This window comes from Anoplopoma fimbria, chromosome 1, assembly GCF_027596085.1.
Source record: "Anoplopoma fimbria isolate UVic2021 breed Golden Eagle Sablefish chromosome 1, Afim_UVic_2022, whole genome shotgun sequence".
Lineage (NCBI taxonomy): Eukaryota > Metazoa > Chordata > Actinopteri > Perciformes > Anoplopomatidae > Anoplopoma > Anoplopoma fimbria.
The window spans coordinates 8866854-9155211 of NC_072449.1; the positions used below are offsets into that span (position 1 = coordinate 8866854).

At 40.3% G+C, this 288358-nt stretch overlaps 10 protein-coding genes across 12 annotated transcripts in view; 8 read left to right on the plus strand and 2 right to left on the minus strand.

The window, feature by feature from the left end:
* The window catches only part of lekr1 (leucine, glutamate and lysine rich 1), a 70145-nt gene extending 32909 nt beyond the window's left edge, over positions 1-37236 (plus strand). The window contains exons 5-11 of the mRNA XM_054604717.1: positions 6681-6762; positions 16813-16890; positions 18445-18615; positions 25449-25524; positions 28678-28842; positions 30126-30329; positions 35893-37236. Coding sequence (XP_054460692.1) covers positions 6681-6762; positions 16813-16890; positions 18445-18615; positions 25449-25524; positions 28678-28842; positions 30126-30329; positions 35893-36324 — 1208 coding nt within the window. The 3' untranslated portion in view covers positions 36325-37236. The remainder of the gene's footprint in view (positions 1-6680; positions 6763-16812; positions 16891-18444; positions 18616-25448; positions 25525-28677; positions 28843-30125; positions 30330-35892) is intronic.
* Positions 37237-43514: 6278 nt separating this feature from the next.
* On the plus strand, positions 43515-54249 carry ccnl1a (cyclin L1a). Its single transcript, XM_054604728.1, has 10 exons — positions 43515-43866; positions 44100-44174; positions 46041-46150; positions 48066-48186; positions 48337-48401; positions 50921-51020; positions 51132-51236; positions 51710-51963; positions 52168-52266; positions 52427-54249. The coding sequence occupies exons 1-10, from the start codon at positions 43627-43629 to the stop codon at positions 52902-52904; spliced, it is 1647 nt and encodes a 548-aa protein (XP_054460703.1). The 5' UTR covers positions 43515-43626; the 3' UTR covers positions 52905-54249.
* A 6476-nt stretch (positions 54250-60725) lies between these two features.
* On the minus strand, positions 60726-124061 carry veph1 (ventricular zone expressed PH domain-containing 1). Its single transcript, XM_054626938.1, is given in 15 exon segments — positions 60726-61507; positions 61945-61998; positions 64097-64233; positions 74779-74896; positions 83147-83281; positions 83615-83754; positions 87563-87856; positions 87859-87914; positions 89079-89312; positions 90988-91208; positions 97167-97376; positions 98679-98842; positions 120332-120506; positions 123438-123656; positions 123826-124061. Coding segments are annotated over 15 exon segments (2478 nt in total). The 5' UTR covers positions 123964-124061; the 3' UTR covers positions 60726-61324.
* Positions 106980-114727, plus strand: ptx3a (pentraxin 3, long a). Its single transcript, XM_054626975.1, has 4 exons — positions 106980-107295; positions 109561-109720; positions 110142-110575; positions 112819-114727. Exons 1-4 carry the CDS (start codon positions 107157-107159, stop codon positions 113442-113444), a joined length of 1359 nt encoding a protein of 452 aa, XP_054482950.1. The 5' UTR covers positions 106980-107156; the 3' UTR covers positions 113445-114727.
* An 11233-nt stretch (positions 124062-135294) lies between the features above and the next one.
* On the plus strand, positions 135295-141845 carry LOC129091944 (lysosomal amino acid transporter 1 homolog). The gene is made up of 7 exons (XM_054599651.1): positions 135295-135658; positions 136359-136488; positions 137001-137088; positions 137539-137648; positions 137890-137991; positions 139090-139275; positions 139457-141845. Exons 1-7 carry the CDS (start codon positions 135465-135467, stop codon positions 139571-139573), a joined length of 927 nt encoding a protein of 308 aa, XP_054455626.1. The 5' UTR covers positions 135295-135464; the 3' UTR covers positions 139574-141845.
* A 1295-nt stretch (positions 141846-143140) lies between these two features.
* Positions 143141-162435, plus strand: golim4a (golgi integral membrane protein 4a). Of its 2 annotated transcripts, XM_054597330.1 has the most exons (16): positions 143141-143343; positions 151708-151782; positions 152320-152369; positions 152677-152730; positions 152955-153105; positions 153851-153933; positions 154150-154233; positions 155974-156195; positions 156303-156581; positions 157070-157335; positions 158168-158244; positions 158394-158461; positions 159150-159356; positions 159502-159570; positions 159708-159797; positions 161200-162435. In XM_054597330.1, exons 1-16 carry the CDS (start codon positions 143157-143159, stop codon positions 161353-161355), a joined length of 2118 nt encoding a protein of 705 aa, XP_054453305.1. In that variant the 5' UTR covers positions 143141-143156; the 3' UTR covers positions 161356-162435. The 2 variants fall into 2 exon arrangements, with proteins under 2 accessions (XP_054453305.1, XP_054453315.1); XM_054597340.1 differs by lacking the exon at positions 152677-152730.
* A 12195-nt stretch (positions 162436-174630) lies between these two features.
* Positions 174631-193307, minus strand: serpini1 (serpin peptidase inhibitor, clade I (neuroserpin), member 1). Of its 2 annotated transcripts, none has more exons than XM_054602110.1 (9): positions 193176-193307; positions 182551-182845; positions 181213-181443; positions 180778-180972; positions 178225-178429; positions 177456-177553; positions 175913-175999; positions 175630-175719; positions 174631-175529 (listed from the first exon to the last, which is right to left on the minus strand). In XM_054602110.1, exons 2-9 carry the CDS (start codon positions 182822-182824, stop codon positions 175453-175455), a joined length of 1257 nt encoding a protein of 418 aa, XP_054458085.1. In that variant the 5' UTR covers positions 182825-182845; positions 193176-193307; the 3' UTR covers positions 174631-175452. The 2 variants fall into 2 exon arrangements, with proteins under 2 accessions (XP_054458085.1, XP_054458094.1); XM_054602119.1 differs by lacking the exon at positions 193176-193307 and adding an exon at positions 183430-183462.
* Positions 193308-193834: 527 nt separating this feature from the next.
* pdcd10a (programmed cell death 10a) lies at positions 193835-205575 on the plus strand. The gene is made up of 8 exons (XM_054596938.1): positions 193835-194328; positions 197562-197757; positions 200842-200895; positions 201087-201204; positions 201823-201949; positions 203094-203172; positions 203281-203363; positions 203876-205575. The coding sequence occupies exons 2-8, from the start codon at positions 197668-197670 to the stop codon at positions 203955-203957; spliced, it is 633 nt and encodes a 210-aa protein (XP_054452913.1). The 5' UTR covers positions 193835-194328; positions 197562-197667; the 3' UTR covers positions 203958-205575.
* A 2794-nt stretch (positions 205576-208369) lies between these two features.
* LOC129091852 (WD repeat-containing protein 49-like) lies at positions 208370-231745 on the plus strand. The gene is made up of 17 exons (XM_054599562.1): positions 208370-208450; positions 208684-208992; positions 210907-211080; positions 211627-211710; positions 211803-211895; positions 212023-212194; positions 215011-215178; positions 215726-215874; positions 216569-216802; positions 217532-217696; positions 219731-219846; positions 221438-221568; positions 226510-226596; positions 226747-226857; positions 227896-228089; positions 229661-229858; positions 230914-231745. The coding sequence occupies exons 1-17, from the start codon at positions 208370-208372 to the stop codon at positions 231151-231153; spliced, it is 2706 nt and encodes a 901-aa protein (XP_054455537.1). The 3' UTR covers positions 231154-231745.
* Positions 231746-286350: 54605 nt separating this feature from the next.
* Positions 286351-288358, plus strand: part of zbbx (zinc finger, B-box domain containing) — a 13203-nt gene continuing 11195 nt past the window's right edge. Inside the window, exons 1-2 of the mRNA XM_054602937.1 lie at positions 286351-286397; positions 287748-287965. Of these exons, the coding sequence (XP_054458912.1) occupies positions 286370-286397; positions 287748-287965 (246 nt within the window). The 5' untranslated portion in view covers positions 286351-286369. The remainder of the gene's footprint in view (positions 286398-287747; positions 287966-288358) is intronic.

Here is a 288358-nt window from a genome sequence, read left to right on the forward strand (position 1 = left end):
CAAACCAACACATGCAATAAAAATACACACCCAGGAATGTGAACGCAAACACACGCACACACGCATGCATATAAGCAAACATGCACGCAATACATATATCCCAAAATAATCATTAAATTCAGATTTGCACACTTACTTAACTTAGGGGTCATTTCAAACTTTATCTTGTTGTATGCTGTGCTGTGCTCTTCTTTTTCTTTGTCTTGTATAGCGTGTCTTGTCTCCCAAAAGAACAATTTGTAGCACAGGCAAACGAAATGCAGATGATTATGTGAATGATTTTTTTGAAGTTCGTAAAAGAAAAGGGTAGTTTTGTAGAAACTAGACTAGATGCACGGCAGTTTGTGGTTCTTCTAAACTTCAAAATTGTTGGAGCAAATCTTAGCCAAACCTTTTTTATTTTTATTTTTTCACCTGAAAAATGATCTTAAATTAATTTAGTGATGAAATAGCATATGAAAATTGTAAACAACTTGTTTGTTTGTTTCTCTGCTGCTTTGGTGCTAGGCCGTTGGGTATCTTTGTACTTTCGGACTACGGGAAAAAAACGTGGTTGATTCGCTCTCCTTCCATGTCTGTCTAGTTCAAACACTGTTGAGAATCATAGTTAAGCCAACATAAGCTAATCAGAGAGAGAGTAGGAGCTGGTCTTCCAGTAAGGCATACAATCTGCAAAACTGTTTGTTCACCAATCAGAGCCTTTTACCCAGCTCCTGACTTTTGATAGATGGAGTTGACAGATTTATTTGTTTTACTGCAGGGATCAAAGTCAGAGTTTCACGTTGGATAAATGAAAGCATATATAACTACATAAATATAATAAAAAATGAATGTGTGAACAAATGAATTGAACAATCAATAAATCAAATGATCTGATAAAAAAAAAAGGTACTTGTCACTGTCCCAGGACTGTAATAATTCTTATAATAACTTTTGGGGAGCAGCTTTGGAAGGTGGCCTGAAGGGACGGGCTGTCAGTGTTGCAGACTTGGCGACTTTCTGCTAAACTTACGGCCTTTTTGAGCTAGTGCTGTTCGCTACTTTCAATGGAAAAGAGTTGGCAACACTGGGCTGGATTTTTCAGATTGATAATTTTTTTTAAACTAGCGTACTCTCACTCGATACTCAAGATTACCAGGGTTGCCTTTATTAGTTTTATTTATGAGCCATATATACGTGGAATTGAGGTTGAACTTTGACATAATGTGTGAGAACCTTTTGGTCTTGTTGGACTGAGTTGCAGGCCTCTACAAAGCACACACACACACACACCTTAGTCAGTCACCTGTATAAGCCTCCGGACAGATATGGGCGTTAGCTCAAAGTCAAACTGTGCTACCTGTCTGTCAGCGTTCTGTGGTTAGCGTTAAACAGCAGGAGAAAAAAAGACTGAAAGGTTAAAGACAGTGAGAAACATAAGGAGGTTGCCTAATGTGAACAGACGAGTGTGGTTTATGATTAGTTTGAGAAATAAGAGGGTGGAAAGAGAAAACAACCTCAAGGGATGTGGAATTTTACAGAGAGCAAGACAAAGACAAGCACTGAGAGCAGAGGGAGATGAAAACATAATTCATCCGTGTTCATTTTGTGCAGATGTCAGCAGCTGACTTTACTGACAAGTTGATTTGAAGGTGATGGACAGAAAGTTTTAAAATGTGTGGGAGTTTTCATTCAACACTTTGGAAAAGAGGATAGAGGGTTGACAGGGAAATCAAGGTAAAAAGCAATGACCAAGTGTGACTAAGGGTGTATGAATCCGTGTGTGTGTGTGTGTGTGTGTGTGTGTGTGTGTGTGTGTGTGTGTGTGTGTGTGTGTGTGTGTGTGTGTGTGTGTGTGTGTGTGTGTGTGTGTGTGTGTGTGTGTGTGTGTGTGTGTGTGTGACCGATCCCTGAACCGCAGCCATCTGCCAACACCCTGGGCTATCCTTAGACTATATGGTGTCTATTTCCCCGGAAACTTTGTATGTGTGTGTGTGTGTTGATAGTGACAGCAGCAGTATAAAAACATTGAATATGTTATCAGCAGTGTCTCCACATCTGTCTGTCACCATCTGTTATCCCCTTAGAATGACTATACAACATCATACTATATATACTGGAGAGCTATTACTTAAATGTTCAATTAAGAAATCTATCTGTTGCAACATGAATAAATCATTGAAAGATTTATGGAATGCATTAGAAATAAACGTATTCCCTGATGTACAAGCATCAGCTAGAGCACAGTTTGTGGTTTAGAAGCTGGAATAGTTTCTTTATTACCCATAATAAACTAGGCAGCCTCACAAAAATCATTTTTTCAAATTTTACGAATCTGTGGAGATAAAAAAACAACAACAACTGATAAGTCTCGACAAAAGCTGCAAGTATAGGCTGTTCCTTTCACAGTTTATGTTATACTGAGATATTGTCACTTTCAGTATCACCTACTATAAGTTTTCCTGTAGATTGCTCATTCAGTGACCTTCTTTTTACAGTTGTTTTAAGGCCCAATCACACTGAAAGCAATAAATGACGCTGGTCAAATGAGACAGATTGATGCTGCTATGGGGCACTGCAGGCATCAGATATGCCGACACCACAGAGCCAGCAGTATTTTAGGAACAGGTTTCTTTTTAGGCAACTTTTCTCTTAATTAAAGATACTAATTAACACCATTATTATAGCCTATAGTCACTTAAGTTAGTATTGGAGCCATTTTCACAAGCCACATGTCATACAAACATTCTGACTCTAAATTGGGAAGAATCAAGAGAAAATGTAAGTTTTTCAAAACCTAGCTGTGTAAATATCTAATGTAAAATTGGAGGAACGTACTTGTGGTTGTGCTCCTAGTTTTTCAAATAGCATTAATGGCGTTTCTGCATTTTACTGGGATTGACATTACAGTAGATAAAAATGTACTTTAACTGCAGCCCTGCAACAGCCTGCCCACTAACAATACTCTAAATCGGTTACAGTACCTTGATGGCCAGCTGCCAGTAAGTTTCTGTGATATTTACAACCACATCTTGTTACACTGTGTGTGTCTGTGTGAACGCACTGTGACACATAATAGACGCACTGCAGAGAAAGTCAGACAGGCTGGTTTGCTTTCATTGCAAAGTCTTTCTGCTCCATCAAGTATTTATACAACCATTTCTGTTTGGACGTGTCCGTTACTGTGTGTATTGGTGAGTGTTTCTGTGTGTTTTTTTGTGCTGCTAGTGTGCCTTTTTGCAAGTGGTTATTTTTTTTTCATTAATTATTGTTTGTTCTATATTATTATCGTGAGTCTGTGTAAGTTTCCGAGTGTCTCTGTGTGAGTGTGTGTCTGTGTGTTGCTTTTCCCTGGCGGACCTCGTCATGTCACAGTGACCAAAAAGCAATTATCGGTGTATTGCCGCTTTGAGGAGGACCTCCTACACTCCCCTCTTCCTGCAGAGAAAGGGAGAGAGAGAGAGAGCAAGAGTGAGTGAGGGCAAGAGAGAAGCAATAAAAACAAAGCCACAGAAAGAGAGGTAAGAAATAGATGAAAAAAGACTGAAAGGACAGAGACAGTGAAGAGATGGATGAGGTGAAGAAAAACAATGAAAGAGAGAGCGAGAGTGAGGAAAAGAAAGACTTGGAGGAGGAAAATGTCAGGCTGACATTGCTGGATCAGTTTGAGAGCTGTCAAGAGTCACAGCCACTGTGCCCTTCGCTCAAAAGGACCCTCACAGACAACTCTCAATATACAGTGCACACACACACACACACACACACACACACACACACACACACACACACACATACACACACTTACAAATACAAACACATAACCCGTCTTTGACACACTCCACTATCCACACCAGTAGCCTATCTGCCATACAAACAGCTAGTCAGACACCCACACAGAGGCTTTGTCTGTTGGGGTTTTCTTTGGCCGTTCTTTTGCTTTAGAAAACAGCAAGGACACAACCTGCAGCATGTGGTCAGGACCACCATGACCTGAGGAGCACTTGAACCTCTTGGTTAGTAGGCAGCATGGACGTTGTTCATGTCTCACATTATTCTTCAAACAAATTTGCGTCATAACGTTTCGTACGTTCCTAAAAGTCATGTTTGCTAGAAAAAAAAAAGCATTTCTCAAAGGGTTTTGTTTGTTTGTTTTATGCATGTCAGTAATTGCGAGGGATGAAAAAAAGAAGAAGAATCCCAATAGCAAAATCGAAAACCAAATAGCTATCCAAGATCGAATGAGCGAATAGTTGACTATATCTGCACAGGTGGAGTGATCCATTAAAACAGCAGTGCAGCAGTGCATCATGTTATCAGACACTGACAAAAGCAAACTTTTTATTTGATTATGAGTTTGATAAATTGGGTGTCATGTTTCACTCAGCAGAACTCCAATTTAATAAATCATCAGTTCGAAAAATATGTAAACTGCGTCATTAAGGCAGACGCACATTATCTGTGGAACACCAGGTTGATTGACATCGAATCTAAAACAATGAATCTAAAATGAACACCCTGCTATGTTAAATCATGTTCACCAAATGAGTGTCTGTTTATGAAAAAAAAACAAATCATAAATTATCTTTTTGAAGGAGTAGATGTTTACCTCATAGCTTGGCTCCATTAATAAATATGTGAACTGTGGATTTGGCTGATAGTAGGAATCAGTTGAAGACTTGAATTGTCCGTCATTTCAAATGTAAATTATTTTATCAAAAATACTTTCACAAATCACTTAGTTCTTCTGATAAATGTGTGCTGACTACCAGTGTTTGTTAAAGAGTAACGTCACTTCGCTTAATTTAACTTAGTTCATAGAAGAGCTGTTAGAGTTTTTCTTCATAAGGTATACAATGTCATATGACATTTTAATTTAGAAGTATCATCCGTATAACAAGAAACCCAGATCTGTTAAATCGCATAATATGTAAAGGGAGTCTGGCAGTAACTTGACTGATCCGTTCACACTGATGTCAGGTATTGACATCACTTCAAACATGATTGTTTTCACTCGGCAGTAAACATAAAGAAGAGCCATGAACAGACACTACAGGTAAAATACCTTTAATATTTATTTAATATAGTCTCGTGCTCAGTGCTATCCTTTGCAGCAGGCATCATAATTAAGAACTAATGTAACTAGGAACAGGGTAGATTTGCACTTTCCTACTGTTGTACTATGGTATATCAATATGAGTGATACAAATACTTACTGTAATGCTATTATTGATACTCTAATTCAATTGTTAACTTTAGATAAACAAGCTTCTGGTACTTCATTAAGTCGTCCGTCTTACCGATTCTAATGACACAGATTAACTGTATTTAATCAATACAACTGTCTACACCAATCATGTAAAGGCTCACGCTTCACCCCCGCTTTTAGTGTGTATCCATGACCCAAAGTCTATTTTATTCTGACTTAACTTGCATCCTGTACAAGGACTTTGTTGTCAGCTGTGAGAATTGCCATAAAACTTAGGCTGACTACTGATGAAGGTAATGGGGAAGTTTGTGATGATGTTTGGGAAGATAATGGTAATGAATGTTGATGATGATTATGCCTATCCTGATTGTGATTGTCAAGTATTGTTTCTTACTTCTACTTCGACAGAAGCCAGTATGCAAGTATTTCTACTGAAGACAGTTATGTGCACAACAAAAGTGGTGATTTTTTCAGAAAACAGTGACTTGCCTCGACATATTCAACACTCAGACTTGGAGCTTAAGTACTTCTCTTTCTTGCGGGATATCCACTCCTGCCTTGAGCTGCTTACCGGACATAAGGCCTAAATATTGCAGTTAAGCATTTATTCCAGGTCTATTTTTTTTTATAAATGCATCCACAAGCCTTGAAGTTATAATGTGAATTTGAATATGCAGAGCACAATGACACTCCCTACCTTTGCAGGATCACAGCAGGTTCAGAACCAAGCACATAGAAATTAGCCATAAATAGCCTACAACATGCTCGTTCAGATCAAGATCTTCTTATTCAAAATGTTTCCAAGAATTGATGTTCTGCTAGAGTACTATATTTATAAAATATTTACTTGCATGTAGCCTACTAATTATTTTATTTTTGTGTTTTTTTTAATTGTATGTCATTGCTGCATACACATCGTATCATAACTGTCAAGGTGAATATAGACAGACAGTGAAGGGAGGAAACAGTAGCAACGCAGCAGCTTCTTTGTGTCAGACATGCAACAACAAAGACTGCCAGACTTTGGTGTTCAGTTTCATGGTTTCCCTTGAACACAAACTCCCTCGTACTCCCTTCTTCTCAACACTGTCCCCTCTTTCTGCTCCACCCGTCTTCACATTTTCAACTGCTTCTTTGTGTCTCAATTTACCACCTTGGTTTTAAATTTTCAATCTTACTGTATTTCGCTCTCTTCCTCCTCACCTCTTGTTTGAGGTAGTCTCATGTTTCTGTCTGTAACTTCTGTCTCTTTTGTTCCTCCTCCTCCACCTCTTGTTTTGTTGCTCCTTCCAATCTTGTCAGTCTCGTAGATAGATAGTTTGGTGTAGTTACAATGTGATTGAAACCTCTGCCTACCGTACTTGTCTTTCTCTTTCTGTAAATCATACAGTGTAACAGCCTCCGGTGACAAGCTTTGAGGCAGCGTTCTATGCAGGCAAGCTTTTTAATCTGTGTGTGTGTGTGTGTGTGTGTGTGTGTGTGTGTGTTTGAACAGTGCTGAGACAGGAGCTGAAGCATTCCAATGAGGAGTTACAGAAAATGAGGGAAGAGAAAGAGCGCCTCACCCAGCAGCTGATGTAAGTGTCTACACGTATGTGTTAAAAGCTTGCACATGCACAGATGGCGACGCAGGTGGATTTGGAATGTGGAATGTGCCGGGTGAAGAGCAGGTCACCGCAGGGCTCGGCTCTGTATGATTTTTCCTCTACCAACCAAACCTTTTGAGCAGCCCAACTTGCACCGCCCAAACCAGGAAATGCTCACGTTCCACATACCGGGCCTGCTAAGCTGCATCAGCAGAGGATTTGACTTGTATACACTCACACAAAGGTCTAGTCAGAGGTTTAGGACTTCAGAAAAAAATATCCATCCATCCATCCATCCATCCATTTCCTCCGCTTATCCGGGGCCGGGTCAAAGGCCGGGTCGAAGGAAGCTCATTTCGGCCGCTTGTATTCGCGATCTCATTCTTTCGGTCACTACCCAAAGCTCATGACCATAGGTGAGGGTTGGAACGTAGATGGACTGGTAAATCGAGAGCTTTGCCTTATGGCTCAGCTCCTTCTTCACCGAAACGGTCCGGTACAACGCCTGCATCACTGCTGACGCTGCACCGAACCGCCTGTCCATCTCCCGCTCCATTTTACCCTCACTCGTGAATATGATCCCGAGATACTTGAACTCCCTCACTTGGGGCAGTGACTCACTCCCAACCCAGAGGGTGCAATCCACCGTTTTCCAGAAGAGAACCATGGCCTCAGACTTGGAGGTACTGACTCTCATCCTGACCGCTTCACACTCGGCTGTGAACTGCCCCAGTGCGTGCTGAAGGTCACGTTCTGAAGAAGCCAACAGAACCACATCATCTGCAAAAAGCAGGAATGTGATTCTGAGGTCCCCAAACCGGAAACTCTCCTCCCCCCGGCTGCGCCTTGAAATCCTGTCCTTGAAAATCACAAACAGGATTGGTGACAATGGGCAGCCCTGGCGGAGGCCAACACGCACTGGGAACAAGCTCGACTTTGTGCCGAGTATCCGGACACAGCTCTCACTTTGGTCATACAAGGACCGAATGGCTCGTAGTAACGAACCAGGTACCCCATATTCCCGCAGTACCCCCCACAGGACTCCCCGAGGGACACGGTCGAAGGCCTTCTCCAAGTCCACAAAACACATGTAGACTGGATGAGCAAACTCCCATGCCCCCTCCAACAGACCTGCAAGGGTAAAGAGCTGGTCCGCTGTTCCACAGCCAGGACGGAATCCGCATTGCTCCTCCTGAATCCGAGGTTCGACAAGCGGACGGAGCCTCCTTTCCAGCACCCTGGAGTAAACTTTCCCGGGAAGGCTGAGCAGTGTGATACGAATACAATAAGTGCAACAACTAATACGAATGCAATAAGTGCTACGAGGAAGGCTCAGGGTAGTACTTCATGAAGAGATGAGTTTTCAGCCTGCACCGAAAGATGGGCAGCGACTCTGCTGTCCTGACGTCAGTGGGCAGTTCATTCCACCACTGTGGGGCCAGGACAGAAAAAAGCTGTGACCGGGTGGATCGGCCGCAGGGACCTCTGAGCGACGGGGCAACCAGTCGCCCCGAGGCAGCAGAGCGAAGTGGTCTGGCGGGGTGTAGGGCTTGACCATGGCCTGGAGATAGGACCTCAACGACCTCCGCCAGGCATATGGACGAGTCTTCCCCTGAGTCTTCAGACTCTGCCTCTTCCACAGAGGACGTGTTGGTCGGGTTCAGGAGTTCCTTAAAGTGTTCTTTCCACCGCTCGACAATATCCCCAGTCCGGGTCTGTGCCCTGCTGAGCACAGCCTGAGAGAAGCCCTGCTTCCCCTTTCTGAGTCGTCTCACGGTTTGCCAGAACTTCCTTGAGGCCATTCGAAAGTCCTTCTCCATGGCCTCGCCGAACTCCTCCCACACCCGGGTTTTTGCCTCAGCAACTGCCGCAGCTGCAGCCCTTCTGGCCAACCGGTACCTGCCTGCTGATTCAGGAGACCCCTGGGCCAGCCAAGCCCGAAAGGCCTCCTTCTTCAGCTTGATGGCCGACTTCACCGCTGGTGTCCACCAGCGGGTTCTCGGATTGCCGCCATGACAGGCACCGATCGCCTTCCGGCCACAACTTCTAGCAGCAGCTTCCACAATGGAGGATTTGAACATGGCCCGCTCGGATTCCATGTCCCCAGCCTCCCCTGGGATGCACGAGAAATTATTCCGGAGGTGGGAGTTGAAGACCTTGCGGACAGGATCCTCAGCCAGACGTTCCCAGTTCACCCTCACTACATGTTTGGGTTTACCGGGTCTGTCCGGCAGCCTCCCCCGCCACCTGATCCAACTCACCACCAGGTGGTGATCAGTTGACAGCTCTGCTCCTCTCTTCACCCGAGTGTCCAAGACATACGGCCGCAGGTCTGATACATCTGACACAACTACAAAGTCGATCATAGACCTTTGGCCTAGGGTGTTCTGGTACCAAGTACACTTATGAACCTCCCTATGCTCAAACATGGTGTTTGTTATGGACAGTCCATGACTAGCACAGAAGTCCAACAACAAAGCACCACTCGGGTTCAGATCGGGCAGGCCGTTCCTCCCAATCACACCCCTCCAGGTTTCTCCGTCGTTACCCACGTGAGCGTTGAAGTCTCCCAGAAGACAGGGTGGTGGCACGATGTAGCTTTTTCGGGCTGGGCCCGGCCGGGCCCCATGTGCCAAGGCCCAGCCACCAGATGCTCGCCGGCGAGCTCCCCTCCCAGGTCTGGCTCCAGGAGGGTGCCCCGGTTTCCCTTTTCCGGGCGAGGTGCCACAACCTTGCATCGTCCAATTCATTGAAGTTTTGTGAATCGCTCTTAGTCTGACCCCTCCCCCAAGACCACTTTGCCTTGGGAGGCCCTACCAGGAGCTATTGCCCCCGACAACACAGCTCTCAGGATCACTGGGGCACACAAACCCCTCCACCACGATAAGGTGGCGATTCGTTGGAGGAGAGGAAGAAGAAAAAAAAATGAAAAAAATATGCCCCTTGGCTTTTGAAAGTATTCTGATGACGAAGCTCTATCAGTTCAAACATTTTGCAGCTCTTTTGACATTTTTTGTTTTCCCTTTTTTCCCTGGACCCGACACACACACACAAACCATACACAGGCACACACACAAACACATGCTGCACAACCGCCGAGGTGAGTCAGTTATAAATACGTAAATCAACACCTAAAATTTCCATGTGAATTTGTCACATAAATTAAAGTAAAGCGTAGTTTTGAGGCTAGCTAATGGCATGGCCATATGGATGTCAATGTCAATATGTGGGTCGGTCGACCACTTAGGTCCAGACAGAAATATCTTAACAACTATGGGATGGATTAATATTTTATCGCATCAGGTCAAAATTTTAATTTGTCCAATGATTTGGTTTATGACTAAATACCTGCAAAACGTACTGCAGGTGGTACTTTATTTGGTACTAGCAGATTAGCAAACATTAGAATGCTAAAGAGCAAAACTAAGAACATGGTTAACATTACACCTGCTAAACATCTGCCTCTTAACCACAGAAGTACTTCCTCCATGGACACTGTATGCAGTGTTTTCTTTGTAAGGACTCAGCATCTACTGTTATCACAAGCACCATAAAACGGTCACTTTGTAGGTCAAGCTTTGCCATCTTCACGTTGTTTTCCCTCTCCAAATAGATAAATTATTCCATCTTTGGTCATCTCCTGACACTGGTTTGCACAGAACAGAGGCGACTTTTCCAAGTGTTTGCACACGTCCCACAAAAGTGCACGCACAGACACACACACATGGGCAAACACCTACAGAAACACCCACAAAAGTAGATGGAAACTCAAACATCCCCCTACACGCAAAGGGAGTAAATGTTAAATGTTGCTGCTATCTGAATATCAGAACATTAAAGGACTACTTGACCTGACAGACTGCAGATGAAGTACTCATTTGCTCTCTAATGTTTCCTCCTTCTCCTTCTATAACCTCATCAGTCTCTCTCTCTCTCTCCCAAATGTTCCTTGTCAAGAATCTTTGTTTTTGACCTTTAGAGATTTCAATTCAAAGTGCTCAGTTATGGGAAAGACTACCTCATGCAGTGTGTATTGTTTAGTTGAATTTATATGTCCACGTACATGATTGTTTGATAAGATAGTTTAAGTTAAGGTTAATGCACCAATATCTGTTACAAATCAATAAGAGTATCAAGATAATGTTGCTTGATTTAAGTTGGTTTGCTTTTCAAATGTCTCCCCAAACTTTTTCAAGGAAAAGAAAAGTGCTTTTCCAAATTCATGTGTCACTATCAGAAAGAGACTTATATTGACCCCTTGCCCTCTGACCTGCCACACAAATTGTCCATGCTACTGTGTGCATGTATCAAACACAAATATTACTTCATGTATGTATGTGTGGTTATGTGTGTATGGAATGTGCACGTCAGGGATACAATACAGGGATCAGGGCGGAGACAGGGAGGAAGGAGGGGATGTTTGCAGTCGCACGCGGCCCACCCAGACATATGGGCTTATGCTATAGAGAGAATCAGCATTCAGGCCACGTTGCATAAATTGATGTGTGTGTGGCGGAGGAGAAGGGGAGTGTACTCAAGGCTGTGTGTCTGTGTGTATGTGAGTGTGTGTATATGATTGTGGAGAGGGAAAACTGGGGCTCATGTGTACACAACAAAACTGCGAACAATATTTAACTGTAGGCCAACATTTTTGCCTAATTTTGCCAAATATTGAGAAATAGTTAGGCCTATTATGTATCTTAACTTTCATATTTTCCAAATGACAATTCTTTAACAATTTCTTAATTTGTGTTATTACATAACTTAAAAAGAGGGTTGTGTGAGGGTAATCAGTCATAAGCAGTTTAATTTGAGGCAAGTCAATTTCATTTATATAACTTCACAACTAGGTTGGTTTTTTTTGCAATTGAACAACATGAAACCCGTAATCTCCTCTGATATGAATTAAAAAAAAGTAGACACAAGTAGCAATGGTATGAGGAACATCATTTTAATTTAAGGTACATCCAAGGTAAAGTAAAATATAAAGTACATGATAATTTTAAGTAAATATTAGATGTAATAAGTAAAAGAGTTGCAGGCAAATATCAGTTATGAATTATGACAATCACAAAATGCAGTGGTGGAGAAAGTTTTCAGATCAGAGGTAAAGTATTAATATATGTATAACTGTAAAAAACACCAAGTAACATGTAAAAGTCTTGCATTCAAAATGTTATTTAAATATAACAAGCAAAAGTTTCTAAATATAATAATGGCCCTGGCAAGTGGGAAGATAATCTTTATATACTGTTTGGCAGTTTGAATATATCATATTTTATAAGGTCATAATATCTTTTCTATATAAAATGTTTATTTGTGATGTAACGTAGTGGAGTAGAAGTATGAAGTTGCATGGAATGAAAATAATCAAGTAAAGTACAAATTTGTACTTAAGTACAGTACTTGAGTTAATGTCCCTAGTTACATTCCATCACTAACATAAATTTAAACACAACGAAATGTTTTTCTCTTTTTCACCTATGTAGACCTAGCAGACAGTCAGGCGAGGTCTAGACTTAGGTCCACATGGGATGTCTGAGCTGATTGGCTAAGCCTATTTTAACTGTCCTGTTGATGCGGATTGGTTAACTGTTCAAACACCCTGTTCCACGTTCGCTGTGTGTGTGTGTGTGTGTGTGTGTGTGTGTGTGTGTGTGTGTGTGTGTGTGTGTGTGTGTGTGTGTGTGTGTGTGTGTGTGTGTGTGTGTGTGTGTGTGTGTGTGTGTGTGTGTGTTGTGTGTTTGTGTCCTTTACATCTCACCATGCATCATATCAGCTCCAGAGCTTCACAAATCTGTGATGCTCGCTTCAGATCCAAGAACAAAAAGTACCAGTTTGTTTGTGCGCAAGAGATGTTGCCATGACAACTGCCCAACCCTTGACCCCCAGCCTCCATCAGACATCAGCGTTCCGCACCTGTTAGGCTTCCGTGGCGCCAGCTGCATTGCCTTGGAAACTCACATACACACATATATATTTAAAGGGCGGCCTAAGGACAGCGAGAGGCTGTGGAATCCGTCTGATCCTAGCATGCAATCTGATCAGCATGCCAGAGAGACACTCAAGGGCAGATTGTTTGTCAGGACTATTTACACACATACACACACACACACACACACACACACATACACTTACACTCTCTTCAGGATCTTTTAGCTTATTCTCAATCCCCTATTGTGCCACTGAATGTTCCTGCAGTCAAAATATTTGTACATGGACTTCCTTGGCATGTGAATAGTGCTGGTTTTCATGCTTGTATGATGTGATTAGCTCATTAACTCATACCATTGTCCAGTGAACAAGTCCATAGGGGTGATGTGCAGTTACAGTATGCAGATTTCGATTTGGGCAATTTGACAGCGTTTGTTAAATAGGATCACAGAGAGCGCCACAAACCCCCCTCCTTTAACGTCTGGATGACATGCATGTCAAAGGGGTTTGGGAGGCTTCCTGCCGCATTCTGATTGGCAGGAGACGTTGAGCTCATCCTTTCATCAGAGGATGAACACATGGATCATCCAACACAGAAGCGGGCCAGGTTGAAAAGGACGGATTAGAGGGAAGAGAGGGATAGATGAAAGACAGGATGGATGCGCCGAGCAAGGGAGGAGAGATGAAAGAGTGGATGATGGAATGAGTGAAGGTCAAGAGAGAAAGAGCAAAGGATTGATGTGATTGATGTGATACAGCTTGTTCTCATAAGGCGGAGGCACGCGCAGGGCGTATGCGTATATTAAAGTGTGTGTGTGTGTGTGTGTGTGTGTGTGTGTGTGTGTGTGTGTGTGTGTGTGTGTGTGTGTGTGTGTGTGTGTGTGTGTGTGTGTGTGTGTGTGTGTGTGTGTGTGTGTGTGTGTGTGTGTGTGTGTGCATCGTGTGTTTCTGTGCCTGTATGAGTGTTGGCAGTAAAATAACTATTGATCCCAGGGTGTAGCCAAGGACCTCATTTCCTACAAGATCTTAGTCTGACATTTGCCTGACACACACACACACACACACACACACACACACACACACACACACACACACACACACACACACACACACTGACACTTATCTCTCCCTCCCTCCGTCACCTCAGTCCACTTTTAATCACATATTAGATCAAATCAATCGCAGTCCTTCAGGAAGGAGGACGCCTTTTTCCTTCTTTCTTTCTCAGATTTAAAAGAACAGCAACTCTCTCTCTCTCTCTCTCTCTCTCTCTCTCTCTCTCTCTCTCCCTCTGGGCTCTGTTATCATGTGAGCACACGCTGCACAATAAATGGTATTTTCCTGAAATGCAAAGAGGCTTTTCCCTCTCATGTGGTTGTTTGGTATTTTGGTGACTTGCCATTCACCATGGTGGGAGGGGAGAGTCAGCAGGGTGTCACGTGTACATTAACATTTCCGTGTCAAGATTGACCATGTTTTTCGCCGTCTGCCACTCGTCAACCACCCGTCAACCGCCCGTCTGCTCAGAGTAGATCACGGCAAACTATGCTCAGTTTTCTTCACTCTAATTTGTGGAGGCACACCCTCATATTTTGCTTGTATGTTTTGCTTTTATGATACGTTGTTTGTTTCTAATTACACAAAATTTGTATATTTTTATTCTGATAATGACCAAGAAGGCAGAGTGAAGATAATTTTTGATTCTTATCAGCATTTGTCGTCCACCACACCTGATTAACTCTGTACAGCCAGCTGTAGGCTGCAGGTATGCGTTCCATCTGCAGTCTGTAATTTGAGAAAAGCGTTTTGTGAAGCTGTGATTACACGTGCCAGATCCACTGTGGTTTCCTGGACTAAGTCTTACGAAACCAGCAAAAGTTTTCCCTCCTTCATCACCTAACTCTGAATGGTTATGAATCATAATTCTTCATCGTTTCTTAGTTTATTCAGGCACTTTCAAAAAATATTTGGCAGGTCATTGGATGAACCATATGTCAATCAAACTCTTACCAAAGTCAGTTGGAAGTAAAGCGAAAACATATTTTCCATCGACAAAAGCCTTCGGTGCCGTTCTTGGCTCATCTTTCAATGAAGAAATACTTTACAGCTTTGATGTTACTGATGCTATTACGTCATCTAGGCTAACCTCGGTCACCTTTCCATGTCGTTTTGCACACACCTAGGCCACGCCCGTAGCTGCCAGTAGCTCCTACCAGGACACTGGGTGGGCACGTCACTGGATTGCCAGACACAAACGCATCAGTCAACCTGACAAGATGGATTTTCGTGTGCTATGTAATCTCGCGATTCTCACATGACCTTGTGACATTAAGAGAATCCAGCTGACGTGCAAGGAATCATTTGACTACATACTATTTTACACTGAAAGCTCTCAGGAACCTACATGCCGTGATTGTAGCCTTCCCCCCCCAACACATCGACTGATAATGTATGATAATAGATTCTTCTCACCTTGTTTCCATGTGCACACCGGGTACACCTCATGCCTGCAGCCACATTATCCGGTACACTGTGCACTTGGCTGCACTTTGAACCCTGCTCCTCAAAGTAATTCCTCCAGAAAAAACACCTCCTGTTTTTACATTTCTCTTTCTCTGGAATCCCTTCTCGCATAAATATAATTCAGGAAGAGGAGACCAGCAGATAAATAATGTTAGAAACAGTTCCTTGAAATCAGGTATCATGTGGTCATGTGAGAGAGGGTTGAGACAGAGAAAGACGAGGGTTACAAACGGTATGCTGAATCTAAACAGGCAGAATGTAGGAGCACTCAGGGACCTACTCTAAATCACCAGTAGCTGTGACAGCACGGGAGGAAAAGAGGGTTAAAAGAAAAAGAGAGAGCAAGAGAGCAGGAGAGAGAGAGATGAAATGCACATGGAGATATGTGATAAGAGGTACAAAGAGAGGCTGACAACTGATGCCAGACAGCTGTGAGTGTATTACCCTACGCAGCTCACATATTGTCACTGTTAAATTATGAAAATATTGTTATTTATATATGAAAGAAATACTTCGAAATATCATCGTATGTAGCTTCCAGCATCAGGATGTCTAGTTATACACTTTAGAGGAACAAAAGACAACCACTCAAACGGTATCTGGTACAATGCAGATATGATAAATTATTGATAGAGTCATGAGCTGCACTAGCTGCTTCACTGAATCCACTTAAGTAAAATGTACAAATAATTCCACAGAGTTGCCAGAAATGTCCGTTTCAGATTGGCAGTGAAAACAGGCCGTCTGCCTGTGAGCTCAGACGTGCGAGCCCTCTCACTCTGTATCCTCATTGCGTGTGGCTGCAAGGTCACAGGGCTAGACAGCCAGCTACACACACACACACACACACACACACACACACACACACAAAACACACACACACACACAAACACATTAACTGATCATGCCGCCAGAGAGGGGATTAGGCTGGGAAGCCGACAGGGTTGGGAGGGTTAGGGTAAAGTCTGTATGTGTGTGTGTGTCTTTGTGCACAGGAGGCGGGAGTACCACATACTGTCATGGCACGCAGAATTAGAATTAAAACTGATTTCCAATTTACTTTCTCAAGAGCGAGGCAGCAGCTGCACATGGAGGACGAGGTGATTTCCAAAACACGGGCGCACACATGCGCACAGCTTATTTGAATTTAACAAAAAAAAAAGAAATCTAAATGACTTGTGTAAAGCTGCTCAGTTGTAAAAGGACAATTTTGTTAGCCGAAAAGAGTGGTGATGTACAGAAGGCTTTCTTGAACTTTCGCTGATCCCAGAGGGAGAATTCAATGTTAAGCTCCCTCCACATGGAGATTGAAGCGTAGGAGTAGACAGAATAGCAGTTGTATGGATTTGTTATCTTTCTCAAGTACTTTTCAATCACACTTGAAATTGTAGAACCATACTGTGGGAGTACTTATTATATTTCCACCTGCCTGATTGCAAAATGATTGTACAATTAACGGGAATTACATTTAAAGAGAAGAGGATTATTTTCTTACCAGCTAAATCAGTCTTCCTTGGTCATAAATATACTAAATCAACAAATGGGGAAAATTGAGTGACCATGCCTTTCACTTTGTGTCTCCAGGGAGCAGAGGAGACAGAGTGAGGAGAAGCTGTCCAAACAGAAAGACTCTGAGAACCAACACAGGGAAAAACTACTCAGGTATGCTGAGCTCTCTTCTTTCTTTTTCTCTGCATTTTTTTCACTCCTTCCCAACTTTCCCACAATCCCTGAACTCATCCCACGCATTGTCCCCCAAATCATCCTGTTCCTCTGCTTTGTTTCTCTTCCTGCGCCTCCTTCCTCCCAGAGAGAGAGGTGGGGATATTAGTGTCAACTGAGATCTGCTCTTGGGTCAGTTGAGGAGATATTGGGCCCCATAAAGAGCCAGTGACACAGGAGAGAACCTCGTGCGAGGATGGTGCAACAGATGGAAGCACTCCTTAGTTGGCGTGGAGTCATGTTTCTCACACACACACACACACACACACACACTCATCTGTCCACAGAGGCATGCACATACTATAGATGTGCAGAGACTCTTCTATTGGACTGCACCCCACTAATACGCAGGCAGAAACATGTGTGCACACACCCAACCCACATGCGAACACCCACAGACAGACATATACACACAAAGAGCCTCTCATCTCTCCGTGCAGGCGTTAGATATATGTGGGGTGTGTGTTTTTTCACATGCTATCTGCTGGTATTCTCTTTCTAAGCCATCGGCAGCCTGGTGTGTTCAATTACACTGTCGATTTATTTCCCTTCCCACACAGCAGTCTCTGATCTCACCCTCTGGCTCCTATACAGCTCAACACATGATAGCACTCCTCTGGGGGGGTGCAGGGTATTTCAGTAAGGATGGGAGGTTTGGGGGGAGGGAAGGCACCCCCCATAGATCAGAGAAAATGTAACGGGAGACAGCATTTATCCAAATTGTCCAAGATTGGAGACCATGGATGCTTAAAGGATAATGTTTATGCGGTCAACTAGCTTTGGTTTCTTAAGAGAAATCTATAACTAGATGCTATCTAGTAGTTACTGCTTTATGTTGAAGGGGTGTGAAATTACTTTTCGTAAACTGATGGCCATTCATTTAATTGATCGTTAAAACTGATTATTTCTATTGCGAAGGAGGAGAGATTGGTTGAGAAAAACACCTCTTCATGTGTCCATTATTGTCTCCTTTGTCTTTTCATGTATGTACAATAAAGTACTAGTGCATAAGGGCCTATCCTCAGTAGGCCTACTGCTTCAGAAGAATACTACAATGATTGGGCCCTCGAGCTGTGTGCAAAAGCTTGACTCTGTTTTTAATAGAGTACACAGAAAAACAGAAAGGGTGTTTGAATTTAGGGTTTGGCCCAGCTTTAGTGTGTTTTTTGTGTTTCAACTGCCAGGCTACAAGGATCCTGATACGGTTAGGGAATAAACGGCTTCCCTCTAATGTATCAGACTTGCTCTGACACTAACACTCACGTGTTGACCTGTCAGTATACAGTTACCATCTGCCTGCAGGTGTGTGTGTGTGCGTGTGTGTGTGTGTGTGTGTGTGTGTGTGTGTGTGTGTGTGTGTGTGTGTGTGTGTGTGTGTGTGTGTGTGTGCGTGTGTGTGTGTGTGTGTATGGTTATTTAAAACATGCACACACATACTGTATAAACATGCAGATGAAAATGTTTACTCTGAGAAAATATATCTCTCTTCAACAGGTTAAAAGAGGAGCTGGAGGAGAAACACGAGAGGTGGTTGTCATGCCAACGCAGATGTGACATCATGCAGGAGCAGCTGTCTTCGAACTGTGCAGCTGAAGAGGAAGTGACACGACTGAGGGAAGCTTTGGAGAAGGTCCAGCAGGAAACGAGAGAGCTGTGGAGAGAAAGGTCCTGATTGTCTTATCTGTCCTGTCCTGCTCCGTTCACTTTCTTCTCTCACGACCATTTTCTATTGCAGTCTGTTCCATTCACATATATTTTAAGCATCTAACTCTGATTCTTTAAGTATAACCTAAAGAATTCAGAAACAAATTTAAACCTTGAAATGTGTATGACGAGTTGAACTGAAAATACTGTTTAAAATCAACATTTTCTACTAATTGTGACTATCAATGAGTTTTTAACTGTTCCTTGTGTTTTTTTCTGTTTCTAAACTGACCTGACCTCTTCCCTATGTGAACTTTGATGAAAGGCACTTGTGAATTGTGTCACAATTTGAAACACAATGTGAAATTGGCCTCTCTGTGATGGCCAATTGAAGCTCACTGGGAGCCAGCTGCAGTGCATGGGTGCGTTTTTGTTTTTTTACAGGGACATTACAACCACAGACTGGTGGCTGTGCTGTATCCCTTTTTAGGAAATGAACTGTTTTGTTCAAATGTTAAATATTTACAACCCTTTTGTGTCTGAGAGGACATAGGGTGAGTACAGGTAGTAATTCTGTGTATGTGCTGTTGTCAATGCAAAACCAAAGGGCCCCCCCGTCATTCTCTGAGTGCAGAACGGGTGGATCTAATGAGTGAGGAGCTGGGCCCAGTCTCTTATGTAAGGTGTTACCTCTACCTGTGTGGCCAGCTCACACTGCCCAGCATACTGCTCAATAACCTTACATTTACAGGTGTTTATCCATGTCAAAAAAAATGTCCTTTGCAGCAATATTTGGAGATAAAATTGGACAGTTGTCAAAGCTCAGGTGTGTTATGTCGTGCATCATTACCTCTTATCAGAAACTTTAAGTCGAACAGTTGAAATAAAACAATTCTAGCTAAAGTGGGATCAAAACCACATTATCTCCATTATATCTTATACACATTGTAGAGCGGAGGAAAACAGTTTTCAGATTATCAAATTAAGTTCCTGCATCCTTTATTATGTTTCCACCAGAAAATACACCCAACATAACTTATGCTTTTGTCTAGATAACTCATAAAGATAAATATAAATAGAGGAAATTACATAAAAATCATAACAATTACACAAAAACACATAAAAGAGATATCAAAACCCTTTTAATGCAAAATGGTGGAGTGAGTATAAACGTGTGTCTTTCCATGCAGGACCTGAGAGGTCATCTGCATGCTGGGGCTCATAAGTTACAGTGCAGTAACCTTAATTTATATGATACATACAATAAACATATCCTTCATCTGTTCATGTAGTTCGATATTAATATTTTGAATAAATATTAATGACTTGGTTGGAAAAAAAGATACACCGAAGCCTGTTCGTCTGAGGCATCCTCAGTTGAACTATAATTAGTGATTAAAGATCTAATGTTCAGTGTGTGTGTGTGTGTGTGTGTGTGTGTGTGTGTGTGTGTGTGTGTGTGTGTGTGTGTGTGTGTGTGTGTGTGTGTGTGTGTGTGTGTGTGTGTGTGTGTGTGTGTGTGTGTGTGTGTCTAAATGTCCTTTCTTCAGATGTTCAGAGAGCCTCAGAGGAAAAGGCTGAATCACTGACTTGATTGTACTCACTTTATGCCCTGACCACAAGTATTCTCACATAGGCACACATTCCAAGACTTTCTTTGCCCTCGTTATAAAGTTAACGGATTTGACCACTTCCACTGACCTCCAGTGACCCATAAAAAAAGGACACGCTGTTCCCTTTAATGGTCTTTCTTAAACACTCACACACAGATTTATATTACATTTAGACACGTTATGCTCCCGTGTTTCCTCCCATCAAGTGTCCAATATTAATCTCATCTAATTCCATCTTTGTCCCCTTCTAACCCCTGTTATCTATTCATACATTACATTACATTACATTACAGTCATTTAGCAGACGCTTTTATCCAAAGCGACTTACAGGAAGTGTATTCAACATAGGTATTCAAGAGAACTACTAGTCACCAGAAGTCATAAGTGCATCTCCTTTCTTAAACAAGCATCTTAAAGCATAAGCCAGAGCAAAAGTATAGTGCAGAGGCAAATTACTACGAAAACAATAATTGCAACAGACTAATACGAATATAATAAGTGCCACAAACTACTACGAATAGGATAAGTGCAGTAAACAAATACGAATTCAATAAGTGCAGCGAACTGATACGAATTCAATAAGTGCAACAACTAATACGAATGCAATAAGTGCTACGAGGAAGGCTCAGGGTAGTACTTCTTGAAGAGGTGAGTTTTCAGCCTGCGCCTAAAGATGGGCAGCGACTCTGCTGTCCTGACGTCAGTGGGGAGTTCATTCCACCACTGAGGGGCCAGGACAGAAAAAAGCTGTGACCGGGTGGATCGGCCGCAGGGACCTCTGAGCGACGGGGCAACCAGTCGCCCCGAGGCAGCAGAGCGAAGTGGTCGGGCGGGGGTGTAGGGCTTGACCAAGGCCTGGAGATAGGATACACACACACACACACACACACACACACACACACACACACACACACACACACACACACACACACACACACACACACACACACACACACACACACACACACACACACTGACTCCACCCTTTGTGCAACGCCAAACTGTCACTGCACATCGCCCCTTCTGTTACATGATCTAACCAGAAACAAGCGTCATCTTTCCATCCCCGGTACCCTTTTATGCAATATTTTAATACAAGTCGTAGATTGTTCTGTAGATTTAAAATACATACATGACTTGTTTAATAGGCCTTTTGCAGGGTTGATATGGGTTTATATGGCCTTAAAAGGTGTTTATCTCCAGGAGACTGTGGAGATAGAAAATATAGCTTTATTGCCCCTTCATACCCGTCATAGTGTTTCATTTTACTTTAATCAGGTGTCAGATGACTATTATATGAAGCATTAATTATAGGTAATTAAATGAAAAGAGTTTACATCAGATTGTATTGAAATAAAAACCTGTTGCAGATTAAAAAGAGTAAATACAGAATGAAATAACTGAAATAAATTACGCACTATAAATGGCCAGTTATGAGCAAAGTCTGTCATCCAAAACTGATGTTTTTTTCAAATGAGATGCATTTGTGTAATACTAAAGTCTAAACAAGCTTAAATTATTGCCAGAAAAAGGTCACTCAGTCACGTTATAATTTCCTTAGTTGTCTCAATGTTGGCTGCGGTTATTAATCTTATGATGTGGAATGGTGCAGATGTTGATCAAAACCAGTTGTGATGTGACAGTGAAAAGACAAGTTTAGTATCCAGCAGACAATGGTCTCCCCCGAGCAGAGTGCTGGGATTATGGGGTGGGAATAAAGTGAATGAAAGACATATGAGAGGAAAGGCATGAAGGAAGGAGTAGAGGGAGGCAAAAAGAGAAAAGAATGATGGACAGGGAGGAGAATGTTGAGATGCTTAAAAGTAGGAAGGGAAGGAAGGAAGGAGGGTGAGAGAGAGGGTGGGAGGCAGTGGAGACTAAGCCTGTGGTTGCAGTGGTTTCTTCACACACTGTCTGGCCGTCGCATGCACACAGCCTGGGTCACAGGGGCCACACACAATCCACACACACACACACACACACACACACACACACACACACACACATATGAAACGTGACAGCTTGTCCTTGATTCGGAATAACTGACAGGAAGTTAAAAACAGAGAGACGGAGCGTGAGGAAAAGAGGAGGCAGAGGGGGGAAAAAAGAGTGAAAGTGTCAGAAAGTGGAGAGAGTAAAAGATTTAAAAGTCAAGAGAGGTCAGGAGTATCTGTGCAGCTCCTCATCCATCTGTTAAATGTGAGAGGACTTGTTTCAAGTGGTTTCAAGCAGCGGTGGAATGTTTTCGTGACAGAAATTATGATCCCAAAAAAACTCTCTCTTCTGTCCGTCCCTATGCAGAGAAGTGGTTTAATGCCTCAGGCTTTACACAATTAGGCTAATAAAATACTTTCAAAGATTAATGTCAGCAGCACGTCTATAAGATAGGTTCTTCAGCTATGTTTACCACTTTCTAACGGCTCTTTGTTCTCTCTTCTGTTTTTGTATTTTCTCAATTTTTTCTCCCAGAGTGGAAAGTATTATATCATCCTTGTCTGGGTTTTATACTTTCATTGTGGCTCTCAGTCCTTTATTGTTCGCTTGTCATAAATTGCCATTTGCTGTGAATTCATATGTCAAGTTTTTAACAAGGCAGTCGGTTCCTGCTTTGAAAGCGTGGCGAGTGTGAGAAGATTCTTGACTTCTTAATCATCTTTCCAGGTGGAGAGTTTATGTCCCTGAAAAAAAAAAAAAGCATAGAGGCCGTATGAGGTGATGTCAAGGAAGATTCCTGTTGATCCACGTTGTTGATTCATACACAATAAAAAAGGATTTAAAATCGCCCTTGAGCTTCGCTGTTAGAATCGTATATCATTTGGAGTAGAGTCAGCTTTTTTCTGTATGCGTGTGCAGACGCAGATTGTATCAGCATAAAGCGGAAAAATGGAATGTGCCTTTTGATGAGGTAGCAGCAGCTCACACTGCACACGCACCCACACATACACACTCGCCTGTCCTTAAAAGCAGTCTGCCGTGAGAGTGAATGAGAGAGTGCTCCCAGATTTTCCCATCAGTCCTCCCTGTAATCCCCCCAGACCTCCTTCTGAGGGCTGAATTTGCACGCTCACACTCCCCAGGGGGCGCACACACGCATAGACACACATACCAACACACACACATGTGCAGATGCAGGCTTAAAGTTGATTTAAAACTTCTACCTTTGCAGGGGTCTGCTTTTTTTGATAATCAGGGAGCCAGAATTATATCCGACAGCGGGATACAAACACGCAGGCAGTGATGCATCAGCACTTTGTTGTATATTAAAAAGGTTTCATCTTCATAAAACATCAAATCCGCACTTCCAGAGGTTTTTTCACCAGTTAAGACTTAACTGCAAAAGCCTTAAAGAGTCTGCGTTTTGGACACAAAAAGATGGACAATAATCGTCATTATCCCGTTCATGTAAAGTAGAAATGTCAGAATCATCATCATCATCCCGAACCTATCAATCAGAAAAGTTTTCAAACTGGTGGATAGTTTCATATTTCATGTCTCACAGCAAATAATGTTATGTCTCCTCTCTGAATCCCATCTTTCAACAAGGCTGGGACACATTTAAATGAGTTTCAGGAGTCACATCTTGGCATTAAACTTGCAACTCTTGAGGAGCATTCATGCATGGCTGTCTGTCTGCGTCTATTTTTGTGCCTGTGTGTGTGTGTGTGTGTGTGTGTGTGTTGTGTGTGTGTGTGTGGGGGTGTGGTGGGTGTGTGGGTGGGGGTGGGGGTGTGTGTGCTTGTACGCGTGTGTGTGTGTGTGTGTGGTGAGTAGGCTGATGTGATTAGCCAAAGCCAGTGGAGTGAAAAATATTGTGTCTGCCCTGAGTAGGAAGAGAGGGAATGTAGCTGCTGCTCTTCATTATACAGCAGATCATCCACTCCGCTATCAGATATACACAGAGTCAAGTGTGCTTGTACACACACACACACACACACACACACACACACACACATTGCTCACACACCCTTTCTTGTACAGATGGGCCCACTTACTCACACATAGGGCTATATCGCAGTGGCTGTGTCACATAGGGAAATGTTCTCATGTCATCAGCCATTGCCGCGATCTCTATCTGTATACATATTAGTAGTAAACACAGTGTCCTAACTTGACTGTTGCTGGATTAGGATCCATGCTGCTTCACATCTTATCAGCCGGACCAGCTGCTGAAATTACACATTATGTTTGGATTTGGATCCAAACCTGGATTCCCCCTGCTATCTCAACTCTCCTTCTTTTACAGATGTTCCTTTTCCCTCATCATCTCCCTCTCATCTCCCTTTTCCCCAGAGGCTGTTGAGTGTTCTTGCTAAATATTCTTTATGCAACCTGACATGCTGAGAGGATCATCAAAAAACAAGCATGTGCAAATATTATCAGAGCTTTTTGGATTGGGAGGATATAGATGTGATGCTGGCTTACTTACTTATCTATTCAACTGCAGAAAGTGCTGCACTGACTAAAATGGTTAATGCAATCTTGCGTGTGTGGTTTGTGAGTGAGAGCATTTTACACATCCTTCACTCACTGACTGTCATATCTGCTCGTGTCACTGCATGTTATCTTCTAAAAGGTGCGCTGATCTGTTTCTCTGACTTTCGAAGCTGGTGTCAGAATGTATACACTTTTTTCTGAAAGAATTGTTGTAAAACTCCAGAAGCTAAATAAGCCTGTGACTGTGAACATATGGGAATCGAAGGGCAATAGCAGCGGAGGGGTAATCATTTTAGAAACAAATGGAAGACTGGCAGCTTCTGTATCATGTAAGGGAATGAGTTATTAGGGCCGTTTCTATTTGAACATGGTTTCAGATGTTGCTGTTGCCTGATGCTACATTATCTTTTCATTACATTGTGGAAGCTTTATGTTATCAGATTCACTTTAGTTTAAAAATGTTTTGAAGAAATTTAAGGATCCAGTGTGTCGGATTTAGGGGGACGTATTGGCAGAAATGGAATGTCATTTTCAACACTTTTTTCTGTTATGTATATGACCTAACTAGGAATTGTGTTTTTTGTTAGCTTAGAATGAGCATTTCATATCTACACACTGTAGAAAGCAGGTCCTTGTCCATGGAGTCCACCATGTTGAAACTGCCATGTTTCTAGTAGCCCGGAATGGACAAACCAAACACTGGCTCTAGAGAGGGCCTTTGAAAGCGAGATATCTGAATTACTAATGCAGTATGTGTGTATGTAGCCATGAGTATTCATATGTTTTTTCTTGTGTGTGTGTTTGCAGGGAGATATTGATAGAGTCCCATGGCAGAGCCCTGACCAAGATGGAGGAAGACTGCAGACAGCAAATGCCCTCAAAGGTAAACCTTTAAAAATATTTTAATACTAACGATAATCCTATTAATGCCAATTACATATAAAAGCAGTAATATCGGTATTCCCTTAGCCAATTTGTAGGTTCGGGACCTTTGCTGATCCAGGCATTTTATTTTATGGCTCGGTCTCTGCTCTATAAAACCTGATCAGTTCCAAAACTGTGATTGCCAGAAATGTCCCATTTGGCTCCTTTAAAAAATTGGAAACACACAGCATTGAGAGCAAGTTAACGGCTGCCCAACACATTTCAATTGCCTGCTAATTTCTATTTAGACCATATCAGGTACAGTACACTATGCTGTTATATTATTTTAAAAAATTATAATTAAATGTGACCCAGACATCCTTATAATTAACTAAAGATTTTCATTGTGTAACTGGATATTGGTTATATGGTCTTTAGATGTAACATTGTCATTATGTTTAATGAACTCAAACAAATCCGAACATTACTCATTACTCATTACTCAGTGACTCTGGGTGTATCAGTTCAAGACTGGCCAACATTTAGTTCCAGTCTGTTGAAGTAAATAGACGCTAGGACGGCATCCAAGCCATTGTCACAGTTCAGAGGAGTTGAATAGGGAGGATCCTGACACACGCAATGTGGATAAGATTATGAGGCTTCTAGACCACCAGTCTGTTTTAAAACAGATAAACTGAAAAACACGCACACACATACACAGAAACACAGAAAATCAATCTGTCTTTTATTAGTCAAACAGTGTAGTAGTGTCTCTTACACTGTCTGCATGTCTGGCTGCAACAGTGACAGAGGTTTAGTTGAAAGTCTCAACAAAGAGGACATATTGCCCAAAAAAAAAAAAAAAAAAAGAATAGCATTAAATAACTGCTGCCTCATGTTGGTATTCTTTTTCGGTCTTGTTAACTTTTTTTTCTTAGTATTAGAACAACAGTGTTGCTTCACATCGAACAGCACTGTGTCTTTTCTTAGGATCTGGATCAGATTACTGGTTTTAAAATTGCAGACCATGATATTGGAGATTGAGGACAGTTGCTTCAGTTGTCAGATTATACGTAAAACAATCAAACAGAATCAGTTGAATGCATTTTTGTGAATAGAACAGTAGAGTAGAATGTTTTACCTTTTGAAAACATAATAAAATTCGACCAATTTTCTTGTTATCATGACTCATTGTAATTCTGCCCAGTCATGACACTCTTTCCATAAGTAATGCTAACTTTTTTTTTTCTGAAATACTTGTAGAACAGTGTTGTGGAAATCGCAATGACATGCGCAGCTCCATAAATTAATAGCACAGTGGCTTTAAATTGTGGATCAGATCACACTACGCACTGAGCTATTCCTCATATAACATATTCATCAAACTGAGTCAACCTCTTACAAATAAAAAAATTGTCCAGCATCATCAACCATGCAAGTATTGAGGAGGTGGATCAGATGGTTGATCGCAGAGGAAAAGTCGTTTCTAGCGGAAATACTTTCCCGCCATATTCACTTTGAAAGTGTTACGGACAATGACGAAACACCAACACTCTACCAGCCAATGATGTAACCTCACCACTCAGCATCTTCATCACTCAATCGGTGACTCAGTGACAGACTCGAGCAGGATTTGCAGCGGTCCAGCCAAAAATTGCTAAATGCAGTACATGCTGACAGATAAACACATAGGTCTACATTAAAGCATTTACTGCACATGTAAACTGATATTTGTGTGGCACAGAGGATATTTAAATGTAACTGCCCCCTTACTTATATGTGTTATTATCATCTTAGGAGACTCATGCGATTGCTTGCATGTGAGTGCGTGCGTCCTTGTTTAAGTGTGCACTTCTGAGTCTGTTTATTGTGATTTCTATTATATTTTGTAACTTTATATATATTGTAATACAGCTAACTCCCTGATTGTTTTCAATTTCCAGTTTGGAATAAATCATTTCTAAACTACGTTATCCTTTGAGTCAGCTTGCACTCTATGGGTGTAATATATGCACTAGGACGGTTTCCACACACGTGTTCATACAAGTTATTGTTCATTATGGGCTTCCTGGCTTATTCCTGGCACGAAAAGGAAGTGATCACTTTTTGAATACAAATGGCAGCTGCGTACATACTCACATACACACACACACACACACACTCAGACACACAAAAGGATATACACACATAAACCATCCTCACACGCACACTCACCAAGCAAAGAGGAAGTGGTGTTTTCTCATTTGATCCGGCACACGCAATCTTAGTTTCTCATACAGTCTCTCAAACCACAAGAACAATACACACGCACACACACAGGCTAAAATTTACACATTTTCACAAGCCATTCTGTTGTTTTCTTTCTCTGTCACACAGAGAAAAAAAACAACAGAATGGCTGTTGCAAGTGTCAAAAAAGTGTCTTTTTTGACACTTGCCCGTATAAATGCACACAGGCACACACACACACACACACACACACACACACACACACACACACACACACACACACACACACACACACACACACACACACACAGTAAACACACACAACCATGACCTAAGCCCGTGGCACTGAAGCTCATTTTGTTTGATCTTCTTGAAAACAAGGTAGCCTTTGCTAAGCCTGAATGAAAACATGTCACATGCAACTTTAGCCCCACTCTATCAAGAGCCAAATCTGCTGCTTCATTTCCCTGACAATTCAATTTTTGACTGTTAGAGTTTAATGACAAGGCCAGTCACACAGCTGTCATCGTCACACTTTGTGACAGAACTTTGCATAACTACAGTGCCCCTTCATTAATGGAAATGTATTTAGTCATATAATACAACCCATGATTCATATCAGACACATCTTCAGTGTGTATAAGTGTTCCTGTTAAACCCTGTGAAAAATCTTTGCGTGACCGTCCTTCTTCCTGTTTATATCATGAAGTAAATCAAGACTTCACTGTCCCTTTTGGACTTCAGAGACATCAGAGATAATCATTTTAGAGAATCAAACACAGACCATAGGATGTCATCTAGACTGAACATCTACTTTGAGGTTTTTTAATTTTAATGGTCAAATGCAATAGGGTTATCATTACTGTGTGTGAGAAAGAACCCACACTCTTATACTGGTGTGTCAATGTATCCTTTGTCTTCTTCTTCTTCCTTTGATTTCATAGCTGGCTGCCGCCCTTGAAAAGCAGAGAACCCAGAATGCATTGCACCTGAGGGAGCAGATGGAGGAGTTGCGCAGGGAGGTGGAGTTAGAGCGCACAATTGACAGGGAGAAGAACCAACTGCTGCTTCTACAATACCAGCAGGACAATACACAGCTTCAGCAGAAGGTGCATACATGTTAATTGGAAATGAAAATAAAAATGGCACTGAATACTACACAATATTATATTGCAGTAATATATGATTGACATGCACTTGTAATAGGAAGCTTATAATTTTTATAAAGCTTCTTCAGTAGTCTTTTCTTTTGTCTTTCTTTCTTTGCCCTCCTCCCCAGCTTCCCTGTTCTGTACCCTTTCGTCACATCTTTCAATCACCATATTTTGAGAAGAAATCAAACTAGATGACATGAAGATAAATGATCCTGAGGTTGCAGAGCATATGACAAACCATGCGTCACATCGTATATTGATTTTCCTTCTGCTGTCTTCTTAACTTTCTTTCCTTCACCTTCTTCCTTCTCTTTTGGTTGCTTCATTTCCCTCTCTGTCCACTGCCTGTCTGTCTATTTCCTCTGTGGGACTTTCTACCTTCCAGGGATTTAAGATTTTCCATTTTGTTTTTGCATGTAATGCATGTCTGATGAGCTTATGTTTTTGTCTGTATTTCTGTTTCATATTTGTCCATTATTCCCTTACATGCCTTTCGTATGATTGGAAACAACATTATGAACACACGCTCTACAGACTAGTGACACACACACACACACACACACACACACACACACACAAATGCAGAGTGTGAATGATCCCTGTGGTTAGTCTCTGTATGTACTAAGGGGATAAAGAAGGAAGAAAGACAGAGAGAGGCATCACATCTAGACAGTGGGGGTGTGACAACAGAAAACAATGACACATTAGGTGAACTGGCTTCCTATGGTTACCACACACTGAAATACATTTCCGCCCACAGTACAGCTTATAGCATGAGTAACAGCCAAAACACAAGGACGTTTCAATACACTTACCATCACTAATATTACATGTAGTGTCAGTTGATGAATTTCCGTAGTGAAGTAAGACTGAAAATTCCAACTCGACCCCTTCAGCTTCCACTGTGTCTGGCTCTGCATATTCCCCTTCTACCCACTTCCTGTGCAGAACCTAGACAGAGCAACAGAAAACATGTTGCCTCCAACATATGGCACAGAACCTCCTAACATTTATGTCATTTTGATTTCCATGTAATCTTTGCTGCAGATTTGGGTGAGTCCTTGTAAGATCAGAATGCTGAAAAGCATAATGTCTTGAGGTATTTGATATGGTATATGTACATACATATGATGAATGAAATTCATGAATGAATGAACAAAGAGCAAATCCACAACCGTCCTTGAGTTTCTTTGATGTTTCTATCCACAAATTGGAATCTACTATTTATTCTTCTCTAGCTGGAGGAGAGAGAGCAGCTGCTAGGAGGACTGCAAGACGAGCTGCAGGAGGAGAGGAGAATCAGGGTGGAGGAGAGGGGGAGGAGTGAGGAGACGATACGCCAGGAGCTGCAGCGCTCCCAACAGCAGGAGGCACACCAGCTGAGCCGAGCTGAGGCTGAGCTACAGCAGGTGACTGAGAGGAATGCTGAACTTCGAGAAGAGGTGTGTGTATGTCATTTGTTTGTGCATGTGTGTGACCAATGTTTCTCAACTGTGTGGTGTTCAGTTGTCCACACAAGAATAAGAAATACAGAAAAAAAAATGTCACTTTACATGTGAAAACAAAATGAGATATGCATTTGATTTATAATATTCCACTGGTGTGTTTCTGTGCCAATCCTATTCATACAGAGTTGGATTTAATTTAGTTAGTGTGTGTTTTTGTGAGTTTAGGAAGAGCAAAAGGAAGTGAGTGAGGACACTTACAGTCACATACACAATCCCACACGAGCAAACTCTTGCCATATAGCTTCACTTTAATTCTCATTTCTCTCAGAATGTATCTTGTTTTTCTGAAGGTGCAAGTTCCAAGATTGGTAGCATTTTGATTGCCTCTCAAACGCTCTCATCATGTCAACAGCTAGCAGATGCAACTGCAGATTGGATGATGATTCTCTGCGGGGCTGTCACTAGAAGCAACCCCTCTCACGTTACACGTAGTACTTTAATTTCCCCGCTGCGGGACTAATAAAGGATTATCTTATCTTATCTTATCTTAATCTGTTGCTGTTGTAGCCATTAGTGCAGCTTTATTTTTCTGAAATCCTAAATACACATAAAAACTGTCAGCCCAGCACCAAAAGAATTTGCACGTGGGTTGGAGCAAATCTTATGTACACAACTTAAACAATCCCAGCTGAATTATAAATGAAGGGGCAAAGATCCCACTGAATAATTCATTCTGCATTTAATCCGTAACAGTTGTTTTCTATCACACAAATGTGCACAAATGTGACTATCCTGTCCATTGTACACAACAACAGAGGATTCATTGAAGGCTGCGAACAGTGGGTCGTTCTGTTAATGTATGTAGGATAGGATGCTTCGTCTGAGGGGGACGATTCGGTTATATACAGGTCAATCAATATCACAGAAAACCCATCAATAAAAGTTGGAGGCAGGCGTCCATCCTAAGTCTGGGAAGGTCACTAAGTCAAGTCGGTGCCTCCAATCCTCTTCTCAGCATTTCTTCATCAACCTCCTTCCCTTCTCCTCCACCTCACTCTCTCATTCGGCTCAGCGTTGTCTCGTGCTGCAGTCCGACAGTCGACCCACTGTCTCTTTAACCGCCTCCCTCTCGGAGTGGCTGTCCAGATCTAGGTTCAGCCGGTTCAAGGTGCCCTGATGCCAATTTCACAGCTGACATGCTCTTTTATGTCATTCATGGACCTTCAGCACAGCAGCTCCTTCCCCCCAACCAACCTTTTTCTTTTCTGTTCTCTCTCATCTAATTTAAAGGGGACATTTTTTTTACTGTGCTGTTTTTACTGTGTGGTTTACAGATCAATCAGTGTAATCCCTTTAGATGACCTTTGATTTTTATTAGATTTTTCCTTTCTTTCTTTCTTAATGTCTTTCTTTCTTTCTAGCCTTTTAACGCTGTCCTTCAGTTCTGTCTCTAATGATCCCTCTCAGTTCTTATCTAATTCAAACCCAAGCTTCTATCATCCTGTTCTTTAGAATAGTTGTATTGATCTTTGGCTGTTTGTATGTGTGTGTTGGTTAGAGATAATCAGGTTTTGATCATGACCTTGTGATATCACTCTGTTGCCAGGATACTGCTGCAATGTTGAGGCATTTTCATCATTAAATGTTAGAGCATGTGAGTGACCTTTCAACCAGTCAACTTTAAAGATACATCACTGAAAAAGTAATTTCAGTACTGAACAACAGAAATCAGACCTTAAAGTCTATTTCATTTTCAGAAAAACTGAAAAAAAAAAAAGATATAGAAATGTTTTATTGATGCTCCTTTAAGCATTTAAAGAACATATTTACCATTTGTTTTCCCACACTGCTCTATAAACTTTGTATATCATTGGGTGCTTCTACCAACAAATGCTGAACCTGATGACCTTATGGTGCCCATGTTTCTAGTTGTATCCAATAAATCAGCACACTGGTCACCACTAATGCAGTATTTCAATTGGTTGGTACGACTCGACTCTCTTTTTGTACCAGGCACAGTTTGTTTTCCACTGCAGATATTACCCCTTGTTGTAAATAATAAAAAAATAGCTGCCGCAGTTGAAGGTAGCTTGATTATTAAAGAATTGTTGGTTTCTGCAGGATGTCCACCTGTTATTATCGGCTCAGCTTGCTGACGAACAAGGTATCAGGAACTATCCACAACTGTTGCCATTAGAAAACAAAAAAAGAACAAAAAAATGTTTATGTTATGTTTAAATTATTATTTGCACGTGTAGTTTTTAGTTTTTTGAACTCACTGCTACAGTATTTTGTTCCAAACTTTTACAATATATCTCTCTAGCGCCAACAATATCTTCACACAGTTCATTTATAATCTTGTACAAATACGTGAGTCAATGGCTGGTACAGTACCGAGATGAGGTTAGAAATTAGTAAAGCTTCGGTGTGTAATTGTGCACATGGACACACACAAGAACACACACCCAAACACAATCTGGTGGTGCCCCATTCAGTCTGAGTCCCTCCCTCCCTCTGCTTTGTATTTTCTGTCTGCTCCCTCCCAAACTCTTTCTTTCTTTATTTAGTTTATCTCTCTCTCTCTCTCTCTCTCTCTCTCTCTCTCTCTCTCTCTCTCTCTCTCTCTCTCTCTCTCTCTCTCTCTCTCTCTCTCTCCCCCCTCCCTCCCTGTCTTGTCTCCCTCCCCCTCCCCCGCTCTGGTCTGATTGCAGTTGGACCAGGTCAAGAGGAAAAGGTCACTGTGTCTGGCGGAAAAGACGCCTGACCTTTAACCTCTCACTAACAACACTGAGGTCATAGGACACACACACATGCGAGGTCAAAAAGTTGTGTGTGTGTGTGTGTGTGTGTGTGTGTGTGTGTGTGTGTGTGTGTGTGTGTGTGTGTGTGTGTGTGTGTGTGTGTGTGTGTGTGTGTGTGTGTGTGTGTGTGTGTGTGTGTGTGTGTGTGTATCTGCGCTGCGCGATATATGTTTTAACTGCATTTGGGTAAGCTTGTTCCTCTTAAGGCAAGCATCTCTACATACTGTACATGTCTTGTGTGTTCTTCTTGTTTGTTTGTGTTCTTGTTGTTTGTGTGTGTGTGTGTGTGTGTGTGTGTGTGTGTGTGTGTGTGTGTGTGTGTGTGTGTGTGTGTGTGTGTGTGTGTGTGTGTGTGTGTGTGTGTGTGTTGCTGCTGGAATGTGGTTTACAGTGTTAGATTAAAAACAGGGGCTGTGTGGGTCTGCGTGTGACTTCCATCTAATAGCCCTGTAATCCTGCTCTTACTAGCAGCCCCTAATGATGGCTGTCTCTCTCTCTCTCTCTACCACTAGACTGGCATGCAAGACATCACACGCACACACACACGCAGGATGTAACACATGCCTGTATATAAACAGAGAGAAAGGAGACTTACACGACACGTCTTGCATACACACACAGAAAGGAAGTGGTCAAACACGTATGTTAAAACTGTCACACACACACACACTCTCACGATAATTGCAGACAATGGCATAAGGCGTGACACACCACACATGGAACATACATATAGAGGCATATGGGACCTATTAACACATATGCATATGTTGACAATTATAGACACATTCAAAGAAAACCATACGCAATATATGATCATAAAAAGCGAGTATACACACATTTACTACGTGTCTTTTATTGTTGGGGATTCCCCTCACGGAACAGTCAGGACCAGATTGACACGGGACGCACAGAGATGGTAGAGCTTTATGTCATCCGTTAAAGAAACACTTCAACCCCAAAATTATCTTTTGCATAAAAATCACTCACCCTGTGTTGCATTGAATTATTGAAGCAAACTTTGTTCTTCTGGCACATCTTTATGTTGAACAAGGAATCCAAAAAACGGAGAAAACTAGATTAAGTTAATGTGGGTCGAGTTTACACGACTGGATTAATAAACCTTGGATTATACTGTGTGAGTTGTGTCAGTTTGTCAATTGATGTTTTGATATAGTTTTATTAACATTAACTTCAATTAAACTATAATTGTAATGTATTTTTGTTTCAAAATGTTCATCTGGTAATTCAAGTTGGGTGTTTTATGTGATTTTTGACATTAGTGTTAGCCTAGAGATGCATTGGATTGGAAGTTTAACATGTTAAACAAAATGACCCTGTCTTCCTCTTACAAATGAGAAGTTAAATGAATTGCCAATAACACCAGTTGATCCATTGACACCTATGTTAATTCAATAAACTCAGGGTTTTTTATTCAACAGCCTTACTTTGTCTGGTATGACCAGTAGTTTATGGTGGCTATTGTCAGCAAACTAAACAAAAAGATATTGCTGTATAATGGACATTGCGTATTCAGTTCATTGACTTTAAGAATATTCTACTTGAGCTACTATAACTGTGTAACTATATTTTACTATTTACCTCGATTTAACGGCCGCCACAGTGTTGTTTTGTTGTTTTAAAAGAACATATGTGCCAATGTGCGAGATAATGACTTATGATTTGTGCGGATTAAATTGTATTAGATTACCAACTGGAATCTGCCACAAATTCTAGTATTTACATTTATTATCCGACCATTTTGGGATGCAAACAACACAAATCTGTTCAAATCAGCAGATGCTCGGAATGACGTAAACCATTCAAATGGCACGTGTTTGTAATTCAATGAGCCAGAGAGCAGTGTTTATGGACGTGAGCCATTACTGGTAGGAAATGAATGTTAAGTGATGAGAAAGCTATGAAGGGCCGTGCGAGAGCAGCAGGTTTTATTTTGGTTTTTCAAACTTTGGCTCAGGGCTTGAAGTGAGCAGCTAGCCTTTTTCTATCTGGCTTTCACATAACAAGAGCTTTAGTTTGTTTATGTCAGATTCACGGATAGAGGCTTTATTTCTCAGTAGACATGAAGATGTAAATAATGTAATGGATCGCATGATAACCTCCCACCATCAAATTTAGTGTATATTGTTTTTTCTATTCATTTAAGAAATGCACTTAATTGTATATGTGTATATATTCTTATATGCGTCTGTATGAATAGTTTATGTAAATATATTTTATTTGAGTCTGTAGCTTTATATGTCTGTATGCTGATTTTGCTGGGGATTAATTGGTGGTAATTTCATCTACGTATATTTTTAAACTGGTGCTCTACATGCTATTTATATTGGATCGCTGTGACCGTGTTAAGGTGGCTTGCCTGTGTGGGTTGACTGACTTTCTTTGTTTATGTCAGTGTCAGAGAGCTGGTCAGAATAACCACCTCTATATTTGGCATCCAAGTTGGGTCTCTCTCATCACGAAGAGTGAATAAATTCTTAAGACATAAGTACAGTATTTTGTCATAAATTGTAGTTTTTACATTTATGAACCAGTAAACAAACAATATATACCTTGTAAATAACTCAGCTTTACAACATGGCCTGACTCCAGCTTTGTACTCAACTCACATACATGAGTTTGTATTCATTTTCTCCTCTCACTCTCAGAAAGAATGTGAATATGCTTATTTTCCAAAAGTTTTCATTTTTTGGCTTGAAACTTAAATACGACTCTGTGTCTCTCTTCCCAACCTCCAGGTGGCGTTACTCCAGGAGACGGTGAGAAGGGAGTGTGAGGAGAGGGAGGAGCTGACTGCTGCTCTGTCTCAAACTCAAGCGGAGCTTCTTGGCCTGCGATCCCTAGCGTCTCATCAGGGCTCCTCCAGGTCTCCTCCAAGCCCCGTGGAGAGACAAACCCCCCCAGAGAACAAGCATTTCCATCTCCATAGTCAAACCCGGGTCACTCTTAGCCGCTCTTTGAACTCCCCAAACACACTGCGACCCTCCCCTCCATTAACAGACAAAGACAGAGGCCAGTGCACAGATGGAGGAGGAGCGGGGAGGGGGTTTGAGTCCTTGAATCAAGGTAAAAAAAGACGAGAGGGGACACTGCCCAGACTGAAAACCAGCAGCACAGTAAGAGAGGTCAAAAAGGTCAGTTCAGCGGTGGACAGGAAGGACAGACTGTAAAAAGCAATCAGAATGAAGGAGCATGTATGTTTTACATAACAGCTAGTGCAGTGGTTCAAAATAAAACACAGTTTCAGTGTTGTTTTGATATATATATATTTTTTAATTGTATTTTATTGTTACCTTATCATTTAATAATACACACAAATTTAGTCTAATATACTTATAATTGTCTAAACTCACACGCATACTCACGCACACATAAACACACACTTTAAGAACAAGACACAACTACTGAGTCCTGCTCGAACAGCTGTAAAACTCCCCAGACACACACACTCTGACAGACATGCACTTGTTTTTTCACAACCCCAACTCACGCAGTCTCCGTGGCACGCACAGGATAAACACACACACACTCACTCACACAGACACATGCAAACACCCACACCCACACACACACACACACACACACACACAGCCTGTCACAAGGGCAGGGCTAAAGGAGCATGACAGCGTGTCCCTTGCCACCCGTGGACAAAAACAAAAGGCAGGCGAACACAAAAGAAACTGTAAGGCAAGCACCCCCAGACACACATGCACACACACACACACACACACAACAATTACCAAGGCCTCACCAATCAGGCATTGTGTGTTATTGACATCATTCACTCCGTGCAAGGTCTTTCCATCCCCCCCCTGCTCTTCATCTCCCTCTACATTTGGGATGAATTGGCAGGATGGGAGAAATGTGTGAAGTGTGTGTGTGTGGCATGGAACTCATTTCCCCGCTCACTGGCACACACGGAAAGCTTTTAGTTCGACTTCCTCGTCACTCCGTCTGCGAGACAATGCAGGTGCACGTCGTTTGCACAGAAAAGGTGGGATGATAATGATTTGATCGTGCCAACGTTTCCTCTGTTTGCCAAAACACACACATATGGTTTATGCGCTTAAAAGTCTGGGTGCGTGGGGAGAGGACGTTCTGAAATATAAAACAATGAACCTTCTGTGTCATTAAAAGCTCATTTTCTACCTCCTCGTTTTTTGTCCCGATGGTTAAAATGGAACATTTCCTGCTACACATGGCAAAGTGGTTTCATGTTTTTTGTCATGAATTCTGGATACAGCTTATTTATTTACTTTATTCATTTGATGAACTTGGTTCCATAAGATTTTCTAATTAATCTTCCTCCACAATACAAACGCCGTAGCTGCTCCTTTTATGAAAAAAACATCAATACATATTCTATTTATTTGGCAAAGGCCTTTTCTTTTGTGCTCTTACTCTTTGTTGCCTTCCTGTGGCCTTGTGTGTGTTTACTCATTGCATGAGACTTTGCCGTGTGTGTGTGTCCCCAGTGAGTGATTGTTTCCGTAGTAACACCACCACCACTCCATTTTTTCAATCAAGTAATCTCACTGAAGGACATCGATTATATGGTCATCATCACAATGTGGTGTGTGTGTGTGTGTGTGTGTGTGTGTGTGTGTGTGTGTGTGTGTGTGTGTGTGTGTGTGTGTGTGTGTGTGTGTGTGTGTGTGTGTGTGTGTGTGTGTGTGTGTGCGTGTCCGTATGTTACAAGCTAGTAAGAATGTGCGATGTGTGTGATTGCAAGACCCGGTCCATGGGGGCGGGGGTTAGTTTTTCAATACTGGTGCCAGTTTCTGCACCAAAATTATTATTCTCTCATTCACATTGAGCAATATAAAGTGGGTTAACCCTTTAGTCATTTAACACAAATAAGTGAAAAAAAAGCTTGACAATTCATTCACAAAAACAGTATCAACTCAAGGTCCACTTACTGGCTTGTTCCGAAGATTCTGACCGCATCACACGGTCTTCATCATCACATGGTCTTCATCATCACATGGTCCTCATCAGTTGTCGTTGAACTGCATACGCTGAACTTTCCATTGTTCTTAGCACTTGTTTTCAATTTGGGCTTGAATGTTGAGCTCGGCGCTTCAGTCTCTTTGTCAACTTAAGTTTAGATTTAAATTAGCTTAAATTAACTGTTTAATCAAAGAATCACTAGACAAGAAAAAGAATATGACCAGACACTTGTCATTTTAGATGCTCTGTGCAAAAGATACCTTGTTGTAAATTCCAAAAATGTATTTATTATAGAGCCTTTTTTGTGGCTAACATTTTGACTTTTTCAAATCACGAAAAGCACGAGTGGAATTAATGACATTAATGATGGTTGAATTCTCTTTAGCTGCTTCAGTTCCATGGCTCTAGTATTGTTCATGCGGTCTCACTGTCACACTGACATGGCTGACTGGGTCACTTGAACAGAACAGAGCCATCATTAATGTTACTATTTCCACCTCTCTTTTTTTACTCCTTTGTCAACATGTCTGCTGTAAAAAAAAAAAAAAAGGGTCTAGTCCTGACATAAGCTGACCTGTTGACAACTGCTCACATGCTCTTCTGACCGTTGACCTTTCCTTTTATCCGGGTTAAACTTCCTCTGCATGTCTGCTGTATATTTTAAGAGATAACCTCTTCTCATGCCAGTCAGTGGCATAAACACACTCTCACTGCTTCTACTCTATCCCACAATACACACTGTTCTGACAACACACACTTTCTGTTGCCTGTCTCACTTCAAACATAAACACCCGTCTCTCTTTCTCTCTCTCTCTGGCACACACACACATAAATGTGTCCATTTGTCAATACTCTTTTCATATCTTTGACCTGATTTTATTATTCATCTACTGCGACCTAGTTTCTAAAAAGAAATTGCCTCTCAGCCTCTCTTTCTGTGCCTTCACTTTATTTTTGATCCAGTCATCTCTCTCTTTTCTACACTTACCGTGACCTGGTGTCCTTGCTGGTTTGTGTGTGTGTGTGTATGTGTGTGAATAGATACAACTCCTTAAAATACTTTCTACATCTTGATATGTATGTAATAGGCTCATAACATAAAGCCCCATTACTTTGACATGAATGATCACTATTAAACATTCAAATGTAATCACGCTTAACAAATGGCCACACACACATACAAACACTTATATACACACTAGGCGTGCCTTGCACACACACTTGGAGTGTGATCTCCTCGCAGTAATTATCATAGCGAGGCAGGCATGCACACGTGTCCCTGGGGAATCTGTGCAAGTTGCTCGTAAACACACGCACACACACTCCAGGGAGTGGCGTTGTGTGTATAACTAAGCCCTTGTTCGTCACTGGGCGGCCTTGAACGCCTCTCTCCTGCGTCGTTTTTTCGGTCGTTCCGGAATTCTGCTGTCCCGTGAGCCCTCCCACACCCTATAATTAGTGTCACCCGGGCAACTGGAGAAAGAATGCTCAGTATTCTTGTCGTCGTGGTAACTGCGTAAGTGTGGGGCCCGAGGTGCCGGTTGTAGGTGTTTGGTTTAATGACGGGGACAATGAAACCTCAGTCTGCCACCTCATGTGGTGTATAAGGAAAACTCAGGTAGGTAAGCCTGTGTGTGTGTGTGTGTGTGTGTGTGTGTGTGTGTGTGTGTGTGTGTGTGTGTGTGTGTGTGTGTGTGTGTGTGTGTGTGTGTGTGTGTGTGTGTGTTTCTGTCTGTCCCTTACATGCCACATAAAGCCTGAAAGCAGACCCTTGTGCCATGATTGCATGATTAGGCTGTTGCTTACAATAGCTTTAGACACACACACACACACACACACACACACACACACACACACACACACACACACACACACACACACATACACACATGCATATAACCTCAGGGAATAACCAACCATGGTGGGATTAAACTGTTCATGGGACCTCGGGCAATAATTTGCTTTTGGGCTCCAATTGACCCCCACCCCATATTTCATCCCCCTGTGATCTGAGTATTTATGCGCCCCATATACACTGCACACAGCAGACTAAACGTGAAAACTTCAATATATTTGGAAAAACTTCCTTGCCACCAGATTGCTGTGTGTCGGTTAGTTTGTGTAATTTGACTCAAAACTACTGTATTTACGATTAAGAAATATAGCATAATATAAACCAGTTCAATGGGTCACAAGATAAATCTGAGGTAGAAAAGTCATTGTTTTCTTTTTTTTTTTCCACATAATTTAAATTTATCTTAATTTACAGACTTCATTTTTTTGTTTGTTTGATAGATTTACCACTGGCACTTATTCAAATTAAACAATCTGAGAGGATTGAATCCCTGTGAGGAGAGTCTGCAAATGGACCCTGCTTTATTATTATGGGTCCACCCAAAAAGTTGGAAACCACTGATGGAAACAAATTATTAAAGGTCTAGAAAGTATCAAAATTAGGTAATAATGCAGGATCATCCATAGTTTATATTTGACTTTAGTGTTACAAATTCCCTTACAAATTTATATTCATCCAAATTACAAAAGACCAAATGACTTGAAGTGAAACTTGAGTTTTGGGGTCCTATGCAAGCCAATTACTCTCTTTATTATTATTATTATTATTATGGGTCAACCCAAAAAGTTGGAAACCACTGATGGAAACAAATTATTAAAGGTCTAGAAAGTATCAAAATTAGGTAATAATGCAGGATCAGCCATAGTTTATATTTGACTTTAGTGTTACAAATTTATATTCATCCAAATTACAAAAGACCAAATGACTTGAAGTGAAACTTGGGTTTTGGGGTCCTATGCAAGCCAATTACTCTCTTTGCCAAAAACACAACAGAGACAACACCAGCAAAACTAATGTTTGTGATTCTAGATACAACATTCAGAGAAACAAACAACAGACACACATTGCAGCAGTATATAGGCTCACAAGTCACTTGGTGGTAAAACTGGTTGTTGTTGGCGGGGTTACCGTACAATGTCAGTATTTAAGTCCTCATAAGACAAACTTTAAACCCAGGAAGACCACTCATTCATGGGGCAAATGGTTTTCAGAAACCTCCACTGGTGGGTCTCTGGTTCTCTCTGCTGTCTGATTTTAGTTACTGCAGGGCTTCAGCTACACAATCCTGGAGGCTTAACAGTGAGTGAACACAATGTTCCCTACACTGACTGTTCACATGAAGCTACGCCTTCTTTGACAGAACCAATGCCAAAATGTTAAAAGTAAGTTCATAATGTGTCTTAAACCATTTTTTCCCCCTGCTCCCCCTCCCCGGGTTACTACTTTAAAATGTTAAACAGAAAATGACAGAGTATATATCACTGACTTCCTGTAAAATGTGTGTAAATGACGCATGCACACACTGATTTCATAGTAAAAGTCTGAGTATCTGCTGTGACTCATAAGGCTTCTAATTGGCGGATGGATATGTTCCATGGGTGAGAAGTCCGCACTTTCCCGTAAAGTACGTCACTAAAACCGTTGGTGGTGAGTCGTTTCCTGCTGATGCCTACGCGTAATGTTGGAAACGACACACCACCTACTACAATAATAAGATTATCTAATGAGATCTATGCTTGTTTTTCCGATATGAAGTGACATTCAAGCAGCTAAACATATTGGGTTATTGATTTAATTTATTGTAAAACAATTTGATTAAACCAATTGAGAAATGTTAATGTATAAACCCTTTTCTGTTTTATTAACACACTTTTGGCCAACAACTATTATTTGATTCAGGATTTATTTGTTATTATTGGTCATCTAAAATACTTTTAATATTGGAAAATTGAGCTCACATGCAGCTTGTGCAATACAATAGTTTTAATAGTTTCTGTCTGTATATATAATATTTAAGTTACTGTGGATTTTTACTGTTTTTTACTGGGGTTTTTTTATTGCTCATTTGCTTATTTATAATTTTAATCACTTATTTTTTATCTTGTTTTTTAAAATAAGATAAAAATAATCCTTTATTAGTCCTGCAGCGGGGACATTTACGGGATTACAGCAGCATAGAGTATAGTGCAAACAAGAGACATAGTAACAAAAATATAAAATATAAGTATTATAAATAAGCAAATGAGCAATAAAAAAAACAGTAAAGAATCCATAGTAACTTAAATATTATATATACAGACAGAACCCATTATAACTATTGTATTGCACAGTGTATTAGTTTTTACTTTGTCTCTTATTTGCACTATGCTGCTGTAATCCCGTAAATGTCCCCGCTGTGGGACTAATAAAGGATTATTTTATCTTATTTTAAAAAACAAGATAAAAAATAAGTGATTAAAATTATAAATAAGCAAATGAGCAATAAAAAAACAGTAAAAAACAGTAAAGAATCCACATTAACGTAAATATTATATATACAGACAGAAACCATTATAACTATTGTATTGCACAGTGTATTAGTTTTTACTATGTCTCTTATTTGCACTATGCTGCTGTAATCCCGTAAATAAAGGATTATTTTTATTTTATTTTATCAAATCAGCTTATATGTTTATTATTTAAATTATTTGTATAAATGCGTGATCAATGGTTGCAATACATAGACAGGGGAGATAAATAAATAAATAAATAAATAAATAAATAAATAAATAAAACAGCGGAGACCACAGTCTGTCAACATGCTGACCAGGCGCCCCCCCACCCATGTGGATATACTGTACATTTTTATTCCTGTTCTATCTTTATTTTGTTGTATAGTATGTGTATTTATTGTCTGTGTAGTTGTATAGTATGTGTATTTATTGTCTGTGTAGTTGTATAGTATGTGTATTTATTGTCTGTGTAGTTGTATAGTATGTGTATTTATTGTCTGTGTAGTTGTATAGTATGTGTATTTATTGTCTGTGTAGTTGTATAGTATGTGTATTTATTGTCTGTGTAGTTGTATAGTATGTGTATTTATTGTCTGTGTAGTTGTATAGTATGTGTATTTATTGTCTGTGTAGTTAGTTGTATAGTATGTGTATTTATTGTCTGTGTCTGTGTAGTTGTATAGTATGTGTATTTATTGTCTGTGTAGTTGTATAGTATGTGTATATGTCTGTATTTATTGTCTGTGTAGTTGTATAGTATGTGTATTTATTGTCTGTGTAGTTGTATAGTATGTGTATTTATTGTCTGTGTAGTTGTATAGTATGTGTATTTATTGTCTGTGTCTGTGTAGTTGAGCTGCTGCAACACTTGAATTTCCCCCATGGGGATCAATAAAGGAATATAATAAATAAATAAATAAATAAATAAATAAATAAATAAACAAATGAGAGTGAGAGCTTTAATGTGTGTTACACTGTGGAAGTTTTGAGGGAAGCCTTTGTAGTTTTTGTGTTCGTGTCGAGGATCTACTTTATCAGAAGGGGGGGGGGGATGTGCACAGACGTTTCTTTGCGTAGCAACAAGGCGGTGACGTCACGTGCTTTGTCAGTCGCCCCTGCTCCGTCGAGGCTGGACGAGCTGTAGCCGATAATCGGACTCCTTTTCCCGGGTGAAGATGGCCGCGGGTCCCCTCTCTGTGTCGTCCAACGCGTCCACCAACAACGATGGCATCCTCATCGGGGATAAAGTTTACTCGGAAGTGTACCTCACCATCGACAACTCGCTCATCCCGGAGGAGACTCTGTCCCCGACGCCGTCCATGGTCGACGGCCTCGACCTGAGCACAGAGACCGACCTCCGCATCCTCGGCTGTGAGCTGATCCAGTCCGCCGGCATCCTCCTCCGGCTCCCCCAGGTACACCTCATATGTTATAATAAATACTTTGTGTTTTTTATGATAATAATACTAATTCCTGGCCTCTAAAAAAAGCACGTCACGGTGGTGTTAGCATGTTGCTAATGTTAGCCTTCTTATCGTTGGCGTGGTGGAGTCAAAATGGCGGCGTTCCATTGTGCAAGGTTAGGCCCGCTTACGTAAGACAGGGGAGAGAGCCGTAAAGTGTAACGGTCGGCGTTCTATCTCCGCAGGTGGCCATGGCAACGGGGCAAGTGCTGTTCCATCGGTTCTTCTACTCCAAGTCCTTCGTCAAGCACAGCTTTGAGGTGAGTCGATGAGCGGACCGACGGCCGCGCTGCGAGGCCGCGGAGCGTCGCGGTGACGCGCATGGCGGCCATATTGTGGAGACGTTGTACAAAGAGAGGGAGATGCTAGTGTACACAGCAGACTGAACAGGGGACACTTATATATGTGTGTATATATATATATATATATGTGTGTATATATATATATTTGAAAATATCAACATTAGGTAATAATGCAGGATCAGCCATGGTTTATATTTGACTTTAGTGTTACAAATTCCCTTACAAATGTATATTTATTCAAATGACAAAAGACCAAATGACTTGAAGTGAAACTTGAGTTTTGGGGTCCTATGCAAGCCAATTACTCTCTTTATTATTATTATTATTATTATTATTATTATTATTATTATGGGTCAAGCCAAAAAGTTGGAAACCACTGATGGAAACAAATTATTAAAGGTCTAGAAAGTATCAAAATTAGGTAATAATGCAGGATCAGCCATAGTTTATATTTGACTTTAGTGTTACAAATTCCCTTACAAAATTATATTCATCCAAATGACTTAAAGTGAAACTTGGGTTTTGGGGTCCTATGCAAGTTAGTTACTCTCTTTGCCAAAAACACAACAGAGACAACACCAGCAAAACTAATGTTTGGGTATCTAGATACAACATTCAGAGAAACAAACAACAGACACACATTGCAGCAGTATATAGGCTCACAAGTCACTTGGTTTTACAACTACGGAATAGAGTATAATACAAACCAGTTAAATGGGTCACAAGATAAATCTGAGGTAGAAAAGTCATTGTTTTCTTTTTTCCCCCACATAATTTGAATTTATCTTAGTTTTACAGACTTCATTTTTTTGTCTTTATTTGACACATATTCAAATTAAACAATCTGAGCGGTTAAATCCCTATGAAGAGACCCTGCTTTATTATTATGGGTCAAGCCAAAAAAGTTGGAAACCACTGATAGAAAGTATCAAAATTAGGTAATAATGCAGGATCAGCCATAGTTTATATTTGACTTTAGTGTTACTAATTTATATTCATCCAAATGACAAAAGACCAAATGACTTGAAGTGAAACTTGAGTTTTGGGGTCCTATGCAAGTTAGTTACTCTCTTTGCCAAAAAACACCAGCAAAACTAATGTTTGTGTATCTAGATACAACATTCAAAGAAACAAACAACAGTAGCAGCAGTATATAGGCTCACAGGTGACTTGGTGGTGAAAAAAACAACTGTATTTATGACTACGGAATAGAGTATAATATAAACCAGTTCAATGGGTCACAAGATAAATCTGAGGTAGAAAAGTCATTGATTTCTTTTTTCCCACATAATTTAAATTTATCTTAATTTTACGGCCTGTTTTTGTTTGATAGGTTTACCACTGACACATATTCAAATTAAACAATCTGAGTGGGTGGAATCCCTGTGAGGAGAGTTTGCAAGTGGACACTGCTTTATTATTATGGGTCAAGCCAAAAAGTTGGAAACCACTGATAGAATGTATCAAAATTAGGTAATAATGCAGGATCAGCCATGGTTTATATTTGACTTAAGGGCTAAAAATTCCCTTACAAATTTTATCCAAATTCCAAAAGACCAAATGAGGGGGGAGATACTTAAAATCAAGACTTATCAAGCAGTCGGTGTTCGTATTCCTGTTCTCTAGGGGAGGACGTGCATAATATACAAGTATTTTGGTCGGTGAAATAGTACACACAGGCTAAATGGGGAACATTTCTTGATTGTTGATACTTTTGTGTCTCTTCATTGGTATATTTTTTAAATATGTGTGCTCTCTAGATGCATGCCTTTAGGTTATTGAACCCTGTCTTCCAATCGTTTGTTTCAATCATCTTCTTTCCAGATTGTTGCTATGGCTTGTATCAACTTGGCCTCCAAAATTGAGGAAGCACCAAGACGAATACGAGACGTCATAAACGTTTTTCACCATCTGAGACAGATCAGAGGCAAAAAGTAAGTATCGACATTGAATCCAGTCTTCTATTTTGGCAAATGATAAATGTTTTTGTGTACATGCATTATGTTGCATTGCATTGGTATTTTGGATTTATCCAATATAATGTTGTATTATGATGAAATGTTTTTCGCTGTGAAAGTGCTCTTCTGTTTATCCATGTACTCTAAACCATTTTAAAACTTTTCAGTTTCCGCTTCACTGGTAGTTTCAGACATGTAACTGTCTACATATAACGCCTGAGTTTGACATTACACTGAAATTGATATCTTGACAAACTCACGTAAAAAATTGGCGTGCTTTGTAAGACAAGGCACCACGGCTTAATTGGCGTGTGCCTTAGTCTTCATAGAACTCTGTTCATGTCCATAATATAGACATTGGAATTAACTTGGCTTCTTTTTTCCCTTGCAACCAACTAACAGCGACCAGCTACATTTACCAAAGCCTGGGTGATGTGGAATGGTACGTAAGATGAAGCAGTCGGCATGACAACCATGATGCAAGGGGGTCTCTCCTCCCCCAGGGCCACCCCACCCCTCCTGTGGGAGACGCCCGTGGTCTGAACCACCGCGGGGCACTGGGATCGGGGAAGACAGGTTGGCCGAAGGTCCTTGGCCCCCGGGGCGGCTTGAGGACTCCTGTGGTTCAATCTTAAGCTTTGGGTATCAGTCCGTCAATCTGCGGACCATTGGGTAACGTAGTCTTCTTCACTGAATGCTCTTCACCGTGCATTTTGTTTGTGCTTTAAGAGTAAAACCCCATTCACCAACTGTTTGCCAACCCATGGCTTTAATAGAAATATCACCTTGTTTGTTGACGTTAGAGTAATAAATTGAAGACTTCTAGTCCAGGCGGTTTATGTTTTTGTTGAGGGTCAGTGCATGCACTGTAGCTTTAATAGATTGGCATTATCTGTCGTGAATTTGAATCGGCATTGAGTGTAACAGTAACCATGATGCACTTGTAGCAAGTCTGTTGTTTAGATGTGGATTTGGACTGTTGGTCATATTATATAATGGACATCACACAGATAATATTGCCATGCATGTGGGTTTTTAGCATGACAGTATTCACATGTAATTTTCTTATTTGAGACATCAGAATACTGGATTTTGATTGTTTCTAAAGATGCTGAATTCTACTGACAAATGTTGGAAGTGTATTAAGTTCTATTCTCTTATTGTAACATGTACCTCATGCCATAGATAGTATATGATATAAAATAGTGAGGCCGAACACAACGCCTGTTTACAGATTTATTGATCCGAATGCATCTAATCCAAGTTATCAATTTTAGAAAGGTGATGTTATTCAATGAATGCTATAAAACTGCCTTTTATAAATCTGTTTGTCTGCATTAGTAGAGTTTTTAAATAATCTGTGTTTAACCAGCAGATATTATTATTATTATTCTTAGTTTGGTACAAAATTCTGTTGGCAGTGAACGTTTTTTGTCTGGGTATGTATTTGTACTACGGACAAAGTCGAGAGGTTTTGGTTAATTAACAGATGATTAACTTACTGGCGTATACAGTACATAGGAATAGGTGAGATTGATTTGTGACATCTAGTCGTAGTAGTTTGGGTTTATATTTGTGTCCACGTTTGTGAAATGTTTTGCGTGTTGAGGTTGTAGTGAGGGCGATGGTCTGAGGTGATATTTCTGTTAAAGATGTGACACATGGTGAATGGGGTGGAGGGCTGTCTACAAATCCCATATGCTTTCACTGGAACCACAGGAGTACTCAAACCCCAGCGAACTGTCAGGCATGCAAACAGTTAGACCTGTTGCTTTGAGTTGGTTGTAACGGGAAAAAAGAATAGAGTTCAAGAAATCAGAAGGGCACTTTCCTTATCTTTTTATTTCCAAAGGGGGAAACATTATTTTATTTTGATTCCTTTATGAACTAGGACTGCAAGTTCATTGATACTTGATCAGAACTACATAAATACCAAAAACCAAGTCATCAAAGCAGAGCGGCGGGTCCTGAAGGAGCTGGGCTTCTGTGTGCATGTCAAGCATCCTCACAAGGTGAGTTTAAGCCCCTCATAACTATTCAAGTTGTACTGCGCAGGGTAGTTTAGCTTTAGCAGACTGTTCTCATTTCTCAGTGAAGCTTGGACAATGAAGCTTCTGGTGGTGTTTATGTGTTTTTAACGTGCAGTCGTTTTATGATTCCAGATCATCGTCATGTACCTCCAGGTCCTTGAATGTGAGAAGAACCAGACATTGGTCCAGACGGCCTGGTAAGTTCCTTCCTAGTTCTCCACTGACCATCCCCCACAGCAGCAACCTGTGTCATGTCTGCAAGAAGTGCCACCAGACCTGGGCTAAATATTAGGTTGAACGAGTTTCAAATGGTTGAATCACTTGAAGAGCACTTGATTTATCTGCCAGGATCTTGGAACAAACCCATATGTGGAAACGACACCTGTCCGACAAGTGATGTTCAAGTGCCCCACACGTGTTTTCTTAAGCACAAATTTGAAAATTATTCAACAACCATTTTGCCCAGGTTTGACTGCGACGTTCCCTCACTCCATTTTAACCCTTCCACCTCTTTTTTTTTCTGATGGCGCAAATTATTTTTTTTATTGCGAATCTGTGGTGTGTCTCACTCTCTTGTCTGCCCTTACATGGCTTTGCTGTAAAGTCTGTTTGATTTGCGGTGCCCATGGAACTTGGTTTAACTTTGTCCTTTCTCTCTACTCTTTGATTAAAGGGTAGTCCATGCTGGTAAGTCACATAAAGAACCTCTGAACTCTGCCTCCTCCAACCACATGACCTCAGGAAGCTCCCCCCCATTGGCTGGCTGCCCCTCTCCGGACAGCCAATCCCAATGCCGAGATTCACTGAAGGGGGCGGGCGGGCCTTTCCCAACAGCCAACATCATCTTGTTTTCTCTTGGGTGTCCAAAAGGATTTGTATTTTTTTGGTCTTGCTACGAAGGTTTTAACTGTAATACCCAGTTTTGCTAAGTAGCTACCTAAACAGTTATTTTCTGACTTTTTTTTCTAGTTTACTTGCATCTAGCACTGAAGTAAACTTTGCCAAAACAGAATAACTTTTTTTTACGAGTTAACCTGCCTATTTTTTTTTATATTTACAGTAGTATACTGTGTCCTGTCCCCAACTTACGTGGTGTCCAGACATGTGTCTGTCTTACAGGCTGATCCAGTTCTCAGGTTTTGCCTCCAAGGACCTGTCTCACCCACGCAGCAGTCAGAATCCAGCGGCCACCTGTGATCTAGAGTAGCGTTAGCATAGCGGTTTCACACTGACATGACAAAGTCCTGGTCATTTGATGAAGACAGGTCAGACTGGAAGGAATCCCTGTGTGGCAATGTTTTTATCATGTACTTCTGGGAAACTTCCTGTAGAGCAGTTCATATCATTTGAATGGTTGGAACTTTGGAACTTGACACACAGCATTCAGAGACCTTTCACTGCTTTCTGATTAGTTGTATTTTCTTTGCTGGTTGTAGCTCCTCTTGAGAATCTGAATGGGATCAGTGTCGTGCCAGTTTATCGGGTTTTAACCATCATATTTCTGTTCTCACACGTTTTTGTCTTTACGACTTCTATGTTTCTTAAGGACATAGATGCTCACACCACCCTGTACTTTCCTGATTCACACCCTGGATGTTTTCTTTCCTTTTTTCCTAACTCTTCATGGCTAATCTTATTTATCTATTGTCCCAGACAACCTACCTACACATAATCTGTCTATCACAGAGATTTCACTCAACCTAGGTAGTGAAGCATGGATTTAGATAACTTGTAGTGAAATGGGGATGCAGACAAAGACAATCATTGGTCTGACGGTGGTTCGTTTTAAATCGTGGCTTGAAAGAATTCATTTTAATCTTTTAAGTGGTTGCTGTTTTGTAGTTCAGCCTCTCAATCAATGAGTATAACAAGCCATTGTCAGAATAATAGACCAGTGCTGCATCATTTGATCACATCAACATGCCACTGACTCACCCAAAAATCCAGCTGCCGTGCATGCCACCATACATGCTGTGCCTCCCTATTCACTCAGATATAACAGTTGAAAGCAACTGCGTTCTGGATGAATGTGTTGAACCTGTGTGTCTGCATGCCTCCCCCTCCCCCCACCCTCCCACACAAACGCCACGTGTCATTTCAATCATCATGAGTCTTAATCTAGCTACTCAAAGGTCAGTGTGGTAAAATGGTCTTGGCAGGTCTTCAGTAGATTATTCCTCATTTGTGTCTTCATGCTTTACCTGTGACATACAGCCCTCCCATGGATGCCCCAGAGAGAAATGGACAAAGTTAAATTTTACAGATCCAAATGCAAATCGCTCTTCAATACTGTGTAACTTCAAATGTGTAACTGTTGTCTTTATTGCTATCAGGGCTTATGATTCATTTGACGCCGTTAGTGCCTCTATTGTCTTAATCCTCAAACGGCAACCTGTATGTCAGTGAGCAGTTAGTGTTGATGCTTATTCAGAAATCACCCACCGCTAATGTCTGTGTGGTGAAGAGGTTGTTTCTCAGTGGTAAGATTTAGCTAAGTTTTAAAAAAGGAACTAAAAAAATCTAAATCTTTATCAGAAAATAGAAAAACATAAAGCCCTGATAAAATAGCGAAGAAATGTTGCAGATACTTGACGGACAGCAACAACTTGCTGCTAAAGCTGTGACACGTCTTAGAGTATGACGCCATGGGTAAGAGGTGGCTTTGTGTAGAGAAGATGCTATGTTTTTGTTTCTATGTGTTGTTTTGTCTTCATAGGAACTACATGAATGACACCCTAAGGACGAATGTGTTTGTGAGATTCCAAGCCGAGACCATTGCCTGCGCCTGCATATTCCTCGCTGCTCGAGCTCTGCAGGTAGGCAGAGAAACGGTTATCTGAAACACATTCTCACATACGTCGTCTCCTCTATAGCTATACAGTATAGTTCCTCCAAATAACAGCACCTTTTGTGCACGTGTCTCCCAGATACCTCTGCCATCCAGACCGAACTGGTACCTGCTGTTTGGAGCCAGTGAGGATGAGGTTAAAGAGGTCTGCATCACCACCCTCAAGCTCTACACCAGGAAGAAGGTAGGCGTTTTCTGAGAGAGCACAGTAGACACTATTTAGGCTTCCCGTATGGCTATTGCAGTTAAAAGTTGTGGAAATAAATGCATTTTAAGTTTTTAGCATGCTTCATGACATTCCCAAGTTTTGCCTAGATGACATTTTGAGCTTGGGTGGAATATAAGTATAGACCTGACCAACCATTATTAGTCAGTAGACTGAAAAGATTTAACGTCACTTAGTGCATTGCGTGTAAGAACGTTAGTCAATGACAGTGATTATGGTCTTACTGGTTGGGAGTGCCGCCAATGTCACTGCCGGTCCGGGTTGCCTCGCCTCTGCCAGGTATTTTAACGACAGCATAGTGTCAACAACAGCTGTTAACGGGTATTAAAGACTGAAATGGAAAATAAAAGGACGGCTTAATGAAAAACTGCCTCCTCACAGTAGCCAGTGTTGTCTATGTGTAAACTGACTGAGTGCGGTTTCTTCCCTAGCCCAACTATGACCACCTGGAGAAGGAGGTGGAGCGAAGGAAGGTGTTCTTGGCTGAGGTCAAGCTGAAAGCTAAAGGCCTGAACCCGGATGGAACCCCTGCGTTGTTGACGATGGGCGGCTTCTCTCCTGCTTCCAAGCCCTGTTCCCCAAATGTGGCAAAGGTGGAGGAGAAGTCCCCAAACCCCCAGACCCTGAAACCAGTGAAGAAGGAGTCAGAGAGCCGGACTCAGGTCAACAAGAGTCCACACAACGGGTAAGAATCAAACACGCATCATAGTATTTTATTGCGAGAGTACTTTAGCATTATACAGCCTTTCTTTCCTCGATACTTTTCCTTTGCTTCCATTAAGCAAATCGCTTGTTTCAGAGTAAGCGATGTCTATCATGCCACTTATCTCACAGTGTTTGTGTTTGTCTTTTCATATTTATAAGCCTACTATAAACTGGGTTCTTTCAGCTTAAGGAAAGACATGAAGATCGGGAGGAACAGCAGGAGCGGAAGTCGATCTCGATCAAGAACACGTTCCAGGTCTAGATCCCGCTCCGCTCGCAGACAGTAAGATCACTTAAAATGTTTCAAATATTCTTAATTTACTGGTCTAAGTGTTGACTTGTACGATCATATTCTTGAAAAGTGCTATCAATGTCTTAACATAACTTAGATTTATGTTGAACTGGCTGAATATTTCCCTCCTCTTCCTCTTCTGCTTCCACAGTTACAACAGCAGACGCAGTCGCTCAGGGACATACAGTTCTCGCTCACGCTCTCGCTCTCACAGTCGTAGTCCATCGCCTCGGCGCCATCCGCCCTCACCCCTCCTCCCCCACCTCAAGACCAAGTCAAGCCACCATAGCAACAGCGACTCCAAGCCCAGCAGTCGCCACAGCAACAGCGGAGGCGGAGGAACCGTTCACAAGAGGAAGCGCACGCGTTCTCGGTCACGATCTCGCTCTCCAGTCAAAGTGGACCGGGAACGGGACAGAGAGAGGGAACGGGAGAGAGACAGAGACCGCAGCTCCTTTGACCTCTCCACAAAGAAACACAAGCACGAGCGAGGAGGAGGCCATCGGGGAGACCGGAGGGAGAGGGAGAGGTCTCGGTCCTACGACAGGGACAGGGAGAGGGAGCGCGGCCACAAGAGCAAACACCACAGCAGTAGTGGGCACTCAGGACATAGCCGCCACCGCCGCTGAGACGACACGCATACACACAACCCCCCCACCTCCACCCACACACACCAACGGGCTCTGGGACTGACGGTCACCGAAGTATTTTCAGTAAACTCAAAACATGATCAGGTTTGGCGTGTTCTCGGAATGCAGTGTGGCTCCTAGTCGTCTCATTTAATGAAGTCACATCTTGCAAATTCTTCTAAAGGAAGACTCAATGGTTCCACTTAAACTGTTATGGAAGTAAAACAAATATCTGCAATCTGTTAGATGACATTGCTGACATGTCAAAGCCAAATGCTGTACCTCTGCCATGCTTGAGAGAACACGTCAAGTTTGTTTTCATTTTGGGTCTATGACCAGCCTAATGCCAACATAGTTGGATTTCTGGGTTTCTCGCATGCATCCTAATAATGACCATTTAAACAATTTCAGTTACAGGAATGTTGATTTACCTCAACCTTTTAATTTTGTTGGCCTAAGTCAAGTAACAAAATGTTTCGTTTTTTTTAAAATGTAGTTTTGCCTCATCTGTGGCATTATGGAAACAATTTTTGAAATTGCCTAAATCCTACACATGCCTTCTGCATTTACACATTTCTGGGTGACAGAATACTCATCCACACTTGTAGCTGATATTTTGCAGAGGTGGTTGATGTGTTTTTTATAGATTGGAAGTGTGTGTCTGAGGAACCCAGGCTCTAGCAATATCTACCAGCATTAAGTGGACTATTTGTAGGTTTATTTACTTTTGTTTTCACCCAGATCAGAGACATGATCAGTGGTTGAGCGAAGGCAACGATGCAGAATGACCAATCAGTCCCAGACCTGTTGTCCTGTCCTCTCCAACTATACGTTTTTCTTCATTTTTTCCCATGATACCTCCACCCTGCGCACCACAACCATCTCTCTAGCCTACCCTTATGTTCTTAGTTTTACATGTAAAGTTATGGACTTTGGGAAAACAAAACTTATTTACAGTGTAAAGATGGATCGATATCTGCTGACAAAATGTGAACGCTTTGATTTATAAAAGCGAACCGCTCAGTGGAACCATTGAATGAACAAATGTAAAATAGAAAGCGATCATTCAGGAAGATCAGTATGTTTGCACATTAAGGGACAGGTGGGCGAGTGGTTTTTGTTTCCATCTTAATTTTTTTGACAAATGTATGTTGCTAAAGCTGTGTTTTGTACAGTTTCAAAAAAGCTGACTTGTTATAGACTTTGTTTTTCCTTATTTTTCTTTTTTTTACAGCAGGGGATGCAGTAGTTTAAGTTTAGAATCGTCAATTTGTTACACTGGTTTTTAGTCTGCACGTGTTCATGTCCAATTTTTATTCAATAATAAATGAGTTATGCCACTGAATTCTATTGTCTTCATTTATTTGGTGACTGTTGTAACTGAATCATCCTGAACAACCTAACGTATACGTTGTGTTAGGAAGAGAACAGGCACATTGTTTTTGAATATTATCACCAAATGGGAGGCTACGCCCTCGTCTTAAATCAGCTATAAGTAGAGGAAAAGTTTAGTCCACATGGTGCGCATGACATGATTTGTATACCCTAAATGTGAAGCTCAGTATTGCAGGAGGTACATTCTTATGTATGTGTTTTCACAGCCAGAGGGGGCTGTTAGCCTTACTAATACAAGTTGTCCTAGAGCAGTCTAGTCAAATTGTTACTGCTCAATCTGTGTCATGGAGTGGTGGTTCTGTCTGAAAGTTCCCCCATCTTCCACTGGTAAGTACTTCATGTTGCTGTTGCACAATAATTTAACCTGCCAGAAGCCCCGTGACGCACACGCACGTGTGAACGTCTGATGATGCTTTGCAAATTGTGCAACAGGAATCCAGTCCACACTGGCATTGGGGAGCACTCTCATCTATGATACGCATTAAAGCACCTTCACATACAGCTCACTCTCACACCATGACATCCACATGTATGCCTGACAAATCTGTAACACGTTCATGAGCTTTTTATATAACATTTTCTATGGCATAATACACTATTATTATAATACTTTTTTTGTGACATACCATACTATGACATACTATACAACACAAACATAATCTTTTTTGACGTACCATACAATTACTATTATTTACATCCTATACATCCATTTTCCGTAACCTGCTTATCCAGTTAAGGGTCGCAGGGGTGCTGGAGCCGATCTCAGCTGTCAATGGGTGAAGGCAGGGTTCACCTGGACAGGTCGCCAGTCTGTCGCAGGGCAGACATATAGAGACAGACAACCATTCACACTCACATTCACACCTACGGGCAATTTAGAGTCTCCAATGCACCTAAGCTGCATGTCTTTGGACTGTGGGAGGAAGCCGGAGAACCCGGAGAGAACCCACGCTGACACGGGGAGAACATGCAAACTCCACACAGAAGGTTGTCCAGCCCGGGAATTGATCCCCTCTTGCTGTGAGGCGACAGTGCCATATATACTATGACTTTTTTATGACTTTTTTCAACAGGCTATACTATGACTTTTTTATGACTTTTTTCAACATAATATACAATGATCTTTTTATGACATACTATACTATGACTTTTTTATGACTTTTTTCGACATGCTATACTGTGACCTTTTTCAACATGCTATACGATGACCTTTTTATGACATGTTATACTATGACTTTTTTATGACTTCTTTCGACTTACTATACTATGACTTTCTTATGACTTTTTTCGACATGATATACTATGACTTTTTTATGACTTCTTTCAAAATGCTATTCTATGACTATTTTCAACATGCTATACTATGACTATTTTCAACATGCTTTACTATGACTTTTTATGACTTTTTTTCGACATGTTATACCATGACTTTTTTCAACATGCTATACAATTACTTTTTTATGACTTTTTTCGACATGCTATACTATGACTTTTTTCGACATGCTATACTATGACTTTCTTATGACTTTTTTCGACGTGATATACTATGACTTTTTATGACTTTTTTCGAAATGCTATTCTATGACTTTTTTCAACATGCTATACTATGACTTTTTTATGACTTTTTTCAACATGCTATACTATGACTTTTTTATGACTTTTTTCGACATGCTATACTATGACTTTTTTCGACATGCTATACGATGACTTTTTTATGACTTTTTTCAACATGCTATACTATGACTTTTTTGACTTTTTTCAACATACTATACTATGACTTTTTTATGACTTTTTTCGACATGATATACTATGACTTTTTTATGACTTTTTTCACATGCTATACTATGACTTTTTTTTGACTTTTTTCGACATGCTATACTATGACTTTTTTTATGACATTTTTTTTTTCGACATGCTATACTATGACTTTTTTCGACATGCTATACTATGACTTTTTTATGACTTTTTTCGAAATGCTATTCTATGACTTTTTTCAACATGTTATTCTATGACTTTTTTCGATTCATGACTTTTTTCATACTATGACTTTTTTATGATACTTTTTTTTCGACATGCTGTACGATGACTTTCTTATGACTTTTTTCGACATGCTATACTATGACTTTTTATGTCTTGTTTCAACATGCTATACTATATTCTTTTCGACACTATTCTAAGACTTTTTTATTGATTTCTTTCGACATGGCTTTTTTTCAACTTTCTTTACATTGACTATTGTTTACTCTTTTCAACATACAACATAACATTATACGCTATAGAAAATATCATTAAAACATCATTGTACAGGTAGCTGATCACAGTATGAACATAAAGGCAAAAAACTATCCAAAAGTTTTCAGTCAACAGTTGGTACTTAATGTTCCAACTAAAACTCGAATAGCTCTAAGAGGTTTGGTGTTTTCTGGTGTTAACAATGCAGAATTGAAGGACCAATTCCCAAAAATGTGTCAAATATAATTCACTCATACAATCACTACTTATTTCCAAGGGTCCATAATATTTCACACTGAGTCATCCTCTAAAGTTTGTGATTTAGCTGGTCTGCATACTTTCAATTTCTTGTGCAACAAATGTGTCTCTTGAAGCGCTTTTGAATGCTTGAAATGGAAACTTGAGAGTTTACAAATGTCAAGTCATCGTCTCTGTGAGCCTCACATTAGCGGATGTGTGAAATGATCACAACAGACTGATTGCCGGAGAGGGATCAAATCCTAAGGGTTTAGACTCAGAGAAACCTCTTTTGATTGCAAAAATAGTACCAAGATACACTTATATACGAAGGAATGCTTTGGTTGAATTCATGGGCATATGGAATCATTTTACCATAATGCTGCCAGTGTTTGTGTGTGTATATTCTCTTAGGAGAGCACTGAAGTAACAGTAAGGAGGTTTTGGCTAGAGGATCACTATCACTGTGGGCAAGGCTCAATGAGTCAGCCAGTAAGGGAATTCAGTGGAACAACATTAGCTGAAGCTGGTCTTGCACAAAAACAATCCTCACTCTGTTCAAATCATTTTTTCCTTTACTTCTTGTGAAGCTCCAGGAAACAATTATTTTAATTCTTCAAAAATCTTTTGTATAAAATATATATTCATTTTACTTCAAGTGACGAAGAGTGGAAAGACACACAGCGAGAGAAAGGGGGATTTGGGATATTTCACTAGAAAAGATTTATTGTACAATTCTGTCGGGGAAAAAGAAGGCAGTGTCAGACATGCAACAAGCAAATATACAATCCATAACAATATCAGTTAAACTGTCAATAAAATACAGCATTCATTTGTTTGCAGTATTAATTCATAGTAATATAAACACAATGTAGGAGGAAGGGGAAGACAGAAGCGACATTCATTGTTTCAGTAGCCTTTCTAGACATCATTGAAGTGTTACAATACAGCTTTAAAAATAAATATTGACCTTATATGAAAAATCAAATATAAATCAAAAGTAATTAAAACTCTACTCAACATAAGTAAAAAGCCTTTCCTACGATTCTTTACACAAGGCTCAAAAATGTTTTTATACATTCAGAAAATGTAACACTCATTCATCCTCACATATACAGTTTGTGTTTGTTGAAATCTACAGTATTGTTTCCATCATCTCATCTGCAAATGGAATCTCTTTGCGCCTTAAAGTAGTAAAAATACCAGCTCACTTCTCACAAGTGTGAGACGACAGACAGACAGACAGACAGACAGACAGACAGACAGACAGACAGACAGACAGACAGATAGATGCTACAGAATATATCCACAGTGTATTTACACAGCTGCCTAAAAATGTATTTCATTAAAAGGAAAGTAGCTGAAATTCAATTTACCCTTCTCTAAGCCCCGAAGCCGCTGCACCTATGCAATCCTTGCGTTTTATGTTGTGTTATTCTACACTTTTAAATAAACTCCTATGTTTTGGTAGATTGTGGAAGAAAAAACATAATTCATGTTCCATGAAGTTTAAAGGTGAACTTGGTAGATGTGCTAAGCGCTGAAATAAATGTCTCCCTTCCTTATGAAAATATCTATAGGTGCATGTATAAGCACATAAATGTGTGCACACATGTAGTAAACTTAAGGGTCCCGGTTTGGGGGTTTGAAAATATACGGTCACCCTATCCTGAGGGGGACATATGTTAGGAATGTCTGTAGTGAATCTGATTCCACCTTAAACCTTTAATGTCAACCTGATGGTGGCGCTAGCAGAGGGATTCATTCCCTGGGGACCATGAATTTCAGTACGAAATTAATCTAATAGTTGTTGAGCTACTTCAGTCAGGACCAAAGTGGAGGAAAAACTGACAGACAGACCGGCATTGCTCTCTCTAGAGCCAAGGTACAAGTAAGGAAAAAGAATTAAGAACTGGAATTGGATAGAATAAGTAACAATTATGTTACATTAAAAAAACATTTATTGCAGTGTTTGTTGGAGAAATCACTCTGGTGCATAGCCATCTGTGTATGTAGGTCAATAGTAAAATAAAAAAGCAGAAAGCGAATACAATTGTGATGAGGGGCATGATGTAAATAATATTGTGTAAGGATATGCAGGTTAGCTCTGCTATGTAGGGCACGGGCACAGAGACAGCAAATAGTACAAACAGTGGTAACCTGAACCGGTGGGAAAGGCAGTGTTATGACTACATGTACACAGCTAACAGGGTTACAGCTGTAGGACAGAGTGAGACCAAAGACAATGTGCTTGTCTGTACACAAGTTAAGATTAATACCACCTAAGTATTTTCTTTAAATATATAACATTTGATTCTATATATCTAACCAAAAGCACATTTGATATCAAAGAACAGACAATGCTTCTACCTGTGGGCAGACACACACCACACATGTGGATCCAGATAAAGATCAAATCAGACATCATACACAATAATTGATTTTCCTCAGCCGACCATGAAAGTTTGTCTGGTGCAGGCAGTTCAGAGCTTAACGGGGGCAAGACATGCCATCTCCATCCTTGTTAGTGAGTAACATTAGGGAGTTAGAGTGCTCCAAAAAAAGTTGTAAAGAAGAAAAATGTTAGCTCAAATGTTATCAGTCAGGTGCTAACTTGCACTTCATCCAATCTCACAGTTTAACATGATGGAGGCTTCTGCATCACCACAGTCTCTTGCTTTTAAAAACCTTTTACTGAATCGTCAGTTGAAATTAAATCCATATGACTGAACTGGCTCAGTTTCTAAATCCACAAGGAAACCATACATTGAATTCAATGTTTTCTTAAAAATATGTGATTTAAGCACCACTGTTGAGCAACAGTTGAACTGACACTGCTGCTTGTAAAACATGGAGCACATTTTTGCAGATTTCTCTTGTTCGGCAAAGCCAAAAATAACTTGGTTCATACAGAATAGAGATTGCAAAAGAACAGAAATATTACAATTGCACCAACTCTTTGGGGGCTCTTTTCTTAAGTAAATTAAGTACAAGAGCAGGAACAGAAAATAAAGTCGGAATGTTTTCTTCAAACAAGGTGCATTTGTATGTTGGAGGAAACATTTCAGATGTTTAACTAACTCAACTAGAGCAGTTGTCTGCTGATTTGGGAAAAAAAAGCTGTGATGGTGATGAAAATTACATTATAAATGCAAAAAAACCCAAAACATGATAGGAATTATTTAAAAACACTGGGTTGACACAAGAAAAACAATATGTAAATTAAAAGAATAGTTCCACATTTTGGGAAATACGCTTCTTTGCTTTAGAAGATCGCTATTACTCTCATGTCTGTACAATAATATGAAGTTAGCAAGATGGTTAGCTTAGCTTAGCATAAACCCTAGAAACCAGGAAACCTTCAGTCTTGCTCTGTCTATAGGTGAAGAAGTTGTGATGTTACAGGGGGTTTTGAGCGGGACTATATCTTGGTTGGGTGCAGTGATTTCCTTAAGATTATTCACCACCATGAAGTTGCCAGGTAATCCAGGAAGTCACTGCTCTTGTCTAAGAAATAATCCTGCACATAGCCCCAATAAAACAAATAAAAAAGTGTACTTTGGATGTTGTACAGAGTAAGAAAACAAACTATAGGTTGTTGACCAGTAAGCTTTGAAGGTGATAAGATACAGAGGGATTATGTTACCTTTGGACAGAGGTAGCTGTTTCCCAACGGTGTCCAGCCTTTATGCTAAGCTAAGCTAACTTTCTTCGAGCTGTATATTCATATTTAGTGTACAGACATGAGAGTTGTGTCAATCGTCTCATCTAACTATGGAAAGAAAGTGAATAAAAGTCTTCAGAAATTGTTGAAATATTCCTTTAAGGCTATGTCATACTTTTCACTCTCTTACACGGACACACACACACAGACAAAGACATTATTCCAGTATTGAGTGCCTTTCCCAACTGCTGTCCATTAGGCTCCTCATCCTCATCCTCATCCATCATGCTCTTCAGCTTAATTATTGCTTCAAGTCCTAATGAGGTCTGTGCTTCTATGAAGTCTTTATTGCTACATACTACTCTGGCTTCAAATACATCTCAATCATCATGCGTCATTAAACTCAGAAATCCCAAGTTTCCACAGATGCTGATTTTGTTTGGTTGTTGAAGCTCGCAGTAGTTATTGGTCTCAAGCAGAGGCAGTCGAAATGTCCATACTGTATGATCCAGTCAGGTTAAGATCATGTGCAACATTAAACTCTAACACGTATGTACTGTAACATTAATTTATGATGGTTCACAGTTGTAAATGCATCAGTGAGTCCATGTGTAACAGTGGGGAACAGTGACATCCTTCATTCTGGTTGGATACACATTATTGCTGGTTAATTTAACTTTTTTTTTCTAAAAGTGCTGCATAAAAAGTTTTTGGATTGTTTTTTGAATATTGGAGTATACCACCGATAACAGATACAAAGTTATGGTTCTGGCAGTGGATGTCTTTGTGTAAAGCAAAAACAAAAAAATTACTCAGTGTTTGTATGTCTGTGCATGTATGAATCTGTATGTATTGTATGTGCCCTCGATCGTTAACTGTGTTGCTGTTGCTCTCACAGGTAGGTGGTAGCCTCTCTGTTCTCCCTCTCTCTGGCCTGAGCCACGGCCACGTTGATGCACTGCAGCCACTCCTCAGCATGTTTCTCATCCTGAGCTTTCAGCACATATGTTTTACTGTCTGTGAAGATCTCAAAGGCCCGTGGCAGGCCCCGATCACGGCGCTTCTTGGCGACCACCTATGAAGAAAAAAAGAAGCGGATGGCAAACTCACACTGAAACATCTGTCTTCTTGGATGGTTGTCGCTGTCATTTTTTAGATTGATGTTATTTGGCTTTATGTAGCCTGCTTCTTTATGATTTACTGTAATTCATGTATTTGTTGAACAGCTGTAATAGGTTTTTGGGATGTGATCTACCTTCTTAAATCATAAAAACTTTTATTGGGGAGGATTTAGATTCACATCCACCCACATACTACAATAAACCATAATCAGATGACTTCAAAAGCTCTTTAAATGACGACAATGTAACCTACTTTAAAAATCAAAAGAAAAAAAAACACAACCATGAGACCAGGTAAACTGACAATGCAAAAAAGTTGTGATCATTAGTGAAGATCCAAAGGGTTCTGTAAGCAGGATTTTTTAGTGATGATCACAATATAACTCCTTACCTTGACACTTTGCACCTTGCTCAGCTCAATAGGGATGTCATCCAGCTCATCTTTCTGTGGGGTGGACAAAACATGAGAGTAGTTAAAAATACTTCATTTTCCAACAGCTTTTGTATCACATTGTTTTTGTATTTTCTACATCACCTGGAGCTGTACAACCTGTTAATTAATGCAGGCGTAACAAAATAAATCTTTATTATAAAGAAAAACGTTTTGTGCATTTTACTTTTATGAAGGACGTATTCAAATCTTTTCCTCAAATAAAAATAGCAGTACCAGTCTGTAAAATGTCTAAAGTAAAATAACTGCATGTTGCTTGAGTAAAATGTATTCAATGTTATGTTTGTGTCCTATGTCATGTTTTGTTAATCTGCTAATTCAAAATGTCCGGGAATTCCTACACCGTTCACCTGATTTGGATGTAAATACCCTCAAATTGAAGCTGAAAGTCTGCACTCAAAGCACATCTTGATTGTTTCATTTCAAATCCATTGTGGTTGTGTACAGAGCCAAAATTATGAAAATTGTGTCAATGTTGAAATATTTATGGACCTGACTGTAAGTGATATTAACATTCAATAACATATTTCCAAAATTGTTTTAAATCCCATCTGGCTGTGCCGAGGGCCTAATGTTTCCCGCAGCAGATTCCTGTCAGCTTATTCGTGCAGTTATTTAAATGGACATTTGATTTATTTTAGCCATATTTCCTATGACAGCTGGTATCCTAATCAGAAAAGCCCATTCAGATATTGCCTCATAATGCTTAAACCAGTCGCACCTCACTTACTTTTTTTTTGCACTCACAACAGTACAACTTCCCCTGGCTGCTGAACAGAACCAATTTGTTTGGTTTCAATATCTCATCATTCTTTTCATGATGTGCATGTTAGATTATCAGAGCAAGTGAACACACCATAACTAATCCTTGAGTAATTAATAAGTCTGCTGTAGCAGAGGGAAATACAAGACATAGTCTCAAACCTCTCAGTGTGTCAAAACTGCTCGATCATTAAATGTGCGGGAAACCACACAATTTTGCAGTTCTAAATCTAAATCACTTTTTGGGAAAAGGTCTTTCACAACATAGGACTACCAAAAATCTTCCAGAACAAATACAGAGAACAAAGACTCAAAACCTTTCCAATTTGTGGCTGCTGCAAAAACAGAGCAGCGCAATACCATCTGGAAAGGAGCACAACGACTATTGTTAGGAGTTAAAAAAAAGAGAGCTCAAATCTACTTATGCATTTCAACCACCAGAGAATATCCCACGGTTTCCTGATATTTCTCTTTCATGTCGTGCCTCCCTCTACTTTTGGGAGCTGATTGTATAAACATGTCTAAAGATCCATAGGACACCCAATCTCCTGTCGGCTCTGAAAATTATTTCAATTATAATTAATTGTTCACTCCTGTAGATGGCCACCATAAACCCCGGATATAAGCACGATTACACAGAGGTGTATTCAAAATTAAATCAGATTTTCTCGTGAAATGAGCTGATTGAAAATATTTTACTTCCGTCAGCTGGAATAAATCAAACTTTACCCTATATTTTAGCAAACTTTTAAGACCTCTGACCTGAACAAATTTTTGACGGTGGTGCTTTTGCTTAGTGTTTTGATTATACAAACTTTTCCAATGCACAAAAATTCTCCGATCAGTGACCTTAGCCTTTATTCGACCTTACAGTAAGTTACCAGCAAACACATGAAAGATGGGGAAAAAATGTGTTGGTACAGCCCGTAGGGACATCTCTTCACCTTTGCTTCACTGAAAATGGTCTTTTCTTTTACTCACACCCACTGTACGAGGCAATATCTCCTGCTCTGTGGTGGCTACTTGTGCGTAATGATATCTGCTTAGAGTTCAAATGGTTGAGAGTGACGCATGTTGTTGCAACATCATGCTTTGGCCTTGGGAGTCCCCCAAGAGTCCTTACCGGGGCCATGGTTTGTTACAGTCGGATTCACCAAATGCTCCTTAGGGATATTGAGCTTATCACGAGATGTGATTTCCACTGTTTCATACAGAGTTTCATCATGATTCAATTCACGCGGAACTAGGAAATATTAATAAAGGTTTTCTCAATGAGAGGCCAGGTACAGTGTCCATGTGTGAGGAGGCTTTGTTTTCATTGATTACGTACTGATTTGCCTCTTCGGAAGAGTAGCTGGTTTCCTGCCAGGGTGAAGTAACGGGTTTTCCAGCGCTTGATGAACTTCCATCGGACCTGCTTCTCTTTCAGCTTCCCCTCGATCAGAGGCTGTCCCTCCTGGTTCACAACTAGAGGGCAACACAAACACAGACAGAGAGGGAGAAAGAAACAAAGGAAGAAATAGAAAGAAAAAGATGAACGACAGAATGAAATAAACATTTTTGCCCATTTACTTTACTTATAGCTGACCATCAATGGATTTATCTGAAAGGTCTGCCAATACGATGCATTCATGAGCTGGTCTGACATCTGAGACTTGAATCAGCCATTGAACGGTACTGTTATAAGTTATGTTAATAGATAAACTAGCCCGAAAGGTGAAATAAAAAAATGTGGACTGTTTTGCAACCAACCAGTAACCAGTAAATTTCTTTTTTGTGCAAATTTATTTTTATAGCTTAGGGCAGGCCAGGCCTGATCCAGCCCATGGGACAATTTCATAACCCCCTACATGGTTAGAATGTATTATTATATCTGACTCACACATTTCTATTTTCCCACTTTTTCCTATTTGGATTTCCCCCCAGTCTTTTAGTCTACAGTAATCATTTAAATTTCTAGCAAGACTGTAACATCAGAGCATAAAAATATGTTTTTGAACCAAAAAGGAAGGTTGATCTGGAGGACAGACAGCTTCAGTAGAGGTAAAAAAATGATTCTTTATTTCACACAGTTTAATGTGACTACTTCCTGTCTCATGTTCAAAGAGAAAGCTGTTTTCTCAAGGAAAAAAACTCAGTGGCATTACTCTACTTAACATGTGGACAAATATGGCTCACGTAGAGTAAAGTTAAATTTAGTGTTTATTTTAGTGTTCATTAAAAAACACCACCAAGTGTCACAAAGGCCCCTGAATATTTTACGATTGAGATTCATGCCATATAGAAATTAATGGAAACCAATGGCTGCCTGCAAGATATAACAAATGCATTCCCAACTGAAATGGTATGCTTTGGACATTGGCTGACAGCAAAATAAAATACATGTAACTGGCTTAATATACAGTACAAAAGCAGAGGTATGGTACATTAAGGCAATAAAGACCCTGAACTCGTAACAATGTGAATGCACAAAATGCAGATCTTTATCTTTATTTTTGCATTAAAAGCACAGCTGATCTGCTCGGTTTAACTGCTGCTCAGAGACTTACATCATAAATTATATTCTGTTCTCAATTTCCTTTAATTTAATTTCATCCTGTTTCTTTAGTTCCTAGTTGTAATGTTTTATGACCGTAGAGCACTTTGAAATTGTATCTGAGGAAATTGTGGGATACAAACTTGAACTTATCAACTTCCAGTCCACATTAATGAGGTGCTCAGTTCTGTTTAAGCAAAAGCAGTTTGTCTTACTTGTTTATGTATTCGTGTGTGTGTTTCTGATCAGATAAAGGAGAACTCCCAAAAGGTTAAAGGTGATTAAAAACACTCACCCACACCAACCTCCTGGACTGAGTTGCATCAAGTACAGAGTTGTGTGTTTGTGTGTGTGTTTCTATAGTTAAATACATCTATTTTGTTCATGTATATGGGTGTATTTTTTCTGACCAACATGAAAGAAACGGATCAATCAAAGTGATCGCAGATTAATTTCCAGGCACTGATTGTGTGATATGTTTGACTGTGTGTCAGAGAGACTGGGGTCCCGAACCAGAACACAGATGATTTGGCTGGTTTAGGTTCGGTGCCAGTACTTCAGATGTTGACCACGAAAAAACAGAGTCGCTCTTTGTATCCACGATGATGAGTAAGGCAGTCAAGAGATTACTGCAATCTGATCAGTGTGTGTGTGTGTGTGTGTGTGTGTGTGTGTGTGTGTGTGTGTGTGTGTGTGTGTGTGTGTGTGTGTGTGTGTATGTGTGGGCATGCTGGAAAGATGATTCACAGAGGTGCCTGTGGCCAAACATGACACACAGGTCGACTGTTTCACAAAATTGTAAATCCAATACCTTTAAGTTTTTAGACAGAAGGAGCATTATGAAGACTTTATTTCAAGGTCTGCTAACTTTTTATGGGCCCTTAGTTGTATGATTTGACATTTTATAGATGAAAAAATTTGAAGAGTGGGTTGAAACGTTAGTGTATCCAGCATCCAGCAGTTAAACTGAACATGCTTCAATAGGTTGCAGCCCTGTTGCTGCAAAGAACGCTGTTCTTCTTTTATTAACAAGTGCATTAATATTAAACGTGTTGCATGTCCAAATTTAACCAACTTCGACACTGCATTTCCTTGGGTTACCAGCATTACACCGAGAAGAAGATCAGATGAACGGTTCGTGAGATATGCACTGGATGAGGGGTAACTATTTTGTATTTTCTTTTTAAATTTTACTGATGATTTACTTGAATGCCAATCCTCTGAGCAAAACATTTACATTCCTCTAAAATTGTCAGTCTGTGTGTGTGTGTGTGTGTGTGTGTGTGTGTGTGTGTGTGTGTGTGTGTGTGTGTGTGTATTTGTGTGTGTATTTCCTCTGCACATTGACTTCCTGTCAGACTGTTTAGACAGACACACTGCTTATACACAGTTGGACACTCTCCCATCATTATGGTGTGCCGGCTTGTCTGCATCATCTAACAAATATTTTTTGGAGTGCAGAAATAAACTTGTCTGGTGAATAAATCATTGGGCCTCGCGCCGTTTCTTTGCTTTGATGCGGACACCTGGAACGAGATCCCTGGATGAGCTGTCAGCCTCAGGCAAGTACTGTGATGCACAACTGCCCAAGACAGGCTTATGTCCAACAATGAGACAAGGACACAAAATGTCAGTAGCAACATCAGTCATTTCTGCTGCATTTAGGCTTTTTATTTAGATCCGTCCACGTGTGGTCAGATAACCCAGATCAATTTTCTTTATTTCTGAATCTGAATAATTCTTCTCTGCCAGTGCTACATTTTGAGCTTCAAGGGAGACAGGATTTCGAAACTGTGAGAAGAGTCAAATGACCCGAATCATTAGCAGAAACAGCTGTCCCTCCAAACAAGCCTAATCACGCCCTCAGGCCCAAACATAAACAAGTTCGTGTTTGTATGTGTCAATTTGTTTGGTTTTTATAACGTATGAGCGCATTTGTGGATAAATGTGTGTGGTTTGGTGTTTGTAGTTTTTGGCCAGAGTACGACACCATCAGGATGAGGTGTGAGGAGAACACTGAGATGTGGGCTGCTATGGGTTTAAACCACAGTTGACAGTTCACTGAATCACCCTTGTTAACTATCAACATTAGGAAAAAATGTGGTTGTAAACAAGTTACCAGCCTCCCCCTCCACCCCTCAAACTGTGGTAAATGCCATTTTTTTCCTTTTTGAGTGATTGAATTTCCTAATTGTAAAAAATGCCAAAGTCATAACAAAGAGAAAAGTGCTTCTTGTAACATGCCTAGCTTTGCAAAAACAGAATTTTCAGAATAGAAAAAAAACAACAGCTAAGGGAAAGCAAACAGTCTTATTTGGACTGTTTTGACTGTACAGAGCATATGTACGGCGCACACACACAAGAAGGGGCTCAACGTAAAGTGGCTTAACGGGACAATTAGAAAAATCCATTGGCCCTTTGTCGGGGGAACCAGTGCGATAATTTCAGAGTTAAATGCGTCATCACTGCAGCACTCCGAGTTGTTAGTTCACATGTGATACTTTGTTTTTTTCTACAATGTAGCTAATTTGACAGCTAGTTTGTACTTTTGTGAATCCAGTTTTCTGTTATTCTGCACTAACTCCCTTTTACAACACATTTGCTCTAACTTATATTCATGGTATATTTTTCTTATTCATAATTACTATCATTGAACTTACTTTCCGATACAGTTTTCACAATTGTCCTCCAATAAAAAACTCAAAGGCTAACTATTTTATTGAAAGTGTGTTTAGCTTGCTTCGAAGCTACGCACCTACTTGCATTGTCCTGGTCCTGCTTGGACATTCAAAACCTCCAGTGTGATACCACTATGCTGTGTAACTCTATTTAAGAGTCTCATTGAAACCTGAATCCAGTCCTGCCACGGTAGGGTAAACATATGATACTATATAGGATTAAAGAGTAACTTTGATATTTTTCAACCTGAATGTTTTTGTGTCTGACTGACCGGACTAGTGTTGTCAAAAATATTGAAGTATTGATACATAGATACCGGATATTTGAAACGGTTTCTATACTTATTATCCACGGTATCGATACACGAGTACCAGCAGCGCTTCCTACTGGCTTTTCTCTGTAACAGCTAGTCGACACACACACACACCTTGATTTATGCTGTAATAAAAATCTAAGATTTCATAACCTCAATGTCAAATTTTCCCCCTGGCATCAACAATGTTATTGAATATCGATATTTTTCAAAATACTGGTCGAAGTTAGAAGTTCCAGTATTGTCACTAGACCGGATCAGGCGAAAGGAAGGGAATTTTTTTTATTTCTCTGTAGGGTCGTTTCCATTATGTTGTAAGACACTGATGATAACAATCTGAGCAGTGGCCAAAACAAGCAACTGCCCTCGCAGCTTTTGTTCTCCCTCGATACTGGACCAGTTTAAAAAAACCTTGTCCCCAATAGTCACTTGGTTACAAAATAATGGGAAAATAGGAAGAAAAGACAGAAGTTAATAGAAGTTACCCTTTAAGTCATTATAAGATTGCCTACCGTTGTGAAGATTTAAATGAGAGAAGAGATGGAAAATGGAAGGTCGAATATCATGAAATGATTATCCCTTCTTGTCGATAACAAGGTATGAGGTAACATGTTTCCTCATGACCACAGCTCTGCCTGAGCTATTAGCACGATATCTAACAGCCCCCTTGAGAAATGCTGTCCAAAATCATTTGAGCACACTTCCCTGACTCTCAGAACTCGATCTTTGATAATGACACTCACTTATAAACTTTGGCACAGCGTGGTCAACGTCTCTCTTTAGCCAGGGAATCTCCTGAATTTGCAACATAAGTCCTGGAGGTGGGAGTTTCTGTCCAGCGTGTCTTCACTGATTAATGGTAAAATGATGGAAAGTCTGCCTTGGGGTTTTCCATCTTTTTTTTTAACAAACAGGGAATCAGTCTTCCAGACATTAGTGAATGCGTGTTCAAACCCACATGTAGAGGCATGAGGGAGGGAGGGTTTATATGCACATTTTAAAGTGAGTGACAAATATCCTCTTTCTTGTTTCTAGTGGTTTCACACAAACCAGTTAGTGAACTGATTGAATGAGAGAGCAAACATGTTGAACCTGCTTCATCTTTTTCTGGCATGTCCACACATACAGTACATGCACAAACACAAACACACACACACACACACACACACACACACACACACACACACACACACACACACACACACACACACACACACACAGCTCTGCTCGTCACTACTCACTTCAAAAGCATTCCAGTAGTTAAACTCAACAGTTTATCATAAAGCATCATGTAGTTGCAGTAACAACTGGCCTTCACAACAGAAAACACTTCACCTTTTTCTATTTTATCTTTTACTAATAAAAAAATGAGACCAGCTTCTTGCTCTTGTGTTTTACCTCTGTAGTAATCACAGTTAGCCATTCAGGCAAAGTCAGTAAGCATTTCAAAGTAAAATGTTTGGGGGGGGTGGCAGCTTGCAATGTGAACAGCATGCATACATGGTAAATATGTGAAGTGTTATGTGCTGCATTTATGATGAAAATGCAAAAGTGGTTAACCTAAAAGTGACATGGATCCAATTCCAAATTGCACAAGGTCTGAAGTCAAGTTTTCAAATTTGTTACAGTGAGATGAGCTCATCGCTGTCATTTACTGTAACCTGACTTAATATGCTGGATGGACAGCGTTCAGTTGGACGAGTTTAAGTTTCCAGTGAACATTTTTGTTTTCTGGCTACGACTACATATTGTGAGCTTGTTTTATGGACATTTACATTTTGGTGAAAGGCCTGTTCACATGTTTCACATCTTCATAAACCATTTGAATTGAGGTTCATGTACATGAGCTATTCAGACCTGTGTTTGTTTCCAATATTTGATGGCATGGATACAGGAACTTTTGTATGATCACTAACACATAATATAAAAGTGCTATACAGTATGTACCATTTATTAATTCTTAAATGAAAACAGCCCTGAAAATCCCTTAAAAAATAAATAAAAGAAAAATAAATAATGGTCATAATGTGCTGTAGACATGTTTTGCATAAAATGTAACTTAGCCCATTTCCCCTCAAAGTTATGTAGCTGACGGTCGACAGCTGACTAATGATCAGCTGCAGATAATGTTGGTTCAGGGCAGCCACTCAGTTCATGTGAGTAACACAAAAATGTCAGGCCTCAGGTGGTAGAGGTGACAAGGGGGTCACTCTTGTGGGCAGATTGTAAAGCCCTCTGAGGCAAATTTGTAATTTGTGATTCTGGGCTATACAAAATAAACTGAATTGAATTGAATTGAACTCTACCAGTGAGTTGTTTGAATCCAATCCAGGATAGATTTATAGCCATGAAATGTACATGTACTGTACATATCAGGACTGCAGTTAAATTCATTGACTGCCAAGTCATAAAGTCATAAAGTGCCTCCAAGTCATTATTTATCTGATTCATATCACACATGCTCAAGTGTACAAGTACATGCTGGCTGTATGTTGCTCAATTGGCTTGGAATGTGTTCATTTCCTGTTTCAACAAAAACTTTCTTTCATCACTGGCCATGCTGTGGTGATCAGCTGACTGTTTGTGTGTTAACAACAACCTTAACAGTGATGCAATACATGTTGCTTTTAACAGGTTTAATGATAGTGATTTCAGCTACAACGTAAATGTTAGAGAGACTGTTCTGATCCGTTGTGTTTACCATAATTCTTTTGATTATGGTTGGTGGGTTTATAATAATTAACAATATTAAAATGCGTTAATGTGATGCCACAGTGATGTAATGGGTTAACTGAATAGTTTAAACACTTATGGCAAACATAAAAAAGTAGATTTATTAATGATACAAGTCTGACATAAACACCACATTATGTATAATATGCTGTGTGTGCCTATCTGCTATTATTTTTAGTTTTAGTTTTAGAAATGTCATTTAGAGTCTGTTCAAAATAAACTTCCGTCTTCACAGGAAACAACTCAGATTGGTTTAGGCAACAAAAATACTTAGTTAGGAAAAGATGTGAATTACTTAAAAAGGTAGGTTTAGGCAACTAAACTACATCGTTTGGGTTGAAATAACTACGGAAGTGCCGTTACTGATACTCGTTTTATGGGGAATAAACAGCGGTTTCTTGGGTCATTGAGCGATGTTTGTTGGACCCATCTATCGCCACTCCCGCCGCCCTGTGTGGGCCAAAGCCCAAAGCCAAAGCCCACACAGGGCGTATTATTTATACTTCCTTGTGATTGTGTGGATAACAAAATTATTTCATAGAATATCTACGGATTACATAATTTTCAACAGTATAACTACAAAGCCTGTACTAGGAGGGGTAAGTAATAAAAATAAACTGGTTTTTTTTTGTCATATGGGTGAATTAACCCTTTAAGTGTAAACTAGACAGAGATGCAGAGCAGTTGGACCATCTAAAGCTATAAGGACACAAATGCTTTAGTAAACACATGTATCCATGCACGCAGGCTTCCAATTACACCACCCCAATGGAAAAGTACTATTATTCCTTTTTCTAAATCCTGTAATATAGAGAGACTGGCATAAACCTAGAAGGTAATCATCCGTTCCTTGCAGTGATTCAGCTGGCTCAGTGGTTACAATGGCTCATTTTCATTTCATTTGGCTTTTGTTCTGTTTGGATCGGGCAGGCTGACTGGTGAGCGTGTGTTTACTTCTGTGCATGTGTGTGTTTGTTTATTTGAAGAAATGGATGATGACAAGAGAATGACACAGAAGAAAGTGAAAATGAAAAGCTGTGAATCCGGCGTAATGACAGCTTCCATATAAATGAACCAAATGAACAGTAATTTCAAGATCATTCATTACTCACTAAATAATCGTATAATTTGAAAACTGACGACTATAGAAGCACTTCCAAGTGAATAAGTGTTGTTCCAAGTGTTCGCTCTGTTTCAGATGACTTCTCCTGTCCACATTGTTAAACAAACCCTGTAATATAGCATCATACTGTTGTTTTCCATGCACACCATTACTTTGGTGGAAAGGAAGTGCATTGGTTGTTTTTTAGACTATCAGCCACAGGGCATTGAATTGGCAGAGAAAATTAACATTGAAGTAAGAAACAAAACTTTAATCAGAAATGATAAAAGTGGAAAATAAGTCGTATTAGAATTAGCTCTAATCATACTTGAACGTGTAAATATGGTTTAGGTGGTAGAGTGTTCCAACCACCAGCACCACATTATAGACATAAAAACATATACATACACATGCGTCAATATTCCTGACTGGTAATAATACGTTTTATTAGGGTACTGTGTGGAGTTTTGTGACGTATATTTCTGACTACATTATCACACTGATATTTCACTAATCCACAGTTGGTGGCTGTAACGTGCCGGGAAATGTAGCAAAGCAGAAAGAAGCAGACTGATAGCTCCCAAATATGGATGTAAACAATGCTGGCTTCATTTTTTGAAAATAAATAGTCTTTTAAAATGTTTTTAAAGGAAGGAAATGCACACAATGTGTTTAACTGACTAACTAAGACTGTGTACAACTGCAAGTCCTCAGTGTATCTTTAAGTTTATTCTGATTCACAAGTTTGTAACTATTTAGATGGTGTGTCATTTGGCAGTAGTTCCACAATCATTTTGATTCATTGAGTCATTCTGTTTGTAACATCAAAATAACATGCTTTATTTCTAGACATCTCAAAATGACTCAAACTCACATGACTCATGTTTCTTTCTCATTATTGCTGTATAAAACCTACGAGATACTGATGCTGTAATCATCTGTAATTTCTCCCTCCAAAGCACATAAACAGAAATAAACACTCACACACATGCTCCCACTAAACTTTTACTGCATCCGATCTGCCTGTTTCCTTCCACTGAACCAACTTCCTGTCTCTGGCTTTAACTTTCTGGCTAATACCTGCTGGCTGAAAACACCATGTTGCTTTAAGGCACAAAGGTTTACAGCTACACATTCTTCTTACCCTTCTTATATAACTATTTACTGCTTCTATGAGAGACTGACAGAGATATACAAGCAGATTTAAAGACTGTTTCCTGTCACATTTCTTAACGAAGGCTAAACTGTCACTCATGGATTTATAGTTTCTGTAAATTCACTGCCTTGTCACTAGACTACACGCACTTAATATGTGCTTTCCTTGTTTCTAACAGTGGAGAAACAAGTGAGAAGAGAAAGGCACCAGGGGAGAGATGCTTAACAGTGTAAATAAGTCAAAATATATATTTTATTAGTCCCACAGCAAAGGAATATGCAGTGTTACAGTAGTAAAGGGATCAGTGATATACACAATATAATAAATAAGTAAGTAAATAGTAAACTATAGAAGAAAAAAAAAGAAATCTATATCAGTTTTTATATAGCTTTAAGTCTCCAGTGTGTAGAGTTGAAGAGGAGACAGACAGAAAACAATAACACAGTAATCCAAATGGGATTTAAGGATTTGGACACTATTCCAAGTCTGACTTCATCTGTACAAAGTGCTTGTCGAAGGGGGTCACTGGTCCAGAGTAACCTAATCAGCAGTAAATCATGATGGCACTGACTGACTGATTACAGTGCTCCTTCAAATCAGACTGGCAGCTATTAAATAACAGCTGCTCTTTGCTCCATTTTCTTTGACTGTTCTGGGAAAAGATGATTCCCCTTGATGGCTTTTTGAGTGAAAACATCCCATCACCATGTTTTACCATCAGACCTAAACTGTGTGTGCCCAGCAAAGCTTGCGACATGATTGAAATGAGGGGGAAAAAAACTTAAAACCCCAATTTGGTTGTTCATTTCTCTGTTTAGAGAAGACAATAAGGGCCAGGAGCAATTTAGGGGAAACCACAGTGGAATTTAGTCCGCCTAAGTGAGTAATTTGATGGTAATATATGAGAGAATATGTGAGGATCAGGGGGTACATTTTTCACATTCTTTCCTCCTGTCTCATTTTCCTTCTGTGCTTCCTCTCTGCCTCATCCTTTTTATACTTCTACGGCCATAAAGTTATTGATTTTATTTGCTTATTTCATCTGTCAGCATGGCTTATTCATTGCCCTGTTAAATTCAATGTATACAGAACAAAAGATAATCTCAAAGTAATGGCTAACTGATTGTCACCAAGAACGCATTAATCTCCAGTGGTTGTCTACTTTTGTGTTAGCCAATGAAAATTGTCTATTGTCCTAATCCCTGGCTGTTTTCTTAATGAAGATTCTGATATTAATATGAAGTTGATACAACAGATAATGTTATTTTATGTTCAACCGCTCCTAAAAAAAACAATCTGAAAATCTCAAACTTGAAAACATTTTCACAAATGTCTCTGTATTTATGAAAACCATATGGTTGTGCCCGTACAGTAACTATGTGTACTCTGATCATGGTATAATTTGACGTGTGTGTGTGTGTGTGTGTGTGTGTGTGTGTGTGTGTGTGTGTGTGTGTGTGTGTGTGTGTGTGTGTGTGTGTGTGTTAGTGTACCTGTGGCCTTCTCAGGATTGTTACACATGAAGCAAAGCCAACCTCCCTCTTCCTCGCTGTAGCCGAAAAGGTCAAAAAATCGCACCTCCTCCAGCTGAATCTGGAGACTGTCCAGGTCCTGAGGACAGACGGAGAGAAAACAGAATATCTATTAAATATCCTGTTAATATATTGCAAATTTAAATTTGGTATATCTTTATTAATATTGAAAATAGACCTTTTTTTACAGAAGACATTTGGACTTTGGACCTCATAGCAGGAAAATCACGAGTGTAACAAATAAAATGAATGATGTCAGAATTCCATTTAGCTTCTTTAGTTTCCTGGTATTGTGCATTCCACTGTGACAGCTTACTGGATATACCAAATACAGTCTGGTCTACGTCTGATCTGTCCAATCATATTTTTATTTATTTCACGCACGTCCTCTAAATCACAAGACTAATACACACAGATGGTAAGTGACCCTCAACTCTAGGGGGTACTTAAAATCTTTTTCCAGTTATGGACTGCGCAACTGTCCATCATTGTGTGTGTGTGTGTGTGTGTGTGTGTGTGTGTGTGTGTGTGTGTGTGTGTGTGTGTGTGTGTGTGTGTGTGTTTCAGAATAGAAAGTAATGGAAACCAATACAAGTCCCTGAAGACCCCCTGCACATGGTAAGAGTTATACTTCACTTTGAATACACACAAACACACTTCAATGACAGTTAAACCCATGAGATGATACATATTTATCTTAGGCTGTTTTGGCGCAAAAACAGGAACATTTAAGATGATGGATTACTGTCATCAGTCTTCATGACAAACAAACAGTCTTTCTCCTGTGTGTGTGTATTTGTACTGTATTTGCGTACATTTACCCAGTGTTTCTTTTCTGGTGTCTTCATATTGTGATTGCTGTTTAACCCGATATCTCTGTAATGCACAGTTTAAGTATCCTGACCACCAACGCGGCAGAATTCTCCACTCCATCATTCTCCACTCCATCATTCCTCTGAACTCTCAAGTCCTTTCGCATTTTCTGGTGATCCATTTAAGAACGAGGGTAGTATTTCTCAGCCCGGACTACTTACTCGCATAAAAAGCCCAGAGGGAACTGGATTTGAAGCAGTATAAGAAAAACAGGTAGCTGTAATGACCGAGCTACTAGTGAGCTTGATATTTTGACCCGTGCCCCTTCAGTCAGTCCTTGATGTTAATGAGCGAGGATGTAAATGTGAAAGCTGTTTTTTAGGTGTGTATTCCAATTTGGACCACTGAACACAGGTTTTAAGACACACAGAAAAAAAAAGGCCACAAACAAGAACATGTGATTGAAAGAGTGGCGGAGCATTTAGTTTCATCCATACATCAGAGCCGTACTTTGTGTTGTAATTGGGCTTCGCCTGTGGACACATAGAAACCAGGACCATGTGTGGCTGAGAGAGATCTGTGGGTTTACACAAACTTTATTACTCTGACACGATTTAAAGGACTGAGTGGTCTTCAGGAGACGCATGTTGTAAATGTGAGAAATCCTGATAATGATGACTGAAAAGTCTGAGACAGTGTGAGATACTGAAAGGTGGATGAAGAGATGAAAGAAAGGGCAAGTAGAAGAGAGACTGGATAAAGAAAACATCCATAAATGGTTTCAGAGGTTAGAAGAGTATAAGTACAGTACTTCAGTACAATTTTGAGGTACTTTACTTAACTATTTCCATGCTATAGTACTTTATTCTTTACTGCACTAAATGTAAGTGACAGTTGTAGTTAAAAGTTAAAGGTTGTACATAAAAGTTTCAAATAAATAACACAATATGCATTCGTACAGATTTTACTACCAAATAGTAATGTAGTTAAAGGGGAACTTTACCACCGTTACACATGAAGTTCAGTTTACTCATCATAAGGAGTACTACTCAGTCTGTGTAATGTCTTCATGTGGCTCTGAAGAGTAACTTGACGCACCAGATGGTTTGTCACACAAAACAATCTGAGAAGCTGTCATTGGAAACTATTTGGAAGACGGTGGGTCAAATAATTGGCAGGTGATTGGATCTGTCTATCAGATAGACTGTGCGACTGTGGCGTAGTGGAGAGCAAGGTAGTTCTCCAATCAGAGGGTCGGTGGTTCGATACCCGGCTTCGGCAGTCGATGTGTCCTTGGGCAAGATACTTAACCCCAAGTTGCTCCCGAAGGCTTGCCATCGGTGTGGACTGGATGATGAATGTTAGTTAGAGTCTGATGGTGGCACCTTGCATGGTAGCCTGTCATCAGTGTGTGAATGGGTGAATGATATGTAATATACTACTGACTGTAAGTCGCTTTGGATAAAAGCGTCTGCTAAATGACTGTAATGTATCACTGTATCAAGGAAGCCAGTCAGTAGAAGAGCAAAAACATTGAGAAAAGCCTTCATTGTCGTTTATTGCTCTTCTTTTTATTAAGAAATGATCTAGAGTTGCTCCAGTGGTATTGATATATCAAAGTCAATCTCTTTAGGAGCCGCCATTGTTGTTTAGAACAAACAATCGAGAGAATCATGCTCCTGTACAAGGTATTCTGGTGAGAGCTTTCTGATAAAATAACTCCAATGATGCTATCAAGGTTATCTCCAGTTTCAGAAAGAATATTTGTATTCATTTGATGAATTCAAGTCCAACTTTTACTCTTTTAGCTCTGTTTTTGGTCCCTACCATCTCCTGAGGAAAATATCTGACTCTTGAGAGCTAAATGCTCCACGATGTTCACCAACTAGTGCCAACTGTGTCTGTTTGCTGTTTGAGACTGGGCCGGTAGTTTCCATTGGGTTTTTAGAGCTTTTAAAAGGAAAACAACTGAAAACAAAGCTCCCCAAAGCAGAGAGCAGCTGCAGACACAGGTGATATTTCTCTGTAGGTTCATCACTAAGAACAACCACAATATCACATTGTTTTCACATTTGATACATTGCTATTAATTAAACATGTTTTATAGCCATTTTCAGTACATGATCTGGATACTTCCTCAGATCGAGGATACTCATTTAAGGAAATAAGGCTACACGGATGAAAGATGAAAGAACTACCACTTGAGGCTGACGAACAGAAATGGCTCCTGGCATGAACTTGTTGAAAAATTTAAGCCTGTACAAAGTAATGTTCATTCCAACGAGTTCTGGCTCTCAGAAGAGACAATAAAAAAAAGGACCTTTTCTGGATTAAACAGTCTAATTTATGCCTACACAAATGCCAAAGTAATTACTATAGCTTTAACATTGTTTACTCATTGCAAAGCTCTGACTCATCTATTCTTAAAAAGCAACAAAGGAAGACAGAAGCGGAAATAAAATGAGAGACAGACTGTGAGTCGGAAGTTGAGCAACAATGTGTGAGAAGGAATAAGTCGGGGAAACATATGGCCCTGATCTGCTGCATAACACAACGAGAAGTGAATCATTTACTTAAAAGGGTACAACAAAACATATGTGTATTTGCTCACAGAGTCCATAATCCTCCGGAAGGCCATATTACACAGAGTAACTGATTTGAATATGGCTTGAATGGGCCTTTAGGAGGAAGTCGCTGTGTTTAGAGGGACAAATGTGCAGCTGGGCAACAGATGGATGTGGACAAACACAATCCCAAATTTGATCCATCAAGACCAGAGAGGTGGATTCAATAAAGAGATGAAGAAACAATGGCTGGATTATGTGAGTCTGAATATAATCTTTCTATCCTCATGTAACCCCCCCTCCATCTGCACGTCCCCCTCCTCCCCTTTATCGCTGTTTGTCATCATTATAATTTGAACAAGATGCAAGATTTTAACGGCACATGAGTGTTAACGAGTGCAGGCGGACCACTACAGCGACGACGGAGAGCTGCACTGAATCTGCAAAATATTCTCAAAACAAAAGCAGCTCTTTTGTTATCATGTTCAGTTTTAAAAAGCTATTTCATTGAAATATGTAAAAAAAAAAAAAAAAAATCAGAGATGAGAGATTCACCCACTGCTTTCTTTGTAGTCCTACCTTTTGTTGTATTACATTTTTTTTTTAATTTATTTAACACGATTTACGGTTTACAGGTCTTGGGTAGTTCTAATGCATATGTAAAAATAGTTGTATAAATTATTTTGTGGCTTCATTGTGAGCTTTTAAGTCTGATAAATTGCCTCAAGTGATGTCACTTGAGTCAGCGTTGGTTGGAAGAGTACAAGTTGGAAAATTTAAAAACCTGGGGGTGTGGAGTAAGACAGAAGTGAACGTACGAGTCCTCTGCATGAGAGGTCTCCAGGTTACATTAGCAGTTGCATTGTGGGTAACCTAGGTGCCAGGTTTTGGTCTATTTGATATAGTTTAAAAAAAAAAATTGTTCATCATGAGTCAATGAAGTGCAATGCTATATAGGGATTACTCTTTTAAAAACATGAATGAAATCTAAATTTAATGAAAGATATGAACACATTCTGAGGTTATTCTATTCATAGAAAAAGTGTAAAACATCTTCCCTCTTCAGCAGATGTGTTATTTTCACATTACAAGTAATCCTTTGTTAAATGCTTAAATAATTTAAATGTCATTTTAAAGGTTAGGAACCTCACATCTCAAGTCAGTCACACTACATGCTGGTCTGATTCATGAGTTCTCATAATCAATTTGAACCTGGAGCCAAGAGGAGTCAAGAACAGATAAGATGAGAGGAGATGGGAGAGGATGAGACAAAAGGAGAGGACAGTAAAGAAGAACCGAGGACAGAGGAGCTTTTTGGAGGTTTCCTGAATAAACTTAACCAGAGAGAGAGCAAGGACAGTGGGAGGTGGAGACAGGAAGAGGAGTAGAGGGGGGAGTGTGAGTCAGGAGAAAGGTTAGTGGATGAGAAGTGGGAGTGTTGGAAAGGGGAGTGGATGAAGGGAATAAACTAGACAAAGGTTTTATATATGAGTCTCTTGAAAATTTCAAACCATGTCTTGGCATAAATGCATGATGTTCTGATTTTATAAGCCATTTAATCAGACACAGACTGATGAGATTCTCACATGTAAACCACATCCTGTAAGTCCCATTGCTCCTTCAAAAAGGAACAATTCGTCTTCCCACCCTGCCTGTTTTTTTTGTCCTTCCTTCCCCAAATATCTTTATCTTATCTCAGTCTTAAGCTTTACTCTATCTCTTGGTATTCAGCCGTTCTCCTCATCCTCATCCTCCACCAAACTTTATCTTGACCTCAAGTTGTAACAACAAACGCTCTCACTTTGGGCTGAAGACAGAATTTCAAACAATACTACAATACAGTCAAGTATCTCCCTTCTCAGGCTTCCACTTGGCTGCCATCTCATGCCATGTCTTCCCCCTTTTCCTTTTTCTCTTTCTTTTTTTCTTGCCACATCCTTTCCACAATTTATTTTATTCTACTTCTTCACAATCTTTCCCCCTCAGTCTTTTTAGTCTGCATGTTCGAATCTTTCTCCTTTATCAGTGTCCACATATCACTTTTGTCTTTAATTTTTCTGCTTTTCCTTTAATACGTTTTTGTCCTTTCCTCTCCTTGAACTATTCTTTTTTCACTCTTAGCTCTCTTTAATCTTCAGTCACCCCTTTTTATCCCTCTACCCTCTTTAAGGTTTGACACTCTGTTATGCTTTATCTTAATCACTCAGTGCATGGATGTTTGTTTCCCAATCTTGCCCATTATTTTCAATAATGTCCTTTTCTTTCACCCTTCAATCTCCACTTTACTCTCTCGTTCTGATCTATGTATCTTGTGATTAAAGCAATGATGGTGCAGGTCTCTAATTTCGTACGGCTCATTTAACTTTATCTCTTGACCCCTGACCGACTCTTGACCCCTGTCCTTTTATTGTTTCCATTCTTTAAACCCATAATCGTTTGTTGTTAATGTGTCTTTCGCAATGCTTTCCTCCTCAAATCCACCCTTCTCTGCTCATCCTTGAAGCTCTTACCTCCCACAGTCCCTCTCATCTTTGCTCACACCAGCTTCTCATTATCTCTGTGTCATAAAACTACTAACATAAGTTGCCGGAGGCTGTACATAACTCACTCTTCAATCTCAAAAGCTTCGTGAAGCCCTACAGTATCCCTTTAAATCTCTCTGTCAGTGCTGACCCAATCGATAACCTTTTGTGTCTCATAGATGTAATAGCTTTCCTCCCTCTCGCATCTCTTCTCTCCTCGTCTTCCACTACATGTGTTTCTTATTGGCTGACAGTGACAGGAGTGAAGCTGTAGGACTAATAGAACGGTAAAGAAAGCAAAAAGGAAATGCAGAGCATATGGATGGAGGGAAAGGTCGTGGCCTTCTTCTTCCCTCTCTGCTGTTATATCTCATCTTCTCTTTTCTGTGTTTTTTTCTTGGTGCTACCTGACAAATGAAAATCCCTTTTAAAGCAAAATGGGATGTCAAAAGTGTCTGTCAGTGTAAACTGTGTACTTTGCAGGTTTGTTGGGTCGCTACCGGTTGGTCATCTTATTAATGCCAGCTCTGGTCATCACATCACATCACATCACATCACATCACATCACATCAAGTCTGTAGCAGCAAAATCCAACTGTGTCTATCAAGTCTGTAGCTTCTTAAACAAACTTCCCGAGATAAGTATTTACAGCATAAACAAGCAAAATAAAACATATTAGTTAATGAGTTTAAGAGGCGAGGTAGGTTTTTGTTATCTTTGGACAGATCCAAGCTAACTGTTTCCCCATGTTTCCAGTCCTATGCTAAGCTAAGCTAACTGGCTGCTGGCTGTAGCTTCATACTTTTCCAACAGACATTAAAGAGGTATTGATCTTCTCATTTAACTCTCAAGCAAGCAAATAAGCTGATTTCAAAATGTCAAACTATTCCTTTAAAGTACGAGTGGTACATTTTGGGGCAGAAAAGCATATTTTACTGGTGGCTACGCACGTAAATCAGAGGTTTTACTGGAGACTGATACAGTGAAAACAGTAAAAACAGAAGTTTACAAGCTTGTTTGATCCGTTGAGCGTCACTCAGCATGAGTCTTCCTGCCCCGCAGTCATGGAATGTTACTAAGTGCATTTAATTAAGAAGAATTTTGAGGTACTGAACTTGCGTCTTTTCTTTTCATGGCACTTTCCACTTCTACTCACAGTTCAGGAGCAAATATTGTACTTTTTACTTTATTAGAACTATTTGACAGCTTTAGTTAGTTGCAAATTACCTACCAAACAGTTGATAACAGTACAACTGAAAATGAATACGACATTATTTTGATAATTGGCAAAGTAATTTTTCATGCAAAGAAATTTCACGTTATAAGCTTTTAAAATGTGAGGATTTGCTGCTAATTATCATTAATATATAATTATAATTATTTTGATATATCAAATTTATTTAGACTGAAAGCATTATGACGATGTCACTTTGGTCTCTGGGACAGCATTTCTTACAATTTTATGATTTTTCTTACACACCAATCAATCAGTCTATTAATCATTTGATCCATCAGTTGCAAACCTATACAAATTAGCCAACTACAACAGTGAAATCCTCCTTAGCCAGCCTTATATTAAGTAGAGTATGAGTACTAATAATCTGATGATATAATATATAACAGTATAACAGATTATTTCTCTATCTTTTACTTTTAATACTTCAGTATGTTTACCTGATTATACTTTTCAATGCAGGACTTTTACTTGAAACAGAGTATTTTTACAGTGAGAATTTTGTACTTTAGTACATACTTAAGTAACGTGTCTGAATACTAACTCCATCACTGTTTCCCTGTGTACAGTTAGAGTGTGTGTGTGTGTGTGTGTGTGTGTGTGTGTGTGTGTGTGTGTGTGTGTGTGTGTGTGTGTGTGTGTGTGTGTGTGTGTGTGTGTGTGTGTGTGTGTGTGACCATAGCTGGTCCATCTGATAAAAGCCACAACACAAGTTTAGAGAAAGACAAACCACAGCTGTATTTTCTTTGTGGGTCTAATTATTTCCAAGCGACCACTTAGCATGTCACATTACGAAGGGGAAGCACGAGGAACACCAGCCACATCCACACACTTACAAAAACAGACATTGAAATGAGCACACATACACAAACACACATACATACGTGACGTACACACTCCGTTTTTGTCTCATTCAGTCAAACTTTCTCTCTGTACGTGACTCAATCATTCGCACTCACACACACACACAAACACACAGACATGATGAAGACGAGGCGTCGGGGGAGGTAGAGGCCTTGTATACACTACTGTCCATTTAGTGCATTCCATATTTAAACAAAGTGGATGTTGAACTTTGACACTTTCCGGTGTAGGAGTATAGTTGTTTTTGTTTAAGTACCGATGACTTAATTCCCTCTGCTCGAGACAGATAGGTGGGAAACAGCATGCACACCCACACACACACATATACACACCTTCCTGTGTGGGGTGGTGTTCTGTGTCATAGCCATGGGGAAGCTGTGAGCTCCTTTTAGCTGCGTCTTCTCCCAAAGGGTGGCAAGCCTCTGGACGCACTCATCCTTGGAGCACAGAGCAACACTGGACTTACTCTGATCAATGGAGAGAAAAAAAAAAAAAAAAAAAATATATATATATATAGATTCATGGTTTGGATAGAGACAGTGAAAAATATTGGCAAAAAAGGTTGGGAAAACAAAGCTAGTCTTGTTTGCCAATGAACATTGAACATATGCAACCACATCTTGCATTCCAGGATAATCCTCAACCATACAGCTCTTCATATATTCTCAACACTACATTTAAAGCTTGTAATATTGATTTATTGCTGAATGAAAGTTTTTCGAAAGTCCACAACATGTTTTTCTACTTTGCAATGTAAACCAATTTCAGTTGAGTAAACCAGAACCACATTTACTGAGCACCTGTAGATGTAGCAGCATGATGTGTATCCAAAGGTGAGGCTGTCGGCTGGTCAGGTTGAAGCAGGACTTGGCGTACAGACAGTAGTGGCCCTTAAGAGGACAGGAGAACGACAGCTTGGCCACACATCCTCGATTTGAATCTAACACACGAACACAGACAAACAAACGTGAAAATTGCAAAATGTATACTTAACAGATGCTCAAGGTGAAAACTCCAGGCTAAACCAGTGTCGTTTAGCTCTGTTTCTTGGTGTGCTCCTCTCCTTCCCTTGAACATATGGATTTGTGTAACCTTGGGAGTGATTCATGCAGGAACACCGAGTCTCGTAATCATCAAAAGAAGTCTTCTCTTCCGACAACTACCTCCCACGAACTACCACCTTCAGTCAGACAAGAAGCCAGTGACGGTTTCACGTTTCTGAGCTTCATGTGGAAATCATCTAGATCAGAATGGTAACCAAAATATGTTTTTGTTTTTTTGGGAGTGCTTTATTTTAGTATTTCATTTGTATTTTACGCAATGAAGACGAAAAATAAGAATACAAATAAGAACATTGTTTTAGTCGTATCTGATTTAACGAGTTTATAGGTTCAGGATTTCGTCTGTGTTTAGCGCACCAGTTACACAAGATTTTGTGAATAGGTTTATTCATTTAGTGAAAGAAGGTTGTGGGGGAGGATTGATACCACTCAAAGCAAACAATGTGGATAGTGTGCGCATCCAACCTAGTTTAGTAGCCTTCAGCTGCAGCACAAAAAACAGCATACAAAAGAAAAGCAGAGGTTGTCCGCACGATGACATTTGCACGCTTCCAAAATTTTAATGGGTTCCACGTTTTTATCTTTAGGGGCTTTGACAGGCAAACATCCATATGAACAAGAAGTAGGATATATAAACAGGCACAAAATGTCCTGTACAACAGATTGTACAGATTCAATAAATCATTTTTAAAGTGCTTGTAGGCAGTTACCTTTAGTCAGAGCCAGGCTAGCTATTTCCTCCTGTTTGCTTTTTTTTTGCTAAGCTAAGCCAACTGGCTGCTGGCTGTAGACTTATATCAGAGATACAAACATGACAGTGGTATCAATCTTCTCATCTAACTCTCAAAGAAAGCAGATAAGAGATTATGGTTAAAGGAATCAACTATCTTCTAGCTTTAATCAGAAAATTGTAAAAACTCTAAAGCTATGCAGGATAACTCATACAAGTTTTAATAATAAAGTGAAACTATCAATGCTTTATGTGACTGAAGTGGTTCAAAGTGATTTACAGACAAACTCAACATTAATTTGTTATTCGACACATGGGGATAAACCCAAATGCCTTAAAAATGCACAAAACAAAATCATAGGAGATACTATGATAGAGAATGTAAAACTACATATGTGTGAACAACAATGTGTATGTTTATCCTGCTTCACTCTTTGGCACAAGTGTGTTTCTAAGAAAGGTTGTTCGTATCTCACAGTTGGTGACGCTGTATATTTGTATATTTGTGTGTGTGTGTGTGTGTATGTGTAGATGTTTGGATTGAGGAAACATGTGGAGTCTTCTGTATAATCCTCACGCCCTGAGATAGAGGGGTCGGCAGCTCATGAGTCAGCCAGCAGCACGATGACATCATCCAGCGGAGACCACCTGTGACATCATCTCCTATGTACTAAGGGGTCAATTCTAATTAAGAGACTCAGTACTAAGAGAGCAAAATGCAAAGCACCAATTATAGATGAAGGACTGAATGTCTGTCTATGTGTAGGCGTTTAACATTCGTATATAAACATTTGTTTTTCAGATTTAATCAATTAACCAGAGGCCAAAGGAGGAGTTTGTTATCTTTTGTCTCGTTTCCTGTTTTACGTGTGTGCATACATGTGTGTGTGTGTGTCGATGAGAGTGTGTGTGTGTGTGTGTGTGTGTGTGTGTGTGTGTGTGTGTGTTTATGTGACTCTTGGCTGCCTCTTAGTTAAAATGACATTAAGGCCAAAGGCGGAGCAATAACATCCCCTCCTGTCCATCAAAATATCATCACCTCTCATGTCTTGTTTGAGTCTGGTGCTGTGTTTGTGTGTTTGTGTGTGTGTGTGTGTGTGTGTGTGTGTGTGTGTGTGTGTGTGTGTGTGTGTGTGTGTGTGTGTGTGTGTGTGAGAGCTATGTCTGTTCTTAATATGTTCAAAAGAATGAAGCTGTGTCCCCATAGGTGGGGCTCACTGCTGCAAATGACTCAGACTAAGGAATAGAGAAAGGACTTCACTGTCCTATGGCATACTCATGTAATGTCTTAATGTCTCTGTGTTGTAAAGTGTGAACTGACGTGTTTTGTTGAATTTGTTTACACACAAACCAAAGGTCTGGTTGACCAGCTCAATGTATTATATGTCTAAATGTGTCAATCTTCTAAATTATGTTTATCTCATAAATCAAATGCATATTCCATTTCGCTTTTGGGCAAATTCAGCTGTTTGATTTACATCACAGTTAGCTAGGATTAATCATTACAGGAGGAGCTGCATAATAAAAAAAAAAAGGTGAACAGGCGCTGCTACGTTACAAGATGACAATGAAGTCTTAATTCAAGTGAAGCAAATCGAATGGAAAAATGGAAAATAAGCAAAAATCACAAGGCATGAATGAAAATAAAATATCAAATCGCTGAACATGAGGAGAATCAGAGGGGAAATGTGAAAGTGGATTACAAAGTTTAAGTAAGTGGATTAGATTAGTTTGGAGATGGAGGAGGTTTCTCATTTCATTGTTTTTTTCACATGAACTGCTTGACCTCTGTTTCAAGTCAGTATGAAAGTATTCGTGAACACACACACAAAACTGCACCTATGCATATATACATATACTTCATGCATACTACATGTATGCATAACACTCATCTGTTTCTACTTAAACCTGACTTTGTTGTATAGATGTAACAGAATCTAATAACCCTGCCTGTTTCAAAACAGTTCTCTGCCTCTATACCTTGATTAATTTTGCCATTAACAAATTAGCTCTGTGACATTTGCCCTATAGAGTTTGGTTCATTGGTTTTATATAAGAGTACAGTCTTTCCCTCCAGATTAACAACAAGTTCACTGGAGTCTGCAGCCCCCTACAAAGGACACGTCTGGCAACACTCCTATGAAAAGACTAAAACCAACAATAAATTGATCACACTAACCCTTTAAGATGATACCATTTGCAAAGATTAGATATTAAACAAAATGTTCTCACACATTGTGTTTGCCTTTTGCATGGGTGGTTTGCATATAATGTAAAACTTGGGAGAAATGGGGAACAAAGACAATAAAGTAAACGTTGTCAATTATTGTCAAATCAAAGAACCCATTCTAAGGCTGTTTCTAAGCAAATAGACTAGGGGAGTTAAAAATAAATTTAAAGATTCTGCTTTGCTTCTCAGTAACTAAACTGCCACAATTGTTGGAGTTCATACTAGAGAAACATGCTACGGGATCCTATTGATGCCACACACAAAAAGATACAATATACGATATCAGGTGTCCGTCCAGAAAAGGATATAAATTATAGAAGGACTGAAAGTAATACTTGGGAAGAAGGAAAAAAATTACACTAATATGCTCCCTGGTTGGGAGTAAACTCACTGATGAACACATGCAATATTAAAACAAAACTATTCCCCCTACAAAAATAAATCCTTGTCCAATTGGGGCTCAATGTGTGTGTGTGTGTGAGATGACGAACGATAGTGATGAGAGGGGGAGAGGAGAGGAGCAGAGGAGGCGTATCATTAATCATCCCCAGCCACCTTGTTAGAATCTAATCTCTTTCAGGTTCAGCAGGTTAAACAAACCATTCCTCTGAGTCTCTCTTTACTGCACTTTTCTTCTCCACCTACTGAATAAACCAATAACACTGTCATCAAATCATCTTCAGCGCTCATCTCAAAGAAAGCCCGCCGTTCTTCATGTTCACATTACCTTCTATTGCACACTGCTCTGGTATGGGGATCTGCTGCACCATGTTTCTGCAGAACTCTCTGATGGTCTCCATATTGTCTCTTAAATGGATGAAGAGTCTGTCAGCGTCCTCCTGCACCTCCTTCTCTCCGCTTTGACCTTCTCCCGCCTCTTTGACGGCAGCTGTGATGGGCATCGAGCCGTCACGCTTCGGTTTCCTCTCTACAGGAGGTGCTTCCTGGTTGTCTGAGTGCGAATTCACCAACGTGTTGCAGAAGATGTTGTCTGGGCTTGGCTCAGAGCCATCACCGTCCTCCCGGTGTCTGAGTTGATGGAGCGCGAGCGCGCAGCGTGGAGGGCCAGGCTCTTTGACCTAAGAGAGAGCAGAAAATAAAAAAGTCAACGTGGTGCAAAATTATAACTCTAAAGTAAATCAGTTTTTCTGCTTTCTGTTTTTGTGTCTGTTTGTGCTGGAGGGTTTGATTTTTGTTCCAGGGTTCTGTGGCCAAATATTGAGAAAAACTTATGAACTAAAAACATAGAACAGAAAAATGTATGATTTAAATGCCTGGCGGGAGTATGGAGTATGATTTTGCTTAAGATACTGATGCTTTGTAATTTGTGTCTGCCCTTGCATAGGCATGTTTTTGTTGTCTTTGGCCAACTTTACGTTAGCTATAATAGACTGAAATGATTAAGCACTCCAGTTCCAGTTAAATTTGCTTCAGAAAAGCCCAATGTACCTTGTAAGGTAGCAAACTTCACGTCAAGATTATCATGCTAACAGTCACTTACAACGAACACTTCATCCCTTATTTTTAGTGGACAATTCAGTTTATAACACAACAGGTAACAGTGAGCACTGACAAGGAGAGTCAACACTCTGATTAAAAAGGCTCTTTGTTAAAGTCATTACTCATTTTACAACAATGTTGTATAGTTCTGCAGCAGAAACATGTCAAAACAGGAATCAATATTTTCAGAAATTGACAATACTGTCAAAAAGCTAAGAAAAGTGACATGTGTTCAGTTTTTGGCTTCACCAGCGTGATGGATTTGAAATGAAACTAGGACTATGCTGTTGAAGTAATGACTTTAAACTTCAAGGGTGTTGTGTAGAAGAACTACAGTGTATAACTCCACCACCCAAAAATAAAGTTGAACTATGTATAAAAAGAGCAAAAGTTCCTACGTTCATCAATCCAAATCATGTGTTCGAGTAGAAAAAGCGAACAAAACGAATACCGTCTCATTATCTCAGGCCTCCATGTTCTGTGCTCTCAGCATATAAACATTTTTCAGTTTTTGTTTTCTTTATTATTTCAATGAACAGTATGTCTTTATCTTTGGATGGCCTGTCTTTGGTTTTCTTCAATAAACAGTAATAGAGTTATGTCTTCTTGGCTCAAGGGATCTCTTCTTAATATGACTGAAAATCATAGAAACCCACCAGTGACAGCGATAACGGTCTATTGTTCATAAACATAGGTTACCATCCAGTCAGATCTAAGCCATTTCATGTTACGGGCTAACTGACCTGTTGAATCTCATTTCTCGTCTCTCCTCCCTGACGGCTTGGCTCAGGCTGTAGCGTCGCTGGGGTGCAGGAGAGTCCACTTCCTCCTCCACATCCTCCTCCCCTCCCCTCACCTCCCCCATTTTCTCCTCGAAGGCCTGGATCTTCACCTGCAGCCGCTGCTCTGACCCCCTACCTCCCCCTCCTCCCCCTGGAAGAGATGCACAAGGAGACGCCGGGTATGCCTCGTCCACCCTGTGAAAACACACACACACACACACACACACACACACACACACACACACACACACACACACACACACACACACACACACACACACACACACACACACACACACACACACACACACACACACACACACACACACACACAGTTGGCTTGCATGTGGTGGGCACGTGAGATGAAGCTGGGCATACACATTTGGATGGATTTCAACAGCCTCACTCTCCCCTTTCCTCCCTTCCTCCCTGCCTGCCCTGCCCTGCTTAGCCTCTCTGTAATTCTTGCTTTCTCATGATGACTGGCTCTATTTGTGTCTCTCACTCCACATGTCCCTCTCTCTCCCTCTCTCTACGGCTTTGTTTTTATCAGTCCCTCACCACAGTGCCAGTCTCCTCTCCTTTGCTCTTTAACCAAACTAATTATTCCCTCCCTCCCTCCGTCTCTCTCTCCCTTTCATTCTGTCCCTATTTTTCCCCCACAAGTGGCCTTCATAACTTCATTAGTCCACTTGTTTGCTGAACGAGCACATCCAACGCCCCCGTTGTTTTGTTTTTTCTTCTGTCTTCTCCCCCAGCTCTTTCACCAATAAACTCTCTATCCCCTAAACCCTCTATCTTTCTTCCAGAAGACCCCAAGCAAAGTCTTTGGAAGCTCCCAATTCTGCACATGATGTTCTTATTTCGGAAAGAGCTGTGCGTGTCACTCTAACACTGCAGCCAAATGAATCCCAGTCAACTTATGCACATTAACACTAGAACACACATGCACAAACACAAACTCACAAAAGCACAAACATACTGTCCTCACATGTTGTGCGTGCATATTGCATTATGTAGCACTTTTTATGACTTCATTTATTGTAAATAAAGCAATTATATGAAGGAAGTCATGGGAGAACAGACATAAAGAACCAAAAATAATATTATGTTGTTACAAAACCAGATTATTTTTTTATTTGAGTTACACAAATGTATTGAATGTTTGGCCTCAGTATGTGTCTTGTCCCTGGCTTTGTGCAAGTTTCAAACAAGTTTCTGCTAACTCTCTGTGACATGCATGGTAAATATTATTATTAATCACATTACTATCCCTATTTCATAACTATAATTCTACTATAATAATTGCTGCTGTTATAAGTAGTCTTATTATATGAATCATTTATGTCACGTTTGTCATTTATCAACACCTGTCAAGGCCTCAAAAAAAGTAATGAATAAATTGGCAACAATCAAAGTTTAGTTTTTCAAAATGTTCTTTATCAGAACTGTGTGCCGATTGATCAGATTTGACCAAACAACCCCACAACTATCATAACGTTGCATTCAATTATTACATATTAATGTTACATGCTGATTGGTGAAGTCAACTTCATGACATCACCTTTTTCCAACTTTAAAACAGTGACCACACTGCAAAACACAGGCAAACACATCAGTCTGAGTAAAATGATGAAGCAAATAGGTTGTTTGTTCCTTTACATGCTGGGTTCACTTTCTTCACACCAGTTGGATAAGAAGATGAATACCACTCTTATGTCTGTAGGTTACATATATATCCACAGGTAAAAAGAAAGCCCACCAGCTAGTCGAAATTTAAGTAGGTAACAGCTTTATATCTACCTTTAATTAACAAGAGAAAAGACATAAAGGCATGAAAACATTGACCTGTAAATGCGTGTCTCCGTACCTGCAGTGCATGGTCGTGCTCTCCTCCAGTCGTCTCCCCAGCAGTCGGGCTATAGCTGTGAACGAGTTGCTCATCCTGTAGATGTCCTTACCGCAGCCTCCCAGTAAAGACGGGTAGCGGTCGGTAAGAGCTCTGATCTCCAGCAGCAGTGTGTGGTGAAAGCTGTGCTCCATGCTGCCCAGACAGGACACCAGGTAGACCAACATGCTGTGAGCATGAGTCTGGAGAAAGGAGACGACACAGAGAGAAAGACAAGATGTTAAAATTATAATATCCGGTGATGTCATCCATGCTGGTCCCAAAATAAAACTAAACAAAGAAATAAGAAAAGAAGGACAGAATAAATAAGATTGCCAACAAGCTGTTTTATTCTCCAAAAAACATCCAGTTTAATGGTTATTTCTAAAGTCATGGTTGTTTCTGGGTACACTGAAAATTACAGAAAATGCCACCAATGTTGCGTTATAGGATGTCTTGAAAGTCTTGTGTCCCTACATGTGTTTTAGTAAAAAGATAAATAAAAAAAAGAGACTCTATTTTATCTAATTCGACCCACATTGGTTTTACACTTCCAAGAAGTTTGAGGGGGGTTTGGTGAAACTTCTTTTGTTTCTACATCATGCCAAACAATACTAAATACAAACACATGTTTTGGCAAACTTGGCATTACTTTCCACTAGTAGTAACACACTTTTTGTCATTCCCAGTGTGCTTTTTTGTATCCAGGGGCATATACAACCTGCTCACCTGCAGGTTAATACTTTTCCCCTGTGTCATTCCATTTTATTACACATAACTTAATTTCTGAACTTATTTGTCTTGTTTTCTTTGCATGTATGGATTACTTGGGTTGTTACCGACATCTGGTGAACATTTCATGTCAATAGCACCTTTAGAAATATATTTACTGAGAAAAATGGTGACGTGTTCAATACTTATTTTACCCGCTGTAGGTATTTAGGAGTTTGTATGCTGCAGGTACAAATACTTTACTAGGATTTAAGATGCTTCTCCACATAGTTCAAGCTTTTACTGTTGAGAGGTTTTACTTTTTAAGGACTCACTATGATATTTCCAAACCTTACAGCATAAGCAGAACTTGCATCATTTCATAAAAGCATAATACTGTTCAAAGCTGGCGAGGTCAAATGAAGCTCTCCATCAACAAACAACACAGATCGTATTTAATTGTCTGGAAAAAGCACTTGGCCTAAATTTGATGGCTTAAACACATTAACAATAACAGGAAGGTACAAAACTAAGAACTGTTTAATTTAATTACAACTTTTAATGTTCACCAAAAAATAAATCAACTCTTTCTGCCTCATGTGTTCTCTACGACACAAAGAAACACACATAAACACATCCTCTGAGAAAGACACAACTTGGCTCCTTCATTTCCATCACCCCATTATCATAATTCCTACAACAGTGGGAGCCCATCTCCTCTGGCGGTAGAACATCTGTTTGTGTGCAGGAGATGTATGTTTAAAAACTTCATTTTAATATTGAATAAAAAAAAAACCACCACTGCATCTGTCGAAGCAACAAGCCAAAATCCCTGCTCCGCTCACTAACCTGTTGTTTTTATTCTTCTTTATTTCATTGTTTGCTCGGTCGCTTAGTTTCCCCTGATTGTCCGTCAGCACACTGATCTCTGCTTCCTTTGGATCTGCAGTCTGGCACACTAACAAGCCCCATGGAGATACTCCTTTGTGCATGACTGTGTGCTTTGTTTCCCTCAGCACATTAATCATTTGGGACAATGTCTGTGTATATTTCAAAGGAGGGATGATCCGAAAATGTTCTCTCTGAACAGAGTAATTGTGAAAAATGTAGTACAAAAAACATCAAACTTAAGTTATGTTTTTGATTTACACTTCAGTTTGGTGATGCGCTAAATGTTTTTCCTGGAGTCATGAATGTGTTGAACACTGGTTGCTTTACACCTTTTAAATCACTCATGGACCGTGTGTCATGTTTCCTCCCTTTGGCAGTAGTTTCAAACCCTTTTGGTTTGTAATTTACAACCCCTTGTCAGTTTTTATATTTTTTAGGAGCTATTAGCAAGGGTGTTTTTTACCTCCCAAATTCTTATTTTAAATATTCTATAGGCCTGAAGTGAAACGTAGTAGTCTATATGTTTCTCGCGACGCCTTTACCAATATGAAGATGGCACACAATATTTTCAGTTGACAATTAACAGTGCAGCCTTATAATCTTATTATGTGTTAATGAAGGTATGATATAATCTGAGTGTCTAGTAAAACAGCAATACTTGCATTTTTATGCTGTCGTCTTTAAACAGTTGACCTTTGCAAAGACAATACTTAATTGTTACGTGTTGAGGCTGTTCTGTATACTGTTCTGTATACTTTATACTGTGATGACTTCACGATATGCAATGGTGTTTTTGATGTTTTGTCAACCTAATCGACATTGAAAAAGGGGCAACATAAAAAAAGACTGTAAAAAATGCAATATAATGCAAAGCAACACCACAACTACAAACTTAACAATGAATTCAGTATTTAATCAACAAAACTCTGAGATATTATTAACACCAAGTAAAAATAATATTTTTCCAAAAGTAGGATTTACGACAGGACTGCTGGGTTGGACAGCATTAAAGCTTACAGGCACTTTCTTTTCTCCTTTTAGTTAATGAATATATACTCTCTTCAGGAGGTAAAGGAAGCCAGAAAGAGTGTTGTGCAATAATGTTACAATCAAGTAAAAAAATGCAGCCCAGTGAGAATGTGTGTGTATTTGTGTGTGTGAGTGTGTGTGTGGCACAAAAGCGAACCCACAGGAGGTAATCTCCACTGCCATCACCAGGAGGCCTCTGCAGAGGCATTTCCCAGAAAAACATGGGTTATTTTCCAAATGGTTACAATGTGAAGAAAGACAGGACACTGAGGTCTGACCAACTGCGTGCATGTGTGCGTGCATGTGTGTGTGCGTGTGTATGTGTGTGTGTGTGTGTGTGTGTGTGTGTGTGTGTGTGTGTGTGTGTGTGTGTGTGTGTGTGTATTTGTGTCTGTGCTGAAGTTGGGTTGGCAGGTTTTTTTGACAAGAAGATTGAGGAGGAAAAGGTTGCCCTGAAGTAATAGAAAACTGTATTATGGTTTCCAGCTCCATGATCTGTGTGCGTTTATGTGTGTGTGTGTGTGTGTGGTCATGCCTTATTTCCCCCTTTCATTAATTTTTTCCAAATTGTTGTTGTTAAACTGCCTTAAATGGACCCAGAGGGAAAGAGGGAGGGGAGCCCTCCAGCTGTTCTGCTGTCACCTTCATCGCTCTGCACACACACACACACACACACACACACACACACACACACACACACACACACACACACACACACACACACACACACACACACACACACACACACACACACACACACACACACACACAGACACTGACTGACTGTGTGTGACTTCATCCTACCTATCATAACACAATGTTGTGTGGAAACGTTTTACTTGCTACGTGTGCAACCTCACGTTGATACAACTATCTGAGTCATACACTGTATACTGGTTTGTTAGACTAGCCCCATATCTGACAACGATACTCCCTCATCTCATACAAACATATTTTTATTATTATCCAGTAGAGGTTTGCATCTTCCGAGGTATTTTTCCCCACGAGTGTCTACTGCCTGTCCGGGATGAGAACATCTTTTCCAGGGGTTTCAATATCCAGTATTTCCAGAAAATGTGCTCATGTTTCAGAGACAAAACTACAACCATTTTCTATTAATGTTGTCACTTTTAACAAACACAGTTTGGGGGAGCAAAATAAATTCCCGCCGCGAACCAATGATGGCAGCACTTCCAATAGGCTCGGAAAGTAATGATGCATAGGTGACAGTTTGTGGAAATACTTGACTTTAACATTGGTTTTGTCAAGGGCAAATACGTTCTCATTCTGGGTAGGCAGCTAACACCTGTGCAATCACGAAAATACCTTGAAGATGCAAACCGCTGCTGGATAACTGGTAAAAAGATGACATTTCTATTTCCACTTGAGGGTTTCCACAAATGGGCCTGTCAATGCTGTGGTGTATGGATGATGTATAGTATATACACAATACATCTGATGCTTGTTTTGTATTGTCCTTTGTATTACCTAAAGTCTTTTGGTCCTTGTGAGTTTGCAAGCATTTACTGTTTCACAATCTACCACAGACAGTGTTTTTTTAAAGCCTGGCCAACAGAAGCATCTAGGATACTCCTAACCACTGGGAGGGAACAATAATATAAACAGAAGAATTAGGAGTGTTGATTAAAACCATCAGATGAAGAGTCTACAGCCACACAATGTCATCATGGCAATCCATCCATTTCAATTAATGCAGCCCCATGGTGGCAGTAAAGGAAAAGTCAGGTGATCCTCAAAATTAGTAGGATATATCGTCTGGGGACCATGAATGTCTGAGCCCAATTTCTTGGCATTCACTCTAATAGTTGTGGAGATATTTCAGTCTGGACCAAAGTGGTGGAGCGGCCGACACTACTGTAACATCCTGAGAGCCGCAATGCTATCTTAAAATAAACATGGGCTCAATTCTCAATTTTTTTCTTCTCAAAGAGTCAGGCAGCTGCCAAGACAGTACTTAATGACTGCCACTGTGTGCATGTGTATGTATGAGACAGCTCAGCTTACATCACTCTCCAGGCCGTCAGTCAGCAGAGATGCCACTTTGCAGTTTGCTCCAGTTTCAGGGTTAATTAACCTGTAATCAGCAGCTCAAGTGTTTTTGCAGAGGCCAATCACAGTCAGTTAACGGCTGAAACACCACTTTTTTACGTCAAAATGAGTGCCATTAGAGGCAAATGAGCAGCCAAGTCTGCAGGGCAGCCAAGTGTTCAACTAATGGGTTGGCCAAAATGAGGCTCATGGGACAAATTTAGCCTTCTCCAAACAGTCTTCCAATAAAGTTAGTGGTGGAAGCAGAAGTTTTAGTTTGTGTCGTAGTATTTGAAAATGAATACCTGCTGCTCCAAATTGGCAAAATACAATACTAGGAAGTTCTGCTACACAAGTGCGGTTCAGTTGAGGTTGTCCCTTTTTGGAAAACACACTTTCTTGCGGTTAACATTCCCTTATATTGAGTCGTACTGTTGGGCTGACTGAGCTGCTCTTTAACTGCTCCTCCAGATTACATTTTTTTTCTCTCTCCCTGTCCGAACAGCTCTTTTTTTTCTATTCAGCTATAAAGAGACAGAACTCTGAGGAATCGGCATGTGCTTGTTTAGGAGAGACGCTCCAGAACACTGATGTGTGTGGTGTCAGACTGCAGTTCAAACCTCCGGATGTTCCCGGTCTGTCCGGTGGATGAGTGTGTGTTTTACACTTGGCAGGACAACAGAGAACAAGTCATGTGAGAGTGCAGCCAGTTCCTCCCTACTCATTGAAATAATCACTGCTCCCTGATTCAGCGTGTGCTATACCCACTGCTAGACAGACGTAGGGTGTATTAATAGCATCATTCCCAAGCCTATCTTACAGGAATATGAGCATTTTTGCAGCCCGTCTCTGTTTACCACAAACAGACACAAACACTGACAATATAGACATTTGCTGCAGACAGCTAACAACACACACACCACCTGTGTACCTTTGCATGACGAAGTTCAGAGTAAGACTGATTTCAAGGACCTTCATTTGCTTCTTATTTCCCTTCAGACTTTTCATTTTTCATCTTGTCTCTTCATGTTCCTTAATTGGAGCTTCGGAATGTTTCTTAAAGAAATAGTTTTACATTTTGGGAAAATAAAGATGTTCACTTTCTTGCAGAGACTTAGATGAGAAGATCGACACTACTATCATGTCTTTAAAGTAAATATGTAGCTGAAGCAACAGTCTGTTAGCTTAGCACAAACACTGGAAACAGCTAGCCTGGCTCTGTCCGAAGTTAAGAAAATCCTTTTTAACGGCACCTCTTAAGCTCATCTCTTAACAAGTTTATCTTGTTTGTTTAATCTGTATGGAAAAAGGTTATAAAGAACATTATTATCATGATTTCTTGGCCGGGATCAGTGCATTCTTGGAGTCTCCCAGAGTCCACTGAAAAATATTCATCTACTTTCTGTATAATATGCAAATCACTGCTGCAAACAAACATGAACTTGGGTAATTTGTGTGTGTTTTGACTGCATTGTTTGTACCTCACTGATGATACCCACGGCACCATGGATTTTGGCCACGTGACCCAAGAGAGCAGGGCATTGTTGTCCCACAATCCTCAGCGTTGGCAGAAAGCTGACCAGTGAAGAAGGGCTGGCCTGTGACACGTCCACGAGCGTGCCCAGTAGGGCCTCAGTTAGGGATTGGTCTCCTAGGTAACTGACTAGTGTGGGCACCTGAGGGCTCAACATCTGTTCGGGGGAGGAGAAACAAAGTTAGAGAGGGAAGAAAGCACTATTCATTACTTTTGATTACAGCCGTAATCCTGTCACTGTTTTGGCACCGTCACTCAAAACCAAACAGAAGTTCAATGTGTCTTTATGAAGGCTAGAGGTGAGAGGAGTAACTTTGGAGCGAGACAGACTGGTGAGTAATAATAAACCAAAAGCTGGACTGCAGAACTGTCTGGACAGAGTGAGCGAATGACCAGTTCCTCCACATTATCTGTACTGGTCATACTGGAATGCACTAGACTGGAATGCCCACCATTTCCGACCCTCCTGCTGCTACTTTATGATCCACTCGTTCTGATTAATCATATTAATATCAAACACTTTCTGTTCTCCAGGGAGAGGATGCTTGACTCCTTAAAATAAAAGTTACGTAATTTCAAAGTTCCATATTATTGTCATGGTTCATTGTTTCAATACTTCATCACTTCCAGTAAGTGATTATTAGGATGCAGAAAGTTTGGTAACTTTTGTGATGAATGCAGCTACAGTCACAACAGAAATATTTGTATTTCTGTGTGGTGGGTGGTGATTAGAGTAACTCCAGACAGCTGGTTTGGTTTCATGCAGAGTACGATTATCCATGTTTTACCACCATGTGCTCTGTTTGCTGGTATGTGGTACTTTCCCCTAATGTTGACCACCAGCAGCTCTGCTCCGGAAATATGCAGGATTAAGGGAAATCTTACAGAGAAATGTGCACTCCTCATGTACTGCTCCGTTTCCTCACTTATAACTATGTTCCAGTGGCTTTTTCTATATTTCGACATGAGGTCATTACAGGATATTGCGAAGTTGAATAGTAAAAATTCTGATTGAGCTTGACTCATGGGCAGAAATGTTACACAAAAGCCACACACATACATCATCATAAGCCAAAACCAAGATATATGTAAACTTATACCATGGCCACAGAGACTCACTTCTGATTTAGTTGGATTGTGCTTTATTTTCAAATATTCCCACAGTCTGATGTATTGTAACTACCTCATTATCATTTAAATATTATTACAGCTCGGAGGGTACTTGTTTTAGGTGTTACTGGGCTTCTTGAAACAGTTAGTCCAATGCTGATGCAGAAAGAGCCAAGAAAAAGTTCTTTAAAAATATGACGAAATATAATTCGTATTTTGATAACTGGTAAAGTGCGGTAATTCACTTTGGCCCATGCCGTTATAAAAAATGAATAGCCTTCGGATGTGGCAGCTGTGCGTCATGCTTTATTTCTAATCCAACTAAACAACAAACATCACAAACACTCACCAATGGATGTTGCTCGGCAACTATTTGAATGAGTCGGATGAGGTGTTGTTGCTCTGGGGACTCCAGCTGTGACATCATCGCAGTGAGGTTGCCTAGGTGACGGTGGATGGTATCTGGTTGTCTCGGGTAGACCGAGGGCAACACTCGTAACAGCATGTGGTTACCTGCCAGAGAAAATAGAGACAGAGTTGCTTTCAGTAAACATCTTCGCCAAATATAAATTTGGTGACCAGCATTTAGCCAGTGAAAAGGGTCACCATTTTAAACAGTAGAAGAAGGTTTGTTGACCAGTTTTAACAGTAGAAGTGGAGACATAAGTCTATTCATTGTCTTGTAAAAAAAGCCCAAAATACGAGACATTACATTTTCCCCAAATTACCCCCCAAAATCCCAGTCTGTTGCGTTACACTGGGACTAAATAACAAAATCACGTCTTTGTGTAAAGCAAATGACAAAGTATTGAGTGAAGGTCACAATTATTCAAATATGTTGTGTATGGGTGCATTAGTTTAAGTGAGGTTTACCCAAAAAATGTTTACCCAACTGCTCCATCAGACTATTTATCTGCAAATAGTTGTTGATGCTGCCACATTCCCAGATCTCAACAATTAACTTGGAGAGTATAATTACTGTTTATTACTAGCAAGAAAACGGAAGGCCACAATTATGAAACAGAAGTCGCAAGCAAATTGAATTTTCCTTTTCAGCTGTTCGTGGGGAACTAAAACATCATGCATATTTTCTGTAACTGTCATTTTCCTTAGTAAGCACACACAATCCCCCGTCATGACACAACATCTGTGATCAGTAAATAAAACTTTTTCCATTTGTTTCCAAAATTCCTTCAATGATGCTGACGCACGACTGGACATAAAGGCATTTTTAAATCAGCACGTAGCCCAACAACACCCACGGCATTACCCAACAGCCGGTCACTCACGTATGAGACATCTTTAAACGATTCGCTGAACAAAGACTCTTGTTTTCAAATGGAAGGTTCATTATTGGTGACATTTCAAGATTTCAAACAATGGCTTCTGTGTCAGATGCCAGACAACAAGATATATTGTTTTTAACCACAGTGACATTTTTGATGTACATATAAAAATATTGATAGTAATGGATTTATTCTAATGACCTGTCAAATGTACAGGACAGATGGGAAAACTAAGTGAAGAAAGATGGTCTGACAAGGGCAGAAATATGGAACAATAGATTGATATCTAATGAGATGTAATAAATGAAGGGTGGTTAATCAGATGTTGTCAATGAACAAGAACACAGCAAAAACAAGAAGAGCTGTCCTGAACCCAAAAGGCAAAACTTCACCTACTTTCAAGCTGCATGGAGAACGTATGGGATATATGTAAGCGTTGAGAGGTTAAAAAGTCCTGCAAGGTACTATTAATGTTTAAACCAAATATCTTGATCCATCCGGTAGTTAAGACATTAAACTCAAAACCACAAAACAAGAACCTCATGGTGGCGCTAGAAGAAAAGTCAGGGGATCAACATAATCCTTAAGATTGATCGGAATGATTGTACAAAATCTCACAGCAGTCAACCCAATACTTGCAGAGATATTTCAGTTTGGATTGAAATAGTGAACCAACCGACATTGCCATTCCAAGAGACATACTGCTATAAATTTCAATTATAGGTAGTAACATGAGAATAGCCTCTGCATTGACATCTTGAAGTGAAATTACAGTATTTGTGATCATTAATCACATTTCTATTCAACATGAACATCTGGTCCATAATATTTCAAACAGCTAGTAGATCACGTGGTGAACTTTGTCATATTTCATAAAAGCTTAAAAATAGCAAAAACCTAAATAAATGGTTTCAAACAGGTAATTCACAGCTCTAAATCACTTAAACCACAGGTTTTATCTTGTAACAGACGACTGGCACTGATCTTCTGAGAGGACGGACTGTTCTGTTCTGTGCGGAGGCAGAGGAGGGAAGAAGAGTGCACATAAATATCTAGAAGATGGTCGCTGGCTCTTGTAACATCCCTTTCCCTTCATGTAATCATAATTTATACCGATAACATCACAGACCCATCTCTACACTTACACACAAATCACCATAAAAACAGACAGGTATAGTGCATGTACAGAAAGAGAGTGCTGGAAATAACCGTAAAGTTGTGGCTGCAGCATTTACAAGTCTGTTCAGAGGAATTCTAAAAGGCAGACGGAGACGAGAGTCTGCACCGAAACACACTCAGGAGGATTTATAGAGTGCACTGTACCTGTTAAAACAAACTCACCCATATCTAAACACACACAAAAACATGTGAGACATGAAGATATTCTTTGATTATTGATTAAATATACTTATTGTCTCATTTTCCATGTATTTGATTCACAAGCAACCGTGTATAGTTTCTGACCTTCATACCTTCATTCCAGCATACACCCAAACAGTCATCATGACTTACAAATCTCAATAAAATATCCTGTAATGACCTTTGGTTATTTAGCACACAAAGGCGACATTTTTGAAAGGCCCATCAAACATTTTCCAAGAGGAATGAGAAGTAACCGATCTATCAAACTATTGTTAACGTTATATGCCGAGGCAGGAGAGGACATGAAGGCTTTCTTTTGCTGCGCTGTTTTTCTAAATGTCACATGAGAATCCCAAGGTGAGTCACAAAAAGACCTTTACCAACTCTGGAGAGACATTTAACTTTGAATAAAATATACTTTAATAAAGCTATTGGCTTTATTTTTTACCTAAGAGGAAACTAAAACAGTCTGAATCATGGGGAAAATGATTTCCAGTGTCTTTGCTGTGATATTTTATTTCTTTGCTGTAAAAAGTCCCACAGCAATGACAAAACCATATACTAAAAGGTATCACTAACAGTGCTGGGACCAGTGAATCTAAATCAAAACAACTTTTTGAGACCTGAATTACAAATGCATATTTCATTTTACTCAATTTTACATGTTAAACAAAGACATGTGAACCCCCAAGTCTGTAAGACCAAGAAAACCCAAGTGGTTCAAGATACTTTAAACTGAGGGAGAGCACATATATGAGTGATGAGCAAAAACAAGGTGTTTCACAGTACAGTAAAACCGGCAGTACAGTAAAAATGGCTATATCAAGGTCAAAAAGAAATAAAAAAACGTATTTAGTAAGCAGGGTACAAGAACTAAAGAAGTCCGAGGTGTCAGCTATGGAGCAATTAGTTAATGAGAAAGGCTGCAACTAATGAGTTATGTTAAGTAATCTTTCAATAATTTTCCCGAGCAATTGTTCAGTCTTTAAAAAATCTGCAAAATTATGTTCACAAGTACCAAGGCACCATAGCTTGTCTGACCACCACTCAATGAGACTAAAAGCCTACAGCCAAAGTATATGTCAACAGCAACGCAGGTAATTTGGTCATAAACTAAAGAATTGGACAAATGGTGGCGCTAGATGAAAAGTCAGGGGACCAACGTGATTAGGATTCCTCATCTGGGAACCATGAGTGTCCTGGTTTTAGTTGGGATATTCCAGTCTGGACCAGCATTGCCATTAAAGCTATGTTGCCATGTTAGCGCCATGAAGCTAGAAACCCAAAGATTGTGTTTACCATCAATGAAGAGTAAGAAAACTAGATTATATTTTACAATTAAGAAGCCATTTGTTTAAAATGAATTAATTAGTTATCACAATTGTTGCAGCTTATTTTTCTGACAGTTGAATGTTAAATTAATTAACTATAGTTGCAGCTCTATTTTTGATTAAGACAGCAACATTCCATTAATATCCCACAATGCACATAACTTAGCAAAAGACTCTGCAGTCTTATAAACGGGACGTTTTTTTGTACGGGACAAAAAATGCAGAGCTCAGCACAAATTATATCCAGGGGGATGTATCTGGATAGCTTTACAGCTTACACGTGTTTCCCGACACTCATTTTGTGTACGTTTGTCCCGAAAGTCGTCTATCACACAGCTTATGTAACATCTGGTGAAGCTAGGGCGGTATGAACCGTCACATCAAAAAAGAGACAGGAGTCAAACATCTCCCGGAAAACATATCTTTCTGATTCTGCACATTCTCGTTGCATGAGTGTATCCCCCCTACAGCACAGTAAAAAATACTTTCAAGTATTCAGCACCGTATGAAGCTGGAGGGGATCCAGTGAGCGGAGTGCAAACAAGAAATGTAGGGATTTTCCTCATGTGTACGCAAGACCAAAAATGTTTCATGCATAAAAATATTTTATATCCATACCGTTAAGTGAAAACCATAACAGCAGACCAGATGTGCGGCAGTACAATTCATAGACACACACACACACACACAGAGAGAGTCTCCTGCAAAGTTTAAACTCAATGACCATCCTCCCCTTTCACTAAGATAACTTCAGCCTCTCACACACAGACTCTCACCGTCTGTGTGTGAAACAAAATGTCCTGTGCCGTCTGACTTGAACTTCTTCCACTTCCTAAATCTAACGGATACATGACTCATCAGTAAATCTCTCAGACTACGGGTCCCAAACCGACATATTCTTTCAATTACTGCTAAGTCAGCAGAATTCAGGGGGACTGGAGGTGTAGTTGCATGCTTGATGTCATAGGATATTATATATGTGTGTAAAGTCATTCAATAAGTCATTCTTAAAAGATAGAAATATATGTATGTATGTTTGATGGTGATAAAATATGCAGTGGAACCAATTAACTTCACTGGTGAATCATGGATAAAGTCCTGCAAGGTAAAATACATCTGATCTTCTTAAGTATAAATCACGTCTATCCACATCTAGCTTTCCATGACGCATATAAAATGCTAAAAACACTAAAGTGCAGAATGCACACGCACACACACTGAAGTGATTTCTTAAACTGCTGTATCAGAGAAACACGTATGATGCATTTCCAGTTGGCTTGATTCCTACGTCAGGTAGCAGGCTTACAGTAAAACATGGAAACATTTAGACCTCACACATGCACACACCTACTTATACTCATATAATTCATAAAACCCACATGTGTTTGTTGTTTTTGTTTGTTTTTTAATCTTTAAGCATATAATATCCCTCTACTTCTATATATGACAACAATAGTGCCAGAAAGGACTAACTAGAGACTCTACGTTGGTTTGCCTGATGAAGGTGTAGCAAAAAATGTTTTTGCAAGTTAGACAGTGTGCAAGAGTTTTGCTTCTAACTTTTGATCTACTCTTCCCTCTCACACACGCCTGTCTCATGACATAGATGTGCAACTTCTGGTTAAATTACAGACATTTCCAATCTGTTTAAAAACCCTTTTAACTTTTTTTCAATGAAATCTTCCAGCAAAGAAATGCTTTAAATCCAATCATTTGTTCAGCAGAAATGCAGCTTTAAGTCTAGTTCATCATTTTCCCCAAAACATATTATGTCAACCGTCAGCATGTCTCTCAGTTTTTTGTGTCTGATTTTTTTAAAAGTCAAACAGTGTCAAACTATGGCAGTGATTATAAAAAGTAGTTTTCCCACCGGTATTTTCGCCAAAATCCAGCTGTGTCTCTGTTTGATCTACAGTCTTCAATGTGCTATCAATCGAAGGATTAGAGTAAAAGCTTTCATTAAGTTTCACGTGATGGTTTCTGTGTTTTGACTCATGATGTCCTCCCTTGCTCTCTATTCAATGTGTTCACAACGTTTAACATAGTGGCCTAGAAAAATGAAGAATGGCTGAACAGCGTGGTTCAGGGTCTGACCAGGAGATTTATCTTATTGCCAACCCATTGCTAGGGTTCGGCCTGACTGAATGGGAGCTAACTGCTAACTGTCTGCGTCCCCTGGAGACGCCGCCCACTCTCCTACTGGAGAAGTACTTTCATGGCGGCGGGGAGGAGGAGGCCCACTTTGGATTTAATCCAATAAACTGCAATCAAATCACACATGCACACCAACATCAGTGCAGCTTTACATCTTTGTTCTCTGGACTGAAGACCGATTGGATGGTGAACACCATACACGTCTTTTACAAATAGTCAACACTGTAACTTCAACACATTCTATTGATAATGTTAATTTATTTTTTGGAATGTTTAAAACTAAAGTTATGGCCATATTTTACACATTGAAACTTCATCCTTTTTTTTTCCACTGGTAATTATTAAAGCTAGGTCATTAAAAATTATCATTGGTTATCAATATCTACTGAAATGAAGCATTTTATCTGCCCAGCCCTAGCATTATTTCTTTTAGTGAGAAAGACCTATTAGACAGAAACAGTCTAGAAAATAAAACTGTCAAAAGGATACCACAGGTGCCTAGGAAAACGAAATCCTGCAGAGGAAAGTGTTAAATTCCATTTTTTGTAAAAGCTTTAATGACCTGGCAACAGTTTAAACAAATATTGTTTTCTACCAAGTGGTAATAGAGAACAAAATAAAGCAGCTTTTGCCACTTCACACAACTCTGTGCAGCTGTCTGAATGAAAAGGCTGTTCCATGCAGATAACAAGTGAACAAGCGTGTGTTTCAGTAGGTATTTGAGAGAGAGAAAACAGACACAATGAAAGAGAGACACAGGCAGGCAGAAAGATGGAGGGAGGAGGGGGAGCGAGATCAAATCTCATGAGGAAGTCATTATTTCCATCCCCCTGGAAAACACACACATATGCACAAGAATATAAACTGACACACACTCACACCAAACAAATTCACATAAATTATATACCCACAAATACTGTACGTACAAACCCACATGGTGAGGCTGACAAATAAATAAATAAACAGAGCGAAGCAGGAGAACAATAAACCCATTTAGAAACCCCTAATGTCTGGGTTCTATTCAAACTTCACACACACACACACACACACACACACACACACACACACACACACACACACACACACACACACACACACACACACACACACACACACACACACACACACACACACACACACACACACACACACACATCTCTGCATGGGGCAAAAATCAGGAAAGTTTGTGTTCTCTGCTTCCTCCCCCTTCCATTACCTCCTTCCCTCTCTCTCTCACTTTCTCTCTCTTTCTCTCGGTGAGTCGCAGGGGCTGCAGTTATATCTGATTACAACATACAGGCTACCTCCAACGACGCATTACTCACCGCCTCGCTTGTAGGTTTGAGTGCTGCCTTCACATTTTATACTTGCGAGAGCCAAATGTTTTCACAAGGATGGAAATTTGAGAGGGATTTTTGAACACTTACTAACTTACTCATAGGATACTCTTCATGTGTTTGCAAAAATGTGTGTAACAAAAGGGTTTAAGGCTAAACCTGTAATCAGGATTAGTATGGATTAAAGATAATTTGCAGTAGGAGCTTTGGTTTAAAGTTAAGGTTTGTAGAAGGATTAGTTTTGGGGTTGATTACAAGTTGGAACTCTGTCTTTTGTAGTCAAGGCTTTTGTCTTTTTTGGTAATAATATTGTACTTTCTCACAGATAGCAGGTAGTGGTGGCGTCATGTTAAAAAAAGATTGCTAGTCTTTCAGGCCTATCGCATCCTCATGCATCGGTCCCAGGTACATTTTGATTATCTTGATTAGTGAAATATGTCCAAATCAACACAAGAGGAAACGATCTGATGTTGAAAATCAAAACTTGCATTTTGTAGATTTGGTTAACTGATTTGGCAGAGAGACTGAAGTCAAATGATAAAAATCGTTCAACTTTGACTGCCTGTGTTTTCGCCTCAGTTGTGCTCATACAGAAAGCTTGGATAACTTACATTTTGGATGCACACTTTGGGTTTATCTGAAAGATCAATGGTTTTGATGGTCTGGCTAAGACGCTGGCCTGATTTGTTGGCCTGATAACAACCTATTTGATCGCCTGACTGCTTGTGTTTCTTGCCCTGTCACACTTTGCCTTAGCGATTCCACCGTGTTCACAGTATTTATTGTGGGGAGTTGACCCATGTTGCAATAAACCAAATTGATCTTTTAAGAGTAAGTACGCAGGGCTGAGGGTTAAGGTCTGCAGGTTCAATTTATAGATGAAGATGTAACTCAATAGAAAGTACTGTATAGTATTATAAATGTGTGTGTGTGTGTGTGTGTGTGTGTGTGTGTGTGTGTGTGTGTGTGTGTGTGTGTGTGTGTGTGTGTGTGTGTGTGTGCGCAGCCCCTCTTCGGTTGAGACACTCTACACTGGCTTCCTGCCAAAGGATTGCTCAGCATTTAACGAGAGCAAGAGAGAGAGGGAGAAAGAAAGAGAGAGGTGGGGAGTCATTAGGGAGGAGGGACAAACATTGTATGAGAGAGTGAGGGGTTGAAAAAGAGAGAGGTGGACCTACAGCGCTGTAGAAAGTGAGACGGACAGGGAGAAGCAGCAGAGATTTAAAAAACACACACATACAGACAGACGCAGACAAGCAGGTAGGCAGAGGAGCGGACCTTAAACTTACCAGACACACTCTTCAAACACTCTCACTCTCTCTCTCTCTCACACACACACTCAGTCGTCGGTAGCAGCATGTTCCGGTGGAGGCTCCCCCAGGCAGTGTGTGCGCTGTCGGTGTGCATGTGTCTGATTCTCGCCTATGAGGATGATATTGAGGTCAACTACGCTGACTCCTACTTCAATGAAATCACAGTTGGAGAGACACCAGAACGTGAGTGTTAAACTGAGTGTGCATCGGGGTGATTTATCTGATTAAGATTCTCAGATGGACATTTTGCAATTTAATTTAATTCTGGGAGCGTGTAATTGATTTCTCGCAGGGTTTGTGCATGGGGTTGAGCTCGGGACATTATGATTCATCGTCCCTTTATGTTAATTATCATTACTGAGACTGAATTCAGTAACAAATAAACTGTACGAGCAGAACCTAAAACTGACAAAAAAGTGCCGAACTTTGGTTAGCGCTATGATTTTTAATAAAAAAAAATTGAGCGATGGAGGGGGAATAAAGTAACATTTAGGATCCAGTTACACAGTAGCTGCTTCACAGGTTGCAAAAGACACAGTTAAGAGGGTTCGTTGTTTTGGATTGTTGGATCCATTAAATTGTATGTGCTAAGGCAGCTTAAAATACTGAAATAGATAAAAAGAAGAGAGAAAAGAAAACAAGTTTCACAGTACATGGAGTACACTGACTGTTGGCAGGCACAGAGTTCGTTTGAGACGGGCAGCATCAAAGAATATGCTGAGCCAGAAAATCAGAGGGCTTTTTCAACCAACACATATTACAGCATGAATGACTGGTCACCGATCACAGAACCACGACAGTGTACTGTATCATCATGAAACTCTTCTCTCAGCAGATCTTGATGATCTTGATAGGAAAGTGTGTGTACAATACATCCCTCAAAGCTTGAGTTTGGCATTTGTTTGTTGTTTTAAACCTGGCAGGCGCTATAATTGCAGCACCAAACAGTTAACAGGCAGGAACACTTTCCCCTGGGCGCAGCTTGCTATGTGATTAAAACCAAGAAAAAAAGTGGGAGAAATAATGTTAATTGTCTTGCTGGACTAAGGAGAAAAAGTTAAATCACGTGAGTTAAATTAGAGTTTGTATGCAGGTGTATGAAGAAAGGGCAATGTGAGAGAGGTCGAGACACAGTTATTTTTAAAATGAATGAACAGGATGCAGTACTTCTACTCCATTAAGTCATTTTAGTGTTCGATGTACAGGTATATGTGCACGTAGAGTACTGTGTGTAAATTCACTCCTCCAATTGCTACTTAAAATCCTTTGAAAAGTCGTACGAATAAATGTGATTAATTCATTAAAGAATAGTTTAACAAATATACTAAACAGGTAATAATCTCTTTCTAAAATGATAGAAGGCAAAAGGACACTCTACTAACTCCTTAAACCTCTGACAGACCTGTACTTTAAGTTTGTGAGTTAGAGTCAGCAGAGTGTATGAACCATCTGTCCGATTCACTTTGAACCTTGGGGACAGGCAGACAAAACACCTCCTGCAGTCCTGTGATAATACCCTCTAATAGGTCTGCAGGTATAAACAGAGTTTGAGAGGCTCAAACGTTAATCAGAGCAGTGTGTCTGACACATTCTCACTCCCCTGGCTTTGCTTTATCTCTCCCCTACTTTCAGCAGCTCTTTCCTTTTCATTGTAAACAAAACGTTCCTTTTCCTTCCTTCTTTCTCCTCTTTCACACAGGGAGACAGATGATCTTGCCGGAAAAGCAAAGTGGTTTATGAGTCGATTGTATTGCTTCTTTCTCACGTTCTCTTATCTCTACCCCTAACAACCTCGTTTCCTCTTTTGTCCCCATCTTTACTCTTCATTTAACCAGCTTTTCCGCTATCTATGTCTATGTCTTTCTACTTACAGTTACGGCCCTTAAGTTCCTGTCAGAGCTGTGGAGTTCATGGCATGTTCAACTCAGAACATCTGAGTCTCCCTCAGTCGGGCGATTGATGCAATCATAAGTCAGTCAAATCTGAACACAGATATAATACACACACGCATAAACACTTTCTGAGAATATCATTTTCTCCAATGTCGCAAATAAACTTAAAATAAAATCGATAAGCTTACTTAGAAATCATAGGAAAAAAAAAAAACTCCTTATACTTCAGAACATGCCTGAGAATCATCAAGTTTTCATCAGTGCCATAGTTAACCAATGATAGTTATCTGTACATCCTTCGTTACATTGCAAAGAGCCAATTTTTCCGAAATGCAAACAAATACAAGCTATAACGTTGGTAACTAGTTGTGTCTCCCAAACCATTATAGAAATTGTAGTTCCGAAGAGAATAATGCAGGTTTTTTGGGGAAATGCTGTTGTCTCAAAAGGGAAATCCTTCTCTACATTCATGTTGTAGAAACCTCAACAACTTCACCTTCTGTTTGGCCTTTAGCTTAACTTTTCTCTCCATCTTTTTACAATCCTTCTATCCCAGCCACACCCAGTCAAACCCCCTGCAGTTCACCAGACCTGACAAAATGGGACAAGATCTTCTCAATGCTGGAAAACAGCCAGATGAGAGAGAACATGCTGCTTCAGTATGCAGATGACATCATCAAGGTGGAGATGGGGTCACTGCGCGGAGAATTGCTAAGGTTGGTTGGAGAAAGTTTTTTTCGAGTTGTCATGATAGTTGCGCTAGTCAAGCTAAGATGGTGAATCAGTTAACCTGGAGCTCAAAGATTTGCTACACTGGTGATCAAAGTCTACAACCTTAAAGTGCAAATACTAGTATTACTATCCTGATCCATGGAGGTACAGCAACTAATGATTATTTTCATTATATATATCATATTTATACTTCTTGATCAATCAACAAATGGTTTTGTCTATACAAATGTATTCATTTCACCATCATAGAAGACAAAGAACACTAGCAAATATTTGTTTTTGAGAGGCTGGGACAACTGGATTAGTTTTTTTTAACCTATAAATTAGTTTAACGATTAAATAATGGATCATCAAATTGTTGACGATATTTTTTCGGTGGATTGCCTAATTGGTCCTTTTGCTCAGGTTCATAGCCCAATATGGTGCGTCCTGTGGGGTTGCAATGGAGACAGCAGGAAGAAGGATGACCTTGCAGTTGGAGGGCCGTCTCAGAGAAACCCTGGAGCGCCACAGACCCAGAGAACAGAGGTCTTCTGCTGCTGGGAACGGGAATTCCAACCACCTGGTGGCGATGCTACAGCAGATCCTCTCCGCAGCACAAACACAAAATTCACGACTTGCCAAGCTGGAGACCAGCTGCTTCGGCAGCCCAGGAGCTGGGATGGGGTCGAATACAAATACAGGATCCCAGCCTCCAGAAGCTGGAGGGGCGGGGCTCCGGGAGCAAGAGGTCACATCACGAGTGGTGGCTTTAGACAGAGTGCTGGCTGCAATGCAACAGGCGAGGGAGGAACTGGGGGAGGTGCTGAGGTCATCGAGGCAAAGAAAACTACCCGCAGGTGAGATATCCATCTTACAAACAGCAATCTCTGTGTCTGTCATTACCTGTTGCTTTCTTTGCATTTGTCTTCACCTTTCTCAACAATGCCAACCAAACAACCTCCCACTTTCACATTTCTTTCCCCCACGTTGACACATTTAGGTCACACTTCAAGTAAAAGAATGAGAACCCCTTGCTTTTGAACGCTCAACAACTAATCATGCAGCTCGTGGCTGTCCCAAATACCTATTCCACTTATTCTGTATGTCTCCAGGCATGTTGTCCTCCTCAAGTAGCAACCTATACTTTTCCCTTCACAATCAGTCGAAGTCGATACGGTCAAGTCAAACATGGAGAAGACGGGCTGTAGGGCAGGCATAGGGTCAGTGGTGTAATGTTCACTTATTGCCTCTTATTGATGTTTTACATTTATTCTAAAACACATTTTAGATAGTCATCGAAATCAGACTCTCAGCTCAGGCAGAGTGGGACTTCATTCAACAATCTAAACCTATTTTCATGGATTTTCATCATTATTAAAATTATATTTTTTTACATCTTTAAAGATCATAATGGTAGCCAATAGATGCAGGGAAGGATAAGGATAACACAGAACTCTTGCTGGACTTACTGTGAACACAAATGTAATACTTCTTAGATTCAAGACAGCACAACATATGGTTTCTATTATCAGAGCTACTACTCTGGTTTACCGTCCTTGAAAAAACACTGACTAATACCAATGTAACTTTAGAGATTAAGTGACTAAGTGTGAGTAGGTAGACTAAGACCAAGTTGAGTCCCACAAAGTCACCACAAAAACTTAGTTTCCAAGAATGAATCAAATAGAAACAGCAAAAAAGGAAATGTTACATTACTCATGCATGCGCACACACCTTTACAGACCAGAAATATCAATCTGGCCTACATAAAGACCAGAGGGAGATGTAATCATTAGCCGGTCGCCACAGAAACCACACCAAAGCACCCTGGTAAAGCAGAACCAGATGGAAACCATCATGACTACACACACACATACACACACATTCACTCACACACACACTCAGCATGTTCAACATTATTTTCAGAGTGGCAGAAACCTGAGACAAATTAAACATTATTTGGTATCCAAGAGAGGCCAAGAGAGAGAAAAGGAGAGAAAGAGACTAATGGAGGTGAAAAACAATGACGAGAAAAAAATAGAAAGGTGATTGAAGAAGAAAGCAAAATAAAAGATAAAAACACAGTCGGACAAAAAGCAAAAGTTTTCCAGAAGGTTACCATAAAAAGTAACCAACAAAAAAACAGGTTTTATAATGTCGAGTGAGTTCAGAGGTGAGTGTACGAGAGTGAGAGAGTATGTTTAAAAGATTAAAAAGAGAGGGGAACAGGAAAAATGATTAATGAAGCAGAAGAGACCAATGAACCACATGATCCAGAGAGGGAGAGGTCTGTGTGTGTGTGTGTGTGTGTGTGTGTGTGTGTGTGTGTGTGTGTGTGTGTGTGTGTGTGTGTGTGTGTGTGTGTGTGTGTGTGTGTGTGTGTGAGTGTGTGAGTGTGTGAGTGTGAGTGTGTGAGTGTGTGCATGCGTTGACGGGGCAGGAAGAAAAACTACCATGGTTCATTATCTCATCAACTGAACTTGAACTGAACTTTGACTGACTTCCATATCTACTGTTATACTGCCACATATACTGTATGTACCTTTTCAAAACATCATCCACTGCGGTCAAACGGAGGAGGATTTTACATAGAGACATTTATCCATCGTTAGTCAACAGAATATTCCAATAAAATTCAAAGATGCATTTCACTGTATTTCACCATGCATCAGTCCAACTACAAGAATTATTAAATTGTACCTTTTTCTCCCAAACAGTATGATTTGTTGTTGTTATGGAGTGCTTCATTTTTTTTTTTACAGTTTTACTTCATGCTTTATATTTCTTATTGCAGAATTAACAGCAAAGTATTGACACCTGTGAACTATAAGCCCCGAATAAGATGAAAATAACTTCCAACTAAGTGCTTTTTCCAAAATATTGCTGTTGCTGGTCTCCTAAACAAGTTTGCTCGTATGAAATGCCTTAAACCTTCCGTGAGGCGGTTTAAATTGTTTCAAATATCTTTAGTGTAAAGATTTAGAATTAGACTTGAAGCTTTTTCCATGGAGCTGTCCATGACCTGTATATTTTACAAATGATTAAAGTATAATCAATCACCAATACTGACAAGTAACACTAAACACGTCTTCTTGTTTAGGCTGTGAGATGGCGCTCTTCTTCCCCGTGCGTTCCCATCAAATCTGCACCTCTGTCACACCAGAGGTCCCTCTCTCCATCTCCGCCTTCACTGTCTGCATGTGGGTGAAGCCGACCGCTGTGTTCAACAGAACCGTGCTGCTCTCCTACGGCACCCGTAACAACCCATATGAAATCCAGCTGCTGCTGGGTGAAACCTCTGCGTTCTTCACCATCGGCGGAGAGGCTCACCTGGTGGAGGCCAGGGATGTGGTGAATCCAGGAGGAGAGTGGAGCCACTTGTGCGGGTCCTGGTCATCGGAGCAGGGCCTGGCGTCCCTGTGGGCGGGTGGGAAAAAGGTGACCACCACACCCGGAGTGGCGGAGGGACACGTTTTACCCAAGACAGGCTCACTTCAGCTGGGGCAAGAAACCGTCAACTGGCTGACACGGTCCGATGGATTCAATCCAAAGATGGCGTTCGTGGGGAAGATGACGGGAGTGAATATGTGGGACAGGGTGCTGTCAGAGGAGGAGATTTCCCAGCTGGCTTTGCAGGAGAGTCAGCACTGCGATCGGAGGGGGAACGTGGTGGCGTGGGGAGTGACGGAGATGGTGCCACAAGGAGAAGCCCAGTTCATCTACTAAGAGATTCCTTGTGGCGGAACTTTTCATCATAATCATTCATCATCTTCATTGTGAATATCAGCAACATCGTAATATGCTTTCATGTTGAAACTGAAGAGAGCAACGTACATCATCTTTGTCCCTATAGTTAAATGTTTTTAATTATTATGTTATTTTTTTTCTCTCTATCATCTCCATCGCTTTTATCATGAACAATAATGCTGCAATGAACTTAACTGGACATGTTCAAATGAGAGAAAGGTAATGTTTTAGAGGTCATAATACAAACAGACACACACACACACACACACACATTCAAACTGATGTAAATTCAACTTAGTAAACTTGTATCGTAGCAGAAAAAGTGCTGCATTTACCAAAGACTCGACTAATTAGACTGCAAGGAAGACAAAAAGTCTATTGTTTTAGTGAACGGGTTCTGAGCCAGTACACAGTGTAATCAGCAGACAGAGGTCACAGACAATTACCAGAGATTATTTTGTAACTGAAGAGTGATACAGTTTTTAGAGTAACGATGCATTTTATCTCTTTCTATCTAGATTTGTAAAGAAATATCTAGTGCACTTATTCAATTAAAAATGTTTTAAGCATTAATATAATACAATATTTTTCTTTCTACCTTTGCAGTCTTGCAGGTAAAACTATTAGATGTTGGAGATTTTCATATATCCCAATTACAATTGAAAGCAGAGGTACCACACTCATGTGTTAATAATGTGCTGTCATGTGCAGTGCAACATGTAATGTATGAAATACCTGCGACTGAAATACTTGTTTTCATACATGGACAACCAGCAACTGCAGAAACAGCTTCAAAATTAATAATTTTAGCAACTTATTAATTAATTAATTCATAATTTTCTTGAATTTGTGAAAGCTTTTCAAGCTATTTAAGACCTTACATTTCCATACATGTACTCATCAAAGTGTTTACTTTCATATGAGATATGTAATTCCAGTTCTGCTCAGTTTTTTTGTGAGCAATTAAACTATAGAATTATATTTGTGTGTTCTTTTTTGATACTGCATAAAGTAATAGGAGTAAAAGCGTTATATTTGTATTGTGAGATTTACAATAATTTTGTGTTATTGTTAAAAGAAACTGAGGACATTGTTTACACACTAATCTTTTATCAACTAAGTTGTCTTGTATTATACTGTAAATTGCTTTTTGATGTTCTTGTGAAAAGTTGAAAATGAATGTATTTTGTACATAAATATATTTTGCATAACATGACTGGGTGAATGGAGAGTGAGATATGAATAAACATTTCAAGTTATAATATGTTCTCCTGCTGGATAAGCAGTGTCAATATTTTTCTCTCATTTCAAAATTTTATCAAGTCTGCTTTTTGATTTTAGGTACAATCAATCAATAGACTGCACATTTTGACTTTCATTCATTCACACACACACACTCACACTCACACTCACACTCACACTCACACTCACACTCACACTCACACTCACACTCACAGTACAATCTGGGGTCCTGTGACTTGCTCAAGGACACCAAACCTACAGTGAGCAGACAACCAGCTCTACCATCAGAGCCAAAATACAACTTTTCACCCAACGTAAAACCTCAATTTTTTGTCTTTTACTTTTACGGGGAAGACCTCTGCTGAGTTTATAGAGTTAGCTTTTTTGAAGGCACTTTACTGTTAGTTGAGGAAAAAGTCATACTGCAAAAATTAACCATTGAACCTAGGCTGTTGAAACTTGAGTTGAAATGCATGTTTGACACTGACACTACATCTGCAACTGAATTATATGAGGGCTAAGATTTGAATTCTCCCCATCAAGCTCACAGCACTAACAGGTTGAGCTTAATTGGTGTCATAATATTTTAACTGTTACACTGCCACTGTTACAAAGGCCTGCTGGGTAAAGCTTGAACGTCGTCAATGTTCGTGTGAGCTTGTGCACCCACTTGACACGTAAAGTCTAGCACCGGTAGAGGTTGCAACTTTGTCAGATCCTAAACAATACACCTGCAATAACTAAAATGCAATGACTTTTCATTGACTAAAACGTTTTAAATTGTCGTTGACTAAAGGATGAAGGATGAAAATGACTTATATGTTACTTAAACTAATAAGCATTTTCATCAAGACTAAGACTAAATCGAATATGGCTGCCAATATGAACACTGACCCAAGGAGCTCATTGTAGAGTGTGAGGTTGTTTAAATGGGCGATATAGAGAATCGGCCCATTCCAAACTTTACCAGTTGAGGTAATTCAAACTTCTTTACATAATGCAAAGAATACTTCGGAACTACATTTAACCTAACATTACGCAATGAGCTTTCCCTTACCATGTAACCATCTTGTATTCAGAAATAATAGTTTTTGCAACACAAACCTTGAATTGACATTTGTAATAAAAAAGGTTATGGGAGTGAAATCACTAGAAGAGAACATTTGTCTCCACAAATAATGCAACAGGAACAATTGCATATACTCTGAAGAGCAGTTCTGCAAAGTTTGAATCATACAGATAAGGATATCAAGTATATGCAAAATAAATCAAGACATAGCCATAAAGATCCTTTCGTATAATGTATATAACCTCCTGTTGTTTGAATTTAATCTGACAATGACAATGAAAATGTATCTACAACTGTAGACAAAATAGCAGGCATTTTGCTTTGCAGCTCACACATGCTCACTGTTTCCTGAGGCCCATCCTGCTTCGTGCCCATTAGTGAAATATAACGGGTTTCTCCTGCAGCTACAACCTCTGCATAGTCTCCAACTGTTCCTGTAACTGTGACCTGTTATGAAACGGAAACGTCACCTTTTACACCGACTCCCATCCAACACACCAGATCAAACTTTTCCTCACTCTGCCTTCGCTTAACTTTACAAGACCGAGTACAGTAACTACACATGTTTCTCAGCGGGGGGGCCTGAAAAGACATATAACTTTGACAGATGACACATTCCAAACTTCAGTGTTAACTTAAGATCAGGTTTTACTTTGAGAAGGAAGGAACTGTTGGCTCTAAAATCCTTATGGGGGCCAAAGCAATGCCACATGTGTCTGTGTGCAGGTACTGTTGTGAGTTTGTGTGTATATATGTGTGTCTGTGTGTGTGTGTGTGTGTGTGTGTGTGTGTGTGTGTGTGTGTGTGTGTGTGTGTGTGTGTGTGTGTGTGTGACATTTGATAATGGCCCAGTCCTTACTGTAGCAAGCTATAAAACCTTCGTGCTATATCCTGCTCCTGGCTTCCTGTAACTAGTAAACACGCACACACATGCTCATAAAGCTTGCTTTACACGGAACTAACATATAAAGAAAAACAACAAAGGACTAAAGGTAGCCATCACTTCATCTTCCACAGAACACAGATAAATGGATGAAATAAGTAAAAACCTGCATGTGGCAACCTCAGGCTTTGGAAACACACTTAAAATGTAAACACACACACACACACACACACACACACACACACACACACACACAAACACACACACACACACACACACACACACACACACACACACGCAAAGTCCATCCATCCTTCTAGCTCTTGTGACCAACTCATCACACCCCCATCACCAACGTCACCCGAACCCCATTACGTCAGCTCACATCCTGAACAGAGGGGCTGCTGGGAAAAAGAGAGATCATCTGTTATTGCTTCTACAAGCTTTGTGTGTGTGTGTGTGTGTGTGTGTGTGTGTGTGTGTGTGTGTGTGCACAGTTTTTTCATGCGTTTGTAGTCTTGTGTTTATGTTGTGTTGTGTTTATGTTGCGGTTTGAGAAGGGAGGAGAAAAGTAGAGGCTAGCTGGGCCTGAAAAGGAAACATGAGGTTGAAATGTTCAGAGATCAGTAGAGGAGTCTCATCAGTGGGGGTAAAAATGTGAAACTGCCTACGCTGCATTTAAAAACTGCCCAAGGAAACGTAAATCTGAACTTACTTTAATAAAGCCTTCGAGCAAGCCTTGTTCACTTTCATAATTTCTCCCAGTATGTGTGTGTGTGTGTGTGTGTGTGTGTGTGTGTGTGTGTGTGTGTGTGTGTGTGTGTGTGTGTGTGTGTGTGTTTGTGTGTGTGTGTGTGTGTTTTATTCCAGCTCTCATGAGACCCACTATCAGTTCCTCATCCTCTTTCAAGCTGGATCACAGCCACTGGAAGCTTTTTAGTATCAATTTACATATAACGTTCCATCTCCTCTATCTTTTTTCTGCTTCTCATAAGCTCACACACAAGGCCAGGTTTCCACTGTGTGCTGGTGTACACAAGTGTCTGGAAGTGCCATATTATGGGATGACTTTGGGGAGGTAATAAATCTATTGGAAACAAAATTTCCAGGTCAAAGTTCTGTAACAAACATTATGACTGTATCTCCCCTGAGCGGCTGATCGACAGGAATTGGATGCGTGCATGCGGAGCACAAACTGTAAACGTTAAAGAGAAACACATTGACACGCAACACTGATACACGTGAGGGACTTTATTTGCATCTCTATTCGATCAAATTAACCGAGTTTGACTTTGGCCTAATACCGAGCACATAGCTCATTAGATTACTCAGATGGAACAAAAAAAGTTGGAGAGGTGGAGCAAACAATATCCAAAGCTACCACAGTAAAGTGTAATAGCTTGTCAATTAGTTAAACTTAAGAAACTCCCTATCAAGTTTTAATAATTTAATAAAGGGCGCCCTGTGGAGTTTTGTTGAAAACAAAGACAACAATTATGTTTACATTCAACGTTTCTCTCCAAAAGAATTGTGTGTAAACTTGAGATGTGAAATGTCTTTCCTTGTTAAACTTTTGCAAAGCAGATCTTTTGCAATATTGTAAATCTTGCATTATTTACATATATCTTTTAAAGCTTTTCGTCTTATTCCTCCTCTCCTTTGCTTTGGCATTGCTACGCTTCTTCGCCATTACCGCCCTCAAATGCTGATCAGCATACTGCAGTGAGTGACATGTCCTTTTCGTGCTTGCTTACATGTGAATCCTCATCTTCGTGCAGAGTACAAGCAAAAAACATACCTACTCGCATAAACGTTGCTCCATAGTGTCACTAATGGTTAAATGCTTTAACCTTAAATAGAGCAGAAATAATAAAAAAAAAAAAAGCTTCCAAAATGCAGCAGAAAAGAAATAGAATTAGCTGATTTGATTTGTTGTTTTTCTGGAAAGAAGCTGTGGCGTGTCTTTCTTTAAATTCAACATCTGCACCTTAATGCACTTCTGACTTCAACAGTAAGCCATGTTGACAGGCATAGGTTTTCAACACAGTACACAAATGAAAAACTAATCTTATTAGTCTCATATAGCAACTCTAGTCAGAAAAACACCTGATTTCTGTTTACCCATTGGCAGGGCACTTGGTATCTCTATTTTCAGCCACAGTTTTATGACCAAGGGTGTAAAGAGTCTTCCAACTATATAACGTTCTAAACCCAAACCCTGGCTAAACTTCACAGTAAAATAAACCAGAGAGCAGAGAGCTAAGCTGTTTCATGTGCTCAGCTGCTGGCAGAAAATGTGCTCACCATGGTGGGCGCCTCACTCTGGCACTGCATGAGGTGATAAGCACGCTTGTGATAGTGTGTGTGTGTGTGTGTGTGTGTGTGTGTGTGTGTGTGTGTGTGTGTGTGTGTGTGTGTGTGTGTGTGTGTGTGTGTGTGCCTGCGTGTGTGAGGTGATAGTTCAGCATGTTGCCAAAAGCAAGAAAAACACACATGTACATATAAATGTACACAGAATCATGTTCACATAATGAGACCTAAATTATTTCTAGACAAAGAAAACTGTTCTCTATTAACTGAACCACTGCATGGCAACCCCCTCGCATTAACAGAGCGCGTGTGTGTGTGTGTGTGTGTGTGTGTGTGTGTGTGTGTGTGTGTGTGTGTGTGTGTGTGTGTGTGTGTACAAGCCTGAGGGGTAAACAGATCTCCATCAGGCAGCGCTAACTACGGTTCTTTAGACACCTACACCACACTTATGACCTTATAAATCATCTGTGTTTTAAAGAAAAAGGGTTAAAAGGGCAGAAGAAAAAGGTTTCAGGGAATAACTTTCTTGAACCACTTACCAGAGGTCAGCTCAGTTTCCCTCTCTGACTATCACCGCTAAGAGGGGAAGTCGAGGACAGAACTGATCAGATCAATGCCTGAGGACAAGTCCACCTTAAGAGAATACGTGCCTCAGCTAGGTTCATATTATTTGGTCTTTGGAAAAAAACATTTGTTTGGAATTGAATTATTTGTGGGGCAAATCCATGAAATCAAATAGTAAAGTAGACTAAATAGAATCAAGTTGAAAAAAGAATATTAAAGTCTCCCACAGACAAAAAGAAGAAACTGCCCAACACGAAGCATCAGTTGTCCTCTTTCTCCACACCATAACCACGTCTTACGTATGAATTTCCATGCTGCATCAAAAGGCCATCAGGGAAAAGATGATTTGCAGCAGCTGTTATTTACCGTCATTATTATCCCCTGTGAGCTGGCAATCATTAGAAAAGCACCCACTACAGCTCATGATAGGGTAAGACTGTGGTTTGCTACGACGACTGCAGATTACAACAGTAATTCATTTTTCCACTCTCGTAAACCAGCTAATCATATTGTTGCAGTCCTCACAGTAAGAACATATAAGCACTACTGCTACAAGTCCAACAGCTAAATAAATACAACTACGCCTCCTATAATAAAATCCTTTTAATGTTCCTGCTTAAGACGTACTAAGCAAAGGAGAAGAATTGTAAGGCATTGAATTGAATTTAAAAGAGTAAAACTCACTCACTTCCCCCCTTTTTTTATCAGCCACATCTTAAATATGTTGTGTGCATGTTAGTTAATATGTGTGCATACTGCACCCTCTTCTGTGTGTGGACATGTGTGTGCGCGTCCTACCTCCCAGCACACTGAGCGTTATGGCCTCCGTGTGTTCAGCCAGCAGATCAGCCTTGGCGATAGCGGCCAGGGAGAGATAACTGGACATGTTCCTGCTCAGCTCCCTGTTCCCCCTCTGCAGGAACCGCACCGCTACCGGGACGGCCAGCACCATGACGGAGGGACAGCTGTAGTTCTGAGGGGACAAGAGAAGAGAGGAGGTTGAGGGGGCAGCAATCATCATACATTCAAGGGAAAGGAAGGAGACAAGGAAAATAATAAAATCTTTTCATATTGACAGTAAATATTTTTCTGCTCCGGAGAGATCCAGTTCTCTCTGGTCCTGGGTTTGCATAATTACAATAGTGAAAAAGGGATGACCTGCCCTAACATTGTTGGCCTTTATTTCTTATTATCTACAATCCAAAAGCACAGCTGCCTGATCTGTCATGTCAAAAAGTGTGACCTGAAAATATCCTTACTGCTGTGATTTATGCCTCGAATAGATTTATTAGTCATCAGACAAAATCAGAAGCTACAAGTAGCACTTTGCTCAAGCAGAACAATGAGTGCCAAAAAGATTAAAACAGGCTTTAAGACACATTTAAATTGCTCACATTTACCATGTGATTCAAGTATGTAGGGAAGGAAAAAGAAAAGTGTGTTGTATCTGAGGATGCAGATACGTGCAGAAGTTTTTGTCCCTGTGAACATTTGCAGAAGGAAGAATGAGGAAAGGGATTTGAAATGCACTAGCACCCTCAACAGGACGGACTGATACCAAGTCTGTGTGTTTGTGAGTGAGTTTGTAAGTCTGTGACAAGGACACAGAAAGATGCTGCGGAGGTCTGATGGTGAAAGTAGACAAGCTTTAGATTTACATGTCTAAAAACCCAATATGTGTCTTTGGATATGTTTTATGATGTATAATTTATCTGCGATGTTTACTGCACCCCTTGATTGTTATAATTTATCCTCAAGCAACTTCTTTCAAACACAACCTTCCTAATCTACTACTACTTCAGAATACCTAGAATGTCTTTCAAACTGATGTTCACAGTAGAGTTTTGAAGGGTTAAAGATGTGTCGTCTTCCTCGCTCTCACATCTCTATTCAGCCACTGGATGGCAGTGCAGACAAAGTAACACCAAAAATGTTATTCAGTCAGGACGATCCATCAAACAATCCATCATTTTTGCCCAGGATCCTTTTGCATTGATCTACAGATTTATTTATCTGCCCGGTCTCTCTCTTTAATCTTATCAGGGAGAGTTACTTTAATGCCCATTTAAAAAACACTGTAGATGCCATCATAAGCCGGAAATCTGAAGGCTCATACATATTTGCTTGTGTTGCACACAAGCAGTGAGCTAATACAAATCTTTCTTCCTGCAGTCGCACTTTTTGCTCCTCACTGTGGGAGTCTCAGCGGAAGGTTAAAAAGAGCGTTTGTGCGTCTGTAGATTCAAAATGACAGGAAGACATAAAGAGTAGAAGAGATCATAGAAGAAATAAAGATAGACGGAGGGTAAGTGAAGGTAAGAGGGAAAGAGGGAGACAGGGAAAATAGGTAGAATGAATTCAAGAGGGAAAAAAAGAGATTGAGAACAAAAGAGAGTGAAGTGCTTTCCTGATAACTGCTGGAGTTAAGACATCAGAGCCTGGAGCTGCCGTCAGAGCTGTCAGAACTTTCAGTCTCACCTCAACATGTGTCTATGTGCGTGCTTTTCCTTCAAGAATCGGTCTCATTAAGATGGTATTAAGCACATTCCTGAAGGAAATGTAGGGGGGAGGAGGGGAAAGAGAGAGAGAGAGAGAGAGAGAGAGAGAGAGAGAGAGAGAGAGAGAGAGAGAGAGAGAGAGAGAGTGTGTCCCTTTGCTTTTAAGCCTTTTTATCTGGGGAGGTCTGATGGGGAAAGTAGGCGAGATTTGGATTTACATTTTAAAAGACCCTAAGAGGTAATAACATAAGCAATATTTACTCTTAAAGCAAAAATACACCTTTGAATATGTTACATGATGGATGTTTAAATTCATACTTATGTAGCCACTTTATCTCAACCTTCATCCTCTACTTTTACTTCCAAATACCCCAAATGCCTTTCAGCCTGATGTCTGCTTTACAGTGGATGGTTGTGATATGCCTGTTTGCTGCAGCATTAAGTAAAACAAATGTCAACAAACAATAAAATATAAAATAAGTGTTGGTTTAATCCAGTGGTTCCTGAGTGGGGAGGATGAATAATGGGAAAAAATAATGTTTTGATGCTTACATTTTGATTATTTCTACGTTATTTCCCCAATATTTATTTTGTTCTTTTCGAGATATAAGACAGTTTAACATCATCATGCCTCTAACAGTTTGACAAATTAAACAGAATTATGCGAATATCACACAATAGCACTTGCTTGAACTCATAAACATATTCAACCTGTGACAAGGGTGGGAAAAAAACAGTGATATAGTATATATTAAAACATGAGATCTGCTTATTCAATATTATACCCTTATAGATCAAACTACCCAGCGGTACATAAGATAACACAGGGGCAGTTTTTCTGTATTATTACTATTATTATTATTAGTAGTAGTATAATCATTATTATATATTTTAAGTAAATTTTTCCAAATAAAACAATTTTAACTGACTTTTTTTAACTGACTTTTACTTGTAATAGAAAATATTAACATATTGCAATATTGCTATTTCTTTTATTTAGTAAAAGATCTGAATTCTTAATCCAGAGGATGTCCATCTCATCATCTTTTAGATTTTACTGTTTTCAGGATCACCATTGTCAGACATTTGTGGCAAAAGTTTAACAATCTAGTTATGTGTGACCCATTAGCTAGCTGACTGCGATGCCTGCAACGTTGCTCTGCAAGATGTGCATTGATACATATCTGTGGTTATTTTTAGGTTTGTACACAAAACGTCTTCCTGTCCAGAGGCTGGTATAAACCGTGAACCTGAAGTATCACATTCTACAGAGGCATATTTTAAAGTGTCATCAGGTATGTGCAGAGGTATGTCCTGTACGTGGCGTTCGTGCTTCAAACAAAAACAATTGAGAGTACTTCTCAACACAACAAAACTATGTCCAGTATGTGTGTGTGTGTGTGTACCTGCAGGATACAGCTGGTGATGTCCGAGGCTATCTTGGTATGCGGCGTGTCCTCTGTGTTTTCACCTTGCGGGGTGAGGTTATGTTCGAGACACGACTCCCAGAGCCCCACCAGCGCCGTGCTGTGCTGCTCGATGGAGCCCGTCTCCCTTATGGCCGTGGTGATGCGTGTTATGCAAATCTCCACCACTGCCTGGTCGTTGTCATTGGTCAAATAGTCCTGTCAGCCGGCAGACGGTAAGAGGATACAAAATTAAGGATACAGTGATAAATGAAGGGCAAAAAAAGATGAATTATGGATAAGAGGATGAATAATTATTCAAACTGACATTTGCCCTTGTAATACGTTTGATAATTAACATCCATGTGTGTTGGTTGTGCATACTGACCTGTGAGCAGGAGATGGCCTTGATCTGGTCCAGAGCCTGAGACAGACAGGCTTCGATCTCTGTGTCCTCCAGAGAAAACAGGTCTCCGGCTCTGGACAGATCCCTTTGGCCCAGCACCTGGCTAAACAGCTGGTGCATCCTGGTCCCGGTTTAGGACTCCTTTCAGACCAGTATGGGACTGGGGCTGCCCAGTTTAAGAAGCCTTAATTGTGAATGAATAAATCACTGACATAATGATCAGGGAAAAAATACTTCTGAATAAAGTTTTCCTCGTGGTTTTACGGGACCATTTAGAGAGAATACAAAGTCCTTTGCATTGTGGTCCCAAAAGAACCTTCTAAAATGTATTTTTTTAAGCACAATTTTTATGCATTTTGAGTCCTGTGAAACAACTTGAATTGGTGAAATAACTTCATGGAGTATCAAGAATGATTCATTGTGTGAATTTGTTTTAAAATCCTCTTCAAAACGGTCCAGGATCAGGTAGGTTGGACAAGAGTGGATGTTTTTCTTGGGTCTGCCTGAGGTCTGTTACCATGGAGACAAGGCATATTCTGGTGAGGGCTTTATACAGCTGAGTCCTGAATGAGAGAGAGGGGGGAAAAGAGAGGGAGAGACGAATAAATTAACTGAAGAGAACTAAATGCTGGGATATTCATTTTGTACACAAACATAAATATTCTGGCAAGCAATAGATTGAGCAGCTGAGACTGAGAAACATTTATTCTGAGCCAGTAAGAAAAGCTGTAGAGGTCTCAGAAGGGATTTTTCTGTGATATCTGGTCTCAAGAAACAGACTTGGACAACTTTGACGACCGAGAAACAGACTAACACAAGTTGACATAAGCCAATATTAAAGAAAAAGTAGTATTTAACTTAAGGAAATATGCTTATATAAAGAGTGTGATAAGTGATAACTAGTCCTTCATTGGGGAAATTTGCAGGATTATAGCAGTGGATAGTGCAAACAAACAATAAGAAACATGAGTAGAAAAACAGGATCAAAACAAGTACAATAAATAAGTTAACATAGTAAACTATAATAAATATGTACAAAAAAAACGTAAAAAAAAAACTAAAATATGATATAAACAGACCGAACAATTGTTAATATTGCACATTAGATTGCACAGGTTATTTATCTTGCACGGTGATATTTGTTTGTTAGTTTAGTTAAGAAGACAGACCGGATGCATTGGGAAACAAATAGCTTGGCTCTGTCCAAAGGCAACAGTTACTAAAAAGTCACTGCTCTCAGCCAAGAAATAGTCCGGCATACAACCACCTGTCAATCATAACCATGCACATTTCATTTTTGCGCTCATAAAACAAATGAGATATAATGTGTTAATTAGAGAGCCTCAGGTACATTTTGTTTCCATGAGCTAGCAGTTTCCCCCGTTTCCAGTCTTTATGCTAGCCTAAGCTAATATGCTGCTGGCAGTAGCTTCTTATTGAACACACAGACATGAAAGTGGCGTCTGGCTTCTCATCTCACTCTCAAGCAAGACAGTGAATAAGTATCCCAGGTAACTATTGCTGTATTTTTGCTTTCTATCAGACTTCATATGAAAAATGACATTCAACAAAAACAACGTTTGAAGCATCTTATCAATATTTGCTAAAGCACTCCTACTGCTGTCCTTCTCCCTCATCTTTCCCTCCTACAGCTTTCTGTCCTTATTTTCTCTTCCCACATGTGGAGCAAGTGTGACTTCAAGTGAATCATTTCTTTTGAACGGGACAAGATTTTGGCATCGGAAGCCTTTTGGTTTCCGTTTGTAGTCTGAGTAGTATGCACCAATCATGTTGAAGCAGGCTTTGGTTGCATGCAGGTTAGCAGTCCACATGGAGAACATAAGGAGGCAGGACGCATTGGCCGAAATGCAATCTGAGAATCCACTGGCTATCGTCTGATGGTGATTTTCGCTTTTAATTGGTTTAAAATTAGTTTGTAATCTGGCTACTTGTAAAAACAATCCGGTCGTAGAAGACGTCTCCCAACTCCAACTCTGGTCTCGCATCTGAAGTTGCTAATCGGACTGTAAACAATGAGCAGTGCACGGTAAAGGAAATTCTGGTCGGGGCAATTTCTATGTCTACACCAGAACCCCAGAATCATAGCCCCTTGACCCCCAGATCAGAGATCAATGTGTGAATGATGTGAACTAGATGTCTCCTTGTTAATGTGTGACATATCGGCAAAAAAAAAAAAAAAAAAAAAAAAAAATACATACCTACAGACATGCACACACACACACACACACATAAAACACACAAACACACGCATGCATGCACTCTGGGAATGTGTGACTACAGTTTCCGCTTCAAAGAGGTGTTTGTTTAAACTGTGCAGCCTCAGTGACATTTTGGGTGACAGGGTCATATATTGTTTAGTCCAGCGCACATTCCACACTGTGCTGGGTTCAAATTTAAAGTATGACCCATGTCGCCTAGAAGGCTAAAACAGTATTTACTTAAACAATCTTCAAAAAGGGTAAAGATTTTGAAAGTATTCAAAAAACAATGTATGATTTGATTTGTTATATTCTTAATATGCCGTTCAGTATTCATTACAGTACTTTATATTTATTCATAATGACAGAATGGTTCAATGAGAATAAACAGTCCTCTGCCATAAAGTCTTATGAATGGAGGCAGAGTTGTGGGATTTGAAGAGCACTATGTTAACCATTATCACTGCTGCTGTCAACCTCAATTAAACATTAAACACTATGAGGGGCACCGGAAGGGCGGAGGGGAGTTTTACACACACATACAAACACATGCATGCACTATATATGTATGCTTGTTTCAAAAGGTGTTTCTATCAACGCAAAGCATATCTGTCCCCTCATATAAAAACTGACACACACACACACACACACACACACACACACACACACACACACACACACACACACACACACACACACACACACACACACACACACACACACACACACACACACACACACACACACACACACACACACACACACACACACACACACACTTCAAAGCAGCCACAGTCTTGTCTGCTGCCTCCCTTCAGAGGATGAGCAGCTAAGCATATGTATCTGTGTCATTGTCTTCTTGCAGCACCCGCTTTTCTCTACAAACAGACATCATCTCGTCCTCGCGCTGTTTTCAATGAAAGTCACATTGGAGAGAAGACCCAAGCTAGACCAAAGCAAAAGGCACAAAGCGGAGCACTTCGGAGACCGTTTTCTCTCCTGCCAAAATCATTGATGGCCATAGAAACCCGCCCATTGCCAGGATACCACAAAAGGAATTCTCATTGGTCAGAGCCAGGCTGCTGGGGCCAAAACAACAAAAACAGACCATAAACACAGAGCGAAGCGATTTATCTGTCACACACACACACACACACACACACACACACACACACACACACACACACACACACACACACACACACACACACACACACACACACACACACACACACACACACACACACACACACACACACACACACACACACACACACACACACACACACACACACACACACACATCCTTGTACAAGCAACAATGAGAGCTATCTCTGTGCATGGTTGGAGGTACAGTATGTGTGTGATGAAGGGGTAGCAGACATCAATTACCTGCAGCATGTTTTGTACATGTACTGCATACATGTATTATTGTACGATGACAGAACAAGTTTGTGAGTTTATTAGGTACACCTAGCAGAAATCCTACCTTCATGAAGTTTAGGATGTTTTGGGAGAGGTGTTGATGGCAGAGGCAGGGGAGATAGATAGAGGATCAGAGAGAGACCTCAGAGTAAAAAAAAAAAACAAAACAAGAAAAGAGACACCGGGACAAAAGGAGGAATGAGAGTCGGACACATTCAGAGTAAAAAGAGAAGAGCAACAGAGCAACAGAGGAGCTGACAGAGAACCAGAGAGAGAAAGTCAGAGGTGGATAATGTTTCTGTGTCCTGAATTCTTTGTGTAACCTGCAGACTACTCGCATACTGAGCTTCCATTATTCTACCGGAATGCCTCACAAAAACTCCCGTACACACACACCCACACACACACACACACACACACACACACACACACACACACACACACACACACACACACACACACACACACACACACACACACACACACACACACACACACACACACACACACTATCTGTCCTCCTGAGTGAACTGTTGTGTTTATTTACTCACTATGTCGCAGCCCGTCTGAGTGACAGAGCGCCAGTGTGGGTGGATGTGTGTCCGTGCATGTGTGTGTGTGTGTGTGTGTGTGTGTGTGTGTGTGTGTGTGTGTGTGTGTGTGTGTGTGTGTGTGTGTAAAAGCAGAGAAAAGAAAATTGGAATTTCAGTTCTTAAACAATCAGCTAGTTACTATTAATCACACAGCTACGGCCCAGTAAGCTCAGGAATGCGGCCTTTAAACACACGTACACATTCAAAGACAGCTGCGGTAGCTGTATTTTCTGATACATTCACAACTTAAAATACTTCACAATTAACTGTTACGGTTTTCATTTTTGGTCTTGTTGGTATGCTTCCTGTCATACTTGTACAAATGCGAAAAAAGGTTCCAATGAAATTCAATGAATGCAAAGCTCAGGCACCCACATGTTGCGGGAGAGCCGTGTATGGGCCACTGGGTGAGGGGTGATGCTGGGTGCGTGCTGGGGGGTGAGCGGGTTAGGGGCTGTGTGAGGACAATGTGACTGAAGGGTCTCTCTCTCTCCCTCTCTCTCTCTCCCTCTCTCGCCCTCCCTCCCTGCCTCCACTGTCTTCACTCAGCGCTCCGAGAGAGTGAGAGAGAGAGAGAAAACACTGGCTCTTTTGTATGACCTATAAGACAGACCTCCCTCCCCCGTCTCTCCCTCTCTGTGCTCGGTCGGCCCTATCCTTCTGTGTAATGTGCACCTGCTCGGCCTGCCAGACATCTCACACACACACACACACACTGGCACAAATACTTAGAAATAGAAAAGAGCTGAGTGAAAGGGAGAGACTGAAGAAGAAAAAAAGCCCTGCATTCCACTGCTTCATATCTGACTGAGTATCGTTCTTTTCAGTCTTTATTTATACACACACTTGCTAAGAAGGGGGTTTAAGAAGAGGTTTGGAGTAAAGGCTGCCTGAATGCTGATGGAAAGCCGTTTTAAAAAAATGTATTTGAAATTTCTCATCTCACACCATTAAGACGAAGATAAAGATGCACAACTGGCCTTCATTTAGCAGTTAGGAACCATAAGTGCAGAACTATATGCTATAATGTCTTGGCTCAATTTGAAGATCAAAAGTCAAACATTTATGTTCCAATTTGCAGGGTGTTTGAAAAGTTGGAGGTATCCTGAGGAAAGATGTCCTGCTTAGTGAATTAAAAAGCTAGCGCCAGCAAGTGCTGTACAACTTCCTTTTGATTTGCTCCTCCAAAGTGCTCACAAAATGGCCACAGTGAGACATGAATATGTACAGGCTAATTTGATCTGATGATTATTTTCAATATTGATTTCTCTGTCTATTATTTTCCTCAAACAATCGATTACTCGTTTAGGCTAAAGAATGTCAGAAAATGCCGAAAATGAATGGTCACAAGTTCTTTAAACTGAGAGTTACGTTTAGTTTTGTTCAACCAAAAGTCCAAACCCCGAAGATTTTCAGTGTAAAGTGATGTAAAAAGCTAAGAAACCAGCAAATCTTCACATTGGAGGAGTTTGAACCAGACTCATCTAATCATTAATCAGCTCTAATTCGATCAACTTTCTTCTGGTTTGAGTGCATCAGAATAATTCCAGGACTCGTGGAAAGACCCGTTAAGCATCCCAGTCCACTATCACAACACAATTTTTTTATCTGTCTTGATCTTTTATGCCAAAATGCCTCCACACATCAAACAGGCAAACTATGCCACACTGTGTCTCCTGTCACAGCTTCCTGTCGCATCCTGAACAGAAATCCATTGTCCATACCAATGGCATGATTAAAGGCTTGATTCGTTGGTAGTTATTCCCTATAACTGGGCCAATCAGTTATGTAACTGATGCCATGAATTTCATGAATAAGTAAGAGGAATAAGTCACTATGAAGAGGTTCCCTGAGGACTCCTCTGGAAATAGGTCCACACTGCCGCACTTCTTGAAACGTAGACCCCCCCCGAGGTTTCGCATAGGAACATAATGTATGAGTGTACTGTATTATATGTGTATGTGTGTGCGTGGGACAAAAGGTAAAGTTCTCCATTGTTTATGCCCTGCAGTTATGCAGCTGCGGGGCAACGATTTGGAAATTACAGTATGACAGGAGCTGGAGGAAATAGCTGCTGTAAAGACACACTGAAGCCACTGAGAGATAGAGACAGACAGAAGGGGGAACATGGAGAGACGGAGAGAGAAAACAGAGACGGAGAATGGGGGTAAAACATGGGAGGGAATATCTCACTTTCTCTCCTGAGAGCGGTCACCGTGGTACCCGATAAGAGAAAGCAGAACCAGACCACAGGAACACCTAATGTGCCACTGACGGATGTCACGCTGTCTCCTGCAGATACGTTATGAATACCAAAGAGGTATGCTAAAAACGGGTCAGTGTGCCTTTGTGGCCTTTTATCCTGCCGATGGAATAATCGATGTATCATTCCAGCTCAGTTGCTAAGTAGTGCTGTTATTGAAATGCTACAGTATGGGAATCAAACATAAACTATAGAGTATTTCTTTATAAACCCACAGCTTTAATCCAGATTGGTCACCCACTACACTGGATTTCAAGGTGAAATGAATTACTAGTCCCAGACAGTGAAAAGAAAAAACATAACAAAAAGAAGATGCTCTTCTAATAGAAGGTGCTTATGGACTGATTTGAACTGGCTTCCCTGTGTGTTTGTGGATGTAAGTGTGTGTGTGTGTCTGAGTCTCTGAAGGCCTAAGTCTGTCAAATAGCGTTGAATCCAGCCAAAAGTGTGAAAGTGCTCTCAAGTTTGGCTCTGCTGCTGTGAGACTCTGGACCGCTGAGAGGATTTCCACAGCAGAGAGGAGAAGTGCATCACCGCCACACTCAGCCAACTAACAAACACGCACATTTTCGAAAGCATTTATTATTCATCAGTCCCCGGTGCCTTGAGCAGTCCAAACTCAGAGAGCTGAACGGAAGCATGTTCTGGTTACAGCATATTGTGGTCTGACCCGGGAGTGAAGGCTTAGAGGAATACATTCAGTGCAGCAAGTATTAGGACCTCATTCTTAAAAAGTGAGCTGCGTAGAAATATCCTAAATACATGCTTAATATGTTTCCAAGTTTAGAACATTTTTTTCCACAACTTTCATCCTCCACAGTATTTAGATTGCCTGCCTCATGTGTGAGTATGTGGATGCAATAGGTGTTTATACTTATTATGCATTAATGTGCATATCCTGGATCAAGTTGTTTCCCCCAAAATATATGCACGCAAGCTTATTTTACCTGTAGCTGAAACTCGCCTAAATGCCATCAGAACAAGGAAATGCAAAAATGCTGAAAGATGACTCCACATAAACCCAGTTTAGCCATCCAATAATAACAAAAACTGAGTGTGTCCTCATTCCAAGATAACATACGTACGTTTAGGGAAACCAAGTGAAATGATATATCAAGTTAAAGACTTGCTGTACGGTGTAAGGCTACATGAATGTATATGTTCTAAATGAAACAATAAAATGCAATAATATTTGATTTGGTCTTTGCCGTCTGGAGAGAAGCAACTGAATGAATAAGGGCTCACGTGTGCGTCCATTGATCCGTCTTTCCCTGTGATAAACTGGCAGCCTCCACGTGACGGATTTGGCAGGAAAGGAAGATGAATGAAAACATGAATGAATGGATTGCAAGCTGCTATTTGAATGGCTTATACAACAGTTTTTTTTATATAAAAGTAAAACCCTTTTTCAGGGTGTAGGTGAAAAGAGAATTTAAAATCTGTAATTATAGAAATGCTGCATAGAAATAAATCAGGACATTCTCCTCCTTTCCTGGGACATCAACATATGTCTGAGAAGTCTGTGACCTTGAGGAGTCCCTCCCCTCCCCTCCCCTCTCCACACACACACACACACACACACACACACACACACACACACACACACACACACACACACACACACACAGCAAGAGAAGAAATGCACTTAATGTGAGTAATGCGACTGAACTTGCCTTTCAAGCTCCAAGAACACATTCCTCAGTATTTACACTGAAACACTGAGAGTGAGATAGAGAGACAAAGAGAGAGAGAGAGAGAGGGGGAAAAGAGAGAGAGGGAGAGAGGGAGAGAGAGGAAAGACTACATGGAAGTAAAACAGGTGTAAAATAACTGCCCAGGATACCACAATGTTTCCAGTCAGACCTAAAACTTTTCCCTATAAAGTGCCATATGTGTCCGAGACGCACTTGTGATCTCACCCATACAGATGATGGTATAAGGGCAATATGTGTAGTCAGCATATTATGCAATAATTAACAAGTCACCCTATATTGCATTCAGTGCTTTAGGCGACAACCGACGATAACACCTCTGCAATCCACCTGCGTGCTCACATGTGTATCGGTATTAATGCGCGATGAGCAGAGGCTGTGGCACGTCGGTGCTTTGCCCAACGCGTTCACCTCATCCCCGTCAACTTTGCAATGTGGGTGGCATTCAATGTCTGTTGTATGTCTCTAATGTAAGAATGCAATGCAACAAGAAAGGAAAAAAAAAAAAAAAAAAAAAAAAAGCCTGCAATTTCCTAAAATCCTCACACCTGCAGCGTCGCACCGCTTACCTGCACCACGGGACGCACCAGGGGCTCTGGATGCGGAGCTTCGGTCTGTAGGTCCAATCCTCGGTCCGGAGCACATATCAACACACATCCCCCCCCCTCCTCCTGCACGGCTTCAAGTTCTCCCACGGAGCAGAGCCTTTTTAATTCATCCTCTCGTCGTCCACCGTGGGAAAGCGCGCCACCGTGCGGTCGAGCAGGGCGCACGGCCCAACAGGTGGATCGAGGGGAGGGACAGGTTGGTGTGCTGCCTTCAGGTGCTCTCTGTGAATGTATAAAGTAGATCTATTATGACATTTGGGAACTTACAAAGTAGCTCATATTAGATTTTCCTCAACTGGTTAAACACCGACGAGGCAACCAATTCACCAGGTGTTAGGTCAATTAGGCTTCAAGTCTTTTTTCTGACTGTACATAGAATATTTCAGTTATTGTGGATTTTTTATTTTTTTTTTTTTTTTTTTTTTGTTTTTTATTGCTTATTTATAATACTTGTTTTTTTTATTTTATTTCATTTTATTTTATATTGTTTTTCTTTTACTATGTCTCTTGTTTTGCACTATACTCAATGCTGCTGTAATCCTGTAAATTTCCCCGCTGCGGGACTAAAAAGGATTATCTTATTTTATTTTATCTTATCTTATCTCTTATTAAATAAACCCGAATTTCCCCATGGGGATCAATAAAGGAATATAATAATAATAATAATAATAATAATAACTAATAATAATAATAATAATAATAATAATAATAATAATAAATAATAATAATAATAATAATAAAGGAATATAATAATAATAAACCTGTAACTAGGACTATATTCAAAGTCAGCACCAATTAACGGTTCCTTCCCATTTGGCCTCAATAAACCTGATTCTAAATCTGTTTTTCACATTTTTAGTTTCTGTCACTCTCCTGTGGCAGCAATTCTCTATAGATTGAAATTAAATTGAATTATTTATTACAGAGCCAACTTTGCTCTAGTTTTCGCAAACTCATGCTTGAAATGATGATGTCTGGGAGTTTACAAGGAGCCATATAAGGCAGCATAGTACCACAGTGAGGATTGGGAGAGGGGGGGTAATGAGCCCTAATGACTTGATGGCTGCATTCCAACCCAAAGTTATTGCTAATCTCTTTTCCCAGCTCAGACATACTGTTTAACGTTTGCTCATGTGCCACAATGAGTCTACTGGCAGGGATTATGTATATAGGGGGGCAGAGGAAAAGGTCAAGGCCAAAAAATCCAATGTCTTAACCATAATAAACATTGTAATCATTAATGTAACTGTTGGTATCATTAGTGATGGTAGTGATAGTAGCAGTGGTAGTAGAGGTAGCAGCAGTAAGAATGTTTAATTCAATCATTTCAATAGGCTAATACAAAAATCTCATATAAAAATGTCAAACAAAGAAGATTTATCATTTTGGTGTTTTAGTTGCAGCCTAGTAAAAGTGTAAATTTGTTGTATTTATTTAACTATTAAATTATCTATATATTTGTTTTACTCTCTTCATATGCAGGTGTAGGCAGAGACGTATAAAGATATTATAAAACGGCTCAGGCTGGTGGTATTTCTCCAGGCATCATCCATCGGAAGTGACGGTGTGCAGTTTCCGGCGTGTCAAGGTAGTGCAAGACGTATAGGCACTTTTGCTTTCAAAATTAAAGCACATGTTTTGTTACCTTTTTAATATGAGTGTGAGGCTGGTATACATCATCAAAAGAAAACAACCTATTTTGAAATGGAAAATTAATCAGATTCAACAAAAAATGAATTAAGAAAATAGTCATGGTACTTTTACATCTCTAGTTTATATCAGATTGGGCAAGACTGGAATTGCATCATATTTTTTACAGTCAATGCTTTATGTATCTCGGCTTATGTGTAAATGACACAGTTTACTATAAAGCATCATTAATTACAAAAAAAATCATGATATATACAGTACCAGTCAAAAGTGTGGACACACCTTCTCATTCAACTACTTTGAAGAATCTAAAATCTAAAACATATTCTGGTTTGTTGAGCATTTGTTTGTTTACCACATAATTCCATATGTGTTCCTTCATAGTTTGGATGTCTTCAATATTAATCTACAATGTAGAAAAAAATAAAAAAATAAAGAAAAACCATTGAATCAGAAGGTGTGTCCAAACTTTTGACTGGTACTGTATATATCATGATTTTTTTTGTAATTAATTAAGCTTTATAGTAAACTGTCTTATTTACACATAAACCGAGATACCTAAAGCATTGACTGTAAAAATATGATGCAATTCCAGTCTTGCCCAATCTGATATAAACCAGAGATGTAAAAGTACCACGACTATTTTTTTTTATAAATTTTTTGTTTAATCTGATTATTTTTCCATTTCAAAATAAGTTGTTTTCTTTTGATAATATACAGTACCAGTCAAAAGTTTGGACACACCTTCTCATTCAACTACTTTGAAGAATCTAAAATATAAAACATATTCTGGTTTGTGTTCCTTCATAATTTGGATGTCTTCAATATTAATCTACAATGTAGAAAAAAATAAAGAAAAACCATTGAATGAGAAGGTGTCACCAAACTTTTGACTGGTACTGTATAGTCCTTGTTATTTTTTTTAAGGATATTATTTTGAAAATTCTCACCGAATGTCGTGACGTCACCCCGGAAGTCCCGCCGCTCACAGACCACCCGGAAGCGACGTGTAGCATTTAAGCTAACAGCTTTAATCCAACCATGTTCCCCAGAGGCCAGCCCGGCGTGGTTTACGGGGATGCGTGAGGCCGTGCGGGGGGGATCCACGCACAGACTGAGGTCGGTTCCCCGGAGTAGGTCGTCACCACGACATGGCCACCGCGCGGTTCCCCGGGAAGAGTGTCGACGTGGCCGCCAACTGGACGGCGCCGGGCCGGCAGGTGTGTGTGAACGGGACCCCGTGGATCCTCTACCTGCTGGAGGAGTGCGTGGACAACGCGTGGGAGCGCTGCAGCGTGGTGATAGGACTCGTGTCCATGTTCTGCTTCCTGCTGTCCACGCTGCCGTGAGATGTTTATCATGTTAATACACAGTGTTGCATTTATGAAGGGAAACCAGGGGATCTGGGGAAAGGGCTTGTGATCATTTTAATTTATCTATCTATCTATCTATCTATCTATCTATCTATCTATCTATCTATCTATCTATCTATCTATCTATCTATCTATCTATCTATCTATCCATCTATTCCTCTATCTATCTATCTATCTATCTATCTATCTATCTATTCATCTATCTATCTATTCATCTATCTATCTATCTATCTATCTATTCCTCTATCTATCTATCTATCTATCTATCTATCCATCTATCTATCTATCTATTCCTCTATCTATCTATTCATCTATCTATCTATCTGTCTATTCCTCTATCTATTCCTCTATCTATCTCTATTCTATCTATCTATCTATCTATTCCTCTATCTATCTATCTATTCCTCTATCTATCTATCTATCTATCTATCTATTCATCTATCTATCTGTCTATTCCTCTATCTATCTATTCCTCTATCTATTCCTCTATCTATACATCTATCTATATATCTATCTATACATCTATCTATCTATTCATCTATCTATCTATCTGTCTGTCTATTCCTCCATCTATCCATCTATCTATCTGTATATTCCTCTATCTATCTACCCATCTATTTATCTATCTATCTATCCATCCATCCATCCATCTATCTGTCTATCCATCTATAGGCAGGTCTATGAGGCCTATCGGAATGGTAAAGTGGAAGAGGCCATGTCTTTTGGCTTCCTTTTCTTCCTCTTCAGTGGAGATTTGACCAGCTTTGCAGGCTGCTACCTCACCAGCCAGCTGCCTATTCAGGTAAACACAACTAGCTCCGCCCCCCTTAGTGTGTCTGCGTCTGTACTGTGAACTCCAGCCATCCTGGTGTTGTTAGTCACTGGCAGATCTCAGTTTTAGTCATATTTAATTTCCTTTACTTTTTCCCTGGGGTTGGTAAGTTATAACATTTCAAGTGTTCAGGCCTTCTTTTTGCTGCAGGTTTATATATATATCATATATGTATTTGTTTGCTAATCCTGCATTTAAAATTGTCAAATTCACGGTCGGTTTGCTTATTTGAAAAACTAAAAACCATAAAGTGCTCTAACTTTTACCATTCGGTCGACATCTTGAGAGGGAAAAACTTTTCAAAGGCACATGGTTTTGAATTTTGAATACCTGAATTTGTTTTAGGGCTAATTGTGCCCTGTTTCTACAGAGGGACCCACTACACAGAATGAACTCATATACTCATAACAAACTAATGTTGCGGGTTAAGTTGCAATCTATTCTTTATTGTTTAAATTCTTTTTTTCATGTCCCTTTTTCAGGTCGTCACAGTGGTGTTCTACATCTTCACTGACCTGATCCTTATATCCCAATTCCTCTACTATAAGATCAAGAACAGCTCCAGCAGAAGTAAGCCCAGACATTGGGTTAAAAGTTAAGGAATTATTTCCTGCTTTTGACTCAATACATTTACTTATTTGCATTGCATGACAGCCAGACACTTGCAAACTTCAAAGATGACACATACTGTTCTGCTAACCGTCAACTTTATTTACTTGTGATAAGTAGAAACCACGGACGCCAAAAGAACATGACTGCCTAATGACTCATGCTGATACTTATCTGACTGAACACCACCCTGCATATATACCTCTATTAGTTTTGTTTTATGCAGTCTTAACCACCGTCTACGTATAATGCCGGTAATACAGCAGAAATCGAACTCATTCCTATCTGTTGCACTTGTCTAGTGTAACAAAATATGTACACTATAGGAGTGTTAGCTCATGTTGGGCCGGATGTTATTTGCGTGACCTCATTCTCAGTTCTTTGTTTTGTGTTTTTGTGTGAGTGCTCTAGAAAGCCCAGTGTTGAAGTGGCTGTGCTTCATGTGGTGTGGCGCTGCTACGTTAGTTCTCCTGGCTTTACCCAAACTCATCATAGACAATAGTGCATCTTTAGACCCCCAGGTAGGTAGATTGTGTGCCATAGACTGTAAATATTTGCATTCACGTGTGTACGTTTGCAGGTGTTGGATTAAGGTTCTTGTAAATCAAATATCGTTTCTTTTTTCAAAATATGATCACGTTTATTGGACACGCGTTAATTCATTTTTGACTAGAGATTGAGGTCGTACTGTTTCATGTGTCGTTGCAACATTTTCCCCCTTTCACCTCTCTCTCCCTCTCTCTGTGTCCTCGTCTCTGCCAGAGTCCAACTACCTCTAAATCGGTGGAAATTACTGGCTATATATGTGGATACCTGGCATCTATATTCTACCTCAGCTCCCGTTTCCCCCAGCTCTATAAAAATGTAAGTGGCAATAAGCTGGCGTGATTTCAGCTGCAATGTGAAGTTCGTTTGGTTTGCATGCGAGCAGTGCCCTCTTGATGGGAGATCTCGGAAAAGCTTTCTCAGGTAAAACTGTAATTATTATATGTCAGTGAGTTATTAACAGGGACTGTGTGTCTGTGTGTGTGTGTGTTTTGAAGAGGGAGGTTGCTATTTGTGTGTTTGCGTATAACGGTATGTGTGTCAAAATAAGAACCAGACGTGGAAGACAATGGTGCTGTTGTGTTTGAGAAACATCCTGGCTCGACTGCAGATATTAATCACCAGAGGGGATCCTCTCAGTATTCTGCTAGTGCCAGAGAAACTTCTGGGCACACGCCACACACACACACACACACACACCACACACACACACACACTTACCCTCGCGAATCGATTGTAAATCATTAAAGTTTGAATTTGCCCTGCGGAAATTCCTACACGTTGAGAAGTGCTTGTGTTTTCAGCAGAAAGCCCCAAAACATTTACCAACCGGTTACTAACATTGTTCAGTCAAGGTTGAAATACTAAAATGTTTATTTTGTTTCGCAATATTGAACAGATACTCTCAGAAGTGATTATTGTATTTCAGCTCCACTGAAAGAACACACATCCTTTGTGCTGAATGATACTGTTGTTCCTTACTACATTGAGAATAAACTAAACATCTGTGTACTCTATTATTTTTCCCATTGCCCTGCCACAGACAATACAGTATGTGTTAGTAGAATTAATTAATAGTTGTTTATCACCCCTACAGGGGATTTGTTGATTAAAAAAGATAACGTTTCCAAATTCTTGTTACGGTTGTCCGTATCTTTTTGGAGCACAAGTACACAGAAAGAAAACCCCTTGTTGTGAGTGAAACAGAAACCTGGCTTGTGGAAAACCTAGAGGACCAGACATTTTCCTTTTTTTCTCTGATTGTGTAATTTTTTTCCCCCTACATATGTACACTAGGAGATGATGCTACAGTAATAGCACAGTACGGAAGTAAATAAGGGAACTATAGCTACAAGTCCAGTGAAAGTCCTGCTGTTTGGTCCATCAACAAAATACAATAATCTCTGTTCATTCTAGTTCCAGCGACAGTCTACGGAGGGCACCTCCTACTTGTTGTTTGCCCTGGCCATGATGGGCAATGGGACGTATGGGTTCAGCGTCATCGTGGTCCTGCCTGCTCTGAAGGGCTCCAAACAGACCTTCATCATCAAACATCTGGCCTGGCTCATCGGCAGCCTGGGAGTCCTCATACTCGACTTCTTTGTATCCTTTAAATCACAACTTCAGCCACGAGATGAGATGTCACATCTGTCGTATCTTCTGATAATAACTGCATGTGAAAACTTGAATCAGTTAATATGTTCAAATGTCTCTTAATTCGTTTAAGAGAAGATAATATTGCTTATCGCGTCATGTTTCTGTTTTTTAGCCTTAACCTTGTCAGGTGACCGCGCAGTTCATCATGTACAGGAAGAACAAGTCTGCTAAAAGCAGCAAACTGCTCAGCGTGCCAGAGGTTGAACCTCTACTGTGTGAGGAAGTGGAACTGTCTGTGTTATAGGACGCTGAATGGACACCAACATGGACCACGCCGTCAAGAATGGACTGCTCCGTCTACGATTTGTTTTACATCATTCTGTGGAGATTGATTTACTCCTAACAACTTCAGAGAACGGAGACATTGCAGAAGAATTGTTCTAGCAGCCGTGTTGTGGTACAAGCAGGCAATTCCAGTTCAACTTTATAGTCAGATTTTACGCCGTTAAGAGGACAAACATGATCAACTCTTGTGTGGTTTACTGTAGTAATAGGACAGGAAACGCTACAGACAAGATCTGGTCATTTTTTTTTATTTGAGCCGGGGATCAAGTTAAAATAAGTACCACGTTGGAGACATTTCTGTCTGTTTCTCTTTAGGCAGGCGAGTTAGCTGAAATCAAATATTTTCCAGGTTATGAATACTGGCATTTTTTTGATACATTTCCCCCACTGGGATTCCTTGAGGAGAATCCCAGAGGAGATGCCAGATGTCTTTTCAAAAATGCAAGCTTTATGGAAGAACAAAGTGCCTGTCATATTCATGCATTTTTGACAGAGTGAATACAACTGTAGAGGTTTGCAATATTAAACTAGTATGCACGGTATGGGATTTAAGTTTCCTTACCTGATACCTGACCTGGGTATTTGAGTTTGTGTGAGGAAAGATGGAGGAACCAACACTTATGTTTTTCTGTGAACCTGATGGATTGTATAATTGTCCGTTTGTTCTGGATGGATAACTGTGGCTAACGGGAATTTGTCATGAGCATAACATTAGAACACTAGGCTCATAGTTAGTCTGAAATTGATTTAGCCAGATGTGTTTGTAGCTACAGTGGGCCATCCCTGCACCTTAAAAAAACGTTACTCTACAGGTGTATAATGACCTCATTTCTATTTCAAAGGGATTTTGTAAGCTTTCTTTTATTCTAGAAAAACACATTTGTGCCTTTTTCTTTGAATTAAATACAGTCTTAATGAAAATGTTCTATGAATATAAATTTCAGAACTAAATTATTTTAATATTAAATTAAAAAAACCAAAAAAGTTAACTTAACTTAACTAGTGACAGCGATTTAGTTAAGCCACCATTTGTTTTGTTTTTACAAAAAATGCAGTGGAACTTGTTTTCACGATTTACCCTCTCTTATTCCTTAAATATGATCCGCCTCTGTAATTGTTGTGATCAGCACTAACTGTTCTCTTTTAATAGAAGATCTTTGCTTTTGTAACATCTTCAAAACATTCAAACACATTCTTTGATCACAACATGACCATTTGATAACATATTTTTCAGATGGATCTAAGAATAGGAATATTAATTGTGTGCTTTTGAAGACTTGTTGAAGTAATAAGGCTCAAAATGTATTTTCACAATTAAGGTGTGTTTCTATTCTGTATTTTGAAAACACTTTTCTTTCTTCTTCTTATAAGCTTCATTGCGATTGTTCAAAGAGTAACACAAAACAAATAGATGACAACAAAAACAAAAATAAAACCGAACAAATAGACTCATTGATGACGAGTGCTTTTAGTTTTTGGACATTCATTTAGAGCATCAGCAAAACTAACAGCTTATTAATGTTGGGCCAAATGTTACACAGTATGTGTGGGGTGCTGCATAACTAAGGGACTACTTAGAGAGATCTGCACATTTTTCTACCTCTTTATAGTGTGGACATGATTTGTTTCTCCTAGTGTACATGAAGAGCTGGCTCGCACACATTGTATTTAAAAAATGTGAACTGTACAATTCATTTGGTAGCATCCAAACGACAATGTTTTCAGAAAATTGTAGTTTTTACATTTTTGGCCAGTCAGCTGATGCAATAATGTGGATGTTGCGGGATTTCTTCTGACTTTGTTTACTGAAAAGAAAGTTTGTTTGGAAAAATATGCAATCAGAGTCACATTTTTAAATTAGTTTTGTATTGCACGATTTGATCCCTTTTCAATTCCTTTAATATGAATCTGATAAAGTTTTTCAATCGAGCACAAAAAAATACGTTTTTATTGTATATATTATTCCTGTAAACAGTAGAACATGTTTACTGATTTGTCACAGTGTATTGCTCTTATGTATTTATTTTCTTAAAGCATTCACATTTCTTTTTCTGTACATTTTTGGCCAGTTATATTGTAATTCTAAGCTCTGTACCAGGGTACATGTACCGACAATGTCTTCTGATATAAACTGTATGTAAAACCATGGTATGTATGAGTATAACTGTATCTATATTGTACAAAACTTTAATAAACTGCAATATACAGTATATTCTCATTCAAGACATGTTTTGATGAGAAAGGAAAGAAACAGTGACACATTTCTTGAAATCAGACACTAATGAGCAAAATAAATACATTTCTATGGATGAATTAATCAATAATCACTGCCAAATTAATAAGTAATTTCTAATATTTTTCACTTGAACTTATTGGTATGTGTATCAAGCTTATGGATATTATAGTTATAATAACTATATATATATATATATATAGCACCGTTAAAAACAACAGTGAGGCCCAACAAAGCAAGACAAACTAAGGTGAGAGTTAAACCCCGATAGAAACAGTACAACAGATGAAATAATAAAACAAATCAATACAATAGAAATAAACAAAAAAATGAAATAAATTAAATTAATGTAAAAAAGTTGATTGTATGTATGATCCATACATACAATCAACTTTTTAAAATTATTTTTTGGAATAAAATAGCTATAAGAATGTATTGAAAAGAAACAATTAGTCAAACATTGTTTTTTCAGAATTTTGACTAATTGTTTCTTTTCAATACATTCTTATAGCTATTTTATTACAACATAACTTACACAGCAATAATCCCAACAATAATTACATTTTTTTAATCTTTTTTACTGTCTCTAACATTCCTGGTATTTTGTAGCTATTATTACAAACTATTTGTACAGTACCTAAGATGTTACAACAGCATTACAACAAGTATCTGTAATTATGAAACCATCCATCCTCATATCCCTTCATGCTTTTTTGATCGAGCTTTCTGGGGACCAATTGATTAAATATATGTCTCTGAGGGCGGGAATAGGGAAATTTATGATTTTTCGGAGGAGGGACTTCCTTCAGAGTTGTACTGGGATGGCAGGCAGCTGCTGGGCTGACACGTAACTGAAGTTAAAGGTGCTGTGGAGGAGGAGGCCTCGTCTGGGACTTAAAGTTTCCACTTTTTCCCCCCTTTAAGCTTCCTTTGAACTGCGTCGGGGGAAAAAAAGTTCACCTGTGCAAAAGAGGGGAAAAGGAAGACACACGAGAGGAGTCGTCAGCTGCGGGTTTTTTTTTTATTATTTCCTGCAGAGAGACGAGTTTAACGTGAAGTGAAGCGAAAATCTGAGCGGCTGCTTTTGAAGTCCCAGGGGCACGAAATAATGGAAACTCTGCGTAATATTCGCGTTTAAGTTGTTTGCTTTTTTATCTGCATAGAAATGCTCGTGGAGTGAGAGGGGAGGAGTTTTTTTTTTTTTTTTTTTTTTTTTCGTCTTTTTTTTTTTTTTCTCCAGTCTTCACGCAGGAGGTTAAAAAAAAAAAAAAAAAAAAAAAAGTTCCGGGGAGGGGGTCCGGGTCCAAACATGGGAAGCGGGGTTTGCTCCCGGAGGCAGCGGAGGATCTTCCAGTGTCTCCTGCTGGTCACCGTGGTCTGCGGGGTCATGTACGGGGGGATGATCTCCTATGAGTTGCACAAGCAGCTCAAGAGGACCGAGGCGACGGCGCTGAAGTACCAGCAGCACCAGGAGTCGCTCTCCGCACAGCTCCAAGGTAAACACAGTGACTGAAGGTTGATCAGGTGAGCTGGACTGAGCCTGAGGACTGGCAACCTTTTGATACATACTTGAGTATTGCATATGGTTTATTACTAACCACTGCTCCTTTAGCAGCTTGAAACATCCACATTTTAGTCAGTTTTCTTGTGTCATTAACCAAAATACACAGTGGGTGGATGCAGCATGCAATAGCAGGCACAGCTGGCTGTACAAATTTTGACAATTGTTTCTTTTCAATACATTCTTATAGCTATTTTATTCCAACATAACTTACACAGCAATAATTCTAACAATAATTTACATTTTCTTATCTTGTTAAATGTCTCTAACAGAACCTACATTTTATTGTTGTCGTGCTCGGTGTCAAACGCATAAACCTTTTGATACATACTTGAGTATTGCATATGGTTTATTACTAACCACTGCTCCCTTTAGCAGCTTGAAACATCCAAAGTTTAGTCAGTTTTCTTGTGTCATTAACCAAAATACACAGTGGGTGGATGCAGCATGCAATAGCAGGCACAGCTGAAAGTTTAAACTGTATCGAAATTTTGACTAATTGTTTCTTTTCAATACATTCTTATAGCTATTGTATTCCAACATAACTTACACAGCAATAATTCTAACAATAATTTACATTAATTTTTTTATCTTTTTAAATGTCTCTAAAAGAACCTACATTGTATGTATATATACATATATTATATTAAATGTCTCTAAAATAACCTACATTTTATTGTTGTCGTGCTCGGTGTCAAACGCATAAACCTTTTGATACATATATGTATATATACATACATGATTTATTACTAACCACTGCTCCATTTAGCAGCTTGAAACATCCAAAGTTTAGTCAGTTTTCTTGTGTCATTAACCAAAATAGACAGTGGGTGGATGCAGCATGCAATAGCAGGCACAGCTGAAAGTTTAAACTGTATCGAAATTTTGACTAATTGTTTCTTTTCAATACATTCTTATAGCTATTTTATTCCAACATAACTTACACAGCAATAATTCTAACAATAATTTACATTTTTTTATCTTTTTAAATGTCTCTAACAGAACCTACATTTTATTGTTGTCGTGCTCGGTGTCAAACGCATAAACCTTTTGATACATACTTGAGTATTGCATACGATTTATTACTAACCACTGCTCAGTTCGGCATCCCTTTAGCAGCTTGAAACATCCACATTTTAGTCAGTTTTCTTGTGTCATTAACCAAAATATACAGTGGGTGGATGCAGCATGCAATAGCAGGCACAGCTAAAAGTTTAAACTGTATCGAAACAAGAGATTATTTGTGTGTATGTGTGTGTTTCCTGCAAGAATGACTCCACTGAAACTCTCTGTCTACCATCCGACCTATCTGAAATGTAGCTATACTGTACAGCCAGGCAGTGATTTGCCGAGAGCCTGCCCTTGACCTCTGACCTTAGGTAACCTAATCCTGTGATTAACCCGGTTAAGGTCTGAGCAGATTGGGCTGGAGAGTTCGTTCGGCTGGTCCGTCTTTTGCGTGAGTCTGAAATTAGACCCCACACTACCTACAAGTGATGTTTACTGACTGACTGTAGGCCATGAAACACATGCCCACGCACATAAACACACACCTGGTTGTAGTGACTGTGTCCACATTCTGACCTCAACAGTATAGAGATTAGTATACCTTTTAAGTCATGAGGTCAGCCAGAACATCTGCTTCTGTCAGCCGGGGCCGAGGGAACAGAGGAGGAAAAGAGGGCCCAGTCACCTTGGTTTCAGTATTGGCTTATGTTTAAAACCAGTTTAGGGTTTAGCCAGCTGGGTGGGGCTCATCCTGATATTGTGTGGTGTCAGCATACTGAAGACAGTATTGTTTGCAACACTTTCAATTTTGCTGTCTTTTCTTAGCTCCCTGTCAACAGCATAGGCCATATGTTATGATGCCATGTTTATAACGGTATTGATGTAAACAAACCTATTATGCGGACTAAAACATTAATAACTCGGGGACTGATAACAGTTAGGGCTACAACTGACAGTTAATAACAAATAGAAAATAGTAATAGTATCGGTGTAATACCCAGTGCTGAAACATGACTGCTACAATATCCTTAAAACCCAAGTAGATGTCTTCAAGAAGCTTGTTTTGTCTGATCGACAGTCTGTAAGCCCAAAGTGATCAATTTAGTGTAACACAAGAATAAAAACAGCAAATCTTCACAACTGAAAAGCTACACGTTTGGAATGTTTATCATTTCTCCTTCATTTTTTTTATTATCAAACCAGATCAGGATACATTTTTCAATTGATCTACTATTTCAATTAATCAAATAATTGTTTTAGCTCTAGTTCCAGTTCCTGTGTTTTGAATTTGATGGAGGAGGAGACCAGTTTGTTTGAATTTGGACCAGAGTTTGTTCTCTACCTGCATCCTAAAAATCTGTTGACAGAGTACACTTATTAAATAACTTGACATTGACTACGGTAAAAACTACAAAGTTCACATTTGAAAATTGTTAATATTGTTAATAATGGACTAATGTGTTTGTAAAATAGGGACACATTCACATTCGTCGACCTACATACAGTATGTCTCTAGGCAGAACGTTTCTATGAAAACTTTTAGCTTCATGCGTGCCCTCACTCTACAAAAGAGTAAAGCAGGTTGTCCCCCAGTAACCTCCCATGTTTACTCCCTCTATATAAACACAGTCCTGACAGGATGTGAGGTTTTGTGTCATGCCATTATGCCATGAGTTTAAAATTAACAGCTGGGCGGAGAGCTCGCCCCTACATGGCTTCATCTATTCCGAACACGGTTTGTACCCACATCAGGAAGTCAAATAGTGGTGAAGATTTAAGGCCAGACTCTGGACCTGTTCATTTCATGCAGCCTTTGATCCACCTAACCTGTAGTCCTGAAGTTGCAACCTAGCACTTTTGCAGTAAATCTGCCTCCATAGCTTTTGTTGGTAGTGGTTAGGGCCTCCAAGTATGCAGCCATATATAAGAAATGTGTCATTTTAAACATGCTTCATCATGCTTCTTTATTGTTTTCATTTGTAAGACAAAGATAGTTGGGGAGGGGCGTCAGTTGTCCCACATTTAACAAATGAAAAGAACAAACTACCCAAAGTAAGGCATTTTACAGATCCCACCTCACATAAATATCTGTTTGCCTCGAGCTTAGCAGCTTCTTTTATTCAGTTTCAGGTCGACGTTATACGAATGGCTCCCATTTCATTTTTTTCTAAAAGCTGTGACAAAGCTGATGTATCCGGAGACAGAGTATATGACAGTATAACGTGACAATTTGATTGAAGTGGATCTTGCTTAGCTCTATTTACATCTCTCAACTTGTGCACCACACCCTTACTTTCATTGTGAAGCGATTCATCAGTCAGTCAATCACACCAGGCCCGGGCCACTTGATATCCATGGCTGACTGTTGGTTGCTGTTTTTTGTGTCCTATATTTAGAGGTGGGCCATAGCTTGGGGGGCTGCGAGCCAGCAGTATTGATTCGCTGTTGCCCACAGTTGTCGTTTAAAAGGATTAACTGCCACTTTGTGGTTTTACATGCACTCTGACAAAATGTGTCCCTGTGATTTAACAACAATTCAACCCTCCCCCCACACACACAGACACATTATTGTTCAAATTTAATTTGGAAAACATTACTTAAATGGAATAGTCTCGGCTGTCTCTAAATAAGTTTTGTAATAATTTTGTACATCACCAACATTGTTGTCGTCTCCTGTTGATTACAACGAGCGCTCTTCTCTCAACAGCTGGAATCTGTTGTTTTCATCCATGAGATACAATTAATACAATAGTTCTTTGAGTTACAGATGTACTTTCTCCCTGAAATTAACAGACCAGATTTTTGTTTTCTTTTTTGTAACAAAAAAGGAAGATTTAAGGTTTTGCTGTCTACGCTCTGAATATAAACCAGCAGCTCATTTGAATAATAAAACTAAATAACGTCTTTCTTTTTAGAATTTCTTAATAGGACTTTTGCAACATGTTTTGGTCTGGCGTTTAAAATGTCCAAACCTCTCCGCCCTTGAACCTTCGTCTGGAAGTCCATTATCTGGATGTCTCAAATCCTCAGTTTCTGTCTATTTTTGTGGAGGTGTGGGTTTACTGGGTGTAAGAGTACCTGTGTGGGTTATATTTACTAGTAGGAGGTAGAAAGAAAAGCCACAGGAATTACCATGAGAGAGGAAATTTGAAAGCCACGGTATGTTTAGGTTGGCAGCTTTTCGCAACTTTGCTCTGCCTGCTTCTCTGAGAGAAAGCTAAAAATAAACCCATTAGAAATATTATATATATATATATATATATATATATATATATATATATATTACAGTCATTTATACAGTTTGTACTGTTTATTGTAGTACATGTTTGAGCTGTAGTGCATTGAAAGCTTTGAGGTAAACTTACAGAAACACTTCCTTGAAAACATTATATTTTACTCAGAAAAAGATCTGCATTGTTAATATATACGTTTCACTTCTGTGACCTGATATGTGATCCTGGATCAGCTTGTGTGTTGTGGCCCACTGCAGGTCATGGCCTAGATGCAGAGGGGATTGACTTGTGTGAGTCAGATGTTGAAGCTGTTGAAGACAGTAGTCATTAGCGTGTACACAGCTCAGGTGTTCTGTGAGCTCTTTGATCACCCAGGCAAAGTATATACAGCATACATGAACCATTCATAAAACTCTGCGGGCATTACTGGAGTAAGTTAAGATCTGTACTGAGTGTACTGCACAAGGTTTGGAAAACACCACTGAAAAACAATCTTGCAGCCCATTTCCCTGTGTGATGGATAGGGTTTCACAGTGCACACCAACTTTGCCAAATCTAACCAGTCCGGTCTTCTCCACATCTAAACCAGTAAGCCAGTAAAGGTCACCACCAGAAAGAGCGCCCTTGTTCTCGCTCTGCCGATGCACTTTAACCAAACCTTAGGGGAAATGCTTCATCGGTCCAAGGGAGAGACCCTCAAACAAGAAATGTTCATTCCCATGCTCATTGAGGTTTGAACGAGATAAGGGTCGGTGTAAAGTGAATATGTGTGTCGGTGAGTGTTTGAAAGCTCTAGGGAATGTTGTTGCTTGTTTTTAGGAATAATAGTCTGTATTTCATTATAATTGTACTGACTGGAGGTCTCCAGCACCAGCAGGTGGTGATACAGATCTTTGTAGCTGAATATTTGTAGTTTTATCTGTAATATTGAGTTAAGCTGTGGCAAACAGATTGATTGAATAAGGTCATTTTGAGGTTATAGTTTGTGATGTTGTAATATTGCTTTAAAATTCAAAGAAGCCTAAACAAGAAATGAAAAAAACCCAAAATACATTGTATTTTTTGGACCGGTTTTTCATTTACTCTACTTTCTACTCACCTTCTCTTGATATGTTTAATAATTCAGATGCCCATTCAAATAACATTTTTTAAGACTGTAGCCTCTTTGTAGCTGTTGCCATGCTTGTCCATGTTGTCCCCTAGAGAGAGGGTGTGTCTGGAGTGGCCTGAACAGAGCTGAGCTAAGAACAACATGGCCTCATCTTTGGCACTTCTTACTGCTGAGAGGCTACAGAGCCTCTAATAAGTAGAATAAAACCTCCCTATTCTCATGTTTCTGAACGTCCGTCTGATCAGAGAGGTTTAAAGAAATGCATGCAGTCAGTTCATATCAAAAGAAATATTTTGGAATTTTGCTTGTTTAAAGTTTGTTTGAGTTGTAGCATTATACATCTTATTTGAAAAACGTATTTGTTGACAGTGAACAATGGTCTACGCAGAGTCCAGTGATGGCTCAATGATTACAGCATCAGGGTCATAGTCACAAAAATTATAATAGAACATTTTATTTCTAAAGCTTTTAGCACAGGCTCGATGTTGTAAGTGTTGACACCAGGATATTTCTTAATCGGCGCATGCAGGATTTCTGCACAAATAACAAGAATCACATTCTTTTTCTGAATTTAATTGTAGAAACATTGCAGACACACAGAATTTTACATCTGCTGGACGTATAACCAGAGAGGTTTGGGCATTATTTGGAGTTAAATCTCGGTATCATCTGCGTAACGATGAAATGAGACACCAGGTCTGCGTATGATGTGACTCAAGGGAAACATATGCAAGGGGAAAAAAATGTCATCATGTTGTCGGGGCTGAACAGTAGATACTTTTTTTTAGAAGATGTTGGACACAGGTCATCTTGAAATAGTTAAGGTCACAGCCTTAACTAAGGGAAATGTTAACCACATTGAGCAGATGAGGCATCCACATTACATCAGCTGGACTAAAGGAGGGTTTCACATGAAGCACAGTGTCCACTAGTTTGTCAACAGAGTGGCAGGAAATTACAATGAGGGTAACATAAGTGGACATCTACCTTTTAATTAGTCACTAGTTGAGTTAAGCTATTGAGATAATCAGCTTGAATGTATTTATTTGTTTCCTTTATGAGTTTTAGGTATCCTTAAGCTACCTTAATGCCAAGCCTGTGACTCATTCTCTCTCTTACAGTGTGTGTGTGTGTGTGTGTGTGTGTGTGTGTGTGTGTGTGTGTGTGTGTGTGTGTGTGTGTGTGTGTGTGTGTGTGTGTGTGTGTTTCCTTGACTGTGTCTTTCCTCTCAGTCTCTTCCGGTTTGTCGTTCTATCTTAACCCTATGAGTGCCTTCTCTGCCAGCTTTCTTCTGTTTCACTCTTGCGTTCCCACATTTTCTCTCCGGTCTTGCACTCTTTTACCCTTCTCCTTCATAGTTTTGTTATCCTTGTGGAATTATTACAACACAATTGTGTGTCTAACAGTTTATCCTGGAATATGTTGAGTTGGCACTCAGAAGGAAGAACAGCCACATCATCAGTTAGGCTGCCCAGCCCCCCAACCCGAGGCTGGAGAGTCACAGGGAACATGTAAGAAACTGCAGGAAGAGGTTTTCTTTTCAGATGGGAGAGGCAGAGGGTGACCCAAGACCACCACAGGGGATTAGTGCCAGAATAGGTTGTTCTTAACAATCAGAATAGATATTCTTTTAAACTGTGAATTTAGAGTTGGTCTTTATTTTCATTAAAAAGTTGTGCGATAATACATTTTTGGAACAAATTAACTGATGCATTACCAAAAGTTTATCACCAAAGCGTTGATTAGAGTTACTATAATCAGTCACTTGGCACATATCAAGGTTACAAAACAATTTTAACACTGTGTGAGAATACTGTTCATTATGTCTGTTAAAATGTGAGGATCGATTTGCAAATTTTGAGCTAGAACTAGCTTTTGTACATGTTTGATGATTGATTTTCTGTCATCACTACAAAGCATTTCCAATACAAAACAATAATAAAACAATGGTAAACTTGCAAATCAAGTGTAGTGACCTATTAAGGTGAGGTACTGTTATCTACTTTATACATTAAATATTTAGTAATGATTGAGGCAAATTATAGTTATATACAGTACCAGTCAAAAGTTTGGACACACCTTCTCATTCAATGGTTTTTCTTTATTTTTATTTTTATTTATTTCTACATTGTAGATTAATATTGAAGACATCCAAACTATGAAGGAACACATATGGAATTATGTGGTAAACAAACAAATGCTCAACAAACCAGAATATGTTTTATATTTTAGATTCTTCAAAGTAGTTGAATGAGAAGGTGTGTCCAAACTTTTGACTGGTACTGTATATGACCTGAAAGTCTTTGTATTATTTCTGCAACAACTTTTTAATTTACAGTGCATGCATGTGTACAAGAAAGGTTGTCTTCCATCAACCGTTGATCACAGGTGCTTGTGCAAGACAGAGCCGTGACATAAGCCTTTGCAGACTAGGTACAGAATAGAAAACATAATTGATTAGAATTAGTGTGTGTGTGTGTGCTAAGATGCAGTGTTTGGGGAGAGACGTCTTGCCTCAAGTTAAAATCGGCTCAATATGACTTAAAACCAAAACTAAGTTCAAATAAGCATCCACCAGGCACTGAAGCAGCCTGAACCAAACTAGTAGTATTTGTAAATACCTTTTGACCGACGGCCTCGTGAGGAATACCACAGCTTTCTGCCGATGGAGGAGCTGTCATGTACTGAGATCACAGTGTGGTTGAATAAATATCACACCTGCCTCTCATATCAAGCATAAAATGCACATCCTATTTTCTGTCCACCTCTCTAAATGAAATGAGTAAGTTTGTGATTTGTGCATTCGTTTTGTGCAGTGCAAATATTTGTGTTACAGCTCTGTTTGTTAAGCTGTTCAAACGAAACACTAAACTTTGGGGTTTTTCTCTCTCTCCATCTCCTTCCCTCTATTTCTCCCCTCTCTCCCCCTCTGTTTTGATATGTTCAGTGGTGTACGAGCATCGCTCCAGGTTAGAGAAGTCTCTTCAGAAGGAGAGGTTAGAGCACAAAAAGGCCAAAGAAGGTGAGAAAAATAACACCTACATTCAATTCTGACTCTTGAGGTATATCTCCGTTGAAAGGAGCTTTGCAAAATTCATATCTCATTCTGAGACTGCGTATCATTTGGTAGAATGAATATTAGACTACAGTTAAGTATACTATGGTTCATAGAATCTTTGATGAGATTATTATTATAAATGCTAAATAAATGTAATATGCAAATGTATTATATTGTGATTAATGTAATACACGTTTTTAAAAACTGTAAGGGTCATTCTTACTTATTTACCCACCTTAAACATTTTAAAAACACCATCTGCAGCAGCTGAGCTGTGTAGAAGTATAAAACTATGGAAGAATATAATAATGTCTACTGTAAGAGGGCCAGTGTGACAGTGTGTCATATTTGTGAATGAACTGAAGTATTAATGCAATGAAATGGTTGTCATCATAGTCTCATACTTTTTCTTTTTACATCAAAAGCATTTTCAAGTTAATGAATTTCCATCTTGTTAAAAAAACAAAGATAAGATTGACCTTTGCTGTTTCTGTTTTCTAGATTATCTGGTTTATAAACTTGATGCACAGCAGTCACTTAACAAGGAGAAGGTATGTTTCCACACAGTTATCACTTCTGCTATGACCAAGTATCATCAAATATCTTTGAACTTTCTTTTGTAGACTTTTATTTTGTGTCTCTTGTCACCCGTACTCCACGGTTTTATGTCTTCTTGCATTGCTTTGTTACATCCTGCCGCTACATTTGCCACTATCAGCTATAATTCACCTCTTCAACCATTATCTGTTGAGACAGTACCAGCAAGCCTGAAAAACAAAGTCACTAGTTTCCGTTTTTCTCAATAACTGCTGAAGTAAGAACGTTTTTCATTACTTTTGTTTTTTTATGCTCAAACAGCAAGACTCCGGCAGCAGATTCAATTCTCTACAAGTGCAACATCAGATGCTAAAGGTATAAATAGTTAAAATCCCCTTAAACGCAATCACATTCTTAATTCTTGATTTAACCTTCTTTCTTTCTGTCAGTACATACCCTCTCTCCTACTTTACCAAACTACATCCTTCCTATCTTTGAGTTAAAGTGTATGTGTTGGGCGGGAGAGTTTCCCTTCTGCTTTGATGAATGTATGTTTTATATTTTATCATATGATGACATGAGTCTTCTTTCTCTGTCAGAACCAGCACGAAGACCTGAAGAAGCAGTTTTACGATCTGCAGGAGCAGCACCAAGTCCAAGGCGAAGACCACAACCGGCTGCTGGATGAACACAAAGAGCACTACGAGAAAGTCCAGCAAGTCAAAGAGTCGGAAATCACCCATCTCAAAGGTACAGATGGTCACACATAGAAATGTTGCTGTATTTTAACACCAATACATACAATAGAAGCAATGCAGTGGAGCTTTTTGTAGTGGCGTCATCATTCCATAAGATTCTGACTTTGTCCTCATTTTGACTTATAAAATACTGCGTGTTTGAAATAGTATACGTGCTTTATTTGCAGACTTTTAGATCTACTCTACAAATAAATGTTTTGTAGTATTAAACCTTTCAGTGGGAATTTACATTTGTTCTTGGGATTGTTTCTTTCAGGGTGCTTATTTTTACAGTTAGTGTTTTATTGTGCCTACTTTTTCTAAATTGTAAGGTTTTGATACAACTGGTCTTTTATCACTGGAACCTTGTAAACTTGATACCTTCGACCAGGGACTACTGATGAAAATTAGATTTTAGCTTTATCTGGTACAATATATGTATTGTGCATTGTCCCTGCTAAATATATTAACAATAACAATATATATTTTTTATATAAACAAAGTTAAACCTGTCCTCTGCTTCAAGCATTTAAAACTAAATTAGCATATTGATATAATGCAGGAATATTAACTGACAAAGAGGAACCAGGGTTGCTAACATGAGTTATAGAAATAACAAAAAACAACAACGTAAAAAAACATAAGTGGTACTTATTATTAATGCAAATGTGTTGAAGTAGAATATTGTACTTATTTCATGTGTTTCCTGTTCAGATGCATGCATTACATTAACGTGTTTTTGCTGTTTGTGATGGCAGATAATGTATATAACCTGAGAGAGGAAAATAAACAGCTGAGGAAAGCCCACCATGACATTCACACACAGCTACAGGATGCTCAGGTAAGACTAAACCTGTTCTATTATATATCTGCTATATCTTTCATACGTGTCATACAATGTGTGCTATCTGTGCTCTGAAATTGAAGAAATAAAGTTCATTCAAATGTGCCAGATCTTACATTTATCTTTAAATTAAATATTTTGAGCAATTAAATGAAAACCGTACATAAAGTTTAATGGCTATTTCAAGCTTTTTGGTTGCACTTGTGTGTCCAGGTTCAGCATCAGAACCTGAAGGAATCCCACAACCAGCTCGCACTGACACTGGAAGACCACAAGAGTGCGCTGGCTGCAGCTCAGGTAGGAGGGCCGTGGTAGCGACGCAGTCTCATTGTTTATTCCAGTCACAGAATACAACAGTTGATTGATGCTGAATTGCTGCATTGCAAGTATTTTGCTCATGTGGTATTCTTCCCATCAAGTGTTGCAAATGTAATTGCCTGGAGTAATCAAAGGCTCTCGGGGGAGATTTTGACGTATAGAAAGGCTGGAGAGTTGCATTTTAATTTGTCATGTGAATGGGTGTTGTGTGTGTTTAGCATGTTAGCAGTGACGCTACAGAGACAAGGGCGGTGTTAATGGAGCCAGGTGAGGGGGGAGTCTCTGTTACTGCTGTACAGTTTGTCAATAATCTGAAAGAGCCGACGAAAGACAAGGTCGTACTCAAAAGCTGAAGAGCAAATCCTGATCTGCATTCCTCTCAGCTTTACTTTAACCTTTTCCTTCAACCTTCTTCATGAAGCATGAATTGTTTATTGCAGCGGACTGTGCACTCCCCCAGGAGAGAAGAAAAAAAGATGCCCGTTTTTGTTTTTTGGGGTAATTAGATCAGATGTTTACTGTTTCTCCCCAAGACTGACCTTTGAAATGCCTGAGTGGTTTATTGAATATACAGTGCTCTGCTCATTTGTTTGAAATGCTTTCCTCCTCTCCGTCTGCATTAATGGGTACTCACTCACTGCCTCCTCTTTTCCTCTCTCTCTCTTTTTCTGTCTGTCTGCATTGGCTAATTTATTCTAAAGCCTGTCCTGCTTTCCATCAGTGTGTCTGGTTGGACAGGCACACACACACACACACTCTCACACACACACTCAACTCTTTCTGTCACTCCGGGGGGGTTGGTTTAGTCAGGGCTGTCAGAGCAGTACATCCAAAGCAGGTTCCAGCCAATCAGGCAGAAAGATATAATGGAGGGAGTGGAGCGAGATAAAGAGAGAGGGGAGGAATTTAGAAATACTTTTTTCAAATGTAACCCCTCTGGCCTGGTTCTAAAGTGTAAAGTGTATAAAGGATGGTGTCTTTTAATGGTACAATGGTCTGAACTAGAATAAATGTCTGCATCGCTACAGGGAATCATGTAATGATATGTATAAAAAAAAAAAAATGTAGGTGGCTAAACAGTTAGTTTCTGAATATTGACTGTATATAACCTACATGTGTGATAGGGGTATCTGCTTTCCATACATTGTATATTTTTTTCATCTGACCCATTCACATTTAAGGGTACTTGGTACTGATTGAATTATACAGCTCTTTTTGGAGAGCTTTTTGGATGCGCGTACCTTTATCCTTTGACTGACTGAAATCTGTTTGTAACCCAGAGGATTTAAATCAGTCAAGTTTTAAATCCAGGAAGTCCCAAAAGATGGCCATTTAATAAATCATCAGATTAATGGTCTTGTTTGCTTTTTGTTTTGCTACAATAAGATATTTACGATATTTAAGATAAATGCTTTGTAACATTTTAATTTAGCTACTTTGAGATTGTATTTAATTCAGGCTAAATCTTAGGACAGCTTGTGTTATAATAACATTGACAGTTCCACAGCTCGGCTTCTATTTAAATGGGAATCAATAGTGTTGTAGAAAAGCATGTTCAACGTTGGGTACTATAACTGAAGTGTCATATTGCCACTAGTATTGAAAAATGCCTAGAGGTTCACACAATTCAGGATTTTTGGAATACTGAGAATCAAGCAGCATCACACAATTTTCCCAGGATCCTCACTCCTGTGCACCTGTACATGTTGTTCCCTTTAGGCGCAGGTGGGTGAATACAAGCAGCTGAGGGAGTCCCTGAACAGGGTGCCAAATGTGAGACGGCCTGAACAAAACGCTGCCCCCCAGCAGCTACAAGCCGCTGCCATAGCACCCGAGCCCCATATTCATGAAGACCAACAGGCCACAATACTGGAACAGCCACATGAAGGGGCGCATGCCCAGCAGGGTGATCCCCAGGTTCACCAGGACACTGATTCCAGGGTAATGAGGGATACTATTTGATACTGTTATTGTCAAGACAAAAGGCATATTGTAAGTAAAAAAACACACAAATCTGATTTTTGATTCTCTTGTTGCATTTTCTTCAGTCGGACCATCAAGAGGAGGAGAGGCATCCACAGTCCGAGATCAAGTCCCACCCCACCGTGTCCCAGCACACTTTGTCAGACAAAGAGGAGGACGGAGATGGAGAGGCTGAGAGGAAGAGGGAGCTGGCAGAGGAGGAGATGGCTCAAGCAGGACAGCCTCAGAAGCTGGAGGAGGATCCGGACCAACCACAGGAGGAGCAGCAGGACGAGGAGGAGGAGCCAGAAAAGGAACAGCCGGACGAGAACGCCCTGGACCGACAGAGACGGCAGCCACAACCGGTTAGAACTGGTTCAGACTACTCAGTTTTAACAAAACAGGGTTAAAAACAGGCCTTAAATTGGCTTTAATTTTCTATGTCTCAGTTACTAATTCCAAGTGACTTGTATACATGTAGTGTACTTATTTGAGCAACACAACAAACCTTGTAATCATAAATTAGTCCCGTGTGTCCTTGTCATATCAGGGACACAGCTACTGCTCAAATTTAAGTGCTAATCATTTAGCTTAAATCCCAGAGGAACTTAGATAAATTACAACCTTTCCTCAGTATTTACTTCTTTGATTAATGACAGCTTGCTCATTACGAGTTGTGTTCGTGTTTTAAGCTGTCGTTTCCATCTACTAAACTTCCCCAAAGGATGAATTATATCTTTCCTCCACGTTTATGTCTCAAATTAGCAACATCTCTGTGTGTTTGATTTGCTCAGATTTGTTTCCCCCTTGCTCTACATGTTTGTCGTTTTACATCTATTTGTCTTCTCAAAAGGGCCTCCATCCGGAGCAGCAGGAGGCACACGCCCAGGTGGAACGTGTGAAGTCGGCCTACGAGCAGCAGAAGGAGCAGCAGCGTCTGGAGGCTCAGAGGGCGGAGGAGCACAGGCAGATCCAGATGCGACAGGAGGCCCTGAAGGTCCAGAGAGACAAGGTGCTGAAGGAGAGGGAGCAGAGGCTGAAGCAGGAACAGGAGAGAGAGCAGCAGCAGAACAGGGAGGCCGACCGACGGGAGCAGATGCTGAAAGAGGATCACCAAAGGTCAGATTTCAAATCAGAGCTGGAATCGGATGAAATGGTACAGAAGGAGTTTGTTTGAATTACAGAAAATGTACTTTGTAGTTAAAACTCAGAGGCATCAAGCAAAGCAGATTCTTGTTTCATGTGTCCAGGTTTAAGGATATCTACCTCTGACACTTCTTTTGTTAAGCCAATACAACTGAGTTAAATGCAATTTCATTTGTCGTCTTTAATTCATTTAAAATTTTGCTTTTCAAGTATTAACTTGAGAAGAAGAAGGTGAAATGAACTGTCCCAAACCGGGTGTGTCTTCAGTCTTGATGCTACATCAGCTCAAAGGCCGCATGGAGTTAGAAAATCAGCAGCTCAGTCAACCATGGCTGTCGGACATTTTCGTAATTAACTTTTTCTTTAAACAAAAATGTCAAAAGGAACACTAAATGAGACTTACATTTGCCACTCGTCAAAGTAATTATTCTCTGATCCTGGCAGTAACACACCCATCCACAATCAAGGAGGAAACATTTGACGCTCCGATTACATTTTTAACAAAGACGAAAGGGAAATCTCTACGCCGGGGGTCTCAATATGCGTGAACATGTGTCTATGTATGTGCAAACTGGAACAGTTCTACCACACAAATGATGAACAGTATCTTCTACAGATAAATACGAATCAATTATTCAAAAGATGGCTGCCCAAAAAAATAAAAAGTTCCATCGTATGCAGTATATGTTTAAGCACTCTGTAGTAAAGATGTATATTTCTCATTGTTAATATATATTTAGTTTTGATGTGGCTCATAGTGCCTTAGTTTTTTCTGACTGCCCTTTTCTGTAATTGCTGTCATTAGGAAAAGGACAGATTATGAAAATATCGACAATGATATCGTTCAAGGAGAAGAGGACCGCCACACTGACGATGAAGAAGGTGAGACAGGAACACAAGATACTTTAGAATGTTTAGCATTACTGTGCATCATGTTAGCAATATAAAATACATTATTTCTGAATGAATGTTTCTCACTGTATGACGGTATGAGAAGAGTTGACATCGGATATGTTTGTGTTTGTAAACAGACGCTCACATGATGCATGAGGACGAGGAGAATCAGGAGGCGGATCACAGAGTGCCATCACGGCGGCAGGTGACTGTCTTCCCATCCGTCCCGCTCACAGCCATCTGTCAACAAACGTGTCCTCATCGTCAGACTATCCTTTCAGCTCACTCCGTCACTTAACATTCACACCAGTGTATCATGTGTCATACGCCCATTCAGCCATCCATCCATCCATCTGCTAATCGATTCTTTCATCCGCCCCCCTGCTGGCATGTTCATCTCAACCTCTAGACATCTTCCACTTGTCAGTCAAGCCAGTGATCTGTTAAAGCTTCTGAATACCAACAAGGCAATGAATGCATCATTAGAGAGCACCAACTATCAGTTTTATCTACCAACATACAGCACCAGTCAAAAGTGTGGACACACCTTCTCATTCAACTACTTTGAAGAATCTAAAATATAAAACATATTCTGGTTTGTTGAGCATTTGTTTGTTTACCACATAATTCCATATGTGTTCCTTCATAGTTTGGATGTCTTCAATATTAATCTACAATGTAGAAAAAAATAAAAATAAAGAAAAACCATTGAATGAGAAGGTGTGTCCAAACTTTTGACTGGTACTGTATTCAGTTATAAATCCTCCACTTTACTGTTTCATTGCATGCATTTTATCATAACTCTTGCACCATCTTATGCAAATATTAACCCATTAATACCAAATATTATGGTACCTCTTCTTTACATTCATCAACTCTCTTTTTTTCTGTAGGGGGCTGCAGTCGGTGATGTGGACCCTGAGGACGACCCCAACAACCAGGGGGAGGACGAGTTTGAGGAGGCTGAGGACGATCATCGGCAGCGCAGGGTTGCACATGAGGAGGAGGTGGTGGAGGAGGAAGAGGAGCCGGCAGCACCAGCCCAGCAGAAAGACACACGCTCAGGTCCACAACAACCTGCTGGGGAGGAAGATCTGGTGGTGAGTAAGGGGCCGGAGGAGAAACGAGAGTTTGAGATCCGGAGACGGATGGGGGAAAAGAAGAAACCAAAGCATCCACAGCAGGAAAATAAATAATCTTTAAGTAGTGCTTAAGCTTGTGTACGTGTGATTTATGTGTGTTCAGATGGCTGGAAACCCAGATCAACAGGAAGACACAATAGATGACCAGTACCAGGAGGGAGTAGAGGACGATGTATGTAACACTCTGTACATTTTGAGTAAAGTAATGGAAGAGTTATGAGGGAGCAAAAGGGAAAGCAGGAACAAGACACAACATTTGTTTTTAGAGTTTGTGTGTAATTCTTTCTTGTCGTTGTTGGTGTCCTGAAGGCCCAGGAGGACATGGCTGGTGGACAGAAGAGAGAGGAGGAGGTGGAGGAGGAAGGAGAGGATCCATATAACGAGGAGAACATAGAACAGGTGGGTTATTCTTCAGGGAACCGGAGTCCAATCAATGTGTTTTATTCCCTCAACCCAAACTGGTTATGGTTTTAAAGCTTATTGACAGTTACATTCAGTAGAATCAGTAGAAGAACCCAAGTGTTACCAATTATAATTATAAAAAGAAACATTTCCCCAGAATAATTGGATATATATATTTATTCCCAAGGACTTTTCATCAGTTCCTGAGTAACAATTAAAGCATAAAGCACCTGTTGTACACGGTACAATGTTTTGGTACCAAATCAGGAACGTTATATTTAAAACGGTGACGTATTTACTGTAGTGGCTACACCGGGATGAAGATGTGTGTGTGTGCTTGACTGTGTGATGTCCCTGTAACGTGAACCTTGCATGTGCACGTCCTGGTAAATGAGGGAGATCAGGTGTTGAGTCTGTTGGGGTGTCGGGTCACCGCCCTGGATGGGTTTATTCAATTTGTCCTGAGAGGAAATCTGTTTGAATGGAAAAGATCACACACATTTCATAACTGATGACACAAGTTCATGTCATATATTTCCCTTACTTGACATTTTTTTACAATTTCTTTTTATATTTACATGATAAAATGGGTTGTTCTTGATATTTCTTAGAAATCATTTTAAGGAGTGATCTTATTTCCAGTTTTTAGTAATATACAACAATAATGACAATCAGCAGCCAACCTAACTGATGTGTTGTTGAACAAGACATTTGATTCCATACATGTTCTGTAACCCTGACCTCCTTGGAGAGTGACATTCATTTATTTATACTCCCTAGTTTTTCGATAGAAACACTGTTATGTCCTCAGTCCACTCCCTTCTTTGACTGACTGGTGTTTCATACTCATGACTGAACGTACTTATGTTTCTCTGTCATTTGAGCTCAGTAGAGCTTTCACTTCATTCAGCGTCATTCATCCACTGCTGCACAGTTTGTCTGGCAGAGCTGTATCTCTTGAACCCTTTGCACAAGAGTCACCGCTTCCATTCATTCATTCCCATGTGCTCCAATTTTATAGACAGATTGTCAGGAGAAACACCATTTCCCCCCCGTCACAGACTTGCAAAGCATAGATTCAATGGGGATTGAACTCTTATCATGTTTTTGCATATTTTTGTCAATAGTATAGAAAAGTTATTTTTGTAATGCCTGCCTGGTTATCTCTACTCCTAAACGGTGACATTACATGAAATCTGAAATGAGTTTGGAAGGCCACTGTCCATGTAAAAACAGTACAAGACTTAGAAGTTAACATGAATTAAACTATTTGGATTTCCACTGAATGTTGAATTGTCATCATGATGACCTGTAGATGTCTGAAATGATCATCTCTGCTCACAAGATTGCATATGATGGCCATTAAATAGTCTTGCTGTGTGCTTGTGATTTGCTCCAGGATGACGTAAAAACCCAGGAGGGACCGAGACAGGAGTGGGATCACAGAAAACAGGCCCAGAATAACGAGGAAGAGAATTACGAAGACGAAGAGGAGGATGTAGAGGAGGACATGGCCGGTCGAGAGAAAGGAACCAATCGGAGGGCGGAGATGTAAGACGGACGCAGACTACGACCAGTTGCTGTGCCTTTTTTTTCGGCTTCCCATAGAGCCTGTCAGGTCTTTCTTTTTCCTGTTTCCCAAAGGAATAAAACCATCCATGCATTCACAATTCCAATTAGGAAAATTGGGATGTTACGCCTGGAAGATGGGATGCCATTGCGAACACTGTGGGGATGGAACTGAGCATCTTTCACTGTGGAAATGGACAGAATTTGTCGGGCGGAAATCGGATGTATACTGTATATTTTTTTTATTCACTTACTTCTCTGTCTGCCTGATTGCCTGCCTGGTTCTGTTTTTTTTTTTTAAGAGCAGACAGGCAGAGAATGTATTTCTACCATGTGCTGTCTTTGAGTATGTGTAAAGAAAGCAAAGATAAATTATGTTATTCTGATGTCTTCATGTTCAGGCCTTTATATGTATTTTTAATGCAAACAGTTGTATACTTTATAGAGCTCAAGTTTTAATCTTGCATTCCAATTGATCAAGTCGTTTTCTGTTATTTATTGTTGATTGTAACAATTCTGACAATCATAAAAAGAAAAAGGTGCAACATTTCTTTTTTTTTTTGTATTTTCCCTGACTGATGTAGTTTGATGTACTGATGTGTCATAGAAGCTTTTACCAACACAGATACACAGGAGTATTTTCACTGGATATTGCCGGTCAAAAAGACATTTCTGGTGAAGCCGTTGCGTGCTGAAAGTGTCACACTGACATGTGCCTTTCCATTCTTGGAAACCTCTTCTAGGAGCTTGGTAATTTTATATTTGAAAAAAAAACTTTTCAATAGGACAAGAGAGATAAGGGTATGCATATTCGTGCTGAGCCTCTTGCATAGTTGTTTCAGCCTTAAACAGAGGGCTAGTTCATGTCGACTGCTGGTGTGAATTCAATTCACAAACCTAATGCAATTTACTGAAAAACTGCTTTAGTCTACTGTACAATGTATAGTAAAACAAATGCTGACAATTTGTACATTTTCCCACCAGTTATATTTGATACAAAAAGTGGGATTTTGTATGTATTGAACCATGTGTGACACATGAAAGGTGTGTGTGGAATAAAGATGTCAAAGGATTGTTGTCTGACACAATTTAAAGTTGGAGGCTGAACGGGGAAAACTACCTGAAGATACTAGCCCATGAGATGAATACTAATACATCAAAGTATTAGGTAGGTGTTACTCAAACCTTAAAGTTCATTTTAGGATATTAACTACCATTTTCTTTATTGAATGATTGTGTACCATTATTATTATATTCCTTTTTCCTTTATTGATCCCCATGGGGGAAATTCAAGTGTTGCAGCAGCTCAACTACACAGAAACAGATAATAAATACACATATTATACAATAAAATAAAAATAGAATAAAATAAAAAATAAGAATACAAATAAAAAATGTACAGTATATCCACATGGGGGGGGGGGGGGGGGCTGGTCAGCATGATGACAGACTGTGGTCTCCGCTGTTGTTGTACAGTCTGATGGCAGTGGGCACAAATGAGCGTCTGAAGCGCTCCGTCCTGCTCTTTGGTAGAATCAGCCGATGGCTGAAAGAGCTGCCCAGCTGCCACAGTTCCTCATGGAGAGGGTGAGAGGGATTGTCCAGGATGGCTCCGAGTTTGGCCTTCATCCTCCTCTCACCCACTGACTCCAGACTGTCCAGCTCCAGACCCACCACAGAGCTGGCTTTCCTCACCAGCTTGTTGAGCTTGTTGGCATCTCCAGTCCTGATGCCACCACCCCAGCACACCACAGCAAAGAAGAGGGCGCTGGCTACCACAGACTGGTAGAATGCCTTGAGCAGTTTATTGCACACATTGAAGGACCTCAGCCTCCTCAGGAAGCAGAGCTTTCCTCAGTGTGGTCTATTTTAACACATAGACTAGTTTTTTACACCTGTCCACGCGGCCTGAGGGGGAAAAGAACTTGTCAGGGATGAGCAACATAATGTGACACTTTGCTGAGAACACGGGGCTGAAGAGAAACACTGGAGGCAGGATGAGTAAGGCAGTATGTGAGAATATATTTAGTTTAGACGGGCTCTAAAATTAACAGCAAGTTGGACCGATGGTGTTGGTGGCTCTTTGCTTGATTTTGCTTTCATGCAATAAAGCAGAGAGCATGTCATTTTTCAATAAATGTAGGTATATTATTATCATTTATTGTCAGCCATGATAAAAAAAAGTCCAAAACCTATAGAAATGTAAGCTGCTTCGTAGAAAAATGTAGATTCTGCATTCCTGGCAATCTTCACTCCAGCAAAATAAATATGTATGAATCAGGTGTTTCTGCCAAGTGTTGAAAAGTTTATAAAGCACAGTAAAAGTTACCACTGTGGGACTAACATGTGGCCATCACAAACCTGATAATATTTTCCATCAAAATCAAGGAAAAGTAATTGGAGGGAGAAAAGAACACAATTTAATAACCATTTAATAGTTACTTAAAACCCTGCTGCTCCATGTAAAGAGGATTATCTGGGTATATATATTATATTAAATGGACTATTTTGACAATGAATTCATTAGTGTGTGTGTGTGTATATATATATGTGTATATATACATACACTTATTTTATAGTTTGGTTCTGTTGTTGGTTTTTTTTAACATTTCAAAATACTCTTTGGTTAAAATTTTTGCTTTACAATACAATTTTGTCTCACAAATTTACAAATATTTTGCCCCATTTGTCCTCCATACTCTGGTTCAGTTTGCTAGTCTTGACTTGCATCGAGCACATGACTTTTCTTGAGCTGTGTTCAATTCCACTGTCAAGTTGATCTTAACACAGAGACAAGATGATCATGAATATGTATCAAGCAGAAGGGGGAAAAGAAAAATCCTGAATATTAATTGCTGAGTTTACACTTCATGGGCGCAATGTTGGTCACGTCTTCACTGCAGGCCACCACTGCTCCTAAGTATAAACCCTCTCCACTCCTGTTCCTTACCCTCTGTGCTTGAGAGTCGCGAGGTGAGAAGGCTGTGTGTGAGCTCGCCCACACGGGAAATGAACCGACAAATCAGGATGAAATGAAAATCAAACGAGAGGCGGTTGACTGAGAGAGGCAATTACCTCTAATAAACAACATTTGTCCCTGGCACACAGTCTCAATCAAATCATCCCTTCTCCTCTGCAGCCTCCGTTTCTGCTCTGCATCTCACTTCCTGTCATCGCCCCAGTGCTTTCTCTCCATTTCCCTCCCTCTCTCTGCCTCTCACCGTGTCTTTTCTCTTTTCTTTTTTCTCTTTCTCTCCCCCTTGCCTCTTTTTAGTTTTTTTTTTTTCTTCCTGTCATCATCCCTCTGCTATTGTGAGATTGTTGATCTCCCCAGAGGGACTGTGGGATGCTGGAGGACTACGAGAGTAACAGGTGTCTCATTACTGTGCTAATAGCAGGCCACCGGGAGACGCACACACACACACACACACACACACACACACACACACACACACACACACACACACACACACACACACACACACACACACACACACACACACACACATTGTTTTAGAGTGACAAGCAATGGCAGAGATAACTCCTCCACAATCCTCACATTCCTCACGCTCTCTCTCTCTCTCTCTCTCTCTCAGTCATCACTTCATGGGTGAATTACCAGGCATGAGTAATTTTAATGTGTCGATGCCTGCAGCCGGAGTCTATCTTGAGACGCATGCCCACACGACTGCCACCGATTCTCACATCTTCCATTTAACACCAGTGCTAGATTTACTTGAAAGCTGAAGCTCCGAGCTATGAAAAGATCAGTTTTTTTTTTCTTTTGTCGCCCACTTTTTGGAGAAAATCAACTTAAAAACTCCTCTCCTATTTTAACTACCATACCAGAAGAGATTATAGCGTCAAAATTGGCAGCAAAGATAACTGATGACATCTTGAAAAAAAGACCAGCTTCTCTTTTTGACCTGGATCCACACGAGGAACCAGCAAACTCATTATGCTGTCTCTCTCTGCAGCAGTAATGATCTCTCAGACATCAGCTGCAGACTTAAGTTCTATCTCTATCTGCACACACACACACACACACACACACACACACACACACACACACACACACACACACACACACACACACACACACACACACACACACAACACGCAGTTGCACAAACAATCTTCCACACTTAAACGAATCCCAATGAGGCATGTAACTGGCAGTTTGTGCCTGGCTGTATGCTTGTTAGAGAGATATCGGCTGCTTAAATTGTGTTTCTCCGCATTATACTGTGAGGGAAGAGAAAGCAGAGTGCTGTTTGTTTGTGTGTTTGTGTGTGTGTGTGTGTGTGTGTGTGTGTGTGTGTGCCCCAGTTCATACTTGAGACGTGTGTGTGTGTGTGTGTGTGTGTGTGTGTGTGTGTGTGTGTGTGTGTGTGTGTGTGTGTGTGTGTGTGTGTGTGTGTGTGTGTGTGTGCATGGGTGCCTGCTTGAGGGCGCGTGTGGCAGTCTTCATACTCGTGTTCTGCAGTATCAGATAACAAAGTGTGTTTATGTTTTAGGTGCAGGCTGAAAAGGAAACCATTATTAAAGAATACACTGCTGCAATGTATGAATAAATCAACTTCAACCAATGGGGGGGGGCAATGTGCGTAACCCCGGTAACACTGCTTTATGTTTGACAGTATGGATGCCATTGTTTTTCTTTTATCCAAAGCACTCTACAGGACCTAGACTACACACACTTTCAGCGGGAATTAATTCATGTCAATGTGAGTGCAAGGATTACTCTCTGTGTACATGTTTTATGTGTGTGTGTGTGTGTGTGTGTGTGTGTTTGTGTGACCTGCTGCATGAGGCCCATGGGTCATTACACAGTCAGTCAGAGGACACAAGAGGCCATTATCCCAGGGAGTCTGGACACTAAATGTTTGATAAGACATCGGAAGCGGATGTCCTCTTACTCCTCTCATAGATTACAGATGCACACTAAAGACACAACCACTAAATAAACTCATAAATCTGTAAAATAATCGACATTATAGTTCACTGTGAAGCGTTTCTGCTCAGCAAGACGATCGTATCTGAACAAAAAAAATCTCCTGTGAAAGTTTGGTGCAGTCTGTAGCAGATAGAGGAGTGTGAATGTGTTGGCTCAGCAAAGTCCTGAGAGATGTGGAGCCGGTGGAGATGAGTCATGTAGCGATCTGATTATGCTTCCATCAAAGCCAAAGTTCGTCATAACCATTCAATCTCTGTACTGAAACACAGTCAGTTCAAAAGTGAACAAAATGGATGAAAAACACAGATAAAAGAATTCATGGTATTTTTCTATTTATTATCAAAATATGAGGATAGGATATATAAAAAAACATTACTTACAAAGACATTAATAATGATAACGAGATATATAATTGGTACTACATATAAAAATAATTTTGGCCTTGGAGCATATTAACATTTCCTTTGACTGCATTTAATTAATTTGAACAGTTCTATGAAACCTTTACTGCAACCTCAAAGTTTGCTGACGAGTCCTTTTCCGAAGCCTCGTCACCGCATCAAGTGTTGTAGGATTGGGAGAACTGACTTCATACACATCCATCCATGGAGAGGATGTCACAAAATGTTGCACATGCTGGTGGTTTCTGGGAACTGTAGTCTGGTGGGCAGAGAGTCTTCTGGCAGCTTTGGGATTCCATCCAGGATCTCTAGCTTTGGCAAACAGAGGAAAACACTGCACGAAGACAAAAAAGCAGAAGGAGAGAACATGACACAAACGGTGACACAACGTTTAACAAACACTTTCTCTGTCTAACCATCTGTGTCTCCTCACCGTGCACGGTAGTCCTGAGTGAAGGTCACTGGGTTGTGGGTCAGGTTGAGGGAGCGTAGCGGGCTGTTCCCCAGAGCTCCCAGTCCCCCCAGGGAGCCGATGGCGTTCTCAGACAGACAAAGGTGCTCCACCGCCGGGAGCTTTGGCAGCTGACGTAGACACACCAGGTGGTTTCGGTGCAGGTTTAGCATTCTGCACCTGGGCCAAAGGAAGACAGGGCTTAGCGTTCTTGTCGTGGCTATCGATACAGAAAATAACATTCTTTCCGATGAAGGAACAGCTCTCACATCTGACTACAATAGTGATATAGAGGAGTAGTTAGTAGGAGTTGTGGTGCAGCCTGGGTAGTGTGGTTCATACCTTGGCAGACGCACAGAGCTCAGGTTGGTGAGGGAGTTGTCAACCAGTTGTAGTTTCTCCACGCGGATCAACCGGCGGAGGATTCGCAGGAAGTTCTCTTGCTGGAAGGGGTCACCCAAGTCCTGGTAGGACAGATTTAACTCCTGGGAAGAGACAGGTGGTGAAATCATGAGAGTCTTCATCTCTCTGTCTCTGTCACAACTCCATCCAACTCCCAACATTCATTGTGTTGCTTGCTCTGTTATGCCATATGTTAACTCTCCGTCATTCCAGATCAGATCCAGCCATTCCCTCCTGCACTGCAGTAACCAGATGCCCACCATTTCCATAATCCTTCACCTCCCACAAACTCAAATGCTTCTCATTTAACACTAGCAGAATATTTACCGGCCGGTCATTTCCCTGCCAAATGGTCTAGTTTGCATTTGTCCTAGCTTTCCAGCTCTTTGTTTGTGCCTTGCTCACCATATGCCAGATACAGAGATTGTTGATTCCTAGTTTGCATGTTTTTGGGGCCTCAGTAAACAAGGACTTTTATCTCACTCTGACTGTCTTTGGGGTGTGCCTTTGGGTTGTGTTTCTGAGCCATTACAGCCTACGTCTTTCTCTCCTTATTGCTCCTTCACCACCTCTCTAGTCTCTAGTTTTCCCCCTGAACAGCATAACTTGACAATTATGTACACACAATGCTTGCCGACTTACCAGACAGTTTTCCCAATTCTCTTGCAGTCTATCCTCCCATCTTTGTCCTTCTTCCTCCTCTCTCCTCCTCCTTGTCCTCCCTCTCTCCAAACAGATGTCATCCCCCTCTCTTTGAAACAGCTCCTCTTCTGATGGCCCTTCATGATGACATTGTTGAAAAAAAAGTCAATAACAATGTTTATAATATCATCCATTAAGTGAAAAATGTCTAATCCTGCTTGCAGTTTTAACAGTTATCAGTTTGGATTCTTTGTAGTATGCCTGTCATTATCTTCTAAATTATAATAATTAATAAAACATGCATGAAATGAAAGCAACAAAAAAATGGAAGTTATTCATGAGCTTAATTTGCTTCTTTTTTAGAAGCTCAAATCATTACAATGTATTAGAAATTTGTTTGAAAGTCAGTTTTAGTAATGCAGGTCACTGCAGCATAAAACAAAATCCCACTATCCAATTAATGCTTCTTTCTACTCCCACAAAAAAGAGTACATTTTCTTAAGCAATACTCTGAAACAAAGAAGCCACATTGCAGCAGCGTAGAGTTGGAACACTGTACTCTCTTCTTTTATATCACAGGAAGTTCTTATATAACATTCCCCTTCCTTCTGTTTCGTTTTATCCAAAGTTACTGCAGCAAAAACGGAGCACAAAGAGGGACTTCTACTGTGGCTGTGTGTGTTTTTGACTTATCAAAGTTCAAAGGTCACAGTGGTGTTTTTTCTCTGATCCAGACCTTCTCTGACCCTGGGGCAGGTCAGCTGGTCACCCGTGACATCACACTGCTCCAGGCGATTCCACGACAAAAACCTGAACCGGCTTGATGGGAGCTGAGAGAAAAAAGAAGCAGAGGGCAGAAAGGACGATCAGCAACAACTTCTATTAATCTATAATTGTGGTGCCTTCCTTGAGTAAAACCGTGAAAGGGTGAGATGCACACACAGAGACCTTTGGACCAATCAGAATAATGCTGAAGACACCAGTGATTAAGAGAACAGGACACACACTAAAGCTTAATCTACCACAGTTTCCCATTAGTCCAATATAAACTGTATTTCCTCTGCATGCAGTTAGTATTTAGCCAAAATCAATGGGTCATTTTTAAGACCATTAACCCGATGCTGCTACACGTGTTAACAAGGTGAAAGCGTTCACTTATTACTCCTTCAGATCGGCTGATGCTTGACGAGAACCACTAATGTTTAATCATCCAATGATGGCAGCCTCCTCCTTTCTCTCCTTCTCCTCCCTTGTCTCTCTTTCCTTTATATATCCGAACACTACACATATTTTTGGCATTACAGATCTTTCCAACTTGAGACTACTCAATGAGAAAGTGTGTTAAACAATCAAATATTTTATTTTGTTCCAGCAATTCTAACCTCATAATGACATTTTTTGAGGTTAATAAAATTGTTAATCTAACATGCAAGTTCTCTGTCTTTATTTCTCCAGTGTGATGAAGTACTGGATGTGACCTTTTAAACCCCTCTACACTCATCTTGTTCACCCTTACTTTGTCTGTTGTAACTTTACACCTTCCCCTGTTACTCTAGACACAGAGATGAACCTGCTCCACCTGACCACCTCTCCTCATTGACTGGACACTCACAACAGGCCCAGTTCACCTGCTCACTTTTTGAAAAGCACAGTAGATAAAATATTGTAAGGAATTAAATACAAACTTGACAGACTGACGCACTCTCTACAATCCAAATGTTGGAAAGGTTGTTATTAAGACAAATATACAGATGAAATCATGTTGGGCTGCAAATAAGTAGAATATAAAGTGTGGATGATTCAGTCTACTATCAGTTACTTGTATAATTGGAAATGTGTGAAAATAAGAGTCTATATTTAACATTTAATTTAATATAAACCAAATCACTCTTATATTATTTATTCAACAACTGGTGACAAGATGCACAGGGTCAATTCTAAAACAGAAGCATCCATTATGTACTCTAGCAATACAAATAAACCTAAATCAGTAACATTTGCAACCATTTTTAACTGTAAATGCCATTTTGCACCTGAATTTTAAGAAACACACCTTGCAGAGTCATGAGTACATAGATTATTTTCTACCAGTTGTAAATCACTCTGCATGGAACATAGGGAAGATTTGGTAAAAAAAAGGCATTTTTCATCTTTCTTTGTTCAAATAGCCAAGAGGGCAACAAATCATTCTGCATAGCAATCTAGGTGAGAGGCCATTGGCTAAGGGTGAAATAGAGAGAGCAAAGACTGAGAGTATAAGGTTCAGTTCAGAGAGGAGAAAGTGGAATGGGAGGACGGCAGAAATGGAAGGATTGGAAGATGAAAAGATGAGGAGAAAAGAGGTAGGACACAGGAGAGGTGTAAGAAAATGAAAGAGGCCGAGCTAGAGACGTGAAGGAGCACAGATGACTTGAGGACAGCAGCAATGAACGCCTACTGGGTTATTGTGTGCCTGAATGAGACAGAGTGTGCCACTCACAGGTGTAGATACAAGTCCAGAATCGGGACTCTGGTCCACAGAGAGAGGTGTGCGTGTAACCCCAAGGTCAGAGCACTGGGATGAGTGGGATTTGGGGAAACTGCCACTGAGAGTGTTCACACCTGAGGAGCTAAGAGAGAGAGAGAGAGAGGTGGGACAGAAAAAGAAAGAGGGGGTGATGCAGGACATAATCACATCTTTCGGGCAGCTGTCTTTTTTTTTTGTTGTAATGTAAGCCCTGGTGTGTCCTGAAACCCTGACCACCGGCCGAGTGGCTAGAGTTACGGTGAACTAGGCCTTGACAATGCAGATTAGGGCCTGTTGTCATGGCAGCGGCAGACACCTGAGCAGGCGCCATTAGTTTATAATAGTCGCAGTATGCGGGGGGATTTGCTGGACACGAACATGTGTCTCTATAATTGATACTGCTTTTAAAGTAATGATAAGCTATGCCACTTTATTACAATATATTAGTTGAATAAATATTGTAATGTCATTTTAAATATTATTGAAAAGGTTATTATCGTAGCTGACGTAAAGGCAGTGTTATTGACGTAAAACTGGGTTCTGTCAAGCCTGGTAATGTAATTAAATTGGCAAACACCACACCATCACAGAACATGATATCACAGTTGGCTTACCTTTCTGACATGTCCCAATCGTCTTTTGATAGTTTTTCCTGGCCCTCTTTAACACATTGTGAACGGCTCGGTTTAGACTGCAGCTGTTACCCATGGAGCCCGCTGGTTGTTGTTTTTTTTTTTGTATTCACTGAGAGAAAGTGTCCCGTCCTGTCTGCTCTGGTTCGGGAGAATGACAGTGGTGCAGGTGAGACACAGACTGATCACTAAACTGAATGGTTGCCTAGCAGCAGTGTTCAGGTGTATCCTACAAGAGAGGGGAAGAACGAAACTGTGCACAACTCAACCTCTTAAAACTAAGTGAAAATGTAGCTTTTAAATTGACTGTGACAGGTTAATTATCTTAAACTAAATAGACCAGAGTGGAAAAACTAACATCTTGTTTTGTGTCACATAAAAATAATCTTTTTTGTCTTTAATATTTAGGCCCATCTTAAGAGACTGGCACACAATAATGTTACAATATACTGTTATTTTCATCAATTCATTTTCCATCCTCTCCTGTTTTTTTAGTTTTTGCTCTTTTCTTCATCATCTCAACATAATTGTCATTGTTCATCTTATTGGAATTTGAATTATTCCATTATATTTTTGTAAACACTAACTTGGGTCTGAAAATGTTGCCATGGCCTACTGGTTGCTATGGCAAGCTACACTGACTTTCAAAGGACAAATGTGGGAATGAGGGGATCAGTGGTGAGAAGATATGGAAATCCTTACTCAATTAATACCACGATGTTCTCTTCAAGGTCCTGAACTTAAATTGTATAAGAAAAAGTAGAGATGTGCAAAATGCATTTTACCAAAAGTGAGAAATGGTCCCTTTCAGAGTAAATAAATAAATGAATGCACAGCAGTAGTTTGTTTTTCTTTGTTTTTGTGTTTGCCTTTGTTTTTTGTGTTGTAGTTTCTCTGTGTGGATGATTTCATGGGGAGGAGTAGAGCTGATCTTGATTCAGATTTTCAGTGGCACACAATGAAGACATAAGGCACAGCTTTACCAGCTGATGAAAAAGTAATTTAGATCATAACTTCCTACACCCGTGGGCTGTCGTTCCTCAACAATGCAGCTCGTTGTGTTTAAGATATTGCAGCACTGAACGCACACTGTGCCCACTGAGGAGATGAAAAAGCTATTAGATATTTCATAGAGGTAAATGAAAACCCCCATGTACTACAGGGGACTGTGGAAATGATTCCCTCTGACATTGTTCTAACTTGTGTTAAGCAAAGCTATTGCTTTTGCTGGTTATTTGAAGACTGAGCTGTCATTTGCAGTAAACTGTGGTGTATATCTTCTTCTGCTATTTTTTATTTAAATAACTTCACTTGTTTTGTTCTTTTAAGACCTGTTTCATCTAGTGTGACAGTCATGTCATACATAATTGGTGTTCTTTAAACAGAGACAGAAGATAGGTATCGCGGCTTTCACAAAGCATCAAATTTAATTCATCAAAGAATCTATTTTTGTGTTTTTAGTATTTACCAAACAGCTCAAACACTCATATAATGGCAGGGAACACCTGTTAGGGATGTCATTATCCAGGTTTATTTTGTTTTGGTTTATTATTTTGTGTCAGAGCCATACAGACAGCAATAGATGTGTCGGTCATGACAGTTGTTTCCTTCATGAGATTACACTTTAATGTTGAGTGCTTAACATAAAAAATATATACACATATACAACATGCATAAGTAACAGTGTCACTATACTGCTAATACATATGAACATTTGAGACAGCACAGGCAGTTATTAATAGATTGTTATGTAAATTGTGTGAGTCAGTAAAAATGAACATTGAATACATATTACTACTAAATGTACTGTTTATAGCCTAATTGAATCGCTTTAGTATTTGGACCTTTCCATTAAAAAAAAAAGTAGTTTTTTGTTGTGTGTAGTACTCTATAGTTTATTGCTCACTAATGGGTATATTTAACTCATCAGTTAAAGCTACCTCATATTTTATTTACATATGAGATGCATCAAGAAAGAATATTTATTTAATAGAAAAAAACTTAATGTGAACATCAGAATGGAGAGGAACTTCTGAAATCATCAAAACTTGGTTCGATGTTATAAAATGATCTCTTAACATAAAGAAAACAAAATTTATGGGGATATTGAATTAAGAATCTGTGATGATAAAAAATAGAAAGAGTTTTCAAGACAAAATTCCTTGGGGCTGTGATTGATCATTGAATAACATGGAGAAAATATATTAACTATATTAATGGTAAAATGTCAAAGTAAATAGCAATAATGTATAAATGTAGAGTAAATCTTATAAGGCCTAGCACATCATTTATTGCTCACTTATATTTCCTTACATATCTTATTCTGTGGAGGTGGGGGGGGTCAACCTATAAAACATTTATAAATTGAATAGTCCTGTTACAAGTATGAGCTACACATATTATGAATAGGGCTGGTTACTATGATGTTATGAAATGTAATGATTTGTATTTCTATTGTTGGGGTTTAACTATGGAACAATGCTTACATAAATATAAAAATGTGCAACTCATTTCTGTTTTTTAAAAGGATTGTTTAAGTGTGAATTAAATATATATTTATTTTATTTTGTTAAGGGTTGCTTAATTGATAAGATTGTAGGACAGGCATAAATAAGCATTATGCTTCTGCCTATGCCTTTTCATCCATATTGTATACTAGATTGTATATATGCTATATATATAGTATTGTGTGGGATGGCTGAATAAAACACTACTACTACTACTCTTTCTTTAATTCAATCTTCTTCCTTATAAAGTGACATTTATCACAATCAACATGCATGTCTCATTCGTCCTTGGTCACAGTATATCCTCGCCTGCCTTAGCGATATGATCTGGTTCCTTGTGTGTGTGTGTGTGTGTGTGTGCGTGTGCGTGTGTGTGTGTGTGTGTGTGTGTGTGTGTGTGTGTGTGTGCGTGTGCGTGTGCGGTAGCTAGGTGATGCCACAGGCCTGAAACCACGCCAACATGCCTTGGCAGGATATTGTCTGCCCTGGGAAGCTGAGGTTACGGTTGAGCAGCCAACTTCTGCCCTAGGGTTGGTTTTTCAACTAAAACAGCCAACCTTATATAAAATCCATTATATATTCAGACACAGAATATGTAATGGACTTTTTATTAAACACGTTTCATAAACTCCTTAAGCACTGCATTTTTTTTCAATCTCAGCAAATCTGTCATTTAACCTGAAAGGTGTATTAGCTGTAAGCGTTTAACATAAAAACAACCTGCATGCATAGAGAAGGACACAGTTCTTTTTTTTAATGGGAACACATTCATGTTTTTATTGAGTAAAAGACTGAATACAGCTGGTGTTACGTTTTTCTCCCTGTATGTACATCCAAAACGGTGCAGCAGATCTTTATCAGTGCGCCTGCATGCCCAAGTCCGTCTCTATAGCAACCCGCCTTAGTTACGCAGTCCCCCTCTGCTCACCTGTGAGATGCCCAGCTGGGCCTTAATCAACCACTCAGATGTGATAAGGCATATTAGTTCATCAGCAGTTTAGCCATGTGCCTACAGTGGTAAGAATGACTAGAGTACTGTCTGGAACAGATATATTACTAAGATTCATTGTATTGGGACAAAATGTTTGCATGTTTATTCTGCAATAAATACTGATTATATATATGTATATTTCATAGAACACAGTGTCAAATGTACAGGGATATAATTAAAGTGTGAAACTTAAAGTGTGCACGTACTGTATCCGGAGTAAGAAAGAGTAAATATTTTTAGAAGTAGAGAGAAAACTATTTTTGTGCCTCGTGTGTGTGTGGGCGTAAGTGAGCGTGAAGCTGCTGAACTTAAAGGGGTTGTGCGTGGATTACATATCACGTGTTGTTCCCTCTCATATACAAACCATCCGTCACCAGATAATATGTACAACTTCCTCGTCCTGCATGTCTGTATCCAGGAGTTTAAAGCTTCCAGTATCAAAACACATATGTCATATTTCAATATATAATATATTGTATTATATTCAGTTTGTATATTTTTTTTTTCAAGAGTATAAAACACAGCTGAAGATGGCGATAGAAGGATAGGTAGCGTTTTATGACGTCAGGACCTTGAGTGAGCTCACACGGCAGGTTACATGGAGTCGAAGTCATGGTCGTTGGGCTCGATGACTTCAGGGGTCATGACCCTGCCCATGAAGAGGATGGACCCTGAGGAAAGGTAAAGGAGGGAACGGATAGAAAGTCACACACACACACACACACACACTGTATATCAGAGGCACATTGACACGCACAGAGACGCACATACCTGTCCTCCGGTTTCTGATGACAAAGAAGAACGGGTGGTCGGCCATGACCTGTGGATACAGCACCAGAGTCCGGGTCAGAGCGATCATTCCTGAGAGGGAGAGGGAGAGAGAGACAGAGGGAGAACCAGGGAAACAAGCACCACAGTTATTTTCTGACACATGAGGGCAGTGTTTAGTGATCCTGTTTTTGCCGTAGAGACTCGTATCATACTGAGAAAATGTAATGTGTGGTAATGTTACTGATCAGGGCGATTATGATGGAGAATAAAAGATGAAGTCTACCTGACCCGGCGGCTCCTTCTGCCCCCTCCTCTGTCACATCCAGGTAAGCCTTCTGCACGGCCTTCCCAATGTACAGGTCCTTACCATCTGTTACAAACACACAGATCATCACTTTAGAATACGGATCAGTCAGTGTGAGATGTGAAAAAGGTGTGATGTTGAGTCAAATTTGAGTCACACTTTGTCTGTGCCTCAGCAAACTTTTATAGCTCGGCAAAAGCACATATTTTTAAAATCAAAATATACATACCAGAGCATCACATCATTCAGTCCCATTTGATAAAAAGTGCCGTCCACTCAGACAGAAAATCCTTTTGAGTTGATTAAGAACATTTTAGAACACCGTCTCTTATCTACCTACGTTCCAGATATAGACCATGTCCTCGGAGTTGTTCTAGTACAAGATGTTCTGAAGTCCGGTACAGCCTGCAGATTGTGTTTCATAATATAATACTAGCTCCACCTGACCAGTAAGAACAAGCTGTTCACCATGAGACAAGAAGGGTCTTTATATTAAGAGGTATTTTTGCTTGAATCCAGTTGTTCTCTTTGAGACTAGACCATGTGGAGCTACTTGTGTCCTCACACACCTTTATCATCATTTTAATTATTATTTTTGCTTCAGATAACATATTTATATCTCTCTATTTCTCTGCCTCTACAGCATGTATATAACCGTCTCTCTTTCTTGATCTATTTTTACCAGATGATGTGACAGCTCTGACCTGCCCACTCGGTGCCAGTTACCTTGGTTACCTGAGAAAGTACCTGAGGCAACTTCACTGCAGCCAAGAAGCAGAAATTGAATCAACTTCTCATGCTGAACCCTTCAAGGAGTTTATTTCTCCTTCTATTTGTGTCTATATCTATGAGTTTTATATAATAATCTATGGGTATGTGTCACATATTTCAGTGTTTGCGCTGCGTGTTGTGGCGGTACTGATTCTCCAGATTTAAGCTGATCGGGAAGAAAAAAAAGCCTCCTCAAAATGAATGATAATAAACAAATGCATCTTCGATAATAAGGAAATTTGTATAAAGGTTTAAACCAAAGTAAACCAATAAGGAAAACAACAATATAAAGTCTTGAGGTATTATTGGTAGGCAATCACAAACTCTTTCATTAATGGCACTAAGGTCTGTCCTAATGAAAGTAACCAAGAGGGAATGTGTTCTTTAAGACTCACTCCAACTAGCTGGAGTTTTCAGAATGCTCGAAATCATCCTCAATCTGGAAAGTTAAAGGTTTGCAAGTGGAGGAAGGGTCAGAATGCCTCGAGAGCTCAGCTCCCCACCTCTCTGAAGCCCTGAAGAAAGATCCTTGTCCTATCCTGATTGGCCAAGAGAGAAAATGTACCAAGCTGATCTCAGTTCATAATCAGGAGCCACGCCCCTCACCTTTCACAACAGGTGATCTCAATAACCCTTCAATTAACTCAGGGGGATTGTCACATTCAGTTAAAAAAAGAATGGGGGGAAAAAGGGAAATAACAGCAAAGAATGAGGGACAGCAGTGTGGTTTTTCATTACAGTGGAGTGTTACCTGTCATGGCTGAGAGATCAGCATCGTTGGTGAAGATGGACTTTATTCCCAGCTCCTGCAGAGTGCTCCTCAGGTCGATCTTCTGCTCCACTTTGAACCTGGACAGAGGTTCAAAGAATCAGAATCAGATTAGAATTTAAGAAAGTCAGATACAGATTAAGTAGGTGGACATAAAAACATATTGTGCATTTTCTTGTATTTTGCCAAAGTGGCATTCGATAAAATATTAAAAGTTGTCATCACATTGCATGCATGCCTACAGTGCTTGTACACATGGTGATTAAATAACATTTCTACATACGTATTGTAACTAGCCAAATGTAAAATACATGATGTTTTCTTCACATATTTGCAGTGCAGGTGCATGTGAGTTTAATAGCCTGAAACAGCTACTCCATCTTAAATAATTGTAGTATACCCTTGAATGAAAAATCTGTTCTTATAAATGCGGTTTTACATCTACAATAATAAAGCAATCATAGAGAAGGAGGATGCATTTAATAGGAAAACAAATGTTGTTTTCTTTATTATGGCTCCTTCCTCCGACTAAATTGAAAATAGCAATTACCGCAGGGACGTTGTCTATGAGCTTTGTATTGTGGGAAATGTAATGTATTAACCACAACAACAAGATGTCATTTTCATTGTAGGTATTGATGCATAAGTAACCAAGGTATGTCGAGGTAAATTGGGTACCAAAGAAAAAGATGTCACAAACAGAAGACGTTGTATAGCAGCGAGTGAGTGTTTTGAATGCGTCATCTCACACCTGGGTAGGTAGACTTCCACCTTCTGCCGTTTGACATTGTTAGCCCACTCCTCCAGCAGCGGTGCTTTGATGATGGGCTCCAGGGAAGCCAGTGGCACCTCCTGCCGAGGCAGAACGATCAACATGGACATGTCCTCCCCCTCGTAGGGCATCTCCAACACCTGGTACACGCCGCCAGCTTCCTGGGTGCCATCGCTGAACTCACCTGGTGGGGTGAGGAAACAAGCGCAAATGTTTGAAATACACCACTCCCATGTATTGGTGGCTCATGCGTTGGGTTTGTGAATCTTGCTTAGGAGGAACACAGCACATTGATCTACTGTATTGATCACATCGCGTGTGGTCATTTCCCTGATGCACTGTTAGAAAACCGCTGACGCTTCAATTAAAGGCTTAAGTTACACTTGGTGGGGAAATGAATAGCATACATACTGTGTGTAGAAAGCAAGAAAGGACATTGTGTTTATTTAGTGCAATGCCCTTTTTACAAAAACATGCACTTAACTGTCTTCAGGCAGTAAATAAAACCCAGTAAACCAATCTGGGATCGAGGGAAATATACACATCCTTGCATATCCTTGCATATACACGCATGCAAATACACGTGTCGACGCAGAAACAAATGTGATAACGCACATGGACATCTGCAGGTTCTGATATCTTCTTACAGATACACTACAGAGGCTGTGAAAGTGATATCTAAAGCCTTGAGGTGGATTATTGAGAGACAGACATGTCCCTTGAATCTAATTAAACAAAACCCACAGAGAAAAAATCCCATTTAAGATAAACCAACAAACGTTTATTTGAATTTAAACGAGACAGTATTTCTTAGTCAGGATGAGATAATGCTTTTATACTCAAAACAAGTCCAACTAGATCTTAAATCTAAATAAAAAGCTTATCTCACTTACTTAGGTATTTGCAGTGCGAGATGGAGATTATACAGCAATTAACACGGCCAGACTTTATATCAATTTTTGATTTTTTTTTCTTTTGAAGCTGCTTTAAAAAGGGAAAATTACAACAAAAAGACTTATCATCTTTCATCAACCGACACGTAGCATTCTGTGTGGCGACTGCTAGTGCAGAGTGAGGCATCGTTGCAGCAGAGAGCGGGGTGTGGCTTCCCAAAACATTTTTACTTAACAAACATGATTGTGCTTCAAAATGAGAATGCAAAATCAGACTTCTCCCCGAGGAACTGTCCCTGTTCTGCAGCGCACACACACACACACACACACACACACACACACACACACACACACACACACACACACACACACACACACACACACACACACACACACACACACACACACACACACACACACACACACACACACTTTAGTAGCAGTGCAGAAGCTGATGGAACTGTCTTTGGCAGTACGTCAAACAAAAATAATTGACTAGATGCAGAAAAGACAGACTGGAATCAGTCAGATGTAACAGCGTTATAGACAACCTGCAGGACTCCAGTACAAACAGTGTTACACCTCACAGTGCTGGCACAACACCAAATACAGAAATACAAGTCTGCCACGTATAGAAGTGCTCCCAACTCAAAGCAGCCAGACTACGACTTTGATCTGATAGCCTTGAAAGTGTTTGAGAGTTAGAAAAAACTTCAACAGGATTTTTAAGGCAGTGCTAACTAAACCCAGACAGCATATAATACATGTGTTAGCTCCATCATAATAACCCCAAATCAACAACACTTTATCAAGCACATTAAAATAAATCATTTTGCCAAAATTGTTAATATGCCAGTATTTCAAATGTGAGGATTTTCTGCTTTTTCTAATAGAAGAAGCAATTATGAAGTTAGTTGCAGCCCTATGTAAAATAATACAGTAAGGTATTGTTTTAGTCCTTTGACCTATTGAAAGAATGTTTTTCTTCCATTGGAAATAAAGATGTTTGTCCCAGCGTGCATGCTGTTTGTAGAACAATTGATTGATCAAATATTAAATTGGAAAGAAGCAAAAGGTCTTTTTTGAAAGATTTGGAAATTCACAATGACTTGACTATTCTAAAATTCTAACTGATTGAAAAGAAGATGTCCTGTCCTGTAATCTTATTAGAAGCAGGTATTAATAAAACATTCCCGATAACACAGGTGTCTGTGAAGAGGCAGAAGACGAATTGAAATAGAAAATGAGACAAACGACAGAAAGCGATGTTTGTTCTGCCGACTGTCAGGGTAGATTTAGCAAAACCTAATGTAGCACCACATGATGTACCACAGATTGTCACAGTACCGCTAATATTGTACGACATTAACAAAATAGCCTTCAAAATGTACAACTAAATCAAACAGACGTACCAGGAGGAGTTTGTGCCAGTGAAGATTTTAGCAGCAGAGCTCACTGAGCAGAAAAGAAGAGTCTTTCCTGGGAATAACTTTAAAAATATGAATATTTCAGATCTAGGATTAACATTTTAAATAACCTCAGGAAATATGCGCTGAAATTCAAGGGGGCTTCAGAAAAAGAGCCAAAAGCGTAACTCTAAAGATGCGCACACACAGAGAAAAACACAGCTCATCCCTACCGTAGTAGAAGTCTCCCTGTTGGTACATCATGAGCGTCTGGACCTCAGAGCCGTCGTCTCTGCTGAAGGAGAAGGTTCTGGTGTTCTCTGGCCTGAACTGGTTTTTCCAGGAGCCTCTGAAGTAGACGGCGTTCACCAGGGTCAGGCGGGTCACGCTGCTGAAGTCGTCTGCTGATAGAAGCTCACGGATCTTACCTGGGAAGGAAAGGTGATTTGGACACAACATCAGGATCTATATTAGTTTTTATTCGCCGAAAGACGGTGCGTGCTGTGATGCAGCTAATGAAGTCCAACACAAGCATAAAGATAGGAATCTGTGCAACTGAGGGATGGAAATCTATTCACTAAAGTTTGATTTGTTTTTTCAATGATGTGATCAGACAAGCAATGATGTAACTCCTTTCCCTTTCTTCCTCCCGAACTCCTCCAACTCACTCTCAGTATGATTTTCCACCCAGTTGTTGATCTGATCGGCCACGGCTGCCGAATCGCTGAAGTCTACCGTTTCCACATCGGCCCTGAAGTACTTCCGCATCAGATGCAGAAACTCAGGGTTGAAGGTGACACCTTCCTGTAGGAAAAGGCTGTTGGCAAATCGGATCACGTAGTGGCTGTCATCGTCCGACAGCGCTGACGTCAGGTTCTGGAGCAGAGAGAACTCCACCCCTGAAGAACAGAGGGAGGCACACAATTAAATTAAAATAAATGTATTTTTTATAGCCCAAAATCACCAATTTGCCTCAGAGGGCTTTACAATCTGTACACATAAAGAGTATATAAAGATCCATACAGTGTTTTTGTTAAATAATGGTACAGCAATAGAAACAAAAATCTTATGTTATGCATTTGAAATACAAATAAATGAGAAACGAAGCACAAGCTCCATTTTAGAGCATAACTGTATCATTCACAAATATTTGATGCACTCTTGCTGCTAATATCTCCAGTTCAAATGTAGGCACATATTGTGAACATTTAAACAACTAAACTTGCAGTACTTCTGTCAATTTGAGACTGAATCTGGAATATATAAATATAGTATGAATTTATCATTATATTCAGGTGTCTTACTTGCATTTATATTCACATTTTACAGAGCATCTTTTCTAGCTCATTCAGCTTTCTGTTTCTGTTTTCAGGGTGAAGGGAACCCATGCTCGTTAAAACAACGTATAAAGTTTTCAATACAAAAAACCCCCCCTTAGAAAACAAAAAAAATCACTACACATTTAGGATGGAAATGACATCTGGCTGTTGACTGCTTGAGCATAAACATGATAAACTGCTATTCTGTCTTCCACTTGGTTTTTTTTTTTTTTTTTCTGAAAATGAAATACGTCTGGGATGCAACAGTGTCTATTAATGTTTGTGTGGGGGGTGCACATGTGCAGCATGTGCATGTTTGTGTGTATGTTGAATGAGATAGTTAGTTATATCATATTAAAGGGGTACTTTAGTTCTTTAGTAATGCAACTCTTAAAGTCGGGGGGAGCATTATGACCTTTAGAAACCTACAATGGGTCAAGCGGCAAAAACACTGGATCCTACATGTACCATTAAGCAACTTGATAGCATCTTTCATTAGACCCCACCCGAGTAAAACGGTTGAGTAAACGGAACTCATGTGCCTTTAATCAAATATGTAACATCAAATATGATTTATTAAAGATTCACTTGCATCAAAGACTTTTCGCTTTCATAATTTGGATACAACTTCCCTCACCCGCCACAGATCCAGATTCTGGTGAACCTGTCTGTGGACGTGTCCCTCACCTGGCAGCAGGTGGCTGAATCCTACAGCCTGTCGTATCTCCTCCAGTGAAGCCCCCACGGCCCCCAGCTCCACCATCCCCAGGGCCACAGCCACGCTCAGTGGGGAGAATATGATATTATCCTGATCCCCCGCCGCCTGCAGCTTGTGGTACAGTCTGACCGAGAACTCTGATGTAGTGTCCTCCGGAATGTCCGCCGCCCGGCAACCGTAGCGCGGCAACAGGATTGCGAGGAGGAGGAGGAGGAGCGGTGAGAAAACTTCCAGGATCAACATCGCAGCACCGACCTAAGATAGCTGCATCAAGAAGGGATGTGTGGAGGGGAAGGAGGTGGATAGAAAAGAAACAGATGAGAATTAAATGTGATGATAGAGAGAGAGGGAGAGATGGACAAGAGAGAAAGAAAAGGGAAAAATGAGTGATTTGAGAGAATAATGGGGGATGGGCAGCCAAATAGGTGTAGAAGGAACGGAAAACAGTTGAGGATTGGAGAGAAGACAAGATGAAAGAGAGAAAATGATTTGGGCAGGAGCGGAGCCAAACGAGGGGAGTGGAGGATTGCAGACAGGATAGAGAGGTGAGGGTAGAGAGAAGAGGATTGCGAAAAGGAGGGAGGGGGACAGAGGGAGAGAGAGGGAGGGAGAGAAGATTATTGCGTGAGAGACAAAAAGAGATGAAGAACAAGAGGATTTTGGAAGGGAGGGACAGAGATAAAAGTAGGAGAGCAGGGATGTGGGGTGAGAAAAGAGAGAGAGAGAGAGAAAGAGAGAGAGAGAGTCAGGAAACATCTGTCAGTCAAACATTCTGCTAAATTAAATAGTGAAAACAAAAGAGGAATGCATTCATGAAAAATTCTACTTGTTCACACGGGTGTACTTACAAATTCAGAGATGACTCTATTTGTAAGACTAAGTGGAAAACTTCTATAATAGTGATGTAAATTGAAAGAGTGGGGTAAAAGGAGAGAGATTAAAAAGAAGAAGAAAAAACGTTACGGACTAAAATGAATTTAGATGAAAGGGCAGTGGGTCAGGGAAGAGATGGAACTGAGGAAGAAGGAAAGGACAGAGGGGGAGAAAAAGTAGAAGCATAAGCAGTTTTGCAAAGAAATAACAGATAGAGGGAGTCGGAGAGAGAGAGAAGGGGAGGCTGTGAGATAGCTAATAAACAAGTGTACCGCTGACTGCAGTCAGACTATATCTGCTAAATGAGCTCATCCATATTTTACGGCCATTCTTATCATCTTGAGTTAAATAAGCTTCTTCCCTTCAAAATCTGCTTCCCTCTTTGTGTGTGTGTGTGTGTTTTGAGCCTTTGAATGTGAATGGATGAGTTTCTGTCTGTGCCGAATGACTGATTAGGAAGCGGCCTTTACCTCCCCCCCCACCCACCCACCCCATCCTCCGTCCTTCCCCTCATCTTTCCACGCCATCACACTTTCTTGCCATCTTCTTCATCTTCCTCTCGTCCATATGTTATCTATCTTCACCTCCGTCCTCCTGCCTCTCATTGCTCTACTTTTTCGTACCTTTTCAGTCTCTTTAACCGTCCCTTGCTTTATACACGTACAATGACAAGGAATGTACACACACTGCACCATCTCTCTGGCGCTGCTGTTGCCAGGCAACATTGTTTGCTGCTGCCCAAAGGAAGTCAGAGTCAATAATATGTATAGCCTAGCATAAAGAGAGAGAGAGAGAGTGAGAGAGAGAGAGAGAACCATGTTTAGAGATGGCATAAGTGTGAAATGACACATGGACACGTGTTGTGTTGTTTGTCTCTCTGCTGTGCTGTTGACATTTTACAGTTTGTATAAAGGATTCAACTGGGCCGGAATCTGCTGGCTGCTGCTGTATGTGCGGGGGGGCAGGTGACTGTGGTTCACAATGTACCTGAGAGTCAACAACAACAATGGGCCCCCAGCCAGAGAATTAGTGACCAATCCTGTTGTGTACTGTCCTTTCCATTGTTGTGCTATGACATGTGACAAACAGTGTTCAACTCCAAAATGAAGCCAGTCCAATCCAAGGGGAAGCATTAATGTAAAATTCATTAAAGGGTTAGTCTTGTGAGATTAAATGTTTTACCTCTTTGTCAACTAACTCCAATAAAAGACCAAAGCCAACGATGAATTGATCCTAGTATTCTGTGTATATGTAGCCGAACCTTATTCTTCTGTGCCATAGACCCCATTGTTGTCAAGAAACTATTAAAAATACATCAAAGAGCCACACTGTTACACTGGGTGACATGTTTTTACCTGTTTGAGTAATGTTTGCAGTAACAATTTTAACTATTTAAACTTTTCATTAAATTATTTCTCATTTAAAAAAATGAAAGTATAGATGTATGAGTCATCTTTAAAGATTGACATCTTCAAAAGAACCAGAGGGACTTGGGCTTTGAATTTGTAATTGTTGGTTCTGGTCTTTTGTGATTTGTTAACAATAACAAATATAGACTATTCGCTATATCCTTATCCTTAAAGCAACATCTACTGAGTGAATGTCTGGAGCCTGACAGCCATGGCTTCATTTGACAATGACCTGCATCTAGGTCATAAGATTTGAGGTTACCTCCCTCATTCTCTTGCAAAACACACATCTCCACATGTCACTTCCACTTTATTCCCTTCCGAAACGACAGTCTTGATCTCATCTCGTTTGCCCTCCATCTATAAGTATTCTGACAAACTGCTTTGGACAGGAATGGCATTGACCAAACTGCCAGCTGGATTTGCATCTACTTGCAAATGGAAATCCATTTCAGTTGACAGAGTTTCTTCACGTGGAACAGAGTCACACGACACTTTGATGACCATGTACCCAATAATATGTGTACTATTTGTGGAGTTTTGCAACATAATGTATAAAGTGGCATCTGTCATATTCAAAAAGATTAGGCTGGTTATCTTTTCATATTATTGTCAAAAAAAGGCTCATTACATCACTAATTGTTTATTAATTCACTTCTGAAAATAGTCCCCAACAAATCCCCTATTGAAGCTTGTTTGAATAACGTTTGCTGAAAACTACAGTGCCCAGCTAGTTTAAGAAATGATTACCTTTCACAACAACAACAGGAGCAATAAATTAGTGAATTGTTAAAATTCTACAGCTTCAGCTGGTTGAAACGGGCTTGGCCCTGAGAGCTAGAGACAGCGTGGGCAAGTCCAAAAAGTGCTGAGAGATGGACTGATGCATTATAGATTTTGGTTCTTTTCATGGAATTTTGTTGACGGTAACAAAAGTACATAAAGTAACACATGCCTAATTGTTCAATGTGTCCATTCATTTTTGTATAAAAAGAGAATCAAAGTAGGACAAACTGGATTAAGTCCTCCGATAGAAATACTGTATGATGTTTAATTTGATCATGTATTAAGATAGATATGAGTCATTACAAAGCAGGACGGTCCATTAATGTGGATGAAGTTGTGGTTAAAGCCTTGGGAACAGCCTTGATGCATTAATGATGCATTACTTTAAACAAATCAAAAGAAAACCGAAGACACAAACCTTGGTGTTTGACAAGCAGTTAATAAACTGTTAGCATCTCACGTGTGTTCACCTGCTCTCACATGTCGTGCGTCACTAAAGACGAGAGCGAGTGAGAAAGGCTGAGGGGAGAGGAGGTGGGGGGGTGAGGCTGGCAGAGATGTAAATGGAGGTAATGTTCCTGACCTTCTGAGTTGTGGGAGCTGAACTTTCCCTGAGAGACAGACAGCCTCGCTTTCTGTAAGGAAAGACCCGGCCATGCAGTTAAGCCAGCGAAAGTAGTGTGTAGCATCATTGTGTGCGCAACCGTGTGTGTCTGTGTGCAATAACACAATGGGTGGCTGGCGATTACTTGTAACGGTGACACCATTCTGACCTTTTGATTCGCGGCACGTTGTCTGCAAGAGGATCGCACACTCTGGCAGTTAGGCCATCGATGACTATGATCCCAACTTTGGATCCAAATCTACTCGGGTTGGGGTTCCCAGCCTGCTTCCCATGCAGGTAATCAGGGGAAACACAACACCCTGAATATGTCATACAATCTCTCATGGTTTAAATTGCAAGAGTTTAATCCTGACAATTTGATTAATTCCGTGCAATTAAACTCACTGGCCTTTAAAAAGCAGCCTCTAATCTCTACGTGTAATCCTAATTCTCAGACTGAATAGATCGGCGGTTGACATTTCCACAATTAAAATGTGACGTCACCCAAATCCACAGCGTGTACGTTAATCCTTACTGCCATTTAAACCCAACACCTTGAGACGGCATGCTTCGGAGGACAGGGGAATTTATTAAACACGGGCATCCTCGTTCACGGTTCAAATCCACAGATACACAGACACTTACTCACACATTGAAGTACACATTTCCACACACACACACACACACACACACACACACACACACACACACACACACACACACACACACACACACACACACACACACACACACACACACACACACACACACACACACACACACACACTTCCAAGCCAAGGTTACCAAAGCAACTGCAAGTGATGGACATTTTTCGTTTTGCCAAGCTGACAGAGAGAATTTCTACCCTTTAAAGTTATCTTCCTCCTTCCATATAGGCAGATAAACTATCTTTCCTTTTTTCACACACTACTCAGCATTTCCTGTCTAACCCGCTCTCTTTGCGAGAACTCTTCACACCAGCTCCAGTTCTGTCACTCAGTTGCGCTCTCTGACATTGTCTGGTACACACACACACACACACACACACACACACACACACACACACACACACACACACACACACACACACACACACACACACACACACACACACACACACACACGCACACACACACACACACACACACACACACACACACGCACACGCACACGCACACGCAGTACACTGACTGCACTCGGTAATTTTTGCAAAAACAATGCAAGCTCCTGCTCTTCTTCTTCTCTCCCTCTGGAAGGGATCACAATGGAGCTGTAGCAAAGTCCCTAAACAGAATCTCCCCCTCTTAACCCACTTCTCTGCTCCAGCTCAAATCACAGCACACTGATTCACTTAGGCTCTAAATACACTTCCAAACTGCTCAAAGCTCAAAAGGCCCTTTGACGTATTCTGTAAAAACGATAGCATCCCATTTCATGAAGGCCCATCAATATGGGAATAATCTGAAAATAATCACCTCTGTGATTATCTCTGGCTTTGAAAAAAAAAAAAAAACACATGAATTTTCACCATAAAGATGTCTATCTTATAAAGGGCTTTGCAGTTCAGAGAGAATAGAGTCTGATTATCATTCATGAGTTTCAAGTTTTCCTCGGAGGCAGCCATAGTGGATACGTTCTACATATTGTTCTGGTTTTTGAACCGAGTGAAATGTAAGAAGGCTCGTGAACACTCACACTAAAAACGATTAAACCAACATCATTAATCTCAAATCACACATGTCTCCGAATGTCTCGCTTTTCCGCAGTTTGATTAGATACAAGTCTCTCACCTATTTGCTCACCCGCTGATGAGAAGACTCCCAAAGGCGGGGCAGAAGATTTACACGGGGAGGCTGAAATAAAACCCACCTGGGTAGAGTCTTTAACTCCACTGCAGTCTGGGAGAAAGGAAGCATTAAACCTGTGTGGCCGGCTGGGGACTTCCATTACTGTGTCCAATAAAGTAAATACTATTCATTAATCAAGATGTCCGTTCTGCTCTCGCCTCTTATTTGCACTTACTGTAGCAACTGTATCTCATCTAAAGAAAAGGGAAAAAAAACTCTCACTTTTGTTATAACCCTGTTGTGTAGCGTTAACGGATGAGACAATCTATTATAGTTCACATGACCTCAATGGTAGAAACTCAAAATCTCAAAGAATGATCAGAATATAAGTACAATTTTTCATCTATTTATATGCAAATGGTAATTATTAATAGTATTTACAAACTTCAACATCATTTTGTAGAGGGTACAATGTTTTTCACTGTGCATGTTCATCATTTTAAAACAAAACACTCTTCAAAAGCAGTATTCAACCTCTCCCCCCAAAGCAACAATTACTACCAGCACATTCACTCACTCAGGTGTTTCATGTCTTTTTTTTATTTTTATAATTCAAATATAAAATGCAATGTGTCAGGGAATAAACTTTATTGAATTGCTTTTCAATTAAACCGTTAATCTTAGAATAAAACGTAACAGCAGCTTAATCACCAAATAAGCCTGAACATCAAAACAGCATTAAACCAGGCCGTCTCCGTCTATGTGTCCGCAGAACCAAGGTGACTGTCATTTAAAAACTGCTGACTGTAATTCTTTAGTGCTACCGTAAAAGATGAAGCCTAATTTTGCCTGTGTTGCATTAAAAAGGCTCTAATTCAGCCAGGATTTGTTTTATTATTAGACTTTTTTTTTATACTGTGACACATCAAAAGTTGTCAACGGGGCAACTTTGACATTGGTGAATGTGGCACTTCAGAATTTAAAAGGTGAGGCTAAATAAGCTGACAATAGTTATATATGTACCAGCTACTGTAAAAATTAACATCACAGCTAAAATTTATTCAGATTAGGTACATTTTAGTTCAAATACCAGCAGGTTCCAGACCGATAGACTCTACTGGACAATGAAATCTGAGTGAAAAACACTGGGTGTCATCTTATAAAGAAGACATTGTCTCTACAACAACTTTAGGGAAATTTACAGCATTTAATTTGTTAAGTGTCCAATTGAATGAATTAAATTGCCTCACACAAAGTATAATCAAGTGTGAAATGATCTATTAAATACAATTTATTCTGTAACTGAGAAGAAGGCAGCACCAGATATGTGCTTTAATATACAGCGCCACTGGTAGGAAGAGAAACCTGATTGATTCAATACTTCAATAACTCAAATTCTACACTACTTTTATTACAGTATCACCAATAGTGTAAGGACTGTTTCATTTCAATCATACCCACATCAATGCCTCATTGGTTTCTGGTGCTTGCTGAGGGTGTAGCAGTAGTTTCTTTAGCCCCTGTTAAACTTACAGCAACAAGCCATTAAACAAATTCTACCCTCCCAGCTTAAACCCATTCCAGTGTCAGACAAAAATCACCTATCTACAGCCCATCCCCGGCTCAGTGCCGAAGCTCACTCTGCCCCCTTGTTAGAAAATGACATAACGTGCTATGGAACCAGCCTGAAGTCCCAGGAAGGCTCACTGTACACTCCACAGAGGGCAAACAGAGGTTAACAACCCTTTATTAATCCCCGCTAACAACGACACCCAGAGGGAGAAAGAGACACAGAGAGAGACAGAGAGAGAGAGAGCGATAAAGAGGCATGAAGACAGTTTAACAGACAGAGAGAGAAAAGAAAAAAAGGACGAGCAGTGACAGAAAAAAAAACAAAAAAACAAGGAAGACGTGTGCGTAGGACATTTGAAAAAGAAATGAAGATGCAAACAGGGATAGATAGACGGAGACAGGACGTGCTTCCACACAGATACAAGCTTTTGATCCAGAGCCAATGATATCTAAAGACCTCCTGCATAGCTCGGCAAGAAGGTTGACTGGCCAAGACACACACTCAACAGCGTGCCTTTTCTTTTGCTATATCAGAAAAAGCACACACACACACGCACACGCACGCACACGCACACACACACACACACACACACACACACACACACACACACACACACACACACACACACACACACACACACACACACACACACACACACACACACACACACACACACACACACAGGACGGCGCTGTGGGAGCGCTGTTAGGAGGTTTGAGCTGTAATTGGATCGGCCTCTATTTGGGGTCAGTGGTAAAAGTGAAAAGACTGGAGGCTTTTTTCAAAAATGGACTAAAGACCAGGGAGACACAGGAGCACAGGAAAGGTCACTATCAACTAGTCTTGTGGGGGGGGGGGTGTGTGTGTGTGTGTGTGTGTGTGTTTTGGGGGGGGGTGTTTTGGGGGGGGGGGAGTAACAGAGGTAAGAAGGGGAAGACAAGGCCAGTGATGCTGAATAAGAAGTGATATAGCAGAAAGATAGCAGGGGGATAATAAGGGATGTTTGAATCGCTCACAAACTGAACTGGGATTATTTGCCTTTCATCAGCGGGTGGGGGAGGGGGTGGTGGTGGGGGGGGGTTAGCTGGCGAACAGGTGTGAAAATTGAGAAGAGAGAGAGAGAGAGAGACAAGAGAGACAATTAGGAGAATAATTCAAATTGATTTGGTATTTGAGCCGTAGCGTTTGAGCGAGGGGGGAAACGTGGGTATTACCAAATCACTTCAACCGTTTTTTTACTCTCCTCCTCAGAGAGATCTGTCTCTGTCTGTCATCGTCCCTCTTCTACACTCAGCACACTCCTCGGTGCCACAAACCAATCGGCGGATCGATACCAGGGTCCGTCCGTGTGTGTGTGTGTGTGTGTGTGTGTGTGTGTGTGTGTGTGTGTGTGCGTGTGTGTGTGTGTGTGTGAGCCATGAGTCGATGTGAGCTGGAAAGGCTGTAAAAGGTTGAAAAGCCTGCTGTGAAATGGCTGTAAATTTCCCTTAAAATTTGTAGAATCTTGAATAAAGATTTGATTAGAAATTAAATGTCCAACATTTGCTAATATCCAACTAGCAGTTTGGTGCATTCATTCAAATGAACAATTCGTTTCCATTCTTTAGATTTCCTCTCTCTGTAACTACCTGATATAACTCCTGACCTCTTTCTCTCTGCATCTCTCTCCGTTGCATCCTTCTATCGGGACAGGTATAAACTAATCCCTCGTGTCCATGCTGCAGCACAATGTACGGGGGGGGGACAAACCGGCTGCCTGACTGTGGATGTGCAGGTGGTGCGACTGTGTGTGTTTATTAATAAAATGAAGGGAAAAGCAGAACAAAAGGCGAAGAAAAACTGCCGAAATATAGTTTACCCACCTTTCTTATGGTTTTGATCATATAAAGGCTACAGCAAATGAGATATGCAAGTTAAACTGCTGTGTGCTTTTCATGTGTGTATAAATTCAATTTCTGATCACTTCCGACCTTTAGCTTTCCTGCAGTTTTTAGTCAATTTAGATTCAGTGTGGGCATGAATGTATTTCAGGACAAAGAAAGATTGAATTAGATGATTTTTTCTCACTTCATACTGCAGCAAATAACAGGTTTCATTCGAGCCCGAGGTGATGAATCTATAGTCAAACGCAGTTTTTATTGCAAATGTCCTCTTACTCTCACAGCAGAGTATGTAACGGACAGAAAACACCAACACTCCTTCACACACACACACACACACACACACACACACACACACACACACACACACACACACACACACACACACACACACACACAAGCAAGGTTATGCTTGGAAGTGCTCAGACACAGCCAGTTGCTTTTCCCCATCCCTTGTTTTGATTCGCTAGGCTGATTTGAAAGACATTTAATTATTGAAATGCAATTAATGCAGCGCTCTGTGGGAAAAGCCAGGACACACAAAAGCACTAACAGCATAGCGTGGCATAGGGAGGAAACAGCAGGCTTTATATCAGCAGAGATTTAGTGATTCAGCTGCGTATGGAATTAATGCATTGAGATTATGAATGAAAGGGATTCTGCTTTCCTGAATATGGAGTTGCTAGAACTATGGGGCGTAAATGAGGATTAAGGAGGTCATTATCTTAGTTGCAGAGATAAAGAGATCATTGGTGGATTGAGAGAATGAGACATGAGAGGAAGCAACACTGAATTGTTTAAGCTATTATTGATGGTTTCCCCCCCTGATATCACTATAACATGTATATGATTTAATCAGAGGTGCAATGTCGTGTTTACATATAAATAGGCTACATCATAATATTCTAGCTCTGAATTACAAAAGAAGTATTTTGTTTCTTTCAGATTTATGAACCAGCTGAATGTGCTGGTTGTAGATATTTTCCCCAAAAACCACCATTGAACAAAAAAAAAAAAAAAAAAAAACCACACAGACCTGCATGAAGGAATAACAAGTGGTGTGTGTGTGTGTGTGTGTGTGTGTGTGTGTGTGTGTGTGTGTGTGTGTGTGTGTGTGTGTGTGTGTGTGTGTGTGTGTGGGGGGGTGCGGATAGGGTAGGACCAGGCTACTATAATCTGCCTCGTTAATTCACACACACATTCACTCACTGCGCCTTTGCCTGTATTTCAAGGACAACAACAACACTGCAATGCCTGAGCTTGTTTTTCAGTGAGAGAAAAAATAAATAAAAATAAATCAACAATGACCAGCAATGCAATCACAGACCACCGAGAAATAAATGAAAATTGCATTGGGTGGTGAACACACGGGTAAACGGCTTAAATCAATAGGCTTGAAGAAATATGTTTGGCTCCAATGTGCGTTTCCACCCGCCCCCTTAATAAAAGCCTACACATGTTGATTATAATCCCTTTACACAATACCATTACACCGACAAATTCCTACACCTTTATAATAAAAAAAAAAAAAAAAAGCAGTTCAATGGACAAACTCAGAATAATTTGTTTTATCTTGCAAAAAGCTGAGCAGTTCGGTTTGTTATCCTATGATGTCACTCAGATAAATCAGTGCAGGTTTTTGTGACGGAACCAGTTGTATTATTGCATAAAGCGGCTCTTACCGATAAACGGTGTTGGGGGTGATGGATGGATGGACGTGTGCGGTCTCTCTCTCTCTCCCTCTCTCTCTCTGCTGCTCTCCTCCAGCGCCGCAGCTCGCTGCTTGTTCATTTGCCGCAGACTCCGCCCCCTCTCTGCGCTGATTGGTCCAGGGGAGTTCGATCAAAGAGTATCGATGTGAAACGAAATAAGTCACGTTTCGGCTTCCGCCTTTCGCTTTAAGCCAACTTTACTTTACCTTTATTGTTAAAATAGAAATGGTTTCGACCCTACTCACGGCGGCATTGTGTTTAACAAATCATATGTCACATATTTGTAATAATTTAGTTGAACTGTGGGCATGTTTTATCTCACCTGTCTCAATTTATATGCCTTTCAGCTTTAGTAGTAATAGTTTATTTTGTTTTAAATGCACAGATTTGTAGACCTGTAACGCACATTAAGCTTTAATAGATATTATTATATTATTATTATTATTATTATTATTATTATTATAAAAACCAATTGCAATTTAATTTTAATGTTCTTTACACTGCTTGTTAAGAGTAATGCTTTCATAAATAGTTGCCTTTGTCAGAGAACTATCTTGTAGTTAATTTCCTTTTAATTTGTATTTGCTCTAAATCAACTTTAAATATGTCTCCCCCATAAGCCTCCCACTTATATCTGTCTATATATGGTTAAGCCCTAAAATGCTGCTGCGTAGCTCTGTCAACGACAGCGTCACACAGATACACCACCTGCCCTGTATCCCCCTTTTCTTGGGATATGTAGTCTTTTTTATAGGTCGTTCGAATCACCACGCATGAAGGAGGCTCACCGAAAGAACTACAAACAGCCTCTCCGGCGATACCGCCCACCCCCGGCTCCTGCCTACAGCTTTGTCAGGCAGAAAACTTCCTGAATGAGACACAAACCACAACAAGAGGGTGTTTTTTTTATTGTAGCAAACAACCATAGCACCTGTCTGGTTCTGTGATATGATTTATAGTTCCTCCGAGTGCTGGTTCGCTTTCTGCGGAGTTGATCACCTGCTCTGACCTGCTAATGTCACGTTAGCGCTAACCCCTTCACCTGTAGGTATCAGTCCGCCTTGGAGCATTATCACCTTCCTGCTCATTTCAACGCTGCGTGTCTCCAGTCTCCCCCACACAGGTAAGTAAGTGTGTGTGTGTGTGTGTGTGTGTGTGTGTGTGTGTGTGTGTGTGTGTGTGTGTGTGTGTGTGTGTGTGTGTGAGTGTGTGTGGCAATGTTATGCAAGTGATTGCCAAAACATTTCAGGAAGAAGAAAGATGTTTTGGTTCCACCCAAGCAAAAATGATTGTGTATTGCAAAACCTGTAAATGTCATAATGAGTTGTGTCCATAATCTTATCAGTGTAGGTCAGTGTGTGTGTGTGTGTGTGTGTGTGTGTGTGTGTGTGTGTGTGTGTGTGTGTGTGTGTGTGTGTGTGTGTTGATCTCAGGGTCACACCATACTAGATGGTAATCAGACATACACACATGGTGGTTGTGAACTTCCTGCCTTTTATGCTGTGTTGTTTTCCAATGTGTAAATGTAATACAATAAGATAATCCTTTTATTAGTCCCGCAGCGGGGACATTTACAGGATTACAGCAGAATAGAGGATAGTGCAAACAAGAGACATAGTAAGATCAAAAATAAGTATTATAAATAAGCAAATGAGCAGTAAAAAAAACCCAGTAAATAATCCACAGTAACTGAAATATTATATATACAGACAGAAATTGTTATTGCACAGTGTGTTAGTGTCATGTGGTCTACTGGGAGCAGAGCTGGTTGTGCACTAATCACTCAAAAATGTCTCTAATGCACATTTGTCCTGACTTGTCATTTGGCTTCCCATCGCAGGTAAAGCGAAAGCACAGGTGTAACTAATAACATTTATTCATATTTCTGTTCCATTTAGGTGAGCCAGAATGCACCATATTAGTTACCTGTTCAAGGCATACATAAATATAATGCAGTGTAGTCGTTGTGATTATTTGTTCTACCTGTGGTTGATAAATTGAAATGTCCATCTGGGTAAAGTGTAATCAGATGCATATGGGTCCTACAGTACCAGTCAAAAGTCTGGACACACCTTCTCATTCAATGGTTTTTCTTTATTTTTATTTTTATTTTTTTTTCTACATTGTAGATTAATATTGAAGACATCCAAACTATGAAGGAACACATATGGAATTATGTGGTAAACAAACAAATGCTCAACAAACCAGAATATGTTTTATATTTTAGATTCTTCAAAGTAGTTGAATGAGAAGGTGTGTCCACACTTTTGACTGGTACTGTATATTGAGATACAGTTACCCCTCCTTTATGGTCTACACAGTTTACTCCATCTATGGAAGAAATCTTGTGCTAAAACAGACCTTTACACAGTAATTTAGGAAAATTGACTAAACCCTAATTGAACAATTACCTTAATTGTGTTTTAGGAGTTAGCAAAGATTGCACTAATTTACTTAACACACTTATCACCTGTCGTACCTTATTTAAAATCTGTCTAAGAAGGACAGTTTGGTTTTCGTGTGCACAGGAAATACCCTTGACAAATATTGTTCCTAATTTTTCCAGTTCTTTTATGATAACCTTAACAAAAGATAAACAAATGTGTATTTATTTTAGTTTATTTTGATCATGTCAATGTTACACATGTAGTTAGATGTAAATGTATCCGCATGTTGGGCGAATAAAAACCCAGTCTTAATTTAATTATAAATTGTAGGACCTTCATCTGTGGATCATTTGAACTGTGTTGCTAGGAAGCACCTTAGATTAATGTTAATTTTTAATCAGCTCAATGTTATTATGAAAGAAGTGGAGTAAAGTACATTTCTGATTTGTAATTAACATTATGCAAAACACAGTTAATATTGTATCTCTGTTTTTCTTTTCATATCTGTTTAACTTCAAGAGTAACTTACCCCCCCATTGAAATCTTATCTTTGCTGACCTTTAACTGATTTACAGGTGAACTCCATGACCCTGTGACATCACCGTTGGGTGTGGTCACGGGTGCAACTAAACACACCTTTAACCACACCCATCATTGATACTATGTCAAAGCCTACGTCAGCACCATCTATAACCATAGCTGCATTTCCACCATCGGTCCGGATCAGTTCAGTTCAGTTCTGTTCAGTTCAGTTTGTTACACATTGGAACCGTTAATTTTCACATTTCCATGAGCAAAAGGTTTGGATGCTGGTCCCAGTAGAACCATTACATTCTTGGTGCCACCTCAGTCAAGCGTCCAAGCGAGCTGAGCCGATACTAGAAGGTGGAGTTTAAACACTGCAGACTACTGAAAGCTGTTGTTTTTTTAAATAGTCAAGCTACCGTCGATAGCAACAGCAATTTTTAATGAACTCACTTAATTAACTGAGATTTAAAAAAACAAAAAAAATGGCAGCTCATAATACAACTCTGTACACTTCATCTTACAATTGAAGAGTGTGTAATAGCGGGTATTACCAAGGGGAAACATAACGCATCTAATAAACTGAAGAGCCCTCTTAGTTGCGGTTAGAAAGGACTATAAAGTCAATGTCAGGCTCTCAGGTGGTGACTTAATGGATTTACGGAAAGACAAGGCCCACATATGACGACAGAGTTGGTATTAAAGTGAGTGTCCCTGCCCTACGCTAAAATATGTTCTATGATGAGAAGAAGGAAGAATGGCGTCATATTAAATGCTTTAAAAGTGTCGTACAACAAACAATGGCTGAGGAAGAACTGGTCCTGGAGGTGTCGTATAGAGACAGAACACGAACCAATGAAAGAAGATATCAGAGATATGACCCTGTTATTTTAGCCATTTTAATTCACTTGCTTCTTTATGACAACATTGAGGTAAAAAAAAAAAATCACTGAACAGCCGAGGTTCTATATTTATCACAGCAATATTTCTTATTGGAGAGGGTGTTCCTTATTGAGGTATGACTCATGGCACTTTTGTCACCATTGGACCCAGTGGAACAGTAAAGCACACACACCTCTCAGTAAAGTGGCTGTTATGTGATGATCATGTCTGTGACTGAAAGGCTTTCTGGGAAGTGGCATACCGCTTTTATGGCACGCAATGGGAAATAATATAGCTGCTGCATTGTTGGATTTGTTATACTGTATTTTATGAATCCAATCCATCATGGACTAACCAAAATGTCTGTCCCCACTTTTCAATGCAAGAACATTTAAGCACTCCTAGTTAAAGTGGTTAAATTGAATCCTGATTGTGACCATTATGCAATGTTTACCTTTTTCTTCTTCTTCTTCTTCTTCTTCTTCTTCTTCTTCTTCTTCTTCTTCTTCTTCTTCTTCTTCTTCTTCTTCTTCTTCTTCTTCTTCTTCTTCTTCTTCCTCAGGTCCCTGTCTGCTCCCATTCTGTCAGGCTGCCCGTGAGTGATTGGATGAGGTGAAACTGGCATCAGTGGACAAGCACGCATACAAAGAGCCATTGATTGGTCAAGGATGACCACGGAGGACATGAAGAATGAAGCCGACGCCGCCTCAATAGTCTCTATGGCTCTCTACACTGTGATGTTTCCCGTCTTTAACCAGGTGAGGAATTCAGAGTTTCAGTTGAAGTAACAAAAAAAAAAAGAAGGAATGTGGATATGTGTTAAATATTCAGGTCAAGTAGACGAGGTCTTAATGTGTGTCTAATGAAAACGCTGGTGCAAGGTATTTGTTAATGTACTCCTGTGCGAGGTTCAAAAGTTCATGGTGTGGACATTTTTAGTTTTGATTAAAATATCTCAATAACTATTGGATGGATTGCGTTGGAATTTGGTACAGATATTCATGTTCACCAAAGGATGAAATGTAAAAATGTGCGCCATTAAAAAGGTCCAAATGGTAGCCAATAGTTTGTTTTATGACAAAATACCTGCCAAACTGAACTTCCTCAGCCTCAACTGTACTTTTAATAATAATAAATTTAATTTATAGTGCCCTTTTCATCCGAAGATCTCAAAGGGCTACAGGTTAAAAGCAAAAATAAAAATAAAAAGGGGGTTTTAAAAACATCTAAGAGTGGGAGCCAAAGGTTTTTTTAAAAAGAAATGTTTTAAGACCTTTTTTAAAACAATCAGTGGATTGTGGTGCCCTCAAGGTGTCAGGGAGGGCATTCCACAGGCGTGGGGCGGCAACACTGAAGGCCCTATCTCCCATGGTCCTCAGTTTGGTTCTGGGTATGTGGAGGAGGTTAGAGTGAGTGGAGCGGAGGGAGCGTGTTGTGCTATGTATGTTGAGAAGTTCTTTGAGGTATGGGGGGGCATGACCATGGATGCATTGGTGAGTGAGGACGGAAACCTTGTACTCAATCCGGGTGGAAACCGGAAGCCAGTGGAGTGAGTGGAGGATGGGGGTAATGTGCTCATGCTTGCGCACTCTCATCAGGATCCTAGCTGCAGAGTTTTGTACGTATGGATTGCGTTGGAATTTGGTACAGATATTCATGTTCACCAAAGGATGAAATGTAAAAATGTGCGCCATTAAAAAGGTCCAAATGGTAGCCAATAGTTTGTTTTATGACAAAATACCTGCCAAACTGAACTTCCTCAGCCTCAACTGTACTTTGTGTTTAGTGTAAATCAGCATATGTTCACATCCAAACATGCTAAACAAAGACTGTCAACATTATACCTGCTAAACCTCAGACTCTTATCATTCTCATTGTGAGCATGTTGGCATGGCGATGTTGGTATTTTGTTAAATGCACCGCCATGCTTATGTACAGCCTCACACCTTGTTTTAAATTCTCTGGCTAAGCATTCTGAAAAATGTACAATTATTAACGATACAAATCCAAAATTGAAATTCCATTAAATACACAGAGGTTTAAAAAAAAACACAGGAGTGTCAAGATGTGCAAGTGATTCATCAAAAGACAAGGACAAACAATAGGCCTACCTGAAAGAAAAATCATTTATCAAACAACTTAAAAACCACATTGTACTGAAAACAATTTACAACTTGTATCTATCATCTTTGCGTATAGGCAAACAAACGCACACATTCTTAAAGCATAGGACTATTCTAATTGTACCACAGAGAATAGGACTATTGTGTTTGAAAGCTTGGCAAACATTCATTCAACCTTTATTTAAATCTTATGAAATCATCGGGGGCGTGCCCTCATTCTCAGTGGTGTTGAGAGTTCAATGAAAATGGATTAAATACACAAAAGAAAATGAGAAATGAGAAACAAACAACCAGACAACAACAGAACACAGTTACATTCAAGTGCAGAGTCGTATGTTTTCATAGTTTTTCTTATAATTTGCCTATATATGTACAATTGTGTTCAATTTAAAAAGTTCTAAATGTGTGCAGCACGATACACTATAAAACAACCACTATAACTTTGGCTTTGAAAAGCTGTTTTGCTCGGGCCCTGCTGGGAGTTTGTGATGCTGACCATGCAACCCTAGCACTACTCCCCTTTCTTCTTATTTCTTGTCTGTCCACGCTCGAATAAAGGCATGAAATACCAAACACTATAGCTTAAGGTCTTGTGTCAGCTCAGCTCACATCTGATCTCTGCACTTTTAGTTTGTCTTTTTGCAGTATGTCATATTGTTTCAGCGAAACACGATAGAAGATTGATGATTAAAAGACATTTTATTTTAAACTCGAACACAGCACACTTGTGAGCACATGGTGTGCAGATTGAAAGACGTGCATTGTGGTTTGAAGAAGTGAGGATATCTGTAATACCATAATATCAGCTCAGAGAAAATGGAATACACTTCAATTCTAAGCTATTATTATTTCCATGGTGATAAACGTGTTTGTCAGCGACAACCAGCTCAACCACCAGACCAACATGATACTGTGGGTCATCAAGTCTGTGGTGTAGCAGCCAGAGGACACACACACACACACACACACACACACACAGACACACATTTTTATTACAGAACAGGTGATATGAGACTTTGTAATTTGTACAGACATTTCATTATTTTGGGCTGTATAATTTATAATTCCGTGGCTTTGAGGGGAGATCAGGTAGTTTGAGGTTCAAAGCAAATCAGTTTGACAGTAATTGCCAGGGATTTTTTTTTAATACTCTCTTTTATGTTGTTCTTTTATCAGATTCTCAAGTCGATATTTCTTCATTCCTTTATATGTTTCCCCTCTCAGTTCAGTGCTGGGTAGTTCTGAGAAAGTTTACAGAAAATGTAATTATTTCCCATGTCATTAAAAGTTTGGCGATTGCGAAAGTCTAAATGAAGTAGCACACAGGGTGCAAACTGACAATCCTGGTCTGTAACACCAGGATATCAGCTCAGAGGGATGGAATAGACCCCCAATTCTACAGACAGATGGACTCACACAGCTTTTCACAATACAATAACATAGTGTCCTCCTTGGATATTGCAGGATTCCTGGCTTGTATGTGCTTCCTGCAGAATTACATTTCAGGACAGAAGAGAGGCCATGATAAGAGTGTGTGTGTGTGTGTGTGTGTGTGTGTGTGTGTGTGTGTGTGTGTGTGTGTGTGTGTGTGTGTGTGTGTGTGTGTGTGTGTGTGTGTGTGTGTGTGTGTGTGTGTGTGTGTGTGTGTGTGTGTGTGTGTGTGTGTGTGTGTGTGTGTGTGTTGCTTATGTTTGTGTTTTTGTTTATTTCAACTTGCAGTTGGAGAAAGTGAACTTATCAGCAGCACAGACCTTGAGAGCGGCCGTTATAAAGGTAAAAAAAAAAGAGTTTTCTTTTGATTGTGGATTTTAAATGAACTGCCATCTTTCTTGTAATAACTGAGCTCCTAATTATCATAAATCCAAAATATCATCTCTCATGTTGTTGATACATTCTATGCCACAGACGACGAAGGCCGCCTGTGATTACTGACAGTGCGGCTGTGTGTTTTGTGTCTTTTCAAGGCAGAGAAGGAGAACCCCGGTCTGACCCAGGACATCGTTTTGAAAATCCTGGAGAAGAAGAACGTAAAAATCGACTATAATGAGTCTCTACTTCGCATGGCTGCAGACGACGTGGAAGGTAGGATGCTCGGTGGACAGCGCGTGCAAAGAGAGAGGAGGGGTGGGGGGTACAAGAGTACCAGCATGAGTATCACAGTAGGTCAATAATTAGAAAGGCATATTAAACTGGCCAGCATTAACTTTCTGCCAGGACACAACATCAGTGCCAGTTCAGCAAGCAGCATGATTGCAGACTTAAATTCCCCTTCTGTTGTCCATGCCCGTCTTCCTTTATACCAAATGTCCACTGGGGGTAGCTGTTTCTCTACAAATCAACTGCTCTCCCCGTTCTCGAGCGTTCCTTCGTTTCTGTCTGTAATTGAATTCCTTATGCGGTGTACAGTGATTGATGGTAGTAATGAATTCACACGCGTACACACACACTTTAGATGAATTTTAAATGTACCTCCTGCATGGTGCACCCCAGGTTGTGCCTCAACCCTGCCTTCAGTTACCAAACTAAACACCTTCCCTTCAAAGTGCGTGCACACATTTACACTCGATCCTGTATTAGTTTTATACATCTGAAATGTAGACCGTCATTATTGATCGCTTGATTTCAGTGTCTCCTGAAGCTGATTGCACGTATGTGGGTTTTTGATCTGTTTTTTTTCTCTCCTCCTCCTGGTGCTTTCAGAGTTCATGATTGACAGGCGAGAGCCAGAGTTCCAGGAGCTGAACGAGAGAGCCCGAGCTCTGAAACACATCCTCAGCACCATACCAGATGAGATCAATGACAGAGTAGGCTTCCTACAGAGTATCAAGTAAGACAGCTCAGTGTGTGTGATATACACCAGGTTTGATTCTATATGAAAGTTTCACTCTTAACTTCCTGTGATAATTGTAAACATTGCCATGAGATGTCTCCAGAGGGCTTTTTGCCAACCATTCCACTGTGATTAAAATCTTCTTTTTTTTTTTTTTTGTTTATTGTTAATTGTTTGGTGCGAAGACCAAAGATTTGATACAGTGAGTGTCTTTGTGATGAACAACACTCATTGCATAAAAACAAAAAGGCTTTTTGTCAAACAAATTTTGGACGAGGCACAATTGAAAACAAAGTCAAAGAAAAGACTCGAGTGAGTGCGAAGAGATGCAAATTCACTCTACGCAGCAAAATGGGACAGAGCCGAGTTGAATAGCTTTCCAATATCTCCTTGGGCAGTTTGGAGATCAGTCCGAATCCAAACAAACAAACAAACACAAATCACATGCACACACTTGGCGTCAGTGCACACGTTGCAAGCTAGAGCTGAAGTATGTACATTTAGCCGTTGTTAGGGGGAAATAAACACACAATGAAATGGAGTTTATTGGCGACCTTGAGAACAACAGCGTTTCAAAATAATGTAAACTTAAAGGTGTCAACACATGACCCGAATCAAATCGTTGATGTTAATATGAGATATTTCTTTGTATTTTATGGATTAGTTATGACTAAACTGTGTGGTCACTGCATGCCTTTTTATTTCCTTGTTCACCGCACTACTCCTACACACACACACACACACACACACACACACACACACACACACACACACACACACACACACACACACACACAGACTAAAGAGAGAAAGTGAAAGACGTTTCATTTTTCCTGGCCCACTTTGCCATTATTTTTGATCAAATTCAATACTCTTAGTGAGTCACTGCTTAAGTTACTTACCCAGCGGAGGGCTTAGAAATGAAGTCAATTCAAAAGGGAATGCTGAAAAATGAAAGTTATGAAACGGCAGATTTGGAGTGCATACAAGGAGAAAAAATTGAAGGTGAAAGCACACTTGGAAGAAAGGGAGACATTGTGCAGGATGAAGAAAAAACTGTAGTTATCAGGCTAACACTGCCTGACCAAAGAACATTATAGATATTGTTTTTCATGCACTTATTTGTGTGTGTCATCCTCAGAGACATTGCCAGTGCCATTAAGGAGCTGCTAGACACAGTAAATACTGTCTTCCGGAAATACCAGTATACGAATAGAAAGGTAAGTAGATACGTAAAGAAGAAGAAGAAGAAAAAAAGAATGCATTCACACAAATGTAGTATCTGTGAAATAAGTGGAGCTGAAAGGCTGTCTGTATTTATTGGCTAGGCACTGGAACAGCAGAAGAAAGAGTTTGTGAAATACTCCAAGAGCTTCAGTGTCACTCTCAAAACCTACTTCAGAGATGGAAAGTATGACACTGTTTCTAGTTCATTCTCAGTTTAAGGAGTTCTTTTTTCCCTGTCTGTTCTCTCTCTTCCTTTTCTTTCTTCTCACTCATTCAGCCTTTTTTCCCCCCACATGCACACACGACTACCAACACATTTAACAGCTCTACACGCACATGCCGGCACCACTAAATGTTCACACACACGCACACGCACACGCACACACACACACACACGCACACACACACACACACACACACACACACACACACTCTCACTCACTCACTGTCACCACCATGTAAATGGTTGTCGTTTGATCACAGGCCCCGCTTCTATCAAAAATCCACCATTGCTGAATAATTCCCTTGACCCATTTCCTGTGGATTCATGCTGGCTTGTATTCTCTGAAGCCTGACATTCTCCATTCCAGCCTGATCAAAGTGTTTCTTGGGGATCAATCCTAATATTGTTGCCATGGTGTCTTTGCTGTGTGATTGACACGTGTGTCCTTGTGTCTCTGTCACGGTTGTTTCCAGAGTGATAAACGTGTTTGTCAGCGCCAACCGGCTCACCCACCAGACCAACATGATACTGCAGGCCTTCAAGATTGTGGTGTAGCAACGCGAGAGGACTCACACACACACACACACACACACACACACACACACACACACACACACACACACACACACACACACACACGCGCACGTACATTTTTATTAGAGAACAGGTGATATGAGACTTTGTAATTTGTAAAGACATTTCATTATTTTGAGATGTATAATTTATAATTCTGTGCTTTGAGGGGAGATCAGGTAGTTTGAGGTTCAAAGCGAATCAGGTTGACAGTAATTGCCAGGGACTTTTAGCTCTCTTTTATGTTGTTCTTTTATCAGATTCTCAAGTCGATATTTCTCCGTTCCTTTTATATATAACCTCCTCAGTTCAGTGCTGTTTGGTTCTCAAAAAAAGTTTAGGAAAATGTGATTATTTCCCATGTCCTTTTTAAAGCCAAGTCATTCCCATTGTATGTCTTAAAAGTACAATGGAAATAAGCGGTAGTCTGTTTCCAAACATCTTCCAACATTTTTGCACTTTTACTAATTTTATTGTAATTTTTCTAGCGTAAAACATAATCTTGATCCATACGGCTGTACTTGGCAAATAATGTCCTGCCTCTATCAGCTTACTTCATATTCAAGTAAAATCTGTCAGCACCAAGATCTGAAGAAACGTTCTGGATTTTAGAAATGGGGACTGTGTTTTAATATTAGCTTTTTTTTCACATGTTTTTTTTTAAAGATAGGTGAATGAGGTACAAAATCTTTATAATAGATTATTGAACGGATCCAAAACTTATTTGGAAGACCTATACTATGTACACTGTTTTTTGGCTGCATGGCAGTTGTTTCTAACCTTTTTATTTCTTGGGAACCCTTTGGAAAATATCTTTATTGGACACGAGGTGTGAGCAGTTCAATCACAATGATTTTTTTTATCTTCTCTGATTGTTTAATTTAAACGGTTTCTACAGAACTAAAGGGGTTGAAGGTTTTTCACTAGGAAAAAGCTATATCAGTTTTTTGTGAATTTATTTTTGTCCTGTATTCATACAAAATGTAATCCACGTTGAAACAAAGTTTTATTGCTGGTTAAATTGTCTTTTTTTCCCCCCCTTTGTAAATGAGGCTTTATGGCACTGACATATTTTCAGGAAAGCTAGCCCGCTATTTGATCAGAGTTTTTTTTTTTTAGAAATCCACCAGCATCTGTTTCAGTGTCAGACACTGAACAAATCCTTTGTTTGAAGACACAGCTGCAATTGTTAGGCTTAAACCTCGTGCTCAGAAACAGGAGTCCGTATTCAGAAGTAGTTGAAGGTTATTTCAGCAGAAGTAGAATGGGTTCAGGAAAGGAAGTTACAACAGAAGAAGTAAAAATAATAATTCTCAAACTGACTGAGTATTACCCTTAAACAACTGCAACTTTCAACTAAAATCACACACAAGCCTAGATTTAGTCATTTATTCATTTTTATCCACATTCCAAAAAGTTTGAAGCAGCAGATCTTGAATAGTTGAATCTTTACTTTGTTCTCACAAATGTAATTGACCATGAATGTATCATTTCTGTCTCTGTCTATCTTTCTGACGCTTTAATTGCAACGGCCATAGCAAAATAACATGAACCAAATGTAAATAAAATTCATTAAGAACTCTTTAACCAGAGTCACAAAGAGTTTGTTGAAAAAGCAATTTTTTTTTTCCTTCGTTTTATTGGAAATTAAAGAGTTCTTTCATATGAGGAAGATTTTCAAAAGTGGGTCTCTCTCCAGATTTGCATTGTTGTATGAAAGTACTTCATTTCCGCTCAGTTGCCCTTGCGTTCTCTCTTTCTTCGCATGCACCTCTTTCCTTCCAGTACTAAAATCCGCACCAATTTTTTTCCCCCTTTCCAGCAACTTCATTCTTCTCCCCGTACAATAGTGGATTTTCCATGGTGGATTTGTGGAGGGCTATTTCGGGCTCTGTACTGGCTCTTACATGCACCACTGTAATCCAATTGTGATAGTGTTAATTTTTTAAAGCTTTATTATTGAAATTGCTGAGACCTAATTTTCTCATCCTGTCACCGTTGATGACCGCTGTAATCAGCTAATTCAAGTTATTCCAGGCCATTAAGTCACTCACGGGGCTCCGTCGTGGTCACTGAAGCAGCCGGGGAAACGATCATATCTGTGCTGGTTGTGTGAGCTTTTGTGTGCGCGCTCGTGCTTACAGTCATACAGGCAATCTATTTGTCTCAGTTTAAAAAAAAAAAAAAGAATCCATGGGAGACTTTCTTTTCGTCTTTTATTGTGTGTGTGTGTGTGTGTGTGTGTGTGTGTGTGTGTGTGTGTGTGTGTGTGTGTGTGTGTGTGTGTGTGTGTGTGTACAGCTACAGTTGACCCACAGGAAGTCCTCTCAAAGGCATTTGAATGGCACTATAAAGCTTTGATGGTGTGAGGTTTATTTTTGTTCAGGTCCGGGTTCACATCAGTACTTTTCTAGTTGTTTCAAAGCATGAACACTTTTATGAGTGGCAGTAGAATACTAATGCTCTTGAGAATTATGTTGCTGTAGCGATGGTGTGTGTTTGTATCTTGGTTTGGGGAGTGGGGGTGATTGTACTTGACAAAGATTATCTTCTCTCCAGTGCCTAATCTGTGAATAGAAGTAACACACACACACACACCCACACCCACACACACAAACAACACATTGTGTTACATGCAGACGATAGGGCCTGGACTCACAAACGCAACTCTTTTTTGACTACTTGGTTGCCAGGAAACTTAGCTTGAGTCTTTGAGAGTGAGGGATAATAAAAGAAAAGCATTGTGAGTGTGTGTGGCCTCTGCCACTGTCTGGGCTACTGGGAGGGATGGGGGGGTGGGGGGCGGTTAGTTAACTCTCTCTTGGTGTCTGTGTCTGTTAGCACTGATTGCTTCTCAGACATCGCTGGCAAAGACAAACCTCTGGACACAAAGGGAATCTCCTACGGACAAAAACCCAGCCAAGGCCCAGATGAACCAACCAAACGCGGAGGATTCTGTTTGAAATGTCATACATTTAATCATGGTGTTTCAGCACCTCGGAGCACAGGGACCGTTTTCTGTGGACCCCCGTTGTGTACAGAGAAGATGAAATAAGTCGTTTTGGTAAGTTTGAATTTGTTATTAATTGAGAAACAGTGTGTGCAGCTCTACTGTATGGACTTCATTATTAAAAACCTGCTTGACTGAAGACATCACAAACAGTGATGTTGCCAGGCCAAGAGCCCGACATTATGCAGTTACAGCCGGGTGTTGAGATAGATTTTCTTGTACAGTTTGACCGTGGTATGTGATGCTTTGTACAACTTTAATAAACCCCAGATAGAAATCCAGCAGTGACAGACATTTTCGAGAGTTGACTGGACCTGAAGTGGCCATTTAGGAAGAAGAGAGACATGAAAGCACAATATATTGACACAATTGAAAGCAGTTTTGTAAATGACAGCTGGCAGCATTTATACGTTGGATATGTTTTACATTTGTTCAGACGGCAGTAAGATATGGGCTTCTTTTTTTAATTCATTTTATAGACCTGTGTTACTTCTTAAAGGCTGATGCCAGCTGCCTGCCACAGAACAAGTCATGCTGTCTTTTCCTTTGTAAAATCTGTTGCATTCTAATACTTGTCAGTGTGAATAAAGAGGTGAATAAACTCATAATTATATTAAGGTCATGCTGTAGTTAATCAGCGCTGTTAAAAAAAAGAGACTGCTGAAGCAAAGCATTGTTTTTTTTTTGCTTTCATTACACACCCTGTCATCTAAATCTCAGTTTGGTGCCACTTCCAATGAATTTGTCTCATAAACGTTTATGTCGGGCTGGAAATGAAACAGAGAGTGTTTTCTGTCTTCTCCCTCTCTCTAGTGTTTCATGAAACATACTCATCTTCTCACATTTCTCACCAAGACCTCAAACGTATTTTTAATCACCACACGGGCTGATTTAACAAATTCTACCTTTTTATTCATTCTGCTCACCTACCTGACTCCAGTATTTTATTACCTGACATAACAAAGACTTGACATGCTTCAGCAACCTGCCGCCTCCTCGAGCCATTCCCAAGACATCACAGGGGGACCTATTCACCCACCTTTGAAAAGCCACTGAGCGGGGGAAGAAATCTGTTGAAAATGAAAGACCTTTCGCACACCATTCAACACAGACATGTGGATAGAGCCAACAAAAGAAATCTGCTGCTGCTGTGACTCCGCCATATGATTATGGTGACATGACAACCTGCTGTGAAACAGATATTGATGGTTACTAAGGGATTACTCGAGCTGGGAACATCTTGTTTTGTCATGTAACACCTAGATATGTGTGGAATCTATCATTTGACTGTGAGTCTTCAGCACTGACTCACATACACGTGCTTTACCTTCCTGACCTTGTCTCGTATTTGTTGGTGAGTGATTGACAGGTCTGAGCTGTAACTATGGGGACGAGGATGGAGGTGGCCCAACTTGAGAGCAGGATGAACACTGAGGACTATAGAAAGCTGCAGGGCCTCTTCCTGGTGAGGGTTTTTCTTTGTCAGTTTATCAATATTAAAACACTTAATTCAGACTGGAAACACTTAAAAAAGAGTTAGAATTGATTCTGTGTTTTTGTTTACCAGCTGTATCCCATACCACACCTCCAGGTCTCATAAGAAATGCTTTAAAGATCGGGAAAGAGTCTGCAGCACATTGTGTTTGAATGCTGTTTATCTGTGAGCTGACATTATGGAACGTCTCCCGTCTCCTACAGGACCCCTCGGGTGCACCTCGCTCCTTGTCCAGGACTGAATTCATCGACCTGGCTTGGTCATCAGTTGGCCGGGGCACCAAGGAGGAATATGGCCTCCTGTTTGACAGCGTGGTTGTCACCCAGGAGCACCGAGGCCTCCTTCTGGACCTCGAAGCCGTAATGGAAGAGGGGCGTGTCGACTGGGGAGGCCTGTGCAGTTTTCTGCTGGTGGAGCTTTCGGATAAATTAAAGAACACCAAAACCAGCATTGCGCCACGCTGGAAGCCACCACGCACTTTGACCTGTCCACACCGAGACCCGGTTCAAAAGGTAAAAGGTCACTGACCTCTTTGAGGCTTAAGAGAAGAGAAGCATTTATGATGACGGTTGGAACATGTGGCCCATTTTAAAATGTGATCTATTGCAGCATGTTATCTGAAAAGCATTATGACATTGACTGACTGGAGAATCCATAACTGTGCTGACTGGGTGGAATTCCACATTATTAAACATTGTGCGAGGAAAGGTTTGAAAGTATTAGGGTCTTGCTCATCAAAATGGCCCACCTCTTATGAGATAAATGGCTCTGGACTCTTTTAAGTTTAACATCTATCAATTAATATGTAAATGAAGCGCCGGTATAAAGTGTCTACTGCTGTGCAGAAAGTGATGGCTCACCACTTTAATCTTTCAATCCTGAGAATGTCAAAATGTCAGGATGTTGTGTAAGTTGTTTTCAAAATGGCTGGAAGGTTTTGACTTAAAGAGGCAGACAGACTAATGGGGCTGAGAAGACTAATTGCAGTTTGAAGCAATGTCAGTAAAGAGTGGCAAGACTTAAGCAGGGTAGTGAAAAATACACAAAAGCTGCACTTAAAACCCCCTGTATGCTTCCTTTCCATCACCAAACGGCAGACAAAGATAAAGGCTTGTTGGTTAGAAAAGCAGCTAAAAAGCCAGATTATCCTATCACAAGTTGGTGGAGACCAAAACAGAACTTTAAGGCAGCAAACATTGGAGTTAGGATCGTCAGGTGACCCTAAACACCAAATGAACTCCATGTCTGCTAATATTGTAAACGGACAACTCTTTGCACACATGATAATGTCGTGTTCACAACAAGTTACTCCGCCCCCAAGTCACCAAAACAATCAATTAATACTGCTTTATTGCAATTAGTCCCACTTCCAGTTTCGCTTCTGTTCTAAGTATTTGGTACTTCACATGTTTGTCCAATTCCCTTAATTAGTCGTACTGATTAGCTGAAATATACCGGGGTCTCCATGATGTTAATGAGAACCCCCATTAACAGTTTAAGCATTTTAAACCCAGGATAAAACAATATTGATTTTGCTACCATTTAACAATTACAGCTTCAGTGACACAGAAATGGGAGCAGATTTATAAGTCTCACTAAAACAATATTCCTAATGGGACAGGCTAGCTTGAAAATGGGCATGACTTTGGCTCTTAATCACAAAGGCAGTCACACAGACAAGTCAAACTGAATGAGAATTTTAAAAATGTAAGCAATTTACCACAGGTAAAGTGTAAAGTGTGCTCCATTAGAAGAAATGTCGCTAGATATTCATTGTACCAGTGACTTACCGGCTGCTGATAAATAGGTAATTAGAATAATTAGAGATAAATGCATGACACGCCAATCTGAGAGGTTCTATAAAGTCTGCACTTGGCTGTGAGAGAGTGAATCAGTCTGCAGTAATTACATTGATAGTAAATCTAAGCCCTGACCTCTCTTCTATAAGTGTTAATAAACCTCTTCTTTCATTAACGATATTCAATGTCTCCCTCTCATCATACACAGTCAGCTCAAGCCTTTTTTTTCTTCTTGAAGCCTAGCCAATAAAATGGCGTCATTCATTAATCCTCTTTGTTTTATTAGTTTCTGCACAGAAGAACGAGCCCGACTCACGAGCCCGACTCACATGCTTCCAATAAGAGGAAGATTTAAGGTGGAGCTCATTTCGAAGTTATTCCAGTGCAGTTTCATGGCTAAAGATTCACAAGAAAGGAAAAGGAAATACTTTCAACTGAGATATTTTAATCTTAAACGCTGTTGCCTTCATTTGAATAATACAAGCTGCATCACAAAAAGCATTAAAAGTTGTCCCGAAGGTCAATTTTACAGAAGTGTTACGCAAGCAGAAAGTCTCTCTGTTGCTTCGCCCCATTCCAATTTATCCGGGTTAGATGTTGTTTTGTGATGGCCTCTGGTCTCCCCAGGTGTTGCACCTGCAGAGTTCAGGTCAGTATCTGACCGTGAGTAAAGGAGGAACTGTGGGGCTGCGGGACGCGGAAGACATGTCCCTCCTGCATGCACATCGACTGCAAAACAGCACGGTCTCACCCAAAGACCTCTGGGTCACAGACGTGGTGCTGCTGCACAACGTACACAAGGTGATTTTTACTTCTAGAAAGTCACACAACAAAGCTATGTCAGTCAGTCAAATTATTGATTAGTGTCCTGGTTGTGTTGACATATTTTTTGGGTCAGTAGCATAGTTTACACAGCTGAAAAAATGTTACCGTAGGAATCATTTATATGAATTATTGAGTTATCGGGGGGAGATATTGTACTGCACAGAGGTAAACAAACATTTCACCCGATCAATTAATTATTGAGCAGAGGTTTTTGGTTAATGGCATTGCAGACATGAAGCCCTTGCATAATGTTTAGAAGATAAACATTCATTTTTCAGTAATAACACCATCAATTATTGATCAGCACACTTTTCATTAACAATTCTTTAATCAACAGAATTGTGGGTGATGGCTATATTTCTGTTGAATAAAACACATCAGAATGCTCCAGTTATGCATCACTTATCAGTCAGGGAAGTTCTACCATTGTTATTATATCATATTGATGTATTGAATTGCTTTCTACCGGTATGTCTCTCTGTTTCTAATCATCTTTTTTTCCTCCCTTTTCCTTATACTCAGATAGCTGTGTCCTTCACAAGTAAGGAGGTGTGTTTTTATGACATTCTGTCAAAACAGGACTTTGGGTGCAAGTATAAACTACAGGTAACATATCCAGAGTATACGTATATTTATATATAGATATTATAACCTGAGAAAACTATAGATGGACATTGTGCACATCACTTCTTTTCTAGGGTTTGAAGTTTACTCCCTGGTGTCTGGACTATTGGGCGGATCCCTCTAACCCGGATCAGGCCGTCCTCACCATAGGAGACATTGGAGGACAGGTATTACACAGAACAATAGTAAGAGGGAGGCCGAACATTGTCAGGAGTCTTCAATTTTCCGCGTCATCTGTTTGTGTTCATCGGTCAGTCGTTCCATAACTCTGTATGTGTGTGTATTTTATCCCAGGTCAGTGCTTTGTATTTTACCTCAGCTCAGATCTCTCTGTTTGAGAGACTCGGTCTGAGGAAGGACTCCGATTCGGCAGATATCATCCTATGGGACGAGCTGGTCAAGGGAAAGAATCACTCCTGTTACACCGTGACACACCAAGGGCACACGCCTGCCTGGGTGAGAAAAGGTAAGAAAAACAAACACACTCACACACCTAAAACCTTCTATTTATATATGCTTTTATGAGACAAAACATCACTTTCAGGCTCTCTTTGATGAATGCCCAATCAACTTGTACCAATGCACACAAGCATGCCTTTATTGTATCTTTGTCATTGTTTCCCTGCCTCTTCGTTGTCGCTGCCCAAATTTCTGTTGTTACACATCTACTTTTTCATATTGTATGCACATGAAGGGGCCAACAGAAAGAGCCTACACTCGTAGAAAAAACCCCATAAAGCTGGTATTTCTAAATTAGTTTCGTGTTGGCTAACGGGACTCAGGATCATGCTGTCTTCCATTCTTATAGTTTACTGCATTCAACTGGGGCCTCAGGTCATAAAGAGGTTTATTAGTCGGACAGAAGGAAAGCAAGAATACAAAATGAGTTGCTTAGATGACAGAGAGAAAGAAAGAAAGAAAGAAAGAAAAAGAAAGAAAGAAAGAAAGAACACACTCCGGGTTTCAGGGATACCTGACGCTCACAAACACACCCTTTCACCTTGACACCTGGATGAGTCCCAATGTTCCTGCTTGCTCACTTTTTCAGTAACACTACAATAACGCACACACACACCCACCACAAACACAAACATGCAGCGAGTCCTGAGTCATCCACTTCATAGTCTTGCATAGCCAGACTTGAGACTTATTGGCATAAAGTCTCGGGTCTTGAGACTCCCCACTTCAGCTCAGCGCGGGTAACAAAGAGGTCGCTTAGTTGTACCTCGATTGCATCATCCGCATAGAGTCCCTCTGTAGAGTCATTGGGCTGTTTGATAATGATTCATCCGAGGCGGCGCTCTGAGACTAGCTTGGCTGAAAGGGGAGATTCTGATAAAGGGGGTGGAAAAAAGAATAAAGTACATATAAATAAGCATGACAAATGGGAAAACAAAGGGGAATAAAAAAAGGAAGGGAAACAGAGGAGCCAGTGCCAAAACATTTAAAGCACTGCTTAATTGAAATTTCGCAGGCTGTGTGTGCGCATGCATGCGAATCAACAAGAGAGGGGCGCATACTAACGTCTGCTGTGTGTGTGTGTGTGTGTGTGTGTGTGTGTGTGTGTGTGTGTGTGTGTGTGTGTGTGTGTGTGTGTGTGTGTGTGTGTGTGTGTGTGTGTGTGTGTGTGTGTGTGTGTGTGTGTGTGTGTGTGTGTGTGTGTGTGTGTGTGTGTGTGTGTGTGTGTGTGTGTGTGTGTGTGTGTGTGTGTGTTGTGTGGTGTGTTTTGAGAGTGTGAGAAAAGGACCTCTGGGGTGCTGGTTCCGTTCTTTTGAAGTTGCCCACCCTGCAGGATGAGTGGGCTGTGTACCATTAGACATGGCTAGTTATCCAGACCTCCAAAACCTTCGGGCTCACGGGCCACCAGAGAGGGGAGGGAGGAGTGGGGGGAGGAGAGGAGGAGGAGGAGGAGGAGGAGGGGGGGAAGGGATGCTGTTGAAACAGAGAGGGAAAAGTGAGAGGAAATGAGGAGGAAATGGGGATGGACACAGATCAGTAAGGACAAGGAAGGAGAGCTGTAGGAAGTGTGCTTCTGCGAAGGAGAAAATCATTTACATATCCACATAATGTTGTGATCAAAGAAATGAAAAAGAAGATTAAGATTAAATGTCAGCGTGTTGCTAAAATCTCCCAAAATGTGCAGCGATTTGTGGCAGAACAAAAGGGGGGTTTGCTTTGATGTCAACACACAGCGTCTCTCGCCGTTCCTCTTTTAAATTCTAAACTCACAGCAATAAAAGTGTGACATTACGCACCGCACTGGCTAAAGCAGGCGTTATGTATGTGTGTCTGCATCACAAAATAGCTTGATTTATGATCCGTCTGTGTCAGTGAAAGAGATGGCCTCATTAATCAATGATGAGTCATGCGACGCTGTCTGAAAATCCACTGATCTTTTAATGGAGAAAAAGACGTGGTGTATGAAATGTAATCAGACGTAATTATTTGCCCTAGCAATGCGGCTGATCTTTGACCTGCGACTGTCACATGCCATCTCACAAACCCCGCACTTATTTGTGCAGTATTTGAAAGCCAAGAAGCCTCTAAATGAGACGTGCGGCATCCAATTTAGCTGTTTTCAATCAAACAGTTAATTGAGACAGATGGTGATGCAAGATCCATTACATTTTCTGTAATACCAGTGAGCAAATCAAACCGGCCTAATTCTATGCTGTGCTGAGCGCCTGTGGATTGGTTGGTTTGCTATACAGCGGGGTTGCGGTCAATGCACATTTAGCACAGCCATCTCAGAGAGTGGATGTCCTTCAGATTTCTGGTAGCGAGAGCGTTTTCACATCAGGAGGATGAAGTAACTAATAGACCGTGTGTCATCACCAAAACATGTTGCAATGTTGTTGTTTTTTTACTTGGAATTAGCTGGAGAACTAATTTATTCCCTCTGCGGAATTATTGCTCCACACAGAGGGGGCTGCTTGGAAGCAAGTGGTCATTTTATTTCGTCTCTGAAAATTTGTTTTAATACAGAGAAAGTTTCAAATCTGTGCGGATAAACATTTTAATGAATTAACCCTATTGTGCCCTACCACACACTCACCGATAGTCAGGGGATGTGGACATTTCTTTAAGACACATCACAAATAAAAGTTAACCAGGTGATCTATACTTTCAGATGATACAAATAAAAACCATGCTGATGCATTATAAACAATATGTTTCTTATTACGTTGACGGCCAGAATAAACAGCAACCACAGAAAAACTATTGAAAAAAAGACAAACTAGTTGTCATAATTGTCATAACTTCCTTTCACTTTTCCTGCAGTACGTTACCTGGACTCGCTGGACGCCTTCGTGTCCTGCAGCACCAGAGCACAGAGCAGCATGGTGATCGGCTGGAGGGAGAAGGACAGCAGGAGTCTACGAGTCACTTCTTTTTTCACACAGAGGGGTGTGTGGGACATGGACCACCACCGTGGACTCAATCTGATAGGTGGGAACCAATGTGTACTCAGAATTACAATATACAGTACCAGTCAAAAGTTTGGACACACCTTCTCAGTCAATGGTTTTTCTTTATTTTTATTTGTTTCTACATTGTAGATTAATATTGAAGACATCCAAACTATGAAGGAACACGTATGGAATTATGTGGTAAACAAACAAATGCTCAACAAACCAGAATATGTTTTATATTTTAGATTCTTCAAAGTAGTTGAATGAGAAGGTGTGTCCAAACTGTTGACTGGTACTGTATCTCTATGATGTGGGAGTATTATTAAGAGTGTAAGAGTTCATCCTCGACTAGGTTTGATTTATACAGCCTGATACCACAGATTTGATCGTAAAGAAAGTGCAAAAAACACTTTCTTCAAACAAAATGTATGTGTATATATTCTATACATAACTCAAAGGCATACAGAGGCATCAAATGCATCACTGAACACTGAATTGGTTGTGGGCGACAAAAACAGTATGGTTTCCTGTAATTAATTCCAGTAAGCGCCTTTGCTAATTCGGGACATTCTGATTGGTTGTAGCCACAGCAGGTGTGGATCACCAGGTCTTGCTGTGGAACCCGTATGTGACCTCAAAGCCGGTTTGCAGGCTCAGCGGGCACACAAGCCCCGTCACCTCGGTTCGCTTCATGCAGACCCAGCAACAGTTGCTCAGCTACTCCAAAGATAAGGTAGGAGAGTGTGTGTCTCCGTGTGCAGCACTCTGCTAGAGAAAGATAATGTAATGATTAAGAGCCCTATCAGTGTTTTATTAATTGTAATACCTTGCTATAATTACTGCAGAGGAAGGAGGCTGTGCCGCAGATGATTGGTAGCCTGTTTTAGAGCGTTGCCATTATAAGAGCTGACGTCTCTCAAAAAATGAAGACCACATCTCCTCGAAAGCCCTTCTTCTCTCTGATGCAGAGAGGATGTTGGTGCTTGTGCTGCATTTCCTCTCCCCCCTTGTAGCACCGTGTGCATGTTTGCCTACTCTTCGGCTTTTTCTGGAGATAATGAATATTTGAGTTTAAGTGATTTATGTTCCATCTGCCTTTTTTTGCTCAAACACCATCTGCCATTGCAAGAAACTCTGAAAGCTTTACCTCGGATTCCTCTGGAAGAGCTCCTGGAACAGAGACAGTCCATTTGTTTTGTGCTGTAAAAGCAATATGGCAGAGTTCTTGTGAATTCTAACTAAGTGTCACATTGTGAACAGACTCATATTTTTTTGCAATTATTGCATTTGTTCTGTAATTATGATAATGTGTCAGGCTAATAACTGTTTTATTTATAGTAGGAGTTCTGTAGTTTTTTCTTTTTCTGTGCATGTGGCATTTCATGTAGCTTCTTTTACTACAGTTCATCTATTTATACACTTTCCAGGTCCTGTGTCTATGGGATGTAGCTCGTCAGCTGTGTGTTCACCGCCTGGCCGGTGTCTTCCCAGAGACGCAGGAGGACACACAGACCCTCCTGTTTCTCCACGAGGAGCGTCAGCTCCTCATACTTTCCTTCAACAGCCTGCTCGTCCTGCTGGAGACCATGAAGGAAGAGAAGAGGACCAGCAGCCACGAGCACCCTGTCACCTGTGTGCTGTATAACAGTCTGTTCAGACAGGTATGCAGTTGAAATGGACCCCTGAGGCTTTATTTCTTTGATTTTGAGTCTCTTCCACTGTTTCTGTTGATCTTTATCCAAAGACATATTTCAAGCAGAAGGCAGGCTGTATAGATGTTCTAAACTGGATGTTTGAAAGTTCAGTCTTGACCTTGGAAACGGCAGTTTTACAATCTTAAACTCAACGTTCATTTAGTAGATGTTCTGGAGCTCTCAATCATATCTCATGCTCTTAATTTAGCATGTTTTGATAACATTTGATTAGAGGATGAGCAGAGGTTTCACAGAGGAATAATGCTTTCTTCAATTATGTGTAATTATTAGGATTTATTGTATGTTTTTTCCTTTTACCCCTTTCCATGCAAGACTTACACAGCTGACATTAGTTTCCCCACACTGGGTAGGAACACCACACAAATAATAATAAATAGCTAATGTATCCATTATGAACTTCTGTCATTTTAAAGAGTGCAGTCAATCTTTTGCTTTTATTCCCACTTGACAGCAGCATCAGTCACATGTGTTTCCTCAGTGGTGGCTTAGCACTAAAATAAAGCTTAAAGAAGCGTGGAGAATAGTTTGGCTTTGTGAGAGCCATTAAAGAATACATCAGTGGAACTTGCCTTTTTCACAGCATAAAGAATCAAACACTTTTTGATGATTGATATCCTCTCTCTCTCTCTCTCTCTCTCTCTCTCTCTCTCTCTCTCTCTCTCTCTCTCTCTGCAGGTAGTCAGCAGTGACTCTGCCTCTTCTGTGATCTGCTGGCTGGCTCACACAGGCCAAAAGGTCAAGCAGTTCCACCGTTGTCATGGCAACAACGAGATCTCCACCATGGCCCTGGATGGAACGCAGACCCGGCTGTTTACTGCAGGCGTTGACGGGGAGGTCAAAGTAGGTGTACACAAACAAACACACGCACACACACACACACACACACACACACACACACACACACACACACACACACACACACACACACACACACACACACACACACACACACACACACTTGTTCAGCAGTAAACCACATAGAAAATAGAGTTTGGCGACAAGATGTGTAGAGGAAGGTTAAGAAGCTAGAAATCACAAGAATTTCAAATTCGTAACTACTCGTAAAAAATAAAACATTTTATTGACTTGATCTGAGAGGCAGCTACCAAAAAATAAATAAAAGAGCACCAGCTTCACATACAGAACTTTTTTCTAGCATGTAGGGCTTCCTATGGCACACCATCCATTTTTTTCTACCACAGGGGCAAACGCTACAGTGCATTATATTGCGGCGAAGGTCAATATAACTTCTTGGGTACTCTTGGGTGTCTTTATTAACTTATGTACAATGCTTTTCTAACACTGGTTGTGTAAAATATATCCTTGGTGAATTAGCATAAGCTGATACTGGCGCTAGCCTTTGCTAACATGGCTGTGGTTGGCCAAAGGAGTCGCACTCTGCTGGCCGTTTGAAAGAATGCAAGATTAAGGCACTTTTAAATTGGCTTCACTTTTCCGATGCGGGGGTTACTGCCCCCGTTACTACTGATCCAGCAGTATATATCCTTTTCCACTGGCATTCCACTGCTCTTATTATTGTCATATTGCCATACGGCGGTGAGAGACTGTTGGCAACCTTCAGATCGTCCGTGATGAGAATGTTTGTATGTTTTTATCGATCACGTCTGATGTAGTTTTACAATAAATTCCAACGTTGGTATGACGCTGCAGTAATGGAAAGCTCCTACAATCCACCAGGAGGGGGCACTGTAGACCTTTGGGAACTTATTTCAATTCACAACATTTATCACTTACCAGCCACTAATCTTTTTGTTTATATTTTTAAATAATGAGAAAAAAAACTTAACATTTACGTTTGTAAAATCTGAGTATTTGCATCAGATTTGCATATGAATCAGAGGGCTGTACTATATGCATGTTGAGACCATGTATATTGAGTATTTGTTCACATTATTGCCATTTAGAAAAAAGTTATAGCCCTCTGTGGCTGTTCTAATGTGTGTGCACATGCAAGCATGTGTGTCTATTAATATGTATTTCAAACAAGTGGTGCTTTGTGGCTTTTTTTGTTTGCACTCCACATTCAAGCACTGCATAATAGCTCCTAGCTCAGTGCAGTTTTTCTCAACAGATTAGTAAAATAATTATGCACATTACAATCAACATAATCAACCACATCAGCTCTCTGACCACATGAGCCCTCGTGAGGATGCAGCATTGTTCATCCCGTGCATGTGCAAGCAGCGTCAGGTATACACTCACAGTGCCATGTGAAACAACCACACAAATCATCCTCAGCAGAAGAGGCAGGCACCCCTCGGGCCAATTAGCGACAAGATGCATCATCTCTCCAATTTTCATCAGCACTGAAACCCGTGGCGTAGCAGTTAGGGCCATTCAGAATTTGAAATTTTGACCTTTTAATTACAGCGTTCCCATTGGGCCAATCAGTGTCTCTTTGTTAAATGCCACAACACAGATCCAAACTGCGTCATCATGCAAAATTGGACAAACATTTCACGAAACAGTGTGAAATGATACCTGAGCTGTCATGTTTGGTGGAAGTACCAACAATAGGATGGCTTGATAGTTTTTATCCTCAAGTGTGGCAGCCAAATTATTGTCATTGTCATCATCTTGACAAAAAACTCTTACAAAAGTGAATACAACTGTTACTTTTTATGTTCCTTCTTTCATTGCCAGACAAGAAAAGCTTGAGAGTGTTATGTGCTTTTGTAGCAACTTACATTCTCAATCTTTTAATGGAACATGTACAGTTTGTCTTGTGTCAAAACCTTCTGTTAAAAGAAGATGACATGATGACTGGTGTTCTCTGTTTGCATTTAGGGAATGCCTTGAAATGAAGCATGTTAAGTGTTGTTTAAGGGCTTCTTGTGTTTTTTTGTGCTGCAGGTGTGGGACTTCAATGGCCGCTGCCTCCACAGAATGAACGCCGGCCTGGGTCGGCCTGTGGAGATCTCACAGGTCCTGCTGCTGAAGAGGAGCATACTGGTGATGGGCTGGGAAAGGTGTGTGTGTGTGTGTGTGTGTGTGTGCGTGTGCGTGTGTGTGTGCGTGTGTGTGTGTGTGTGTGTGTGTGTGTGTGTGTGTGTGTGTGTGTGTGTGTGTGTGTGTGTGTGTGTGTGTGTGTGTGTGTGTGTGTGTGTGTGTTGTGTGTGTTCAAGTGTGATATTTATGGTTTGCTTACTTACAGTATGTACCTTCTGTTTCACTAATTGCAATATTGATTACACGGAATGTGCAATACTGGAAAAGTAAAACTGTGTGCAAATTTAAGCCTTGAAGGTGAGTCTCATGAGTTTTGATGCAGTAACATCACAGACTGCGCATGTTTGCAAGGTTGTGTATGAAAGGGACTGTAAATGTGTATGTGAGAAACACTGTGTCTGTTTGTGTGTTTGTGTGTGTATGTGTGTGTGTGTGTTTCTGTCCTCTCCTGCAACCTCTGTCTGCCTACGACTCAGAGCCAACCAGACATCTGGACTCTAACGAGTATCGCTGGCCCACCTCATATTTGTGTGTGTGTCTGTGTGTGTGTGTGTTTCTTTTTTATACCCACATCACATCTGCTCTTCATCTTCATCATCATCATTTCACACCCAGTGAGCTGAACTCTGCAGTGAGCTATCATCAAGTTATACGACTCCCTCTTTCTCTCTGTCTTTCTCTCTCTTCTCCACACACAGACACACACACACACACACACACACACACACACACACACACACACACACACACACACACACACACACACACACACACACACACACACACACACACACACATAGGTACACACACACTGTCTTGGTCTCTGGGGTGTCACAGCGGTAAAGAGAACATAGACGACAGATCAGCGGCAGTAAAAGAAAAATACTGCCGGTAACTTCCTGTTTCTTCACAGCTGAATAGACCACAGTTTTATCGGTATAGTGCTGTGTTGCATGGGATCTAATTCAAAGGCGGCTTGCCTTCTGCTTCTCATACGATCTCATGCAGGTTGAAATATCAAAATCCCACTGATACACATATACTTCAGTTTGAAACAACTGTGAATCTTTTTTTTTTTCACGTCATGTACACTTCCAACAATAAAAATCAATAAAACTTCTGTCATATCATATAATAAAATATTAAAGAAGTAGAATTCATTGCAGGTGTGCTAAAAAAATACACCAGTTTCTTACGCATGGTTTTTGCTGTAGCAGTGTGGTTTAAAGGAATAACTTCAATTTCCCAACACTGCCCCGATGCATAGCAGGTAAAGAAAAGTTTGAATCTGTTGCAACCCTGACAAAACAAAATGTATTAAAGGGTAACTTTGGAATATATTTTTTGATCTTGGTCCAGTATTGAAGGACATTGCTGTTACCAGTGAAACTTGCTGCTAGGTCCATCTAATTCAAAGACCTCATCCATATAGTTGAAATCATCTAACGATTCAACCATCACAATGACAATCTTTTAGATAACACTGTGGTTGTTGAACCAGGTTGTACGTCGACATTTACTGTAAAGAAAGTCCCTGAGGTTTGTACATGTAACACACCTTTACAGCTTCCTCACTTCTCACTATCGCCTTCTCTCTTTGTGTCTCTGCAGGATGTTAACAGTTTTCCGTCTGCATTCCTTCTCACAGTCTTTTGTTGAGCCGTCAGAGTGGAAAGGAGGTGTTCAGCATCGCAGCGACGTGCTCTGTGCTGCATTCCAGCCTCCACAGACTCTGGTCACAGGTGTGTGTGTGTGTGTGTTTTGTGTTTCCATAGGATGAAGAGGTTTGATATTGAGTGTCTATATATGCTCCTGTAATTCTCTGTGTCCTTCAGTCCACTTTCATGCCTTAAATTACGAGTGAGGGTTTGTGCAGTGGAAAGAGTGAGAAATATTACCCCGTAAAATAACCGGGAGCAGTTAGCTACTGATTAAAATAAGTGGTGTTGTTTTCAAAGGACTCATTACATTACATTACATTACATTACACTCGTGCTCCACAAGTCACACTCTGCTGGAAATAGCTCTCTGTTTTTATGAATGTCTGTGCACATGTGTATGCAGAAAGAGAATTCAAAATCAAAAGTACAACTGTGCTTGTATGTTTGCCTCTACACATAAATGCACACTTCAAATCAAAATGTAACACTTTAGCATATGTGGTTACATGTCAAAAATGATGTAAAATTAGAAGATTTAAGTAGTAGCAGGTATGAGTGAATTAAACAATGTTCTAGAGTATTTACTGAGTTCTAGAGTATTTACTGAGTACTGAGTTTAGAGTATTACAGGTCTGCCTGAACCTTTTAAGTCAGAGTTCTTCCCTGTTGTCCTTTGTTAGCCCCACTGCTGAAAGATACAGTATTTCATTTCACAGATCAATATTTTATTCCTCAGGGGAGCAACAGCTTCTTTTTTTTTCCTCTATTCTGAGCTGACATTTGCCTTCACCACAGGCCAAAACCTTTTTATGTCAGAGCCCATTAATCGGCAAGTTCGGTCCTAATTACATTTTTAATTAGAGCTGTATTAAAGGCAGGTAAACGGGAAAAATAAAGCAGTATATGTGATTTAAAAAAAAAAACATGATCACTCAGTGCAAACACCCGTTTAATGGGAGAGAGATCAAGATATATTTCCAATAGAAAGTTAAAACCTCTTCTCATTACACTTATTGATTTGTTAATAATCTCTCTCTCTCTCTCTTTTCTCGCTCTCTCTCTGTGTGAGTCTTATCATTGTTTTTTTTTGATGTAGTAGGTTTGATCAGCAGGTGGGTGTTTTTGTGTCTATATTTAATATCTCACTGAAGTTATTCCTTTTTGGGAAAAAGAAGATGAAATCATACATGGCAGGAAATTATCAGGAATTACCGTCAAACTGATTCGGCAACTGATCGGTGCATGGGTTCAGTGGTAGCAAATGCAAAATGACTCACACATGTTAAATCAGTAGTAGTCCTAAAATCAAACCAGCGCTTATTAAAATGCAGATACACTGGGCCCCTCTGGCTAATCTCGTTTTCCAATCACTCTATTTTTTCATTCCACTTGAAATTTGTTTCAAGTTTGAGCGCATGAGTTTTATAGTTTATTTATTCATATATTTTACATTTTGACGATTGTGGAATTTAACCCTGTGGCACTCCATCCCCTTTGCCAAGCTGTCACATTGAGCGAATCAAGAAGGACAACCTCGTTAACCGAAGAAACCAACAAAACCTGCAAGTTACATAAAAACACACACACAAAAAAAAAGACAGGATACTTTAAAAAACCAGCAAGGCGCCTCGGCACTCAGCACATTCTTAGATGTTTGTGTGTGAACGATTGAACTGGCAATCCTCCATTCACTGGTCCACTTCTATAACCATCAAACTTCAAACACTCTGCTCCCAATTTGCCCCCAGTATGCTCTTCAGTTTGTGAAGTTGTATCACTTTGGCTCACGCATTGACATTTCGGTTTCAGTTTACCAGTCTGTGCGAGTCGAGTGCAGACATAAACTGCAGACCTTCTCTTGCCTTCTTGGACTTGTCGACCCCAAGAGATGGAGAGCGATAGAGTGAGGGATGGAGGTGAAAAGGTAGATAAGAGTGGAAGGAGAAATGGTTTGGAAGGAACTTAATAGGAGCCGGAAAAACACCCCCCACAATTCAGGAGCTACTTTGTGAACTATGAAACTTCTTCAAAGTTAACTCCCCATTTCTTTGTCAGTGTGTTCAGCGCCTCTCTCTGCCTGCTCCTTCTCTTCATCCCAGACTCTAACTAACACTACCTGTTTATTTATTTTTTACCTCATCTCCCTAGTTAGCCTGCTGCATTTCTCCCCCCACACACACACACACACACAAACACACAAACACACACAGCCCCGCGCTGTACCCTCCACCTCCAATTTAATCCAAATGCCCAATTTAAATTATGTTTATTAGAGCTCTCTCAGTGGGAGTGAGGAGAAATGAGACACAGTACTTTCTGTCTTTCAAGTGTGTGTGTGTGTGTGTGTGTGTGTGTGTGTTTTGTGGTTGTGTATGTGTGTCGTAAAGCTGCAAGGGTGGGGGTTTGTTTTTGCCAGAAAAGGGAGAATAAAATGATGTATGTTGGTGTGTTTTGAAGTTGTGTTTATTTGCGTATGTCTCTGAATTGTGACAGTGTGGTTGCATTTTCAGGCTTAAGCTGAATCACTGAATCCTTTTCTTAATAGTTGATGCAAGAAATTGACAAAACATTAGCTGTCTTTGAATATTTTGCATATCTATCTGTGATTTATTTCTGTCACTCTGATTAATACGGATGATTCACGTCCTAAATAGTAGTTTTTATTAAAAGCAGCACTCACTTTGGCTGAGATTTGATTGTTTCCTAAAAGTGAGACAGAAGAATAAACCGGTATCTTGTTCATGAAGACTTTTTGGGTATCAAACCTGTAACTTTGCAGTTTTTTTTTAATGCTGTTCTGTTGTCAGAGGCACTGGTTTATCCAGATCAACTAATCTCTTCTCCAAAAACAAAAACAATCATTCATAAACTCTTCCTATGTTTTAATATTTTGTGCATTGCTCTGTCTGTCTCTAGCCTTTGGGCAAATGTGAAAAAGATTGAATCACATTCACATCCCAATTTCCTATGTTTCCACACTTATCTACTGGCACACTAAAGCAAAAGGTAGATTTGAACTATCGCCGTGTTATTTTCTACTTTAACTATCTTCGGTAATTCTTTCTTCCCCTAATCCGTCGAGCACAAAGACGGAGTCTAAAAAGCGATGACACATTAGTTTCCCTTGCCAGCACATTTCTTCAGGGTTGCAGTGACTAATGCGGTTTTCACATCAAAGCATGTGTGCTGCCAAATTATATGTTACTTATGTGCCAAGTGAAAGCAATGGTGGCATCAAGGCCGCCAGTGACAAAAGTCAATTTAAAGTTTTGTTGGACACACACATGCTTAGGATGCTCAGGCTCAAGTTTGTGTGTATGTGCATGTGAGGGTGTGTGTGTGTGTGTGTGTGTTGGTGTTTGTGTGTGTACAGGCATCTGTTTGTTTGTGTCTTAAGTTGAATCAAGTTGCAGCAGGAGCATTTGGCTGACGTGGGACTGAAGCCTCCTCATCCATATTCAGAGTCTTCGCTAGGTTCCGCTTGGTTTCTCACAAACACACACATACACACACATACACACACTGACACACACTGACACACAGACACACAAACAGCAGGGTACATGTACACAGGGGTCCTGTGTACCTCCCTCAGTCTCAACCACCTCCCCCCCTTTTCACTCTTCGTCCTTCCCTTGGATCCCTTAATCCTCCATGGCTGAACACCTTCCAAGCGACCGAGGACCAACTCATCTGAACTTTGATGGACAGCCAGAAATGTTTTAGAAGTGGAAATGCGAGTGTATAAATCAGAACACTGAATGACGGCAATGACATATTTTTCAAACAGAGGTTGCTCTGATTTATATGTACTGTATATTTTAATATGTCTTTCCTGACAAGTTAGTGAGATAGAGGGGAAGTTGTTTAAAGCTTTTTGAGGCCCCCAGAGGGAGCTGCGTGAAGTCTGATAAACCACCTCGAGTGATGTCACAGGTGAAGTCAGCGTCGGTTTGGTCTGATGACTACAAGTTTTAAAATGAATAAACGTGTGTAGTTATGCGCTTACCATAACTCTGTAGCCTGCTTCTTATCTCTGCATGAGGCTAGCGGCTACACTAGCCACGACTGGCATAACAATATCCTAATGACCGTGGCATTCGCGCTGCATGGTGGGTAATGTAGGCGCCAGGTTTTGACAAGGACAAAGAATGCACAGAATAAGTGGAAGATTTTTTTGCTGCATCAATTTTGATCCTTTTTTTGGAAAAGGATGTTAAAAGAGTGCAATGCTAAATTGGTGGAGTTATCTTTAAATGAAAAGAAGGTATATGAGTTTGTGTGCTCTTCAATGTACTTTCATTATTTTTTTCATTGTCCGTGAATGAACATGTATCACTGTGCTTATTAACAAGGGCGATGTTAATCAAGCTCCATGTAAAAGCTTAATATTGTGTGTGATGCTGATATCTATACCCTCTTTCTCACTCTATCTTTGTCACACACACACACACACACACACACACACACACACACACACACACACACACACACACACACACACACACACACACACACACACACACACACACTGATAAAAGCCCCTTGAAATACATATGCTGGATCTTGGCTGCGTGAATAATGCAGGCGACCCACGCTCTCGTAAACATTACACCTCCTATTGCTCACACATACTCACCTCCCATATTTAGCAAACCCTTTCTAATACATGTATAATGTAGATTATTTGAAAAGCACTTTCTGTTGAGGTGAATGTTGAGTGGTGGAACAGACGGTAGCTGGGGACGGATGTTGGGCTTTAAAGTGCTTTTTAGTGGCTGGCTGACATGATTCAGCAGCACGAGGAAAGTAAAATGGTGCGTTGTGACATAGAGTTCATGTTAATTGTTTGTATAGAGCTTTTGAAAATGCTAAATTTTCTTTCTGTTTCAATGAACTTGGTCATGAATGCCTGGCAATTCTTTCAGCGTTTTAGGGATACAAGAAATGCCAAAAAAAGCAATGTGCGAGTTTATCATAAGCCCTTTGCACTCTGTTTCGTCTCGTCTCTTATGTGTGCAGGAAGCTATGATGGAGAGATTATAGTGTGGAACAACAGCACAGAAAAAGCTTTGAGGAAACTGCGGCCACTTGCTGAACTCAGAGAAGGCAAGAAGTCTCACTTTCACACACAGATGCTACTAAATTCAACAGACACTTTGTTTTGCAATTGTAAAGTAAATGTTTCTTGCTCTTCTGACTGTGATCTATCTCTCTTTCCTTATGTTTTTTGTATTTTTTCCAATTCTTTGCTTCTAGGTCATGTCCCTGATTCTCATCTCGGTGTGAATGGCAAAGAAGACCCAGATAACTCCATTGCCATCACTAGATTGTTATTCATACCAGGACGCACATCTGCAGCTGTAACAGGTAAAGTCTTATCTTTATCAACCTTAGAGTGTGGAGGATTTGTTAAAATAGGTTCTGTAAGATGTGCGACATGGCATAATGTTTGAGTAACAATGTTATGAAATAGCCCCAAAACAAAAGAAGTGAATTCCTTTTTTACCCAAACATTGTTGCTCAAATAACATGTTATCATGCCCAACAATGTTCCCATTTTTATTATAGCCATAAAACCTCTGAAATGAGGGGGTGATTCTGCCCTTTTGTTTTTAAACCAAAGCCTCTTTAAACATATATTTTGCCCATATATATGTGAGAGCCTTCAATTTGAGGAGTTATAGTTGATGCAAACACAGTGAAGTTACTTCAGAGAGTTGAAAGAGTTCTACGACGAGAAGCTTTTCTTTAATGGCAAATACAGCCTTGTTTTTGTTGCAATACACAGATGCACGCTTGTGTTTACACATTAAAAAAGACAGTAAGGCTTCAGGTATCTTGTGCCAAAGTTACTGCACATTAGCTACTCATCAATCATTGATGCTGAGTTTTACTTCAAGTTTTCCCATTTCTAACTTCTTTTTATATGCAGTAACTCAAACTCTGAACTTTTCCTTTCTTTTTGTCTCTATTTTTAACAACTTGCTTTTTTTTTTTATACCAGTCTGATTTATTTGTCGCTTGTATACTTGTTGTTGCTTCTGCTTCTGCTAGCTGATGCCTGTTTAGCTGCTGGGTAAAAGAACACAATAAGCGTCTGGACCTTGGTCTTCATGCCTGCTGCTCATACTGACTGAGGCTGTGTGTGTGTGTGTGTGTGTGTGTGTGTGTGTGTGTGTGTGTGTGTGTGTGTGTGTGTGTGTGTGTGTGTGTGTGTGTGTGTGTGTGTGTGTGTGTGTGTGTGTGTGTGTGTGTGTGTGTGTGTGTGTGTGTGTGTGTGTGTGTGTGTGTGTGTGTGTGTCAACAGAGCCGTTGTCAATAGAGCAGCATGTCTATGAGCTTCTATTGTCCTTGATCCAACTAATTTTCCATGCGAAACCTACTTCTTTATTCCCACATTTCCAGCAGGTGGTGCAGACTTGGTGTCCTGTGGAGGTTCAGGCGTCGTCCGACTCTGGAACACCGTTCACAGCCGTCTGGTGGGAGAGTTCACGGCTCACAACCGGGACCTTGGGTCCATCCTTACGACCGTCAGCCCCTGTGGAAAATATTTAGTCACAGCTGATCGGGAGGGAACACTCAAGACTTGGGACATACAGGTAGGTGTTGGGCGCACACATATGCATAATATATATCACATATCAGCTGCATGGAGCACACTTAAAGTACATGCCATCATGAGGGTTTTTGTACACTGAAAAACAAGCGAGAGAGAAGGAGGCTGGTGAACACAGAACCAGAGGGAGCGTCAGAGATCAAGTGACAGACTGTCGTAAACAATGAAGAAAGAATGAATCTCCAGATTTCCGTTAGATCAGACATGTTGTTCACTCTTCAAAATGACAGACAGTGCTGTCATTCTGAAGCCTCAGTAGTTTGCTAGAGTGCAAGCAGACCAGTCAATCATTTTGAAAATCTCCACTGATACAGGAGGAGGTTATGTCCCCATCCTCTTTGGTATTTTGTTTGAAACTTGAGAAGCAGTTTGAATGAATGGGAGGAGTGTTGTTTCCAATTTGTATCCTCTTTTTAACAGACTTTAAATGTGTCTAAAAAGAGTTCCCATGACTCTTTCTGGCAAATCCCCTCCACTAGAAGAAATCCGTAATTCCAGCCAAGTTAGCTGATTAGAATTTCACTGCAGCTCGCACTTTACATGCATAACACATGTTTGGGAGCTGAAGAGTTTCTGCAACCTCAGAGAGGCCTTTTGACTTTTTGACTTTTGATTATGAAGACTTGGATCGCACCAACGGTATGAGGCGTAGCTGCATCACTGTCATGCTCGTAATCGCAGTAAAAGAACACCCCTCTCGGGTATTATTGCGACAATATTCAGAGCTCAACTCTCTGTCACAGTTTATAAGAGGGGATGAATTCAGATGGATGCGTCTCATTTGGCTTCCAGTTTAATTTATGGAGATGTATGTATATATGTAGCGGAGTTGAAGAAGTTGGACAAGCTCAGTGCTCTGGTAGAAATCCTGTCCTTTGGCAAGTTTGGAGCATGCTGCAAAATCAGCTGGATGACTAACAGACGCAGGACTTCACAGTTCAGTACCAGGTCTCATCATGACATGTTGATGTACACCGTTACTTTTCATATTACACAACATGCAAAGTAAAGTAATCATTTGTGTTAATGATTCGTACGCATAGATGGAATTTGACTACGGTTACTTACGCTCACAGAAACAGACAAATAAACAAAACAACAAGGAGGTCCAAGAAGAAAAAAGGATAAACATTAACTATTTTGTACACAGAAATATTAAATGGAAAAGTATATATATATATATATATATATATATATGAACATAAAAACACGAAAAACAACGACAATGAAATGTAGATAAAAGTGCATATATGCAGAGTGCAAGCTTAGCAATTGTACCTAGAAAACTGAAGATCCTTCAAGAAGTTAATTACCTTCATTTCAGCTGCTTTTGGCTACTTCTATCTGAAATCAAGCCCCCATTGTTTGAAAAAGTCATAAAGAATTTTGTAATTCTGCTGTGTGCCATTAGAGAAGGGAAAGCTTGACAGGCATAGCAACAGTAACTAAGGGGGTTAGAGTTTAGCGGCCTTACGATAATATAAATTGAATGCATATTTTTGTACATCCAGCCAAAACACAGTAGCCTTCTGCTTCGCTCCTCTGTCCCTGCAGCAGTACTGTCTTGAGCCAGATGAAAGAATAACCAAAGAACCTCCAAAACTGCTGGGCAGTTTCCGCCCACACCTTGATCATGTGACTCACCTGGAGATGTGTCTCCATGGCGACAGACTCTTTGTTCTCTCAGCATCATCCGACTGCAGTGTGGCCTTTAGCTACCTGCCTGGAGAAACCGTCGGCCTGTTCGGACAGGTACGCAGACACACACACACACACACACACACACACACACACACACACACACACACACACACACACACACACACACACACACACACACACACACACACACACACAGGTCATCTCAGTGCACCGCAGCAGCGTGAAACACATAACATAACCTGCGTGTGTGCAATGAATTGTTTTGGATGGCAGAGATGTTGTTCAGCACCACCCTGTCATGGTAACCGCCTTAGATCCTCCCAGTTCAAACGTACAGCGGCGCAGGTGGGCTCTGATAAAGACTTTACCTCCCACTCTGCAGCCTGCTGGTGGGTGGTAGCAACCAGTTGACGAAATGGATGTGAAACCCAGCATCAAGTCACGGTTAGGCGTGTGTGTGCGTGCGTGTGTGTGTGTGTGTGTGTGTGTGTGTGTGTGTGTGTGTGTGTGTGTGTGTGTTAAAGGAGTCCCATATTAAGTTAGCCCGGGGCCGTGTCTGCTTGCCGTTGCTTCATTTCAGTTAGCCTCAGGCTCACACACATACATACATACACACACAGACAGACAACCAGACAAATAAACCACAACTTAAAGAAGAACATGCATTGATGAACGCAAACATTCATTCAACTTTGTGCAATACTAAGGAATAAGAATGTTATCATACTCGTGTTGCAACATTAACAAACAACAGAGCTTGTAGACAAATAAATTAGCTAGTTTAAATCTAGTTTATGTTAAATTTTAGTCTTTTATGCCACATTTCTTTTAAATAAGATAGTGCTGTCAATCCATACTATGTCTGTGTAACTTTTATCAGAGGTGAATAAAGGCTACATCCATATTCAGGATATGTTTTGGAGCAGGGAGAACATACAGAGACAGTAAATAGCATTAAAAGGCTTCCCACTACAGATAGATGAGAGTTCCCTTGGCAGACTGGGCTGCATGTTTAAGTCCTTTAAATCCACATGACCCCAGCTAATCTGCGGATTCAAAGTGGCAATCCTGTGGTCACAAGGTCACCCTGCCCTGAAACCAAATGCTCTCGCTGTTCTGTCTTCACTGCTGTCCATCATCCGTAGGAGGAGCAGTGGTGCTTGGAGAGACCCGGACATCTGCGCCCACAGCAGGAACCAGAGCGGAACCAGAGAGACCAGGAGGGAGGGAAGAGGTCACCTCCAGCTCCCGGCGAGACGCTCCCTGACCCAGGACCCGACACCTCTGCAGAGGGTGGAGGGATGGGGATAAAAGAGGAGGGTGAGGACTGTGGGACGGATGCAGGAGTGGACGGAAGAAAAACATTTATCCAGGTCAAGAGTTGAGTCCGTCTAAAGTGCACTGTGCCGGTGTTGAACAATTTCAGCTTTATTTTTAAAGCTCTGTTTCACTGTGTGGTAAAGCTGCACAGTGCTTTTGAATTGTCCTGGAGGTATTGAAGATCCATGATTTTGAGTTGGATTCCGGAGGAACTACTGAAATAAGTTTTTCTTGATATAATTTACTTAAATTCGATGAAAAAAAATAAAAGTTATACTTAAGATAACTAAGCCATTGTCTGCCATGTATTCAAAAGAACACGAGTCAGAAAAACACTTTGCAACACTTTGCAGCAACTAAATTGCAGCTTTTCCCCCATTTTATTTCCATGCCTTAGGACAGTGTGGTGCGTAACAGCGAATAGTCACGGCTGCCTTTCACAACCACAAAGAATGAAATAGCATTTGTGATGTTCCCAATTCTGTGTTTTGTACTCTGATGCTTAGAGAACAGAAAGAGATCGCATTCAACATCATTTTTTTTTTCGGGGGAGTTAGCGAGTGCCTTATGGTTTGAAAGCGATTGTGCTGCTGTAATACAACAGTCAGTAAAAGTTAGCAGTCCTCGCTGGAGTTCTCAAAGTCAGTCCTCACATTCATTGCCAATGGAGTAGCTTCAGGCTGGTACATACATTTGACATCGGGCAACAGAGGGTTTTATTTTCTCGCTTTCTACATTTGTAAGATATATTTTCATGCCCGAAATACTGATGGGGCTGTAGTTTTAATGTGAAGTTAAAAGATCTGATTATAATCGTACACACACACACACACACACACACACACACACACACACACACACACACACACACACACACACACACACACACACACACACACACACACACACACACACACACACACACACACACTCATTTGATACATTTATTGTCAAAAGGGGATGTGAAGGGAACATTCAGTGTGTTTAAGTGTCTTTGTACTTTGCATTTATCAAAAGGAAAAAGTATTGAGATTATGTGACGATATGAGTTAAATGATTGTGGCGACTGTGTGCATGCATGAAATCAGACTTGACCACGTTTATTCAGATTTCACCACGTTTAGACCATTGCTCAAATGCCTTACTATATAAAGAATCAAGTAACTACTTTGAGCACGAGTGTTTGGTCTTGTCTTTTGGGAACAGAGTGGTTAAGATCATCTGAGCTTTGAACATTTTGAGAAACTGCATAAGAATAAGTGTCTACATTTGCCAAATATTGAGAAACTGGCAGTGCAGTAAGAATAAGTGTGTGATATGTTTTTTTTTTAGCAGAATTTTAACTGAAAGATGGATCTATATGTCTTTTTGAAAGATGATCAATATGTCTTGAAATACTGACAAAATATTATGCCAACTGAATCTAATAATTTACTAGATATTAAACCATTCCACCTTTGTTTTTATAATACATTTCCTGTTCCAAACATCCTTTTCTTAAAGGGATTGTATAAAGGTGATCAAGTATGTCCATTGGTATTTAATATGCGATATGAGTTTACAATTAATTCAGTTCCTCCCATGCATTCAGGGATTACATGTTCGGTCTGTGGCGTTCTTTAGGTAACACTCATTGACTTCTTGCTTCTTCACAGGATATTGTATTTATAAGCCCCCCTGGAGTTACAGATACTGCAACGAACTACGCGTTGAGCTTACACATTTTTACATTTTCATACTTCTAATTAGAACAAAGTACAACTGTGGCTGATGGGAATGTCATTAGTTTTGCAGGTAAAAGGTCCCTAAGCAAAGAATTGGACGAATTTAAATTTTTACCTGATGATGGCACAAGATAAAAAGTCAGGAGATCACCAGTTATTAGAAATAAACCTGAGGGGGACATGTTTCAAATTCTATTGTAATCAATCCAATAGACATCTCACCAGAAATGTCACGTTGTTGCCAAAATAAATGTCAGGGAATCACTTAGGTAATTAGGATAAATCCATGGAGAGCAATGGATATCTGGACTAAGATTTGTGCCAATCCATTGTGGTTGATGTTGTTTCATTGAGTAAGTGAAGGTGATCACCAAAGACCATTATAGTTGTTTAGATACTTCTGTCTGGACCAAAATGATGGACGGACCGACCGACCGAAATTGTCGTTTAGAGCCACACCAGTATGGAAAACGTCCGTCCAAGACTAAATTAAATGCAGGTGTAATATTTAACTGTAATGAGATGTTAAATCAAACTTTTATCATGGAGATGGGCTGGAGGCAAGGAGAGAAAAAAGTGCTCATGATTATAACCTAAGCCCGCACATATTCATTACATGACCATAAAAATGTAAGCAATCAAAGAACAATGTGATTTAAATCTATAGTCTAATAGTTTTCTTCAGGATAATTTAAATGCTAGATGTGGAGAAGAGAGTGTATTTAAGTGTCTCAGTAAGCCCAAGGGCAGGTCAAATGACAATGGAGTCCACTTTTTAACAGAATAAAAGACAGCTAATTTTTTAAACGCCTCAAAAGTGTGAACTGGAGGGCAGTTGCTGTGTGTGTGTGTGTGTGTGTGTGTGTGTGTGTGTGTGTGTGTGTGTGTGTGTGTGTGTGTGTGTGTGTGTGTGTGTGTGTGTGTGTGTGTGTGTGTGTGTGTGTGTGTGTGTGTGTGTGTGTGTGTGTGTGTGTGTGTGTGTGTGTGTGAGTGTGTGTGTGTGAGAGAGTGTGAGAGAGAGTGTGAGAGTGTGTGAGAGAGAAAAAGAGTGTACTGTATTGAGCTCATCAGAAAAGTTTGTGTGGTTGATTTGGTGGAAGGGCCAATTGGCAAGTCTACACTGGGCTGCCAGCCAGATACTGGGCATGAGGTGAGGAGAGGGAATGGCCTCACTCCATCACCAGCTGAGTGCGAGTGTGTGTGAGAGTGTGTGTGTTTGTTTGTGAGTGTGTGTGTGTGTCTGAATAGTCTCAGTCCATCAGAGCAGCCATTTACGGGTGAGTGAGAGCGTCAGGTCTGTTCCGCTCACTCCATCACTGTGTGTGTGTGTGTGTGTTGTGTGTGTTTGTGTGTTTGTGAGCAATAGAGAAGTCATGGATATTGATGGGTCTGGGCGCTCAGTCTAATCTCTGCGGCAACACAAAGTACTTTGGTATCCACATGAGAAATAAGACACGCTGCCCTCTGTCACACACACACACACACACACACACACACACACACACACACACACACACACACACACACACACACACACACACTCACAGACACTCACAGACACACTCACAGTGCAGGATTTCATCTTTTTGTTTTTACACAGCCATAAAGATCACTTGAAATTATTACAAACTAGATTAAAAGAGTGAATATTGCGTACAAGTCTAATAACCGAACAAGACTGTGAAATGTAGAGGTCTTTAAATTAAGCAGCAACTTCACACATACACACTCAATTTGGAGGCGGAAAAGCAATTACAAGCAGGCAGGTTGATTTTGATTTTAATTGGAGCTCTTGCTGTGAGCTCCACCTGTTATCGTCAACAGCCAACAAACATAAATGTGGAGTTGTCAGGCCTGCAAAACTCTTTTCCGCTCAGTTTTATTGAAATTCCTGCGGCCCAAACACCAGCTCCTCCTCCAAGTTCTTGTAATTAATTGGTTGAACAGTTTTAACTGCGAGGAGCTGATTGGCAGTATTTAGTAAAAATGTGTTTTACTTGCACATGTCTTTCTGTCCTCCATTTTCACGTCTACTTCCTTTTTATAGTGCCGGTTTCAGCCTCTGGGCTCACCCTAATTTTCATAGAAGTCGTCAAATACATTTGAGCTTCATTTGCACTTACAAATGAAAGCATTTGTCAGCAAAGTTCTATTTCAATTTTTCAGATTCACACTTCTTTTGCCCAGTGAGGTTTAAGGTTTCATCTGAAATTCCTGTAACATGGAAATGCAAAGATTGATTGCTATGCCGGTCAATCTGTGCATCCCTTTGATCCAGACCGAAATAACTCAACAACTATTGGATGGATTGTCGATAAGTACAGACATTCATGTTCCCCTCTGAATAAATTGTAATAACTTTGGCAATCCCATAACTTTTCATCTGGCACCATTACAAAATTTCCATTTGTCCAATACTTACTATACAAATTAGTAACAGCATTCCGCCTCAGCTGTATTTTGGGTTTAGTGTTAGCTTTCAAGAAATGCAAGATTTTCTATGATGACAAAATCAAGAGTAGGTTTCCATAGTTTTAAATAGTATAGTTCATTTTTTTGTTTCATTTTTGATGCAGGTGCTTCGGCGGCTGCTTGACTCTGGAGTTCTTGGAGGAGTTGAGTGTACCGGGTGAGGTGGCGCTGGGTGGTTCAGAGAGGGCCCTGCTCAGGGAGCTCACTGACACTTTGGAGCCCTTCACTGAGGCCTGGGACATGGTGCACGGGGACAGACATACATACATACAGACAGACAGACAGACAGACAGACATGTCTCCATCAGCCTGGCTCTGCCTTGTGTTCTCGGCCTTCGTAAGCATCTCTCTGAGACCTCAACCCCCACTGCCCCTCTCTCCTGGTGTGCCTCAGCCAGGCTGTAGAGCATGCTAACATGCTAAACTAAGCTGTTGAACATGGTAAACATATGCCTGCTTAACATCAGCATGCTAGCTTCATTGGCATGCTGACATTAGCATTTAGCTAATTTGGTAAGGTTTAGGAAAAACATCACAGTAAGGCTTAAAAAAAAGTGCGTATTCTCAGTAATATTTAACTAAACACCTCACAAACGCCCTCATTAAGTGCACCATAGTCTTTCTCACTGTTAATACTAGTGTTTGTATTAGTGACATTTATTCTAAGTATTTTTTTTATTATAATGATTGTATTCATGACATTACATTACTGATTTGATGGAGGAGCAAAATATAATATATTTTGGTCACTTAATACTCTTTTAACTACCATACAATTCATACAGTATATCCCGCCACACATAATAAATCACTGCATGTAATTGCGTTAAAGTGGAGGCTTCCGGCTTCTTTTTATGCGTGATTTGCAAATTTACATACATGATCAGTTTAGTCATTAGTTTCTTCTCGCTCATCCCTGTCATTATCCTCCCTCCCTTGAAACCCAACACATCTCAGACTGATGATGGATTCTAATAAGTGAGCCCACAGTCAGTATCATTAATGTAAGCTCTACTACACACACACCTCAGATAGTCAGAAATAGAAACAACACAGACACAAACACGGTCACACACTTAAATAGGATGTGGTACATTACAGCCCCCTCCTCTCCCCTTCTGCATCTACAATTCAAAGTAGGTCCAGTGTGCAATGTCTGCCCAAAAACACCCAATTAATCGAATTCCCTGTTGCCAGAGCACCACTGTTCTGTGCTATAAGAGTGCAGTTAAATTGCTAGGAAGTGGGCCGATGATGCTAGCCCGCCGCTGCATGCCCCTGAGCCTATGGCAGTGTTAGCATTTCAAATTGAGTTACACGCTAAACAAGCAAAGCAGTGCGCGAGTGCTAACTCATCTGTTTATAGCAGGGCCTGCCTTGTTTGTTCTCTTTATGAGCGTGTTTGGGTATAGATTATTTGCGCGAGTGTGTGTGTGTGTGTGTGTGTGTGTGTTTATCTGCTTGTGATTCTTTCTTTTAGTTATATGAAAACAAATTACCTTGCTCCGAATATGTGTGTTTGTGTGTATTAGATGGAGGGTGTGAAGGTGTCTGTGTGTATTTTCTACCGTCCCCCTTTCCCGGGAGTTTGTCTGTGAGGCTAAACACTCATCATGTAAATCAGCGAGCTATTAGGAGCTGGCTCCTCTTCCCCTGCTTTCTTATGAAGATGAATAAGAACCGAGCCAGTGATAAAGGAGAGAGGCGAAGAAATGAGATGAACTCTGTGATTAAAGTGCACTGCTGTACGGTGCCTCTTGGTGCAGTTATCTCTCTCTGTGTGTGTGTGTGTGTGTGTGTGTGTGTGTGTGTGTGTGTGTGTGTGTGTGTGTGTGTGTGTGTGTGTGTGTGTGTGTGTTTGTTGTGTGTGTGTGTGTGTGTGTGTACATAATTTGCTTGCTCAGCTCAGTGTTGTCAGTCCGCTTAGTTTTTGAGGTGACATGTTTCAAGTTGTGGGAATCACATCACACACACACACTGTGCAAATTGCTGTACTGTGTGCATTAATCTTCATGATCATTTGTGTGAGTCTATATATAAAAAAACATTCATATAATTTATGAAACCATTAAGTTGCAATTCCACAGCTCATGTACATATTGCCTCCAGAGAATAAGGGTCATTATTTTTAACCTATAATTGAGGTTATTGTTATTGCAATTATACGGTATATTGTATGTGCATGCAGTATGTATATGTTCACGCAAGTTCCACACATTAATTGGAAGCACCCCTGGCTTGTAAGATTGCCTTATCTGTTTGAATGGTGCATAAATCTCTGTTCATATGCTCTATTTTTTTAAGAAAGCTTCATTTGTATGTATGAGTTTGGTGGCAGGTGAATTAGTCCAAGTCTGCACACACACATTGCAGCTCACACTGCCTTATTGCAGCATAATTACCATAAATCAATTTAGATTTGTCATGTAATTTAGTACTCATCTTGGTGTTGCCTGGTTAATTTCAGCCTCCACCGCAAATAAGATTTATTGTCATACGGATTAATAACTGGAACACACACACGCACAAACACACACATGCGCACCCTCACACACACCGAACCTCCCACGCATGTCTCAAGGGAGCTATCATAATACCCCGACAGTGTGTGAACATTTGACACTTCAGATATAGTATTTCACCCCTAAGCGTTTGCTCTCGCAACCCCACACTCTTTTACTCGTTGTCTCCTGTGTGCTTACCAGACAATTTACCCAGAGTGAGTGTTACGACTCAGATATGTAGATTGTTGGGACGCACGGCAATAACTCATCCACATGACAGATGTCACCACAACACCTCCAAACTGACATTGTTCCCATTTTTATGTAATGTTTAACCTCCAGCTTGACGCAGGGTAAAGACAACTCTGTCACAGTAACACACTGTCCAAAAAAATCCACTTTGGAGCCAAACTTACACAAGAATTGGTGCCAAAAATAAAGCTGATGGAAGACAGTTGGACAAACCCATGAATAAACATTGTCTTGAAATAACTCCACCTTTTTTCAAATAAATATGACAACAAATTAACCAAAGACTTTGCACATTTTTTGATCAATGTTTGCAAAGACAGTTTTTGGGGAGGTTCGGCCTGTCAGTGATAGAAAACAGACACTCGTTTGTTTTTGTAGTGCAGAGACCAGACAGAAGAACTGATGGATCAAACAGTTGGAGCTAAAGTTAAGTATTTCTTCAACCAAAACTTTAATTTACCAAGCATTAGCAAAGGTCATATCCATTAGTTTCTCAGCTCATATTTTTTTGACTCTCTTACTCTAATACCATCCATCATAAGATGAGTCCATGTAGTGATGAAGGAAAACCAATCAACTTCACTCTGGGGAAACCGTTTATGGATATTTTGTAAACAAATAAATCAGTATATACTGTACACATTTATTAAAAAAAATGATTTTAAATGATCAGAATAAATAACTATAGCAATAATGTAATCTAATATGTGAATTTCCAATAAGTTTTCAATTTTTTCTCTCACAAATATCAAAAAATGAAAAAATTGACAGCTGAAATGGCTCTACTCCTCTTTTGTAGAGCTTTCAGCGTAACTTTATCAGTTGTCTTCAAATAGAATTTGTTGAACTAAAGTGACACAAACTCCTCTCTCTAATATTAATAGAGATGTCTTGTTCTTTTCACAGATTTTAATTGGTTCCAGATCTTGAGAAAACAATAAGATTTATTAATTAAATAAAGTATAGCCAATAAGGCTATTAAATAAGAAGTGTCCAGCAACAGATGCAAACTGTGATATTATACAGTAAGACAAAGCACAACCAATTTGAATACATCTGTTGGTGAAAGATAAATAACACAGAAGAGCTGAATCTAAATCCTCAATCTACCAATAGAAATGAAGACTAGTGCAGAAGTAGCAGCAGCTGACTGTGACATGCTATAAATGATTAGATAGTTCTGATGGGCAGATGGCACCTTGCATCTTTGCATCTGTGTGTGAATGGGTGAATGATGACGTGTATTGTTAAAGCACTTTGAGTGGTCGGAAGACTAGAAATGCTCTTTACAAGTATAGTCCATTTATTTTATAACTCCAAATATAATGTTGTACTTTCATATTCAGAAGCATAATGGCAAATTTGAAATAATTATAGGTGCAGCATTAGTCTAATATTTATTTTCTTGCGTTTTAATTGAACTCATATTTTTTCACATTTTTTAATCATTATAATTAACATAAATATGTATTTTTTTTTACTTTTCTACAGTTGCTTCCACTTTGGTAATGCAGACTTTGCTGGCCCTGAGATGAAAAACACAACAACATTGAACGAGGCACATCTGCAAAATAAAAAACACAACTCTTTGTCAAATGTTTTACTCCACAGGGCGACTATGGCTGACACCATGATATTTCAGTAATAACCCAGGGCTTGTAAGGCTTCTGTAATTGATTGAAAACAACTGTATTGTTTTCTTCATTCATGGATTTGTTTTAATTATTTTGTTTGCTTACATTCGTTACCAGACCTGTGTATCTGTCTGACTGCTCACTTTTTTAATTACTACCTGTTTCCCGATGCACTCTATATTTTTGTTTTTTTCTCGAAACAGGAGTTTTAACACTGATGTTGATTGAATGAGTTTCAAATGGCATTATGATTACGACTGAACTTGTAAAGACTGAAATGACCGGATATTATATTTTTTTATGGGATGCAGGGAGAGAGAGAGGGGAATGGTGAAGAGAAGCTATTCAACCCATTCTAGCATTTTATGTACAGGAACTACAGCGTTATGAATGACCATCACTCAAATCAGGCTTATGTGCTGTGTTATTGTCACCCTGAGAGGAAGGAGTGTGTGTGTGTGTGTGGGTGTGTGTGGGTGAGTGTGTCTATTCATGCACCGTGTCGGAACAGTAAATTAAAGCAGGACAGCGTCTAAAAGACCGGAACTCAAAACAAAAGAATTTGATGCAAGAAAACCACCAGTGTGCTTTTAAACTGTATATCATATCGTGTGTGTGTGTGTGTGTGTGTGTGTGTGTGTGTGTGTGTGTGTGTGTGTGTGTGTGTGTGTGTGTGTGTGTGTGTGTGTGTGTGTGTGTGTGTGTGTGTGTGTGTGTGTGTGTGTGTGTGTGTGTGTGTGTGTGTATCTGGATTGAACCAGTGCAGGAGGGTGGTTTGACTTACAGCAGGGAGATGCATGCTATCAGAATGCTAAGCAGCAGTTTTAAACAGTCTTAATATTGAGAAGGGTGTAAGGCAGTAAATTCACTTTGGCACTGTGTGCTGCTCCCCTGGGGGGGACGCTACTGATCAGCAGGTGCACACACACTTTGGTTGTAAATACTGATGCCCTCACAAGTCAAAACAGGTTTCCTTTACACTTTATCTACCCGAGCCTGCCTCACTGAGGGCAGAGGAAGAGGATGTATGTAAAATATGGGGAAGCGTGGTGAGGACTAAGAAAAAGGACTGGGGGGAATGAAAAAAAAACAAACTAATGGAAAGAAACAAGTGAAGGAATAGCCGATGAGAGAGGAAACAAGAGGGTAAAGATGAGAGGAGTAGGGAGAAGACGAAAAGAAGGGAGGACAGAATCAGTGGATGGAGAATGAAGGAGGAGGAGAGGTTGACTGGCGGGAAATGGAGAGGTGAAGGAGATGTAGAGGTTAGTCAGAAAAATGGGCAAAAGAGAAATCGTAGATAAACAGCAAAAGAGATGAAGGAAGTGAGGTGAGGAAAGGATGGAAAGACAGCCAGTGAGATGTGGAGTGAAGAGTAAAGGTGAAGAGAGATGTTTTATGTCCACCAGATGTTCATTAGCAAGCAGCCTGACACACACTTTAACTGTGTGTGTTTTATAAGATAATGACCTCCACATTAATCTGCAAATGAGAGTGGTCGTTTTATATTACCCTTCTCCATCATGTGGTATTTTCCAGATTTTCATCTTTATTTCTGTCTCTACTCCAAAGGAGACAGTGTTGAGCTTTTTTCAACTTGCAGAAATCATTTTCCAAGAATCATTTAAGTTACAAAAACTCAACAGCCTGGAAGCTATCGATGTCTGATGTTGATGTCTGTCCTCAAGATCAGTGAAACATCTAGTGTAAAGGTAAGGTTTAGCACGCACGTATACAGAAGCTCTAGTCTCCATATTCTGGCCATCTATAGGCAGTTCAGAATAGAAAATGTGGCATAAATATTCATATATTATTACTATTCTGGCAACATACTGCTCAGTTCTTCTTAAGGCCACAGTGAGTTCTTCAAAGCAAATGGATTTCTGGGTACTTTAACATATATTATAAGCCCCGGCGTGTGTGTGTGTGTGTGTGTGTGTGTGTGTGTGTGTGTGTGTGTGTGTGTGTGTGTGTGTGTGTGTGTGTGTGTGTGTGTGTGTGTGTGTGTGTGTGTGTGTGTGTGTGTGTGTGTGTGTGTGTGTGTGTGTGTGTGTGTGTGTGTGTGTGAGAGAACTTGCATAGTCCACATTGTCTTTCTGAATGCTAAAAGCCCATCGACTGAACGACTTCCGTGTGGGGAATCTATGGAATAGTGCATCTGAAATTGGAGAAACGCTCCACATATACGCACTTAAACTGCTCCAGGCTGGTGGCTTAACTCCTTTCATTTGCTATAGGCTCTCCCAGCACACAGCCGCTCACTCTGTGTGTTGGCTCAGAATGTGGTGTGACAGTTTTGGCCCCGTGGTCACATCCCCGCAGCTGATATCCCCTAATAATCTCCCTCCTCTTTCCATTCAGCCGCTAACTGGAAGCATGTGTGTGTCATCATGAAAGTATTACACGGTGCATGTGTGTTTTTAGAGGTATAGAGATAAGAGAGGGTAAAGCATGTTGTGTGATGGATCATAAGACAAATCACAAATACGCAATTGTTTACAGATTTTAGCCAGGATTTTAATTTTTTATGTGGCTGAAATATTGAAGCCCTCCACCTGCCTGCAGCGTATATCTTTTCCCAACCTCTCCTCACCTCCTGTTCAACGTTTTTAAAATTCTGGACAAGCTCTCAGATCTCTCCCCCTTCATATCTCTCTCACTTTCTTTCTTTCTTATCTCCTTCCTCCCGTGCCCCTTACTACCCTCCACCTCCACGTCCTCTTTCTCTCCCCCCATATCCTGTCTATCATTTTATGCCTTCCTCGGCCTAAGTAATCTCCCTCTATACTGCGTCTCACTCGCTCTCTCTCATCTCCCATCCGTCCTTTCAATCTACTCTCTAGCGTTTCATTCTCTCTGTTCCTAACAGTTCCCCTTCTCCCTTCTCCTCTCCCCCTGTCCATGCATCTGTGTGTATGTGTCTCTCTCCAATGGTCCCTCTCTCGCTGTCTGTTCTTCCATGAAATTAAAGCGCTCTAAGCTGCTGTTTAATCAGAGCCTGTTTGGGAAAGTGCTGCGATGACAGAAAACTGTCCATCCCAAGTGCTGTGTATATGTATGCATGTATGTCATACTCTGTGTGTGTGTGTGTGTGTGTGTGTGTGTGTGTGTGTGTGTGTGTGCGTGTGTGTGTGTGTGTGTGTGTGTGTGTGTGTGTGTGTGTGTTCATGACTTTAATTGTATATGACAGAGAGAAAAGGCAAATAGCTTTAAGTTGCTAAATTTCTCCGTGTGTGTTTTTGCAGGTGTGTATGTGTGGTGACTGATGTGATTAGATGACCATTAATCCATAGATAATCAGTATTAGCAGGTGGTGTGGCCTGATACAGTGGTGATTAACTAAAACATTGGATTGTTTACTAGTGGGGGCTGGATAAATGAACATATCAACAAAGCTAATTAAATACCATTTGCCACCACTAAACACTAGTGAATGCCTCAGTGTTTGATATGGTGGAATTTGGAAGGAGAAGGCATGATTGGAGCCTTTGAGCTGGTGAAAGAGATGACTTGACTGACATTAATGCATTATTTTTCCATTTCTTTCCCTAATGACACTGATCTTTTCTTTGGTGCTAAAAGGAATAGTTGGCATTAGGATAAAATGCTCCACACTTTCTTCCCAGAATATGGAAGAGAGGATTGATACCACTCTCATGTTTGTGCATTCAGTACAAAGCTGGAACCAGGAGGTGATTAGCTTAGCTAATTGTTGTGTTTTTGTTTGTCTCAAATATGAAACAATGTGTTAATTGGTCAACTGTAGAGGAACTGGAAATTGGATCTTTGGACAGAACCAGGCGAAATCTCCTTGATTCCATTATTTATGCTAAGCTAAGCTAAACTAAGATAAACGCTATAATAAACGCTATAACAATTGTTTTGGTCTCCTCCTCTAACCCCGGCTAGAACGCAAATATACATATTTCCTAATGTGTTAAACTATTTCTCCACCAGAATTCAGACGGATTTGACTGAGATGACTGATGCTAATGCTAAACTAGCGCTCTTTTCAAATGGAAGGTGTTGTAGTTAGTTATGCCGCTTTTGGTTCAGGTTTGAGTTATGAGCTATATGCTTGGTACAAATGAGGGTCATTACTAACACTTTTTTTTTGTATGTTAATGTCTCACTCTGTCTTTATTTACAGTATCTCATATTTTTTTTAAAAACTCACACATTCCAGCTCTTATCATTGGTACAAAACAAATCCCAGGAGTGAACAGTGCAAACTGCTTCATCCATAGAAAACACAAACTGACAGGTACAAACAGTCATGTCAGATATAATTAAACAAACACAGGCATTATTAAGAAGAAGAAGTTTCACACCAATGAACACGCAGACACAGTCATTGAGGCACAGGCCTAGACACCAAAGAAGAAACAGACATGATTGATTTGAACCGGTTACTTGTTCCTCATGCACGCATGTTATTATCTTAGAAAATTACAGACATGCTCGACACGCTGCGCACTTTAGGTTTGCAAATTATAAATGTGTTTGTGACAAACAAGCGGGAAACAAATGACATGTCATTTGTGATGTATTGGGCGAATCACATCCCTAGAAGTATCCAAGAACTTATTGAGCATGGTGACCCCCTCGCCTCCCCCAACCTGTATGTAGAGAATGATATCTTTAGAGGCCATAGATGTCATCACTGTTGCGCTATCGATCCATGACATGTTCCACATATACGCTCTAGATGGCAGTAGAGGTGCAGCCCACTGGCCGTGAGTGTGTGCTTATGCGCAGGTGTGTGCGTGTACCTGCAAAAATCTGTTTGTGTTTGTGTGAGCGAGAGAGAGAGAGAAAGAGGGAGGCAAGAGTGATCAAGCATTCAAAAAAAAAATTCCAGCAGTGAAAGGCATTCGAGTTTTATTTTACCTGTGCTCCCACGCACAGTGTTTTACAGACATTGGGGGGGAAATTGTCTATTCTAAATCTTGTTCGTGCCACCATTTGTCTCTATAATCCATGGCAGAACAATAGGCTGATGTGATCAAACAGTATCAGCTTGTTCTCTGGTTATTAAATGTCATGTCTGACCCAGATTCCTTTGCAGCAGTTACTGTCACACTCACTACCTTTCCTAGAGTGGGATGTAATAGAACGGGGCAAAAAAAAAAAAGGAATGACACAATTTTATTTCGACGCAGATTTAACAAGGCAAGTCGGTGCTGCTGTCAAACCTTCCACCCGAGCCAAAATTAGCAATTCATCATCGTCCAGTGGAGGATTGTGGTTCACTGTATCCTTCTTCATTTTCCAGCCTTTTTCTAAACACCTCCCTTTCTCTGTTTTTATTCCAATGCTGTTTGATTGTCTGTAACAGTTATTCCATCTGTCCTGCTTTTTATTTCTCTCTCTCTTGCATGCCATCAGGCGGTCATAAGCCCACTAACTGTTACATACTCATCAGAGCTTTGATTGATGCGCTTGATCTCCATGTATGTAATCTGTCTGTGTGAGGGTCATCAGCATAAGCTACCATGATGAAGAGCCACTCACGTGCTTTTCCTCCATAGCCCCCACCCCCTCACACTCTTCCTCCCTCCTCTCTCACACTCATCCATCTCTCCCTCCCATACTCAACCTCTCAATTTCTCACTTGGCCTTTGCGTCCAGCCCTCTGGCCTCTCTCCCCTCCTCCAGAGCTCTCATTACCTCTCTTTCTCAGTGACATCCGATGTCTGGCTGGCCATCAGTTCCCGACACCTCAATGTTCTCATCTTCTGCGTTGCTCTCTCTCTTTTTTCTTTCTATCACTCATACTGCAACTGCCTTTATTGCTAACTCCCTCTCCCTCCACCTTTGCTCTTTCTCTCTGATTTCCTATCTTTGAATCCATACAATCACGTCCTCACTATCTGTTGGTCAAGCTCTGTGTTTCAAATACTCTTTTTTTCCTTTCATCTCTGCTGATATCTCTATAGTCAGTGGATCGTGCTTTGTGTTTTATTCCTTTTTTCTGGCACTCACACAGTGTCAATGTTAATCAAATTATGATTTTTAGAGGTCTACATTAGTCTACAGAAAATGTCATATATATAACTGTTAATGACTTCCACATGCACACACATGTACAGTATATCAGCCTACAGTTTACACACCAGCTAATCACACAGCCGGTGGGAGCTTCAGCTGGAAGTCAGGGGAGAATGAAGACATCATTAAAGAGAGACATCATACTGGACTCTTTTCATTATGTCAAGGACATAGACAAGTATTCCTGTCCGTGTTCTTTGTCCCACTGTGGCCCAAAAGTAATGGTACTGGAACTCGTTCTCTGCTCTGGTCTCTGTACCCCCTCATCAGATCGCTCAGATCTGTCCACTGAGTACATCTCTTCACAGTCGTGGTCTGAGAGGAGCTTTTTTCCAGTGATGAGAACCTCAGAGAGAAGGAATCTCATTATATTCATTGGATCTGCTGATGGATGTCCCACACAGAAGTGAGAGGAAATTATGGTTGTGGCCTTTCAAATGCCTTTTTCCAGAAGTTAACAATTATTTTTGTGGTTTTAACAAAGGAGCTCTGCAATGGTTGTGGGCACAGCAACGATATCAGTCATTAGCAAAGTTTTATCATTATCATAAGTCATGTTGAAAATTGATTTACAATATCAAAATGATAACTTACATTTGCACATTTGATATTATTGGAATTTATAGGGTCACAAGTAATTTTCTTAGAAAACATTGTTGGCTGTATTGTTTTCTGTTTTGCTAGAAAATAAAACTCATACAACAGCTTCTTCTGCACATGGTTCATCACTGCATTCTTATTGGTTTGTTTGTTCAAAAAAGGGAAGGGGAAGTGTTATTAACCAGAATAAATGAAAACAACTGTTTCATTTTTGAGATATCTGTAGTGTTCCTATAAGACAACTCATGAGCACCATCTTTTTTTAGAATCATTGTCACCATAACTCTGGACAGAACAGTTTTCTCACTGATGTCTTCAGTAGAAAATAGCTGCAAAAATTTTAAAAGAAAAATTAGATCTGTGGATTATCCAGAATATCTGCGATATTGTCTCTGATGTTACATTTTATTTAAATGTAATTATTCAATGCTGTGAGCCCCCAAAATAAAATCCTATTCACATTTATAGGCCACTTTCACAGCAATTATTTTAACTTAAAAACCACTGGTGGAAGTTACAGTTAATGACAGCTCTGTTCCATTTTAAGTATTGCAGTTAGAAAGCGAGAAGGCTCAATACTTGGATCATGAAACTGACACATCAAAATGAAATCCAGCCATCATTATTGTTATTAATTGCACCTGTTCTTTTCCCACTGTGAACTGTCAAAATGTCTACTTTTAAAAGGGACTACTGAACTTGGGTTGAGGTAGACATGGATTCTTTTTTCTTAAATTTGGATGTCATTGCATACATTGCATAAATCTAATTAAGCAGTGATCTTGATCGTATTGCTTTATTGTCACTGCTCATCTCCATCCGATGCCACATGGAAGCACATTCAGTATTCACTTTTTTTTTTAAGATTCTACATTACACATTGAAGTACATAACTTCTCTCTCTTTCTCTTTTTTTGTTTTTTGCAAATTTCCCGGCTGCGGGACTAATAAAGGATTATCTTATCTTATCTTATCTTATCTTTCAGAGACCACAGATACCTATAGGCTGTATTGCAATGTGTGAGCTGTGAATGCTAAGAGCTTTCTCATCCTTTGCTGCCTATGAAGTTGGTGGCCAATTATTTGGCATAGAGAATGATACTACATTTGTTATTTTCTTTGTCTTGATATTTCTGCATCTAATTCTGCATGTCTTTCTTCCCCCTGTTTCGTTTTCTCCTCGTTGTTTTGGTTGGAGTAATGATTGGACTTGCCAGTATCATCCTGCAGCCTCACCTCACTGTAGGTTAGTTGAGTTGACTTCAATTACTACATCTCGCATTCGTTTGGATTTAGGGCACTTTAGTTTGATTCGGTGCGATAATTTCAGGTCAGGATCCAAATAGTATAAGGCTAAACGATTTCCCAACCTTGAATGTTGAGTGGGGGGCAGCTAATGGGCTCAGTGGTTAAAGCTGCTACCTGACAGTCAAAGCAAGAAGGTCCTGGATCAAGGGCCAGGGGTTTATCAGTCAAATTTACCTCCCCTCTTTTTGTTGCTTTCTCTGGTCGATTGTAGAAGATTGTTGAAATTGCCCTGTATAAATGCATCTGCTTGGTGTTAATCCTATGATGGACAGGTCACCTGCTTCTCTTCTATTTGTGCATGCGGGGATGGTCTTAACCCCCCTGAGAGTCTGAGTAGAAATAAGTAGGTATAGAGGATGAACGTGTAAAAGCGCCCAATCACCTTTTCTCAAGGTTATTTAACCATCTCTCCATTATTTCGCCAATATACTCCCAGGATTATCTACAACCCCCCTGTGCATATACCAGAAGTCACGGAAATGCTGTTGATTCTGGCTGGCTGACGACTTTCACTCTCTTCCCCTTTCTCTCTGTCTGTGTTGCTACCACTCTGTCATTGCTAAAAGGTTTTCCAACCATTGCCAAACAGTCAATATATATCCAACATGAGGGCACGGAGGAAGGTTTAACCCAGCAGATGACATTCAGTACAGCCCCATAATCATTGCCTCCTAATGAATTAAATAGCCCTGACATTTCACAGCACAACGCTTGTCCTTTTCCTGCAACTGCTCTGCTGTTGTACCCCTCCTTTCATGCTTTTCTCTCGCTTTCTGTCGCTCTCTTGTTCTTTGCTCTTTCTATTGCATTGCTTTTCCTCTCGCTATACCCCCCCTCCTCCTCTCTCCCCCCTCCCCACTTTCTTTCTATATCTCTCGCTCCCTTCCTTACTCCTTCCCTCTCGTCTTCTCACTCGTGCGCTCATCGGTATGCTACAGCATGCCCAGCTGTCTATGCGGGCAGAGCTGTGATAGAGAGAGAAAGAGAGAGAGAGAGAGAGGGGGGGGGGTTACCGTTTAGCAGCGGAGACAGAATCCAGCTGGAGGGTCACGACCCTAAATGACCATCCACGCTCACACTTGCGCAGGCACGCTCAATAAGTCATACACTCACACTTCCCTGATGGCAGGAGCAATAGGTCATGTGCCAACAATGTAGGGAGAGAGAGAGAGAGAGAGAGAGAGAGAGAGAGAATGCAGGATTTAGTGGTGTAGGTGTGTTCGCTGCTTGATGAGCCTTAATTGTCCTGTGGTTTGGAGGGGAGGACGACAAAGAAGAAGGAGACTGCTTTTGCTATAGCTTCAGAAAGTTTGTTTTGTCCTGGAATACAGATGAGGGCCGGATGGATGACTGCCTGGCTTCACTTTTATGGGACGGACAGAGATAGATACATAAATGCACTAACGGAGCTTTTGGGTCTGTTCCAGTTCCCTCTGATATAGGCGTGTAGCGAAGGACTTCACCAAGACATATAACTGTAAATAATGGACTCATTATACACTATAAAAATTTGTTTTCAATGTAGTTCAAAAACGTGTCTTTGGAGGGTATACTTTAAAGAAACTATGTTGGAATAGGTCTGTGTATTAATTGAAATGAATTTATTTCCATAGGGGAAATTCATATGGTATGATAATAACAATAACTTCCTTTTATTTAATCAAATCGTTACTATAGATAAGTGTGAGTTTTGTGAACTGGTCAAGGAAGTATATTTACACTGGAATATTTTATATTGTGACATGGACATGTGGTACTGCTGAAGCGGACCTTTTCTATGTTTTGTTTTATTTTTATGACACATCAAGTATTTGTAGTCTATTGAAAGGACACAGACAGAGTAAATATTCTCATTTTCTCTTATATGGCCTTTTGACTGTTTAAGAATTAAGATTTATCGGCAATTGTGTATACATTGTTTCCGTTTATGTAATAAACAGATAAAAGGTGACTCCGCTTTCCTGTACACAAACAAGCACTCCTATGAGCACACTCACATTTATTCTCTCATGTTGGTATTGTCAAATTCCTTCACATATTTATTTTATGGGGCGAATGGAAAATGATTAAGCTTCTGATCTCTAATGCTTGTCATGATGAAAGTCGACTGTTGAAAAAACAACAAGGGGTTCAAAGCTTTAATCAGAGTTATAGCATGATGCTGTGAGGATTTTAATCAGAAGGGAGTTCCCGCTGCCCATGATTACTGAGGAAATAGGGGACTTGATGACTTTGAATCCGATGTTTATTTCCTGAGCAAACAAAGGCATTCAATAATTATTATTATTTTTTTAAAATTGAAGACTAATCAACACATTCATGCAGGGAAAAGTTAACAACAACAACCCCCCCCTAAAAAACAAATGCCTGAATCAAGTGTTGTATGTAAGGGAAGGTAAATCAGATCAGCTGCGGAACTCTCGCGAGAGAGAGAGAGAGAGCGAGAGCGAGAACGAGAACGAGAGATGAGTTGGTTGCCATAGCTACGACAGCCTAACACAAATCCACACGAGTGAAGACTGGAGCATGACGCCGGCGGAATTGTTTTTTTTTAAATATTCAAATAGAAATCGTGAATTATTATTATAATTATTATTTTTTTCAATTTCATGACAACAAGGCAAACTGAATTTAAAAAAAAAAAAAAAAAAAAAAAAAGTGAAAGTTAAATTTGTGCCATCACAAAGCTGACAAACCGAGGAGGGGACGTGAGCGTCAGGTAAGGTGAGTTAAATCTGACGTCACGCGTTCTAAAAGGTCGTGTGACGTCATCAGGATGAATTCTCTCAGCCTAAGAACTGAAGATGTTGACAAGGGAGTTCTGTCCCTCGCGTGACGTCACTGTGTTGAAGCTGATGTCTCAATAAAGTTATTGAAAAAAAGAAAAAAAAGAACAGGGAAGAACTAAAAGCTTCAGTGTGTCTGTCACCTGAGCACAGGTGGGATTGGTTATATCAATCAAGGCTGCATCCTTTATGTGTGCCCTGATGTTAAATATAACTGAGCCATTAATGCACCTTTTGCTTTATGTGCCATGACAGGTAAAAATGCCCTCTCTTATTAAAAAAAGGAGCCATCATGCAAGCTGAGTTCAATAAAAGTTCTGCTTTTTAAGCCGTGGGCTACTGTGCTGCTCAGCAGTCTAGCAGGTGAAATGTCAGGGTCTTTTTTTATGACACTACCCACCTTGACAGAACTTACAGTAGCTAATCACCTCCACTTACTGTCACTTTGCAATCTGCTCAGTTACTTGCAGGTGTTGCTGCCGTGCCATTACTGTTTCACAATATAATAGCTCTGCCTCCCTGGCTAATTTCTTTAATTGGCTTTTACTGCCTAACAGAGTCGGCAGCCATTTGCCAAGCGTTATACTTCTGCCAGATACCATTCAAACACAAAGGATTGCTTGTTTTAACTGCCTTTTTGTACATTTCGCTATTTTGTTTCATTTCGTTGCAGCACTGTTCATTTATGGCAGTTTGTGATTTAGCCTAGGCCCAGTGTGATAGCCACTTTCATGCCATTACTGTTGTTTTTTATTGCAGTGTGTAAAAAGCACAGAGCAAGACGCGGGAGGAATACCTGAGCCCTCAAAAAGACATGAATTTAAATGACTTTGTGGTGCTTCCTAACAACAAGGCCAAATCCGTCAAGCTCAATGCCAGGTAAGATGAGATAAGATCAATGATGTGATTTAAGGCATTTGGTAGAAGCCCATTAGGGTTACTTTTCCTGCCATACTGTTTCCATCTGTTTCCATTTAAATTCTGCCGACAGAATGAGTATTTCACAAAAATGCAGTTTCAGGCAATATAAACCTTGTGACCTGGATTCCGATCTGATTCCTTTAAGTTCAGTGTATTTGTTTTATCCATAATGCCCAATGCAAAATGGAGTCCGATCTCCGACAAAGTATCTCATTTGTCAACAGGTAATTGACTGAATTGATGTCTGGCTTTTTTTTAGTACCCTGATCTGGTTCCCAATTGATTGAACCATTGATCAGTCATGGCAACATAGATCTACTGGTGCAGTAGATTAATTGAACATATCGATGAAAGTCAAGCTGTCCAATCTGACGTAGTAGGTCATTTGGATGATTGATTGTTGTTGATTGATTGCACATTATGTGTGTGTGTGTGTGTGTGTGTGTGTGTGTGTGTGTGTGTGTGTGTATGTTGCCATAGGAACCTGCAAGACCTCAAGATGGAGACGGTGACTCTGGCCCAGGAGAGCAAAGAGATGGAGGAGAAACTGCAACAGCTGAAAGAGAGCATGAGTAAAGAGAAGGAGGAGAGAGGGTGAGTATCAGTGTTACAGTTAGTGTACTAGAGAAGGAGGAGAAAGGGGAGGGAGAGGTGACGAGGAGGAGCACACTGAGGTGGGAAGGTGAGAATGGAAGGAAGACAGTAGATCACCACAGGGAGAGATTCATAATTCCTTACTGCACAGATCAGTTTAGTGCTCCTTGTGTTTTCACACTCCATCACATGGAATATCTGTGTTATTAGTTTGTTGTGTAGGATTTCATGTTGTAAACCCCACAAGCAACAGAGCTTTAAGGATGAAGCTGTCCGTCTGCATGTCTGTCTCTCTTTCCAACACTAGATCAAGATATCTTAACAACTGCCTGATTCACAACAAATTAAGCACTGGGATTTAAACAGTATTTGATTTGGCATGTACTGATATTAGAATTATACCATTATCTTGGTAACAGTGTGATCTGAATCATCCTTCCTCACACAGCATTTGTTTTACCTGAATTAGTAAACAGTGCTTAACGGTGCTTGTATTAGTGTTGTGCAACTAAGTTGAGAACAAGTTCAGTCCGTCACTCTTATGAAATATGTTTCTAACGCTTTCCTGTTACCATTTTTTCACAACAAAAACAATTGTTTCGAATTTTGTCTTTTTCCACCCAAACCCTGATTTCTCCATTGTAAGCCATAACAAAATGAGACAGAAATCAATGGCACGTGAACCTGTTTGAAGAGTTGTGACCATCAACAGGCACACAAAAGCAACATGACTGCAAATGCTATTGAGAGGATCTCGCTCTGTATGATAGTCTATACAAGCAAGAAGAACTAAGGCATGAATAAAGAGATTTGGGATTTAAGAGGCTTAACATATAGATGCTGAAGAACATGAAGTCCAGACTGTCACAGTTAAACACTGGGAACAGAGCATGTGACCTAGAGCAAACAATATAAAGAGTAGACACACGGTACGCACCATTACCATGGTGGCGTATGCCTGCGGTAGGCTGAGTCTGCACACCATTTAAAAGGCATCTCAGCCGGTACATATGCGTAATGCCTTGCTCAATTCAAGCAACGAAAACGGCCTGCACACCTACTTCGACCACATGGCTGATACAACCATATTTGGGTATATTGCAATTACAGTCCTAGCCAAAAATAGCAAAGTACAATAAATTACGTTATTACAACTGAATGTGTGAATACCAGAAAAGGTACCTAACATACAGCAGAGCAGTCAGAAGGATATAACAGGAATCATTTTTTCTCTCTGGTATCATTATCTCATCAGCGACACAATAAACCTCCATCGCTCTGCTCAAGGTGACGTCTCCTAGCACCAGCGGATGCTATGCCTTCCATTCAAGAGATGTGCTCCTCGCTCACCCGCTCCTTATTACTTCTCACCAGATTGTGTCCCGACTGTAGGAAAAGGCAGCGCAGCCACTGAGTAATAGAGATAGATGGAGGAGGGGACTAAATGAGAGTGAGGCAGAGGTCGATGACGTCTCTACCTATAAAGGTCAAGAAAAGGTTGCAATGGAGGTAAGAAGGGAGCAGTCAGAGAGTTGAATAAGACAGTCATAGATGAAGAAGGCTCATGCCATATTGTGGCGTGTTCTAAAGGTCAGTGGAGCCAAACAGAAATTGGTCCTAACACCCTGTATGAAGCTTCGCTAATAAAAAAACGAGTGATGTAAAAGCACATAGGGGATGCATTTGATGTTGAACTAAGCTTTGAAATAAAGGTAATGAAATTACTTCTACATGGCGAGTATTGACCCAAATATCCTATCTGTTTTTTCACAATCATAACCTAAATTGTACCTGTCCGCAATGTATTTTGCTTGACATGTTTTTGCTTGGCCCCTGTAATTGCTGCTATATATTTTAAATAAGGCTTAAATTTGTTTGCAATTTATCATACAGAAGATCATGGATTGGTGTTGCCCTGCAAATTATATAAAATGATTTAAATGCCTTAGATGTATTTACTTTATTTGGAGAGGCTAAGGCAAAAATAAAGGCGAGAATTACAAAAGTCAGTGCTGAAAGTAAGACGTGACTTTCAGTGTCATACAGTTATGTGTGCTATTCTTGCACTTCAGAACAGATGATTCATATGTTATTCTCATGAATCTGACCTGTGAGCAATCCTATCACGAGCACCTGGCCTTCAGTTATAAATTTAGTTTTTAGTCCTTCAACTGAAAACAAGAAAATAAAACATAATAATTATTAATAATTAGGACAAAGAATACAAAATTAACTTTATAGAAATTTAACCCAAGTTCACCTAGGGAGTCCAAACATGAATCAGTACAATTAATTTGCAAATGTTTGGGACAGCAGCTTTCTTACTAACAACAAGAGCTCGGCTCTGGTAAACTGTACTCTGACAACCTGAATTAAGTTCCTCTTTTCATTAGAAATAATTCCCTGATTGACAGTGAGACGCAGTTAAAAGGTATGACTGTCCATATGTGTATAAAAAAATAAAATATATACGGCACATAAAAGGATCACACAGAGGCAGCGCTGTTGAAATGAACTGGTATGGCAGCAACAGATATTATATTTCATCCCTGAGACCAAAATGTATTCTCGTAAAGGAGTTACATCATATATCTCAATGCTACGGAGACATCAGAGCCCGTGGTAAATTACTAAAGGGTGATGACAGACATTGTCCGGCCAGTGATCTCTGGAGTCGGGCTGCTAGCTGCAGAAATAACTGGCCGGTCTCACCGCCTTGAAGGTCCTAACATCTCAAAAAATGTCGGAACAAATTCCCAGAAAGGAATTATTTGGAAATATTGACAACATATTTAAAATCTCAATGGTTTCTCTTTCATCTGAAAGGTTTAAAAAAATGAATAAAGTGACATCACAGCAGCCCAAGAAAGAAAATGACAGGTGAAACATGAACACTTTTGGTCATTTGGACTGTGCTGGACTAAATATGGACTTTGAATTGGAACAGTACTTGAGCTGCGACTGATGACGTTTCACGCGTCCACATAACACCATTACAGAGAGAGGCCTCTTACATTCACAGCGCAAACTGATCCTAAGCATTCAAACAGACTTTTCTGCTAGTCTCACATTTCGTTCTATTTCCAAGTTCTCAGTTGCCAAATGACAAATAACAGGCGTCATCACGACAAAAGAGATTATGTTTTGTCAGTTATTCTAACAGTTGGCAGAATTCAAAAGCGGAGATATTATGTGTCAGTGTATTGGCTGCCATAGGGCCATATCTACTGTAACTGACGCATGGGTATCAAACCTGAATGAACTATATCGAAAAGGCTGTCACACTGAGATGGCATCATCATAATCTGACACACACACACACACACACACACACACACACACACACACACACACACACACACACACACACACACACTCACTCACTCACTCACTCACTCATCTATTGTGATTTTGTTTATGATTTGCTCTAAAAGAAAACAAGTTGGACTTTATGGCATTCTCTTAAAGGGGACAGCATAAACACAGTAAGCAGGCACGAGCACAAAGAGACTTACAAACACATGCTACCAAGAAATAATACTGGCCCTAGTGTGTGTGTGTGTGTTTGTGTGTGATTGTTTTTGTGTATAAGACTATTAAATATTAATTTACTTCAAATTCATTTAAAATGTATTGGATAGCTCACACACAAATGAACACACACACAAAATAGCATTTATTTTCTCACTGCATTTCATTACAGAGAATGTACCTGGCCCATTACTATGACTATTATCCAACAAATTAAGATCGAGGGGCATCCCAGCCATGCATGAGCAGGAAATTAATTTGCTGAATGCAAACAAACGCTGCTTATTAATGTGATTGTTTTATTTTCCATTCCCAGTTTACCTCATTTCATCTCATTTCATTAATAACTCAGAGATGTTTTATCCAATGTGAAGTTATGGATAACAGGGTAATAGGGGTGTATATCACAATATATGAGCGCATAACTCAGCAAACAGCTTTAGGGAGATGCAGAGTACGTATATTACACATGGACCCCTTCAAATAGTAACAGACAGAAAAATGGGTTACACACAGACACACACACACGCACACACATGCTTTCACACAAACGCACATTTACAGGCAGCACCACTAATAACAATATCAGTGATTTAGAGCTAAGGTATGAAGAGACTCAATCTTTCCACACGATTTATTTCTATTGGGTGAAACATATTCATCATCACCAAAAAGGAAATGCATATTGTAGATTATAATTGTCGGTTAATGTTTCTTTTAGGGGATGAGTTGTGTGTCTGTGTGTGTTTCCTTGTATATGAGTACTGCTGTGTTTCTAAGTGAAGCCTATAGCTCTAATTATGAAGCCATACATCAGTATGGGGAGAGTCTAGTCCAGGCTGCACAAACGATAAGCACATAAACACAGTGTTTCCTGTCACACTGAAGTACTGCAACATTTACCGCTCCACCAGCCCCCAAGATACGACAAGGTGTGTGCGCGTCTGCCTGTGTGTATTTTTTTTGATAGCAGTCCTCCATAAATAATGGCACTTGTATTTGTGTGTTTTTTAACACTTTGCAGGTTACAGAGAGTGCTAGACTTTGTTGGTTCTGTTTGTCGTGTGTTCCTTAATCAGTATAGACACACTCAACTGCGCTACGCAACAGACATTATGTTTAAACCCTATATCTTTGAAATATAACCAGCTTGGAAATATATTTGACTTTTGTGTGTGAGCCAGCTTGAGGTGGAAAGATACAGCAAGAGTTTGTGTTTGTGTTCAGGGGAAAGACTCTGCTGGCTTAACTACAAATTGTTAATGGATAGAAATGATGTACTCTGAATATGATGTGGCTAAGATTATTTTTTCCAACTTTTTTACCTTCCTGTTGAGTATATTAAATTGCATAATTTTTTCTTTTTACACAGGTCATTGTTGGTTATTATTTTTTAATGCTTTGCTGATTTGGTTTTCTTTATGTGAAATGGTGGCACTAATCAGTGTTAACTGTGCAGAGCTGTTGTCAAGGAGATCATAATAATTCATTTTTAGCTTTACTGCCGAGTGCAGATAAAGTGGGAAAGGAATGGGCAGGAAGATACTTTTTGCTACCTTTATATTCATCTACTGCCAAATTCAACATTCTGCCTTCTTCTTTTATTGGATTTTCTATATCCAGTTTCTATGTATATTTGTATATTTGCCGTCAGTTGGACGACATGATAATAAAGTCGACACAATGAAGAAAAAGAAAAGTTTGTGGGAGATGTGATGGAGCTGAAAACCAATGAACTGGGATCGAAGAGAAGCAGTCATGGAGTAAATTACATTGTTAGGTACTAAAATAAAACAGATACACATTTCCTGTCAGGCTTTTACAAATGAACCGCACATTAATGTAGCTGCAGCTCCCTTTCATCTGAAGGCTGTCTAGCCATGCAGCAGTCTCTTGGATGTGAATTCTAGAAACAGTTAATTGGAACACCGCTAATTAAGAAGTTGAAACAGTTTCTCATCAGTTCCTCTCTGATTGACATGAGAGAAACCAGGCAAGAGTTCTGGTTCGGCGGTTAATCAGGTGTTCCTATGTAGGATGTGAGGGTTACCTGGATTTTCTTTAAACTCCATCCCTTAACTTTCTATTCCTTCTCAGAACATGCCTTTGTCTTTGACGAGTCTTTACCGTAGATTTTTCTCAAGCTGTGATTTCTGCTCAGGCAGTGCAGTGTGTGTGTGTGTGTGTGTGTGTGTGTGCAGGACTCTGTTTTCCTCTCTCTGCTTGTCTCTTGGATCGCAGAGCTCCCGGACTAGATAAATTGTTCATCTTTGTCTTAGAGTCGAGCTACACACACACACACACACACACACACACACACACACACACACACACACACACACACACACACACACACACACACACACGCACACACACACACACACACGCACTTACGTACACACCCAAAGAATAGGCGGACAAATTTGGTTTGCTGAGAGGAGGTGCCGTATAATCAGTTTGTGAAAAGTACACAGGTGATAATAAAGCCAGACCGGCGGCGGCTCAGGGCAAACGCAGTTCATCATTCATTGTCTTGGCATGCCCGACTCCCAGATTTAATGTAGCTTTGTCTTAAGGCCTACATATCTTACAGACACTAGCTCTCGCCTTATCTAGAAGTACAGTTGAGGCTCCCTTCTTTCCTCCGCGGCTGTCTCTCTGCTGTGTTTTCATTTTTATTGGCTCCTTTGCTCCCTCTTTTACTTTTTTGCTAGTCTTTTTTTTATTCCTATTCAGTTTTTTTTTGTTCTCTAGTGTATGTATAGGAGTCCCTCCTCCTATCACCTGTTTTAGTGTGTATGTGTGCATTCAGTACGTACATGTGTGTCAACTCTGTGGCCTTACACAGCTCATGCTGGACTAAAATGGGTTAACATTTGTATTTATAGGATCCTATGTCATAATCTGTCTTGCCTTTGGTAAATTTACATCCAGTTTCAACACTCAAGGTTTTTGCAAGAAGACTGGATTACTTTGGCGTTAGACTTCAGAGGGTGTGTGTGTGCGTTTGCATGTGTGTGCGTGTGTGCTGGAGGCAGATGTTGTCAGTTCCCCCTTTGGGTCAGTTAAAGGTGATAGCCATGTGTTAGACATGAGTGTTTCAAGGTACGACAGGTGTTTGCCTCGGCCTCCTCCTGTCATCGCAATATATCCGTTCATCGTTTAGAAATATGCGCTCGCTCTGAGCTAATGTGAAACTGAACTCCTAGCTGTGTGTCTTCCGCTTTGACTTTGATGAAGAAATGTTCTTTGACGAGGTGGCATTTGGCGTCGCGTTTGATGTTTGTTTTCAATATGCAAGTTGTGACTCGGAGGTTGTCATCTGCTATCCATCCACTACGCAGCACAGCAATGTGTGATAGGAGTGTGTGAGTGTGCATGTGTCTATTTCATGTTACTTTCTCTGTGTAACAGGTGTTGTCAGGTCACTTCAGGTCTCTCTCTCTCTCACTCAGTCTGTGTATGTATTTGCGTGATTGCAAGATCGAGAAACATTAACTACTGGAACGTCTCATTATCTCTGTTTCTAAGAACAACTTTCAGCCTTTATTATTTAGAGGTTTTGTGTTTACTCATACGTATTTGCGTGGGTGTTATTGAGTGTGTGTTTGTGCGGACTAGATAATGAGATCTTTGCTAATGCAATGTCCACAGAGATACACCGACAGACACACACACTTTATCTCTCCAGGTTGCCTGTCCTTAGGCGACACCCTGTCATCCTGCACCTACAGGGGTGTGCCTCAACTGTCTCCCCTAGCGACAGTCCAGTTGCCAAGGTAATGTCGCTAGGGTGATTACCTGACGCCTACCATCAGTGTCAGCCCGGCACATCGATGGCGTCAGGGGTGTTGGCAAGCCTTGCCATCGCGTACACACACAACACACAGATGCAGAGAGACACACACTCACACACACAAATAGATTCTGACTTCCTGTGCCTTGACAGGCTGCCAGCTCAATCCAAAATAAACTTCTCTCAAAGACAGCCAGGCATCACAATAGAATAAATAGAATAAATAATTCAACAACATGAGCATGAATAACTTTCGTCTAAATGAGGATCCCTCTCCATTTCTTCACTTTCTGAAACTGACGGGAGCGTCCTGCATGTACATACAATTCCTCGAACCTTTCATGTTATGTTTTTGTGGGTGAGGTTATAAATCTTATTGTGTGGAACACGACAGAAAACATCCTTTTGGTCTTAGACCCCTGTTACATTGTATGTTTGCATAATTGATGTTGGCATAACCAAATTCTTGTGTGTATAAAAGCTTGTAGCAAAGTGCTTCTCCTTTCTGTTCTAATTCCTCTTTACAACACAAGGACAATGTTGTGATACACTAAACTCTCCTTTTCTATTTAATGGAACAAAGTGATTTTCAAAATTGATTTATGTATCTCATTTTCACAAATTGGGGGATTTAATTATATGGTGATGTATTACCTTTTCCATGCTTATATATATTTTTCTTGACATCAGTGCCTCCCCCTCCTTCAGTCTACTTAGGTACTTCAGTGGATTAAAAAGACCTGAGTTCTGCTTTATCCATCCTGCTTCACACAGGGATTAGAAATACAGGAATGGCCAGGTGTTTGCATTGCAGCGTTGTGCTAAATTTTAACAAGTCTCAAACAGATTGAAAGTGATTTTTTTAAACAATTAATCAAAAATAAAATCAATCTTCATTCACTATGCTTTTTCACATAACTTGCCTGCTTTGCTAACAGTTATACCAAAGCCCTCAAATTTTCTCCTAGAAAAATGATTAAAAAACATCTTCTCTTTGTGTTGCGCTGGGGGTTTCTGTGCCTGTGTATCAGTTTGTTGTTAATCGAGGATTCTTATGATTATGCTGTCATACCCAGATCTTCTAATGTAGAATGAATATCTAAGTGACTGTTACATTTCTTGGATATGGAAAATATGTCTTCATGAAAGAGGCGTAAACAAATCAAATCAAGGACATAAACAGATGAAACACTGTTTCTGAAATGTGATAGCTATTGATACCGGTAGCTATTGGTAGCTATGAGACTGTATATGAGCTATGCGTCAAATTCAAAGAGATTGTGTTTCAAGATTTTTGAGTTTTTAATTGCCAAAGACAAACTCTCTCTCCCTTTATCTTTCTGTCTGTTTAGGCATTCGGGAGGGTTTAGATGGAAGTCTGGGCAGAGTGGTTCTTTAAACAGCAGTGCTCTAACAAGCGGCGCAAAGAAGAACAAGGAGAACAGACTCCAAAAGGTACATGAAAAAATTCTAACTATACTTCTGTGGATTTGTGAATGATGATGATAAAATGTTATTTATGTAAGATAATTATGATATTTTTCTAATTTTGCTAACTCAATTTTAATTACCACTGCAAACCAACATACATTACTTGTTCTCATGCCAGCAGCTTTAGATTCTGAGAAGCTTTTTCTCGTGGGTTGTGACCTTCAGAGTTACCTGCACTGTAGAAGATGTATTCTTATTTCTGTTTCCAATTTTGCTGTGGGTGCACCATGTGCCTGCATCCATGAAAATATGTCCGACCACTCCTAAAGTGCAATGTGCAGAGCAGACTTGAGATTGCCCTTAATTTGTTTTTTAATTTAAGCGTGTGTCCCATATCTCAGGGCAGAACACTTAGGCCTTAGGCAACTCCTTTTCTAAAGTTCACACTTCTTGAGAGTAAAATGACGGAGAACAAGAATAATTGAATTGAAGAATGGATTAACATATTATATATTTAAAAACCCTCATGGGTAAAAAAACAAACTCTAAAAGGATGTGAAATTGCTCGCGATATAACACGAACACAGAGTAGTTCACATACATGCATAGAAGCATTCGTACAGGGAGCTCACACAGATGTGTCACTCCCTGTCTCCTCAACAGCTGTCAGCAGGCAAGGTGAAGATCCGAGTGCTGAAGGAGGACCCACTGACAGGTGAGTAGTTTACAGCCACAACATTGGCTTCCAACTGTTGGTTACCTGCACCAGGTAGTCTTGACACAGATGTGTTCTCAAAAACTGTCCTTTGATACACTACCCTGTACTGAAATTCGTTCTACTCTCCCAAGTGGAGGTTATCATCCAAGAGCAGCTACAGAGCAGAGTCCTGGGAACTGGTAGAGGTTCAGTGTCTTGCTCATGGTTACTTCATTGAGGTGGATACTTGGCATCACAGGGTGGAGATCTGTGGAGATCTCTTGCTAAAGATTGCAAGCTTGGCCCGAATTAATAATGTGTTGAACATGCCTGAGGCACAAAACCACACTGGTAACAGGTGTCAAAGTAAACTTTTTGAGGACTGTCTAAATGATGCATTTTTACAACAGTGGCTAAAGATTCGAACTATTTGTATAAGCATGTTAATTATTAATGTTTTTTTGCATGAAACCCTTAAGCAGTAATTCTAGTGAAATTTTGCTGAATGTACTGTACTGTATTTTTGACACTGTCTCTATAGATCTCTACAATATTGTTGGACTAGGCAGGAAGCCAGTTACATAAATATAATGTCAAAGATATTAAATCAGATCCCAACAGTATACTTGCTCTTTTTTAGCTCCACCTCAGCCACCGCCTGCGCCTCCACCCCCTAGAGACCGAAGGAAAAACAGGCTGAGGGGAACAAACTGTGGACAATGTGAAATCAGGACTGCGGGACTAGTAAGCATAAACACACACAGAAGACACTGTATGATGAAATATGGTAATTTTGTATTGTGTTGGGCAGTAGAATGATTTCCCCCTGGATAGAAAGCTCAGTAACATTTTCAACCAACAAAACAAAAAGGCAAACACAACTCCTCTGGAGGCATGCTCTTTTTTTAGGTCTCTGATGAGACAAAGGTTTTGTGTGGTACGATTTTGTTATAACTTTTTTGTAAAAAGAAAGTTAGTTTAGGTTATTTGCCAATTTCACTCATTTTGTTACTATTCTTGCAATCCGAGTCCATATGAGTGATCCATATGAGCCATTATTTACCTGTGAATGATTTAATGTTATCGTAAATCACCCAGATGATGGTTTACAGGTTCATGATGAATAACGGGTATAGGAGCCATAAAAAGCGCAGCTGTGCACAATGGACGTGCGTAATAACAGCTGTTTCGGTGCTGTTGTAGAACCTCACCAATGTGACATTGCACTTCTTTGCCGTTCTTCTTATTGACAAGCCTAATGAGTAGTGGAGCAGGCACAAGCATTGATACACAAACAGATGTTTAAGGGCATTTCTAAATCCATTTATGTGTTAAATCTATCTGTGGGTGTGGAAATTCCATGATGATTTGGATTAATAAAACTGATTTATGAAGCTATACAAGTCTGCAAACTTAATGTGAATGCATATTTCTGCATTTTTCCATACACAGAGTTTTAGTCATGAATCTACAAAGATTTATGTATCTGGCCCTACAGTACGAGTCACATAACTCCCCTTGCACTTATAGCTACAATTCGAAATCTCTCAAATCCTTTTCTCCCTCCCTATCCCTCTCTTTTTTTTCCTACCTGTCCATCACTCCCAATCTGTCCATCTGTTTGTTTGTTTCTGGTGCTTTACTGTCCCCTCTGCCCTCTGTGTCTTTTTTTAAATATATTTCTGTTTCTCTCTTCCTCCTGCATCAGCTGTTATCTTCTCTGCTATCTCCCATCCTGCTTCCCTCTTTTTCTTTGCATCACGAGTTTACCCCTCTTTTTTCTTTCTTACTCATACAGAACTCATTTGTGGTGTCCTTCTACATTTTTCACACCACATCCCTACCTCTCTTTCTCTCTCTCTCTCTCTCTCTCTCTCTCTCTCTCTCTCTCTCGCTGTGTCTCTGCTGTCCTATCTGTTGGCCTATCCGTGTGTTTGTGTTTGCACTGATAACAGTTTAGCTGGATCCATTCATCGATACCCGAGACCTCCGAGGGCACCATTGTTTATTCTTTCTCACTCGTCAGCCACTGTTGCTCAGGAGGAGGAACCGTGGCCGGCAACTGCATGTGTGACGGATAGAGAGAGAGAGAGAGAGAAATGAAAAGCAATACTGCCATATATGTGTGTTTATGTATGTATGTCTGTGAATAACAGACAGTGGCAAGCTTAGCTGAGTAATACATGCTTGAAGACCAGTCACCCCAACATCGCCCCCTTCTAGATCCTCAGCTACTCGCTCGAGTAATTCGCCCCTATTTCTGACTGGGAAGCCAGCAGAGTTTAGTTTTGAATAACTGATGCTTCTAAAAGACAGCGAGCAGAAGAGCAATGAGCAGAAGAGCAATGAGGAGAGAGAGAGAGAGAGAGAGAGAGAGAGAGAGAGATTGATAGAGAGAATGAGGGAGAGGGAGGGGCTGAACTGATTGAAATGACAGCCAACATTTTTCTGGCCCTTTTGTCGTGTAATAACTTATTTTAAGTACTCCACGCACACGTGGTAAAATGTAATGTGCTAATCTGCTTTATAGTGCATTTTAATGATGATGCTGCTGAATTGTCCAATGAAGGGCCCGATTCTCCAGATTGCCCCATAGTGATGGGCTTAATGGCAATGCTTATAGTAGTCTGGGCAGGCACATAGGCTGAACACACACACACACACACACACACACACACACACACACACACACCCACACACACACACACACACACACACACACATACACACAGCCCACTCACACATTCTCACAGGTTTTGTATAGCCCTGTAATGATGGCAATAATGGAAAGCGTTACGACTCCGTCCCTGTCATTCTGTCTGAAAATGCACACAAACACACACACACACACACACACACATGCACACAGAAATACACAATCATAAACAGATCTGGGCTCATTTTGAGCAATGACTCACATACTGGCACAGATTTGACTAAAATCACAAGTGCACACACACACACATACCGCACGCCTTGTGCTGTATTTCAGAGTCATCCAGGCAAGAAAAAAAAGCGCCTCATTTCCTTCTGTGTAGCACAGGAGAGCGCAGTGATATGCTGCTTGCAGCCTGATAGGGATGCCTGGTCCCTGGGGAGTGGCTGTAATTTATCCTCAGGCCTGAGAGGGGAAATGAGGCCCTGCTTTATGGGACCATTAAAGGGCAATGTCGCAGCTGTAGTCTTGCATGTGAACGCACACATGCCCACGCACGCCCACACACTAGGACTAAAAAGGGGAAGAAGATGTGATAAAAGGGTAAAAAGAAAGGAGCAGGATTAATTGGTTGATCAGCTGCCAGATAACTAACTTGACTCATGACGTTTGTATGGAACAGTGTATTGTTTTGTTTATTGTATTGCATTGTTGTACCCAAATAGCCATTTGGTAAGCCCCGCCCCCTGTTGCTACTTTGTCAAGGTGTCAAGGAGAGAAGCAGAAAGAAGGGTCTATAATATGCGCTTGAAGAATATATATAGGATGTCAAGCAAACCGGAGCAAAGCCGTGTAGTTTTCGGTGCCTTGTCAGAGCTGGCCGATGCTATGCTATGATTGGTCAGTCTGCGTTTGAGGGCGGGACTTAGTAAGAGGTCAATTAACTATGAAATGAGCAATGAATAAACAGATGAAGAAGTAGCAAGAGAGGGACTAAGAAGGAGGGTTCTAAGTAAATAGATCCATAAAACCAATTACACCGTCACGAGAAGCAGTTTGAAATGTATGCTTTTCCTTCAGCGCCATTAATATCTGTACACATTTAGAATTTGACATGATATTGATGATGAAACCGTGGGCCATAACAAAAATAAAACCTGCATCTTAAATGAAGGGGAAAGAAACAAATGATGGCTGTCTATTAATATTTGTTGTTTATGAATTTTGAGAAGCCTCGTTCCTTTTCTCCCTCCCTCACACACCTTCTCCATTCTCATTGGCTGTCTCCTCCTGGCCTCACCTATGCGCTCTGTCCACCTGGTCTAGACCTTTCTCCCCATCCTGCTGACGCCAGAACTTTTCCCCGCTAATAAGACCGGATTCTCACAGAATGAAATGATAATGACCTCCCTTAAGACGCATTCACATCTCACCCCCCCCCCCACACACACACACACACTGAGCACGAAAGCATACATGTACACATACTGACAGTCCCTCCAATCCTCTCTCTTTCTCACACTCACGCACACACACAGATACGGGTAGTGAAGCATATCAAAGGTCACGCACATCAGTACCTCAAACGCGTACCTGCTAGCTTAACTCCACCTAGCATACGTAGTTAATCTAGTTAGGTGTAGGAGCAGGTGTTGTGTTGAGTGAACTTCTATGGTCAGGTGCGTCTGACAGTACACCTAACACAAAATAGTCAAACACCAACACACACACACACACACACACACACACACACACACACACACACACACACACACACACACACACACACACACACACACACACAAACAGAATCCATTTCGATATTCAACCCTCGTTTGGCAAGGTTGAGGTTTGAGAAAAGGGGAGGATTTCCAACTTTAAATACAAGTTGTCCATGCAGATAGTTACACACATGTACAAATGCGCAAACTGTACATGCACCTACATGATCACTCTTTTTATAATATCCTGCTGCCCTTAGATACACAAATATATAAACACACAAATCTTCACATCCATCTCTCAGATGTTAACACACACACACACACACACACACACACACACACACACACACACACACACACACACACACACACACACACACACACACACACACACACACACACACATTTACTTCACTGTGTATCTTTGTACTGTAGATGTGTGCTGAATGCACAGAGGACTACTGCATTGGCTGCTTTACCAAGTTCCACCAGAAGGGGGCACTGAAGCTCCACAAAATGATCCCGATTCAGGTGAGCATGAGCCCACACGCGTCAAGTCCATCTCCTCTCCTCTCCTCTCCTCTCCTCTCCTCTCCTCTCCGTGTCGGTCTGTTTCTCTCTGTCTCTCTTTCTCTCGCACAGATTCTTTCAATAATATCTCTCCTGATCCCGTTCTCCTCCTGCTTCTTTTGCATTTCTTGCATCCCTGACTACAGTATCTACTTATCTCAACCTCTCAACCTCTACCCTTTTTCTTTGTTTCTGCACCCGAGCTCACTTGTGTATAAACACACACACACACACACACACACACACACACACACACACACACACACACACACACACACACACACACACACACACACACACACAAGCACACACAATGAACTGGAAGGCTGCACTGTACATGCCTGAGTCTGTGGTTTGCAGTGTTGCAAGTTTGCCGCGTCCTACCTGATAACAAAATGGATGTCCCTCATTAGCAAATGCCCTGATCACAAAGCTCATTCTGGTCGCTAATATGCATAAGCACACACATACACACACACACGCACACACTCACACACACATACAAACGCACACACACATACACACTCTAACAATGAGTTGTATTAATTAGGCAATATCCTATTTAACCACATTTGTATTTAAAGCATTTTTTATAGGGGTACCTCATTTTTCCCCCAAAAGATACCAAATACTCATAATAAGATACAGTATGCTGATAAATTAAATTAATCATGTCAAATTTTAACGAGACAATATTAAGTGTTTAGCAGGCATTGCTCTTTTTTTGCACTGCTCTCACAGCAGTATTTGCCTGTAGCTTGAGATTTATAACCATCTAGTAAACATACAGTTGCCTAGCTGACATGAAAAGCCATAAATTGCTTCTTTAAGCAGGCTTTGCTTAAAACAACTGCTCAAATCAACTCATTCTTCACATTTGTTCTTTAGCCCTGTCTCGCTTGCCAACGTGTTATCAGGTCCACTGCTGCATATAACTGCCGTGACCCAATTGGTTGCGAGACCAAGCTGTTATGGTCTCCATATAATAATTATATATATATATATATATATATATATTATATATATAATTTACCAAGGTAAACTGATGAGGTCATGCAGTTGACTGGAGAGAAAGCACTTTTTTGAAAAGTCTCGCCATAATAACCTCTGGTACTGATATACTGTACATAATGGAAGTCTGAATTCTTTGTCACTCCTGTGTTTTGTACTTTGTTCTTATTATGTTCGGAGGTCATTTCTATGTGCATTATCCATGTTTTATGGAGTTACTCCATGTACTCTTGGCTTGTTCAACATCTTGTTTTGCGCTAGCTGTACTGTTTCTTCCCCAGGATGTGTGTGATTTTGCTAGCTTCTTGTCATAAGGTTGTTTTCTTGGGTCCTATTACTTTCAATTCAAAGTACTCACAAAGAGATTGACTATTCTCTGATGTGGGCTTTGTGATTGTGCATGGATATGGCGGCACATCCTGGTTTATATGTGTGATAGTGTGTGCATTTGTGTACAGGTCATGATGTGTACTGCACATTTGTTTGTGTAGCTTCAAAGGCTTTTTTTGTCTGCTTATGCACAGAACAGAACACTATTAAACAGCCTTTATGCAGTGTCCCTCTGCTTATGTACACAAGTCTTTGTTCAGTGCTTATGTCCATGTGATGTGCTAACCGACTGCTGGTTGGGTCAAAGTATGTCACTGGAAAGCCACCATAGTGGAACAAAGTCATACAATTAGATAGATGATAGAGAACACAACACAGAACTCTCGCTATCTCTATTTATCTCTCCAGTGTTCATCTCTGTTTCTCTCCTAACTTCAGGGACTCATGCATGGATGGAAGCTCACTCACAGTTTCAAACACATACGCAATGCATACACTTATTAAATCATACATCCAAAACTGTGTGTTTTGGCAGGACACTAAGACTGGGGATTATACACATGCAGCTGACGCAGGCTTCTCTCTCGCTCTCTCTCTCGCTCTCTCTCTCTCCTCTGTTAATCCTGTTTCATTTGCCTTGGAAAGAATGAGGGAGGGAGGGACAGCGAATGAGAGTCAGAAAGACAAAAAAGAATATAAATTTCATCAGTACGCTGTGTTTTTTTTTTTTTTTTTTTTTTTTTTTTTTTTTTTAGTGCCTCATCAGCTAATGTTTCCAGCCACACACACACACACACACACACACACACACACACACACACACACACACACACACACACACACACACACACACACACACACACACACACACACACACACACACATGCAAACCTGGGTCAATTAATGTTTGCAGAGCATTCATGGGATTTGATTGAGCCTAACCTGTGCGGAGTACTAAATGGGTGTGGTAATGCTGCAGCAAAAAACAAAATCTGATGTCAGGTGTTTTTTCATCATAGAGCAATATTTAAAAATCACATAACATACAAAATGTATATGGTGTAAATGTTTAAATTATTTTTGTATTGTTTGATGGCATTGTCTCTCTCTCTCTCTCTCTGATGATCACATGAGAAGCATAAAACCTTCCCTGCATGCTGTGGAACCCCAAAGGGGAATGTTATTTCCCTTTGTCTCCCGTAAAAAGGCAAGTTAACGGTGCTGCTTCAACTGCTGGGCAGCTTCCTGGATCTGGTCTATCAGGGGTAGATTCCCTGACTGAAAGACAATCTTTCTTTGCACAACTTAGATTTGATATGAATGCAGGGAGTGTGGATTTCTTTGCTCATTAGTATGCTTATGGTAGCCTTGGGTGTGTGTGTGTGTGTGTGTGTGTGTGTGTGTGTGTGTGTGTGTGTGTGTGTGTGTGTGTGTGTGTGTGTGTGATGATGCCGCCCTGTATATACAGTCTGAGGTCTGTAATTAATCCAAACCCTCAGATGGGTTTGTGTCCACAATATCAGATACAATAATGTGGCCAACTGTTTCTAGGAACTGTGGGCCTAAAAAAATAATACTTCTTACAATTAATGTGAACCCCTGATGCTTCAACCTACTGTATGGATCTGAGCTAACAGTAACCCTTCACTTATCTTCTGGCTCAACTGATAAACCAATGCACTGTTTTAACTCAGACTGATTACAATTGTGAATTTTTCAGACATGTGTCATGTGTCCCATTTGAACAGTGTCTCCTGGAATCAATCATTGTGTTGCAATTGGTTTTACACACAAAATGTTGTCTGAAGAATAAAAAAAAAAAAGAAGAGCTTGAGAGCCAAGGTTAAAGCCATGCTACTCTTACACCTTGGTTCACCTGGCCATTGTATGCAGTTGCAAAGATTGTTATATTGTGTGTTTGGGAAATGTACAAACAATGATTGGACTCAGCCCCTTACAGTTATGCCACAGGGAAGGCGGTTTCCGGCGCTGTTGGATGATCTGACAAGCTCTTAGTTTGAAGCATACTGACGCCTTAAGTGTCCATTGATGTGCACCTGTAAGCACAGTTGGCTGATGACCAAAACGACTTAAAAAAAGAGAGAAACAGAGCAGGAGGGATGGCTTTAACAGTGGCACTGTTTGAAACCTCTTGCGATGCAAAGATTTTCCATCAGAAGTTGTTAAGAAAAGGAAAGTAATGTCCCAAGGCTTGAGGGATTATTTGCAGACAAAGATTTGAAGATTTCATGGCCATGGGCAAGTTCTCTCCCACGAGGTGCTGAATAAACTAGATCAACACATGGATAGAGTATCACTAAATGAACTACGCTCTGCTTTCATCACCGATGAAACCAGAGATATTTCAAACCAATAACGAGTCTCTGTCTTTGGCCAGATTGGGCGTTTACAGATTCATCTATCCACAATGACATTATTACCACGTTGAACTGTTTAAGACCAGATGCAGAATATATCACAGCCGTAAACAAAGAGACAACAAACATCTGATTGTGCTTCTGTCCTGCAGGAGAAAGTGTCTGCAGCAAAATGACTGTATGCTGCAAGAGGCATCCTTTTAATGTGGCAAAAGTTACAGTAGTAGCATATTTGTTTGACGGTTATCACACCCACACGTTAAAAGTTTCATGTGCGGAACTACCAAGGTCACCACAAAGGTCACCACAAAGGTCACCACAAAGGTCCCTGGGCCGAAGGGGCTCATAAGACCAATTTAATTGTGTTCCTAGGATTTAAGTGATCCTATACAGTTTCTCTATGCTCAATAGGCTGCTTGTGTCCTGCAGAAACAGGCTAGGTCTTTGCAGACATTGTGAATCTCCGTCAAGGTGCTACAGGGCCAGCAATAAAATCATAAAATGAGAAAATAATTATACTGTATAGCTTCCTCGTCTAGCCGGAATTTTTCTCTTTCTGAAGCCCTCTGTGTCTCAATCCCTCCACAACTCCACAGCTCGTTTGTTTGTGTGTCCCTGTTGGACGCCTTCAAGGACAGAATAAAAGTCTGCAGACTGGTTAACCTCAGCAGCCACACTGGTCCCCGGTGATTAATGGAACAGAATAATGAATTCAGCCGGTGGAATGGAAAAAATCAATCAGCGCTCATTCCGTGTGCTTCCCATTTTCTCTTGTCCAAAAGCATGGAGATATCTGATCACATTCTGTAAATGGTTTTATTTTATTTTCGAGGATATAAAAAAAGAGGGTTGGTGTGTGTGTGTGTGTGTGTGTGTGTGTGTGTGTGTGTGTGTGTGTGTGTGTGTGTGTGTGTGTGATGTGTTACTGGACGAAGTTTGACAATAGATCTATACTACTTTGTGGTTAAATTTAGGATTTAGAGGCAATATACATAAAGTGTGATACCAGCCTGGTCATATTGTGATACAGTGTCTTTCTGCACTATGTGGTTTCATTTACATAGAATAAAGGTGCATACATTAACTCTATGAAATTGAGTTCATCATTGTGACTTTCAAGGTTATGCTAGCGTTGTAGGTATGGGCACTTAAGGTAATTAGGTTGCACCCTCCTAATGGGGTTCATGGCAGCTGTCTTCAGTGTCATCTCATTGCCTTTATATCGTTAGTGTAATAGCAGTAGAACTTGCTTGGTAAAATACCCAATCATATGAAAATTGAATCCTTTATTATCTACAGTTTGACGATTGTTATGCTTTGTTGATAAGGGTTGTAGGCAGCACCACTGGTGATTGTCTACCGTCTCTTGTTGTGCAAATGATTATTATCGTAATTTTTTCCACTTGCTTGTGATTCAGTTAATTTCCCTGCTATTATGTTTCGTGTCATTTATCTAAAAATGTATCATATCTCTCTCACAAAGGGCCAGCTGCTGCCTTTTGTTCGGTAACAACAATGTTGATCTAATCTCATATACTGTGGCCTTCTCTTACAGACAGACTTACAGACTCATGTGAGCACCCGAGATGTTGTCAGCTGCTTCCAGAAACAGATTAACCCTAGCTCCTGTTCCACTACCTTCACAAGTCCTGCTGGGGCAAAACCTATGCAACTGCACCCTGATTCCAGCCAGGTAGGTGGAGATCATATTTAGTAATACACACTACTACAGGTACTCAATACATGATGAAGTGCTGAGTTAAGATGAAAAAATACAATTGTTTGGAGAGACATTAACCCACATCATTTGGCATAGTACAGTAAATTGCATTGACTTTTTGGTGAAACAAAATAAGAAATCAACTCTTAAAATGTAATGGTAATAATGGTTAATTATAATAACATGAGTCTTTGCTGGTACAAAAATATGTTATGCAAGGGACAGTAAGACTTCTAGTTATTTGGCCTTTTCTTGTGCTTTGTCGAGTTGTTATCTTATGACAACTTAAGTGAAGTTTGCCGTTTCCTGACAGGAACATCAGGTAAAAGCTTTAAATATAAAACACACTGGGTTAAATCAGTACATCACAAGTCATGAATATGGAAATGCTGTGCAGTATTTCTTTCTTTACCTCAACTTCTGGTCCTTTAAGCCAAATCTTCTGTTTGTGCTACTGTCAAATTGGTTTTTACAATTGATTGTTGATTTTATATTAGAGAACAGTGCGGAATCTCAAGTTACAGATATTAATGTACAACCATATTTTGCAATAACAAGTAAGATTTTAGTCCAGACAGTTTAATTTTCAAAACCTTAAAGACAACCCATGAAAAAATTTGCATTTACCGACAACTATTTAAAAAAAAAAAAATAGGTGTTCTTTGTTCAAATGGTTATTGATCCATGAATGAAATGTCTCTCTATTTATAGTTCACTTGCTGTGACACTACAGCAGAAACATGTCAAACAAGCCTTTGCGCTGTGTGACTTTTACCTCTACACCCTGGGAATGAATTGAAAAGCCTTCAAACAAACCCTAATTGACGCTCTATCCACAGGCTGTATCTACAGGCAGGCTTCTAAACTGCATGGACCTTTGGAGTAAAAAATGCCCCCCGACAGCATAGGTCTGGCAAAAACAGTTAGATTGACATTTCAGGCTCTTTACACCACAGAGCTCAGTTAACTTCGGCAGTCATTTTGAACAGTTGGGATCAGAAGATATTGAGAAGATCTGTATATTGTACATATTCAGGGTAGACTTCACTCAGCGACCAAGAGAGACCAAAAAGCCCCCAACCTGAGAAGCAAATACAACCACTGTCTGACTCAACAGAGGGAAGTTAATGTGTTTAGCTACTGTACATAAGTGTAAACAGGCTGAATTATGCAAAAGTATAAAAAATATATATGCAGGACCACACGCCCTTGAGCTCAGCCACACCATTTGACATGTTTTCCCCGAGTATGTGAGTAGGAACTGCATTGAGAACATTAATAAACATAAAACTAAATTTGTGTTTATTCCAACCAAGCTACGTTTCAGAGGTCAAAGATGAAGATGGATATGTTTAGAAAGAATTTCCCCACCACTTTTTAATGGCGTCTCAACCGAGGTATAGCCAAGGTCACAGCCAAACTTGCATGTTCGTAAACTTTAAAGACATGCTTTTCCTTGCCCTTGCCATCAGAATAATCAGGCAGTAGTGCTCCTGCAGGATTCAAAATATAATTAACTGTACATTCCGTTACTTTGCACTCATCAACAAATTATTCTGTCACGCAAAAGGGAAAGTACACAGGCATACAAATTAGATTTTTTGTTAGTATATCGGAAAACGAGCCATTACCAAAGATAACCTTTTTTAATGATATGCATATAGAGGAGAGAAGCTTCTTAACCTCATCACATTTTGACCATCCATTTCTAACTTAAATCAAGGAATGTTCTGATTTTTTGGCAGGTGTTCATTGTGGATCATGGAGAGGAGAAAAAGGTGGAAATGATTGAAGGGCAGAGAATCTCTTTTCTTAAAGGAGAGTACAATGAGGTGGAGTCTTCAAAATCTTTCCAGGAAGCTCTCCGTCAATGGAGAGGAGAGAAGAGTGATGGATCAGGAGAATCTATGAGTGAGGATGCAATGTGGACGCCCATCCGACCAGGTGAACTGCATATACAATGACTGAAGGCATACAGACATACACATACACACAGGATTAAATAACCAGGAAACAAATAACAGGATAACCTGCTAGTGAGAAAGAATATCATGAACACCTGTCAAATCTAATGCAATGCAATACAAGAGCCTTGCAACCATAGACATAAAATGACAGCAGAACAGATATTGAACTGTTTACCTTGGTAATTCGACTAGTTCATAAGAAAACGGTGCTAAAGACTGTGTATTTACCGTTGAAATAGAATCAGTAAGCCTGTAACAACGGTGGCAACGGTACATTTAAAAATGGCCGCCACTTTGTCTATTCCTGCTATGTCGATTCAAATGGGAATGTCCGTTCTACTCTCATTCTAATGATATGCTTGCAACAAATATCTCCCTTGTTCTCCATTATGTTGAACTTGTGCTGAGACTAGGGCGGAGTATCTAATCACCCCTCTTGTTAGTCTATCACCAAGGAGTTGGGGGATAACTCCGTGTTGGTTTGTCACTGTGAATGAACCCTTTCACATTACACATTGTCATTTTATTAATTAGTAGCATAACATATTGATTAGTGGACATTTAGTTAAAAGTAGCAAACCCTTCTTCATTAAAAGTCAAAGCTCTGCATTCAAAACATACTAAAGTTTAAGTATAAACAGAAAATTATAGTACTTATTCTGATGAGTCCATGGTCCAATTAAAGTGTTAGACATGCCTGCCACGGGGTGTTGTGGTGGTCCAAGTCGTGCTTAGTATAATTCTCCATGTAGTGGCCTGTATAGAGTATCATATTTAATGAGTTTCCCTTTCTTTTGCATGTAAAAAAGTAGCAAAGTTACTTTGGCTATCAGATGAAAATAAGAGTACAAATTATAATACAGTGTGTCCCCCACAAAACGCAACACTTTAGTTAAGTACAGGCTCCTCAAAATTGTATGTACAGAAATACTTGAATAAATGTTTTTATATTTTTTTCCACCTTTGCCTGAAAAACCTTCTCTTCTTTGCTCTGCCTCTCTCCCGCTCTTCTCCATCATTCCCATTCTCACCTTCTCCTCAGCTTTCCGGCTCCCCCTCTCCCTGCCTGTGCTCTGATCTGTTAAGGCCTTATAGAAAGTCCTTACCACTGCAGTCGGAGGGTAATCCATGGCTGTTGCATATTGAGATAATGAGAGGAGTGTTAGGGGTGGACCTACTCCACACCACAGCACTAATCGCCTCAGCTGTGTGTGTATGCGTCTGTGTACAAGGTCCACTGCGTCAGGCAATTTTAATGCCTTTTTCACACATACTGTGTTTCTACATGTGTGCATGTGCGACACTGTTTGTGTGTCCAGGTAGATGTGGGTGTGTGTTATTAGTGCTATTATTCCAGGCTATGTGTGTGTGTGGTATGTAGGTGTTTGTGCTTTTCATTAGCTCTCCTATTTTTCTGCTTTACTGCTTGGACAGACTCTGCTCCTCTCTGCCTTCGCTCTGCTCTGCAAATTACTGCTCGCCCCTCCAGCCCTAATTATTTCTGTCAGGCCAATGGCACCCGGGCCCAATTTAAAGGCGCCACTGTGGACTGCCAAAGTGTCTGGTGTACAATCATACATTTCTCTTTCTTACCTCTGTCTTTCCTTTTTCTCTCATGCTCTTACTATGTTCCTTCTGTATTCTGTACATCTTTTTCTTATTCCCAGGGGGCTCTCTCTTGTCTGTTTGTGTTTTGGCACTCTTGGCGTGGTGACGAGGTGTTTTCTCACTTCATGAGTGGAGGTGTTTTGAGAAAGGTGTTGTGATGTTTTCTCATACTTTTTCTACCTCTGTCTGGCTGCTTCTTTCTGTTTGGCTGTATTATCCTCCTCTCGCGCCTATCTTAACTTTATTTTTGTGCGATCTCCCCTTCCCCATATTTCCCCAGTATCTGTGTCGGTTATGGCGACCCAGGCTGACCTCTCTACAGACAGAGGAGCTTTAGGACGAGGAAGAGGAGGAGGAGGAGGAGGAGGAGAAGAGAGGCCACCAGTCAGGGTGGAGTTCACAGAAACCAGCCTTAGCTACATGGACAGATTGCTTCTCAAAAAGCACCGCAGGTACACAGACAGAGAAAAAAATGTGCATTCACATACATATTCTAAAGCATGTAGAGGCTTCTCTCATGAGGTTCAGGCAATATGCCCCATGAGAGGCTGTGCTTCTCCCCCATTCATTATACCTAACAACAAAAATCTTTTGTTCAGAATAATAATTATTTTCTTATGAAAACAGAGGTAAATCCCAGTTGTATAGTAACATAAGTGTGTGCATTTAAAGCAAATACATGTGGTTGCTAACCATGGTATAACAGTCATGTTTAGAGACATGAATGTGTGTGTTTATCATGCATTTTAATACAACTTCTTTTGTGACTCCAATCAAAACTAGGGACTGTGACTATTCCTTTAATAATGACTTATAGTCACATCTTTAGCTTAGATGGTTTAGGCTTGACATTTGTCATTGTTGTGTCAAAATTATCATATCATATGTAAATACGTTTTTTTTTTTTTTTTTTTTTTTTTTTTATACATGTTCTAGATACTACATACTGTTCGTACTCAGCATGCAGTATACTCAGCATGCAGTGTGATTCTCTAAAAGTGTCTAGATATTTTAGTTAAGTTGTGCTAGTAGACTTTCTATCAAATATCCATCAAGAATGATCACTAACAACTCCTCAGTGCCTCCTTGCTATTTCATTACCTTGATTCCTTCCTGCGTCCTTCCTGGTGCCAACTGATGCTTCCAAGCCGTTACGATTGCTTCTTTACAAAATGGGATGATTTCCAAGTTATTCCAGTGAGGACTTCTTTTTATTAGAGGGTTTAAAAGTAATAAACGTACCTTTCTCATGATTAGTCAAGCTAAAGGGCACTATAGACAATGGCGAGTTTGGACAGTAATGTCCTGTGGTAAATTATGTTATTTTAGTGGCAAAAGCGGTTTCATTGTTGGCATGATGTAGAACTTGTAAAACTTGAATACATTTTTTGTTTTATTTACAGCTATAACACCACACATACAGTATGTTACCGTGAAGCTTTGTGGTGGACTTAACATAATGTAAGACTGTGATTTAAATTTAACCGTTCTGTGACATTTATCATTTTTTAAGACTGCAGCAATGCTAAGGTATATGAGATTGGTATTGTTTTACTTTTTTATTTCCATTTATGTTGTTTCCTACATTTTGTAGACGTAGCATCATTTTGATCTCTTTTATTTCATTTTCTTAAATCATGTCTCCATGTGCCCATGAACATCAGACCATTGTAGTTTACATGCCAAACACTTTATGAGGCGCATACAGAGGTCACTTAGTGAAAACGTATTGAGGTTGCTCTTTGTACAGCTGGGAACATGGATACAACCACATGCCACACAGTTTTCACAAGCTCTCCCACTCACATCACACAAATCTTCTATTTGTTTTCCCTTCCATTACGGGGGGGGGGGGGGCACAAATACATCCACAAGTGCACACACAGTTTTCACATCACACACACACACACACCATCTCTTCTTCTGATGCTCTGCAGTCAGCCTACATAAGCCACCGGTGTACAAAGCAGTTTCTCAGCACTTATTGTGCCGTAGACTGCCTGAGGGCCTGGCTTCAGCAGGTCCCATTATTACAACCCTTTATTTAAGCGGCTCCTTTTGGGCTGAGTTGCCCACTGGAGAGCAGGCCAGAGGAGAGGAGGGGAGAGCAGAGTGCAGTTTTAGGCCCGTTGACTGCCTGAGCGGGAATGCTCTAAGTCCCCAGCTGTAGCTGCCTTTAACTGTGGAATAGACTAGAGAACCAATCTAGAGTGCAATAAGCCTGCAGCGGTGATGGTGGCAGAGCTTAATGGAGAGACAGAGAGACTGGCTGGCTGGCAGAAAGAAGTGGGAGGCTGAATTTTAACAAGCCTATATAATAATGGGAAAAAGAGTGAGCGAAGGAGGGAGTGTGGAGGAGGAAGGGTTTTTTCCCCCAGAACTTGAAGATTTTGCTAAAAGTGTTCAGCGATATTAGGGTCGTAAACTCTATCATCTGGTTGGGTTTCTGGGTGGCCTACAAGTTCCAGAAATGCAGGATCGTGACCAGGGGGGGGCATCAATCTGATTTTCCTGAGCTGGCTGGGCAGTGTCGGGTCGGCCCTTCCATCAACTGCCAGAGTCAAAGTATGTGCGATCAAGGCACTGAACCCTGAAATACAAGGCTGCACGGGCATAGAACTGAGATCTGAACTGGCTCCTATCCATGTCTGTAAGAAATGACCGGACAGCGCCAGACTTGTACAGCCAAATTTAAAGGTTAAACCTTATCTAATGTGATTTAAGTTATTTCTCATCCATGTGCTTATTTTTTTTTTTATCACAAGGTATAGGAAATCTACAAGGCCTATACTTCTTCTTTACTTCTGACACAAAGAAACGCTTTCTTAATGTAAAAATAACTAATCTTGGAGCCACCCTTTAAGGCCTACAGAAAATAAAGCATGGTGACCTGCCTGCACTAAACACAAGTAGCTTACAATAGCCATAGAGCCATTATTGGTTTATTATACTCCAAAAGGAGTTTGTCCATGTCTGTTTAAGACTGAAGTAAGGGCACAGTCATTAGGTTATAAGTTTGAAAAAGAGAAAGTATTTGTCATTAACAACTCTTATCATCGAAAAACTCCAGTTACTTGTTTTCTTCTTGTTTGTATGTAATGCCCTGTACTTTTACATATTTTCTCCAGTGAGAATGTGGATCCCTATACTTTATATCTGAGCTGTTTATTTTCTCAGTAGGGTTCTGAAGTAAAAGACAGATCTGACTGATCTGAAGCAGCTGATTTGATCTGTGCCATACGGTTTCTTGGAGCCAAAGTATTAGCAGAAATAGAAGCTTAGCTGGATGGAGTAATGGCCAAAGTATCACCTCTGATACATGTGGTGACTTCCATGAAGCACTTTTGGCACATATGTCAAATTTGATTGAGCTCACCCGCCGTCCGCAGTGCAAATATAGCAGCAATAATGATCCTCCTACAGGGCTCACTGCTAGCAAATCTTTTTTTCTTTAACTTCGCTTAATTACAGAGGGCATCAAACAAGGGTATTTCCATTAGTCTAAGGGACATTTAGATAATGCTGAAGCCAAAATGAAGTATTGTTTCTGACAAAGTATCATAAATGAAATTGACAAGCTGAGAAAGTACGTCCTATACATCACTTAGCGGTGTCCCACCTCCCAGTCACTCAGTACTACAGTTACATAATTTGTCTCTGAATGGCATCGTAGTTAAACTGCTCCTTTTTAGAGAGACTTATAAATAATTTGCCACTGTATTAATTGCTTTAGGGAAGCTCTCCTCTCGCTCTTCCTTACAGGGTGCAGGCTAATTTGGTAGGGATTCGAAATCCTTCCTCAAGAACACTTCACCAGGGTCAGTTTTTGCCTCTGTGGATGCGTAAACCTGGCTAAATTGGTTTAAGGTCACTTTATCAAACATGTATCTCCAAAATGAGGTGAAAATGCAAAAACCTAAGAGGAACCCAGAAGAGCAACATGTTTCCTCTCCTGCGCTCGGGCAAAAAAGCTCAAATGCAAACAGCCTGAGGCTAGTGAGGCTACTGCATGTAAAGTACTGTATGTAAGGAGAAAAAGAGATGGATGGGTGGTGTAAAAGGATGTGAGGGACAGGATTAAATATAACTCTCTGAGTACATTAAAAAGACTGAGAAAGGAAAAACATTGCCAAGTTTGAGGATATGGACTGAGAATGAGGAAAATATATAAACTACAAGTAACTTTCGCAGTCCCCCCTTCTGGACAGCCTGGAGCTTCTCATAAAGTCACTCACGCCGGCCGTGAACTTTGGCGATATTAGACCAGGAAGGAGGGAATAGAGGTAAGGGAGGGAATAAAGAGAAGACTATATGAAGGACTGTTTCAGTGATTTAGCAAAAGAACAAAACCAGAGATTTCCATCAATATGTCCATCTATTCATTTAACGATTCCAGATTTCAGGATAAAGGGGTTGAAGAAAGAGTGCATAAGACTGAAAAGAGAAAAATAAGACAATTGCTACCCAGCCAATTACTTTTTGCCTGTGGTCTGGCCCAGAGCGTATGGGTTCATGTTTTATTTTTGTTCATTTTGTATTTATTCATTCATTTATATGTGATTTTTTGTTTTTTTTGTTTCTAGAACACCAATCGAAACTTATCGTCCATTGTTCGCCTTTGGTGCAGATTTAAAATCACTGCCTAAAGCACACACTGGGGAGGAGAGTGCAAGCAGCCTAACAGGTAATACACAAGGACACACACACACACACATTCCTGCACATTCGAGCTTTCTGATATACATACCCAAACAGGCTGTTAGACCAAACAAAGAAACAGCTATACAGGCTGAGTAGTTTGACAGATGACCTGCACACTCAGACTGAGCAAAAAGTCAAAAAAACTCTCAGCGGGTCAGACGTATCAGTGCCTGCCCATCCATCCGTGGCGGTGTGATGGGTAATCACTGGCTGTGATTGTGTGGGCAGAGGGCCGTTAGAGGCGGCTCATGCCTGACAGGTTGCACTCTGCCTGGGTAAGGAATGGGGCAGGGAGACGGGGTGGGGGCTGGCCCCGCAGTCTGAAGCTCGGGGGCCTGGAGCTCATCAGTCAGGGGATGGTTGTGGCTTCCTGGCCCCCAGCCACGGCTGTCAGGAGATGGGTAGACCACGGTTATCTCTCCCCCTCGAAACCTGTGGACCCCGGGGCTGTCAACTGCCTCACATCACATCAATCAAGATTGATATCATTCCCAACCTTGTAGAGATCTGCAAGTCCTGGCTTGCCCCCCTTCCACACAGCTGTCGATCTCAAATAGTTCTGTTATTTTTTTTAGGTCAAAATGTTTTCCTGGGCTTCTCATAGAAATGTTTGATAAGTAAAAAGGCAACCACCCAAATTTGTAGAGATTTTAATAACATTTCGTAGTAACTGGAGTATCCTTAAAGTACTGAAGTGCAACTGAAACGGAAGGATTCTCTTTTTGTATGTTTGTCCTTTGATTTTCTTTTCTGCCCGATCAACTTCACATTTGGCGGATGTATTGCTGAGGACCCAACGAAGTGCAGTGTCGAGTGTGAGCTCTTCAGATCTGTGGGACATATTTATCATTGGTGTGTTATATGGAGTGTATAGAGAGGTGACCCCTATTAGCTGTTAAACCACCAAACAGCATGCTGGGTACAGCTCACTCTCTGCTGGTAGTTACAGTATTAACAGCATGCTGGGTAGAGGGCGCTTTCTGTTGCTAGTGACATTATTAACTGTTTCACCACCGGACAGCACGCCGGGTACAGCTCTCTCTCTCTCTCTCTCTGTCAACGTACGTTCTAGCCTTTGAACGTACTGCTTCGGCAGTCGATGTGTCCTTGGGCAAGACACTTAACCCCAAGTTGCTCCCGAAGGCTTGCCATCGGTGTGGACTGGATGTTGCATGAATGTTAGTTAGAGTCTGATGGTGGCACCTTGCATGGTAGCCTGTCATCAGTGTGTGAATGGGTGAATGATATGTAACATACTACTGATTGTAAGTCGCTTTGGATAAAAGCGTCTGCTAAATGACTGTAATGTAATGTAATTGAAACTGATACTCCAGTATTGCTAAGGAAAGAAGCATTGTTAAGTTGTTTGGATGAGCGGTTCTCGAAAGCAGCAATACCGGTGGCCAAACAGGCGAGCGGTTCCAAACAGGCACCTTTTGAACAAAACTGCTTTATTACGAATTAAAAATATCTCTTGTAGCTCTTCACTGTGCCCGATCTTATAACTCAGATATGCAGTCTTAAAAGTAACACTGTAGAGTTTGAAAACAGCTCCTGTCTCCTAAGTATTACAACTTTTATAGAAAGGCAGCTTTGTACTTTTCTCACATCTTGAACTTTATGCGCCAGCATCTTTGATAATGCCTACCATTCAACCGTGGGTTGACCTTTTATAAATCCCATTCCAGAAATAAAAATCACTCTCTCTCTTCCCGCATTCTGGCTGATAGTTCGAACAGTTTTCAGCTACCAAAATGACCAAGAACAAAACATTTGTTTGACGAAGTACTTGATTATGCAACAGTGACTTCATTGACTTGCAGACTTATACTCCACTATTATTTTGAATATGACAATATTCCGAATTTCAATACACGTCAAGTAAACAGCATATTCTTGGATATCAATAGGTTTTCGGATATGCACAAATATCGCAACACTGACCTTTTCAAGAAGGTGTTTAAAGAAATATAAGAGGTAGGCTGCAACCGGTTACAATAATCTGAGTATGCCCGGCTGCATGCAAACTGGACTGTTAGTGGAATATTATTTTTCATTAGCCATGCAAACAGTTTAGTAGGATTAGTGTTTTTTTTTTCAAGGTTAGGGCAAAAAAAGTAATATTTTGTGCAGGTAAACGCAGTCACTAAACTTAAGGTGAATTTCTTGTTTTTCACTTGACACACAGAAACATGTGGAATTCAAAAATGACCTCTAGATACAGAAAGCTACTTGGGGGACCAGACTGTTGAACACATAGACACTTTTCCACAAACACGCACACATACACACACATACACATATAGGGCTGGGTATCGTTTAAAAAATTGTGATGCTGGTACCAATACTAATACACTTAAAGTGATACCAATACCAATAGAGTACTTCAATCAGTACCCATCAAGCTAATGGAAGCTGGGTGCGTCCCATTGGCTAATCAAAGCGCTCATACAGCGACAACCGCTGCTGACGCCGTCCCCCAACTCACGATGAAGAGGCCGCGTTGTCGTCATGCATTTAATTCCTCTGCTCAAAGTTTAATTGTTGATATTCAATTGTTTCAGCAATATGTAGATGTGAGGAAGGCGTCAGTGTCTTTTGGAAATGTAGCGCTGTTGAGTGGCTGATAAACTATTCCTTCCACCTGCTTCAAACCTTTCCAACGCATGCCAATCACAACAGGTTGCAGAGTTTCTCCTCCCCTCCTCTCTTTGAATATGAAAGAGTGGGCTATGTGTTTGTCCATGAATTATAAAAGCTGTTTTCCGGCGTCATGTGGGACCTCTCCCTTGTTTTAGACTCTCATTTTCCCAAGCTGTCAGACCCATGCGGTGATGTGATAGAAGGATTGTTAGCATGTGAGAGGAAGATAGGGAGGTGGCACAGACAGGAAACTTGCAGTGGTAAAAAAAAGAAAGATAGAAAGACACAGAATGAAACATCTTCAAATAAAGCAAAGAAAAAGCGATTTCAACATAGTGTGTTGAAGTTTTTATTGTCAAGAAGAAATGTCTGTGAAGTATCTTACATGATATTTTGAATATTCAATATGTTTTATGCGCCTTTCAAGGTAAGAGGAAGCTTCCTCATGATGCAAATTCAAAAAAATGCACTACAGGAATGTAGTACTGTTTTTCTTTTTGTTTTATTTGTCATGTTGTTTGTCTTACAAAGGGGCTTTACATGAACCTTGAATGTATTGCTGCTTAAGTAACCATATGAGCTGAAATTATCCATAGTATTTGCTCAATATCAATACAAGCTCACATATTACCACATGTCTGCTGTCTGTATAGCAGCAGGGTTGTGTCATCAGAAGAGAAACTGCTGTTCATTCCCTGCTGTGTCAACAACATCTTTCAATTAAAACTAAACAATAAATGAATACAGACCCAGGTGTGCTGCTCCGACCCTGACCTCTGATTCCTAGAGGAGGAGGATGTAGGAGAAGAAAATGTCCCGATCGGTATCAAGGGTCCAAACATCTTCAAAGGTAGAAAAGTGATGAGAAGTACTGGAAACGAGCACCTGAGTCAACACTCGGATGCTCACGTCTTTCTTTTTATGTTGTTATAATTTTCGACTTGGTTTACACCATTGTGAACAATCACATTAACCAGCTCTTAATTGCCTGGCTATTTTTTAATCAAAAGTGACAGCGGGGGGTGAACTCTCTGAAAGTTGAGGTGATTTTAACCTTCGGAGCTACCAAAGCATCGCAAAAGCTTGATAGATAAGTTGGCTGGATGCCGATAGCTGACAGTCGACCCGAGGGGTCAAGCAGAATGCTGAGGGGCTGTAGATTTGGCCTGTGATTGATACATTGGCCGGTATGCATGTTTAATGAGAAATGCTCATGTCAACGCAAACTTTGAAGGATTAAAAAACAAATTGATATATGCTTCATAAAACTATTTATTTCCTGTTTGTTTTTCTCATAATGGCAACAAATTAAAATATTGATAATGCCGCAAAAATGGCCGCAGCCACGAAAAAACAAACAAAAACAAACACTCATGTTAAAGCATATTACACAACTCTTTTTCCCTCTGGTCTGTGTGCGTTTATAGCTCAGGAGGAGGATTTCCGTCGCTACTGTGCATCGTTGTTTGCCGTCCCTGTCAGCAGGGGCAGGACTGAGCCTCAGATTACCACACCTGAATCGTGCCTCGTCATAGAAGTGCTGGATGAGGTGAGAGCGACTGAAGCGTTTTATTTTAACAAAATGTGTCCTAACACACGGCAGGAATCTAGACAGGGCAAATGAAGGAGTAGACACACACCTGCATACAATGATTCAAAGTCTCCAGCATTTTATATCTTTCCATTTATTTTTCTTTGTGTGACAACACTGTTTTCTTTTGTTTTCTACAGAGCGACAGAGACAATAATGGAGTTGTTGTTGCTGAACGGAGGACAGACAACAACAGAAAGTGAGCTTCATTTTTAAAGAAATATCTGTTGTGACCTTAAAGGTTGCTTTCCACAATCACAGTGGCCTGTTTGGAAGAGCTTAACTGGCTACGTCTGTTAAATACGTAGACTATAAGAGAGAACCAGGATTTTCATCAACAAACATGAGAACTGGTAAACAACCAGGTGGACGTTTGATCTAATTCGCTTTTTGTTCCCTTTGAGACAAAGGAAAATAAGATAATTATCATCCCATCCAGTCACCTCATATTAAATGAAACATTACTAGCATTTATTCAAAACCGAGTCAGTATTTAATAAGGAATTTGTATTATCAAAGTTAAATCTGTAAAATCTTTCACAAGGTTGCCAATATTTTTAATTGTAACAATGTTCCATGAAGTTTTGTGTAGCTATGCAGCCTCTCACAAAGCCTTCTATTTCCCACACAGGGTTCCCTCTGTTCAGACGGTCCTCATTAAGGAAGCACTGGTGCCCCAAACAGCTTTAACTACCGGGTCCTCAAGAGTCAGCTGCCCCTCTCCCAGTCCATCACAACCATCCAGGCAGTCTAGAGCACCAGCACAACCTAAAGCAGCTCAGAAACTCCATTTATCTAAGCCTCAGACTCCACAGGAAGAACACTCAATAAAATGTGAGCTTTGTGTTTTCTAACAAGAATATTGCTTCGTCTACAGTTTTCTCCACAGAAAGCAGATGTAATGTTAGATATTATCTTATGACATAAGATGTCAACAACATCCCAGGTTTTAGAACATTGTTGTCTTTAACACACGTAGGTCAGTTTCAAAAGGTGATTTGATCATGTGTATTGAATATTGACCGCTTAAAAAATTATAATGAAAAAATTAGATGTTAGTGGTAAATCAATATTGTACACTTAAGGCTTGTAGCAAAGCATTAGTCAAGGACAAACTTAATAATCCCTATTCCAGTGAAAAACTCCCCTGTGTGTGTTTTTTGTTAATGAAAAAAAATGATGTGACCGCATGCCTGGAAAAAGCAACTAATATTCTTATTATTGTTTGTCTTTTCTATTGCACAGCATCGTCCTCTAAAAGTAAGCTGTCAGCATGCCCCACTGCTGAGACGCCAAGGACTTCAAAGACATCAATCAAGACGCCAACCTCGATGTCACAGAAGCCCAAATGCCCCCCAAATGTCCATAAATCAATCCCTGACCGTGGATCAATACAATTTTTGTTCTCTCCCTCATTAGTACATTCCCAAACTGAGATCCCTAAATCCTCCCCCTCCCCTGACTCATTTCCACAAGATGTTTCTCCTTTGGCTAGTACCAGACCTACAATCCCAGAAGACCATCTAGCTACTTCTCCATCCTTATCCTTCTCCCTTAGGTCTACGTTCACAGTCTCACCATCAAGCTCCACTGAGTCGACCTTATTGCCCAAATTTTACCAATCAACCCCGTTACAAAAAAGCTCGGACTCATCTCTTTTACTAGAACAACCCCAATCTTCCCAGTCATCCCCTGAACCAATCTCACTGGAGCTCTCTCAATTGCCCTCAAACAATCTGGAGTCCCCAAGGCAATCCCAACATTCTTGCTTTTACCCAGAGTCTCTTCTATCAGACAATCAACTCCAGCTGCCTCTGTCCCCCGTGTTTTCCCGCCCAAACCCACCACCAAAATCTCTGGAACCAAGTACGCCAGTAAAAAACATATCCAGTTTATCTCTATTTAACGAGTCCCCTCCAGATGCATGTTCTAGTCATGGGCCAACAAATGAGGATTCTTCAGTTTTTATGTCCTCTACCTCCACCTCTGGTGAACATGAATTAACCCTGGATACGCAGTGTATCCCATCACTTCAATCGCCGTTCTTAGATGTCAGCAGGAATTCTTCTTTAGCTGTGAAAATGGAGGAGGAAGATAATCTATCTATATGTAAGTGTATTGTAATTATGTATCAAAAATTTGAAGAAGAGTTCTTCAAAATGTTGGGCAAAGGCAGGGACATACATCACGACTGTTGAGCCAATTATGTATATGATTTGATATAGAGTTAGATGTATGGTAGCTAAATCTTGAAGGCAAATGTACAAATCCATCTAAACATCCTTACTCTCCACTGCACTACTACTATGGGTACATACTTAATGCCTCCATCATACATAAGAAAAAAAGAGAGAAACATATTCATATTTATGGATTTGCAGTAAAGCGATTCCTGATAGAACACTTTGTCATGCAACATTTTGCCTGAACACAATTCTCAATGGCCAGGCAGATCCACGATCAAAATGCCTGTGGATCTCAGCAATAATGGGTTCCTTTTATTCCACTGGACTGTCAGAGCCAATTTACATCCAACCATAAAAAGGGTTCTTTATTTATTTTTTTATATCGATTAGGGTTTTAAGTAAATACATTACATAATGCTACAACAGACAGGAAGGTAATTACACTGTAGAGAATTGCACTAAATTCCCCATAGTAAAGCCACGCATTGGGATTCATTGATGCAGATACACGCTTCTTTCTCAGACATGCAGGTGTACTGTACACACACACACACACACACACACACACACACACACACACACACACATCCCCATACCCCCCCCACTATATTCACACTAGAGTAGTAGATACACTTGTGGGAGCAGTAAGTTTGAAGTGTTTTTTTGCTGAATCGCTGAAGTGGTATGTGTGTCTGTGCATATATCCGGACGTTTTGTCTGTGTATCGGGTACGGCTTGGTCAGGGTAATTTTTATTTCCAAAAACTTATTTTTTACTGTCGTTTCAAAATAATGAATTCAGATAAAATATGGGCTTTAAATGGGGAACTGAGGACTGTAAACTGTAATGACTTTTCGAAATGGCCCCATTCCCTCCCAACTTTACCTCCTAATACGTCTCTCAGTAACGCTTCACACCCCTCGCTCGCTTTCTCTTTTCATCCATCATCTCTGTGTTTTACTTCATCCTTTCCATCCTTCTCAGCCTTCACTTTCCTGCAGCTCTTTGACCAATCTGACACTGAACGTCTGCTTCATTAGCTTATTAGAGCTTGATGCACATGTGGCAATGTCAAGGACATTTACATCACATTTCAATTTTCCATAGAATGTTAGAGATGAAAACGTTGCTTCAGCAATTCAAAGTATGATACATTAAGAATGGTCAATGTATTCATACTATTGACCTTGAAAGTCACATATGGATATACTTTTTAAATGATATATTATTTTGAAAAGAAAGTCTTACAAACTTGTTTGTGTTTTTTATGAAGACAGTGGAGATGACATGTCCATTGATAGCCTGGGTCTGGCTCCAGATGAGGAAGACTCCTCAGACGAAGAAGCAGAGATGCATGGACGTTTAACACAAGGGAGAGCCAGAGAAGAGCAAGGGAATCCTGCCATATCTCATTCAGAAGATCCCGCAGATGCAGAAAGAGAAAAAGATTTGGAGACCGATGAGAAAGAGCAGTTGTCAGAACCATCCATGGTAACGTGTTTCTATATTCCCACATGCTTTTTCTTCTTCTTGGAGGAAGAACCTTGGGCTAGAGAGCTGTAGTAGCACTATTTTCTGGGGAGCACAAGGAATATCATGCATTTACAGTGCTCAAAAGTGCTCAAATGTTAGTAGATTAAGTGATTGCCAAGCTGACAATAAGGCATCGATACAAAATAGATTTCACTTTAAACCAGTGTTACTAATATAAGCCTAGTACAATTAATCCATTACTTTCATAAGAAAATGACAAAAGAAAACAATGCTTTTTCCTAAGGAGTACATGTGTTCCTAAATTAAAAAAATAAAGAGCATGCAAAGAAGTTCAGCATCACATTGAAAAATGTCTCAGTAACACTGAGTTTTTTAACAAACAATGAATAT

Coding starts and splice junctions, on each gene's coding strand:
- ccnl1a (XM_054604728.1), top strand. CDS start 43,627: ATGGCCGCGGGTCCCCTCTCTGTGTCGTCCAACGCGTCCACCAACAAC. Junction 48,402..50,920: donor ACATTGGTCCAGACGGCCTG/GTAAGTTCCTTC, acceptor TTGTCTTCATAG/GAACTACATGAATGACACCC. Junction 51,964..52,167: donor AACAAGAGTCCACACAACGG/GTAAGAATCAAA, acceptor GGGTTCTTTCAG/CTTAAGGAAAGACATGAAGA.
- ptx3a (XM_054626975.1), top strand. CDS start 107,157: ATGTTCCGGTGGAGGCTCCCCCAGGCAGTGTGTGCGCTGTCGGTGTGC. Junction 107,296..109,560: donor AGTTGGAGAGACACCAGAAC/GTGAGTGTTAAA, acceptor CTTCTATCCCAG/CCACACCCAGTCAAACCCCC. Junction 109,721..110,141: donor CTGCGCGGAGAATTGCTAAG/GTTGGTTGGAGA, acceptor CCTTTTGCTCAG/GTTCATAGCCCAATATGGTG.
- LOC129091944 (XM_054599651.1), top strand. CDS start 135,465: ATGGCCACCGCGCGGTTCCCCGGGAAGAGTGTCGACGTGGCCGCCAAC. Junction 135,659..136,358: donor TTCCTGCTGTCCACGCTGCC/GTGAGATGTTTA, acceptor ATCCATCTATAG/GCAGGTCTATGAGGCCTATC. Junction 139,276..139,456: donor TCCTCATACTCGACTTCTTT/GTATCCTTTAAA, acceptor TAACCTTGTCAG/GTGACCGCGCAGTTCATCAT.
- golim4a (XM_054597330.1), top strand. CDS start 143,157: ATGGGAAGCGGGGTTTGCTCCCGGAGGCAGCGGAGGATCTTCCAGTGT. Junction 151,783..152,319: donor GCACAAAAAGGCCAAAGAAG/GTGAGAAAAATA, acceptor TCTGTTTTCTAG/ATTATCTGGTTTATAAACTT. Junction 156,196..156,302: donor ACCAGGACACTGATTCCAGG/GTAATGAGGGAT, acceptor CATTTTCTTCAG/TCGGACCATCAAGAGGAGGA.
- serpini1 (XM_054602110.1), bottom strand. CDS start 182,824: ATGTTGATCCTGGAAGTTTTCTCACCGCTCCTCCTCCTCCTCCTCGCA. Junction 180,973..181,212: donor GGTGGAAAATCATACTGAGA/GTGAGTTGGAGG, acceptor TTTCCTTCCCAG/GTAAGATCCGTGAGCTTCTA. Junction 176,000..177,455: donor TGATCTCTCAGCCATGACAG/GTAACACTCCAC, acceptor TGTTTGTAACAG/ATGGTAAGGACCTGTACATT.
- pdcd10a (XM_054596938.1), top strand. CDS start 197,668: ATGACCACGGAGGACATGAAGAATGAAGCCGACGCCGCCTCAATAGTC. Junction 197,758..200,841: donor TGTTTCCCGTCTTTAACCAG/GTGAGGAATTCA, acceptor TTCAACTTGCAG/TTGGAGAAAGTGAACTTATC. Junction 203,364..203,875: donor ACCTACTTCAGAGATGGAAA/GTATGACACTGT, acceptor GGTTGTTTCCAG/AGTGATAAACGTGTTTGTCA.
- LOC129091852 (XM_054599562.1), top strand. CDS start 208,370: ATGGGGACGAGGATGGAGGTGGCCCAACTTGAGAGCAGGATGAACACT. Junction 215,179..215,725: donor CCGTGGACTCAATCTGATAG/GTGGGAACCAAT, acceptor GATTGGTTGTAG/CCACAGCAGGTGTGGATCAC. Junction 226,597..226,746: donor ACTTGCTGAACTCAGAGAAG/GCAAGAAGTCTC, acceptor CTTTGCTTCTAG/GTCATGTCCCTGATTCTCAT.